Source organism: Bos javanicus, chromosome 11 (assembly GCF_032452875.1).
Source record: "Bos javanicus breed banteng chromosome 11, ARS-OSU_banteng_1.0, whole genome shotgun sequence".
NCBI lineage: Eukaryota > Metazoa > Chordata > Mammalia > Artiodactyla > Bovidae > Bos > Bos javanicus.
In genome coordinates, this window is record NC_083878.1 from 72,481,025 (window position 1) to 72,767,752 (window position 286,728).

Here is a 286,728-nt window from a genome sequence, read left to right on the forward strand (position 1 = left end):
GGTCAGACATCCCCTATCTCTGGAGGTCCCTTGGGCCATGCTTGTTGTATCATGTGAGACCTCAAAACTGGAAGCATGCTGGCAGGGGAGTATGAGTGAAGGTGAACTAGAAGTGATTTATCATGATTAAGGAAATGTGCTATTTCATATGCCCTGCCATGCCAAGTTTTTTTCAGTCCTATCTGACTTCATGCGACCCTATGGACTGTAACCTGCCAGGCTCCTCTGTCCATGGGATTTTCCAGGCAAGAATACTGGAGTGAATTGCCCTCCTCCAGGGGATCTTCCCAACCTAGGGATCAAACCTGCATCTTTTAGGTCTCCAGCATTGACATGATGGTTCTTTTTACCACTAGTGCCACATGGGAAGCTTACTATTTAATGCACACTCCCTCATTTGACTATGAGATTCATACCTGCCATACTGAGGAACAGGCCAGGCAAGCGTTTATAGTAAGAACTAGAGTCCAACTGAAATGGACTGGAATGGGTGAATTTAACTCAGATGACCATTATATCTACTACTGAGGGCAGGAATCCCTCAGAAGAAATGGAGTGGCCATCATGGTCAACAAAAGAGTCCTAAATGCAGTACTTGGATGCAATCTCAAAAACGACAGAATGATCTCTGTTCGTTTCCAAGGCAAACCATTCAATATCACAGTAATCCAAGTCTATGCCCCAACCAGTAACGCTGAAGAAGCTGAAGTTGAACGGTTCTATGAAGACCTACAAGACCTTTTGGAACTAACACCCCAAAAAGATGTCCTTTTCATTATAGGGGACTGGAATGCAAAAGTAGGAAGTCAAGAAACACCTGGAGTAACAGGCAAATTTGGCCTGGGAATACGGAATGAAGCAGGGCGAAGACTAATAGAGTTTTGCCAAGAAAATGCAGTGGTCATAACAAACACCCTCTTCAAACAACACAAGAGAAGACTCTATACATGGACATTATCAGATGGTCAACACCGAAATCAGATTGATTATATTCTTTGTAGCCAAAGATGGAGAAGCTCTATACGGTCAGCAAAAACAAGACCAGGAGCTGACTGGGGCTCAGACCATGAACTTATTGCCAAATTCAGACTTAAATTGAAGAAAATAGGGAAAACCACTAGACCATTCAGGTATGACCTAAATGAAATCCCTTATGATTATACAGTGGAAGTGAGAAATAGATTTAAGGGCCTAGATCTGATAGATAGAGTGCCTGATGAACTATGGAATGAGGTTTGTGACATTGTACAAGAGACAGGGATCAAGACCATCCCCATGGAAAAGAAATGCAAAAAAGCAAAATGGCTGTTTGAGGAGGCCTTACAAATAGCTGTGAAAAGAAGAGAAGCGAAAAGCAAAGGAGAAAAGGAAAGATATAAACATCTGAATGCAGAGTTCCAAAGAATAGCAAGAAGAGATAAGAAAGCCTTCCTTAGCTATCAATGCAAAGAAATAGAGGAAAACAACAGAATGGGAAAGACTACAGATCTCTTCAAGAAAATCAGAGATACCAAAGGAACATTTCATACAAAGATGGGCTTGATAAAGGACAGAAATGGTATGGACCTAACAGAAGCAGAAGATATTAAGAAGAGGTGGCAAGAATACACAGAAGAACTGTACAAAAAAGATCTTCACGACCCAGATAATCACGATGGTGTGATCACTGACCTAGAGCCAGACATCCTGGAATGTGAAGTCAAGTGGGCCTTAGAAAGCATCACTATGAACAAAGCTAGTGGAGGTGATGGAATTCCAGTTGAGCTATTCCAAATCCTGAAAGATGATGCTGTGAAAGTGCTGCACTTAATATGCCAGCAAATTTGGAAAACTCAGCAGTGGCCACAGGACTGGAAAAGGTCAGTTTTCATTCCAATCCCAAAGAAAGGCAATGCCAAAGAATGTTCAAACTACCGCACAAGTGCACTCATCTCACATGCTAGTAAAGTAATGCTCAAAATTCTCCAAGCCAGGCTTCAGCAATATGTGAACTGTGAACTTCCAGATGTTCAAGCTGGTTTTAGAAAAGGCAGAGGAACCAGAGATCAAATTGCCAACATCCGCTGGATCATTGAAAAAGCTAGAGAGTTCCAGAAAAGCATCTATTTCTGCTCTATTGACTATGCCAAAGCCTTTGACTGTGTGCATCACAATAAACTGTGGAAAATTCTGAAAGAGGTGGGAATACCAGACCACCTGTTCTGCCTCTTGAGAAATTTGTATGCAGGTCAGGAAGCAACAGTTAGAACTGGACATGGAACAACAGACTGGTTCCAAATAGGAATAGGAGTTCGTCAAGGCTGTATATTGTCACCCTGTTTATTTAACTTATATGCAGAGTACATCATGAGAAACGCTGGACTGGAAGAAATACAAGCTGGAATCAAGATTTCTGGGAGAAATCTCAATCACCTCAGATATGCAGATGACACCACCCTTATGGCAGAAAGTGAAAAGGAACTAAAAAGCCTCTTGATGAAGGTGAAAGTGGAGAGTGAAAAAGTTGGCTTAAAGCTTAACATTCAGAAAACAAAGATCATGGCATCCGGTCCCATCACTTCATGGGAAATAGATGGGGAAACAGTGGAAACAGTGTCAGACTTTATTTTTCTGGGCTCCAAAATCACTACAGATGGTGACTGCAGCCATGAAATTGAAAGACACTTACTCCTTGGAAGGAAAGTTATGACCAACCTAGATAGCATATTCAAAAGCAGAGACATTACTTTGCCAACAAAGGTTCATCTAGTCAAGGCTATGGTTTTTCCTGTGGTCATGTATGGATGTGAGAGTTGGACTGTGAAGAAGGCTGAGTGCCAAAGAATTGATGCTTTTGAACTGTGGTGTTGGAGAAGACTCTTGAGGGTCCCTTGGACTGCAAGGAGATCCAACCAGTCCGTTCTGAAGGAGATCAGCCCTGGGATTTCTTTGGAAGGAATGATGGTAAAGCTGAAACTCCAGTACTTTGGCCACCTCATGCGAAGAGTTGACTCATTGGAAAAGACTCTGCTGCTGGGAGGGATTAGGGGCAAGAGGAGAAGGGGACGACAGAGGATGAAATGGCTGATGGCATCACTGGCTCGATGGACGTGAGTCTGAGTGAAGTCTGGGAGTTGGTGATGGACAGGGAGGCCTGGCGTGCTGCAATTCATGGGATTGCAAAGAGTCGGACACGACTGAGTGACTGATCTGATCTAAGAGTCCAACTTCCCACAGGATGAATAGTTTAGGGAGTGATGAATTCCTTTAGGAAGGAGATTAGAGAAGGCTTCCTAAAGGCGATGACACTGGAAGTGTGTCCTGAGGAATGGGCAAATAGTCGATGGTTGGGGATTAGGGCAAGTGGGGAGAACAGGCCAGGTGTGTGGACTTGATGTAAGCAAAGGCCTACAAAGGTGGGACACAGCGGGGCAAGTCTGGGAGACTGGAAGTAGTTCAATGTGACAGTGCTTCATGGATATTGGAGGTTATGTGGTTGGAAAGGGACCTCAGCCCATATGCCAAGGTCCTTGCCTGTCAAATTTTTACTTCGTCCTGCAGATTGTGGGAAGCCAGTAGGAAAATGGCATACCTACTTTGGAAAGGTAAGTGGGGACAGGTAAAGGATGGGGTGGGCTGGAGGCAGAAAGTAGGAGATAACCAACCTCTTGCTGCTTCCTTCTGCCTGCCCTCCAGCCCCTGCAGACCTGACCATCGCTGACTTTGCCTCAGGTCAAAGGGTCTGAAATGAAGTGCTTTTGCCCAGGACCATATTTGAGATAATCATTAATCAATTCATTTTTTTCACATAGTTGGTTTAGCTCTCTTCAGACACTGTCTTCTCTTTGTTCTACCTTTTCTGTGTTACATGTATGGTCACAAAAGCGATACTGATTTTGGAAGAGAAACAGAAAGGCTTTCCATAGAAGCAAACAAGGGGGTGTTCCATGGTGGAAATATAGAGAAGGGTGGGGAGGGGCTTTATTTCCTGTCTTAGAATAGTCCAGCAGGTCATCAGTTGTACCTTGGCACCTACGGGACAGAAGTCATTCACTTACTTATCCAGTAGCATTTCCTAAGCCCTTTCTGTACCTAATAAGCACTTAGCACAGTGGTAGGTGGGAGCTAGAGGACACATGTCACTTGATTGAGAGGAACTTGAGAAACCTGTATGGGAGACAGACGAAGCAGAAAAATTGTAATTCACCGTCTTAAATGTTCCAGAGTTTGGGGAGGAGGCAGTGGCTTTACATCGTGGAGCTCTAGGTCTTCAAAGAGCAACCTTAGACACTAGCCATGAAGGGTGGGCTTGGGCAGGTACCCATGGGGTAAGAGGGAAGAATCAAAAGACTGGGTCAAGTTTGGGATGGACATGTACTGCTATATTTAAAATGGATAACCAACAAGAACCTACTGTATAGCACATGGAACTCTGCTCAATGTTATGTGGCAGGCTGAATGGGAGGAAGTTTGGGGGAGAATGGATACATGTATATGTATGGCTGAGTTTCTTCGCTGTTCACCTGAAACTATCACAACATTGTTAATTGGCTATACCCCAATACAACATTTTTAAAAGTTAAAAAAAAAAGACTGGGTCAAAGAGGATGGGTGGCTATCTGGTGTGGGGACAAGAACAGTGAGCTCATTGAAGCAGGCTGACCTACTATATTGGTTTCCTATTGCTTCTATAAGAAATTGCCACAAACTTACTGGCTTAATACAACACAAACTTCTTGTCTTATAGCTCTGGAAGGCAAAAGTCTGTCAGGGTCTCACTGGGGTAAAATATGGTATCCATAGGGCAGTGGTCCCTTGTGGAGACTCTAGGAGAGAACCTGTTTCCTTACCTCTCCCAGCCTCTGGAGGCTGACCAAATTTCTTTGCTCATATCCCCCATCTTTAAAGCCAGCAGCAATGGGTCAAGTCCTCCTCATATTGCATCACTCTGACCTCCTGCCCCGCCCATCCCAATTTTATGGACTCTTGGCAATTACACTGGGCCCTTCTGGATAATCCAGGATACCCTCATTTTAGTCAGCAGATTAGCAATTTAATTCCATCTGCACCTTAATTCCCCTTTGTCATGTATTAATAACCTAACATATCCACAGGTTCTGAGGATTATAATGTGGACATCTTTGGAGGGAGGCGTTATTCTGCCCACCACACCCACTTAACCATCAGGGTGAGGTTCCAGCCTGAAGATGAATGCTGGGCATCACAGAGAAACTACCTTCTCCTTTTACTGTATCTACCTGGAATAGCCTTTAAAATTAGGCAGAAGAATTAAAAATGGTAAGATTTAAAAATCACTAAGATAAAATCATAATTTTAATCATAAAAATAAAAGCAGGCTAGGAACTTGGAGGAGAAAATCAGGAGAATGAGAATAAATTCAAAAGTCTGTATGTGGGAGTATGAGTCAAATGGAGAAGGTGAAGTGAATGAAGGATGAACAGACACGGTTTGCTTATTTCAGGTTTCTAACGAGTCAACTGGAGAAATGCTGGTGGTCTGGAAGGAGGGTCTTGGAGCAGGGCCGCGGAAGAAACAACATCCCAGCAGTGTCTTGGGCACACTCAGGACGGTGAGGAAACATCTACCACGGCTGGTCAGAAGCTAGAGGAAAAGTTCTGGAGGTCACACCTGTGTGGTCTTTGGGGATGAGCACAGAACAATGACTCAGGAGGTCTCAATTCTAGTCCAGGTTTTAACCACCTTGAGCAAATCATGTCACATGTAGGTCTCAGTCCTTTCCCCAGTAAATAAGCGGCTGTTCTAAAGGGCAACTAAGGCTCTGTTTAAATGGGCCTGGTGCCCACATTCAGCTAAGTGCCCTTGGTCCCTGTGGGACCTTCAGGACACTGGTTATCATGGCCCTTGGCCTGCACGCACCAGGAATGCAGGGCTGTGCAAATATGATGGGACCGAGTTTCCAGCTCCCGGCTCCCATGAGAGCCTGTTCTGTGGGAGGAACCCCTTGGACATTGCTTTCCTCCTGGGCTTCAGTGCTTAGAGCCCTTGCTCTTTGTCACCCACTCAGCTCTGTCACGTGAGCCCTTGTCCCCATATGGATTACTGACATTGGGTGTGTGGACTTTGACAAGGATGGCGGACAGTATGCGGTCATACTGGCCCAAAGGGGACAGAAACGAGGCACCTCTCAGCCAGGCCCCCCCGCCACCCGACAGCTGCTTGGCTGGGTTGCCCATTATCACAGCCGTAGTCCTGAATTCTGTTCCTCTTCAGGGAATGGGAGTTCAGGCCTCCGTGCCTCCCCTTAAAGCCCTGGTACCAGCGTTGGGAGATGGGGGCTGGGTCAAGCCAGTGAAGCTTTCTGGGCCTGGGGGAGGATGGCAGTGGTGTTGTACCCCATGGCTATCACCTCCAGGGAGGGGGTCACTCAGAGAAAAGCACTGAGACCCAGGCTGTGGCTCAGCTGAGGGAGACATAGTATGGACTTTTACCACACAAGTTTATTTAAATAAAAGTGAACACATATGCAGGCTGGGTGGCCCGAAGGGCTGGGGTTGGGGAGGCGGGCAGAGAAAAGGCAGACGTACAAGAGGTCCGGGCAGAGTCTGTGTGGTATGAACCAAGCTGCAGGGGAGTGGCTGGGAGCCGCAGCGCAGTGCCGGGCTGTGGTGCTGGGCGCAGGGGGCCAAGGGTGGGCGAGCCTGGTGCCAGGAGGTCGTTTTCATCCCTCACATGCTCCCCTCCCTCTCCCTGACCACCAGGGCCTTAGGTAACCCCCCTCCTCAGTCCCCTATCCCTCTCCTGACATCAGCCTTTCCCTCAACTACTGGGAAGTCAAAAGACAAAATAAATAAGAATCGGTGAGTCCAGTCACGGCCCTGGCAACGGGGGAAGGGAAGCCAAGCCAGGCACGCTGCCCCGGAGCCCGTGCTGCCAGCCCTGGGAAAAGAACAGGTAAAGTGCAAGGAAAATCCAGTAAGTAAAAATATACCAATGACTTTGTCAAATATACAGCTGCTGGCTGTCAGGGGAGCGGGTGGCTGGCTGGGGCGGGTGGCCACAGCACCCTGGGGGAGTGTTGGCCGACACAGCATAGAGACAACGGAAATAAATAGGGGTGGGGTGGGCAGGGGTCCCGCACACTGGGCCTGTGCCACAGGAAGAGGGGCCTCCGCCTGCTCACCTGCCCCGTCCCCCCAAGCCCTGCTCGCCAGGCTCCCCAATGCCGCGGCACTGACACAAAGCACCGGCCGACTGGCTGTCAGGAAAGGATTATAATGTGGGGGTGGGAGCGGGGTGGGGAGGCACGGAAGCCGTGCAGTCATCCAGGGCTGGGGCTGCCCTCAGTACTCGTCCTGGTCTTCCTGTTGGTGTTCCTCAATCTCATCGTCCTCAGGGGGTGCAAATCCTTCCTGGAGGGTGGAAGGGAGAGAGATGCTGAGCCAGCCAGGCAGGCCGAAGCTGCAGACTCCTGCAGGTGGCTTGGAGCCGGCCTGGGTTCCGGCCCCCTGCCCACTGCACATGCTCTGTGGGACCTTGGGCTGGTGCCTTCAGCCGGCTGCCCTCACTGGCCCATGCTCCCCAAGGCTCCTTCTGGTCTCAGGGTCTGATAGGAATGGGGGAGGCCCATCAGGTGCCCGGCAGGACTCACCTCGGTGGCATAGAGGATGCCAATGATGCCCGAGATGACAGGGCTGTTCTCACTTTCGTGTTCCTGGCAGATGAGCTCAATGTCTCGAAGTTTGCTGAAATAGAAGTCGCGCTCCTTCTCCAGCCCATCCACCGTTAGCTTCAAATCCAGTAGCTGCTCGAGTGGGGGAGAAAGTGGTGTTCAAGCAGAGACCCTGGCGCCAGCCTCCCTTCCCGGCCTGATGCCCCAGGGGCCTGGCTTTCTCAGCTGCCCGTGCGCACGCCACTCACCTGCTGGTTGAGCTCAAGAATCTGGGCATCGGTCTCGTGGCCACCATTTCGGGCTGACGGAGGATTCTTCCGGAGGATACAGGGAGGAGCCACGTTGCTCAGCCGGCCGGAGGTCTGCATATTTTTGGGGCCTGTGGGTGACGTCCTCTGTGGAACTGTCCAGAGGAGGAAAGTCAGATGGGGCTGCATGAACCCACAGCCCACAGATGTGGCACGAGACAGCCTGGTGTGATGGCGGGGCAGGCCCATGCGAAAGGCAGGCACTCTCGCCCTCCCCTCCTCTCCCACTCTACATCTAGACCTCAAGCCACGGCCATACGACACCACAGCAGCTGGGCAGCCCTCTGGCAAGCCTGGGACAGCAGGGATGACAAGGAGCTGAAGAAAGTGTAAGGTGTGGGGAGGGAGGGGAACTGGGACAGCGAATTTGGGGAGTGGGGCTGGAGGGGTGAGGGCCCTCCTGTACTGACAGCTGGGGCCTGAGGAAAAGCAGCGGGCACAGGGCCTCAAGTCTGGCTCTTGCTGGGTCTTTCCTAACAGAAGCCCCAGCCCATAGCCACCCTCCCTGGGGGTGACTTCAGAGTCTCAAGACTGCAGGAGACCACAGAAACCTTCCCTTGGCCCTTTGGGTTGCCCGGGCCTCAGGATGGGCTTGGTGCCCTCTGCTGGGCCTGACTCGGGCACCCCAGCTCCTCCCCCGCACACCGTCATGCTTTGGCCACTTATTTTCCAGCTAAAGGCAGCTCCCAGGACAGAGCCTCTAATGCAAAGCAAGCAGGAGAGTGGGGGCAGGCCCAGGGGGCAGCAGCGCACACAGAGGAGCCGCTCTGCTATGACGGGTTCAGATGCGGGTGGCCAATCCTCCTGGCCAATCCTCCTGTCTCCCTGAGGCCCTGTTGCTTTTCCCCCTTCTCTTCTAGAACCCAGACAAAGCCTCGTTTCCAGAGATTGTCTCTTGAGGACTTGGGGCTGTGAGATTCTGGAAACGCAGGAAGATTTGGTCCATCTGGACAAACTCCCATCCCCAGGGAATCAGGTGGGCAGAGGGCAGAAGGAGTCCTTTGTGCCAGTCCCAGGCCCTTGGCTGGGATGACCTGGACACAGGAACCGTGCCAAGGGCTGCCCCGTCACCTCAAGGTCAGCAAGTTAGCTTGGGCGGCAGGAAGAAGTGGCTTGGGCCTCCCACCACCAGCGGCCACCTGAGCTGGCACCGGGGGCTCTCCTCCCACTGCGACTCCCCCTGGTCTAAGTGGGCAGCAGGCGGCATCATCTGAACTCCGTGATAACAGTCTCCTTTAGGCTGGCCGGGGGCCGGGCGGGCCAGTGGCCCAGGGGGCGCTGCTGGCTGCAGAGCCCCGCCGGCCTGGCCCCCCACACCCTTTCCCCAGCTCGGGCACGTTACCTGCTGTGCCAACGAGTTTCTTGGATTTGTTGAAGATCTGATCACCTGGGTTAGGAGGTGGTGCTACGTCCTGGCCCTGCCGCGCCAGCAGAGGGTTGTAATCCTTTCCATCATAGTTTGCGTCAAAGAATTTCTTAAACCACTGAATAAACTCAAAATTATCTTGGAATTTTCCTTTCACTAATTTCTCTACAGGAATGATCTGAAATAGACCACAGAAGCAGAGAACTTTAACCTCCGGCTGCTGCACAGCTGCCGTCCTTTGAGGGAGGGCTGCTGCTGTCAGGAAGCCCTGGGGCTGCAGTGGCCCCACCTTCCAGAGTCCCCCGCCCGGGGTCCAGAGACAGCCCTTTCCTCCAGGCACAGGAGGAAGTGCGTGGGGAGACGTCCCTTGGTGCTGCTCCCTGCACGTGGGGTGGGGGTTGCTGGAACCCGGGTCCTGGGCCATCGAGGCAGCAGTGAGCCAAGAGACTTCATGGGCCCTACAGAGGAGGAACTTAACAGGAGCAGTACACCGAGAGTCTCAAGTGTAGGGTCCAGAGAGGAGGAAGGAATGGGAATGCGGTCAGGATGGGGTGTCAAATGTTGTGGGGTTTTCCACTGAGCCTTGGGCCGGGGGAGCACTCCCCCTGGAGAGGCAGTGGGTGGAGAGTGGCATCAGAGCTGGAAGGACCCCAGCAGCCCCTGCTGCGGGCCATCTTCCCTGGGGTCACAGAGCTCCTCGGGGGCCCCTCAGAGCTCAGGCACCTACTTTGTCAACACCCATCTTCTTGAAAGCTGCTTGCAGCACCTTGAAGTTGTGGATGTATTCGTGCTCTAGCTTGGCCTGGAACTTCACCTTCCTCAAGTGCACACAGCCAGGGAAGAGCATATCCATGAACTGGCAGTAGGCTGCCCCTGCGGAGCAACATGGGCAGCTTGCTTTCACCTTCCTGGGCCCCCTGGGGCTACTCCCCTGAACGTCCCCATCTCCTCTCCTCTTTCTTTGGGGCCAGGGCCAGTCATACTTGTGGAATAGTGAAGTGAAAGTCACTGAACTCTCTGTGACCCCATGGACTGAAGCCCACCAGGCTCCTCTGTTCATGGAATTCTCCAGGCAAGAAGACTGGAGTGGGTTGCCATTTCCTTCTCCAATACTTGAAGGATAGGCACAACCAGAATTCCCAAGAATAGGAGCAATTACTATATAATGATACAATGAGGTACCAGCACCATATCAAACACCGGCTTCCCCTGGTGGTTCAGGGGTTAAAGGAATACGCCTGCAGTGCAGGAGCCGCAGGAGATGTAGGTTTGATCCCTGGGTTGGAAAGATCCTCTGGAAGAGGGCATGGCAACCCACTCCAGTATTCTTGCCTGGAAAACCCCATGGACAGAGGAGCCTGGTGGGCTACAGTCCACAGCGTTGCAAAGAGTAGTACACGACTGAATCGACTTAGCATGCACACACCATATCAAACACTGCATGTATGGCATTCGGTCCTAACAGCAACCCTACTTATACAGCTGCTGTCATCTCCATTTATGGACCGGAAAACTGAGACCTAGAAAGAGGGGTGCTGACTTGCCCAGGGTTGCACTACAGGAAGAGCTGAGACTGGGACCTCCTGAGTGGCTGGGCTGGACCTGGTGCCGGTGATCTCTGGTTCACTGTTTGCCTCTCCTGCAGCCCTGCACTGTACTTCTGCGCTTTGGACTTTTTCCACCCCACTGAGACCCCCATTTCCTTCCTTCAACTCCAGAACTGTGGCTGGTTGAGGGCTCTGCAGGTCTCCTTAATCTCCTTAATCCTCAATGTCCGCTGAGGCTGTTCTGCCTCCTGCCTTCGCTGCCCTCCCCTCCGCACTCCCCCTTCCCCATTCCCAGCCTCCAACCTGAGCAGAGCTGTTCTATCTTGGTATAGTTGAGGTGCAGGGAGTCGTTGACCCATGCAAGCATATCATGGCGACTCAGATTCTCACTGGTCACAGATGTGGAGTACACATTGACGGCCATGCCCCAGCTGCAAAGAAAGGAAAGACAAGGTCAGCTCCTGGGGGCCTTGTGCTGTTCTTGGGCCCAAAGGAGAGAAGGGGCTGGGGGTCCCTGGAAAAACGAGAAGCATCTTCCTCCAGACTAGCAGCTTATCTCCTGTGGAAGGGGTACTTACTCACCCTTGAACATCTGGTGATTACCTACTATAAGATCTCCTGGAGAAGGGAATGGCAACCCATTCTAGTATTCTTGTGTGGAGAATCCTACAAACAGAGGAGCCTGGCAGGCTATAGTCCATGGGGCCACAGAGTCAGACACGACGGAGCACACACACATACTATACAGGGTGCGTGTGTGTGCTCCGCTGTGTCTGACTGTCCATGGAATTTTCCAGGCAAGAATACTGGAGTGGGGTGCCACTCCCTACTCTACGAGATCTTTCGGACCCAGGAATTGAACTTGCGTCTCTCGTGTCTCCTGCATTGGCAGGCAGATTCTTTACCACTTTGCTGTTACTCAGTTGCTCAGCTGTGTCCAACTCTTTGCAACCCCGTAAGTTCCAATATTTTGGGCACCTGATGCAAAGAGCCAACTCACCAGGAAAGCCCCTGATGCTGGGAAAGATTGAGGGCAACAGGAGAAGGGGGTGGCAGAGGATGAGATGGTTAGATAGCATCACTGACTCAATGGACATGAGTTTGAGCAAACTCTGGGAGATACTGAAGGACAGGGAAGCCTGGTGTGCTGCAGTCCATGGAGTTGCAAAGAGTTGGACATGACTGAGCGCACGCATGCACGCACGCACGCACACGCACGCACGCACACGCACGCACGCACACACACACACACACACACACACACTATACGATGGACCCGTGCTAAGAAGTGGTGAAGTCAGAAGTGGTCTCTGCCTCCAAAGAATTTACAGACAGGCAGATGTCCAGAGCAGGGAGTGATGGGGCAGGAAGAGCAGGACAAGCAGAGTTCAGGGGTGGCACAAGGAAAGGAGTGACCTTTTCTGCTTGACAGGGTCAGCGAAGACTTCAGAGCAGTCTGAAAGGGGTAGGAATTTTCTGAATGTATGGGGGGACAGGGTGGAAGAGCTGTGCAGGCCCCAGGACTAGCAAGAACAAAGTTATGGCTTATTGCTGGGACTCTGAGTTGTTCAGCAGGCAGGGGAAACCGTGTTCATGTTGGGGTGTGGTACAAAGAGGCTGGAAGGGGCTGGTTGTGCAGGGCTTTGTTTACCATGAGGAAGAGTCTGTTTAAACAAGAGAAGCCATTAGAGGATTTTAAGCAGATAGTACTTGACCACATTTGGGTTCTAGAAAGCTGACTCATCTTCACATCTGCTCTGACTTCAAACTCTATATCCCTGTGGCTTGCTGATGGATCCACTGACACCTGAATTTCGCTTATACAGAAACTTCCCTTAGTACATGCTCTGCTTCTGCATTTGTTATCCCAGTGAATGCACCACCCATCACCCCATCACCCATGCTTGAAACCTGTGGGGTCAGTCCAGATAGCTCCTCCCCCTCATCCTCAAAGTCCATCATTCAGCAAGGCAGCACTGCCCTCCAATGTGCCTGCTCTTCTCGGCCTCCTGCTGCCCTGGGGTTTCTGCATATCCATTCTCTCTGGCCAAGACGAGCAAGAGCCTCCTGGGGGCCCATCAGCCTCCAGGCTCTCCCTTGCTCTACTCCACCACTGACACTGCTGCACTCAGACTCTTCGAAAGCAGCCCTGGTCTCTCCAACCCCTAGCTCACAAATGAGCTAGAGACACAAATGAGCGGTCACAAACGAGACACCCAGTGGCCGGACTTGCCCTGCAGACTTGAATGGTTTAGCACTCACAGTGTTGGAAACATTTTGAGTTAGTACTCAAGATTTTTCTGGAACAGAACTGAACTCAAGATTTTAAAGTTGGGATGTTCCCACGCAGCAACCTACAGCTGGAGCTGAGCAGAGGCGGCCCTCTTGGGCCAGTGGGTGTGAGCGTGTTCTTACTCTCCCCTCATCCCCCCCGCAGAGGTCAAGTGTCGGTTGCTATTTATTACTGACTTGCACTGTTACAAGGGAAAACTTTCTTGTAACTAGATCTTTTATCAGAAATGGAGAAACAGGACTGCATATTCCCAGAATTGGGAGAGTACATATTTCTGGAGTGAAGAGTATTTTTTAGGTTTAATATGCAAAGTGTCTCCCTGAAGGAAGAATACACCCACCCCACTTCCCCATCCAGAGGGCATCTGTTCTTGTAACGTGACCTGCTTCCCACCACTTGTCAAGCTCATCAATGGGCCCTCCCTCTCTAGCCCTGTGGTCTTCTTTGATCCCCTGGTGGGAGTCATGGGCAGCTCTCTACTCACCTTCTGCCTGGAATGCAGTCCCACCCCCACAGTTCATTCATTCTCTGCTCTGCTGCTGCTGCTAAGTCGCTTCAGTCGTGTCTGACTCTGTGCGACGACACAGATGGCAGCCCACGAGGGTCCCCCGTCCGTGGGGTTCTCCAAGCAAGAACACTGGAGTGTGTTGCCACTTCTTTCTCCAGTGCATGAAAGTGAAAGGCTCTCAAACTGTGGTCCCTGGTGCACCATTGGTGCTCTGTGGGCATCAGCTTGTTAGAGATTTCAAGTTAGAAATTCCTATTTTTGAGCTTTGCCCCCGACCTACTGAGTCAGAATCTGCACTTGACCAAGAGGGTCTACAGGCACAGTCAAATTAGAGAAGCTGTTTTAGAGAGGAGGCTCAGCTGGCGTCTGCTAGGCTCTGCTCCCCCACAGCCCCACCCAAGTACAGACAATGGAACCTCACTAGATGCACATTTAATTTCAATACATTTTTTGAAAAAAAAAATCAGGACACCCTCCTGTATACTCCTAGTCTTTCCTCCTTTTAAAAATAGACTTTGTCCTTCATTGCCTAAAGGAAGGAAGGCCAAGATAGGGCTGGAAAGCCAAGGGAAACAAAAATTATTGTCTTGGGAGCTTCCAAGGACTCAGGAGCTAACAATTGCGGGGATTTCCAAGGGTAATTTTGACTGCACTTGAGTATCCTCTTACACAGTGGTTCTGAACCACTACCCTGTAATCTGACCATTGCACTAACCACTGGACTTGTTGAAATGCCTGCCTCTCGCATCAGGAAGCACCTCAAAGCCAGGAGTGGTGTTTCTAGGCCTGTCACAGGGAAGGTATTGAGCAAATTTGTTGAATGATTGAGTGACACCTTCTCTCTTCTTTCTGAATCCTCTTATATCAGCTTCTGGCCTGGACCCTCCCTCCCCAACTCAACCTTCAGGACTTAGCTGGGGCTCTAGCTCCTCTAGAAAATGTTCTCTGAGCTGCTGCGCAGGGAGGCATGGCCCTGCTCTGTGTCTGTCACCCTGAGCATACTCAATCATGGCATTGATTCCACTCTCTTGAAACCACTTGTGTGTCTGTCCCTTCCACCTGACTGTAAACTCCTCAGTGACCAGGCTGTTTCATTCACTTTGGGGTTCTAGATCAATTCTCAATGAACAATAATCACAGAGATTGGAGTTGGGAGAGTGCCTCTTGGTTTCCAGGGAGCTCACCTAAAGTGCAGAGAAGGAAATGGCAACACACTCCACTGTTCTTGCGTGGAGAATCCCAGGGATGGGGGAGCCTGGTGGCCTGCCATCTATGGGGTCACACAGAGTCAGACACGACTGAAGCAACTTAACAGCAGCAGCAGCAGCACCTAAAGTAACCTCAGCAGGCAAGGCAGGAGTGTGTGGACACCAGACTTGATTAGGGAGGCATGTGGGGAGGGTCCCAGACTTGACTGGGGAGGCAGGTGGGGAGTGTCAAGGCAAGTGTATTGTATTTTGATGAGTATTTAATTAGGAACTCTGAGAAATTGACAGATTTGCCCCATCCTCAAAGAGTTTACAGTCTTACTGGGAGACCAACATACACCAGAACAATACAACCAAATGCCCCAAAGTGTGGTGGAAACAGTAGGTGCTCCAGGAAGACAGGAAGGAGAGAGTATGCAGAGCTGGAGAGTGGATTTGAATGACCCTAATATGAAAGGTCAGGCCCTACCAGGCCTTCGGGGGGAGGAGGTGTGCAGAGGCCTGCGGGACCTGAATGCAGAGGGGACAAGGCTTCTCACAGGCTTGGGGACTCATTTCTCCATGAGGCCCTGGGGGCTCTTTTGGACCTGGGCTCCTGAGGCAAGAGTCTGAACTGGTCAGGGGTGGTTCCGGGAGGCATAGGGTGGTCTTAGGTTGGTCCTGGGAGCTCCTGAGCCACTTTAAGAATTTTTTTTCCTGTTTACTGTGTATGGTTTTCAAGTGCTGATTATTGAAAGAAAGCACAGGCACTGGTCCCCCTCTAAACTGGTCCTCCAGTTTCTGACTGAAATCATTTGAGCTTCGAAGATCTTCCAACCCGCGGGCAGCCTTCCTGTGGTTTCTCAACATCTCTATATTATATATAGCCATGTCATGTGTATTATTATATAATATATATAGTACACTATATAAATATACATTAATTATATTTATACATAGGTGCCTAAAATGGTAAAGAATCTCCCTGCAATGCAGGAGACCCAGGTTCTATCCTTGGGTTGGGAAGATCCCCTGGAGAAAGGAATGGTTACCTACTCCAGTTAATATATAAGTTAAATAAATCACCCTGCTTGTTTAACTTACATGCAGAGTACATCATGCGAAATGCCAGGCTGGATGAAGCACAAGCTGGAATCAAGATTGCTGGGAGAAATATCAATAACCTCAGATATGCAGATGATACCACCCTTATGGCAGAAAGCGAAGAAGAACTAAAGAGCCTCCTGATGAAAGTGAAAGAGAAGAGAGAAAAGGCTGGCTTAAAACTCAACATTCAAAAAACAAAGATCACGGTATCTGGTCCCATCACTTCATGGCAAATAGACGGGGAAACAATGGAAACAGTGACAAACTTTATTTTCTTGGGCTCCAAAATCACTGCAGATGGTGACTGCAGCCATGAAATTAAAAGACGCTTGCTCCTTGGAAGAAAAGCTATGACCAACCTAGATAGCATATAAAAGGCAGAGACATTACTTTGCTGACAAAGGTCCATCTACTCAAAGCTATGGTTTTTCCAGTGGTCATGTATGGATGTGAGAGTTGGACTATAAAGAAAGCTGAGTGCCAAAGAATTGATGCTTTTCAGTGGTGGTGTTGGAGAAGACTCTTGAGAGTCCCTTCGACTGCAAGATCAAACCAGTCAATCCTGAAGGAACTCAGTCCTGAATATTCACTGGAAGGACTGATGCTGAAGGTGAGACTCCAATACTTTGGCCACCTGACGTGAAGAACTGACTCACTGGGAAATACCCTGATGCTGAGAAAGATTAAAGGCAGGAGGAGAAGGGGATGACAGAGGATAAGATGGTTGGATGGCATTACCAACTCAATAGACATGAGTTTGAGCAAGTTCCGGGAGTTGGTGATGGACAGGAAAGCCTGGTGTGCTACAGTCCATGGGGCTGCAGAGTCAGACATGGCTGATTGAACTGAACTGAACTGACCTACTCCAGTTTTCTTGCCTGGAGAATCTTATGGACAGAGGAGTCTGGCAGGCTACAGTCCATGGGGTCTCAAAGAGTCAGACATGACTCAGCGACTGAACAACAACAATACATAATGTAGTACATATTCATATATAGTATGTATATATGGTATATATGAATATATTTATATATGATATAGTTGGCTCTCAGTATCCATGGGAGATCTGCTCCAGGACCACTGTGGATACCAAAATCTATGGGTGCTCAAGTCCCTTATGCAAAATGACATGGTATTTGCAAATAACCTCTGTACATCCTACTGTATACTTTAAATCATCTCTAGATTACATATAATACCTCATGCAAGTAGTATGAGGTAAGTAGTCACTGTTTCATGGCAAATTCAAGTTTTACTTTTTGGAACTTCCTGAAATTTTTTTCAAATTGTGGTTGTTGAATCCGTGGGTATGGAACCAACAAATATGGAGAATTGACTGTGCAATATATTTGATGATACACACACACACACACACAGCTTTTATGTCTATATAATTTAAAACATACTCCTGATACACAACCCGGTATTAGAACCACAGTCCTCATCTGATGCATGGTGTGGCCCGCACTGCAATAGCACGGGCTATATACTGGGGGGTAGGTCACATGAAGCAGGGTGGCAGGGTGGGGTCGGTATGGGTGGGCAGCTGATACGTGGAACAGAGCCTTGTCTCCACTCAGGACTGCCTCTGGTTCTTTCAGGTGATGCTACCCTCTGGCCCAGCTGGGCTTCATTTTGGCTCAGGACAACTCATCCAAGGCACTCAGGGCTCTTTGCAAGGATCTCCAGTCACACTTGCTGGGGGTCATGAAGAAACCCATCTCCTAGTTCTCTTATTCCTTGTCAGGATGGGGTGGAGGGGCAGGATGCCCTTCTTTTAATGCTCCTCTCCTAGATTTGGCCCTATAAATACAGCTAAATTGTGACCAGCAGGTGGCACCAGGTCCTGGGCAAAGACTCCTTTAGAAGTTTCTCCCATCCCTAAATTCCCCTCTCCCTAGCTCAATTCAGACAAGAAGAGCTCCTGACTTTGACCCTATCCCTCAAAGAGGAAGCCTGGTTGGGTCAAACCTGGTGGTATCAGGGCAGCGGCTTGAGTGGAATCCTTGTTCTTGATCCAAGTGCCCTCTAAGAACTGAACGAACTGTAATTGGCTAGGGCATTGGGTCAACTCTAAGATTCTGGACTCAACTAAACCAACCCCCCAATTCCCCAGAATCATAAGTTAAATGCATCAGTGGATCCAACTTCCAATGACTTTTTGTACTGGGGGTTGACTCAGGCCTAGACTCAAGCCAGACCAGCTTCTTGGGGTGAAGGTATATAAAGCATCCGCCCAGGTATCTTGCCCTAAGTGAACCAGTTACCCACCACTGCAGCCGAGACAAAATCTGAGACAACTCTTAAAGTGAATGCACCTGTAACCAAGGGCTGGGTCACCTCCCCTGAGAGAACAGTAGGCAACACCTAGAGGAGGCAGGCTGTGTTCCAAGGGCTACAGTAGCCAGGTCTTGCTCCACCCCCATCCCTGTGTTTCCACCCTGGCCTCTGCCACATGGTGACTGTCAGGAGAAACAGCTGCCCGGGTTGTAGCATGTCACCGTCCAGCCTGAAACCCCATCCAAGAATCAGACTGAGGACACGGCCTTGGGAACAATCTGCTCTGCAGGGTCTTGACTCCTGCTACCAGGACGGGGGTCAAGGGAAAGAAAAGTTGAGGAGGTTTAGTCTGGTGATATGCAAAATCATTTCCTATGCGAGGACCTTCAGGTTCACGATGCAGTCACTGGTAATGGGAAAGACAGTTATCACTCATCAGGGGAGGCGGAGCTGTCAGCCATTCTGCAGCCGGAGGCTTCCAACATGGTCATCAAGACCAAATCTGAACATCCCGTGGCTGGAAAGAGTTTCCAGAGACCATCTAGTTCCTTCCCAGATCTCTAGGGCTGTACTGAGAGCTAGGCATTTATATTCCTAAATCATAAATAAGACTGAATAACTCTGAAAGCTCACATTCTAATGTTTAATAACCTTATCACTGGCCTACCTCTAACTTTTTAAGTCTTCAGTGGAGCTCTACCTTGCACAAATATGTCTTGAAGATAACCCAGGGGTTATCTACTCAGTCTTCTCTAATTCTTTGGTCCCTAGAACTCCTTGCAGTTCCCAGTTCCCTTGCAGTTCCTTCTGCTCCCCACAGCTGTGAGGGACACACTGGGTCTTTCAGCCCTGTAGTGGGTGTTGGACCTGCCTCCAGAAGGCTCCAAAATGGTTAAGAATACCAGATCTCCAGTCACACAACTTGAGCTTAAATCCTGGCTCTAACATTTCCTAGCTGCTTGACTTTGGGCCTCAGTTTCCTCATCAATAAAATGGGGACAATCAGAGTCCCCACTTCACAGAGCTGTTTCAAGAACTAATTGAGTCATGTGTATAAAGTGCTGGACACAGCCTGGCACCTGGTAAGCACTTGGTCAGTATTATCGGCATTATTAGGGCAGACACTGAGATCCAAGGTCACATTCCTGAGAAGCAGGCGCCCAGCACACATCCAGGTTCAGGCCTCCAAGATCCTGGAATGCCAGTCTAGGAGGGAGACAGACCACAGAATTGTGCCTTTCTCTGCCCTTTCTGCCTGGGAATAACCGTCTGGGCTACCTGAAGCTGGGGCTTCTAACCACGATCCCTCCCCAACTCCAGATTTCCCATACATTCTGCTTTGTAGATGCCATCCTACCGGTCAGGAAAACTGGAACAGATGCTGTGGGATCAGAGGAGAGAGAACTCTGAGGAGCTTGCCAAAATGTTTCCCACTCCTGACATGGGGCAATGCCCATTGTCATTGGCCCCCTTCCTGCCTGGGCCCAGGGGGCTGAAGTCACCTGTTTGGAAAGTCTGCAAAATTGTTACCCCGTGCCCCCTGGGTTACACACCCAAGTTATCCTGGGATTGCATGGAGGCAATAAGTGCAGGCAGGGAGGCAGGGTTCTGAGGGACTGGAGGAGCCCTGCCAGCGGGTCACAAAGCCCTGGCAGACCCAGCCAATCACCTTCTTCTCATGGTTGACCCAGGACCTGACTCATGGGGAGGCTCAGCCTCCTGAAGCTGAATTTAAAAAGAAGAGATGGGCAGGAGTAGTAGTTCCAGGGCTGCTGGGGAACACGCCCACTCCAGCAGATCCAGGACAGGGATCTGGACCATGCAGGCTCAGGTAGGAACTGGAGCTTCTCCAGGATTCTGTTCTCATTGCACTTTTAGGTCATGTAGCTCTTCCCCAAGATCCTGAACCCTGCTGAGGTCCCAGCCACTGGAGTTCTGAACACGCCCTGCTGACTGTGATCTGAATTCTAAACAGGCAGGTCCACATAATGGGGCTCTGCCCTTGCAGCTGCTGTCCCAGGGAAGGTGTCCTTTGGGGAGTCCTAGCCAGATTGCTCTATCTGGTCATTACTTAAAGGGTTAATGGGAATCCAGGAGGGGAGTACACAGAACTCCTCACTTGCTAAAATTAATCATTATTAGTAGGGCCCGTGTCGGTGGGCAGGTAGAAAGGCAAACCTTTCTTTCCAGTGGCTCTCTACTGAAGATCTTTAAGTTTCACAAACACTTAACTTTTTAAGCCAACAAACTTTCATGATAGGATCCACCATCAGAGCAAGATTACCAGCAGCAGACTCCTGGAGCTGTGGGGTGTGGGGAAGCCAGGTTGAATGGGAGATGTGGCTCGGCTCTGGGCTCTGCCACTCACTGCCCGTGAGACTTTGAGCAAGTATCGAGTTGGCCAAAAAAGTTCATACTGGTTTTCTGTAACATGTTGCGGAAAACCCAAATGAATTCTTTGGCCAACACGATAGTTTGAGGTATCCAAGCCTCAGTTTTCAGGTCTGAAGGGTCAGGATGATTCTCTTGAGTATGGCGTTGCTGTGGGCTTAATGAGATACCCTGTCTTTGGGAACCAGAGGTTCATCATCTCCCCACTTTGGGGGTTGAGCAACCTTAATGACAGGCAGAGGATGATCAATGTGTCTGACTTATGGTCTTCTTCCCAGGACCCTGGCAAACTCCCCACAGAGCTCCGATCAGGTGCCTGAGCAGGGGCAGGTGTGGCTTCAGGTTGTGGTTCTTCAGCAGCTATGCTGGCGCTCTGGTGCCCATTTCTTTCCTTCACTAGTACTAGCCTGGGGCCCTGGGCACAACAGCTGCTCAATAAACACTGCTGGATGAATGAATGAATGGGAGCGGCTGAACTGCAGTGTGGGGTTTCCGGTGGCAGGTGGGTTCAGAAAGGGTGGTTTTCTGGCCATATTTCCTTTCTGTTGACCACAAGGAGCAGGATAGGAGAAAACAGGCTGTACCTGCTGGCCACATACAACCAAATGCAGCCTGAAGCCCCTGTATGCTCAGCAAGAGATTGAAAAAGACCTCTTCCTCTGATACAAGGAAAAGAGAAATGAGGTGAAGTGAGAGTCCCTCAGTCGTGTCCAACTCTTTGTGACCCCATGGACTATGGCCCGCCAGGCTCCTCTGTCCATGGAATTCTCCAGGCAAGAATACTGGAGTGGGTTGCCATTCCCTTCTCCAGGGGATCTTCCCGACCCAGGGATCAAACCTGGGTCTCTCGCATTGCAGGCAGATTCTTTACCATCTGAGCCACAGGGGAAGAAGCCCATATAGCTGCCAGACTCCCCAGAGCAGGGCTACCCCTCACGTAGCACACCACCTATACTTGTGAGTTCATTAGCCAGCAGCCTCAGCTCCAACAGAACTTGGTACCTGTTGGGAGGACGCCCCAGTTGGGACTGGCTCTCAGTCCAGCTCTGTGCACACCTCAGGGGAGGCATATGCTAGCCCACCTGTGGCCTGAACATCGAGAGGGAGGGGGCTGCAGCAGCAGCTGGGATGCGTAGGGTAGAGAACATTTGCGTCTGCAGCCCTAGTAGGCTTGCTATCTCCTTCCTGATCTTTCATGCTTCTTTGGGGGCACATTCAAATCATGTCACTTAATCTTTTCACAGGCTGTTTCCTCAGTCAGCCCGTATGGCTGACAGTTGTCATCTGGCCAAGCGGCATGTTCTCCCTTCCTCTGAAACTGGACTCTATGAATCATTCAGTCTACTCTCCCTCCAGCCTGGGCCCGGGCCTTTCTCTGCTCTCAGAGCCCTGCTCCTCTTCCCCCACCACAGCCAAACCACCAGTTTTATTTCCTGGCCTTTTATTTAAAAAAAATACTTTTGTAGCAAGTATTATTATCAAACTCCACTCATTGGGCCAGCCACCCTTGTGGTGGTAGAGAAAAACTTGCCCCTCATGTAGCACACCACCTATACTTGTGAGTTCATTAGCCAGCAGCCTCAGCTCCAAGCTCTAACAATGTGCATCTCCTCGCCTTTTGGCTTTTTGCTTATTTCACTGACCTGCTTATTACACTCTGACCTTTCCACCAGCAGGTCTACCTGACGATGTCCAGAACAAACCTGGCAACGTTCAACATCTGAGTCTCTTCCTCTCGTGGAGACTGTCATTCATCCCCAAGACTTTACCTGCCCCACTGCAGGCAACAGCCATTCCCCCTCAGCAAGGATGTGCAGTGAGGGGCACATTCAGGCCTGTCTGCCTTTAAATAGCTTCTCTCCTGAGCTACCATGGTGCTTGATGTTCCCACCACGAATGCCACTCTTGTGAATTATATAGCATTTGTCTCCAAAAAACCTTAGTTATTATCTCAATTTTAAATAGGAGGAGATGAAGACTCTGGGTTCAAGCGACATACTAAGAATTAAGATCAACCACTGGCGAGGCCAGACCATGGACCCAGGCCATCTGCACCCAAATCCTGTGCTCCTCCCACACCATGGCCCTGAGGCGGGAAGACTGACTTGGTTTTGCACAGTGCTAGTGCGGGATGGGGCTGCTCTGGTCGGTAAAGAATCCGCCTAAAATGTGGGAGACCTGGGTTCGATCCCTGGGTTGGGAAGATCCCCTGGAGGAGGGCATGGCAACCCATTCCAGTATTCTTGCCTGGAGAATCCTATGGACAAAGGAGCCTGGAGGGCTACAGTCCACGGGGTCGCAAAGAGTCGGACACGACTGAGTGACTAAGCACAGCACAGCACAGTGCAGGATGACTTGCCCCGATTTCGGCTCCTGAGCATTAGGAGAAAGGAAAGGAAATGTCAACGGTTTTCTACTTTATATTTCTCTTTCCAAGCTACTGCAGCATTGCTCACTCAGCAAGGGTTTATTGACCATTTCTGTAATGTGCTAATCCCTCCACGAGGCACCATGAGGACATAGGATGATTTTAAATCTTGGGTCTTCTCTTCAAGGAGCCTTTGTTTGGTTGAAGAAACAAGAGTAACTCATAAAACAGCACAAGATTCCACAAACCAGAATATATGAAGCACTAACTTGTGTGAGTGCACTTGGCTTTTAAGTGCTCCAGGAGAGTGTGGAGGCTGAGAGGGGCCTTAGTAGTTAAACGGCTTCTGGGGGAAAGTGGCACCAAATTTAAGACTTTAAAGATGGTAGGATGTTAGAGAGAAGTGAAGAGAAAATGGAAAATTTGGGACACGGGAAACATGTTTGTGATTACTTTCCTTTGAAAAATGAGCATGAGACCAATGATCAAATCTTAGAGGAATGTTACAGGATGCGATCAAGAGAGGAAATGGGAGAGGCAGGCAGTGTCCCTGGTGCCAAGGGAGTGACAGTTTTGATGAGGAGGTTACCTGCCCTGTTTAATGAAGTTACCAGACCTTGGATGGAGAAGTGCTCATTAGATTGTGCAAGGAGAAATGATGAAACTGAGTCGTCGTGCTGGAGTGTGAGGACTGAATCTCAACCTGAAGACAATTATGGAGCCCCAGATTATTTGCCTGAGAGGATGCGGAGGAGAGAAATCAGGGGTTTGTCACCAAGGCCAGTGGGTCTTCTGTGGCACGGCAGGTGGACTTGATAGAGAGTGACAGCTTGCGAGGTGAATACCTTGCTTCTTTCAGTAAAATCTGGAAAAATCATATCCTATCCTTAAATTCTAGGTCGTATCTAAGGGGGATCATGAGTGCAATCTCATGGTCTTTCTAAAGTTTTACAACATGGTATCATGAAAGAATGGAGAAGGCAATGGCACCCCACTCCAGTACTCTTGCCTGAAAAACCCCATGGACGGAGGAGCCTGGTGGGCTGCAGTCCATGGGGTTATAAAGAGTCGGACACAATTGAGCGACTTCACTTTCACTTTTCACTTTCATGCCTTGGAGAAGGAAATGGCAACCCACTTCAGTGTTCTTGCCTGGAGAATCCCAGGGATGGGGGAGCTTGGTGGGCTGCTGTTTATGGAGTCGCACAGAGTTGGATACGACTGAAGTGACTTAGCAGCAGCAGCAGCAGCATGAAAGAAATGAAGGAATGAACAAGAAATTCAACATAATAATGTCTTAACTAAGTTGAATGTTTGGAGAATGTTTTAAATATGAATATACTGTTCTGTTTAAGTGTGGTTAACCAAACCCCCTTTTGGGCTTTAGTTTTGAAAATTATTAAAGTAAATTATTTCAGAGCCTCCAATTCACTTACTCACTGATCACTGTTTGTGGAGTGTGTGTTCCAGGCACTGAGCCTGGCATGAGGCCTATAGGAAGGAAGGGGACCTACTCTGTGTCCTTGAGGATTTCATAGACTAGTCTGGGAGCTAGACAAGTGGACGAAATAAGCAAAGGGTGACACATTACACTACAACCCCAGATGCAGGAAAGGCATGCTGCTGGAGTAACTCTGCTGTCTGGGTCAGGGCTTCTAGAAAAAGAATAGTTTGAATGGGGTCTTGAAGAAGCTTATCAAGCAAACAAGAGTCAAGACAATAGAGGAATAGACTGGGAGGAGGGAGGAGATTTTGAATAGTTTACCCCAAAATGCATGCTGGAGGCAGAAGAGGATGTGGTTAGTGGTAGAAGCTACAAGCAAGAGCTCCATAAGAGAACTGGGAGTTATTCCATCCTGGGAGAAGCTCATCAAGGGATTTTTTCCCCCCCACAAATACAAGATATTTGCAACAATGCAAAAATATCCCTAACACTACTATAGTTAAAATAGTTGAGCATCATTTCCAAATCAAAAATACAGCAAATGAAATTATAGTGCTTAGAAACTGCATTAAATGTATAATTCTTGGGGCGTTAGCTTATATTATCTTTTCTGGCAAAAACTGAAGAGATTTCCAAGTGCTCCTTGTAGAAATCAAGTGTCCCTCCAAATTTTTGTCAACTCATTATTTTGAAATGATTTTAGACTCACAGCTGCAAAATAGGACAAATAATTCCCACGTATCCTCGTCCAGCTTCCCCAATAACATCTTACATAACAATTGTTAAGGCCAGGAAATTGACGTTGGTACATTATTTGCTGAGTTACAGACCTTATTTGGATTTCATAAGTTTTTACACACCCTCTTATTTTGCTGCTGCTGTGGTACAGTCTAAGATATGTTATCACATGTATAGATTCATGTCCCGAGGACACAGACTGTTCTATAACCTCAAAGAAACTCCCTCATGCTACCCCCTCATAGCCATGCCCTCCTCCTACTCTGATCCCTGGCAACCAGAGATGTGTTTTCTATCACTATAATTCTGTAATTTTAAGAATGTTATAGAAATGGGGGCTCCCCTGGTATCTCAACTGGTAAAGAATCCACCTGCAATGCAAGAGACCTTGGTTCGATTCCTGGGTCGGGAAGATCCACTGGAGAAGCAACGAGCTACCCACTCCAGTATTCTTGGGCTTCCCTGGTGGCTCAGCTGGTAAAGAATCTGTCTGTAATGTGGGAGACCTAGGTTTGATCCCTGGGTTGGGAAGAACTCCCAGAGAAGGGAGTGCTTCTGGAGTACTTCTGGTAGCACCAGTGTTCTGGCCTGGAGAATTCCATGGACTGTATAGTCCATGGGATCACAAAGTATGGTCCAAGTACATTGATCCCTGGGTTGGGAAGAACCCCCAGAGAAGGGAGTGCTTCTGGAGTGCTTCTGGTAGCACTGGAGTGGCTACCCACTCCAGTACTCCAGTGTTCCGGCCTGGAGAATTCCATGGGCTGTATAGTCCATGGGATCGCAAAGTATGGTCCAAGTACATTACACAATAATGGTGCAAGTGTGGACATACCACGGTTTATCCATTCACCCACTGAAGGACATCTGGGTTGTTCCCAGTTTTGGATGATTATAAAAAACCCTATGAGAACCTTCCTCAGCCTTCTCTTGCTTTGTTCATGACAGTCTAGCTTTGGCAGTTCAGTTCAGTTCAGTCGCTCAGTAGTGTCTGACTCTTTGCGACTCCATGAACCACAGCACGCCAGGCCTCCCTATCCATTACCAACTGCCGGAGTCTATACCCAAACCCATGTCTATTGAGTTGGTGATGCCATCCAACCATCTCGTCCTCTGTCATCCCCTTCTCCTCCTGCCCTCAATCTTTCCCAGCATCAGGGTCTTTTCAGATGAGTCAACTCTTTGCATCAGGTGGCCAAAGCACTGGAGTTTCAGCTTCAACATCAGTCCTTCCAATGAACACCCAGGACGGATCTCCTTTAGGATGGACTGGTTGGATCTCCTTGTAGTCCAAGGGACTCTCAAGAGCCTTCTCCAGCACCACAGTTCAAAAGCATCCATTCTTCAGCACTCAGCTTTCTTTATAGTCCAACTTTCACATCCATACATGACCACTGGAAAAACCATAGCCTTGACTAGACAGACCTTTGTTGGCAAAGTAATGTCTCTGCTTTTTAATATGCTGTCTAGGTTAGTCATAACTTTCCTTCCAAGGAGTAAGTGTCTTTTAATTTCATGGCTGCAATCACCATCTGCAGTGATTTTGAAGCCGAGAAAAATGAAGTCAGCCACAGTTTCTACTGTTTCACCATCTATTTGCCATGAAGTGATGGGACTGGATGCCACGATCTTAGTTTTCTGAATGTTGAGCTTTAAGCCAATTTTTTCACTCTTCTCTTTCATTTTCATCAAGAGGCTCTTTAGTTCTTCTTCACTTTCTGCCATAAGGGTGGTGTCATCTGCATATCTTGCTTTGTTCATGATATTTGAACTTGCTTTTGTTATTGATATTTCTTCCAGCAATCTTGATTCCAGCTTGTGCTTCTTCCAGCCCAGCGTTTCTCATGAAGTACTCTGCGTATAAGTTAAATAAGCAGGATGACAATATACAGCCTTGACATACTCCTTTTCCTATTTGGAACCAGTCTGTTGTTCCATGTCTAGTTCTAACAGTTGCTTTCTGACCTGCAAACAGGTTTCTGCTTTGGCAGAGATTGTTCCAAACTTTTCTGTCCTCTGGAACAATAAATCTGACTAGGTTTTGTAGGTGGGAGACCTAGGCAATAGGTTGGGGAGGAGCTGAGAAGACACAAGTATACAAGCAACTCTTTGGACCATTCCAAAAATTATGGGTTTGTCTCAGTTTAAACCTAAGTTTGTGTCCCTCAAGGCCAGGCTCCTACTTCTTACATGCATTTATACCATAACCCAAGCCTGTGAACTCATCTTTCTAGATGTATGATTTCAGCAAGGATACTTGGGGATCATAGTGGCAGTTCAGGCAGCCTTTGAGCAAAATTGAGAGGAGCTTTAAAACAACAGGGGACAAAGCTTCAAACATCCAACTGATTGCAGGATCATTGGAGCTGAATCCATTAAGGTTCAGAAAGACCTGTCTAAATTTCTACCCAACTTGCACAAAATCTTCTTAAATCAGAAGCCAAGGAAAGACTAAAATAGTCAAAAGCATAACAGAGAAAGGACTCATCGTATCTTGAACAAGAAAGTCTTCATAATACCCAGTGTGTGGGGATACAGATTTACTCACGACCTTGGGGTCATAAATAGGATAGTAATTTCCTGACCAGAACCAAATACTCTTTCTTTTATCTCCACTGCCTCCTGAGGTTGCATATTTTACAGTCACAGATTCATGTTCTGCTTTCTTTAGTGTTCCTTTAGGTCAAAACAGTCAATATTTGTTTGCCTCTTTGGGGGAAAATCAACAATGTACCTGGACTGTTATACCTAAAAGATTTACTGAGGCGATTCCTACTTTTCACAAGTCCCCAAACATAACCTCAAGGATCTTAAATTTCCCTGTGATTCTTTATGTGGTTGACCTTTTATTGTATCCTAATGATGAGAAAAGCTCTAAGACTGATTTTAGCTAGCTACTGTTTTCTTTCAGAAAGGGCGAAACGTGTTTTGTGTGTCTGTGTGTGGCCCCATGCGACATGCGGGATCTTAGTTCTCTGACCAGGGATTGAACCCATGCCCCCTGCAGTGGAAGCACAGAGTCTTAACCTGCCAGGGAAGTCTCAAAGTGCATTAGGTTTTTTAAGAGAAGTTACAATTTTGTCAAAGTAAAGTTCATTATGCAGGCATGATTTATCCCAGGAAGGTAAATTCTTTACTTCTGATTATAGGCCATTTAGAATGTTCCAACTTTTCTGAAATTATGACACTTACAATTTAACCACGTCCTTGGTATGCAAGTCCCTCCCTTGGGAATCTCAATATGAAGAGGCCTTTTGTGAGTTAAATTAGCCCTTCAGCAGCCTCCCACTCTGGGCTCACCTAATTATCATAAACATTTCTGTCTGTGTTTGTGAGATCTGGACAAACTGTTGGTGTTATGAGTCACTTTCATGGGACTCATCAGACATCAAGTCTACCACAGACTCTCTTGACTGTGGCAAGGCCTGCCTGCCTACTCAGCTCTCTTAAGGGAATTAGCCCTAGTGGCTAAGCTAGTGGGGGCTTCTGTCCACTTGGTTTCAGGGTGTCCTTTAAATCTGACGGTCCTTCATGCTGTACAGTGTTTGTAGCTCACTGAAAACACACGTGTCTCAGTAGGCAGGCTTATCCCCAGTGAAATCCTATTATGTTCTCTGCCACACACTTCAGTTCACTGTAGTGTTTCTTCGAATTTTGCTGCTCTACTTTTACATGTCTTATTCTCAACGAGGTCATTTTGGTCTACTGGTTTCTGCTCTAGGAAAAAGAGACTGCTGGATAATTCGAGAAGGAGAAAAACTGGATCTTGATTTAAGAACCAAAACTTTGGCCACTCAAGGGGAGGCAGGGTTGCTTTCTATTCTTGTAACACCAAAGGTCTTTTTTAGACCTCACATGTACATAAACATACTCTTCCTTTCTTTTTCCTCATGGTGGTAATAACTGAAGGTAGCTTGCCCTCAGAGGGACTCAGAGAACTCAGTGTCCTTAGAACAGTGCTTCTCACACTCTGCGTGCCACCTCTCTGGAGGTCAAGGTAAGGTTGTGATGGGACCATCTAAATAGAATCCTTAGCATTTCCTTCCTGGAATCACGATTCTGGAGTTTTCTTTCTCTTAGTCTAGATGGTGGTAGTGTGGTGGTGGGGCCTGGTCCCACTGAGCACAGACTCACTTGGGTTCATCAGTCATTTATTTGTTCACACATGAATCTCTGCTTCCATGTATGAGTACTGAAGCACCTACTGTCTGCACAGACATGACCTGGCCAGAGGAATCCTTCTTTCAGCCCTAGATGACTTCTCATTTGAGGAGGAGGGCTGTACGCAGTGGTTAACTGCTGACTAGTTAATAACTATCTCGAAGGGATGTGCAGGGATAAGTCACTTTTCTGGCTGCCTCCCCAGGAAACTGCAGCATGTCCTGAAAGCAACTTCATATGATTAAAATCCCCCCTCCACCACCAACAGGCAGAATCTACCAATTCTGTCTTCTCAGCCTTCTCTCTGTTACAGATGATGAAATAGGTCTGGAAGGCCACCTCACCTGAGGTACCTCACGATGTGGGGGTGTGGGGAGGGCTGTTTCAAAAAAGGCCAGACCCCAGAAGCACCTCAGTCCCATGCAAGCCAGGATGGCCTTGACTTAGAACTAAGATGGGACAAATGACGACTCTGCAGTGGCAGAAAGGACTTTCAAAATAAAGGTAGATGAATGAGGCATGTGCCGAACATCACAAGTCCTCTGCAGGATTCGTCAGGACACGGGCCTGCATCCACCTGGAAGCACAGGAAGCCCTGCAGACCCGCACGTCCGGGCAGGGGCTGGCTGAGGTTCTCAGCGTCCCTGCTCTGGGCTCCCAGAGGCTGTGGGCGCTTCAGTCTGGTCAGGGCTAGTGCAAAGTTAAATCCACGTGATGGTCCTAGGATAACAGCTCAGTGACAAACAAAAACCTGCTGTTGTGAGTGCAGGGGACTGTACTCCATTAAACATGGTTGGTGAGAGTAGAATTCAGTACAATCTCTTTGAAGGGCAATTTGGCCAAAAAATGGTATTAAAAGCCTTCACATTTTTTTGTATACTTTTCCACCTTAATTCTACTTACAGAATTAAGGAATTTTACACTAAAGCAGTAATTATGGGTATACATAAAGCTTTTATGGTCTTCTCTGGTGGCTTAGTCAGTAAAGAATCTGCCTGCAATGCAGGAGACCTGGATTCAATCCCTGGGTTGGGAAGATCCCCTGGAGGAGGGCATGGCAACCCACTCCAGTATTCTTGCCTAGAGAATCCCCATGGACAGAGGAGCCTGGTGGGGCATGGTCCACCGGGTTGCAAAAAGAGTCGGACATGACAGAGTGATTAAGCACAGTACATAAAACTTTTATAATAGAGAAAAACTGGAAACAAGTGAAATGATCAATAACAATGAATTGTTAAACAAATCATGGTACATCTACACTATGCAGCTGCTTAGGACAATGATGCTGTAAAAGAATATGTAGTGACTCTTTGGCATTGCTCGCTGGCTGGCTGACTTAGCACCCACTTCCAACACCCTTTCCCCTCGCCTTTCTCCACTAGAGAGGCCAGAAAAATGAAACACTTGTTTTCCAGCCTCTCCTACAACTAAGAGCCACCTTGAGACATGAGGTTAACAGCCAACAGGCTGCTGAGCTGGGCTGTCCTTGATGACATCCTTGAATTGTTCTCCCAGCCTGGATCTCCTACTTTCAGACTCTTGTCATATGAGGAACATATTCCTATTATTTGTTTAAGCCACTGTTGGTTTATTTTAGGGTTTGCCATTACCTGTACCCAAACATAATCCCAACTGAAAGACATGGAGAGATGTTTACAATATATTAAATCAGGGGAAAGTGTTACAGAGCAGAAGTATACCCACAGGCATAGAAGAATAACGAGGGGGTGTATTCTAAAATAATAATTGTGATTTTGTCTGATTGTGGGGTTAGAGGGGATTTTGAGTTCCTTCTTTGGGTTTATCTGGATTTTCTAAATTTTTTACAACAAACATGGATAATTCCTGTGGCAAGGAAAAAGCTTGATAAATATATATATATATTTAAAAAAAAAAAAAAAGGGTAGAGAAGTAATGGAAGAAACCTGTGGTCAGGCAGCAAGAAGTTTTTGACAATAGCTGCCAAAATAACCATTTTACAGCTTCCATTACTGTCTGGGTGGTTCAGGCTCCCTGGAGTGGTGTTTCTTACCCTTTCTTGCTGGTTTCTCCGGTTTTGAAAGGTCCCCATTGGGTTCTAATGAGGCTTGCTGAGGCCCACCTCCACCAGCAGAGCACCATCCTCAGGGACACCCCATGAGGCCACATGGGCTCTGAGCACTTTCAACGCATCTTTCTCTCCTCTTCACTGAGGGGCTTGCTTCCCATCCCCTAACTCCATCTCATTTCTTGCTCTCCCCTAAGCTTCTTGGCAGAATCAAATGAGACAACTTATCTAAAAGTACTTTGTACACTATAAAGTATAACAAAGTGTAAGTTGTTTTTATCTCTGTCCTTTCTGCCTCTTCTCCCTGCCTGCTTTCACTCTTTCCTTTCTCTTCTTCCCTTGTTCCTTTTCCCATCCCTCCCCCTGCCATGGTATAACAAGGACACGAGGAGCCTGCATGGCCTTGAACCTGGACTTCTGTCATATTTCACATGACCCTGTCCTGTACTTATTTGCTTACAGGCTTCTTGCCCTTGCTCAGCAGTGAGCTCCTTGAGCAGGAACCATGTATTTCGACCCCCAGAACCTTCTAACACCTGACTCACAGTACACTCCTGGAAAATGTTTGCCTGATATCACTGAAGTACATTTTTAAGATTGTTTTGTTATCTGGATAAAGCACAAACACTCACTCAGTAATGTCAGTGTAAAATCAGTCTTCCATCTAAGTAAGTAGAAATGTGTTACCTGCATCTAAAAAATTAAAGTCTCACAGAGTATTTTTAAGAACTGAGAATTGACAAGATTAGCAGGTTGGAAAAACTAATTTTTTTCTTCCAAACTGCAATATTGATAAATGTATTTAAAACTGAAATGGGAACATAATGATAAAGTGGAAACAAACATTTCATGGTAAAATATAATTTATAGTTTATATCTGTTATATACTAAAATGACAAAAAAAAAAAAAATTTGCAAGGATCCATGAAATGCCACATTAAAAAAACATGTATTTGAATCCAGTCCAACGTCTCCCATTCTGGCCAAATTGTCAAACCACTTATTTTTTTCTCATCCATCTCATCCTTTCCAATCCCTCTGACATCATCGTTGTCCAAACTGGGACTTTGTGACTTGATGGTATTCCTGCCTTTAGTCTCCTTTAAACTTTTTCACCCCTCATTGCAGGACAAACTTTCTAAAAACATCGCTTTAATCACCCCCTGAGCCATGTGTGCTGTCTTTTCAGTCATGTCCGACTCTTTCTGACCCTACGGACTGTAGGCCAGCAGGCTCCTCTGTCTATGGGAGTCTCCGGGTAAGAATCCTGGAGTGGGTTGCCATGCCCTCCTCCAGGGGACCTTGCCCACCCAGAGATTGAACCCACATCTCTTATGTATCCTGCACTAGCAGGCAGGTTCTTGACCACTAGCGCCACCTGGGAAGCCCTTTAATCCTCCCACCCCCTGCTAAACCTCCAGGGGCCCTTCACACCTATGCGTATTCTATAGCATAAAAATCAGACTTCTTGGGCTGGTGCTCACAATTCCACTTCACTCCTTCCCTCCCATTCTTTCCTTTGGATTCTCCATCCCTTAGACTCTCAGCCTCAGACTGGTGCTCTCTTCCCACCAATCTCCCTCATACTGAAGCCCTGCTAGCCCTGATTGTACCCAGATGCCTTCTTCCTTTTAAGGTGAGGCTCATTCACGTTCTGCCACTTCCTTGACCACGGGTGACAGAGTCAGGATCCCAGATTGCTGTGATGGGATAATGGCCAAGAGGCTAAACCATTCAAAATACACGTGAGGTTCTGCATTTGGATCTTAAAAAACCAAATGGAAAGAAATGTTGTGGCAGGGGACATAAGGATCTGCAAGCAGAGTGTGCACACATGTAAGGGGTTTGAACTGATGGCAGCTCCGTGTGAGGTGCCACCGTGCTGGGACTGACAAAAGGCAATGGTGGCAGAGGCTGGGAAGAGGACCCCACTGACTGAGTCCATCATGGCCCTGACCCTACTGTGTATATTATTCACCTCACTTACTCCTCACAACATGGAGAGTACCCTGGGCTGAGGGTACCATCAGCTCCATTTTCTGGGCTTCATATCCACTACTTTGCAGACTACTATTGAAGTAACCCCTGATTCGATGTCTTCCATTGCCCTCTAGAACATTCCCCATGATGGACACCCGTCTGTCTCTCCAGCCTCCCACCACCACACCCCCTTCCCACACCAAGTTCCAGCTCTAAGGCACTGTACCAGGCCGAGTCAGACTTCAGTGCTATTCGTTCACACTTCTGTTGGAAATGCCTTCCCTTCCTTGCCACTGATCTTCACTTGGAAAGTGTCAGCCTAACCTCCAGATTCACTCAAGTGTCAGTTCCCTGATTCTCACCCTCTTCTGCTGGGCTGAGTTAGGTTGGCCTTCTAGGAGTTTCTCTAATACATGTTGGTGCACTTCTAACACAGACAGTATTTATCTTTTCCTTTCACTTCACCATGACCTTTTTGAGGGCTGGGATTAAGTCTCCATATCCCTATTGTCTCGTGTGGCACCCACCACACGGTATGTTCTTAGATGTTAGCAGAACTACACCGAGGCTCAGAGAGCTTAAGTAACTTGCCCAAGGTAACAGAGCTGGTAAGAACAGAACTGGTTTGAAGCCAGATACCTGATTATAAAGTCCTTCTTCTAGGATGAAAAAAGTGATAATATTTTTCCCCTTTGGGCTTATCAGACCACATCTGGAATACCGAATTCAGTTTCAGGAAGCAAACTTTTAGAATAACATTCACGAGCAGGGGTAGGTTTGAAGGAGAGTGACCATCATAGTGGAGGCAGTGAATATACTCAAATCCAGGTCACGTGAAGATCTGATGGAGAAACTAGGGGTTTGGTTTAGATGGAAGTAAAACTCAGACTGACCCGAGAACCTTCTGTAATGACCTGAAGAGCTACCAGGGGAAGATTAAGAATTAGACTTCTCTGTGGGCACAAGGGATGTAATTCTGACCAAAGTGTTGGAGGTACAAAAAGATAGATTTTGACCAACTGAAAAAAAAAAAAAATTCCAGCAGAGCTAAAGGCAGCATAGCTTTTCCAGGAAGGGGTAAAGTCCCATCATGGCAAGTTCTGAAGCTGGATAATACCCTCTGGGGATGTCCTAGTGGGGCCAAGAACCAGACTGAAGGGTGGACTTGGTGAGTTTTACTTTCAGGTGACCTCTTAAGATCCTTTCCAATAGATGCTGACTGTATTACTCTGCCTTCTCTGACCTCTGCAGCCTTTGGCAAGCCCTTTATCCCTCTATATTGAAGGAATTTTATGGGTTTACGTAGTTCACTTGGTGATTAAGTATATATGTGGCCTGCCCCACAGCATCTAAGGTATCAATCTATCCTTTATATTGTCATTTAGCTTATCCACAATATCTTTCCCAATAGATATGTGCCTTGAAGTCAGGGATCACATATCATGTAATATACAGCTTGGGCCCCATATATCTATACTTGTTCAAAAAAGAATAAAAATGTTTTAAATGCTCACTTTACAACTTTATCTGCCAAAGGGTTTGAACTTTTTTCCTGAAAATTCACTGGAAAGTAAGAACTAATTCTTCACTACTTTTTTTCCAGGTATTTACAAAAAAATAATTATTCATTTTGGCCATGCTGGGTCTTTGTTGCTGCATGGGCTTTTCTCCAGCTGTGGGGAGCAGGGGCTGCTCTCTACTTGCAGTGCCGGGGCTTCTCATTGCCATGGCTTCTCCTGTTGAGGAGCAGGGACTCTAGGGGGTCAGGCTTCAGCAGTTGTGGCTGCTGGGCTCCATAGTGCAGGCTCAATAGCTGTGCTACAGGGGTTCACTGCCGTGCAGCATGTGCTGTTTTCCCAGACCAGGGATTGAACCTGAGTCTCCTGCATTGACAGGTGGATTCTTTCCCACTGAACCACCAGGGAAGCCCCTCTTCCAGGTATTAATATTTTCTGTTCCTCAGGTGAAGAGCTTAAAATGGAAACATTATAGGAAGTGGTCTCTGCTAGTTAGGGAAACTTCAGTCTCTATTTCTTATGGTTGCCCAAGGACCCCAGAGGCAAGAGCTCCACTTTTGAACCCACCAGTTGCCAAGAAGACCAAACACTCTGATAAGGATAACTGAAGGACTAGACATGATGGGCAGGCATGAGTGAGCCAAGCACACTGAAGACACAACCCTTCCATCTGCTGTCTTTCCATTGTCCTATACAGCCCACACATCAGTGGTCTCCAAACAGGGAAGGCTCAGCAGTGTCTCACAGAAAGAACTTTTCCAACACACACACAGTCCTCTCTAGAAAGAGGTTTGTATGTGGAAAAGCTCCCCAAGTGATTCTTATTTGCCCCTCAACCTGCGTGAGAACCACGTTTTCCTCCTAACACCATCATTAACCCCATCATTCCTCCTCCATTTATTTTTCATTTATCTCTTTAGATCAGTACAAACTCATAGATTGTTTTATTCAGTGGGCTATGATACATTACTATCATTTATTCTGATGCTCAAACTGTGCCAGTATTAGCCACTGGGAGCCCCAGAGTATTGGCCACTGGGAGCGCCCTTCAGCTGGCTTCTCTGTCTTCTATGACACACCCCCATCATTCCTGGAGAAGCCCCTTAGTTCCTGGTGGTAAAAAATGCTCAAGGCTCAACTTGCACTTCTCATGCCTCCATCTGGGAAGAAGTCATTTTTCTAAGGATTTCTGGTCCTATAAGGGGAGAGTAAAAATCTCTTTTGAAGACTTAAGCATCATATTAATACTTATGATAAAAGAGGACTGAAGTAAAGTCAAGAAAGGACAAGAAAGAGCCCCCTCTGTGATTATGACTAATAAACAGGGGTCAGCACTTAAGAGCTAGAGCTCCTTTTTTTTTTTTTTTCAAACAAAGCTTTATTGGAAGACAACCACGCTCACTCAACTGTACACCCTACAAAGTGTAAAATATGTACTCTCTGGCCCTTACAGAAACTATCTATTGATCCCTGGTAACACGTATCTGCATGTTACAGATAGGATTACCTAGCATGAGGAACAGTGTGGTTTGGAAATATGTAAATAAGACATTTCCTTAGAGGTCACAAGGCAGCACTTTTAACAATGCAAAAGAAGTTACAAACTTAGAAAAACTGCCACATGTCATCATGTAGAATCTGGTTGAAAAGGTAATTATAAACTGAGGGCTGGTTATTGCGGAATCTGAAAAAAAGATGACTGGAAAATAAAACTGCTGCTGCTGCTGCTAAGTTGCTTCAGTCGTGTCCAACTCTGTGCGACCCCACAGACGGCAGCCCACCAGGCTCCCCGTCCCTGGGATTCTCCAGGCTGTTACTGCAATTTCAACATTATCCAAGGAGTAGAACTCTGTTTAGTTGGCATTGGCATTCTGGTCACTAGGACAGTGTCTCTTCTGGCAGAGAGGGGAGAGTTAATCAAGCTTGACCACAGTGTGGATGATACATCTTTTCTTAACATTGTGCAACTGTACTTGCTCTGATTTCACATTCACAAAGCAAGCTCTGATTATTTTTCTGATTTTCAAGGTATCATGATATAGGGAAGAAGTGTATCCCTTGCTATATTAAATTTACTTTCTGGTACAAATGTGTCTGAGCAAGTAAATATAAATCACTTTTCTTGGGACTCAGTGACCTTAAGGAGAGCTGATCTTTATTTGTTTTAATAATCGGAGGACAATTGCTTTACAATGTTGTGTTGGGTTTCTCCCATACAACAATGCAAATCAGCCATATCTTCCCTCTTGAGCCTTCCTCCCACCCTTCCCCCCATCCCATCTCTCTAGGTCATCACAGAGCACTGGGCTGGGCTGCCTTTGTCATATAGCAAGGGAGAGCTGATCTTTAAAGTATCAGATATAAGGACCTGAGAAGCTAGATCCCAAACTGTGTCAGTTCCCTTAGAACAGGGCATAAAACAAAACAGTCAAAACAGATTGTCACTACATTTCTTTCAAAGTGGGCAGATGCAGGGAATTTCCTGGTGGTCCAGTGGTTAGGATGCTGAGCTTTCACTGCTGAGGGCCTGGGTTCAATCCCTAGCCAGGGAACTATGATCCCACAAGTTGTGTGGCACAGCAAAAACAAAAAACAAAAAATGAAGTGAGCAGATGCAAAAGTCTGCTGAAATGTTGGACAGCTCCTACCTGTAAAGACTGGGGCTCAAGCCAAATTCTGGGTTATCTTGGAAGTCAGTTAAAGTCAGCATTCTCAATAAGTCTCTGTCTTGTGGGAGAAGCTCACCCTCTACTTGGGAGAACATGGTTCTTAAGGTGTCCATTATAGTTCTGGCTTTCCTGCTAAGTATGAACTTTCAGACCCAACCTGTGGCCAAGACCAAGTTGGGCCTACACTAGTAGGATAGAAGACTGGAACTGCCTCATTTCCTAAACCTAGCAAGCATCAGTGTTGGTAAGGCTGAGAAGGGAGCAGAGGGCTCAGCAGCTGATACTCAACCTGCCATGTCCCTGGGCAGGGAATCATACCCATATGCACCAAGTGATTATAGCAGAGTGTGTTAAAACTACAACATGAATTTGGGGGCAAGGGCAGTGGCTCACATTTGTATTTTTAATTCTAAAGCCTGGCTCAAAATAAGTGCCACTGTCTTTTGAGTGACTTGTTTTCTCTTCCCCTCAAACAATCCATCCATAACTTCTAGAATAGGTTAGTATTTTAAAAAAATCTGAGAACATTACTCAGTGAGAATGAGTGTCCTGCTTTCCATAAAACAGGACTTTATTTTTTTTTTAAGGTAGTAATTAAAACTGCCCAAGCAGGCAAAATTTATTGATATTGCACTACAAAGGCTCTAAATTTAACATAATGTTTTTACAGAAAGTCAATATTTGAACAATCAACTGTAAAAATGTTTTAAAATACAAAGGAAACCTTCCATCATTCAAACTGCATTTTTTAAGATAAAAGGTTTCTCACTTCTCAACTGGTGTTATTTACATCAAAAGCTTTCAAAAGAGCACAAGTGTAAAGACAGAGGACTTAGTTCATTTTCTCAGTGGAGAGTACTGCTGGCATTTTTAGTCGATTATTAAAGTGCAGTAATCCTGCAAACATTTAAACTTCTGATTCATAAACATGAGTCATTGAAAATCCTTTACTTATGATAGATATACTCAAGGTAAATGAAAATCAGTCCTTATCCTTTCACTGAAACTGAGGGGAAAAGAGGAAAACTACTATTCAGTCAGAAAGTAAGACTACATGGTGTACAACAGTGTTTTGGGGTTCCTTTTCTGCTTTTCCTAAATGTTTGACAATTAATCAAACCAAGCACCAAGAACTTCTTTACTATTAATAGAATTACTCCAATGGTTTACCTACATAGCCTGTCTAAACAGTAAAATGCTCTAGAAGCTAAAGTAATAAAAACAGTTTTAAGGTAAAAACTAAGTGTTGCATCAATTTTTTCTACCAAATTTTGTAGCTTCCAATTTGATTAACATAACTTAGTCTGCTAAAACCGACTCCCAAGGGAACTATTTGAAGACTCCAAATCTTCCATGAACATTACCTAGTCTCCACAGCACCAAAGACACTTCAAATCTTGTTTTGGAACTAGATGGGGAACATGAAGAAATCAATTCTTATTCCCTTTCCCATCCAAACTAATTTTGATGGTCACTTAGTTAGTTAATACATGAACCATAATTTCATTTGATTCATCATTTTATTCTGAAAGAAGACTCTTAAATTTTCAATGACATCAACAGGTAAAATTAAAAAAAAACGAGTTGTGCGAAAAAACAGGACTTTAAAATCACTTTCTGGACAAAATGTATTGCTGTAGCTTTTAGATATAAATATGGACATGTCTCATTTATTCTTCTCCCTTAATTATAAAACTAATAACAGCTTCTGATTTCCACAAATCATGAGATTAAACAACTACACACATCCAATTTCTTATAGGAAGCTGGCACAAAAGAAGGATGTGTGGGGTGGTGGTGGTGGTGAAAGACAGGACATCAAGTCTCACTTGTGTGGTCCTGGGGCTGATCAACTAAGCTTTCCCAGACTCTGTTTTTGATCTTTTAAATTCAGTAAGTACAACCTGTGCACCCACCATGTGTCAGGGCCAGTGCGGGGCACTGCCGACAGGCAGATGAATAGGATGAGGCCCCTGCACCAAGGAGCTCACATCTGAGCTGTGGAGAGAGACCCCGCAGAATGATGACATGCACAAGGGTTATAACATCAACCCATTCTTCCCTGCTGATCCTTTGAGCAATTACTCTCTTGGCAATCACTTTAATCATTAATGAATTTGAAAAAGTAAAAAAAGTGCTATTGAAATTAAAATAATATACATGGGTGTAAAATAAAAAGGTAAAGTTGCTGGTATCAGGTATGTGTATTCTTCAGATCTTTTAATATAGATACTGAAGTTAGGTATACACATATTTGTTCCATTGTTTAAAGAAAATATAAATATCCTGGAACTCCTTTTCCCTTGAAACATATCATGGTTACTTTTCTATGCTCTCATGGTTACACAGTCTTTTGTACCTAAGAATCATTCATTTCTCTCAAAAGGTTAGGAAAAGTTTTGGGCAAATAGTGATCTGGCCTTGAAAGGTGAGCTGGAGTTCATTTCATGGTAAGAAAAGCCAAGAGACGACTCTTGTGATGCAGGAAGTGGGTGGGGACAGCCTGAGCGTGCCTGAGAGGTGTGGGATATGCAGCATCTTTGAGAACCCTCAGCAGTCTGGTGCGGAGAAGGCAATGGCACCTACTCCAGTACTCTTGCCTGGAAAATCCCAGGGACCGAGGAGCCTGCTAGGCTGCAGGCCATGGGGTCGCTAAGAGTTGGGCACGACTTCACTTTCATGCACTGGAGAAGGAAATGGCAACCCACTCCAGTGTTCTTGCCTGGAGAATCCCAGGGACAGAGGAGCCTGGTGGGCTGCCATCTATGGGGTCGCACAGAGTCTGACACAACTGAAGCGACTTAGCAGCAGCAGCAGCAGCAGCCTGGTGAGGACATGGTATTCTCTGAACTTTGGTTGGCATCATAATCATCTTGAGAATTTCTTAAAATTGAAGCTATGTTGTCTCCTACATTGAGACTCAATAGGTTCATGACCCCTTAGTCTTTGCTCTTGCCAGGATGCTAGTCTGCCTTCCCTTCTACAACAGTGTGTATTCACACCATCCTTCATAAGATAAGTGAGGCAGATAATGGCCCAGAAAGGCTCCATGGTTGCCTAGTGGGAAAATCCTGGCATCCTTACACTTTGCTCTCACTTGGCCATTTCAATCTCAGTCTTCTCACATCTTCTACTTCACCAACTTTTCGCTTTGTACTTTTATATCATCTTTCATCTGAGACGTTCAAAGTATTCCCAGTGTTGACCTCATGGTTGGGCAATGGGAACAGGTAATAACCTAATTTTATAGAAGGATAAACAGAGGCACTAGGAACCTCACTTTTCTACCACGGTGAGTCAACACTGAAGCTGAGAACAGAATTCAAACCTGCCTTTCATTCTGCTCACGATATTATTGTCCTTTCCCCTGAATTATGGATTTTGGATCACTTTTTTCATTAATCGAGGCAGGGAGGTGGAAAGCATCCTGCATAGCACCCAGCTCACGGCAGAGACAAGCCATTTCTCTCCTCACAGCAACCAAGTGGAGGCTGCCCAGAGCCTCCAGAGCTTAGTGGGCAGTGTTTCTTTATGTGCTGCTCAGTCCAATAGACCAAGAGACATACCAGGAACAACGGCACTGGCGGTCACAGCCTGGCCCCCAGCAGGTCTGCCTGCTTCGGAGGTGAGAGTAGAGTGGTCTACAGAGAGGTGGCCCTAAGTGATGGATTCCTTTTTGTCCCTTATCTTGAGCTTCACGTGCTAAACTACAGCATGGATCCAACAAGCTGCTTCTTTTTAAAGTGAAATTTTCATTAACTGGAGTCTCAGACCTTTGTGTTGTGAAGAGAGAAGCTGAAGCAGAATTAAGCCCGTTTAATTATTTGGTGAGGTTCCGAGGCACTCACCATAACTTCTCATCGAGTTTCACCAGCATGTAGGGCACCTCTGTTTAATGCTTTGTCCTAGAAATGAGTGGTTAGGAACACAAACATTGCTGTCCTAACAGACTCTTCTCTGATCTCTTTACTGGTTGTCAAATCTCCTTTTAAGATTCTCCAACTTTATATTCAACCCTGAAAACCTTTTTCAAAATGGGCCTTGAGTGTTTTTTTAGTAGACAATATTAACGTTGAGAATTAATTATCTTCCCTCACCCTAAGTGTACTTCTTTGAAGTCAGCCTTTCATTTATAGATATGAAAGTAAACATTAATAATTAATGATTTGTCATCCTCTCCAAGTAGGAAGTTTTATTTACTTCTGAGGAAGAAGTAAGTATTTCTCAGAGTCAGAGAGACAGGTAGGAGCAGAATGGGAACTCGGCTTTCGATGGTCTTGATGTGGATTCAAGCTGACTCAATTAATTCCATCTGCCTTCAGGAGCAACTGGGTCACTCTGGAGTTCCGACACGTCTAGATGGAAATATGCTTCAAATGGTAGATCTGCAGCTTCTCACTCTCCCTTCTGACCAACACCCCTCAGACCACTTCCTTCTTTTCTGGGAGCATCTCCCACACGCCCTGTACGCTGAACTCCCCAAGCCGGCACAATGCACTTGCCCCATTACCTCTAGACCCAGTACCATGTATACTTCTGGTGACTCATCCTTTGGCTCATCTCCAAGAGGCTGTCTCCATAGCAACAGTTCTATGACTGATGGCTGCATGAAATGCCCTTACAGACCCATTCAGCTAGCTGGCTGGATAAGCATCAAAGGCAAATGTTGTAGGAGACCCTCCTCCCCACGACACATACATTATCATCACCTCAAAAGCTTAAAGGGAGAACTTCACCTTGCCTACGGAGAAGGAAATGGCAAACCACTCCAGTATCCTTGCCTGGAGAATCCCAGGGACAGAGGAGCCTGGTGGGCTGCCGTCTATGGGGTCGCACAGTCGGATACGACTGAAGTGACTTAGCAGCACCTTGTCTAGCTCACCTTCATACTCCAGCTTAAAAAAAACTATTTATTTATCTATTTATTACCATCATATGCCTGGAAGAATCACTTCTGTAAATGTGAGGGTAACACATTCCATGTTTACCTCTGCAAAAGAAGTGTTTCCTTTGACACTGCATTTCTCACTTCAGGGAATAGCATCTAAATTGAACACTCAGGGATGTGGTAAACAGTTCCACCATTCCTATCCACACCCCTTAGGATTTGCAGATGCCCCACCCCCCCCCCCCCCCCCCCCGCACCCCGGCCAAACGTCCCTGTCCTAATCCCTGGAATTTGTGAATATGTTATCTTAAATGGCAAAAGGGGCTTTGCAGGTATCATTAAGTTAAGCATTCTGTGATGGAAAGATCAGCCTGCATTATCCAGGTGGCCCTAACATTATCACAAGGGTCTTTATAAGGGGGAAGGGAGGGGTCAGAAAGAAGATGTGATGCTGGCAGTCAAGGTCAGAGTGATGCAGGGCTACAAGCCATGGAATGCAGGCAGCCCCAAGAAGCCGGAAAGGCAAAGACAGGATCTTTCTCCTGGAGCCTCCAAGAAGGAACAGAGCCTTGCCAACACCTCGATTTTAACCCATGACTTTAGCTTCCTGTGGCTGCTGTCACAACTGTCACACACGGGAGAGCTTAAAAGAACAGAAATTTATTTTCTTACTGTTCTAGAGGCCAGCAGTCCAAAATCAAGATGTCAGCAGGGCTGCACTCCCTCTGAAGGCCCTAGGGGGAACCTGTCTTTGCTTGTTCTAGTTTCTGGTGGCTCCAGGCATTCCTTGGCTTGTGACCACATCACTCCACCAGGGCCCACGCAGATAATCAAGGGTAAGCACCCCTTCCCAAGATTCTTCTTTAAAAAATTAATTTTTGGCTGTGCTATATCTTTGCTGCTGCACGTGGGCTCTTCTCTAGTTGCACGAGTTGGGGCTGCTCTCTAGTTGCAGTACTTGGGCTTCTCATTGTGGTGGCTTCTCTTGTTGCAGAGCATGAGGTCTGGGGCGGGGGGGCTTCAGTAGTTGTAGCTCCCGGCTTCAGAGCACAGGCTCGTTAGTTGTGGTGCATGGGCTCAGCTGCCCTGCAGCATATGGGACATTCTCAGACCAGGGATCTAACCGGCGTCCCTGACATTGCAAGGTGGATTCTTAACCACTGGACCACCAGGCAAGTGCCCCAAGATTCTTAATCACACCTTTGGTCATATAAGGTAATATTCATAAGTTCTGAGGATTAGGACTTTTGGGGAGTCAGCATTCTGCCCACTATATCTACTTCAGATCCCTAGAACTGTAAGATAACAGATTTACATTGTTCTAAGTAACTACCTTTATGGTAATTGTTACAGCAGTGATAGAAAATAAATATGCAGACCGACTGTATTTCCTCCCACTTGGACTCTCTAAGCTGAAGAGTCCCTCTGGTTCTCCCACTCTGTGGAGATTGCTCTGGCCTATGGTGGTGGACTGGGCCTCTTTAGAGCCTTCTTCTGGCACCTTACTTCTATAAGGCAGGCCTCACCCGCTCAGATCCACACCGTCAGAACATGGAGAAACGAGATGTACAGAAGAGAACTCAGAACTAGAATACTGTGAAACATCGCAGCTGGAGGAGGGTCCACGTGGAATTCCGACTGACTGAGGAAGAGCCATCATCCTTTCCCACAGGAAAGAAAAGAGTTCCAACAGCACATATCTTAACCCCTCTTGGGGCGGAAGCACATCTATCTAAACGGTACTAAGCAGCTGACAAGCAGGCTGGGGAAGGAAGAATGCAGAATCTGGGAATGTCCCTTCTACTCCTTTCCAAGTGTTTCAAGTGCATTTAGGCAATTGAACCAGTAACCCTGACACATTTAGACATCTGTAGGTCCAGCTCAGGCAGAGTTTTATTCTGATCTTAAACAAGTCATTGGCCCTGTGTTTCATCTCCTCCACTAGCACAGTGAAAGCATCTTCCAGAGATGGATTCAAAACAAAGTTCCCTGACATGTTATTTCAGTGTCTTGGAAACAGCGCTACTGGGGACAAAACTAAATACAACGTTAGCTGGGACAATGGAAAGTGCTTCCCACGCATGTCTTGCACTGGTTCTTGAACATGACTACCGGAAACCTTGTAAGTGGACACGATTTTAATGTAGCTGAAAACTGGAAGAAAGGTGGCAATACATTAACCATAGTAAACAGCCATAGTGGCAACAGGTTTTGTGAGTGGAATGGCTTAAGGGCTGGTAATCTGGTGGGAAGAGGGAGACAGAAGAGGGTCTTGAAACTGTCTTTGCGGAACCAGCATATGGTTGTATTTGGATGACAGGTCCACCTGGGGCAGCTCTGCAAGGGGGCAGTACTTAAAGCCCACCTTAGCCACTCCTTGATGCCACTACTGTTTGAGTGGTAGAATTACAGCACTTTTAATGACCACATTTAATTTTTTCAATATTTTTCCATTTTTAAAAATAAATTAAAAATAGTAGAATCCCAAGTTTTTAGAAAGATGTAATACATTAGTATGTGCGTAGGAAAAAAAAAAGTTGGAATATTCAACTAAATTGTGCCACCAGTTTCTTCTCTGGGGACAAGGTTATGGAAGACTTCCACTTTCTACTTATGCATTTCGTAATGTTTTAATTTTAAAATATTTTAAAGGCTATTTTGATTTACATTTATTATACAAGAAAGGATTTTTTTGATGACTACTATACACTAAAGGTATTAAATGTACATTATTCTTAGAAATTTTGCTGAAAATATGGGCTAGAGTTTTTAGAATTTTTTTTTTTAAATTCATGGAAAAGCTAATGCATGGATAAAAATTAGGATATACAGATCATTAGGGTGAGAGTGAGATAAGTGATATAAAAAGTCTCAAGAGTGTTTTTCAGAGAAATGCCAGGATTTGGTAGCTGTTTGAAGAATACTTTTCCAAGCCCTAAATCCCCAATAGGGGGAAAGGACCAGAGGTGAGAGGTGGCTGCTGCCCAGGGACAACCTGCAGTCAAAGGCTTCTTGATGATTTCTCTTAACTCACCACCTGCCCTCAACTACCAAGTGCTGTTCAAGTACCTGAGAAATCTTCCTGAAGAAGCCAATAGGCAGTCTCTTTGGAGAGGCTGTTAGAAGGGGCTGACAATTCCAGAAAACCAAGCTGAAGGCAGTGTATACATGAAGATGCTTTGGGACTTCCCTGGCTGTCCAGTGGTTAAGATTCCATGCTTCCCACTGCAGGAGGCATGGGTTTAAACCCTGGTTGGGGAACTAAGATCCCACATGCTGTACGGTGTGGTCAAAACAAAATTAAGATGCTTTAGCTAAGAGTTCTGAGAACTCTAAAATAACTAGTTATTATTCCCTCATCCCTCCCAAAGAGGTCATCTGCTCCAGGCAGGAAGTAACATAATTTCCTCACAGCTAGATGCTGCCAGAACCATCTGAGTTCAGATGATGAACTCTGAAGATAAAGCAGCAAATCGGACTTTCTTAAACACTCCAGACAGGGCCTGTGTTATCACTGGGTTTCCAACGCCCTCAAGCGGGCCTCAGAAGCAAAGTCCTCTTGAGTTATGACCTTTGGCACATCCTGGAACAGCTCTGGGCCGAAGCAGTGCCTGGCTAGGTCTTGCTAACGGAGGCTTCCAAGCCATGGGAAGTCCTCTGGGCTACAACCAGAGGCTTGTCACATCTGGGAAGGTGCAGGGTACTCATTCTACCTGTTGTGAGAATGGCCAGGTGCAAAAAAATGCCTCAAGAAGATCAGTTCTCCGAAGTGCCCGTGGGTGGGGTGGGGGTGCTGCAGGGAGAAAAGGAGTTCTGGAGTCTACCCTGAGGGCACTAGGCACTCCCAGGTCGGGGCTTGTCTCCTGTACCCAGGAGAGTGGGAAATGGGCCCCCGGGAGAGTTTATTATACTAGGCAAGTGGCCATTGTCTTTATGTGAGCACAGATTATGCAGTTGTTTCAGTCTCTGAAGATCCTCTCTGTGTCACTGGAAGGAGATCTCTGCCTGAGTGAGGCTTTGCTGCCGAAGGAGCTGGTATCTGTTCTCCTCTTCCCTTTTCTCTCTCAGGGGAGCTAGCTTGGCCTTCCTGGTTTCCGGTGTCCCTCCTTCTCAACATGGAGACTGAGAGACCCAAGAACCACTCTTTCTGTCATTCTTGTCCAGCAGTGATGAAGGTAATTGGTTTATTACTGCAGTCACGATCCTCCACTTCTAAGAAATGCCTCATAGAACTGAGGACTGACAGCAACAAAGTACTCCTCAGAAATCCACTCACTCAGCAACTATTTGTTGGGTCTCAACAATTTCCAGTTCTTACAAGGATGAATCAGTCAGTCTTGATCCTGGACTCATGGAGCTTGTTATCTAGTGAAATAGCCCAGCAGTAATGAAATCACACAAATAACTATGTAATTATGATCACAATAAGTGCTGCAGAAAAAAACATACATGATTAGGGTGTTTTCAAAGCAAAGAGTTTCCACCTCTTATAAAAAATACATTTTACATTCAATCTAATATATTGATATATACAAACACACACACAGACACAGATAATAAAATATAAGTTCCATCCAACAATTCTTACTACGAGTGATACCCTCTGATATTTTCTGGTCTTTTCATTTGGAAAATGCTGGTTACAACCCAATAAATTGATTTCACAACCAGTCAGTGGTTGAAATCCACCACTTGAAAAACCCTGTCATGGGGCTCCCAAACTGGAGTGGAGATGGGCTGGAGATCACAGAACATTTCCTTGAGGGATTGCCATTTAGGCCAAGGCATGGTGAGGTTACGGAGACTCAGCCTAAAAAGGCCAGGAAAGAATGTTCTGGACAGAGGGAACAGCATATGCAAAGACTCCTCACTTAACAGAAAAGGAAAGTGGGGGTCAAGGAAGAGATGTGCCTTGTTCAAGGTCACATAACTCTAAGTCCTGGTCTCCTGATTCCAAGCTCAGGGTTCTCAAGAGTACAGCCACCTCTCAGTCATAACAAGTCTTCCTTTTCATTTTACTAATGACGAGCCAAGAACGAATTACTCAGACCCAGGCTGGCTAGGAGGAAAGAGAGAAGACCAACAGCGGGGGGTCAGGTTTACAAAAAGCCTGTTTAATTCTCCACACAAAACCATGCGCCTCGGTGCCTGCCCCACCTGGCTTGGGGCCTGCACTGTGTGTTCCTTCCTGGAAGGGACGGGCTGGGAACCATACTCTTGCTTAGTCCTGGCTTTAAGGAAACATCACTTATTGATATTTCAGAATGTTCAGGCAAGGTTTAGACTCAGCTGAAGGCCCTGGAAAGGATACAAGGTCCTGGCCTGGGCTTTTTGCATCCCTGTGCTGATGCTGGCACTCACTTTCCATGTGTTTCCACCTTGCTCAGGCCCCTGCTTGGCCCTTGTGATCGCTGTGCATGATTAGCTGTGTAAGGGGCTTCTGGTGAAGCATGAAGGTAATGTGTGTCTGGGAAGTGACAGACAGGCCACAACCAACGGTGTCAGTCAGAGTCAGGGTCAAAGTGGATGGCTGAGGAGGACATGAGAAGGAAGAGGGGTCAGATGAGGCAAGGGCCTTAGGCCAGGTTTCAAAACAGGCAAGAGAGAAACAGGGCCGCGTTACACAGGTGTACAGTTTGCACACTGCACAAAGCACCCTGGGAGGGGATGAGTGAGGCTGAGGTGGAACCCACAGCCTGCTCACAAAACTGCGTTCTTGGCACGCTGCCTTCTGCCTGGAGGAAGCGTCTTCATGGACAGAGGTCAGAGAGGAATGGCAGAGTAGGACACTTGGGCAGAGTGGGAAAACAGCCAGGCCCACGCAACAGGACATCAAGAATATGGCTGCCAAACCTAGGGAAGGTTGGCCTGCTCAGGTTTTAAATGCTAAAACTGTGTGGGTGGGTACGGACTGGTGGTTGGGTGCCGCTCCACTCCGTAGTGACAAGCTGTGACCATGAGAGCAACAGCTGACAAGCAGAGACACCTCATGGTGCTAGCACCTTATCTAGTCAAACTCTGTGATGCTCTTCCATCTTCACTTCTCCTTCATCAACCTCAGCATAATCCTGCCACACCTTGGAGGCACAGCTCCACTCCAGAGATTTCAATTAGTTAAAAAAATGTTGTTGGTAATACATGCCCATGTTAAGGAAAAAAAAACAAAAACATTCTACAAAAAAAAGAGAGAGAGAAACCAAACATTCTACAAAGGTGAATAAGTAAAAGTAAAAACAGGGACTTCCCCAGCAGTCCAGTGGTTAAGACTCTGCCTTTCAATGCAGGGGGCATGGGTTTGATCCCTAGCTGGAGAACTAGGATCCCATATGGGATGGTGAGGAACTACAAATGGTGCTGGAAAACTTGAATCAGTTCAGTTCAGTTGCTCAGTCGTGTCCGACTCTTTGCGACCCCATGAATCACAGCACGCCAGGCCTCCCTGTCCATCACTAACTCCCGGAGTTCACTCAAACTCATGTCCAGAAACTTGAATACTTTTATGCAAAACACAGCAACAGCAACTGATCATACATTGCATCGTATACAAAGATTAACTCAAAATTGATCATAGATCTAAATGTAAAACCTAAAAGACTAAAACTTAAAACTTACATAAAAGTAAAAACAGCCTTTGCCAAAGTTTAAAATTAAAATCTCCTTCTGTCAGTAACCTCCTTCCTGCTCATCCTTCACTTTCCACACCCCCTTTCTGTTCTCACTGGAGCCTGTAATGACTCTCCCCCTCATTCCTTTGACAACCAGCGCCTGTCTTCGATTTGCAGTGCTTCCCTCCACCTCTGACCTCAGGGCCAGCTCCTCCACTGCCATCTCAAACTCTGCCTCCCCAGAAACCTTGCCCTGAGAATGCCAAGTCGCCCCCTTCCTGGTGCCCCCCTAGTTACTGTTGCTTCTCTAGAGTACAAGACTTCAGAGACTTAGCCCATTAGGAATTCATGGGTCCAACTCAGCCCCCGCCCTTGCACAACAAGACTTTCATTCATCTCTCAAACGCCCAGGCTCATTTCTCACAGTGGTTAATTCAGACCTCCAGGACCTCACCCCACCTCAGCAACTGGCCTTGGCTCTATCTCACTAAGGAAAAGGTCTTTTATTAGCGGGAACTCCAGCCATTTCCCCTGGACTTCACTCTGCAAGTCAGGGATAGAAAGAGCCCCACTCTCTCCTCCTACCAGTCTCAGAGGAAGGCAGCCCTTCCCTCTCCTACAAAGTTACCCCTACCCTGGTGTCCTCAAGATTACTCCTGTTTCCTCCCTTCTCTCTTGGGTTTTGTTTTTTTACGTTAAAATGTTTTTATTGCATCTGAAGCCATTTTCAATAAATATCTTGAGTTTGGGGCCTTGGCTAGGTAATCATTTTGCAGTAGAAATCAGACTTTTTCCCTCAGATAACCCCTTTTCCTTCCCACTATCAAACACGCTGAGGTCTTCTTATTATCAGAAATCATCTAAGTTGATACCAAATTCTTACTCGGATTGTAAGTTAGTGGGATCACCATGGAGAACAATGTATAATAAGCCTACTGAAACAACAACACGGAAGCAACCTAAGTACCCATCAGTAGATGAATGGGCAATGAAAATGTATATGTACACAATGGGGATATTATTCACCCATAAAAAGGAAAAGGAATCTTGTCATTTACAACACGGATCGACCTTGAGGGCTTAACACTAGGAGAAATAAGCTGCACACAGAAAGACATACTGTGCTATCTCGCTTACATGTGAGATCGAAAAGCACTGAACTCATAGATACAGAGAACAGATTGGTGGTTGCCAGATTGGGAGTGGGGGTGGGGGAACTGGGTGAAGGTGGTCAAAGGGTACAAACTTCCAGTTATAAAATAAGTAAGTGCTGGGGAAGATAATGGACAGCATGGTGACTATAGTTAATCATACTGTACTGTATATTTGAAAGTTGCCAAGAGAGCACATCTTAAAAGAGCACAAGAAAAAGTCTGTAACTATGTGTGGTGATGGATGCTAACTAGATTTATTGTGATCATTTTGAGGTATATACAAATATTGAGTCATCAATATTAAGTCATCAAAGCCAATATAACGTTGCTATGTCAACTATATCTGTTAAAAAAACAACAACATTGTTTGTGCATTTTGCCTCAGTAATTCTACTTTATAGGATATACCCCTGAAGAAATAGCCCACAAAAGAAAAAGAGTAAATCTGTAAAGTGATGGTCAGAGCAGAGATATTTACATTTGCAAAATGATGGAAACACCCCAACTGCTCAGTAATAGATTGATGGTTAAGCACATTTTGGTATCAGTGTAATGGAATACCACAGAAGGAATGGCATATTTGAAGTGATAAATATATGGCTTATGTTGATACAGAGAAATCTATATATGAAGCATACTTTAATACAGAAAAATTATATAAACAAAAAATACCTGCTAACTAAAATTTTATATCTGTTTGCTGATCAAGAATACAGTTACAACAAAACAAAGTTTGATCCTGCTGCTTCTGGTCACTGCTTTCCTCCCCTTCTCTGCTGCTCTATGGTGACCACCCATCGCCTCTACTTTCTCTACACCCAGGTCCCACTTCACCCTACCCAACTTGGCTTCCAACTCCAGGGTTTTACTGGAACAACACTCTTGCCATGATCTTCATCTGGATAAAACCTTGAGTCTAGTTGAAGCAGCAGCCGTGCAGTGCTCTGCTCTTGCTGCTGAAGCCTCCTACTTCCCACAGTGCTTCACTTTTTCCCTCATTATGGGCAATTCTCAAAGCTTACTACCAGGAGCTCTGGTCTTTGTGCTCTGTACCCAAGACCCCTGGAGAGACCCCCCAACTCTTTCAGGGAAGCCAGTGTTTCTGTGTTGTTGACTCTCACACCCACGGCTCCATCCAACCTCACCCTCAGCTTCTGGGCCTTTGGGATCACTCCACTTGGATGTCACCAATTGTCACCTTTAGCTCTCTGTGCCTAAGCCAAAACTTATCTTCAAACCGTCTCTCCAACTTCCTAATTTCTGACTGTTACCAATGTTGTCCAAATTCTCAGACTCAATCTGATAAGGGTGACCTGTTTTAGAAAAGGCAGAGGAACCAGAGATCAAATTGCCAACATCTGCTGGATCATCGAAAAAACAAGAGAGTTCCAGAAAAACATCTATTTCTGCTTTATCGACTATGCCAAAGCCTTTGAGTGTGTGGATCACAATGAACTGTGGAAAATTCTGAAAGAGATGGGAATACCAGACCACCTGATCTGCCTCTTGAGAAACCTATATGCAGGTCAGGAAGCACCAGTTAGAACTGGACATGGAACAACAGACTGGTTCCAAATAGGAAAAGGAGTATGTCGAGGCTGCATATTGTCACCCTGCTTATTTAACTTATATGCAGAGTACATCCTGAGAAATGTTGGGCTGGAAGAAGCACAAGCTGGAATCAAGATTGCCGGGAGAAATATCAATAACCTCAGATATGCAGATGATACCACCCTTATAGCAGAAAGTGAAGAGGAACTAAAAAGCCTCTTGATGAAAGTGAAAGAGGAGAGTGAAAAAGTTGGCCTAAAGCTCAACATTCAGAAAACGAAGATCATGGCATCTGGTCCCATCACTTCATGGGGAATAGATGGGCAAATAGTGGAAACAGTGTCAGACTTTATTTTCTTGGGCTCCAAAATCACTGCAGATGGTGATTGCAGCCATGAAATTAAAAGATGGTTTACTCCTTGGAAGGAAAGTTACAACCAATCTAGATAGCATACTGAAAAGCATTACTTTGCCAACAAAGGTCCGTCTAGTCAAGGCTATGGTTTTTCCATTGGTCATGTATGGATGCGAGAGTTGGACTGTGAAGAAAGCTTAGCACCAAAGAATTGATGTTCTTGAACTGTGGTGCTGGAGAAGACTCTTGAGAGTCCCTTGGACTGCAAGGAGATCCAACCAGTCCATTCTGAAGGAGATCAGCCCTGGGTGTTCTTTGGAAGGAATGATGCTAAAGCTGAAACTCCAGTACTTTGGCCACCTCATGCGAAGAGTTGACTCATTGGAAAAGACTCTGATGCTGGGAGGCATTGGGGGCAGGAGGAAAAGGGGACGACAGAGGATGAGATGGCTGGATAGCATCACTGACTCGATGGACGTGAGTTTTAGTGAACTCTGGGAGTTGGTGATGGACAGGGAGACCTGGCGTGCTTCGATTCATGGGGTTGCTAAGAATTGGACACGACTGAGCGACTAAACTGAACTGAACTGAACTTATGCTCCTCAGCCAGCCAGTCCTTCCAGGACATGGCCCCTTACCTCGTGGAAGGCCCTCTCTGGTGTCCTGCTCCTCTTAAACATGAGCTCAGGTTCTGCTTCCTCTGTGAAGTCTTTTCTGATTTCTCTGGTTCACAATGATTGTTTTCCTCTCGGAGTCCTTTTTGAGTTTAGACTCTACAGCGCTAGTGACATAACACAATACTCTCTTTTTTTCATTTCTTTTGCCTGAACTGTCTTACTCATCTGTCCTCTGGTGGGTGGGACCCTCTGTCAACCCCGCCCAGCAGCAGTGATGCGCCTCCCTCTCTGAAGCCTTCCAGGGGTCTTACAGGTTCAGAGTCACTCTTGCACCCGGGGTTCCCAAAGCACCCCTTCCCATCACTGCTAGAGTTTCCATCCCCTGGTGTTACGGTGATCTATATAAATTTGTGTCCAATTCTCTCGCCAGAATGTTAGCTGAGTTCCTTAAGGGCAAAGACCGTGTCTTACACAACGAAGCAGCACAGATGTATTACCGACGTCCAGCGTTGTCATGCACACTGGTCATTCCACACATCCACCTTATCTTCCAAACCAGACTGCAGTCTCTCATGGATAGGGGCTGAATCTCATTTCTTTTACACCCCACAATGACTCAGAATGCAAAACAGAAAGTATACTTGTTGAGAGGACACTTCGAATAAGCCCTTGAGATGACAACATGCAAATTTATATGAATAACCTATAAACCTGGAAACTATACCTCCCGGGGAATACAAGTCTTATCAAGTCTCAAAACACTGCACCTTGCTATTTTAAGGCCAGCACAACACGTCTCTTCACTTAGCAGTGGTCCTGTCACTTAAAGGTGTTAATAGGATGCCCAAACTGGGAGCTTTCAGCTGTGAACTCTACCATCTAAAATCAGAACAGATCAGAGACTAAACCTGAGTCCCTGATAAGTGGCAATAATCTGCAGGGACGGGAGAGGGGCCTGATGGCCATCTGCCAAGAGTGTGGTGCTACAGAAAGGTCTAGCTACACAGTACGTATTACCCTAACTGGAGATACTCCTCATACAGGAAGGAATATTTAATTTTATCCAGTGGTTCAAAGCCTGCCCCTTTCACATGGCACAACACACATTAGTTCAGCTAGGATCCTGCTGACTCAAAGGAGCTAAGATTTTATTTCTTACCAGTTAGGAAACAACATTGAAATTAGAAGGTGACCAGGACAATAACACCCTCAAGAGAAGATGAATGCTTCTTCCTCAATCACTCTTTCCAGGTGGTGGAGCGTCTCCAGCGAGCCATACCCAAAGACTTGCTCATTAACAATTCCTGAGGGCAGGAGAGGCCTCCACCCCGTCTGGGGCGGTGTTTTGGGAGTCAGAACCACTTGGAAGAAGCAGCAGATCCTGCTTAAGAAAACATTTTATATCACAGCACAGGCTGGGCTGTGTGACAGGCCACACAGTTCCTCAAGTCTACATCCGGGCTCCCCAGTGCTCAGAGGTGGGCAGACACCACCTCGGGTGGAGGACAGCGATCGGCCCATTGGACGGGCCATCAAGATGATGCACAGCGTGTTCGGGGATGGGAAAATGAGCGAGAGGACAGCTGCCAGGCCAGCCTGTCCCTTCACAGCCACCAGCTCCAGGGACTTGCCCAGCTCATTCCCTTGAGGGCTTCTGTCATCAGGTGGCCACTGGCGGGCACCCAAAATTTCCACGCCTGGAAGAAAAAGGGCCATGGCAGAACAGAATATGGCCAAGGGCAAAGGGAGAGAGGAGGCTGCCAGAGGCCTGGGCACAGTCTTTCAAAACAGGTAGTTCAGATAGGTAGACAACCACCAAAACAAGAGTGGTGGTGGTGGTGTAATCGCTGTCATGTCCAACTCTTGCAAGAGAGAAAGCCTCAAATCAGGCGCCTGAGCCATGTGGGAACCGCAACACCAGAGAATCTGCAAAGACTGGGGGAGAAAAAGCCCCCCTAAAATGGAGCCCTGTGCCATACAGGGTTTTACTGAAACCTGATAAGCTTAAAAAGGAAAAGTTAAGAGGTAAAGAAGACTATTTTGTAAGACATTCTCTTAAAAAAAATTTTTTTTTTTTACATCTCATTTGAGTCAAGAGGAACTATTTCATTTGGGTGGTTGGACTTGGGAGTTTCTAGGCTGTGTTTTTAGTCACACACCCACACTGTCATACTCACTGGCATGCTCTCTCTCAAAGAAGAAATGAAGCAGCATCCAAAGGAACACCTTTGAGAAGTGTTTATCTTTAATCAAAACCACAGTGAAACAAAATTATAAAAAATTAAATACCTTGGGGTTTTCTTAAGAGATTGCTCTACTACATGGAATCTATACATCATTGGTTTAAAAATTTTGTAATAAAAGTTATAGTTGCTTAATGCAGAAAAGTTTGGAAAACACTGAAAAGCACTCAGCAAACAAAGTATTCCTGTTACTTAAAGATAATCACTGATGGTTCTGGCATACCCCCTTCTAGTATCTTTTCATATCGTTTAAAGTAAAATTGGTATCATTCTGGACACACAATTTTGCATCCTTTTTTAATTGATTATATCAAAAGTTTCTGATATCAATAAATATTCCAGGAGATTTTTAATGCCTGTGCAGTATTCTATCTGGGTGAACTAACCAAATGCCTAATTGTGGATCTTTTTGGTTGTTTTAACTATTTGATTATGTTAATAATGATTATAATAAATAATGTTGCATTAATAAAAATCATTGTATAGGTACTTTTATATACAACTCTGATTTTCTCGATATTCCTAGAACAGCAATTTCTGATCTAAATGTATGTTCCTTTTAAGGCTTTTGATACATACTGTCAAAATGACAGGGCAGATTTGAAGACATGCTCTTGCTCAGTTATTTTAAACATATCCCACAACTGGTATGTATCTCCTATACACAGGAAATAGTTTCAGGAAAAAAATCATTTTACATTGAGTCAAAACATTTAGATAGACCAAATCTTTATTTACTTCAGGCAAATGACATGTCCAAAGCTCAAGACACCAGTGTTATGTTACTCCCATTTAACAAAGTTGGCAGGGCATGATGCTAGTAAGAACAAGATATTAGACTGAAGCCGGTATTGGCCAGTCAGCTCTACACAGAGGAAAAACCATCCTTGGCCAACTGTCACACGAATTTGTACTCTTGGCCAAAGGGAAGGTTGGGTGATGGAATGTGGATTACTCAGCACAACCCATGCTAGCTCTGGGTTAAGTAAGTCAAAGCACGTGTCCAGTGATAGGTGTGTCATCTTCCTATAATAAACAGGACATCTGGCTAGAAAACAGGACTGAAACTTATGAGAAAATTAAAGCTCAACAATATTTAACAATTCTGTCAGTTATCAGTGATTCCTAGGGGAAGTGGTTAAAAAATTGCTCTGGAAAGTTGTACTCTATTGGCCAGATCTGATCTGAAATGCAGCTACCGTAATAGAGGGTGTCAGCATTTCAGCTGCACACCTTTATACTTCAAGCCCTCTTGATGCTAAGTAAGGGGCATGGATCTTTCTTTTTAAAAATTTAAAAAAAAAAAACACCTTTATTTTGTATTGAAGTATAGCCAATTAACGAGGTTGTGATAGCTTCAGGTGAACAGCAAGGGGACTCAGCCGTATATATACATGTATCCATCCTCCTCCAAATTCCCCTCCCATCCAGGCTGCCAGATAACATTGGGCAGAATTCCATGTGTCATGCAGTAGGTCCTTGTTGGTTGTCCATCTTAAATATAGCAGTGTGTACAGGCAACCATAAGTTAAAGATATTAAGTCTGTGAGTCTCTTTCTGTTTTGTAAGTTAAGTTCATTTGTATCATTTTTTAGATTCTGCATATAAAAGATGTCATAGAATATTTCTCCTTCTCTATCTGATTTACTTCATTCAGTATGACAGTCTCTAGGTCTATCCATGTTGTGGCAAGTGGTATTATTTCATTCTTTTTAACAGCTGAGTAATACTCTATTGCAGAAATGTACCACATCTTTATCCATTCCTCTGTCGATGGACATTTAGGTTGCTTCCATGTCTTGGCTATTGTAAACAGTGCTGCAGTGAACATTGGGGTACATGTATCCTTTCAGATCTGGAGAAGGCAATGGCACCCTACTCCAGTACTCTTGCCTGGAAAATCTCATGGACGGAGGAGCCTGGTGGGCTGCAGTCCATGGGGTCACTGGGAGTCGGACACAACTGAGCGACTTCACTTTCCCTTTTCACTTTCATGCATTGGAGAAGGAAATGGCAATCCACTCCAGTGTTCTTGCCTGGAGAATCCCAGGGACGGGGGAGCCTAGTGGGCTGCCGTCTATGGGGTCGCAGAGTCGGACACGACTGAAGTGACTTAGCAGCAGTAGCAGCAGAAGCATCCTTTCAGATCATGTTTTTCTCCGGATATAAGGGGCCTGGATTTATCATAAAGGTCATCTAGTTAGATGCCATTTTCATCAATAGTTGAAAGTTAAATTAGCATATTAGAATAGCAATGATTATGTCAACCATTCAAGAGAAGGAAGGGATCATTCTCAAGAAGGGAATGAAAAGACTAGGAAAAGGCAGTGAGGTAGGAGGTTAGTGATGAACACTGGGCTGCCAGGAAGCAGCCACTTTGGAAGGTCCTGAGTTCTCTTACAAGCCTGAAAGTGAAAGTCACTCAGTCATGCCTGACTTTATTCGACCCCATGGCCTATACAGTCCATGGAATTCCCCAGGCCCTAAAACTGGAGTGGGTAGCCTTTCCCTTCTCCAGGGGATCTTCCCAACTCAAGGATCGAACCCAGGTTTCCTGCATTGCAGGCAGATTTTTTAGCAGCTGAGCCTCCAGGTAAGCCCAAGAACACTGGTGTGGGTAGCCTATCCTTTCTCCAGTGGATCTTCCTGACCCTGGTTTGGTACAAACAGCTCAGCCTGTTGGAAGGAAGTAGTCTAACCCTATCTGCCCCAAGCAGTGCTGGCTCCAAGTAAAGGCATCTGGTTCTTGCGCACCAAAATGTGATTACTGGAAAACAACCACTACCAACCCTATTGGTCTTCATTAAATCACAAAAGCATTTTGTTGTTCCTTGTTCAATCACTAAGTCTCGTCCGACTCTTTGCAACCCCATGGACTGCAGTATGCCAGGCTTCCTTCCCTGTCCTTCACTATCTCCCAGTTTGCTCAAACTCATGTCCATTGAGTCGGTGATGCCACCCAACCATCTCATCCTCTGTCACCCCCTTCTCCTCCCAACCTCAATACAAAAGCGTACCTGCTTCTTGTAACAATTCACATGTAGAACTATACATGAAAAAAGGAGAAATCACATATACATAGAATTCACATATAGAATTCTATATGAAAAAAGGAGAAGTTCTCCCTTGAGTCTCCTTTTCACTCCTCCACTCTCAAATTCCACTTTCTGGAGGTAAAAACTATTGTGTTTTAATTTTCAGTCTTTACATGCCTATTTAGGAGTATTTTCTTTCCAAATGAGATTTTTTAGGAATTTAAGTTCATTTGTGCTCCACTTGAATGGCTTGTCCTGGCTCCCTAATTATGTGGTTGACTCTACCTGGAACTGGTGCCACCCCAAATGATCTCTCTTTACTCTCCTCACTAGCAAGGAGGTCTCCCTCTGAAGATGGATTGTTCCTCTCCCTGGCTCTCCATGTCTCCCAGATGCAGAGCTGATCAGAGCACAGTCACTGATGAAAGCAACGCCTCTAAGAGCAGAGGAACTGAATGAAGGCCACTGCGAGCTTTACTCACGAGGGACAGCTCAGCAGCTTTTCCATTTCAAATTAAGATCCCTCCCCAGACTGGCCTCCCCAAGGGAGGACTAACCGCCCCCACAACACAGACAAACACACCAAGTCTGTGCTCTCCTCCTCAACTGCTCCCACCCTGCCAGCCTTTCAGATAACCAGGTCAGCTGGATACATGGAGACAAAGGGGCAGTTCATATACTCCTATTTTGGCAGTTGAAATAACACTGCAAGTGCCAGGTCTTCACAGGATAAAGCCCTCTGTGCACGTCAAACAAACCGAAAGGGCTGCTGGGAGATGGGGGGTTGCTCAATTGAGGGTCCAAGATGGATTTGGGTCCTGATAAAATTTTGAAACCATTATTTTTTATTTTATACTTTAGTAATATAAACAGATGGTTGCTATCCTTTACTAAGCAGGTACTCTACATACTTCCTTTCATTTAATCCTCACAACCACCCTGTAAAACAGATGGTTATCATTTCAGGCTTGCAGATGAGAACACTGGCACTCAGATTCCGTAAGTCACCCAAGGCCACACGGCCAGGAAGTGGTGGGACTGGGACTTGAACTCAGGTTTGTCTGCTTCCAGAGGCCAGACCATCTCCCTTTCTCAAGAATGGTGTTGTTTAATCACTAAGTCATGTCTAACTCTTTCTGACCTCATGGACTGTAGCCTGCCAGGCTCCTCTGTCCATGGGATTTTCCAGGCAAGAATACTGGAGTGGGTTGCCATTTCCTTCTCTGGAGGATATTCCAGACCCAGGGATTGAACCAGAATCTCCTGTATTGGGAGGTGGGTTTTTTACCACTGAGCCACTAGGGAAGCCAGGGACTAGAAATTTCTATGGCTTCCGGGAACCGCAGAAGGTTACATTCTGGGAGCTAGAAGATAATCCAGTTTGTGCCTCCTCTCTGCCCCCTTTCAGCCCTCTCCACCTTGTTTCCTGGAAGACAGCAGTAGCCTCATGGATAAGAAGCTGAGATGACTTCAGATACCCACCTTTGCATTTGCTTTATGTTAAATGATTCAAATTTAAGGAAGGAAAAACTTTCTTGAAGTGGAAATGCGTGAGGGAAAATGATTATTTTCAAGGTGGCAAGAATAAATATTTAATTAAACAGTGTGACACTCAATTTCACCTGGCTCTGTGACGTCTCAGACAATAAAACAAGCCCTTGTCAACAGGGCTAATTACAGACTACTAAATTACTTTTATTAAAACCCTCTGGAAAATTAAAAATGAGGGATGAGGTAACACGGCATTGAAGAATAGCCCTAGACTGGCAATCTGGGTGTTAATCCTGACTCAGCCACTAATAATACTAATGTTAATTTGCACGCTGTATACAGTTGACAAAGTGTTTTCACATACTTTCTACATTAGTTGGGTGACCTCAGGCAAGTCACTAACTCTTGGTGTCCCATGTCAAAATCTGGAAATGAGAATACTGAATCATCTCAAGTCCTCTCTACTTCTAATGTCCTATGGGAGAAGGACATGTTTCTTAGGATCTTTACAAATGTGTCGGTAAACAAATCAGATGATTCTGGCTCAGAAAAATTATGCTTTCTGTTCAGCTCCTGAGAGATGTTACTTGGCTATTTCAGGTATAGCTCATAAGATGTTTGCTGCCAGCTAGTTGGCTCAGCTTCTGGAGGGTACTATATGAAGGCCTTGCATTAGATTCCTACACAGTAACTTTCTTCTGTTCAACAGCTAACTGTCATGCCTAACTCCAGTCAATCATCTTAACACACATAACTCCAAAAAGTAGGTGGGCTTACAGAAAGGACTTAAGGAAATCCTTCCTCACAATGCATGTGTTCTCAGGATGATCACGTACCCAGGAATATTATAAATACCATTCTCAGTTCTAAGACGTGCAAATCCCTCCTTCAAGTCTTGCCACTTCCCAGATATTTTAATGTTCCTGAAATTAGGATGTGCCTTAAATTCAACATATATATTTTGATCTGGTAGTGTTAAATGAATTTACCTAAAAGCTGCTGGTAAACTGCTGGTGTGTCTTAGCATCAAGGAAATGTAGTGCTGTAAAACTACAACATGGATCACATAGACGTAGGTCTAATTTGGTTCAAATCATGTCCCTCTCCTTGATCCTAACAATTACACTCAGTGACAACTGAATAGGCAACGTATAAGACACAGGTATTAGTTTCCCAACAGCAGCAGTTTAAAAGGCATTCCATCATTATCTCATAAAATGCTGGTATGGATTTCAAAGGCAAATTAACCCATATAAAAACCACTGGGATGCTCTGAAAATGTCCTATCCCATGGCAAACTGCAAAGGGAACATTTTACTCACACCCTCCTGATCTATCTAGCCTTGACACATTTTCTTGCTTCTTAGTTCACCACCCTCCACCCCAGTAAATATCACTGATTCCCAAAATACACTCAACCCAGGAGGAGCAGCTCTCCAGCACAGCTGTCTGCTCCGGCCCTGCCTGGGTATTTCGGTGAGCTATGCGACAGAGAGAGGACCACACAGAAGGAATGTAACGCTCAGGCCCCATGGTTCCCATCAGCCCACAGGCAGGTGCATCCCGCCAAACCCCAGACTGGCATTTGAAACAGAAGAAACTGCACTGCTACATGGGGGCAGTAGTCTTCCTGAACTTCATCTCTATGTTTAAAACTAGGGCGACAGCCGTCCTTGCTACTGTAAACTAATCTGATGGGCATGGGGGTGGGGAGTGGCTCTGAGGAGGCTGCCAATAGGCCATGATTGAGCAAAGTCAAGGAGCTAAATTGTTATTCCTCACTGTTTGCAAGCCAGAAACTCCAAATCTGTGTGTCCTTCGGCATGATTTTTTAAAACCGAACCATCTACTATTTTTGAGCCTGAAGTCAATAAAACCTGAGCTGCTTCTACAATTTAACTGGCTGATATTTACACATAGTTTCTGACAGTACACTAAAATCTAAAGCCAAAAAAAAAAAAAAAAAGAATCAAAGGAAGTTGGCAATGAGGTACACACAGTAAGTAGTTAGGAGCCTTCGAGTTGAGGCACGTTGATTAAGAGCTTTTGGCTATGGGCACCAACTCTGACTTCAGCCTTATTTCTCCGGGAAAAAGAAAACAATTTGGGCTCCTCCTCTGTTCCAAGATCAGTGAATGCACGATGGGCAGGTGGATGGGCAGCAAACATAACCCTGGGGAATTGTTCACATATGCTAGAACCCCTATCAGGTGACAGCTCCCAGAGAGACTCACAGCTGCAGCAAGCAGCGGGTGCAAGCCTCAGACCTATACCAGCGAGAAACCTCAGTTCTGTTCCTCCTTGTCGACTCTGCATGTTACCTGAAAACTCACGCTCACCCAGTTGGTTACCCCTTGGAAGTTATAGGTATCAAAGATCAAGTCCTGCCACAACCCTTCAACATACAAACAGTTAAGCACTTGCTATGGATATCAGGCCTGTTTCCAAACCTCCCATTATTACACCAGGTTGTACTGCGGGGGCGTGGGGGCCGGTGAAGTGGGGGAACGCATTTTAAAGAGTACTGCAAGATGCTTATTCACAACGCCACACTGGAAGCGCAGGAACTTCAGCTCCCAAACGCAACCTTTCTCCCCCCTCCCTCCAGTCCCTCTCCACCGCGCCCGCCAAAGCCAGAGCTCAGCCCACTAGAAAGCCACCGCGCACCGGCGGGTGTTCACTGAACAGTAGCTGATCACGGTGATGGGGCCGTAAAGCCCCACACGCTCTCAGCAGCCAGTGAGAACTGTCCAGACCTGCCTCCCCACGCCAGCCGGGGCAGGAGCGTGTGGGTAGGAAGCCTGAGGCCCCAAGGTTTGGGCAGGCACAACGTCCCCCCCTCCCCCAAGTCTGCCCTCGCTCTCTCCCTTGTCACTCTTTTTCTGGCATATCACTGGGGAAAACCGGGGAGGCCGGAGATGTCAGGCCCAAGAAGAGTAAGGAGAAGGGACAAGGGCGAACGGGAGGCAGTTTTTTTTGGTGGGGGGGAAATCTGTCCAGAGCGGAGGTGCGGTAGCGCCGCATGTCGCGGGGAAGAACCCCCCAGGTGGATCTGGAGGGAGAAAAGGCAGGCCTGACCGCCGAGGCCGCGGGGAGCCCGGGAGAGGGGGATGGAGGAAGGGAGGCGCGGGCGTGGGGGAGATGCGGTTGGGGGACGCGGGGGCGCGGTTGGGGAGGCCAAGGGGGCAGCTCGGTTCCCCTCCCCCAGCCCGGGCCCGGGCCTCCCGCTGACTCAGCCCCACGGCGTCGGTCGCCTCGGCCCGGACTCACAGTGCGCGAGGTGGCTCCGGCAGAGGCGGCGGGGGAGGGGGGCAGGCGGTGGGGGGGGGAGCGCTGCGGCTGAGGCTGCGGCTCCGGCCGGCGGCTCCGGGGCGGAGGGTCCTAGTAGAGGCCGCCGCGGTCTCCGGCTTCAACGCACAGAGACTGCGGGGGAAGAGAGCACTGCGCAGGCGCGATGCGGCCGCCGCTGTCAGTCCGAGCGGGGCGGGGCCAGGGCACCCGCCGTCTCCAAGGTAACTGGTTGGCGAGGGAAGGAGCGCCCGTACCTTCACCTTGTCTTAGCAACGGCGACGGGAGATGGGGTGGGGGGTGGGGGGCGACGAGAACAGTCCTTCTAAGTTGCCACAGTAACAAGGAGAGGCCACCGTCTCATAAATTTACGGCGGTATCGAGGGAACGCGCTCACCTTGTCACCATGGCAACTGGGAACAGCCCCTTCCTTTTCCCTTAGCAACAGGGTAACAATTCCTCCGCCTTAACTGAGGACAGAAGGAACAAGCACTTAAACCTGATTCCATAGTAGCCCGATGACGGATCTGTCTCACGGCTACTGCAAAGGAGAAAGAGAATATTTATTTTTCAGCGACACGAGAGTGCTAAGGCTGGGTTTTCTTTCCTCTCTTGGTTTATGCTTTTCAATAGCAGTGTGTTACTCTAATATTAAAATTCAATTTTCCTTTACTTGTGTTAAACATTCCTTTCCGTCTCTTACCAGAAGAAAATCAACACTTTTACCCCCAAATGGAGCTAACAAAATCGTCTATACACACACTTTTTTTTTTTTTAAACCAAGCTTATTGTCTCTCTACCAATGCATTTGTAAAAACAACTCCTGCTTGCCTACTAGCTGGCTTAGATTCTACCCCCTCATAACTAGCTCCCTCTTTGATATATTCATTGGTGTTCCTGAATTCCCTGTTCTAGGTCAGTTTTTGTGGATCTCTCCAGTTCTTCTAGATCCTTCTTCCTGTCCACACCTACTATCCTTGTCCTCCAGTGCTGTGCCCCAGGCTCCCTATGCTCACCAGTTTGTGATTTCCTAAGCTTGGTTCTCTTTGTGCAGATTATTTCTGGGTCTCCCTCCCTCAGCCCTGACTCCCATGGATATCTTAAGGTCACCTCTGTGCCTATTTTGTACATGCCTCCTTTTATGACACACATCTTATAGTGTTGACCTTCATTTGCGTGTGTCTCTTCAATCAGACTATGTGCCCCTTGTGGGCAGGAGTTCTGTCTTATTCACCTGCTCCCTCAGCATCTAGCGCTGAATGTGAAACAAACAGTAAGTGTTTATGGAATTGGATCAAGTGAAGACAAAGGTTTTCTTCAAAGTTTCTTCAAAGATTTTCTTTGACCCCAAATAAATGGGTGAAAGGAATCAAAAGATTATAAAACTTAAAAAAAATATATTTTCTTACTTTCTCTGACCTAACTGCCTCAGAGTCTCCATCAACATTTTCCTTATCTTTACACATATTTAGTCTTTTTTTTTGGCCACACCGTGTGGCATGCAGAACTTACCTAACTAGGACTCAAACCCATGCCCCCTCCAGTGAAAGGGTGGAATCTTAACCACTGGACCACCAGGGAAGTCCTACACATATTTAATCTTCAAGTTCTACTGCTACTGTTACACTGCTATCTCACTCCCTTCGCTCTCCATCTTTGCACCAAAACTCTAGTCATCTATTAATTGAAACTCTGGCATTCTCTATTTCCTGCCTTCTCACCTGTAGGTAGTCTCCCTTCTACACTCTCCCTAATGTTTCCACTAAATAACTTTTCTCACATGGTACTGACCTTCTCAATGTACTCTCATTACCCTCTATAATCAGTGCAAGCTCTTCATGCCTTACTATTCTGCCATTCCTAACCCTGCTGAAATTGAGCACTCTTGGTGAACATCACTGGATTCTGCTGGGCTTGTTGACATGCTGCATTCTCTTCGAATGACTCAGAAGTAAGAATTCATAGGCAAGCATTCTTTTCTGAGTCTTCCTGTATAATTCCCAGAGATTCTACCCCAGGACTATGGGTGTCAAAGCACTCTGACTAAGTCCATTTTCTCAGGGGAGAAGGAGAAGGCAGCTGACTACAAACAAAGTGAGTAGTAAAAGAGAGAGACACAACCTATGGTGAGTCAAGACTGTCTCCGCCCATCCAAGGCAATTCTCAGAAAGGAGAGGGTTTCTTGTAGAGGGTAATTCCCAGGACAAATCAGGGCATTAGGACAGGAAAATGTTCTAGAAAGAGAAAACTTTTTCCTAGCCACAGAATTGCAGACTTGAAGCCATTCCTAGCTGTATCTATGGGGTGTCTGGGTACCACAAAGACAAAGTGGAAATTTTCAGACTCAGTTTGTTTCTCCATTCTGAAGTTCCAGCTCATCTCTATGGTTATAGGTGTGGACTTGGGTGGTACAGATGGTCCTGAGTAATCCTGAGAAGAGACTGTGATTCTAGTAACCCCACCCATTCATCACACATGGGATAAAGGACCATTCTACAATTTCTGCATACCCTTCACCCAGATTCTCCACATTTTTACCATGTGCCAGTTATCCATTGCTGAAAAACAGATCACTTTAATTTAGCAGTTTAAAACAACAACCATTTCGTTATCTCTGTGTGGGGTGGGAATTCAGGAAGGGCTCAGTTGGGTGGTTCTGGCTCAGGGTTTCTCATGTGGTTACAGTCCAGATGGCGGCTGGAACTTGGGGGACTGGCTAGACAACCCTCCCCATACTGTCTCAGAGCTAGCTTTCTCATTACATATTTGGTAGCTGTAGGTTTCGTGGGTGAATATTATAGTGAGAGAAAAGCTGCATCCCTTTTTATAACCTAGCCTCAGACATCACTTCTACCATATCTATCTAATAATAAAGAAAGGGAACATAAACCCTGCCTCTCAATGGAAGCCATGTTCAAGTCACATGATAAGAGCATGTGGATGAGAGATATTGTTGAATCATCTTTGGAAAATGCAATCTGCCACACCCTACCATCTGATGACAAGAATTAACACCCCGCTCAATGCAAAATACACTCATCGCTTGCCTCGTCTCATTCCATGACAGCACCAACTTGAAGTCTAGGATCTCATCATCTAACTCAGGGTTCAGTGTGGGTATGGCTCTTCAGGTCCAGTTCTTGGTACCACTCCTTGATTTGAAAACCTGTGAAGTAAAGAGAAACATCATTTGCCTTAATGTCCCCAGCATACACTAGTGGCACAGACATAGGATAATTGCTATGGACATTATCATTTCAAAAAGCAGAAAAACAGACTGCACACACAGCGTTACTCGTCCCTAGCTATCCTGAAATCCAGTGGACACAGGTTGCCAGTTTCTGGTTTAGGGCTCAGATCCACTCCCATTTATTTATTTATATCAGCGTTGACAGGGACTTGTTTCCCCCTGTGGATTACAATCCTTCCTTCTTATGTGTTTTGATGTTGAATTTATCACAGATTTGTCTAATGGAAGAAACTGCAAGTTGGCTCCTGTATGCTTTGGATTTGTCCCCAGCATTCTTTGAACATTCCCTTGCTTTCGGGCACAAGATGTTCCAGGCTCATCTTGTACTCTCCCTCCCTCAGCCCTGGAATTGGCCATTCACCAGGGCGTCATGAGTCCTCTTGACTTTTTGACATTTCTTTTCTTTTTCCATTCTTCCTTGCTCCCTAAATCTGCCCTTAACCATCCTTGTAATTCCCATCTCATTTCCTTTTCTCCTTCCTCTATACATACTTCCTGAGTGGCTTCAGCTATTCCCGTGACTTCTGAATTTGTATCTCCATCCCCATCAGCCCTTCCAGCTGTGAGAACTGTATATGTAATTGCCTTCTGCTGCTGCTGCTGCTGCTAAGTCATTTCAGTCGTGTCCGACTCTGTGTGACCCCATAGACAGCAGCCCTAGACACCTCCAACCCTGTGTCCCACAGGCATCTCAAACTCAGTGGGCTTAAGTTACTCTTATTTACCCTCCCTCCCTCAAAAACCCAACTTTCATATATTCCCTATTATTGTTAATGACATCACTATCCAAGAAAAACCTGAGGGTGGTCTTAACCCACATCTTCTCCCTGACTCCCTACACCAGGACCATTTTCCAATACTATTAATTCTATTATATATATGTATATATCAGTTCAGTTCAGTTCAGTTCAGTCACTCAGTCGTGTCCGACTCTTGCAACCCCATGAATCACAGCACGCCAGGCCTCCCTGTCCATCACCAACTCCCGGAGTTTACCCAAACTCATGTCCATTGAGTTGGTGATACCATCCAACCATCTCATCCTCTGTCATCCCCTTCTCCTCCTGCCCTCAATCTATCCCAGCATCAGGGTCTGTTCAAATGAGTCAGCTCTTCCCATCAGGTGGCCAAAGGATTTGAGTTTCAGCTTCAACATCAGTCCTTCCAATGAATAACAAGGACTGATCTCCTTTAGGATGGACTGGTTGGATCTCCTTGCAGTCCAAGGGACCCTCAAGAGTCTTCTCTAACACCACGGTTCAAAAGCATCCATTCTTCTGCGCTCAGCTTTCTTTAGAGTCCAACTCTCACATCCATACATGATTACTGGAAAAACCATAGCCTTGACTAGACGGACCTTTGTTGGCAAAGTAATGTCTCTGCTTTTTAATATGCTGTCTAGGTTAGTCATAACTTTTCTTTCAAGGAGTAAGTGTCTTTTAATTTCATGGCTGCAATCACCATCTGCAGTGATTTTGGAGCCCAGAAAAGTAAAGTCAGCCACTGTTTCCACTGTTTGCCCATCTATTTGCCATGAAATGATGCGACTGGATGCCATGATCTTAGTTTTCTGAATGTTGAGCTTTAAGCCAACTTTTTCACTCTCCTCTTTCACTTTCATCAAGAGGCTCTTTAGTTCTTCCTCACTTTCTGCCATAAGGGTGGTGTCATCTGCATATCTGAAGTTATTGATATTTCTCCCAGCAATCTTGATTCCAGCATGTGCTTCATCCAGCCCAACATTTCTCATGATGTACTATGCATATAAGGTAAATAAGCAGGGTGACAATATACAGCCTTGACGTACTCCTTTTCCTATTTGGAACCAGTCTGTTGTTCCATGTCCAGTTCTAACTGTTGCTTCCTGACCTGCATATAGGTTTCTCAAGAGGCAGGTCAGGTGGTCTGGTATTCCCATCTCTTGCAGAATTTTCCACAGTTTATTGTGATCCACACCGTCAAAGACTTTGGCATAGTCGATAAAGCAGAAATAGAGGTTTTTCTGGAACTCTCTTGCTTTTTTGATGATCCAGCCGATGTTGGCAATTTGATCTCTGGTTCCTCTGCCTTTTCTAAAACCAGCTTGAACATCTGAAGTTCATGGTTCATGTACTGTTGAAGCCTGGCTTGGAGAATTTTGAGCATTACTTTACTAGTGTGTAAGATGAGTGCAATTGTGTGGTACTTTGAACATTTTTTGGCATTGCCTTTCTTTGGAATCGGAATGAAAACTGACCTTTTCTAGTCCTGTGGCCACTGCTGAGTTTTCCAAGTTTGCTGACATATTGAGTGCAGCACTTTCACAGGTACATATATGTGTATATATATACACTGCACTGCATGTGGGATCTTAGTTTCTGACCAGGTATCGAACCTGTGCCCCTACAATGGAAGTATGAAGTCTTAACTTCTGAACCACAAGGGCAGCCCTGATTTCATTTAAAAATGACTCATTTCTGTTCCCCTTATTAATCTCCATCACCTTTACCATCTCTTGCTTGGGTTACTGCAGAGCCTCCACCTGGTCTTTATGCCTCTAGTGTCTCCCACTTCGATCCATCCTCAACACCACTGCTGGAAGTCTCTTTCTAGAAGAGAAATCTTATCAGTATAACTCCTCTGCTTAAATCCCTAAGGCTGCCCTTCTCAAACTGGCTGAACAACTCCTGGGCATGGGGAAGTCTTGTAAAGAAACAGAATGAGGAGCTGTAGAATAGTTATGTCTTCCTCAAGCTTAAATTTTATTTACAGATTTGGGACAACATTTTAAAATATTTTAAAACAGACATACAATGAAGTAGAATGCAAGAATCACATACTTTTATTTATTTATTTTTTGAATTTGATAGTATATTTATTAGAGTAAGAGATTAGGCTTGTTAAACATCTGGATTAAAATGGTAAAAGGATTTTCACACAGTTGTTAGGCACTATACACACTGTTGTTTACAATAACATCAGTACTTGGGTTTGGTGAAAGGTAGATCTCATTTATTTTAATGCCTTGATCCATTTGTAACATTCAGAGTAACTCCACCATTTTAGAAACACTAATCCAAACTTAAAGAGACATAGCACTAAATATCCGCACGGTAGATTTAAAAATAAATACAGAAATACAACCAGAAGTCTACAAATCATCACAGTAGACAGACTGGTGAAGCCCCAGCTATCATGGCAGTGAAGGGCTCTGGCTAGATTTTGATGAAAATTTGCTGAATTCTACACCAAAAGCAAGAACATAATAAAATAACATGATACACACTTTCTGATGCTCATTTTTATAGCAGCAAAGCATGCTTCACATGCACTGCCTGTGAAGGATCTTACAAGGCTCCTTCCTACTCAGTTAGAAGGTATGCCTGGCAAGAATGAAGTACCACCAAGTGTCAAAGAATCCCGAAAATAGAGGCGACCAGCCAGTTCATGGTGTGGGAAAGCAGTGCAGTTTTCAGTAAGAATGACTACCCACAGTCACCAGAGTTTCACTGTAATTCTACATTGCACATGTTTTCATCATCAATATACACAAAAATAGCCCTAAGCACAAAGCCAATCCACTTAGGGGAATAACATACTTTTAAAGATAAGATGTTTAAAGAGAGTTTGAACTCAAGACACCTCTAAGCCTGAACTCTCCAATCTGCCTTATGGGGTGGTATGGTAGTGGAAAGTTTGAGAAACACTGGCTTGAAGGATAAAAGTTCAGACTTTTTCACATGGTAGAGAAGCTCTATTATAATCTGGCCCCTACTAACCATTTCCACTTCATTGTCCACGCCTCTGGTGCCCTCAACCTCATTACTTCCCACCATACATGTCAGCCCCAAAGATCAAGGACTTGTAGTTGTTCAAGAAAGCAGTTCGGTTTCACAGCCAAGCCAGTGTTGTGGGGGCCATCCTACTTGGAATCTCCCTTGCCCTTCATTCTGTGAAGTCCCACTCATTCTCCAAGACCAGCTGTAGTGTCATCTCCTCTGTGACACTGTCAGGGACCTCGTCCAGACAACTGATACGTTCTTTTTGCTGCTAGGTACTTTCTTTGTCATGGCCCCTCATCACCTTATGTTATCAGGCTCGTTCACAAATCTCCTTGCTGGAGGTCCTCACTCTCAGAGACCGTATCTTATTTACTTTCGTATTCTCAACACTTCACATGGGACTGAAAACAGCCAAGCAAGTGAAAAACATCTTGACCTTTTGTGCTTTGACCAGGGTGACTGGGGAAGCCAGGTGGTAGAGGGAGTCTGAGAGAGTGGGTCGACTCTGGCTGGTGGGGGAGCTAGATTTTAGATTGGCACTTGCAGGCCTGCCCTGGTTGTGAAGTAGGGGCAGAGAGGAGTGGTGATGCTGGTCATGGTTTCCAACAGTGCTCATTATTCTTCTGATACTTCCCAGGTATACTATGCAGTCCATGGGGGTCACAAAGAGTATGACACGACTAAGCCACTTTCACTTTCACTCCCCAGGCTGCTCTAGTGGTAAAGAACCCACCTGCCAATGCAGGAGATGTTAAGAGATGCAGTTCTGATCTCTGGGTCAGGAAGACCCCCTGAAGAAGGAAATGGCAACCCACTCCAGCGTTCTTGCCTGGAGAATCCCAGGGACAGAGGAGTCTGGTGGGCTACAGTCCATGGGGTCGCAGAGTCAGACATGACTGAAGTGACTTAGCACACAAAAGAGGAATAGGGCATTCAAATAGGACTGATGGCCAGATATAGGAAACCCTTGATATGGCTTTAAAATGTACAAGGTGCTCATGGGAGCAATGTGTAATTTTGTTAAGGAATGCATTTTAATCTCGAGACTTGAAGCAGGTGGTCTTGTGACCTTATCTAGAGAGCAAATCTAACCCTTCTCCTTACTGGAGCTGCACAAACCTTGGGTCCAATAATTCCTTTTTGATATGACCTTGGGCCATGGTTTTTCTCATTTGTAGTTACGATGGTTAAATGAGATAACATATGAAAAATGCCCAGCAGTACTCAAAACACAGTAAATACCCAATAAATGGTAACTATCAATAGTAACCAAACTCTTATTCTGTTCAAGAGGTCATTTGATTCTCCCCCTCAATTATATCCTGTTACATTAAGGTCAAATATACAAATTTAGAATTTGCAAAGGTCTTAAGACAAACCTCTTGTGAACATTAATAACCCACCGTATCCAGAATAAACACCACCTTTAGAGCAGTGGCTTAGATTGCAAGATGTCACCCTGCTTTTGTGCCACCATGATGATCAGGTGGGTGATAAAGGCTTGGATTAACTTGGATGAGTTTGAGGTGGCCTCCAGGCCCCAACAGTTTTTTTTTCTTAATTTTTTTTATTGGAGTGTAGTTGATTCACGACATTGTGTTACTTTCAAGTGTACAGCAAAGTGAATCAGTTATACATATACATATATCCACTCTTTTCCCATATAGACCATTCTTTCCCCATATAGACCATTACAGAATAGTGAGTAGAGGACCCTATGCTGTACAGTAGATCCTTACTAGTTATCCGTTTTGTATGTAGTAGTGTGTATATGTCAATCCCAACCTCCCAATTTATCCCTCCCTCACTTCCCCCCTGGTTACAATAAGTTCTTTGTCTATGTCTGTAACTCTATTTCTGTGTTGTAGATAAGCTCATTTGTGTCATATTTTAGACTCCACGTATAACCAATATCATATGATATTTCTCTTTCTCCGTCCGACTTACTTCACTCAGTACGACAATCTCTAGGTCCATCCATGTTGCTGCAAATGGCATTACTTCATTCTTTTCTGTGGCTGAGTGATATATTGTGTGTGTGTGTGTGTGTGTGCACTCAGTTGTGTCTGACTCTTTGCAATCCCTTGGACTATAACCCGCCAGTGTTCTCTGTCCGTGGAATTGTCCAGGCAAGAATAGTGGGGTGGGTTGCCATTTCCTATTCAATATGTGTGTGTATATATATATATATATATATAGCAACAGAGGAATGGATAAAGAAGATGTAACACATATGTGTGTGTATATTGTAACACATATGTGTGTATATACATATGTACATATGTATATATATGTATACATACATATGTATATATACACACACATATGTGTTACATCTTCTTTATCCATTCCTCTGTTGATGGACATTTATTAGTAGGTTGCTTCCATGTCCTGGCTATTATAAACAGTGCTGCAATGAACATAGAACTGCATGTGTCTCCCAGGACTCACTCTTTTGTCTGCCCCAGCATTTGTATCTGCATCCCCTGTTTCTGCAGCTCGATGGACACAAATCGGGCTTCTCCTTGTAGAGATCCCCTCCTCAAATGTCAAAGGCCCAGTTGTGGAAAGGGAGCATTAGACAGAGATTAGGGCATGCTTTGGAAGCTACAAGAACTTGAGTTGATGAAATACTAAATCTAACACTCACTAACTCTATGGCAAGCTATTTAACTCAGTTTTTTCATCTGTAGAGATAATAATAGTAAAAACCTCTGAGACTTAACATAAGGATTAGATGGGATCTTGTTTATCAGGTGCTTGGTACAGTGCTTGCCATGTTGTGGGCATTCAATAAACATATCTGTTATTATTTTTATATACAAAGTGAAGTGTGGACTTCCCTGGTAGTCCAGTGGTTGAAAATCTGCCTGCCAATACAGGGGACACCAGTTTGATCCCTGGTCTGGCAGGATTCCACATGCCTCTGAGCAGCTAAGCCTGTGTGCCACATCTACTGAAGCCCGCACACCCTAGAGACCTTGCTCTGCAACAAAAGAAGCCACCGCAATAAGAAGTTCATACACCGTAACTAGAGAGTAGCCCCTGTTCACCGCAGCTAGAGAAAGCCTGCACGCAGCAACGAAGACTCAGCGCAGCCAAAAAAAAAAAACAAAAGAAGTGTTATATTCTTTGTAAGTTCAGTTCAGTTCAGTTCAGTCGCTCAGTCGTGTCTGACTCTTTGCAACCCCATGAATTGCAGCACGCCAGGCCTCCCTGTCCATCACCAACTCCTGGAGTTTACCCAAACTCATGTCCATTGAGTTGGTGATGCCATCCAACCATCTCATCCTCTGTCATCCCCTTCTCCTCCTGCCCTCAATCTTTCCCAGCATCAAGGTCTTTTCAAATGAGTCAGCTCTTCCCATCAGGTGGCCAAATGATTTGAGTTTCAGCTTCAACATCAGTCCTTCCAATGAATAACCAGGACTGATCTCCTTTAGGATGGACTAGTTGGATCTCCTTGCAGTCCAAGGGACCCTCAAGAGTCTTCTCCAACACCACAGTTCAAAAGCATCCATTCTTCTGCTCTCAGATTTCTTTATAGTCCAACTCTCACATCCACATATGACTACTGGAAAAACCATAGCCTTGACTAGATGGACCTTTGTTGGAAAAGTAATGTCTTTGTAAAGACCTTCCCAAAACAAGTAAAGCTCTTTGCTGGTACTTTTATTTGTCTCTCTCTCACACACAGCATTTCTTTTTTAAAAAGGGGAAATTAACATTTATTTAGCTGCTACTATAGCCTGGCATGAGATGTGTACCATTTCCTATAACTGCCCTGGTCATCCCCTGAGGTTGGTATCATTTCCATTTTTACAATAAACAATAGAGACCCAGAGAAGTTAACTAACTTGCCTAAGATCACACAGCTAGTGAACATCAGAAGCAGAGCTTGAACTAAAGCCAGCACTAAAACCCAAATGTCTATTATCCCATGGTTCCTAAGCCTACTGTACTATAATTATTTATCAATATATATTTTCCTCAAATTAATCTCTAAATGCAGAAGCTGCACTTGATTCATTTTTGTATCTAACACATGCCTGGCAGATACCCCATAAGCCTGCATTACATAAAAAATCTAAAACTCATGAAAGTAAACCTAGACTGGCCAGATGAATATAAGATGCCTAGTTAAACTGGAATTTCAGACAAACAACAAATAATTTTTCAGTATAAGTATGCCACAGACACTATATGAGACATATCTATATGCAAAATTTCTAAAAATGATTCGCTATCTTAAATTCAGATTTAACTGAGCATCCTGTATTTTTGTTTGTTAAAACTTGCAACTTTAACCTAAACCTTGAGATTGGTTTTGAAAAGGACAACTTCCCCAGGGATTCTCATGATAGCAGAAGGGCTGCTGTGGCCCCTCACTCACACTCAAGGTTGACCTAGTCCTGGGCTGCTCTGGGGGCTGGGGTTGAGGCCACAGTGATGTGGACATATTGGCCTTTCTTAGGTCTCTCGTTGTTCAATTGCTAAGTCTTGTTCGACCCTTTGAGACCCCATAGACTGCAGCAATCCAGGTTCCCCTGCCTTTCATAATCTCCCAGAGCTCAAATTCATGTCCATTGAATTGGTAATGCTATCTAACCATCTCATCCTCTTCTGCCCCTTTCTCCTTTCTCCTTCTGTCTTTCCCAGCATCAGGGTCTTTTCCAATAAGTTGGTTCTTTGCATTAGGTGGCTTAAGTATTGGAGCTTCAGCTTCAGCATCAGTCCTTTCAATGAATATTCAGGGTTCATTTCCTTTAGGAATGACTGTTTTTTTTTCTCCCTGCGGTCCAAGGGACTCTCAAGAGTCTTCTCCAGCACCACAATTCAAAAGTATCAATTCTTCGGTGCTCAGCCTTCTTTATAATCCAACTCTTACACCCATACTTGACTACTGGAAAAACCACAGCTTTGACTACACAGACCTTTGTCAGCAAAGTGATATCTCTACTTTTTAATACGCTGTCTAGTTTTGTCATAGCTTTCCTTCCAAGGAGCAAACATCTTTTAATTTCATAGCTGTCACCATCTGCAGATTTTGGAGCCCAAGAAAATAAAATCTGTCACTGCTTGTACTTTCCCCCCTTCTATTTGCCGTGAAGTGATGGGACGAAATGCCATGATCTTAGCTTTTTGAATGTTGAGTTTTAAGCCAGCTTTTTCACTCTCCTCTTTCCCCCTCATCAAGAGTCTCTTTAGCTCCTCTTCACTTTCTGCCATTAGAGTGGTATCATCTGCATATCTGAGGTTGTTGATATTTTTCCTGGCAATCTTGATTCCAGTTTGTTATTCATTTAGCCCAGCATTTTGCATGATGTACAGAGTCTCTGCATATTAGGGGTCAACCTTGGCACCGTAAACCAAAGAAGCAGGCACTGATAAGCTTAGAGCGCCACCTGGAGGCCTTTATGGGTAGTACTGTGGCCAGGGGCCATCTCTTGGATCCAGAACCTTGGGAAGCAGAGAAAGGCCAAACAAGGCAGAGACAGCGCAGAAGAGGAGGCTAGTACAGCAGGAAGGGCCAGGGTAAGGGGCAGGGTAAGAAATACCTTCCTGGCATTTTCAGTGGATGGCTGCTGCTCTGGCCCCCCAGGAACTGAAGGCACTCATTCTCCAAAGGAGATCACTTCTTAGGGCTGTACTTCTCCAGGGCCCTCTGCCTCCCAAGTTGTTCCTTGCAGTCTCAAGGGAGTCTTTGTCTTATAAGACAAATTCTTTGTCCCCACAGCAGACCTACTGAGTCAGAAGCTGTGGGGGTGGGGTCCAGTGGCCTGCATTTAAAGAAGTCCTCCAGGTGATTCTTTCTTTTTTAAAAATTTTATTAGTTTTAAAAAAGTATTTATCTGTCTGTGGTGGGTCTTAATTGTGGCACATGGGATCTTAGACCTTTGTTTCAGCATGCAAACTCTTAGGTGCAGCATGAGGGATCTAATTTCCGCACCAAGAATCAAACCTGGGCCTCCTGCTTTGGAAACATGGAGTCTTAGCCTCTGAACCTCCAGAAGTCCCCATTTAGGTGACTTTGATGCAAAGCTGAAGTTGGAGAACTATCGGCTTAGAGGAAACATGAGTGGGTGAGCAGGGTGGAGCCCATGTTGAAGTGCACACAGAGAAAGAGCTGGTACATGAATGAGGCGGCTATTCATTCTTTGTGCCTCCAGAGGCAAGAGCTGGGGTAAAAGGCGTGAGTTGCCAAGAGACAGAATTCAGTTTCGATTAAGGAAGTCATACTGAACAAACAGAGCTCTGGGGGACTAGGAGAGGATGCCTGGGGAAGGTAGGTCTCTGTCCCTGGACTAAATGTCCTGGTTTCTGGGCTAGACGATCTGTCATGGATGTGGTAGAAATCTCTGCAGAGGTTAAATTAGATGTGTGTAAAGAATCCCTAAACTCAGAGAATCCATAATTCATTCATTTTTGCAAATCATCTTTCCTTCTTCAGTTCTCTTTTATCAAGAGTAAGGCAATATTTCTGGTTGTTTTAAGAACCTCTTTCAGCTAAGTATTTATAGCATATTATTACAAAAGAGCAAATAAAGGACTAACTGGCTTTTCTTTTTAAAAAAATGTTTATTTTGTTGGGCTGCACTGGATCTTGGTTGTGGCATGTGAGATATAGTTCCCTGGCCAGTCATAAAACCCTGGGCTTCCTGCCCTAGGAGCATGTAGCCTGAGCCACTGGACCACCAGGGAAGTCTCCCCAATGGCTTTTCTAGCTTCCTGGTCAGGATTTCTTCAGGACTGCGTCCTCAGGTCCAACTGTCCTCCAGGCTGCTGCCCAGCTGTCTCCCAGAGGTTTCCCTCTACACCATTCCTGATCCTCTTACTTATGCTGAATCTCCTACTCCCTTTATCCCATGTCTTTCTGTTTTGTTTTTTTTTTTTAACTGCAGTTTAGTATGTTGGGACGCACCCTCAAATAGATTCCCGAAAAAGGGGTACAAAGAAAGTCAAATTTTTCAATCTTGCATGTCTGAAAATGCCTAAGAAAGGCAATGCCAAAGAATGCTCAAACTACTGCACAATTGCACTCATCTCACACGCTAGCAAAGTAATGCTCAAAATTCTCCAAGCCAGACTTCAGTAATACGTGAACCGTGAACTTCCAGATGTTCAAGCTGGTTTTAGAAAAGGCAGAGGAACCAGAGATCAAATTGCCAACATCCGCTGGATCATCGAAAAAGCAAGAGAGTTCCAGAAAAACATCTATTTCTGCTTTATCGACTATGCCAAAGCCTTTGACTGTGTGGATCACAATAAACTGTGGAAAATTCTGCAAGAGATGGGAATACCAGACCACCTGACCTGCCTCTTGAGAAATTTGTATGCAGGTCAGGAAGCAACAGTTAGAACTGGAACAACAGACTGGTTCCAAATAGGAAAAGGAGTACGTCAAGGCTGTATATCGTCACCGTCCTTATTTAACTTACATGCAGAGTACATCATGAGAAATGCTGGGCTGGATGAAGCACAATTTGGAATCAAGATTGCTGGGAGAAATATCAATAATTTCAGATATGCAGATGACACCATCCTTATGGCAGAAGCTGAAGAACTAAAGAGCCTCTTGATGAAAGTGAAAGAGGAGAGTGAAAAAGTTGGCCTAAAGCTCAACATTCAGAAAACTAAGATCACGGCATCTGGTCCCATCACTTCATGACAAATAGATGGAGAAACAGTGGAAACAGTGGCAGACTTTATTTTTTGGGGCTCCAAAATCACTGCAGATGGTGACTGCAGCCATGAAATAAAAAGACGCTTACTCCTTGGAAGGAAGGTTATGACCAACCTAGACAGCATATTAAAAAGCAGAGACATTACTTTGCCAACAAAGGTCTGTCTAGTCAAGGCTATGGTTTTTCCAGTAATCATGTATGGATGTGAGGGTTGGACTATAAAGAAAGCTGAGCACCAAAGAATTGATGCTTTTGAACTGTGGTGTTGAAGATTCCTGAGAGTCCCTTGGACTGCAAGGAGATTCAACCAGCCCATCCTAAAGGAGATCAGTCCTGGTTATTCATTGGAAGGACTGATGTTGAAGCTGAAACTCCAATATTTTGGCCACCTGATATGAAGAGCTGACTCATTTGAACAGACCCTGATGCTGGGAAAGATTGAAGGCAGGAGGAGAAAGGGATGACAGAGGATGAGATGGTTGGATGGTATCACCAACTCAATGGACATGAGTTTGAGTAAACTCTGGGAGTTGGTGATGGGCAGGGAGGCCTGGCGTGCTACAGTCCATGGGGTTGCAAAGAGTCAGACATGACTGAGCAACTGAACTGAAAATGACTTTTCACAGATACTTGGTTGACAGATTGACTGTGTGCAGAATTCTAGGTTGGAAATTATTTTCCCTCAAAAGTTAGAAAACATACTCCATGATCGTCCATCTTCTAGCATTTTGTTGACAAACCAGGTGACGGACATTTGATGTCCAATTCTTTGTGTGCAGCTAGTGTCTTTCTCCTGCTAGCTCCTGAAGCATTCGTTCCATTCATTAGAAATGTCTTGATGAGATCTGGACGCTCACACATCACTGTGCTGTGCACCTGAAACTTAAACAGCATTGTAAATCAACTGTACTTCAATTAAAATAAAAGAGCGGATCTGCACATATTTGGTAGTTTATGTACTTATAAGAGAAATTTTGGCTTATTAGAGTGAGTGCCCCAGAACTAACTTGAAATGTGTAACTTAAGACTTAGGAGTTATGTTGAAATCTTACTATGTTTATGCTTGGCAGAGAAATATCTAATAAACCTCTAAGCTCACTATATTTATCAGTATATTAAGTTGGTAATAATCATTTAATACTTGGGAAAGGTACTTAGAAAGGAAGTAGAATTTTAAATGTAGTTTGAAATATTGTAAAGTATTTAAGTTTATGAATTGAATCAAAGCCCCCTTAAAAGTAAATGATAAAATTTGGTAGGCTTACAGCCTTTAATAGAATAATAAAGTCTATAAGCTAAACTGAAAAGCTTAGGAAGGTGCTCCCAAGGCTTCACCCTCTGCTATAGCCACAGCCACTGAGGTCTCATGAGGTCTCCAAGGCTGTGTGGAGCCTCAGGGCTTGTCATAGGAAACCCTGGTCCTCACTCATGAAAAAGGACCCATTTTCCTTGCCCTATCCCCCATCTTTCGGTGATGGAAAAACATTTGACTCATGACAAGCATTTTAATAGCCTAATGTATAGGTATATGTAAGGTGACCATACAATTTATTGTCCAAACCAAGACATATTTGAAAGTGAAAGAGGGCGCTGTTAAGAATTATTCTGGGGGCAACAGACTTAAAACAGAATTGTTTGGGCAAACCCTGGACAAGATCCCTCTAGGTATAAATGTGTGGTTTGTAAATATATGAAGGCAAGCAAGTGAATAACTCAGCTTCCATCTTTGTAAGATGTATCAAGTATCAACACATGTTAGATCCTTTAATGTTTTACTGGAAAAACACTAAGAACCCTTTCAAACGTGTTATTAGCAGCTATCAAATAACCTTTTATTAACTTAGGACAATGAGGTTACACTTCTGGTGTATTGTGAGGTTTCTTCTTTGCCTCGGGTGTCATGAGACTTCCTCCTTCACTAACTGCAAGGCAGTTCTTAGTGTTAGGTGTACCTGTATCTAAAAGTCAATCTGTACTTGGAGTTAAGAATTTGAGGGTGACTGTTGCTTGACTGCTGGCTGGTTCAGGTTTCAAGTGCAGATTCTTATAAAGGATCAAGCCTTATTTTAAAGTCTGAATCTGTGGTCTTTTGTTTTTCCACAACTGCATACAAAGGAGACCAGTGTCTTCCTGGTGTCTTGTTTTATTTTTTTCCTCTATGAACTACCTGATACCATGCACATGGTCTGCCAAATGAGCGGCCATGCCATTTTTCATTCACTTACACAAGGGATTTTTGGCATTTAATCACGTTCTGGTGTGCTCCCATGGTATGAGGAAACAGATGTTTTGGCTTAGAACCATCCCAGCAACTCAGCTTCCTTCACAAATCAGACAATGGTGTTTCCATCTTGCTTAGAAGCCCCAGTAGAACTTTTACGCACAGATCACTTCATTATTAACTATAGTGCTCTGGGTGTTTCTTTAGGTCATGGGCTACCTTATTTGCAGGAAAGCTGTGAAAGTTCCCCTGCAGACAACTGTTTCCCCATTCTACCTAAAATTCCCTCATTAAGGCTTTATTTTGGAGGCTAAGAAATAAGTACAAGCAACCCCATAGTGGGCTTCCCAGGTGGCGCTAGTGGTAAAGAACCCACCTGCCAATGCAGGAGATTTGAGACATGGGTTTGATCCCTGGGTTGGGAAGGTCCCCTGGAGGAGGGCATGGCAACCCACTCCAGTATTCTTGCCTGGAGACTCCCATGGTCAGAGGAGCCTGGTGGGCTACAGCCCATAGGGTCGAAATGAGTCAGGCATGACTGAAGAAGTGACTTAGCACGCACCCATGACCCCATGGTATTGGTAGCAATAATTTCACTCACTCTTTAGTGTGAAAGTGTTTGATCAGTAACCCCCCAATCTCTGCCCGAGTTAGCCTTGATGCAGATGGAAGGGTTTGAAGGCACAGTGGGCTCTCAGTGGAGCCAGAGAGCAGCCTGAGAACTCCTCAAAGATACATTGGCCTTGAATAGTCCTTTGAAATGTGATTTTGTGAGTCCATGGTTCCAACAGCCAAGGGTTCCAACGTGGAGAGTAGGCTATGGTGTTCCAAAATGTAGCCAAGAAAATAAGCGACCAATGGTGGGTGGGAAAAGCCTAGTCCAACCCCATCTCCCGCCCTCCTTTTGTATCTAATGTCTTCCTCTAACTATTCCTGTTTCAGATAACTCACCCCAACCTTGTCTTAGAAATTTGGCACCAAAAAACTTGGTTTTGTTCCCACCAGGAGAAAGGACTGACTATTAGCTGTTGGGTCACTGAGGCTCCTGTCTCTCAACACTTTTTTTTTTTGACCAGACCGCAAGGCATGTGGAACTTCCCTGACCAGGGATCAAACCTGTGACTCTTGCAGCGGACATGCACAGTCTTAACCACTGGACCACCAGGGAAGCATTCAGCATTTTTTTAATCTTCAAACTCTGTTCAGGCCTCCCAGTGAACTGCCACCTTCCACACAACACAAGTGAAGAACCAAAGCTGAGTTTTTTGGCCGTTTTTTAGTGGCTAAAGCCTCACCCCAGCCACTATGGAAGAAAAGGTCCCCCCACCAAACTCCCTCTTCTTTGAAGAAACACAACTGAGACCAAGCGAGAAGTAGCTATAGTTTAATACAAACCTGCACCAGAACACAATGAGTCGGGCTGTTTTGTGTTTGCCTCAATCGGGTGGCCAAAGCACAAGACCATGTGCCGTCCTGGGGTTGACACAATCTTAGCACCATGACGTTTACAGAGGAGTGAGGAAGTCACTTGGGTGCTGGGGTGTTCGAGGCTCCATCCCGACCCCAGGCTGTGCTCGCCGCCTGGGTAGCTGGAAGGGGTTTGGGTTTCCGAGTGGTTTCTGTGGTTTCTGGGTCAGTATTGGAAAAGCCCTCATCTCGGCATTGGCTTGACCGAGACCTACTGTGGACTCCTAGCACTACACACACGCACACATACACACGCACACACGGTAGCACAATTTTCTGGTAACTTAACCCCACAAACCTAGAGAGCAGCTAAGGCAAGAACAACAGTATTTATTCAGCAAGTACAAGACCAAGTTTGAGAGCTGCATTCAGTGCAACCAGAGACCCTTTTCATTCCAACCAGGAGCCGGTGGGGCTGGTGATGGGGCTGGCTGGAGCTCAGCACAGGGGCAGGGAATGGGTGACAGGGCTGACCTTTCATTCGGTTCCTTGAACCTCCTTCTGATTCTCATCTAGATGCTCCTGGGCAAGGGTGGGTCTATGTAAGGGTCGGGGGTGAATGAAGTGGAAGGCCTTCGACGGACCACACCAACAGGTGGTCTCCCAGAGCCACGGACCACGCATCTCTCGGGCGGAGGCACTCAGAGAAGGTAAAGCTTTCCTGGCCCAAGCAGGGATGCTCTGCCCGCTGGCTACCACCACTGCTTGGCTCTTTGGCATCTGCCCAAGGCCCATGACCCAGCAAGGGCTGAAAGGGATAAAGATGATGTGCATTGTACCAAGGGATCAGTGTCACGGTTTCCCAGGCTTAGATCCCTACTGACTGTCCCCATAGCTACCACTCTCCATGAGTGCCTTTGCTGCCTCTGCTTCCTGGGTTACCGTCTGGGTCCTCTCAGCCCCTAAGTGAGGAAGGGGAGCGTGAAGGGAGGGGTGAGGATGAGGAGGCAGCTCAAACCACATGGCAAGCCTCCAGCATGTAACTAGTTCTGGCTCAAATAGTGAATATGCATTAGTTTGTTTACAAGAAAAATCTATCTACCTGTGCAAAACAAAGCAGAATGCCTACTGGGGAGTAAGTCATCTAGCTAGTTAAACTCTCAGCGGGGGATCTGCAAGAGATGTCACTCCACTCCTTCCGTCCACAGCTGGGGTAGACAACCAAGTTCTAAAAAGGGCAGTCTGGACCTTTCTGGAGTCAGAGGGCCTGAGCTTTCTGGGCCACATCTGAGAAATGGGGAGAATAATTCACGCTTTGTGGTTGTGAGGAGCAATTGAGAGCTCATATGTGAAAGGGCTTTGAAAACATGAAAAGCACTGCAGAAATGTGCAGGGTATGACCACTGGCCCAAGAATCCAGGAGCCGCGTGTCAGCCCAGGTGTGATGTGACGTCATTCCCCAAGGGGGAACAAGGCTTAGCAAGGGCAGCCTCTAGTGTTTCCATGGAAACCTCCTAGAGTTTTGGAGGCAGGGGAGGCCCAGCTGAGAGGAGATGGAGACCACAAGCAGGTGAGGGCGAGGTGCTGACCACAGGAGACCGCAGACCCTGTGTAGCACTGTTGGCTATAGCCAGGTCCTACTGGCCTGGCCTCCTACCTGGCATACAGCCAGCCTGCTCCCCCTATCATGCCCCTCCCACCTCTTCCCCAGCAGGCATGAGGCCTCTTGCCAATCACACGGGAGGAGCAACTGGGCCTCTGTCCAGCAGGGGGATACCTACAGGCAATTGGGTGTGTGTGTGTTGGGGGGGGTGGCTAGTGCTGGGAGTGACCAGGACCACACATGGGAAAGGCCACCTTGCTTCCTGAAGGTCTCTAGGGCCAGCATTCCGGGCACCCTCTCAGGATGCAGGAAACCAGGAGGGGAGGGGGCACCGGAAGACTCCAGATAGGGAGAGGAAGGGCCCCGAGAGTCCAGTATGCCCCTCTGGCCCCTGTTCTCAGTGCCCTAGGCTGTCTGGTTGGTGTCGATGCAGCATCTCTTAAGGTCCACATCTATTCCTGTTTCTATGCTATGCTAGTGACACAAAGCACCGTCAGTTTTCACAGGATGCACAAACAAGTCAAACCAAACCACTGCGCAAACCAAACGTGCAAAACGAAATCATATACACGCGCCTGGCACCAGCCTCACGCCCACCCGGCCAGCCCTTCTGGGCCTGGGACTGCCGGGATTCGGGGATGAGGCAGCCAGCAAAGGGCGCAGCGTGTCCCAGCCACTCCCAAACAGGGGCAGGAGTTGAATCGGGAGAAACAGGAGGTCCTGGGGCACGGCTGGGATACGGACACCTGTCTGACTTGGGGAAAAAGACTGAGGGGCCGAAGGGGATCGGGGAGGGGGTCCTTTTCTTTTAAAACACATCTGCTAAAGTGCTCTGGACAACTGGCGGGTTAGCCAGGGGCAGGGCACTAAGGGCGGGGGTTGCCCAAGGCCAGCAGGGGGCGGGTGCGAGGGAGGGGCAGGGCCAGGCTCTATGCAAGTGGGCTCTGTGCATAGTATGGGCTTCCTGGGCCCCAGGGAAGCCCGCTGGGGCCGAGGCAGGAAAGGACTGCAGCAGGAGGAACACATCTCAAAGTGCCTGTTAGGGTTGGCTCGAAGCACAGTGAATCACGTGTCAGACATGGGGAGGGCCCCTGGGTCCCGGGGCCCCTCAGGTGGTGAGCTGCCCAGCGCGGCCTCTCCCGCCCCACCCCTGCAACTGCGGCCGGAGGGCGTGGGGCTGGTGGCGTCGGAGCATCTTCACTTGGGGGGCTGGGCAGTGTCTTTACCAAATGCCGCTTGACCTGCCTCCGGGGGGAGCGAGGATCCGAGCCGAGGCTCGCTTTGGAACATGGTCATCGATCTGAGAACCTGGAAGGAAGGAAGCAGAGGGTGAGTTCCCCTAGGTAATAAAACCAGGTCCTCCCGTGCTTAGATGTAATTTAATCCTCAACACAACACCATCCCATTTTACAGGTGGGAAGACTGAGGCTCAGGGAAGTTAACTTGCCCACTGTCCCATAGTCTATGAGTATGTAAAGCCTGGACTTGAACCTCGGTCTTCCTGATTCAGAGCCTCCACGGTTAATTAACTGCCTTGCTACACCTGCCTTCACCACTCCCAGCCCTGGAGGGTAAGTACCCTCTCTCGTCAAGCACACAGACCATGGAGCCGCCTGTTAGCAAGTGTGCCTTTGTACATATGACTCAGTGAGCAAGAGAGGGAGGAGGGGGCGCCATTGTCTTGGAAAAACAGAACAGCACCTTCAAAGGCCCCCACGTCTTGAAATCTCGAGGCTTTGAAAAGAAGTCCTGGTGCCCCAGGGAGTGCCATGGAGCATTGTTCCGCCTGTCTCACAGCAGACAGGGTTTGAGGCGAGGGAAGGTGAGAGGCTGCCTGGTGTCTGCTGCACCTGAGAGCGGTTCTGTCCAGTCTTGGCTCTACCCAGACTTGGGTGGGAGCAGAAGCCAGGGGCCCGAGGAGACTGGCACCTCTCAGGCCTGGACGCTTCTCCTGGGGCTGACCCCGGCGGGAGGGGCCAGGCCCAGGCAGCCTGTGGGGAGCGACACCTCCTGGATCGGCCAGGCGGGGGCGCCCACGGACACTCCACACGGCGGACCTCTTTCTGACTGCACTCGGTCCCCTCACTGGTGGGAGTTTTAACAGTGGCCCTCAGGGCGGGGGAGAAGTTATCTCTGTAGTGAGATTGGCTCTGAGATGATGGGGGAGGGGTGTGGAGAGGACCTCTCCCCACAAAGGCCAGTCAGCAACTCAGACAGGAGCCACTTGAGCTGCTCTCAGCGCACGGTTGGGCACAAAGGAAGCCCAGCGGCCAGCCGTGCCCCTTGGCAGCCCTGGGTATAGCTCTTTGCCTCTCAGATTAGGCTGGTTTGCGGCGGTGTCTCCCTGTCCCCAGGAGAATCCATGCTCTGTGTGGAGACATGTGGATCTAGGTCCTCTCACCCTCTGGCCCCAGCACAGAGCCTGCAGAGCAGAGGCTCAGTCTGCACCCGGGCTAGTCCTGGAGGCAGTTCAGCAAGACCCAGCCCTGACCCCTTTCACGCGGGGCTCACACTTTCCAGCAAAGCTGCTTGCAGGTCCAGGGCACCTTATGGGCCTCTGCCTGTTCTCCAGGGAAACTTGCGGTTTATGCCCGCAATGATCCCCACCTTTAACTACCACTGAGCACCTGGCAGGCATGCAGCTATCAACAGTAAAGTCTCTAAGCATAGACACACCCATATATTTCTGTTTTGTATATTCTATACAGTACAACTCCTGGCAAGAAAAGAAGGTGGCAGAGGAGCAAACAGGCTAAAGATGAGGGAGGAAAGGGAAACACCATGTCTTTCAGAGAGGCTGGTGAGGACGGGGTGGGAAATGCGGGTGCAGACCCATGTGGCACAGAGTTAACCCTTCTGAGGTCTGATCATCTCTAGGGGCACCCTACGTGCCAGGCCCTCAAGATGTTTCAAGGGATGAAAACATTTGAACTTAGTAACCGTGGGGCAAGCCCCAGAAGAGCCGTGGCCGGGTGGAGTGGCAGGGCCTGTAGACTGGGAGAGCCCTCCTTTCCCATCCCCAGTATTTGTGTGTCTCTAACAGGGGACCCCGGAAAAGGCAATGGCACCCCACTCCAGTGCTCTTGCCTGGAAAATCCCATGGACAGCGGAGCCTGGTGGGCTGCAGTCCATGGGGTCGCTAAAAGGCGGACACGACTGAGCGACTTCCCTTTCACTTTTCACTTTCATGCATTGGAGAAGGAAATGGCAACCCACTCCAGTATCTTGCCTGGAGAATCCCAGGGACGGGGGAGCCTGGTGGGCTTCCGTCTATGGGGTCGCACAGAGTTGGACAGGACTGAAGCGACTTAGCAGCAGCAGCAGCAGCAACAGGGGACCCAGGACTCATCACTGGGCAGAGGATGGGAGATGGAGGGAGGAGGTGGAGTAAGCCCCACTGCCTGGGTGGGACTCCTGACCCCTCCTCCCGTCTCCCTACACCCCACTGAGGTGGAGACACAAGTGCCAGGCCAAGTGGCCCTTGCTCTTACCAGAAAGGCTGAAACTGGATTCATGAAGGTCCCTCATGCCCCCATGTCGGGTGACAGGCCGGGTTGGAGTGTCTGCCAGTGGCGTTCCCATCTCTTTTTTCCCAGGATGCACAATGACAGCTACATCCCCCAGGTAGGGCGTGCGGTCCACTCCCCTCACCTTTAAGGTCTAGTGATGGCAGAGAAGGAGAAAAAGGGAAAAGATGATACCATCAGAGCACGAACACCCTCAACCATCAGGGCCAAGACACCACCACCACCACCAGAGCTTCCCTGATGGCTGATGAAGGGTCTAAACACTGCCACTCTGTTCAGAACCCAAATTATTGCACGTGACAAAGCCTTCCTACATCTTGAGCCCAAGGGTAAAGAATCCTCTTGTACTTCCTAAACAGGGCATATGTGTGAGCATGTGCAGGTATGTGCATAAAGGAGATATCCACTGGCTCCCCCTTGACACTGGTAGAATGCTTTCCAAGGCAGCAGGTAGGCTTCGGAAATATTCCGCTTTAGAGAGCATCCCTCACGTGGAGCAGTGATCCCTTCACTGGCCAGGCTCTCAAGCTGTTGTTGTTCAATCACTAAGTCATGTCTGACTCTTTGCGACTCCATAGACTGCAGCACACCAGGCTTTCCTGTCCCCTGCTGTCTCCTGGAGTTTGCTCACATTCATTTCCATTGAGTTGGTGGTGCTGTCTAACCATCTCATCCTCTGTCTCCCTCTTCTCCTTTTGCCTTCAGTCTTTCCCAGCATCAGGGTCTTTTCCAATGAGTCGGCTCTTCGCATCAGGTGGACAAAATACTGGAGCTTTTACTGGGATCGATCTGACAACTTTGTGGGAATAGAGGCTAAATACAGCTGATTTGAAGATTAGAATCCCTCATTAGCAATAGTAGTTAATTTTTTACTCACAAAGGCAGTGGAATTAAGAACCTATATTCTGCAACCAGACTGCCTATGTTTCACTCCCAGTTCTGTTACTTGGAAGCTGTGTGACCTTATGCAAGTTACATAAACTCTCTGTGCCTGTTTTCTCACTTGTAAGACTACAGAGTTGTTATGAGATCAAATGAAATAGAACACGTAAAGCTCTGGCACATGGTGAGTGACACAAAAGTACCAGCAGTTGTTATTATTGCAGAGGTCATTTATGGGGCTTTATCATTTTAAAGGGTGGTATTGTGAGAGGAAGTGTGTTGGGGTGTGTGCATAAGGTCTGAAGGAGCAGCATATATAATCTACACCCCAGGCACTCATCAGAGACAGAACCTCAATCTCCTTGCTGCTCAATGCTTATTGAAAACCTTGAGAGAAACAATAGATATGGGTGATTTCTGGAATGCTCCTCAGCTTACATATTCCTTTGTATTCTCCAACAGATGTGTAGTTGAGCTCAGCCCTCAGAATGTCAAAGCTGGTCTAGAGTGTTTTAGCCTTTACCAGGCTGCACTTTGGGGTCCGGGTGGTGTAGGTGGGAGTATGGACCTGGTAAGCCCTGGGTGAGTGACTTTGGCAGGTCTGGGAAGCCCCTGGCTTCCTGGCTTTAGATACTAGTCCCAACCCCAGGGCTGGTTTCTCCCCGAGGACCCTGCTCTGTATGGACTGCTTATTTATAATTTGGGGGAAATTAGGTTTTCTGCATACCTATATTCTATTGTGTGCTCAGTCACTCACTTGTGTCCGACTCTTTGCGACCCCATAGACTGTAGCCTGCCAGCCTCCTCTGTCCATGAGGTTTCCCAGGCAAGAATACCGAAGTGGGTTGTCATTTCCTCCTCCAGGGGATCTTCTCCACCCAGAGATCGAACTCGTGTCTCTTGCATCTCTTGCATTTTGGTGGATTCTTTACTGCTGAGCCATTGGGGAAGCCCTTCGTTCTGTATGTAAGGGCTATACTGGAGAATAGGAAATAGAGATGGCTTTTTCTTGAGGACCTTACTTTGTCATTACAATAAGTGCTTTGGATAAAGGGATTCTGAGTTAAATTTATGTCAGCCCTAGAAGCTGGGCTTTTTCACTGTGGCTGGCCCTCAGAGCAGCACAAACTGGTATCTGTCTGACATTTTTGTGAGGTTGGCTTTTAGAAGGGCTTCAAACACTTTCTTTACCCTCTTTTGACCCTATTTCCTGACTAAAATGTTCTTTTTTGGGAAAGTCACAGAACTATTGACAGATATTTTTTTTTGAATTGAGATATAATTCACATACCATAAAACTCACCATTTAAAAGTATACAGTATAGTTGTGTTTAGTGTAATTCACAAGGTTGTGCCACCATCACCACTGTGTAAATTCAAAATATCTTCATCACCCCTCAAAAATCCCCATACTCATGAGCAATCACTCCCATTCTCTCTGACCAACCCTAAGCAACCACTAGTCTATTTTCTGTCTGCGGATTGGCTTCTTTTGGACATTTCCAGCAAATGGAATCATATAATATGTGGTCTTTTGTGACTGGATTCTTTCACTTAGCATAATGTTTTTAAGGTTCGTGCATGTTGTATATAGCATATATTAACACTCCATTCCATTTCATGGCCGAATAACATTCCATTGTATGGCTATATTAACACCACATTTTGTTTATTCAATAGTTGATAGGCATTTGAGTTGTTCTCACTTTTTGGCTATAAGGAAAAAATCCTGCTATCAACATTCATGGATAAGATTTTTTGCAGACATGTGTTTTCATTTCTCTTGAGTATGTCCATACCAAGAAAGGAATTGCTGAGTCATTTTGGCAACTCTATAACTTTTTGGGAATTGCCAAACTGTTTTCCAAAGTGGCTGCACCATTTTACATTGATTTTACAGTGAATGAGCGTCCCGATTTCTCTACATCATCACTGATATTTTTTTCCATTTTCTTATTTTAAATCATTGCCACCCTCTGTCAGATAATCTTGTGTGTGAATGGATCGCTTTTCCATCTCTTTCTGGCATGTCTTCCAGAGGTGGGGCTGAGGCCTCCTGCCATTGTCCCCATCTGGGAAGCATAGTGGAGATGGGACCCTTCACCTACCTGAGAGATCCTGAGTCTGCTTTCAGACTGAATACTGGGATAACTACAGTCATGCTTTGTTTGCGTAGTCCAAGTCTGCTCCCCAACAGAAGACCTGGATTGGGGCTAGGGCTCCTAGGCCATTGGTCATGGTGTTTCTAAGAACACCCACCATTTCTGGACAGAATCTGGAAATAGCTAGGCAGCAGCATTTTGAATCATGATGATAGTACTTTCTGCCAGAGGGGAAACCGCATGATGCTTCCACCTGTCAGTTTGTCAGACTTGTTATTTTCTGGTGATTTGGGTCCTCCACCACGAGGCCGGGGCTGCTACTGGTTCCCAGCACCTGGAGTTGTCAGGAAGGTCAGTCAGTCAGTCAGTCAGTTCAGTCTCAGTCATGTCTGACTCTTTGTGAGCCCATGAACTGCAGCACGCCAGGCCTCCCTGTCCATCACCAACTCCTGGAGTCCACCCAAACCCATGTCCATCCAGTCGGTGATGCCATCCAACCATCTCATCCTCTGTCGTCCCCTTCTCCTCCTGCCTTCAATCTTTCCCAGCATCAGGGTCTTTCCCAGTTGAGTCAGCTCTTTGCATCAGGTGGCCAAAGGATTGGAGTTTCAGCTTCAACATCAGTCCTTCCAATGAACACCCAGGACTGATCTCCTTTAGGATGGACTGGTTGGATCTCCTTGCAGTTCAAGGGACTCTCAAGAGTCTTCTCCAACACCACAGTTCAAAAGCATCCATTCTTCTGTGCTCAGCTTTCTTTATAGTCCAACTCTCACATCCATACATGACCACTGGAAAAACCATAGCCTTGAGTAGATGGACCTTTGTTGACAAAGTATTGTCTCTGCTTTTTAATATGCTGTCTAGGTTGGTCATAACTTTCCTTCCAAGGAGTAAGCATCTTTTAATTTTATGGCTGCAATCACCATCTGCAGTGATTTTGAAGCCCAGAAAAATAAAGTCAGCCACTGTTTCCCCATCTATTTGCCATGAAGTGATGGGACCAGATGCCATAATCTTAGTTTTCTGAATGTTGAGCTTTAAGCCAACTTTTTAACTCTCCTCTTCCACTTTCATCAAGAGGCTCTTTAGTTCTTCACTTTCTGCCACGCCGCATGAGCGCAGCAGCTGAGATGGCACACAGGAAGGCCAGGGCAGTCCTCAAAGATAAGTCTGGACAGTCAATCCCAGAGCAGTGAGGGAAGAGCCAGTTCTTTTGGGTGAAACTCTCCCAAGCGTTCGGTATCCCTGGAGATGAGGAAGGAGCCTCAAGCTTCACTGAACACCTAGAGTGCTAATGGAATCCAAGGACTGGGTGAAATTCTCAAAAGAAGACCTCAGGCTACCCCCACATGGCAGTGAGCTATTTCAGACCTGCCCTGATCCCTTCAGTGTTGGAGACTCAGCAAAGCCCACCCACTCCACAGCAGACACAGGGCAACTGTGGGGAGTTTTGGGAAAGAGGATCTCCAGTGCAAATATGATAACCCTGACTAAGCCAGAAGCCCCCTGCCCTGAGGGACCACAAGAAACCTGGGTGTCAGGATAGCTGTGAGCACCTCATAGTGTCCCTGGTTCCAAGGGACTTGGGGACCCCTCCCAGTAAATTTTACTCTGTTACAGGTGCTCCTTTTCTGCTATTTTGATTGTTCCCAAAGTGACTATTCAGGCAATAGGATTCTGGTGGAAAAAACAGTGAGAACATCTTTGAGATTTACAATAGTCATATAAGAAGTCCCCAGCAGGGGTCTTCAACCCCTTGCCACATGTATTCTCCCCTCTCCCTCACCATACCTTTTCTCTCTGGACCAGTTTCTTGTAGACAGTGTCTGGGAAGGATCGCAGGGGACAGAACTTGCCGGTGCCTTCAGCACACATGAAGACGCCGTTCTCGTACACGACCCGGCCTCGGCTGATGGTGACCAGCGGGACGCCATGGCAACGCATGTTCTCGTACAGGTTGAAGTCTCCTCCCTGCACCTGGGTGCTGGCGGAGATGGTCCTGGTGGGAACGCAGTGGCAGGAGAGAATGCTATGAGAGGAGGTAAAGCTGTCACAGCTCAAGGGAAGGGAAGGTGCTCAGGGGAAGAGGCGATGACGCTCAGTGGAAAGGAAGGACTCCCAAAGGCTAGAGTGAATTATGTCACCACAAAGTTATCTGTTGAAGTCCCAGTCCCCAGTACCTCAGAACGTGACTATATTCGGAGATAAGGCCTTTAAAGAACTAATTAAAGTAAAATGAGGTCATACAGGTGGGCCCTAATCCAATCAAATGGGTGTCTTTATAAGAGGAAATCGAGATGCCAGAAGTGCACACACAGAGGCAGTGCCATGTAGAGACACAGGGAAGAGATGACCTCTATAAACCAAGGGTCTCAGAATGAAATCAGCCCTGCTGACACCTTGATCTTGGACTTCTAGCCTCCAGGACTGTGAGAAAATGAATTTCTATTGTTCAAGCCTCCTCCTATTTTGTTATGGGAGCACCCTAGCTGACTAACATACTGGCCTACACTCTAAGGGTCTTTCTGCCAATAGCAATCACTAACAGCCACACCCACAAGAGCAACAGGGACCAGCCCCAGGCTGGATGCAGATTCTGACTTCTCAAGTGCCCTAATGGAGAAGCAGGACAGGGATCTGGGCAAGGGGCTGGGCGGTGGTGCACAGGGAGAACTTTTTCTGCAGTTCAACTTTTTACCTTCAAAATCCCAGCACATTTTTGTCTTGTTCACTGTTAGCTTGTGTGTCTAGAAAAGTGCTTGGCAAATGGTAGCACTTAACAGATATTTGTTGAGTGACTGAATAAAGTTTAGTATTAGAAAACAATTCCCATCTCCCCTGGTCAAACCTCTGAGTAAACATGATGCCCTGTATCCTGCAGCTTGATAATTCCTGATGCATTTCATTTATTCACTCAAGTTGTATTCATAAATACTGTGGGTGTCAAGTGCTGTGCTCGAGAGAATGCACGCTCTCAACGAGGGAAGCAGAGGCTTGGTGGAAGAGCCTGGAACTGAGTGTCAGGACATCTGTCTGGTTCAGCCTCTTATTAGCTATGTGATTGGGGAGTCCCTCTACTCTCTGCTCTTAGTTTCTTCAGTGAGTGATACTCAATTGTGTCTGACTCTTTGTGATCCCATGGACTGTCGCCCACCAGGCTCCTCTGTTCATGGAATTCTCCAGGCGAGAATACTAGAGTGGGTTGCCATTTCCTTTTCCAAGTTTTTTCAATAGTAAAATGGAAGTAAGAACTCCAGCCTTGAGTGCTTCTCAGGGCTGAGATAAGCACATGAGATCATTGATGTGATGCAGCTGTGAAAAACTGTAAAGCTGTGCACATGGAGCTTGCCCTGCGGCAAGTCTTCAGACCTTCTTGTTCACTGTTGCATCCCTAGTGCTTGGACCATGGCAAACCCTCAAGTATTTGTTGAACTGAACACATCTCAGGGACATCCTGCTCTATGCTAGAAGTAGGGCAAGGCAAAGATGATGCTTTGGAGTTCTGTAACACAAGGTCCTTAAAAACCCCATCCCCCAGCCCTGGAGACAAGTAGCAGGCTTTACTTGGTGGCTTCGGGGTCCCACACCACCACATCGGCATCAGCTCCAGGGATGATGCGGCCCTTTCGGGGATACAGGTTGAGAATCTTGGCTGCGTTGGAACTGGTAACGGCCACAAAACGGTTCTCATCCATCTTTCCTCCAACCTGAAACATGGCCAAAGGCTCAGGTCAACCAAGGTCCTGTGTGTGCCTCACACCCCGTCACTGTTGTGAGCTTTTAGTTGGTCTGAATACTGGTGCTGGACAATGCCATGGGCATCATCTCGGATGAGACAATCTGCATGGCTCGGTTCCCATGTGCTCATTTCCTCCTCTCTCCTTTTTGTAACAGTGGTGGGTGGGCCCTTCTTCCAAATGGTGGCTTTCTTGGGGCAAATCTACCTCCTGTTTGTAAAACCAGGTCTACTCATGTGCTCACTATGGATAAATTGGGAGCTTTCCTAAATCCATGAAAGGACATATATTCTGTGCTGGAAAGGCATCTTATAGCCCCACCCATGAGTGCATCATGGACATTCTTCAAAAGGGATTCCTAGAACTTGTAGGTGGTCTAGGTGTTAAGAATCGCCTTCCAATGCACGGGACATGAGTTTAATCCTTGGTTGGAGAACTAAGATCCCACATGCTGCTGAGCAAATGAGACTGTCCACCCCAACTAAAGAGAAACCTGTGAGCCACAATGAAAGATCCCATGTGCTGCAACTAAGACTCAGCAAAGCCAAATAAATAAATTTAAAAAGGGATTCCTGAGCTGCCTCAGGGTCTTCCCTGAGCTGGTGGCTTAGCCTTGTGTATTTCAAATTTCTTCAGGCTCATCCCCTAAAACTGCATCTAATCTGTGATAGGTCAAGACCAAATTACTTATTTTTCAGGGGCAGAACAGGTGGTATTCAAATGAATTCCTAGTCTCTGTCTTTACTATTGGACGAAAGATACCAAGATCCTTAAAGAAAGTTCACATCCCCTGGCCCAGAAATCCATTTCTAGGAATCTGTCCTCAGGAAACAATTAGAAATGCTGACATACACTCATGAACAAAGAAATTCTGTGCAGTGTTATTGCTAAATGCAAAAATTTGAAGCAGTTGAAAGTTCCAAACACCAGGGAAGCCGTAACTGAATATGGTGCTTCCATGGGAGGAAATCTTGTTTAGTTATTAACAAAGATGTTTTTAAAGAACTTTTACTGATATAGGAAGGCACTCAAAATACACTGTTATATGAAAAAAAAAGATAAACCCAGTAATTAAAATAATGTATGCTGCATGCATAGAGCTTAGGAAGAAATATACCAAAATATTAATAATTTCTCAGTATGGAATTATGTTTTTTTCTAGTACTTTTCTGTATTTTCCAAATTGTCATGCTAGGACTTCTTACTTTTCTGATCAGGAAAATAAAAAAGACCTTTTCTGTTTTGTTTTTGAGTGAAACAAGAGCAGTAGTTGACCCAGCCCTCCTAAAGTGTGAAAATTCTTCTGCGGCCCAGCGCCGGGTGGGGTCCTGGGAACGTACCACGCCTCTCTCCCAGATGACGCTCATGCGGTCCTGAACCCCGGTCACACCGTGGGGGATCTTAGTGAAGTCCTCCTTGCCCATAGCTTTCTGCTTCGTGGTGAAAGGCCGGTGATCTGACGCCACAATGTTCAAAGTATCACTGGGTAAAGAGAAGGACATGACTAGTAAGGGGAGGGGAGGCCAGGGTCCCAGAGGGTGAGGACAGGGAAAAAGCCTTTGCTTGGGAACCTGGCAAAGCTGGTTTCAGTCTCCACTCTGATACTTCAGAGCTGTATGACCTCTAATGAGTTAATCTGTGAGAACCTCAGTTTACACATCTGCAGAATGGGGATATGTGCTAACCATGGCACAGAATGCCAGGGTCATAGAAGACATCGAGAGTAGTCTTTGGGATGTTGACTTTAAGAGTTAAGAGAACAAACAGAGAAAAGTTGAACTTAAAAGAGTTTAAAGTGAGAGGGTGGAGGTAGTTTTACTTCCCCAAAACATATACAAACTCCCTCTCATGTCCCTGCTCAACCCCCACCTGGCCCTGCTGGCAACAAGCACGTGCTTGGTAAAATACTCAAGTTCTATGTTAAGCTTTGTGGGAAGAGGATGGACAAGATAGAAGAGAAGCCTGGCTTGATGAGCCAGCAATGACATGGCAGTGGGTCATCGCCACTGCCATCCGTGACCATGGTCCTCAGATGGTTGCTGAGGCTGTGGTGGGTGAGGCATGCCGGGCTCTTGAGGGGCTCCTGGGCCAGCTCAGAACTTGGGGTGGAGACTTATGTCGGTGAGAGTTCACATGGTGGCAGACCCTCTGCCTGAGGAGACAGGCAGATGGCTGGCCCACGTTCAGAGATCTCTGTAGGCCTCAGAGGTGCGGGGAGGGATGCCTCCATTGCCCAGGCCAGGACAGCCTGAGGAGGAAACACCCTAAGAGGGCAGGGAGGGGCCTGGTGGGAGAGGGGACAGCACAGCAGGGGCCCTGGAGTCTAGTTTAACTTGGAGGAGTTACCAAGCCTTGTGTGTGCATGTGGGCCAACCGAGATGCGATCCTCAGAGGGGAATCTTTGCGCAGAAGGCATTATTTGGCTTGGTGAGGAGGCATATTCTTAAGGCTCTCAGACGTTCAGGGTCAGGCTGCACATGGGGCTGCCTCCACTAGGGGCCTGGCAGGGCTTTCCCCAAATGACTACTATCCTTGGCAAAATCCACAGGGACATGACTTAGCTCCTCCGTGGCAGGGCTGGCAGCTTCTGGTGCCAAAGATGCTGCTGTGGCCCCCCGAGAGACTGCAGGAGGGGGTCCTCCACTGAGCAGAGGGTTGTGTTCCCAGAGACCCCCCACCTCCCCCAGACCCAGAGAACCTGCCAGCGATGAACAGAATCTTCAGTTTTCACTCTTTCTCAGGCGTTCTCCAGACCCCTGGGTGGGGTTCAGATCAGAAAATGCTCATTAGAGTCAGGGGCTGAGGATCCATGGACCCCATGCTTTAACTGACAAGTCTAACTGAGCCCTCGCCTTTCTTAAAAGGCCCACACACGAGTAAGTGTTCGCTAGGCAGGAGTGAATGAGGAGGGCACATTCCAGAAGGGCTTTTGGGGACCCCCAGTGCTGCCAGGAATCTGGGAGATATGACACACCCATCCCTACTCTTTAAAACATCACTAACTTTTGTTAAGTACTTTAAAAATGTGCTGTCCTGTGCTTAGTTGCTCTGACTCTTTGAGTTGTATCCGACTCTTTGTGACCAGATGGACTGAAGCCCGCCAGGCTCCTCTGCCCATGGGGATTCTCCAGGCAAGAATACTGGAGTGGGTTGCCATGCCCTCCTCCAGGGGATCTTCCAAACCAGGGATCGAACCCAGGTCTCCCACATTGCAGGTAGATTCTTTACCATCTGAGCCACCAGGGAAACCCGCTTTAAAAATATATAAGTTCAAATGAAAGAGTTTCTGGTCTCTTTAAGAAGTCAGATTTTAAATAAAGGACAAATCCTGACATCTACAGATTGTACTTTTTACCCTGATATACCCAAAGAGATCATATCCTAAAATAGATCATTATAAAGCAGCTCATATTTTCTTATAGAAATACGTTAATTAGTGCGTGGGTTTTCTATCAAGTACTTTGCATAACACCAATTATCACTAAAATGTCATAAAAGCAAAATTACAGTAATCATGAATTCCTAAAAATGTTAAAAATATGCTCCAAATTCTATAAAATTATACAAGTTTACAATATGCACTGATTAAAAAAGAGATTCAAACTATTCTCATAATTATTCACATGAAATTATAATTCTGTTTAAATGAATAGAATTTAGTTGAATAATTTAAATAAATTTGAAAAAATAAGCTAGAAATAAAAACTTGAAATTATTCAATTAATAATACTTTTCTTCTTCTGCTTGTTTAAAGTCGTGTGGGTTTGGGCACTGTAATTTGGGTGGGCTGGGGAATTCATTACCTTTTTGTTCTTTCCGTAAATTTGCTTGTGAGGTATTTCGAAAGAGTTCTTTGACCTTGGAAAGGAGCCAAAACTATTATCATGGGTTCTTGATACTGGTTTGTTTTTGTTGTGTTGATAATAGTGAAAAGGAAGCTGGTTTTTCCCCCAAACAAGCATTTTTAAAAGTAAGAGCTGATCTACCATTTCTCCCTTTACTCTCTCAAATTGGTTAAAACTCTCAGAGCTGCCACTGCTCAGAATCTTAGCAATTTATGGGACAGATTATAATTACTGCCACTGTGCCACAACATATCCTACCCCTCCAGGGGCCACCGTGGCCCCAGGACTCTACCACCTGCACTCCAGTCACATTTGGAAAACCCCATAGTGCTCTTTCAGAGAAGGCAATGGCACCCCACTCCAGTACTGTTGCCTGGAAAATCACATGGACAGAGGAGCCTGGTGGGCTGCAGCCCATGGGGTTTCGAAGAGTCAGACATGACTGAGCAACTTCACTTTCCCTTTTCATTTTCATGCATTGGAGAAGGAAATGGCAACCCACTCCAGTGTTCTTGCCTGGAGAATCCCAGAGACCGTGGAGCCTGGTGGGCTGCCATCTATGGGGTCGCACAGAGTCGGACACGACTGAAGTGACTTAGCAGCAGCACAGTGCTCTTTAGGTTGTTAAGAGAGCAAGATGTTGAGTGGAAATTTTCCAGATGTTAGTCAACCAACCAAGACTGAAAACTAAGGACATGGATGAGATAAATGCCCCATTATCTAATGACAGCCACCTCCAACTGGGGCTGGTCACTTCCCTCAACACTCCCCACCATCATCCTAGCAGAAGTGTATCACCATCCCCACGTCTATAAAAGCAGAAAACAGGGAGGGCGACTGAGGTGTTTGGTAAAATGGAGGGTCCTGTGGTCTTGCCCTTCTTCCTGTTTTCATGAGTTGAACGGTGCTTTCCCTCTCCCCCAACTAGTCTACCTCAGAGTCAAGAGGAGACATTTGAAGAAGTTCACCTATGGAGATCAGAGGTGACAGGAGCAGGCACCTGCTTGGAAGATGGGTGGGTGGGCCCGCCTGAGCCTCTGAATGAGGAGAGTCAGGTCATGGGGGTGGGGCAGCCTGTAATCCCATCAGAAGGAGCGGCAAAGCTGCATGAGCTTCCTCTGGGCCCAGACTCTGCAAAAGGTGATGGGGCTTAAGCTGCAGGCCCAGGTTCTTGTTCACAGGGAAGCTGGGAAGGGGCAGGTTAGAGGAGGTAAAGATGGGGACTCCCCTGATGGTCCAGTGACTAAAACGTTGCATTTCCACAGCAGGGGGCCTGGGTTCGATCCCTGGTCAGGATCCCAGGTCCCAGTAAAGATACCACATGCTGCAAGGAAGATCAAAGATCCCGAGTGCTGCAACTAAGACCCAGCAGAGCCAAAGAAATAATTTTTGTTTTAAAAGGAGAAGTCAAGCTGGGCTCCATCTCCTGTGTCAGAGGATGGCATGAGAGTGGCTCAAGAGAGCCCTTATCTGGGCACATACCCTGCACAAGGAGGGCCCCAGAAGCCAGTCAACTTTCTTCCAGAGAAGAAGCAGCATCAGTTAGTACAGGGGTACAGGCCGTGCTTGGGTGTGGACCAGTGTCCCCACCCCTTTAATCCTAATGCCCACCAAATTCCCCAAGCTGAGAGTTGGGAGGAGAGGAGACTGACTTTTAAACTGAACTGGACTTTAATAACCAAAAGGGAAGAAAAAGCAATGGGTTTTACCATTACCTAAACCCTGATGCTGGGAGGGATTGGGGGCAGGAGGAGAAGGGGACGACAGAGGATAAGATGGCTGGATGGCATCACTGACTCGATGGACTTGAGTTTGAGTGAACTCCGGGAGTTGGTGATGGACAGGGAAGCCTGGCGTGCTGCAGTTCATGGGGTCGAAAAGAGCCGGACACGACTGAGCAACTGAACTGAACTGAACTGAAGGGTTACTAGAGGCAAGAATTTGCAAGCCAGTACTGGAGAAGGAAATGGCAACCCACTCCAGTATTCTTGCCTGGAAAATTCCATGGACTGAGAGGCTCCTCAGAGCCTGACAGGCCACAGTCCATGGGATCGCAAAGAGTCGGACACGACGGAGCAACTTTACTTCACTCACTGGAACCAAACAAAATCTTTCCATGTTTGTGTCCCACCAAAATCAGACTATCCATTGAAGCATATTATCTAGATTCAGATTGAATGGGAAAAGCAGTTTTGGAAAAACAGGAACTGGAGAAAAGAAGGTCTGGAGGAAGAGGTTAAGAAGAAAGAGGGAGAAGGTGTGGAAGAAAAAGGAAAAGAGGAAAGAAAGGAGGGAGCAACACAGAGGGAGGGACACACAATGAGAGTAAATCACGTGGGAAACAATGAGAGGGGGAGGTGAAGGAAAAAAAGAAAAAGATCCACAAATATTCTCAGATAAGTCAGAGTCTACATCCTACAGCTCCCCAGTGGTCTTCAGTGTATGAGAGCAAGGTCCTTTGAAATTCTGAATAGCTACTGTTCACAGTTTTATATCGGAGAAGGCAATGGCACCCCACTCCAGTACTCTTGCCTGGAAAATCCCATGGATGGAGGAGCCTGATAGGCTGCAGTCCATGGGGTCGCTGGGAGTCGGACACGACTGAGCGACTTCCCTTTCACTTTTCACTTTCATGCATTGGAGAAGGAAATGGCAACCCACTCCAGTGTTCTTGCCTGGAGAATCCCAGGGATGGGGGAGCCTGGTGGGCTGCTGTCCATGGGGTCGCACAGAGTCGGACACGACTAAAGCAACTTAGCAGCACAGTTTTATATACGCTCTTTACTTGTCTCCTCAGAAGCTCTCACTCCCAATCAAGTGGTCATAGGAGCACCATGGCACAGCAGGAGCTTTGGAGAAGGCAACACAAGCAAAACTCTTCCTTTGGACACAAGGAAACCGAACTTAGGTCAGACTGGGGGCCTCTACGATATCACCTTAAAGGTCTACAAATGCCCAGCATGGCCCGAATTGTGACACAAGGCTGCATCGTGGTCCAGCTGAGGTGCCTTACTTGGCCAGCAGGCTCATGAGGTAGGTTGATGTGTTGGTGTCCAGTCTCAGGGGAGGCACCGTGACGTAGGCGGCTGCATGGGACCAGTCCTGGTGGTAGTAGTGTAAGCCCGTGAGCGTGGCGTGTGCAGTGGTGGTCTCAGCCAGCACGACCTTCCCTGCAAGAAGAGGGGAGTCCGACCATCACCAGGAGGCCAGTGAACCTGGGGGAGCATTGGTCGGAGCCTCTCACTGGGCAGGGGAAGGAGCTGAAGTCAGAAAGGAAGGGACTAGCCTGAGCTTGGCTGGGCATTGGAGACCCCAGCTGCGGTCAAGGCCAGAGTGCTCCCGCGTCCCAGGAGACAGAGGCGGAAGGCTGGGTCCACAGCACAGGTGAGACCCTGGAGGAGGTCTAGCTAGAGGAGAGGTAGGAGACGGGATGCGGAAGGCAGTGTGGCGGGAGGGCTGGAAGGCCCTAATTTATATCCCCAGGTTCGTGACTGTGATCTTTTATGCTTGTTATCAGGCCCCCACTGGCACCCCAAGCCAGGCTGGGAGTACAAGCATGGACAAAGCCTTCAGGCGTGGCCAGGTGCTCAGACACACAAGTGTCCTAGGGCTGGTACACTGGGTTCCTGAAGGGGATGTCCAGCTCCGACACTGTCATTTCTCCAAGGACTTCATAGGCATTTCCCCCTGACATGTCCGCTGTAACTCATCCAGGATTTTATGTTGGTTACCAAGGCAACCACTAGCAAAACCCAAGAGACCAAAAAAACAAAACAAAACAAAACAAAACCAATTCATGAGTTGATTAAAAAACTTGGAAAATTTTTATCAATCTGAGGAGAGGTGACAGACACTTCTATAAAGCTGTTATGCATACAAATGTGCAGAGGAAAACCCTTATTCTAAGGGGCCAACCCCAGGCCTGGGCAGGAAGACAGCAGGAAAGAGAAGGGCAGGGCAGTCTCAGGGCCTGGCCTCAGGAGCCGGAAGGGGAAGTGCATGAAGCTGCTGGGCACCCCTCGCACAAGGGCTAACTGCCCAGCCCACCCTACTAACTCACCTTGCATCTTAGCAGCTGCAATAACATCACCGGCTGAGATGCTGGACACGTTGACCAGATAGATGGGACAGTGAGTCTAAACACAGGAAACATGGTGGGAAGGAGAGAGCATCAACCCCATAACAAGCATCAAGATGACCAGACAGGATTAGTCCTGGCGCCAGCACTTCCCCCTGCATCGCTCTGCACCCTCCTTAGGCTGACGGACTTCTGCACAGAATGCAGGCCTGGCAGCTGCAGGCTAGGGGAACCCCACAAAATAAGGAGGGGACAAGTGGTGCCCGGCACCAGAGCCCACAGGGGGAATATCTGGGTAAGATGCCAAGTGCTGAACCTCACATTTTCTACCAGCCAACACCAAGACTATTTACAACTTAAAATGAGGGATTTTTCCTGTTCATGAATGTGAAGACCTAGATACAGTTGTGTATTATGTCCCATATCTAAAATTATGATGCCTGCCATATGAAGGCTGCTCTATCAGCAGATAGAATGTACCCTACCCCAGAGAAGAAATGCTACACAAAAAGTTCAGGGTTCAGTCTACATCAGACAGGACCAGTCTTGCAAATGGACACCTGGATTATAACGCTGATTAACTTTTCCTCTACTGAACTGTGCAACCATGGTCCACGGTTTCACTTCTCTGGGAATATGTTTGAGCTAAAAAAAGGAGGACTTGCCCTTTTGTTGTTCAGATCTTTCCTTACTCTGGGGTAAGTTTCCATCAGGAAGTAATTGCTAGCATAATTATTGTTATAACAATAAAATGATGTCCTTGTCCAGCTTCTAGACTTATAAAGGGCTAATGGAAAACCTTTCCCAAATGTTATTCTAGTGCCTTCTTTTCTTATCAAATTAGGAGGATAGAGAATTTAGGAACTGGCCTGACATTTGATGTGCTTGGTACAAGTTTCCTGACTAGTTCTGAGACCAACTGGACCTCTGACCTCTGTGTTCCCCTGGTGTCCCTAACACCACACCCTTCATCCTCTGCTCATAGCCTTCAAGGTAGCCCAGGTCTTTCCAGAGGAGAAGTTCTCAAGTGTTAGTGCCTATTAAAATCATTAGTGGGCTTGTTAAAACACAGATTGCTGGGCGTCACCCCCAGTTTCTGATTCAGTGGGTCTGGACAAGCCTGAGCATTTGTGTTTCTGAGTTCCTATTTCTAACAAACAATGTGGAAGCAGCTAGTCCAGAGACTGCACTTAGAAAACTAGTGTTTTAGAGAAGGTAGTTTGGATTATCTGAGCAAAGGGAACCCTCTAGTGACAGTTCAGGAGGGGAAATGACCTTGATACAGTGTTCTATTGTGTATAAAGTGCTTTTCCTTCCATGATTTGTTTGATGCTCACAACCATCCTGTAAGGAGTGGGTGATACCCTCACTCCAATTTTAGATAATGAAACAGTCTCTTGGAATGGTTGATTGACTGGCATGTGACCAGAAGCTTGTCTTTGATCAAGCTTGTCACGTCTCTTGCTTGCTCTCACCATGACACTGCATCAGTGCCCCCTTACCCTGAACTGTACCAAGAAAAAAATCACGAATGGCCCAGAGCTAGAGGTCTGAATTGTGATTCTCTAAGTAAAAATTTTTGTTCCTCTAGAAGAAACAGATTCCAGTTGCCGTGAGGCTCTGTGGTCCCCACCTTGCCTCGCCTTCCTTGGGAGTTGTTTCCACTTGAGCAATGAACCAGATGTCAGTAAGCTCAGTGGGGTGGAACAGACAGCCAGTGGCAAGGAGCACTCCTATCATGGCTGTGGGAATAACAATGTTCATTTAGCAAACGATGTTCATTTGGGGTCCTGTGAGCCAGACCTGGTGCTAGCACCCAGAGCAGATTGGGACTCCACCATCCAGGCTGGTTTCTGACCCCAGAGTTGAAAATGGGCTGAGAGTGATCTGGGGTCTACTTACTCTGTTTGCAATGGTGATAACTCGGTGAGTGGCTTCTGCTTCCAGCTGTTAGGAACAGAGGACAGGAAGAAAACAAACTTCATCATCTCCCCAAGCAAGCTTACCTCTGCCTGATACCCCACCCTGTAGAAAGTGCTGGAATGTCTGACTCAGAGCCGGAGGGGCCAAGTGCACCCACAGACACTGGCCTGGGAGGAAACCCTGAGCAGGGGCACCAAGTTCCAGACACCTCTGTTCACCTCAAGAGCATCCCAGGACTTAGTGTTCCAGGTGTGTCTTCCCTGGATGCTACTCAGGGCTTAATTCAAAGGCAATAAAACAAGAGCAAACAAAAACACCTCCCCTGGTTTCTGGTGCCTTCTCTCCACAGCCATCTCAGAACTGTAGCAAAGGAGCAACACTGATTTCAAGCTGGAAATTAGCCTAGATCAGGATTTCTGAACCTTGACACTATTGACATTTTGTGTGAGGTAATTCTTTGTGGTGGAGGCTGAATGGACATTGTGGGCTCTTCAGCAGCAGCCGCCACCTCTACCTACTAGATGCCATTAACATCCTCCCCCTGAGTTGGGACAACCCAAAATATCTGAAGCTCCAGTACTTTGGCCATCTGATGCAAAGAGCCGACTCACTGGAAGAGACCATGATACTGGGAAAGAGTGAAGGCAGGAGGAGAAGGGAACAACAGAGGTTGAGATGGTTGGATGGCATCACCAACTCGATGGACAGGAGTTTGAACAAGCTCTGGGAGATGGTGTAGGACAGGGAAGCATGGCGTGCTGCAGTCCATGGGGTCGCAAAGAGTCGGACATGACTGAGTGACTGAACAACAAAATAACTCTGGACATCACCAAATGTCCCTGGGGAGCAAAATCTCCCCAGATGTTCCCCTTTAATCAATAGATGATGGTGGTGGTAATTCTTGCTTTTACTACCACTACAGTCAGTGCCTTGCTCCTCTCCTGGTAGAACTCCACAAAGTGCAGTCCTGTGCCCATCACCCACCCACCCCTGTTCTCACGGGCACTCTCAGTGCATTGTCTTTATTGAAGTTGGTGTGTCTTTCTCTACCAGCTCTGAGGTGCCCAGACTGGAGCTACATTCAAGGGCTCTGACAGACAGGGACAGACCCAGGGCAGGAGTAAGGCTTATACAGGGCTGACCCAGTATAAGCTGACTTAGTTTCTGTCAGATGGTAGAACCATCACATCCTGTCTCCAGCTCTTCATCCCTCAAGGCTTCCGCATCAATTCTTCATGGGCATCCAAGCACCACTCTGCATTTAAGGCTTTGAAGAAACAGAAAATAGCTTTCTCCTCACCAGTGGTGGGGGATATCTGAACAGGGCCATAGGGCAAGAATGCATTATTTATCTAATGTGATCCTCCAGAGTCAAATTCTTCAGAAAATGGGTACTGGAGGGCATTTGTGTCAATGTCCTGCAAAACCACGCGAGGGTAAAATCAGAGGGCAGAGGAGGGGCAGGCGTTAGTTACCATTCTTTGCGATGAACAGGAAAAGAGGGAGAGAGCACACACATGTGCCTCTTGTTTCTAGTGGGAACAGTCCAGAGTTTTCCTCAGACACTCAAAGGGATCTCAGCCCCCAAATGTGGATTCACTGGCTTACAGCCTGGAGTTTCTTCTAGCATCTGAAGGCTCTTTCAGTCTGTCTTTTCTCTCCCAATTTAATTTTGGCCACTGCAACCCCTCACATGCTCACATGGCCTCCCTCAGATCCTTGAAATCAGAACCCAGCCCAGGTGGGTCTGTTTCTCCAAAGTGGTCTTCCCCACAGAAGTTCAAGGCCTGGTCAGCTGAAGCATAGTAGCAGTGTAGTAGGGTAGTAGTATTAGCTGCACACTCCTGTCCGACTCTTGGCGACCCCATGGACTGTAGCCTGGTAGGCTCCTCTGTCCATGGAATTCTCCAGGCAAGAATATTGGACTGAGTTGCCATTCCCTTCTCCAGGGGATCTTCCCGACCCAGGGATGGAACCCAGGTCTCCCACATTGCAGGCAGATTATTTACCATCTGAGCCATCAGTGAAGTCCCAGCTGTAGTATGGAGGAGGCTGCTCCTTGGGAAGCTTCCAGATGGGAATTTCACCCATGGAAAAAGCAATACCAGACAACCTGTATTCACAGATGTCTCATGCATCCTAAAGATTCTGTGAATCTATAGGAAGGACGTTGACAAAGAATGCAGACGTCTTTCTCACCTCCTCTGGACGGCTGATCTCAATGCCTTCTGGGCCTGTGATACCCAAGTCTAGTGCTTCCTTTGCTCCCTGAATAATAGCAAAAGAAAGAAAATCGAGAGAATGAGAGAGATACAAAAAACATAACCCAAGGGACTATAAAGTATGCTCAGCCCAGCCCATGCCAATAGGCTTGCTGCTTTTCTCACTTCTGTAATCCTCATCTTCTAAAAAGGGCAGGATTAATACAGGGCTCCCCTGAGACTCACTTCATAATGGTTGAAAATATTTTTTTCCTCTTAGAAATACAGTTCAGTCACCAGCCAACAGGCCTGGGACACTAAAGACATGCACTCTTTATTGATCTGAAAAATCAGAATTTCCTCACTGGAAATCTAGTTAAATCTCCAGCTTCTAGAAATGCCTAGATTAGCCTTTACCCCAAGTGTCTTTCTTAAGATCCAGGAGTAAAAAGGGGCTTGTCTGTCTTGGTCCCAGTGAGAAGATCTCTCTAATACCTCTGCTCCTCTGAGGAGGTCCAGGAAAGTGGAAGGCTGACTCTTATTTATTCTTATTTTAATGTCACATCTCATTTCTTAGAGATGCTCTGCATTCCTTGTGGTAATAGAATTTAAATATCATATTAGAATGAAGATATCATCATTCAAGACTTAGAAACCCTTTTGAACTACAAAGGAAGATTTGTTTTTTTACAGACACTAGAAAAGTTTGGATTTAGGGGCAAAGATCCATCATCTGGGGTGTTAACATCTCACACTTTCTTTTAGAATTTCTTTTAGAATTTGTCTTATCTGAACCCTGTAGGATGGGTCACAGGTGGTCAAGAATCCCTCTGAGAATTGGTGCCCACCCCCTCTTGCCCAATATTCTCTACTGCCTTGCCTCAGCCACGAGCTCCCCATTTTCAGCATGGACTCGGGCGATAGCTCCAATATCCTTGCAAGCGTGAAACACTTGGTACAGCTCGCTGTCCCGAAGCATATACAAGTCCTTGTAGGTCATGAACATCTGAAACGAGTTGACTCCCTTCTCCCTCACCAGGGTCTCCATTTCCACTTTCACCTGCGGGGCAAAACGTAAAGGCAGTGTCACCTGGTACAGACCTGGTACAGATTATCCAGAGGCTGGCCGGCCGAGGCTGGCCCAGCGTGGAGGAGAGAGGTAGCTCAGTGGATGGAGTTGCCGCGTGACCACCCGTAACCTCATAGTATGTCACTCTCCTCCCACTCCCCAGGCTGCTGTGAGGTCAGATGAGCAAATGGACACGGAAGTGCTTTGAAAATGGTCCAGCATGCTACAAATATAGAAACACTATCTGGGCATGTTTCTCGAATCACATAAGCCTGTCTATATTTCTGTCTCCAAATCAGCCTTGTTGGTAAATGCACTAATGACTTTCATAGCTTGGTCAGTCCCCTCCATCCCCATAATGGAAGGGGTGTTACAGAGAAGGCGTACTAATACTAAAAATCCAGAGACCTAGGGAAAAATCTAATTTAGGGACAAAACCAAACATGAAATAAAGCTATGTGAATACGGAGATTGATCCCAATACTATTTATACTAGGGAAAAAATGGAAGAAACACTGGTCTGACAGTAGGTAAATAAATTGTGATTCATCTACTTGACAGAACACTGAGTGGCCATGGCATTGACGGTCATGAAGACCATGCGGCCAAATGGAAAATGCTCATCCTTAAAGCAAAAGAGTTACTATGTAAAAAGCAGGTATGAAAAAGACCAGAAAGAAATGAGCTAGAATAGCAATGGTCATTGTATTGGGGGTGACTGGATTATGGGCTTCCTTTCTTTTCTATTTTTAAAATCTATAATTAGAAAAAAATTTTGATTACCATAGAAAAGAATTTAAAATTCTAGATACATGAAAGTCGCCACAATCTCTGGGGAGTTAGAGATGACTGGCTTGGCCTCAATGTTGAGGATCTGAGTGGATCCTCGATTCCAGTCCCTTGATGGGGGAGGGAAGGGAGAGAGGCTCAGGGTAGGAGGGGGTTACCCACCCAGGAGGGTGTCTGAATTGGACAAAACCTCCATCTAAAATAAGGGATGGCTGGCATTAGGAATAGATGGCATCTTCTGCCCGGTACCAGGAGGGGAGTCTTCATGTGGGAGCTGGGTGGCTCTGCGGCCTTTCATGAGCACCCTTTTGGAAGTAATGAGTGAGACTGGGTGAATCTCACAATCAAGGCTTGTACTCGAGGGCAGAAGTGCAGTCAGGCTTTTAGTTACCAGCTCAGAAGGGAGTCAGGCTCTTTAGGTCAGGGTCCCCAGCTGGAGAACTTTGTAAAATCTCTCAATGCTTGTTTATTTTTAAGATCCTAGGGCACCCACTCAAGTACTGGCACATGGTGATTAATGAACACTTGATGAAAGAATGAATATTCGGGCTGCTTCCCGGGGGCAATAAGCAGTAAAAACTCCAGAAGTGAAGCAAAGTCTAAATGCCTGTGAATCTGTTTTCAGGAAGAACAAGGAAGTGGGAAGCCAGGGAGCAGGGCTTAGAGTCTGGCCCTGGAGCCTGGGCAATGGGAGGCCAGGATAGCCAGGGGCACAGAGGCTGAACTGAGACAGGGCCCAGTGGGAGATGGCCTCAGGGCGTTTAGAGCAGGAGCTGGAGCCCAGCAGGAAAGAAGCACCCATTCTTTCTGGGGAAGATGGTAAGATCCATTCTTACCAGGCGGCACTGAGCCAGGACAGGACCCTCTGTTCTGAGACCTCAGTGCTGTTACTTCCAGCACAAAATGATTTGACCCTGGGGGCTGACCCCACTACTCAGCAGCGACCCCTTCTGTGCCAGTGGTACCTAATATAAAGCGTCAGGACACGCTGATAGCCTGGTGGTCAGAGCAAGGAGCTGGTGCTCCCTGTGTATGTGCTGGAAAACTGGCTCTTTAAATTAAGCAAGACAGCCCCTGCCACATAGAATCTTAAGTGTTTTTTGTTTTAGCATTTGGGGGAGTTAGGATGCTGGTGGGAGGGACATTCCTCACTGTAGGAGAGCGTCACCCACAGCTGGCCACAGTGTCAGCTGGTCACCCACAGCGTCACCCACTAAATGGCCCCTCCGCCAACAAGAGCACTGGTTCTCCTTTCAGGGTTCCACCCAGCACTGTTACCTTGGGAGCCCACCAGGTGATCCCCACGTGGAGGGCATAGTCACAGCAAACCTTGGGGTCGGCCAGACCCCGGCACTTCTCGTAGGCTTCCACAAGGGAGGTCTCCTTGTCAGGCAGGACATGGCCGATGATCATGGTGGTGCCTCCAACGAGTGCTGCCTGAGGGAGACGGGAAAAGCCATCCGGTTACATTTCTACCCACATGTGGGTCGCTGCATGGGGAGACACTGGGTCCTCAGGTGGATATTCAGGACAACCACTGACTCTCCCACATAGGAGGCAGGGGGTCCAAGTGCAGCAGTGTTCGGGAAACTGCGAGGGGCTGGAGTTCCTAGGTCACACACAGGAGCCAGTGTATAACCTTCGTCATTACTGTGGATCCAACACACAAAGCTGCTTCTTCCTCATTTTGGGTTGTGGCTCGGTGCTTTGGAAAAACCACTTAGTGTGTTTCCTCAGCCTCTATTTCCCAATGAGACAATTTCCCCCAAATGATTTCCGACCAACTTGAATATATGAGTGAAGTGAAGTGAAAGTTGCTCATTCGCCTCCGACTCTTTGCGACCCCATGGACTATACTGTCCATGGAATTCTCCAGGGCAGAATACTGGAGTGGGTAGCCTTTCCCTTCTCCAGGGGATCTTCCCAACCCAGGGATTGAACCCAGGTCTCCGGCATTGTGGGTGGATTCTTTACCAGGTGAGCCACAAACGAAGCCCTGAATATATAGATGAGGTAATTTTAAAATATTATTTGTAATATTTTATATATATAAAATATTACATGTATATCTGTATATAGTTACAGATATATATGTAAACCATAATGAAGTTATAATATTATTTTAGTTACAGATATATATGTAAACCATAATGAATAAAATATTAATTTGAATATATTGTTTTGTTTTATTCTCTCACATTTCATTAAGCAATTCTGGTCAAAGTTTTTATAGACATTTTCAAATTGTTATCTTTGTTTTTAGTTTTTCCAAGAACATTATTTCCATTTGACTTGTTTGCGATAGCATTTTAGGTCCCTGTCTGATTTATCAGTGAAAAATTACTCAGGGTTTGATCCCTGGGTCGGGAAGATCCCCTGGAGAAGGGAATGTAATCCACTCCAGTATTCTTGCCTTGAGAATCCCACGGACAGAGGAGCCTGGCGGGCTACAGTCCATGGGGCTGCAAAGAGTTGGACACGACTGAGCGACTAACATTATCCCTATCATTTAAAAAATATTTTGATGCAGCGTCTTTACCTCGTTGGATGGCTGTGAAAGTCAAGAGAAGTATCACTTTGTAAAGTTTTGTCCTAATATGTGTGAGTAATTATTCAGAATTTAGTTGTTTATCTCTGTTTTCTGTATGGGAGGAAATCAGCACAATGAAACTGTCTTGATGATTTCACGCTTCTCTATTCAGTTAAATCCTTCATCACAAATCAGAAATATTGCTGGGTAATAAGGAACTGAAAAAAATTAGTTCAGTGGCCAACAAACAATTAAAATGAAAACTCTTGCAACACTGATTTTCCATGCAGACCCTGGCTGGGTGGGTGAGACTTGTCGCCCTGTTGTCCTGGCCTGACTTCTTTCATAACTTGAAGTAACCAACAGAGGGTGCTAGTTCTTCGGTTCACACGTAGGACCCGTGATGTGGGAGGCAGAGAGACGTAGGAAGGGGAAGAGCACCAGATTGTAGCTTTGCTAGCTGGCTTCTATTTCGGATTTGGCTGGATGGTGCCAGGCTGATTCACCCTTGTAGCAGGTGGCTGTAGTCTATTTTGTCCTGAAATGCATTTCTTGCTTTTATGTGTGGACATGGGGGTGTCTGGTATATTGGGATTTTACACACTAAATTGTTTTACTTCTTCTGGGGTTCTAGATTGTTTTCCTTTGCACTCCCTCGTCCATCTGTGGCCTTGCGTCAAGAAGAAGGGAACCTGGAAACAACACAGTGGAATAAGAGAGCCAAGACAGTTCTTAATATCTGTGGGTTTCTGAGAGTGGAAAAGATCTACCTGTTGAATCTCCAGGTTGGCTCAGATCAAGCTAACAAACTGTTATATAGAATATATTCTAGGCACCTACTGTAACAGATACAACTTCATAATGACTGAGAAGGCTAGGCCTGAGTTCGCAATTCTCAGAGTCCTTGCAGTTCTGAGATACACTGCAGGAGATGTTGGCCACCAGCCTCTGCGTCTGCCTCCAGCCCACACCCCCCAACCCTAGATCCGTCCTGCAGCTGCAGATCTAAGCTCTGCTCACCCCTGCAAGATGCTGCCCTGGGGCTTGGTGTGCACACAGTGGGGGTCTGGCCTCCAAGCAGACAGATACAGGCTAATATAGGCCCTGGCAGTGCTAAGACCCTTTGTTAGTGGATTCCAGGGCCCCAGAGTATAGTCCAGGATTTTGGTACAGTGGGCTCTGGGCCTGGAGGTCACCTGGAGTCCAGAACTCATGGCAGAGACTCCTCTTGCCTGGGTCCAAGGATAGTAACTGAAAAGTGTTCTGGAAGGAGTCAGAAGCATCCAACAGTGGTCCTGACTATCACATTTACTGGTTGTAATCCTGTGTGTCTACTCTGCTCTGTGCCTTACCTCTGGGGGTTCAGAGAAGGTCAGGTGGCAATGGATGTGAGAGCAACTATCAGCTGCAAAGGACACATAAATAACTGGAATAGTCATTACTGCTGTTACCCCAGGCCTCAAAGCGAGCTTAACAGGAGTAAACATTCCTCCAGCTGCAGGTTTGGAGCCCAGAGCAGATGCTGGATGCAAAAGCGCTGGTTTCCTCCCAGGCAAGATACACACAGAGCTGGCTTCTAAAATATGCACAGCTCCCACCCACGGAATGAATGCCGACAAGCTCAGTCTTCACGGGAATGTGGTATCACAGATGTGACAGACCTTTCTACTGTCATCCCACACAAAACAGCCTTATAGAAATCAACAGCAGAGCGTGACCCAATCCTGTTCCGGAGGCTTTCAGAAGGATGATGTTTACCATCATCAAAAGGCAATGTGACTGTGTGACTGCTGAATGTTCAGAACTGTGTTTATGCAAGAAAAGGAAGCTGTGAAAGATCTTTAGAAATCGGTAGAAATGATGTTCATGGAGGCTAAGTCTCAACAGGGAACAGGGGTGATGCTATAACGAGTGAAAAGGCAGCATTCAATGTGTGTACCCAAGAGGCTTTAGAAGTGTGTTTGAATACACACACCCACACAAAGAGACAAAACGGAAGGAAATATACCAACACATTAACAATGACTGTTTTTGGATGATGAGATTCTGAGTAATTTATTTTTTTTCTAATTTTCTGAAATTTCTCTCTTAGACTATATTACTTTCATAATATACATAAAAATAAATCTGAGGGAAACTAAAGCCATTTGAAATTTAGTCAGCCATGTTTATGTGCTTAAAATACTTTCTTTTAAAGGTATGAAACATTTCAACCATACAGTAAAAGTACAGAACATAATACAACACATACCCATGAACCCATTACTCAGATTTAACAGACGTTAACTTTTTACCGTATTTACCTTACATATTTTTTAATTAAAAAATGAAGGAAAATATTTTCAATATAATAAGAGCTCTTCATCTTAAAATTTCCATCCCTCAACCCTGAGGTTGATATAAACTTCTCCCATCCGTTTTGCACTTTCACTGTATTTGCTTTGCAAATTAAAAAAAGGTACACAAATGGTTTTATAACTTCCATGTTCTTTTGCAACTTGCTTTTTAAATTTGACATCTTTAAGATTGATTTAAGTACAGATATTTCATTTACTTTAATTAATTCACTGTATGAACACTCCTCCGGGCATGTATTCATTTCTGAGTTCAGGGACATTGCTATGCATAGTCCTGGCGCATCCTCACCCACACCAGGGCAGTCCCTGCATTCAGGGTATATGCTGCCAGGAAGTAGAACTGCTCCTTCCCAACACATGAGCATCTCCAATCATGCCAGACTCGACCATGGAACAGCTAACTCAGCAGGGCCTCCTGGAACCTGGTGGCTGACCAGAATGGCCCACTTATCAATCCAAGCCCTTGGTTTTTTTTTTTTTTTTTGACATAAACTACTTTCCAGCCAAGCATTCCCCACTGTGCATGTGGCATTTCTTTCTATTGTGAATGTAGACCTGACATCTCTCACTACTGAGTTAATACGGACTTTAGGACCATTTGTTTAACCAGCAGACACAGCATCATTACATCCATTTGGCAGGACATGAAACAGAATTTTACTTCAAAGGGTTGCCATTATTTTATTTTTGATATTGATGACATACTGCTGGGTAAATCTGGATTGATTTGATGCCCAGTCATGTCACTTCCACTTGCCCCCTAAGGAAAACCAGTCTACGTAATAGTGATCCATTTTATGATACAGTTCCCAGGCATACACTTGGCAGGAACTCATACTGAACTCAACCTAAACCTGTTGTTATAAATGTCATTTTTACACTTCAGAAGTTACAGACCACTGTGGGCAGACCACTGTGGGCACTCGGGGGTCTTTGTACTGACTGTGGACCTGCTCAGCAAGTTGAAAAGAAATTTCATATGTAATTTATTTGCTGATATCACAGAGTTGGAAAGAATAGTGCCTTGGCCTTTCCTGATTTTGTCAGGACAAACCTGGAGGGTCACTCTGTAGCATTTCCTATGTTGCTGCAGGTGTAGTCACATATTGCTGAGTTCCCAGTAACAATGTTTTTCTTTTTTTTCTCTACCCCTCCACTCTGCACCTCAAAGGAAAAAGTTTGATTCTCTAACTCCCAGGCCAAGAACCAATAGGTCAAGACACAAACTTGGTACCATGATGTTGAGAAGGCACTTGGGCCTGAGCTTATCTGTGGGGTTTTTCATTAGGAATGAGGGAAGGACTTCCTGGGTCATTTTTTCACACTGATGCTCAAGAAAGGGGGGGTGTTTGGGGGAGGTTATTGGAATCAGAAGAGCTAGATCTGCTACTACCTAGATGTACAGATTAAGGGCAACTCAAATTTCACAGAGGGAACAATCCTGCACTGAGAATCAAATAACAATTTTTTTTTGGGTGCATGGTCTTACTTGCCCTAAGACGTGTGGGATCTTAGCTTCCTGACCAGGGATCAAACCTGTATCCCCTGCATTGCTAGGCGGATTCTCAACCACTGGACCACCGGGGAAGTCTCCCAAATAACAAGTGTTTGTATATGCTTTGTAAACTAAGTCCAATGCAAACATTTTAACATTTCTTAACATGACTGAGAAAGTCATCACTTGTTCAAATGGATCTGCTTCTCTTGGAATTGCTGAACTGTTTCCTTTTCTTTTCACATTGAAATTATCTTCCATCTTTTACTCATATTTGCTTCAAGTACAGAGAAAAGAAATAACCAGCTCAGTGGTTTCTCCCTTGTGCTGAATAACTTCCTTCATCTTCAGATATCTGTTGACTGCTTACAGGCCCTCTGGAAAGCCAGCTCTTAAGCAGCAGCGCTCCTTGGGATTTGAGAGACGCTCAAAAGAAGGACCTGAGCGTTTTGTCAAATGAGATGATGTATGATGGTGCTTAGAACCATGCCTGGCACTCAGTAAACACCTTTCTCATCCTGAAACATATACCCACCAGCCAAAGCCAGCTCCATGGGTATATGGCTTGTGCAGCCCCACAGTGCCCTGCATTTAGAAGGGCTCTGTCCTGGTTTAATCCCTGCTGTCGTCTTGAAATTCTTAATTTTTGAATGAGGAGTCCCACATTTTTATCAGTTACACTGACGTGATCTAGGGAGATCATGCTTTTAACAAGTTTATGTTGGCTTTACTGTCAATTCATCCAGCTCACGTTGAGGGCTCAGGACCATGACTCTTTCTGCCATAACTCCCTGCCAGGCCACTGGAATGCTGACCACTGCCTCCACCCTCTTATTTTTTTTTAAATTTATTTTTATCTTTTTTGGTTGCACCCTATTCCCCAACCAGAGATCAAACCCGCGTGCTTTACAGTGGAAGTGCAGAGTCTTAACCACTGGACCACTAGGGAAGCCCCCTTCTGTCTTAGAGTCTCCCCAACACTTTTTATCAAATGCTCCTTTTCTCTGAAAAACAAACAAGACAACATAAACCCTCCCCAGAAACACCTTTTCTCCCAGATACCAAGGAACGCATGATTGTTCCTCCGGCTGCACACAGCTCCCAGGCCTTTTATTGACCTGTTGAGTTCATTCTGCAGCTGACTGGTTTTCTCTAAATTGCACATTTATAATGAATTGCACTTCTAAGCTTCCTTTTACTGTTACTCCTACCTTCCGGGTCCCAGCCTCTATTGTCTCATTCAGGGCACGGTCCCACCTCCTGACCTTGCTGTGCTCTCACAGCATTACCATATCTAAAACTCACCCTTCATTCTTTGAATTTTCAGCAGAGGAGACAGGCAACATTCAACCTGCAATATACTTTGGGAAAAGAACATTTTCCCACACTTAATCTGCCTGCCATTTAAAAGCACATTATTGCTATATTAAGAGGCAAAATGGTAGAGTGACAAGAACCAGACAGATCTAGGTTTATATCTTAGCTCCATCACTTATAGTTATAAAATCTTGGGCAAGTTATTTAATCTCTTTGAGCTTCATTTTCCTCATTGGTAAAATGGAGTAATAATATACCGCTTGTGGGGTTACTATGAGAATTAAATGAGATAATGTGTGTAAAGCACCAAGGACGGTACCCACACATAGTAGGAGCCCAGTAAATATGAGTAAATATGAGTGAACACTAAGCATAATTTCTGGGTAACACAAATGTGCACACCATGTTAAGTGTATCAGATGCTCCAGAAGAAGTGAGAAATATACCTTAAGATGTTTATGTGAGAAATACAAGTACAGTTAGCAAACCGGACAAAAAGGTTCATTTCTAATAGAAATGACTTCAAAATAACGAGAGTACAAAGCAGCACAAGATAACTTTCCTCAATGGTGACAGCATCATCAAGTTCAACAAAAGACAATGGGAGGGGAAGGACACAGCAGGATGGGAAGGCTTAAGGCAGGAAGCGGGCAGGACGTGACCCTCTGGGGCAGGAAATGATGTGGACAGAGCCGGGGACACCGCTGGAGGACAGAGAAAAGACCTGGCTGGTTTGGTTGAGGCAGCACTGATTATGACCAAAGTGGGTGGGCCTTGGTGACCTTGGATTCCATAGGTCAGCAAAGTGTGTTGTGGAGGTGGTGGTGATGAGGGGCTTCGGGAGTGTGGGGGTTGAGGAGCACATTTACAGAGAGGACTCTGGTCACCCCCATCCTTGGACATGTCTGTCGGCACGACAGGCTTCTAGGCAGAGAGAGAACGTGAAAAAGACTCCATAACGTGACTCTGACTATACAGTGCAAACTCAACTGCAGTGCTTTGATGATGAATTTCAACTTGGGGATTGGGATGAAGGTCATATGTGAAACCCATTTCTAGGAAGAAGCAGCAACTAGGTTTAATGACAGAAGAGGATGTGATGTAAATAACAGGGGAGGTTTAATGACTGTATGCTGAAAAAACAGTATCAGGAGAGGAGCCACCAAATTTAGGACAGAGGAGAGTTTTTAGACATCTTAAGGTAGAGCTGACTGAGACACTGGAGCAGAGGTGAAAATCGCTAATAATAACCAATATCCACTGAGCACACGCTCTGTGCTTGTTTTTCACAACAGTCCTGTGAAATACATGTATTATCCCCATTGTTCAAGTGAAGAAACTGAGGGTTGCACTTCTATTAGACTGGGAAGCATGTCTCTCCCCATCCGTTCTAGAGGGAGGTAGATAGAGGAGGAGGTGACCCGAGGTGACATGGAGGGGAGCTGAGGGTGCCCAGGCCCGGTCCCAGACTTAGCAAAACAGAGGGAAAGTTCTGGGAAAATGAGAAGTGTTGGTCTGAGCCAAGATGGAGGTAAAGAAAGCATATGGAAGATGCACTACAGAATCAACAAGAGAGGGCTGAACTGAACATGCCATGTTCAGGGGCCAGTTCTTTGAAGTCAGGAGCAGGGACAGAGAAATCAGGCTGGGACTGCCAAGGGAGTGGGCACCCAGGGGCCAGGGACGGCCGACAAAGGGGTCCAGGTGAGGTCTAGCACAGCCAAAACCAGGGAGGGGTCCCAGAGCAGAGTCAGGTTGGAGCCGAGAGTGACATTTGAATTTTTGCATTTGTTCAAGATATGTTTCTATTCGCTGATAGTGTGTGGAGGTGGGAGGTTCTGGTGGGAGAGGCCTGAACTCTGGAGCCTGGCAGACCTGGGTCTGAGAAGTCCTGTGGTCTTGAGCAAGTGCTCTCTGGCTTGGGACGATGGGGGTGCCATTCCCGGAAGGAGGGCTCCCAGTAGAGAAGTGGGGTTGTGGTGGATGTGCTGAGTTTCAGGCAGGTGCGCAGAGGTGCCTAAGATGTAGCTGCAGACATGGGAGTCATCAGTAACAGATCACCTGGGGAGAGAAGGTGGGGAAGAGGAGAAGGCAATCTAGGATAGGATCCTGAGAGGCGACCACAGAGGAGAGGAGTTAGACAAAGACAAGACGATGGGGAGGAGAGCCAAGAGGGAGGAGGAAGGGCAGGCTGGCATGGGGTTATGGAAGCCAAGAAAACCCTGTCACCAAAGCAAGCATCTTCCTGGTTCACTGGCTTCAAGCGGAGGTGAGCTGCCCTAGAAGTTAAGACACCCTCGCAGGAAACTCAGGCCCCCCTCCCAGGGCGAGCAGAGCAGGGTAATTTGCAGGTCTCAAGGACAGTGGGCATACCCGATTTAAGCCGGCCTGGCTCCTGCTGCACAGATAGGCCCTGGGCGCACAAAACACAACAAGCTGCAAGCAAGAACAGGCCTGCTGAGAGAAAGTTCCAAGATTCAGTGTGAAATCCCACATCCCCTCCTCCCTTCAGCCCCATCAATAAAGAACAGACCTGATCGCTGCGCTGCGGGGAGCAGCTGGGTCAGGCACCGGTCAGGAGGCTGTGCATTGCTCCCCTTTCCCTTCTGTTGCAAATTCCTTTCGTAAGACAAAGAGGTGCTGGCCCTCTCCAGGGCTGGCGGCAGAAGCTCCGGCTGAGTCTGGAAAGGCTAATTTCAGAGGACCCGGTAGAGAAAGATGCTTCCTCGGCTCTGGGATTCTCATCCCTGGAGGGACCCCAGGCAGCAAGAGAGTAATCCCCACCATGGAAACTTTTGGAAGAAACTAGACCCAGAGAAACTCTCATGGAGGGATGCAGACCAAGATTGCAATGTCGCCCCCAAGAGGTGCATGAGGAGAGTCACTTGCACAGCAAAGGCTGCCCTCACCTAATCTTCACAAACACTGGGTTGGACAGATGTTTCCACCATCTCAGTTTTTGAGAGATGAAACAAGACTGGGATCTAGGTATTTTTACTCCAAATCTCATACTCTTGGGTAACATGGAGAATAGATCTGGTACCAACCAATAGCAACTAAGGGCAGAGCCTCATAGCCTGGAGCAATCCCACCGCAGATTCAGGGTCTCCCAGAGGCTATACTTAAAATAGACCAGGAATAGGGAATTATATACATCAGCCATAACATTTTCTCACTTTGTAATCGGAAATAATACCAAATGGTGGGAGAAATGTAAAAATATGCATGGTTTTCATCATGAAACGACACACATTTCCATAGGTAAGACAGGCCCTTTAAACCCTGAAATGAATTGTGTTAATTCCCCAGGCTCAACAGATTCACATGTCCCAGGCACACAGAAGCAGCCCAGTAGCACAAGGTGACCCCCCTCCCACAGAAGCCATTGGACCCTTGTGGCAGGTAGCACCTGGGCTGAACTCACTTTCAGGAGTGAAATGAACATTTACTGACAGCCTGCTCTGTGCAATGTTCTTAATATTTATTCTCTTATTTGGTCCTCAAAATGACTCTATAATTGAAAGCAAGGACTCAGATATCTGTATACCCATGTTCATAGCAGTATTTTTCATAATAGCCAAAATGCGGAAGCGACCACGTGTCGATCGACAGATGAATGGATAAACAAAATGTGGTATGTACATAAAGTGGAAGTGAATGTTATCCAGCCTCAAAAAAGGAAATCATGACACATGCTACAACACGGTTCAATCTTGAGGACATTATGCTCTCTGAAATAAGCCATTCACAAATGGACAAAAACTGTATGATCTCACTTTTATAAAGTTGGAGTAATCAACTTCATAGAGATAGAAAGTAAAATGGTGTTTATAGAGATAGAAAGTAAAATGGTGTTTTCCAGGGGCTGGGAGGAGTGGGGAGAATGGAAATTAGTATTTACTTAGGACAGAGTTTCAGTTGGGAACAATGGAAAAGTTCTAGAGATGGATTATTGTGGTGACAACATTGTGAATGTACTTAATGTCACTGAAATGTACACTTAAAATGGTTAAAATGAGAAATCTCATGTTATATGTATCTTGTGTGTGCGTTTAGCCGAGACCGACTCTTTGTGGCCTCATGAACTGTGACCTGCCAGGCTCCTCTGTCCATGGAATTCTCCAGGCAGGAATATTCTGACCCAGGGATCCAACAAAGTCTTCTGCATCTCCTGCACTGCAAGCAGATTCTTCATCACTAGTGCCACCAGGGAAGCCCCATATATACATATATATATATATATATATCTTATCACAATAAAAATTTAAAAAAATATATGATTCTGTAGGGTAGAGCTTACTCTTCTCATTTTATAGATAAGAAAAATGGGGCTCAGAGGAAATCACGCAGCCAGACGGAATGAGTGTCCATCTGTCTCTGGAGTCCCATGTCTCTTTCACACGATACCGCCCCTTCCAGGGCTCAGGATAGCCCTGGCATAACTGCGGGGCTCCCGGGCTCCAAAATTCCTCTGTCAAAGGATGGAGGAAAGCCCAAGTGAAATTGGATCTAACTGCAGTTTAGAAACAGAGGGGTAGGTGGGGCTTGGGCTTGAATTACAAGGACGAAAGCTGAGAATTGTGCCAACATCTAAAATTATGAAACGAGGAGCTCCAGGCGTCCCTCTAATCCAGAATGATTATCTTCACTGCCGAGCACCCGATTTAAATTCATTGTGTTTAATACAAAGCCACAGAACACAGCAGGCTGTCTCCCGACATGCAGTTACCATGGAGACGGGAGAGGATTCTCAGAGGGAGTTATGTGGCAGAGAGAAAGTGGCTGCCAGCTTCTGAGAAGGCAAGGGGCCTCAGAAAACAGTTCTAAAATAGAGCCCAGAGACGCCTTTTGTCATCCTCCTCCTTAGCAAAGCCCCTTCCAAACTCAAAGGTGGAAAGTTTACAGGCAAGCAGAGCATGACCATCTTTATTAAAAGCCCAGGTTGCCCACAGATGCCAGAGAGGAGGGGTTTATCATCAGTACAGAAATAAACCACATGTAACCCCACTTGCTCTTCTTCCCTCATCTACTCCAATGTTGGCGAGTCTTCATTTTGGTCCCAAATTTCAGTGATAACAGTGTCAAACTGCTGAGGGAGGCTGCCCAGTGGCCACCCTGGTCACTGATGTTGGGGAATGTGGGCCGGAGTCAAGGCTGGGGAGGTACCAAGGCCCATGCCTGTTAAAAACTTGGCATGGTATTTCACTCCCTGAGACTCAGCTTCCCTACCTGGAAAGGAAGGAAAAGAAGGCCTGCCTGTGGGAGACTTTAAAAGATGATGAAAAGGGTGTAAGGAATACAGAAGTGCTGAACTGACAGCTCAGACCAGCCCTACTGGAGGGGCCAGGGCTGGAAGCTAGCTGCAGGTCCCACAGACAGCCAGGCACTGCCAGGTGCCAGCTGGGGGTCTGGGAGCCCCGAACCCACCAGAGGCTCCACAGGCTCCATTCTGAACATTGTATTTTCCACACAGCAGGAAAAATAGACTCTTTGACAGGCCTCTAAGTCTGGGACTTAGAGATTCAGAGCTTGACTGCTTGCCCCAATATGTGCTCTAGTTAAGCCTGGCAGGAGACTTCCCTGGTGGTCCAGTGGTTAAGACTCCATGCTTCCCATGCAGGGGGTGTGGGTTCTAACCTTGATTGGGAAACAAAGAGCCCACGGGCTGCACAGTGCAGCCAAAAAATAATAAAAAATAAAATAAAATGCAGCTTCTTAAGACTGGCAAAGTGAGAGTCAGGGCAGCACACCAGGAAAGAGTACAGCCTAGGCCTGGTGATAATAAGGGTACCAAACAGAACGGAAACCTGACAGACGGAAAGCTTGAGAGTGGCAACAGCTAAAGGGATGGAATTTCAGCTCATGGAAGTTTTCCCCTAATCCAGTCTGTGTCTCTTCTCTGCTGACTCTAAATGCACAAAGAGGGAGCAAGAAGGAGCAGAGCAAACTCTTCCCTATGACATCATCACAATTTATTGTACAAAAAAATCTGGATCTTGTGAAGATAATATATCAAGATCAATATGTAGCCAAGTACCACAGAAGACAAAATCCTTATGAACCTCATCTGAACCCCCAGCACCCAATTAAGTTTCTTTCAGCACACACACACACACACACACATCACAGATTTTTTTCTCTCCAAATAACTAGAAAAATTTAGAGAAAATTCTTTACTTTTAGCTAACAGAAAGGGACCATGCTAAGGGCTGAAAATGTTTATCAAGTGCTTGGTTAATGCACTCAGTTTACAGTTCTCTTAAATTTTTAGTTTACAGCCAGCACTAAAAAAGTTTGCTTCCAAGGAGATAGAATAGCCAAAACAACTTTGAAAAAGAAGGACAGGGATTTCCCTGGTGGTCCAATGGCTAAGACTCTGCATTCTCGATGCAGAAGACCTGAGGGTTTGGTTGCTGGTTGGGGAAATAGATCCTACAGGCCCCAACTAACAGTTCAACTGCTGCAACTAAAAAGATTCCACATGCCACAGGAAGTTTGAGGAACCTGTGTGCTATAATGAAGACCGGACACAGCCAAATAAATAAATATATAAATAAAATTGTTCAGTTCAGTTCAGTCGCTCAGTCATGTCCGACTTTAAATATTAGTAATAATAATAATTATAAAGGGCAATAAAGTAATGAAGCAATAATAATAATAAATGGCAAGTTGGAAAACGTACTACTGGCTTTCAAGACTTATAAAACTATAATATGTCATATTGGTATAAAGCTAGATTAATAGATCGGAAGAATAGAAAAAAGAGTGCTAAAATAGACCCACACATATATGGTCAACTGATTTTTGACATGCGATGATCTTTTCAACAAATGATGCTGGAAAAATGGGATAGCCATATGTGACGAACTGAATATCATATTTAAAAACTAACTTAAAATGAATCACAGACCTAAATGTAAAAGCTAGTGTTATATAACTTCCAAAAGAAAACATAGAAGAAAATCTTAATGACCTTGGATTTTGCAAAAAATTTCTCAATTACAACACAAAAATCAAACTATGAAAGAAAGAATCTATAAACTGACTTCAAAATGAAAAACTTTTGCTCTTCCAATGGCAGTGTTAAGAAAATCAAGAGGAGCACCTGAGAGAAGATATTTGCAAAAAATATACCCAACAAACGACTTGTAGCTAGAATGTTTAAACAACTCTGACAAACCAATAAAAAGAAGACAAATATGAGGTGGGAGGTGGGGTGGTGGTGGTTCAAGAGGGAGGGGTCATATGTATACCTATGGCTGATTCATGTTAATGTATGGCAGAAACGATCTGTAAAACAACTATCCTCTAATTAAAGACAAACAAAAAAAGAAGACACATAGTGCTCACTGTGGTCCCCACACAAGGACGACACACAGACTTGTGAAGCATTCCATATTTTTTAGGTATAAGGTAATAAGTACTAAGGTTGTAATGTTGTGCAAATATTTGTGCTCAGTCGCTCAGTGGTGTCTGACTCTTTGCAACCCCATGAACTGTAGTCCTCCGTGCTTCTCTGTCCATGAGATTTCCCAGGCAAGAATACTGGAGTGGGTTGCCATTTCCTCCTCCAGGGGATCTTCCTGACCCAGGGATCCAACTCACATCTCTTGCGTCTCCTGCATTGGCAGGTGGATTTTTTACCACTGCATCACCTGGGGAGCCCATCGATGTAATATACAACATGATAAATATAATTAACACTGCTGAATATTATAAGTGAAAGCTGTTAAGAGAGTAAATCCTGAGAATTCTCATCACAAGGAAAAAAACTTCTTCTTTTTCTTTTATTTTGTATTTATTAACATATGGGATGATGGACATTTACTAAACTTATTGGGGGTAATCATTTAATGCCATATATAAATAAAATCATTATTCTATACATCTTAAACTCATACAGTGCTTATATAAACCAAGTATATTTCAATAAAACTAGAAAGAAAAAAATATTTGGGCTTCCCTGGTAGCTTAGACAGTAAAGAATCCACCTGCAATGTGGGAGACCTGGGTTCAGCCCCTGAATTGGGAAGATCTCCTGGAGGAGGAAATGGCAACTCAAGTATTCTTCCCTGGAGAATCCCTCATGGACAGAAGAGCCTGGTGGGCTAGTGTCCATGGGGTCACAAAGAGTAGGACATGACTGAGCAACTAAGCTCAGAAAGAAAAAAAATATTTACCTATTCTTTACATTTCATTAAAAAAAGACCCAATGACTCAAAACATAGGGAAAAGATGCAAATGCTTCACCAAAGACAGACAGAGGGTAAACAAGCACGTGTAGAGACATCCAACAGTAGGGAAATGCAGTTTAAAACTACAGTGAACTATGACTGATACATCTGTTAGAATGGCTAAAACGAGAAAGACTGATCATAACTAAGCGATGACAAAATGTGGAAGGAGCAGAAAATGTCACAAGCCCTTGGGAAACCAGTTTGGCAATTCTTAAAAAGCTAAATGTATACTGACCATATATTCTAGGCATCCCACTTCAAGGTAATTACACAAGGAATAGTAAGCACATGTAGACACAAACATATGGATACAGATATTCACAGTAGCTTTACCTGTAATAGCCAAAAACTTAATAATGCTGAGTCAAAGAAGTCAGAGCAAAAAAGAAATACATACTGTAGTATTCCATTTATATATAAATATTAAAAACGCAAATTAATCTATAGTGACAAAAAACAGATCAATAGTTACTTGGAGCAGGAAAGGATTATGAGACACAAAGAAACTTTTGGGGGGTGATGGATATGTTTATTATATTAATAGTGATGGCTTTCAGAGAAGGCAATGGCACCCCACTCCAGTACTCTTGCCTGGAAAATCCCATGGACGGAAGAGCCTAATAGGCTGCAGTCCATGGGGTCACTAAGAGTCGGACATGACTGAGCGACTTCACTTTCACTTTTCTCTTTCCTGCACTGGAGAAAGAAATGGCAACCCACTCCAGTGTTCTTGCCTGGAGAATCCCAGGGACAGGGGAGCCTGGTGGGCTTCCGTCTATGGGGTCGCACAGAGTCGGACACGACTGTAGTGACTTAGCAGCAGTGATGGCTTTACAGTATATACATATGTCAAAACATATCAAAGTATACATTTAAAAAATGTGTGGGGACTTCCCTGGTGGTCCAGTGGTTAAGACTTTGAGCTTCCAATACAGGGGGAATGGGTTCTGTCCCTGGTTGGGGAAATAAGATCCCACATGCCTCAAAGCATGGCCAAAAACACAAATGAGACTTACCATATGTCAGCTATACCTTAATCAAGTTGTTGGAGAAAAAAGTGTTAAACACTTAAAAAAAATTTTTTTTTTAATTTTTAAAAAGAATTTGTCTATCTGATATTTTTTAAGTGGGAAAGGAATCAAGGTATATTCTCCATTAGTTCTCTTTTTAAAATTTTTATTTATTTATTTATGGCTGTGCTGGGTATTCGTTGCTGGGTGGGCTTTTCTCTAGTTGCAGTGAGCAGGGACTTTGTATAGTTGCGGTGCGAGGGCTTCTCATTGTGGTGGCTTCTCTTGTTGCGGAGCACGGGCTCTAGGGCACACGGGTTTCAGTAGTTGCAGCACGTGGGCTTGGCAGTTATGGCTTCCAGGCCCTAGAGCACAGGCTCAATAGTTGTGGCCAGTACACTTAGTTGCCCTGCGGCACATGGGATCTTCTTGGCCAGGGAATCGAATCTGTGTCTCCTTTTTTTTTTCTTTAAAGTGGCTTCCTGGGTTACCCAAACATGATCTTCCTCATTCTATACGTACTCTTCCCAAGAACAAAGTTCACCAATGTATATCAAGTTTAATTTTATTTTTAAATATTGAGACCACTGTAGAGAGTTTAAATCTAAAGCAGAAAGTTATTTATAGATTAGAGGATGAATTCACTAATCTGCAATGGCACTTCCAACTCTAAAAGTGTGTACGAGTGAGTTCATATGTGTGTATATGAGAGTGAGTGTTTGAGTGTGATACCGTGTGAGAGTATGTGAGAGTGTCTAAATGTGTGAATGTGTGTATAGTGTAAGAGATAAACATTGGTAAGTGAGAAAGTTCTTAACTATAGTTGGCCTACAGCTTTATCCTCATATAGTCACTAATTAGGGATCTTATAGCTCCTAATTTTTAATTAATAAGAAATAAAAAAAGGATCTGAAGGAGAGAAAAATGTATTGGTGGCAGGGATAGGCCTAGGGGAAAATGAGGCAGAAACAACCAGGGGGAAAAATGTGGTGTCTACACACATTTCTACCTGCCAATGGACTTTTCTAAGACATGCACCTGACCTTCAACATAGACATATGGCAACTTCAGATTGGAGGCAACCTCAGTGAGGGTTGGGAGAAGAGGTATTTCCCACTGAGATTTTTGAACCATTCTATAAGACCATATTCAAATATTTCTTAAAATATTAAAAAATATGCAAGCTTTAAGAAAAAAGGAAGAAGAAAAAGACAGCATTCATGTACTATAGCATCACCAAAATATACATACAATACACGATGTATTTTTCTTGATCTTTTTTTAAACCCCAGAGGATGAGAGTATAAAAGCAGAACCTGTATGAGGTATGAAAGGTTTCCAAGATGCGTGGGTTTAATTACAAAGGATACATTTATCTCTTCTTGAACCAAAAGTTTTAAAAAGCAACAATCTCTCTGTATAGATCAATTCTTTGCAAACACTCTTATTCTAGGAATTGAGGAGCTGCTTGGTCACCATAGGAGATTTCTTCCCCAACTAGATGTAAAAATGTGTAAGAAACGATAGATCTCCTCTCCCACATTTGTTCTAAGAAGGGTCACCTGGCCTACGTGTTGGCCTGCCGGTTAATGTAGATGTTAGAATGAACGTTGTCAGCTAATTTTCCTAACAGGAGATACCTGATTGGAAGCAGGACATCTTTAAATAGCGTCTGCTGCCTGCTGAGTTTATGACTAGCTGTCTCTGTTTCTAAGAGAAAGAAAGGAGAGAGAAAATGATCTGAAAGTCATCACCAGTACTATGTAGGCTGCATTTGAAATGTGCAACAGAGTCAACCCTGACTATAGAGATAGAAACCAGTTTTTCTTAGGTTCCTAGTTGATGTCTAACAGCTCCTGAGGAGACTGTACAAATGGATTTTCCAGGGGTTGGTCCTCAATCGGCAGAATCTATTTAACAAACAGTCATATGCCCCACTCCAGTACTCTTGCCTGGAAAATCCCATGGACGGAGGAGCCTGGTGGGCTGCAGTCCATGGGGTTGCTGAGGGTTGGACATGACTGAGCAACTTCACTTTCACTTTTCACTTTCATGCACTGGAGAAGGAAATGGCAACCCACTCCAGTGTTCTTGCTTGGAGAACCCCAGGGACGGGGAGCCTGGTGGGCTGCTGTCTATGAGGTCGCACAGAGTCGGACATGACTGAAGTGACTTAGCAGCAGCATACAGTGCTTAGTAAGCACCAAGTACTATCTTTTAAATATATTTTTTATTCTGTTCATTTTTTATTTTTGGCCAGGCAGCTTGTGGGATCTCAGTTCCCCGACCATGGACTGAATACAGGCCATTGCAGTGAAAGCGCTGAGTCCTAAACACTGGACCACCAGGGAACTATGAAGTACTATTTTAAATTTTTTACCAGTAGTAACACCCATAAAGTATTATCATAATCTCCACTTTCCAGGAAACAGAGACACAGAGAGATTAACTTGTCCAAATCACACAGCCAGTAAATATGGAGCTGAAATTCAAACTCAGACTCCGGTGTGTCTATCTGAGTCTGTGCTCACGACTGCCACTCACCTATTTCTTGAGCATCTACTCTATGTTTAAAGCTAAATGGGTCTGTGTTGAGTCACAAGTTAGATATAAATTGTGGTCTTTGCCCCTCAAAGTTTTCAAATCAGTTAAGAGACAAACATTACACGGGAAGCAATTAGAAAGCCCCAGAATAACCCAATATTTCAGCTGGGAAGAAAAAAGTGGATTCCTGGAGCTGAATTAGCTGGAGGAAAGACGTGACATGAGCTTGGTAGGCGGTGAAGGTCTTCTGTGGATGGGCGAGAAGGGGTGGCAGCAGGGAGCACGGGATGTCCATACGGGAGGGGGCTGAGAAAACCCCTTTCCTGGTGAATAGGCACATGTTGGGAGTGAGGACTGAATGGAGAGGAAGGTCAGATGGGGAAGCCACCCAGGGTGAAGATCCAGGATTTCAGACTAGATAGCAGGGAGCCACTGCAAGCTCTTGAGTAGGACATGACACTGTTGGTTAAAGCGGGGACACAGGCAGCATGGACACTACACGGACAGTAGAACAGTCTCACTGCAAAGCCCAAGTGGCTGGATCAACTAACCCAAGAGACCAGAGAGAGCCAAGGCCAGGCCTAGGGCAGAAGCAGGTAGTCACAGCTTGGGGACTGACATTGATCGTGCATGTCCTCTGTGCCAGAGACTGGGTGAGGTGTTTTTCACGCATCATCTTGTTTAATCCTCACAACGACTGTTTGCAGATGGTAAAAACAGTCAGCTCTAAGGCATTGGCATCAATGTTACTCCTCTAGGGACAGTGGCGTGTTAATAAAGCCATCTCAGAGAGGCAGAAATCTCACTCCACCGTCTGCCTGATGCATCAGTTCTGTGATGCATTTATCTGGTCCAGGCAAGTTTGGAGCCATACACTGTCGAGTTAACTATTTGCATGCAGCCCACAGAGAGGTCCTAGGCTGTCTGAAAGGGGTGACTGACTAGATCTGGGGTTTGGGGAGCCCCTGATTGATAGGGTAAAAGGGCCTCAGACTAAGAAACTTACATTCTGGTCCAACTACATCTGGGACTTGGGGCAACTCCTTCACTCTCTCTCCCTACAATAGCAGGGTGGGAGACTTCTAAGATTTCTAAGATAGATTTCTAAGGTCTCTCCAGCTTTTTAGAGGAATGAAGTGAACTTGGGAACATCAATTAATAAGCAAGACCGTATGAGTCTGGATCTCAATAAGCAGGAAGTATTACTGCAAAGCTAAAAGACTGGAAAGACATTTTAGCTAGAATTAAACAGAAATGGACAGAATACTAGAGTCAAGAAGAAAGGAAGTGAGCAGCATTTAAAGGTTTAATTCCAAAGGAGCAAGCTTCAGTGGCATAATAGTAAAAACAATCTGCCCAATGGATAAATGGGCTGCTTGGTAAGAATGTTGGCAGCCTGGACGCCAAAGGGAATTTATTTATGTCCTAGTGTGTCGTATCTCATGACTCTGACAGGTTTAGTCCTCTGCAGTGGGAGAAGGGGAGATGGTCAGGACCCTCCACTGGGGGCGGGACGAGAGAGGCCATTCTAGCCTGTGCCACTGAGCATCCGCTAGGCTGAGTCCATGCTGGCCAAGCACTCATCCAGTTAGGACTTGGCTCCCCTTGTGGTTTGACTACAAGAATAGATATCCTGCTGCTGCAGATTTTGAGTTCGTGGGAGGCAGTCTCTGTGACCAGATGGCTCTGGCACAGACAAGAGGGAGATTCTGGGTCCTCAAAGAAAAGGGACAGGCCCAGCTGGACTTACAGTGACAATACTTGACCACGGCCAGCTCCCAGCTCACCGGTGCTGCCTCCTGGGGTACAGACAGGAGGGCAGAACACAGCACAAGCAACACTTAGCAAGTACAGGGGTTCTAGGCCCCAGGCTAGGGTTTGGGAGCCTAATCATGGGACCTATAATGTAACTAGAAGGAGAGAAACAAATAAATAATACTGGAAAGGGTGAGGCGAGGCAGGCCCAAGCTTTCCATGGTGATTCAGATATCAGCCTGACACATAAGATGAGGGTTAGATGGGCAACAGGGTTAATAGCCAGGACAACATGCCATTCAAAACAGCTGAGAAAGTTCCTTAATAATCCACACGCTAGTGTTAGAATCATCAAGAATGCTTCAAAAAACATACTGATGGAGGAGAGGCAGACCCAAAGACATTGATTTCATTAGTCTGGGGTGGAGGGTGGGGGGCAGCAGAGGGGAGGGGCCTGGACATATATTTTTAAAAAATTCCCTGAGTAGTTTTACTGTAATTTGCTTCCAAAGGTTGAAAACCATTGGCCTGGACAGTGGTTCTTAATATATCTTTGGAGGAGTGGGAGGCAGAAAAGGCATCCAGGAAGCTTTTTCCCATTGTCCATGGCTGCCCCCTTTATCACCGTCTCAGTGAAGGGGCTGGGCCTGTTCTGATACTCCCACTGGACCATGGAGAGCCATTGGTGGGGTGGAGCCCAACGGCCTGCATTAACACTCTTCTTATGTAATATTAGATTCACACAAAAGAGTAAATATAATGTATAAGTAGGCTAAGCAGAATAATAATAAAAGACCCCCATGACCCAAGTGAAATCCTACACCTTTGTTAACACAATTGGTGTCACTGGCTCTCCTCCCTCCCCTCCTGTCCCGGGTTCCCCAAGGAGATAACCTCCTTCTTCAACGGGGACATTTTTAACAAGCAGGGGGTCCTGGGCCTCTGAGAGGGCAGGGCCTGCAGGTTGGGAGGGTGTGGAGGAGGCAGACAGGAGGATCAAGAGGATCAAGTGACCGGCTGTGAGCAAGGGAGGGCAGAGGCCAGGGAGCCAGGCAGAGCCTGCCACAGCCTCTAACAGAAGCAGAGGCGGGCAAAGCATTTGTTAAAGAAGTGCTAGAGAAATCCCTTTAGACCTAGTACAATGGAGTCCCAGATGCTCGCAGAAAAGCCAGCCTTTCAACTGTTTTGTTTTCCCAGCCCTGGCTGCTGCCACCAAATTGACAAGCATGCAATAGCTCAGGGGGTGCAGAGTTCAAGGCCCTGCAGATCTGTCGGACAAGAACAAAAAGGTGCAACTTGATCTCTCTTTCTCCATAGGCTAATCACACAAGAGAGCTTTTCCTTGGGGTTATTATTCTATTATAAACCCAGCTGCTTACAGCGAATCAACTGCTACCTGTCTTAGAAGGTACGAAGTAGGTCAGCGATGATCTACCTGGGTGCACAGGCTTGGCTTGAGTGCCACAGGCTGTATGAATAATTAAACCCACACATCCCGGAGATCAGCACTGCCTCTGAGAGCATTTCTTGCCCTAGGAGACTGTCAGGAATTAGAGGTAAGAGGAAGCCAAAAAATCCAGCTGCAGGTGTACCAAAAGGAAAGAGCAATCCAAGAGTGGAGTGAGGACCAGGGCAGGAAGCCAGTCTTAGGAGGCTGGGATGTCTAAGGAAGGACTCTGGGCAGGGTCTCCTGGAGGGGTTTGGGGAGGATTGGGTCAGGGGCTGTGTTTATGGAACAGACACTTAATACGAGCTGGGGCACAAGGAGAAACATGCAAAAATTCCGACCTTGCTTAGGGGGTGGTTATAACAAAGGCCCAGTTTAGGTGACACAAGCAGTCAGACTGGCTGGGGGTCTACGGGCCTTACATTTCCTATATCTAGCACCTGGCATGCATTGGGGGTGCCTGAACCTGCAGGAACTGGGAGAAGCAGGACCTTAAATCACACAGGGGCTTTTATATGTTTTTCCAGAGGCAGCTGCTTCCATGGATGAGAAGCTTGGAAAAGATCAAAAGTTACCCACTGCCTTGTGCAAAGATGCACGTGCAAAGGTCTTCACCGGCCATAAAGAGCTGCAGGCTTTCAGAGGAAAACTCGTCACTCCTGGCTAATGAGGCCCTGGCAGATGACAATGAGGAAAAGAAGACAAAGAAGGCCAGCCTCCCCTCCCAGAGGCTGGTAGGCAGCACAGTGACAGCATGGCATCTGACTCTGGAATAAAGATTTCTCAAGGAGGGGGAGGGGGCACAGTAACCAGCAAGCTGCAGTTTTGGAGCAAGGCGGCACCCTGCACACAATTTTTGGTACACACTGCAATATAGACCATAGCATGGATTGGTGTGGTAATCAGTTGTACTGATGATAAGTACTGGGGCCTCTCTTAGAATCCTGCTGGGAGTATCAGTTGTTACAACCAGATTGGAAAGTGATTTGGCAGCACGTTCTAAAGCTAAACATGTGTGTCTTCTATGACCGGGCACTCTCAACCCCCAGGAACATGCCCAGCAGAAATGTACACACGTTTGCTAAATGATATGTACACAACATTCACAGCTGCAGCATTTGCAATAGCCCCAAACTAATGACCTTGTTGATGGTGGAATGGCTGGGTACTACATGGGCTTTTGTACAGTGGAACACTAGTAAGCAACGAAAGTGGAGTAAGTATGATGCGCAACAACATGGGTGAATTTCACAAAAATAATACTGAGCAAAGGAAGCCAACACGAGGGGACAGACGGCCTGAGTTCATTTACATAAAGCACAGTCAAAAGCAACCTATGGTGAATATACAGAAAACCACTGACATCTGCACTTTAAATAGGTGAATTGTACGGCTTGTGTATCTCAATTAAGCCGTTATTTACAAGACAAAAAGACTATGGTATTAGAAGTCAGGATAGTGGTTCTCCTTGGTGAGGAGTAGTGACTGGGGAGGGGACACAAGGGGGATTCTGGGTGCTGGCAATGTTTGGTTTCTTGATTTGGGTGCTGGTCACAAGGGTGTGTTCAGTTGTGACAATTTTCTGTACTTAGAATCTGTGCACTTCTCTATATGTCTGCTATACTTCAATAAAAATAACCAGAGGGCTTTCTGGTGGTCCAGTGGTTAAGAACCTACCTGCCAATGCAGGGGATATGAGTTCGATCCCTGGTCCGGGAGGATTCCACACGCTGCAGGGCAGCTAAGCCCATGCACCACAACTACTGAGCCCACGCGCCGTAACTGCTGAAGGCTGTGCACCTGGAGCCCATGCTCCACAGCGAGAGAAGCCACCGCAGTAGAAGCCTGGGCACCCCACTAGAGAGTAGCCCCCACTCGCTGAAACAGAGAGAGCCTGCACACAGCAACAAAGACTCAGTGCAGGAAAAAAACTTAAAAACCATTTAAAAATTAACCACAAACAAAGCAGGCCTGGCCTGGCAGGGCTCAGGTGCATCGACATGATGAGCTGAAAGTGCTCACTCACTTCAGAAAGGCCCTGTCTGCCACCTGGGTCCCCTTGCGAGGACCCTGCTAGTTTGTATGAGGATGGGGCTCCCCATTTCATGACTGAGGCATCACCTGCATGGCCCCAGAGTTATTCTCAGAGGAGAAACTAGGGAGGGTTCACAAAACACTTCTTTTCCCTGGGCTTGGCTCCAGTGGGCAGCTGTGGCCTGGGATATCATCCTCGCCTCAGCACAGGCTGGGCTATGGCCACTGTGACTCCTCACAGCTCAGCCTTCAGGGGTCTGATCTGCTGCTCCCGGACTGGGAATGAGGCATATCCTCAGGGAGATCTTCAGGGCCACTTGCTTGAGGTGGGCTAGCCTGTAATGTTGCAACTCCAAGGCCACTCCAAGGCCTGCCCCAACCCGGCTCTTCAGGGTGGGTTTGGGGAGCACCAGCAGGAGAGCACTGAAGCCCCCAGGAATATGGATCCCAGAGAGAGCACCGAGCATGGGAGAGGGGCTCCCTGAGGACACCAGAGAGAACAGAGGCGAGATTTTAGGGTACAGGGCCACTGGGGATTTGCAGCAGTGGGCCAAAGTAGGACATAAGACTGTAGCCACTGAGCCAGTGGCCAGTGGACTCCTTTTATCCAGGGAACATTAGAGGCTAAGTCCTTTATAGATCAGATTGTACAAAGGGCTGCTGCTGAGGCGAGGGACTTCTGGCCCTTGAGATTCTGATTCAATTCTGCATTTGAAAAAAATCTTCATAGATGAATCTGATGCATAGTTGGATATAGAGACCCACATGGATAAATATCAATCACTTATTCATTCAACAAACATTTACTGGTCAGCTACTCTAATTCTAGGTCAGGGTCAGGCTCTAGAAACACAGAAGAATACGGTCAGGCCTTGCCCTTAAGGAGCCCATAGTCTGAGCTTCAGAAAGAAGCCTGCATGTGACAGATAATTACAATGCAGAGATGACAGCAATGACAGGATTTTGGAGCACAGACAAATGGTGAAAAAAACCTATTTGTGATGCTTTTGAGAAAATGTAATTTCGTCCTGATTCGTTTGTTTCACAGGTCTGAATTTTTGTATTTTGCATGGAAGCAGCTCAAGCGCAGCTCAGTAATTCTTAAATATTGTCCATGATAATTCACTCTGGAAAGAGGGCCCACCACCAGTGGTTTTCAAGCTGTTTTTAAAAAATAACAAGCTAGGAAAGATAATCGAAGATAGCTAACTATGTCTGTTTCATAATTTCTACCATTAAAATCATCTAGAAGAAGCATATCTATTTTTCACAACTTGGGGGAAATTAACTTAGCTTATCATACATAAAGGAGTCCATTAGACCAACCCCCTCCACCTCCCTCACCATACATGCATAATAACAAACACCAGCTAATCCTCCTCTTCCTCTAGATCGGCACTACATGACATAAGAACATAAAAATAAAATCAGTTCCTGGCCTCGGTACCTCACTTAAGTGATGTGATTGGCAAAATGGGCCTAAATGCCTCCTTTTCCCATAATCATGGAAATCTATGACATTTAGCCCAAAATTTCCTGTTTTAGTTGCACAGTGGCCCTTTTCAAGGCCAAATTTCTTCTTTGAGCAATACAGTGGGAGCACCCTGTTCGTCAGGGTCCAGCCTGGAGCAGGCCCAGAAACAGAGGAAGCCACTGAGGAAGCACCTTCAGCACCCAGAAGCATTATTACCTTGGTCCCATGGTAGAAGTCGTCCACGCACGTGGCATTCATGAAGGTCTGGTGGAAGTGGGTGCTGGTGTCGATGCCTCCAGGGATCACCAGCTTCCCCGTGGCATCAATCACTTTGGCCCCTCCAGGGATCATGAGTTCACGGCCCACTTGCTGGATGATGCCATTCTCGATGTAGACATCAGCCTCGTGGGTGCAGTCATCGTTCACAACCTTGCCTCCCTTGATGAGAATCCGCACGCTGGCTGAATTGGCAAGCATGTTCCTGTGAAAGGTGAGAGGGGGGCATTGGTCAAAGTCAAAGTCCCTTTTCACGGTCACCAAGGTTCCACCCCTTCCTGTGAGAGCCCAAAATAAATGGGCAGAGTTGAGGGAGCAGGGATGGGGAAGCAGTTTCTCCATAGCCTGAGAACACTGGTCCTACAGCCAGCTGGGGTCACAGGCCTCCCGCTAACCTCACAGCAGGACTACTTGGGAATCATGACACTGCAGCAATTAAGGTGAAGCTAGAACCCAGAGAAACATCGGTTTTCAGCTTCTTAAGATGTTGTGGGGATTGTAAAGAATTTTCATATCTCTTGTCTCATTTTGGGCTTCCCTGGAGGCTCAGACTGTAAAGAATCCACCTGCAATGTGGGAGACCTGGGTTCTCATTTTATTACTACAACAGTCCAAGAAGTGGCATTTCACAGATGAGAAAACTGAAATTGCTATTAAGGAATTTATGGCTACTAACTAGCCAAGTCAAACCCAGAGGTCTTACATGAGGAATGTCCCCACTAAACCATATATGGTCCTGGAGATATTGGAGGCTCCCGGGGCATGTCTCAGAGGGCCAAATTCTCCAAGTCTCACAGCTGTTTGATTCATGCCATTCTTCAGATGGATTCTGCTGCAGTTCACCCTCCTGTGTTTGCGTTAAGAAGTCCACTACCACACTGAAGCTCCCTAGCTGACTGCATATTGATACTCATCCAAGGAGCTTTTGAAAGCATCCATGCTCAAGCTCCACCACTGAAGACTCAGCTTTATTTGGTTCAGGCTGTGCCCCCAGAATCCGTTTTTCAAAAGCCACAAACCTCTACCATACACTTAAAGAATTAACACCAATCCCTTCCAGAAAATAGAGAAGGAAACCTTCCCAAGTCATTTTATGAAGTCAGTATTACCCTGATACCAAAGATAGACAAAGACAGTACCAAAAAAAAAAAAAAAAAAAAACCTCTAAAGTGATACTCCTCATGAATGTAGATACAAAATTTTCTAACAAACCTCAGCAAACAGAATTTAGCAATATGTAAAAGAATTCAAAAATCCCACCCATGTAAATGCGATTACCTCCAGGGATACAAATCTTGCTCAATTTTTGAAAATCAATCAGTGTAATCCACCATATTAACAGGCTAAAGAAGAAAAATCACACAATCATATCAGTTGATACAGAAAAAGCATTTGACAAAATACAACACCCATTTATGATGAAGACTCTCAGGAAAGTAGGAATAGACATTAACTTCCTCAAGTTGATAAAGAGCATCAACAAAAACCTGTAGCTGAAATCAGAATTAATGACGAAAGACTGAACATTTTCCCTGCTAAACTGGGAATAAGCCAAGGATGTCTACTCTTACCACTATTATTCAATAGAGAAAGTCCTAGCTAGCAATATGACAAAAGAAAATGAGATGAAAGACACAGCAATTGAAAAATTAAAAAGTTGTTCTTATTTGCAGGTGACGTGATAGGGGCTATGCAGAAAATCCCAAAAGAATCTACAAAAAAATCTACTAGAACAAATAAGTGAATTCAGCAAGGTCACAAGGTATAAGATCAACATAGAAAAAGCTATTGTTTTTCTATATACTAGCAATGAACACATAGATGCTCAAGAAAATTGAAATACTTAGGCACAAATCTAAGAATGCATATAGGATTTGTATGCTGAAAAGTACAAAATGCTGGTGAAAGAAATCAAAGATCTAAATAAGTGGAGAGACATTCTATGTTCATGGATTGGAAGACTTAACATAGAAAAGATGTCGATTCTCCCCTAATTGATACACATGTTTAATGCAGGTTGATTTCGGCAACTCTCTTGACTATTCGGTATCTGAATAGAAACTATTTTCATTTAGATTTAGAAAATATAAATCTGACCAAGCAGAGGGAGATATACCTCCCTCCCACAGTGACACTGCAACGTCATTGTGGGCTCAAAGAAAGCCGACATTTTTACTCAGTAAACTTATTCTTAAGGATCCAATCAATTGTCCCCTCTTCTAAGAAGCTGTCCCTGACTCCCTCAGTACCTTCACTGACTTCATGGCACTGGAATCTGTCTCCACCTCTGCACTAAGTCCTCAAAGTCAAAGGCATAGCAGTGAGCACTGTATCTGCCCAATCCTCACCCCCAGCATCCAGTACAGGAAATTCAAACTGCGGAAAAAAAAAAGAAAAGAATGAATGGCCGCCTCTATTGATACTTGTGCACCCAACAATCAAATGGTTTAAAGCAGTAGGCCAATTCCACGTTTGTTGTCTGGGACATTTGGCAACTCTGTATATAGGATAATGCTCAACTTTGATCCCTCTTCCAATGCAGCACATCACTGTGAACAGAGCAAAGAAAGCGACACACTATCTCTCATCCTCATCATTTTATTTTGCCTGCCAGCAGCCAAGGTACAGGAAGCCTGTGTCCCAGGATGAAAAGGTCTTACAATCTGCTGAAGGAATAACTCTTGCAAGGGAATAAGTCAGCTAGTTGGAGAGTTTAGCCTGCTCTCCTGAACTCACTTGGCTAGGCAGTTGTTTTTTGTTTGTTTTGTTTTTTTTGTCAAATTGACCAGGCTGGAGTGCATGGAATCTCCACACCAAGAAAGTTTACAGTCTGAATTCAGCTTAGACTGTCAGGTCCTTCTGCTGTTAGGAGAGGCTGGTCCACTGGGGTCTGCTGCTGGGAGATGCTGGGAAATAAGACAGGTGGCTGGGAGTAAGCCTCCTTTCCTTACATTGTCTCCCATGAACATCTGGCCCCTGCCAGGCATCCTTCTGACCTTTGGGGAGAAGGGATCCCTCCCCTAGTGTGGAAGGAACTGGGTAGAGAGAGTGGGGAGGAATCGGGGAGGCCAGAGGGGCCAGAGGGGAGACTGGGACTGTCACAACAAGCCTGTTGTCTGAAGCTGGAATAAAGCTGACATACGTCAGGAGAACTTTTGTCCTAAAATCTAAAAACTGGAATTTTAATTTAATACACAATAATCAGGAAATGAATTTGGTTCTTAGGTGATGGACAAAACCTTTCTGGCTGAAGGAAGCCCAGAAAGCCTTCAGAGATGCAATCTCTTTCTTCCAAGGCCAGAAGTGACCACAAAAGGAGAGATGCAAGTTCTCAGCGAGAAATAATGGTGATAAGACACATACAATCCTCTGTGCAAATATATAATCCTCACCTTTAAAAAGAACTTTAAGTAAGTTATGAAATTTAAGAAATTTATGCTGGGAAATTGCTGCCCAGTCATTATGTCAGCATGGTAAATGAGAATATTGATTTGCTTATTAATCCACAGCACATACTCATGGCACACACCTGGAGGGTGGAGACCCTGGAAGAGTGATGTGATAATGATTTACCGGGGTTTCTTGTCTGAGCTGTGATGCTGGAATCATCATAAGCCAAGGGCGTCTTCTTCAATAGTAACAGTAGTAACAAGGCTCTTAGTAAGCTAACACCCTGTGCCTGGAATTTAATTCACACAGCAGCCCCAAGAAGTAAGAACAAGGCGGGAGGTATTAGCCCTATTTTAAGAGAAGGAAACAGACGTTTTGAAATAACAGGTAACCCATCAGAGCTCATACAACTCCAGGGTCTGGGACTTACAGGGAAGGTTATCAGAGTTACTCTGGGTAGAAGAGTTTCAGATGATTTTTATGTTCTTGACAGTTTTTTATATTTTTCAAATTTTATACATTAAACTTGTATTACCTTTTAAAATCTAAAAAGTTGTGTTAAGAAGGTTTTTTAAGCTACAAAGAAGCCTGAAAGAATCCAACTTGATGCTTCACTAATGTCCAGTGGGCTCAGTCCCTCCCTCTGCCATCCTCTATGTGAGGAGATGAAAAAAAGACCTGCTCCTAACAGCTGTACCTGAATCCTTCTCTAGAACACTTGGGCTGCCACCATGACTCACCTTATCATTTTCCACTTCTTTGTTGGAAATCCCTGAAGGCTAACCAGGCTCTGAAGAGGCTGGGTACCTGCAAATCTGGGGAGTCCTGCAGCCTCTCTGGTTGGGGGATCCCATTCACAGAAGCCTGCTTTAGTCCTGGAACTCCGGACTGGACTGGACTCCTAGGACTACCTTAGAGGAAACTCATTCTCAGAATTTAGAGGATTCTAATAATGATCTTAACAATTAGCAAACATCTATATACTGGACCCTTCCCAATGCCCACCACATACATTATCTTATTTGATTCTTACAATGCCCTGAGATAGATACTCTTATTGCCCCCAGTTTTACCATAAAGAAACTGATGCTTAGAAAAGTTAAAGGAACTTCGTCAAAGTCACACAGCTAGTTTATAACAGAGTAGGGTTTGAAAGCCAGTCAATCATTTTTAGAGCAGTTATGAACTGAATGCTTATGTCCTCCCAAAATTCATGTGCTGAAGTTCTAACTTCCAGAGTGGCTATATTAGAAGATGAGGCCTTTAAGGAAGTTTTTAAGGATAAATGAAGCCATAAGGGTGGAGCCCTGATCAAATAGGATTAGTGTCCTCGTAAGATGAAACATCAGAGAGCTCCCCCTCTCTCCCCTACCCACTTTCACCCCCATAAACTGTGCTTATGCCCAGAAGAAAGGTCATGTGAGGACACAGCTAGAAGGCAGCCAGAAAGAGTCCTCACCAGAAACCAAGCCTGTAAATAATGGCTTCAGTGTAAATAGTGGCCCGACTGATGGGTCTGATTGGCACAGAACTGTCAGCTCCCTCCAACCCTCTGGCAGACTTACAGCTTCAGATTGGGGGGTGTAGTCATCACAGCTACCTGAAAATCTTCAGTGTTTTGGGGGTTACCAAGCCTTGGAACACTCCAGTCCTAGACTGGTGTGTTTGGATAATAATATAGCACAGTTGCTTAAAGTTCCCTGCCCAAGGTGTTTGGGGAGAATATCTTTTTAAAATGAATATTTGTGTGCATGAAAATATTCTATAACTTCATTCCTCCCCAGTGTCAAGCACTGGAGACAACTCTGAAAGGACACAGGCCTTGCTCTCAAGAAACCCAGTCTTGGGACCTCCCTGGTGGTCCGGTGGCAAACACTTCATGCTCTTGAGTTCTGTCCCTGGTCAGGGAACTAGATCCCACATGCTACAACTAAAACCCAGCATAGCCAAATAAGTAAATAGTATTAAAAAAAAAAAAAAGAAAGAAACTCAGTCTAGTGAGTGAGAGAGACACAAATAATTGCATTACCAAGTGCTAAAGTGTCAAGGGGACATTTTTTGCCTAAAGACCTTAAATCTAACTTGATTTAGACTAGGTGTCTCTCACCAGGTACCAGATGCCAGAGCTGTGACTGGGTGAGACAAGCAGGTTGGTGATGGGAGGAGTGTCTTTTGTTACACCAGTGTCCTCCCACACATTTCCACATTTCCAAATGGTCTGCATCACCAAGATGTCTCATTCCTCCTGATCCCCCCTTGTTGTTGACTTGTGTGATGGTTGACATTCATTATGCTTCTCACCTCCTCCAGTAACCTCATTAGCACCTCATTCCTAGAGTTTTCCCTGCTAGTCTTTGCTAAAAGAAAGACATACTGGCATCTTTTCCCACAGTGTTCCTGCTGTTTGTGCGTGTACCACGTGTGTATGTACATAACAAAGTGAGGGTGTGTGTGAATGGGGAGATACCTCGGACCTCCTAGGAGAGTCCCCCTAAAGAGAAAGGATTTGAACACAGTTGTTGAAACTCATGCTTTTAAACAGTGCAAATACTACAGGCCATGATGGTCTTTCCCTCTTCTCTAGTGGGGCAGCATATTCAGAGAACATCCTTATCAATGGTCATGGTCAAAAAGGTCAGGATTGGTTTTACTCATTTATGATGCTTTGAGTCACTGATTTGATTCTAAAACCTGACTCTTTGTGACCCTATGGACTGTAGCCTGCCAGGCTCCTCTATCCATGGGATTCTCCAGGTAAGAACACTGGAGTGAGTTGCCATACCCTCCTCCAGGGGATCTTCCTGACCCAGGGATTGAACCCTCTTATGTCTTGTGCATTGGCAGGTGGGTTCTTTACCACTAGCACCAACCTGGGAAGCCCCATAACTGCATATATAGAACCAGTCTGGCCCACTGGCTTATTACACGCTGTGGACTGAATGTTTAGGCTCACCTCTCCCACATTCATATGTTGAAGCCTTAATCCCAACGTAATGGTATTTGGAGCTGGGGTCTTTGGGAGCTACTTAGGTCATGACGATCTTGTAGTTTCCTAATAAGAAGACACACAAGAGATCTCTCTTTCTGCCATATGAAGACACAGAGAGAAGACTGTCCACAAGCAAGAAACTCTCTCACCAGGAACTGAACTGGCTGGCACATTGATCTATCTTGGACTCCTTGGCCTTCAGAGCTATGAGGAAGGAGTTTCCGTTGCTCAAGGCACCCAGTCTCTGGTATTCTTATTATAGCAGCTCAAGCTGACTAAGATACCACATTAGATAGCAATAAACATTATAGTCAAATCATCATTAAGTAACAACTGGGCCTTAAAATACACCTCCTTTAAAGATTTCTGGTTATATCCTACACTCCCATGGGTTTAACCAAAAACTGATCATCCAGCTCTTCTGTCTATTCAAACAAAAACATTCAAATCACATCTCTGTCCTCCCAGGAAGAAATGGGGGAAAACACCAGATAGTTAAATACTATTAGAAAAAATAATTCAGGGGTATGAAATTCTAGAGCTGCACAGATTCATCAAGTGGACCCTGACTTTCTCTCCAGTGCTGGACTTTACCAACAGGGACCTTGAATCGCAGGGAACCAGTCCAGGACTAAAGGGGTGGTGTTTTGCTACAAATATCAGAGATCTTAAGAATCTTACAGTATATTCAGGGAAGCAATGATGCCTTCCTCAGAAAGACAGTGGATATATCCAATATGCAAAGATTTATCCAAGTGTACACAGCTCATATCTCCCCAGTTTCCTGGCCCTTATGTTCTTGAACCAGTAGTGGGTCAGAGTTAAGGTGATGTGCTGGCTGGAGAAAGAGGGACTTCCGTGTGGGGAGGGAAAACGCTATGAGCTGGGAGCCGAGTCTTAAGAAAGCTTCTTCGTGTTTAAAATAGTAACAATTATTGCTATCTGCTCTCCCACAACCGTCTTGTGGGATGACAGTAAATTTCCTGCACTGCCCACCTTCCTGCCATTTTTACTGTCATTGAGCAGCTCCAGCAAAGAAATGCATGGTTGGGTGAGGGGTGCGGGGGCACTTTGCCAAGTGGACAGTCAAGGTTACAGCAGCTCTGCTTCTCATTCATGAAATGCACACACCCTACACTCCTAGAAGGTGCACAGTGTAAGTCCTGCCAAGGAAATGCCAACCCCAACGCTTCGTTTGGAATTGCCTGCTTCTGTCAACACCTTCCACAGTTCCCCGAGCCTGCAGGGAGGTGTGAGACGAGGAGAGCAGCAGTCTGTCCAGCACAGCTGCCTCCTGCCAGCCGCTCAGCCGGCGGAAGCTGAGCGGCTCCAGCTCTCAGCACAAACATCCGAGCCAAAAGACACCGCAAAGGGACACTTCTTACAGGAAGACCTTGAAACTAACCCAACAGGTATTGGTTTAAGATGTATATTCCCTCTTAACAGGCATTGGTTGAAGACTCACATTTCCCCTTTGGGTAGAATCCACAGGAAACCATGTGATCTTTAGAGACAATTGGTCACTGTGATAGCCAGTAATATACAAGAGCTACACAACTGCCCTGTGACATGAAGGTCCTGTGCATTTAAGCTGACCCTAAGAACAACCTGGGGTGGAAGCTGGAAGGGCGGTGAAGCCACTCAGGTCACGGGGGACGTGCTGAACAGCAATGGTTGGTCCCTTGCTCCAAGCTGATAACATTTGTTATAGGATCAAAAGGTAATATAAGTTAGGGGTTTGGGAAAGAAAAGAAAACCATGCAGCTATTTTTCTTCTTCTGATCAGCACATGGGGAAGAGAAACAGAGTAATGAGAGAGCCATCCCTGGAGGGGTGTTTGTGCTCAGTGCATCCTGGGATGATTCCAAAAGAGGATTCTCTTGGCGTTGAAAAATGAGAACAAATTAATGGTTCAACACAGCATAAAAACCAAAAAGGGAAGTTTGAGGTGAGTGGGAAACAGCTAAGTGTTTACATTAATAAATTTGATTTTTAAAAAAAGTAAATTGCTTTCTACATAGTAAAGCACCAAACAATTCTTGACTAATATTAAAGTGCAGTGTAATTTTATAACTAATTCTTAACTGGCTTTATAAATTCTTGAGTAGATCTTAAACAATTTTATAACCTACGTGTAAGGTATTAATATAAATAATAATGACACAAACACCAGTGAACTCAGCATCGTCATTACCATTCATCCTGGTACCTCCTTCATCCCAGCTCACATCCCCCTCCTCAGAGGTAACTACTCTAGTGGATTTGTATGAACTAATGACTAATAACAATTAAGTGACAAGTAACAAAAAAAGGACAAGATCACAGATGTTCCCACCCCATGACTACCTCTCCCCATATCCCACAGTCATGCTTCACCTACTTCTGACTGCTTACTTTACCACCTAGTTCTCTGCTTGAAGCAGAAATCAGAGAACCTCCACTATGCTAATAACAAAGGAGTGAGGCATTTCAGGGCTTCCCAGGTGGCTCAGTGGGTAAAGAATCTGCCTGTAATGCAGGAGATTCAGGAGAAGTGGGTCCGATTCCTGGGTCAGGAAGATTCCCGGAGGGTATGGCAACCCACTTGAGTATTCCTGCCTAGAAAATTTCACGGACAGAGGAGCCTGGCAGGCTCCAGCCCATGGGGTCACAAAGAGTTGGACATGACTGAAGCGACTGAGCATGCACACATGGGGCATTTTAACATCATCCAAAGGCCCACTGGACCATTCCGCTGAGTTGTCCCAAGGCAGCATCAATCAGTTCAAAACCAACTGCACTGTCCCCATCACCCATCCAGAAATATGGGACTTCTCCTGGATTCCTCTCCAACCTAGGCCGGTATCAGAAGGGCTGGTGTGCACCTCGGAGCTTTGTGAGAAATATTTTGCGGGATTCTGGAAGTAGAAGCCAACCATGGGGAGAAGAACTGGGAAAGGTAAAAGGGCAGGTCCTCCATCTCTCATCTGGGGCTCATCAAAGACTAGTGGGGACCTGGAGGCTGGGTCCTCCAGGCCTGGACAGGAAGAAGAGCTAGTGAGGCTGAGGGGTAGCCAGGGAGGGCAGAGGCTAGAGTGGTTATGGCCGATGTTACCCCCCTCCCTTCAGCCGAGACACAGTGGATCCTGCATCCAATAGCAACACACTCTTTCTGCATCTAACTGGCCAGGCAGGAAGTTGCTAACACCCCAGGGGCTCTATAACCCAAGGGCTGAGCAGGATCTAGGTTCTGGGTGGCAGGTGCCAGCTGGCCCAGGATGTTTGTAACTGGGGACCATGAAACATCTGCATCTGGAATACTGCCACCACCTTGGTCACCATGTTGTAGAGAAGGTAGTGTGGGACAGGTAGGACAGGACAGGGCAAGACTACAGGTGAGAGCCCAGCACCAGGGCAGCCTCTTCAGTAAGCAGTCTGTCAAGTGATGGATGTGAATGTGGTGATCGAGGAAGGGCTTGCTCCTGAGAAAGTGTGAATTACCAGCTTAGACCAGGAAGGTGCCATGAGTGGAGCCCAAGGGCGAGCCTGGCTTCTGGGAAGGCATATATGAATCCAACGGGGGTGAGTCCTTAACAAGCTAAGATCAAGTAAGTGCTTTTAATCCCATAGGTTCATCAGCCCAGCCTGGCCCTGCGGGGTGGGCTTACTGATCAAGCACCATGAGGGCAAAAGTGAAATTCCAAAGGATTAGCCATGAGAGGGTGGTAAGAAATGGAGCTGCAGGCCACTTGTTCAACGAGATTAGCTAGGAGAATTGAGCAGTTGTTAGAAGGCAAAGCCGAGTGCGCATGTGAGTGTGTGTATTGCTGATCCAGGATGGGCTTCTCCGTGTGCCTGCTGTGAGCATCCTGGCCTGGCATGACCAGTCTTTGCATTTGGGCAACAACCCAGCTCCTTTTAGGCACCCACTGACTCACTGAGGTCAGGCAGCTCATGTGAGATCCTGGGAGGATGAACACCAGCAAACACCAGTAAGTATATGTAAAATCTCCCTTCCATGAGCCCAGCTGCTCCAGGGCCCTGGAAGAAGGGCAGAGGAAGGGGCGCACACACTGGAGACATGACTTCCTGCCTCCTGATTGAGGCTTTAGCCAGAGAACACCTGGTTCTTCACGACCAGTAGAGTCACCACTGCCACTGCCACCCTCCGGCTCTGGTCGCCCCTCTCCAGCAGATTCCTCAGCCCTGCTGTGCTGTCCATGCTCTCTCCAGCTGTCTCCAGTCCCCAGAAATAATTCCATCAGCTCCCGTGGAAGGACAGCAGCTGCAGCTTAAGGGTGTCCAGTGGCCCACAGAGTGGCTGCTGCCTAGAACGCCAGCCAAATGGCAGAGAGGGCCAGGTCCATGGCCAGAAGAAGGGGGCAGTGCGTTTCTCACTGAGACCAAGATTCTCAGATGGTGGATGGGAAAGACAAACAGAGCAAAGGAATGAGTTTTCCCAACTGTAACAGCATCACAGACCTGGGCTACCCGATAAAGTCTGGATTTTGCAAACAAATAGAGCAGGAAAATAAAAATGCTTTTTTCTCTTTTAAATTGAAAATGAGTATGAACTAACCACAGCCACATACAATGTCTTGAAAATAATATAATTGAAGAAAAGAAGGAAAGAAGCAAGACACATAGAGTAAGGTCACTTAATATCCAAAAACAGGCAAAAATGATTTATAGGCATATAGTAGTAGAATCCTTCCCAAGTGGCGCTAGCGATGAAGAATCCACCTGCCAATGCAGTACATGCAGGAGATGCTGGTTCTATCCCTGGGTGGGGAAGAACTCCTGGAGAAGGGGCTGTATGTGGAGACAACCACAAGCTTTCTTGAGAGCTATAAATACTCTAGTCTTTTACTAGGGTGGGAACTAAGACGATTTAAATTATTCTTTAAACTGTCCATGTATTTTCTGTGCTCTTCTGGATGTATCTCACAAAATATTTAAAAATTAAAAAAAAAAACTGAACTGCATGCTAGTACACAAAAATGATATATCAAGCATTATTACAACTGGGTGAAAATATACATACAAAAAATAGACCAGATGAAAATAAACAACAAGGTTTGTTATGGGATTACCCGTGATTTTCCCCTTCTAATTTTTCAAATTTTCTATATAATATCATATTAATTTTATAATGAAAAATAAATGATAATTTAAAACAACATCCTTCTATATTGTTTGAAAAAAAATTGACATAAGGTGAAAAAGTTCCTCTTTTTAGGAAGTCTTGCCATCAACCTGCCACCTTCTGCCACCTAAAGCCTAAAATGACCAGGCTTTAGGACAAACCAGTCTCCTCCTTTATTTTGACTCTTAAGTAGATTCAGAAGGACATATACTTCTTTTCTCTGACTCCTTTAAAGAGGAGTCAGATATTCCACCTTGAGCTGAAAATGTGCTTCCAGCCCTCTCTCCCAAATGTGATGCTTTTACCAGCCACTGAATTACACCATTAGTGCTTCCGCTCAATCAATGAGCTCGCCTCTCCCATGCCTGCTTCTGCCAGCTGCCTTCTCATGGACCCAACTCATCAGCATCATGAGGCAAATGGATATTTCTACCCGATCCAGAATTCCTGGAGCCTGAGAAGAAAATCTCATCAGTGTTTGTGAACATGAGTGACTAATGGAATCCAACTTTGCAGAGATGGGCACAGTAGGGTGGGTGAGCCCCCGCAAGCTTACCAACTGCCGGAGACTAGCTCACATGGGTGAAACAGCTGGGCACTTGCGGGAAGCACCTTGCACTAGGAGTGTTGGGCCAAGTGGGCATACTTAGGGGGCTAAAAGAAAGGACTAGGGCTGAACATGACCAACTTCCCCTTGACGGGGGCAGCGATCCCCTTGATTGTGTCCTCATTTCAGAGACCTGTTTAAGGGACCAGCAACTGAGACTGAGTGCGACACAAACGAGGCTGGGAGGGTATGAAGAAGAGATGGAGTCGGGAATGGATAGAGCAGTGCCACAAGTACCAAACTTGGGTTTGTCCCTCTGGCTGTGTGACTGTGGGCACATCCTTCACTGCTCCAAGCCCCTCTTCCCAGCTGTAAAGTGGCCATCAGCACCACCCACACGCCAGCGCTATGAAGCTGTTTTTGTGTCAGGCTCACACACAATTTCATATAAATCTTACAACAACCCTATGAGGTCATTAAACATTATCATCCCCATTTTATGGCGCAGGAAATTGGGTTGGAATTCAAATGGACTAGACTGGAGTGCCTTGAAAGCAAAGCCTATACCTTATTTTATCCTTCCCAGGGCTTGGGACACAGAGTGGGCTCATTAAAAGTCAGTTGAAGGAAAGCAGGAGGACTGGTCATACGAGATAGTGGTGGGAAAGCATTTTACAAGTACGAAGTGTTAGCCACAGGAACCAGCTGCTAGTGATGGTAAGGAAGGGTCTCAAAAGAGAGTTCTGTGATGGTTGTGAGGGTGTTTGGTGCAAGCCTAGGGGCAGAAGAACAAAGCAGGCATTCTTTGGGATGAAAAAAATGACAAGAGGCAGAAGCAAGCAAGGATGGGCTGGGAATGGCACTTGGGGCCTTGGGGCCAAGAGGTTAGGTGGGGATGAGGAAGCGGCTTGGAGAGCCAGGGTGTGAAGTCACAGAGTGTAGAGCAAGAGGCTCTGGCTTCTGAACGAGATCTGGGGGGTCTGGGGGGCCCTGAAGCCTTCAGAGAAGGATGCCAAATACAGTTGGGGGATAGAACCATGATGTGGGGGCTGGTCTTCCTGCTTCTTACCTGTCACAGCCTAAATGGAGGCTAGGAGAACAGCGACAGTGGTGGTGACTTTGGCATGAGGATGCAGTAGGTTAATTACAAGATGCTCACAGAATAGAAAAGGAAGGAGCAGAGCTCGGAAAGGACCAAATGCTGGGTCTCTGGAGGAAAAGGCAAACAGAGTGGGGACGACAGTAAGAATGGCAGCCTGGGCAGACAGAGCGAGCAGAGAGCTGTGGACAGATGGAGCCCAGCTGTCAGGGCACGCCCGTGCTTTGTGGAAACACACTAATAAACAGTGATTTACGCCGCTCTCTCCAGGAATCTCTTAGATCAGTCAGAAGATGGCCGCTGACCCAACCACCCAAGGTAAGGAGGTGGAGGAGCCCAGAGTGTGAGTTTATATTTACTGAGTGCTGATGCTGGCAAAGACTGAAGGCAGAAGGAGAAGAGGGTGACAGAGGATGAGATGGTTGGATGGAATCACCGATTCAGTGGACATGAACTTGGGCAAATTCTGGGAGATGGCGAAGGACAGGGAAGCCTGGCATGCAGCAGTCCATGGGGTTGCAAAGGGTCGGACATGACTTGGTGACTGAACAGCAACAATAGTACTATGTGTCAGGGGCCGTGAAGGCTCTTAACACGGGGCATTTAATTAAAACAATGTCACACTTGTCCTTGGAGGTGATAGGCTACCTCCCTAGACAGACTGGAGGGGATGATTAGCCTAGGTGACACAGCTTCATGGAAAGGAATTGGAGTAGGGGTAAATCTACACCGAAAAATACTAGAATCAAAAGGTGTGGGCCATGCTAATGGGCTAACAGTTTTATTCACTTGTGTGTTGAACTTTTAGGAGACACGGCAAACAAAACACTCTACTCAAACAGTGTCCATTCTACCCATTAAGTCTGTTTTTTATCCTCTTTTCTCCAAACCCACCCCCTGAGTCCAGGCCCTTGTCAGCTACCTGGATAGGACATCATTGTTACCAGGATACTTCTAATTGGTCCCCCAGCCTTCACACTGTTGGTGCACTGAGCTTGCTAAGATGCCAATCACGTCACAGGGGCAGGCTTAGCACCTGCTAAATAATACTGTATTAAAGTGCCAGATGCTGAACCCCACCCCCCAATCCTAGAGCTCACAAGTCTGTAGTGAAAAGAAATTCATAAATGGATAATTTCAATATGAGTTAAGAGGATAGCTGTGTCAGTGCCGGGAGGGGCAGGAAGCACTTAACACTGACTGGGATAAAGGACTGCTTCTCAGAGGACGTGCCCTTGAGGGGAGTCTTGATAGTTAATTAGGAGTTCACTAGCAAGGTGGGGGAGAAGACAAGCATGCGTATTCCAAACAGCAGCAGAGAGGTGCATTTGGGATGATTTATGTATGTGATGTATGAGGATGAAGAAGAGGCAAAGCCCAGATCATCCACCGTCTGGTGGGCTATGCCAAGACGGTGGACTAGATGCTGAGGGCAGCAGGAAGGCTTGCTGATATGGCAAGCAAGGAAGTGACATCATTATATTTGCATTTTATATAAAAAATAAAAGTATAAAATAGAAATATAGAAAGATACTTTTATAAATTTTTTGATAGGTTAAGCTTTTCTTAGCATAATTCAAAGCCAGAGACTATAAAACATAAGATTGATATGGATATGACTAAAATAATAAAAAAAACTGTGTTGCAGCAAAAGATATCATGATAAAGACAAATAAAAGCTGGTTATGCCATGTTTGCCACATATAACCAAGGATACCTATAATACATAAGAGCACTTATAAATCTTAAGAGAAAGATAAGTATTCCAGTATAAAAACATAGGCAAAGGATATGAATAGGTAACCCACAGGAGTGGGGGGAATCCAGACAGCTAAAAAGCAGATGATGCTCATTTTTATTAATAATCACAGAAATGTGAATTAAAACAATGAAATCACATTTTCACTTACTATAATGGCACAAATAAGAGAGAACAATGCCCAGAACAAATGAGAAAAGCATGCATTCAGACAGCAGTTCAAACTGGTACAATTTTACCAGAAGGAAATCTGAACATATATATGAAAACTTGAAATGTGCATTCCACATCCAAAAACTTCTTCTATGAAAATAATTGGACCATCACACAAAAATGTATTATGTGGGTATTTCATTGCATTGTTTTTACAATAGCAAATATTTTAAGAACAAGCTGAAGGTCTGTCAATATGAGGACTGTTTAAATAAATAATGGCATATTCACACAACAGAAGGCTATGCAGCTATTGTAAAGGATTGTGTAGCTCTCTAAACACTGACAGGGGAGGTTGTCTATGATCCAGCATTAAGTGAAGAAAAGTAGGTTATAGAACAGGACCATGGTTACTTGTGTATTTACATATAAATGAAATTTCATATATATATATATATGAAATCTCATGTATAAATATTCATATATATGTACATAAACTCACACATAATAAGTTTTTTGCATAAAACACTATTAACTGCTGGAGTCTTGGAGAAAGAGAATTGTATCAGGACTCAATCTCTCTGTACTATTTGATTATAAATTTTTTAAAATAAAAAATTAGCTGTGGAATCGATGAAAGCCCTGGTCAAGGGGGCAGTGGCACCGGAGGAAGTCTGTGCCAGGGCAGGCAATCTGTGAGCAAGTCAACATCTCTTGTACATTTATTCAACTACCATTCATCAGTACAGTATCTCGTGGCTTATGGGTTTGCTCTGCTCAGATGTCTCAATGGCCCTTCAAATTCATCGCATCTAAAACTCATCACACTCGTGTTGGCACCTGGCTCCTCTCCCAGTGTCCCCCATCTCAGTGAAAGACACCCCATCTGGGACCAAGCCAGCATTCGGGGCAGCATCTTCAGGGAGGTGAGCAGATGGGGGCCACCTCCACAGGCAATAGTGGATGGCCCCCTTCTTTCACTCTTTTCACCTGGGCCCCAGACAAGACAGCATCTTTTCAAATGGCTGCAAAATAGGAGCTGAACACCCTCTCTAACCCAGCCCATCTGGCTGCTGCCTTTCTTGAATGAACAGTTGGAGAGAGAGAGTGATGGATTGTTTGGGGTTCAAAAGCTTTTCCTGGTGGCTGAGTCTGAAAAAGTAGAGATACCTTCATTCACTTAAACAAAAAAAGGTAATGAGCTTTTCCTTCAGTCCTTGCTGGGCTGCAGAGCACCTGCTGAGTAACTGCCAACATAAGGAATGAATAAGTCTATATCTCTGAAAGCAAATAAATGGGAGTAATGGAAGTCTGGTTGTCTGCCCATCTAATTCACCCTGAATGCCAGCATTTCCTCTTTTTCTTGTTCACCTGCTCCTACTAGAAAAGAGGAGGGATTGGAACAGATGATTCCCCCGTCTCCTTCCCAGAAGGCTTGGCCAGATTCCCTAGGTTCCCGGTCCCTGGCTACCTCTGGGGACTAAAGACTGGAACTGAACATACTAAGGCACCCAGTTAGGATACCTGGCTCGGGACAAGCCCTGACTGTGTGCTTCACCTCTTTTGCTGCTGGAGGTCAGAACCCCAGATTCCACATTAGGTACTCAATGCCCTGTGCCCAAGTCTGGCTTGGTCAAGGGCCCACTATCTCATTCCCAGTAGGTTGGCACATTCATCCTTCTTGTTGCCTATCACCTTGTCTGGGAGTTGGAGCCTGCTCATCTGCATCTGAGGCCCCTCCACCTGTTGGTACTCCTGCCACCAACTGCCTCCTCTCACCACCTATGCCTACACTCTGGTCACTGTGCTCTACCTGCTGTTTTCTGCCATGTGCCTGGGTTTCCTGCCAGAGGTGGCAACTAAGCCGGAGGTAACTACTGTTCTTGTGCTCCAGAGTGCACGTGCCCCAACTAGAGTCTGTGTCCCACCACAAAGATCCCATGCGCTGCAACTAAGACCCGATGTGGCCAAATAAATAAATAATTTTTTTTAATGAGCAAAAGATTTGAAAAGACACATCACAAAGAAGGTACAGATGGCAAATAAACACATGAAAAGATGTCAACATCATTGATTATCAGGGAAATGCAAATTAAAACCACAATGAAATAACATTGCCCATTAAAAAGGCCAATAATATTAAGGTTTTTATATTATTTGCAACTCTTTGCGACCCCATGGACTATACAATTCATGAAATTCTCCAGGTCAGAATACTGGAGTGGGTAGCCTTTCCCTTCTCCAGGGGATCTTTCCAACCCAGGGATTGAACCCAGGTCTCCCACGTTGCAGGCATATTCTTTGCCAGCTGAGCCACCAAGGAAGCCCAAGAATACTGGAGTGGGTAGCCTATCCCTTTTCCAGTGGATCTTTCTGACCCAGGAATTGAACCGGGGTCTCCTGCATTGCAGGAGGATTCTTTACCAGCTGAGCTATCAGGGAAGCCCATGATGAAATATCATTGCCCACTATAAAGACCAATAAGTATGAAGGCTAGAATGGATATGGAACAACTGGAACTCTTGTACATTGCTGGTGGAAATTTAAAATGGTGCAGCTCTTTTGGAAAATATTTTGGCAATTTCTTATAAAGTAAACATAGTACTCAGCAAGCCCACTTTGTAGGTAATTGCCCAAGAGATAAAAAGATATGTGCACACAAAGACTTATCCTTGTAGTAACTTTTTTCATTGTAGCCTCAAACTGGAAACAACCGTAGTGTCTACTAGGAGGTGAGTGGACAAACAAATTGTGAATACACTACTAGTTCCAAATAAAACTAACAATAATAAAGAAACTAACTCCCAGAGAATGGAAGAAAATTCTGAATATAAAGAATTGCTACAACTCTGTAATAAAAAGACATAACCCAGTTTAAAAATAGGGAAAGGATGTGAATCAATATCTCTCCAAAGAAGATACATGAGTGGCTAATAAACGCATGAACAGATGTTCATTTAGCCATCAGGCTATGCAAACCAAAATAACAGTACAATACCACTTCACACCCACTAGAATGATTATAATAAAAAAGACAGATAATCAGAAGTGTTGGCAAGGATGTGGAGAGCAATTGGAACCCTCATACACAGCAGTAGAAATGTAAAGTGATGCACTGCTTTAGAAAACAATCTGGCGATTCTTCAAAAAGTTAAAGAATCACCCTACAACCCAGAAGCTCCACTCTAAGTTTATACCCAAGAGAAACGAAAAGATATGTCCACACAAAAAATTACACACAAGAATGCATATAGCAGCATTATGTTTACAAATCCGTGCATTGGGACATTATTTAGCAATAAAAAGAGAAGAAATATTGATTCATGACACAACAAGGGTGAACCCTGAAAACACCATGCTTAGTGAAAGCAGTACTCATACTGGAGTACATACAGAAACCACTTGTAACTTATGGGCTGTATGAACACCGCCCATGAGACTGGATTTGAGCCGTGGGCTATCATTTGTGTGCCCAATCCATAGATTTAGTAGGGTTTCTCAGTCTTGGCATAACTGAAATTTGGGGCTGGTTAATTGTTTGTTGTAGGGACTACCATATGCACTATAGGATATTTAGCAGTACTCTTGGCCTCTACCCACTAATGCCAGTGGTACCTGCACAGTTGTGACAACTAAAAATGTCTCCAGACATTGCCATATGGCCCCTAAAGGGGCAAACTCTCGCATGGTAATGAGTGAGTATGTGAGTGAGTCACTCAGTCATGTCCGACTCTTTGTGACCCCATGGACTGCCCCCTGCTTGGCTCCTCTGTCCATGGAATTCTCCAGGCTAGAATACTGGAGTGGGTTGCCATTTTCTTCTCCACTCCCATGGTAGAGAAACACAGATCTGCAATGATAGCACATCACTGGTTGGGGAGGAGAGGAGAAGGGGATTCAATAGAAAGAGGCACAAGGGGGGACTTGCCTGGTGGACCAGTGATTAGACTCCTTGCTTCCAATGCAGAGGGCATGGGTTTAATCCCTGGCGCGGAACTACATGAGCCCACATGCCAGGCAGTGTGGCTAAAAAAGTATATATATATATATATATATATATATATATATATATATGGCATAAGGAAACTTTGGGTGGTAATAGAAATATTCTATATTTCAATTTAGTAGTAATTATTCAGGTACATAAATATGTCTTAAACGAACGTTAAAAATGGTTGTGTCCATTGCATATAAATTACACCTCAGCAAAGTTAACCTAAAAGCAACAAAACACATTAAAAAAGAGGACTGCTAAAGGGAACTCAGAAAAAGAAGAGATGTAATTTAGTAGGAATTATATTTAATGCCAAGCTTCCTGGCAGTTCAAGTAACTGGGGAAATGGTTTGGGAGGGAAGGTGAAAACTCTTCTTATTGAATAAAAGGGCAGCTCTGATTCACCCACCAGGAAAGGCACTTTGAATCCCCAATAATTTCTTGCTCCCCTCTATCTAATGGAACAGTCAAAAGAAGGCTTCAGTCAGAATGTTTTAGAGAAAGCAGTTCTGTTCTCTATGTAGATAATTCTAGAAGGAATTTATTGGATTACTCTGAGGAAAATAAGCATAGATGTATTTGACTGCAGTTTTGCAGAAGGTGCAGAAATATTTTCCCAGTGGCCATTTTTAATATAGAGCAAACATCAATAAAAGGCTGGGGAAATACTATTAAATTTTAACTTAGCAATGACATTTCTTTGGAGGTTAAAGTGATATAGTCCAATTATAAATTTACATCTGGTGCTCTAACCTACACTAAAAAGAGAATACAAATATATATTGGACATCCTCCAACTGGTAATGGTAAGGAAGATGTCTAAATATTGCTCCTCTAGTTAGGTCATTCCATCCCCAGCCATCCCTAAGCCAAGGTCATGCTCCTCACCTCCCTCCCCTCAGCTTATTGTTGCAAAATTAAAGAACACTACCCTCGTGGCTTAAATGGTAAAGAATCTGCCTGCAATGTGGGAAACCTGGGTTCAATCCCTGGGTTGGGAAGATCCCCTGGAGGAGGGGATGGAAACCCACTTCATTATTCCTGCCTGAAGAATCCCATGGATGGAGGAGCCTGGTGGTCTATAACCCATAGAGTTGAAAAGAGTCGGGGATTACTGAGTGACTAACACACACATATACTGCTGCTGCTGCTAAGTCGCTTCAGTTGTGTCTGACTCTGTGCGACCCCATAGACGGCAGCCCACCAGGCTCCCCTGTCCCTGGGATTCTCCAGGCAAGAACACTGGAGTGGGTTGCCATTTCCTTCTCCAATGCGTGAAAGTGAAAAGTGAAAGTGAAGTCGCTCAGTCGTATCTGACCCTCAGCGACCCCATGGACTGCAGCCTTCCAGGCTCCTCCGTCCATGGGATTTTCCAGGCAAGAGTACTGGAGTGAGGTGCCATTGCCTTCTCCGACACATAGACTACAATCAGGAAAAAAGCAGGCATGTCTTCTCTGACCACAATTATTGAATGATGTTTGCAATTTCCTAAAAAATGCAAATAAGATAATTAAATCCTCAAGATAAACATGGGAAAAGAGGTAAGCTGTGCTATGATTACATAACTAGAATCATACAATCTATGTGGTACCCAGGTGGCGCTAGTGGTAAAGAATCTGCCTGCCAATGCACAGGATTTAAGAGATGCAGGTTCAGCCCCTGGGTTGGGAAGATCCCCTGGAGAAGGAAATGGCAACCCACTCCAGTATTCTTGCCTGGAGAATCTCATGGACAGAGGAGCTTGGAGAGTTATAGTCCATGGGGTCACAGAGAGTCAGACACGACTGATGTGACTTCACACACATACTATGATTGTATACCTAGAATGTCTAAGAAAATTGGTAAGATAACCAATTATAAGGCAAATATAATAAAAGTAAAATATTATTTCCTGTGCTAGTAGCCAGCCAGCTAGAAATAGAAATAAGAAAAAATGTTGTGTTCACAGTAGTGAAAAACACTGGAAAACGCTTAAACATAAAAAAAAGACTAAGAATAGTTGAGAAAAGGCAAATCTAAATATAAAGTATTTTACTTGTTTGTATCTATTTGTTTAGAGGCTGCCCAGTGTTGAGGGTGGGAATGAGAGTAAATACAGATGGGCATGAATTTTTTGGGGGTGATAGAAATTTTCTAAAATTAAACTGTCTGATGGTGGTGTAACTCTTTAAATACACTAATAACCAGTGAATTGTACACTTAAAATGTGTGAATTTTATTACATGCAAGTTATATCTCAATATAAATTCACACAAAAAGAGACCAAGAATAAAAAAACTAAGGCACAGATTCCTATAGAACTTCTCAAAGTACATAAAATAGGATCTAAACAAAATGAAACAAATACATTCTCAGACAGGAAAAGCTAATATTATAAAATGTCAATTCTCCACAAAGTGATAGATAAATGTAACAACATCCCTATTAGAATTCCCAAAGGGTTTATTTTGAAATGGATAATGGAACTGAGAAGAGTCAAAAAATTGTGAAAAGAAATACTAAGGGGTAGATAAAGGACTTCACTGGAATAATAAAAGATACTATATGAAATTACTGTAATTAAAGCTGTATGGTATCAGCATATGATGAGACAGATAAGTGGAACAGAGTAAGGTGCTTGGTAGCAGATTTCAATTAAATCCAACAAAAGAGATATTTCACTTCAGCAGGGGGAAAATGATTTACTTGATAATAGATGGGGCTGGCATCATTGGCTATTTGTCTGGAAGAAAATTAAGCAGGCTCCCTACCTTACAGCATATATCCAAATCTGTAATCCATCTGGTTTTAATTTAAATGTAAAATATTAAGCAATTAAAAATATTAAAAGAAAGGCCAGGAAAATACATGTACAACCTAGCGGCAGGGGAGGCCTTTTACATCAATCTAGAAACCAAGAAGCCATGAAAATCGCTTTTCTGATTTTATAAAAATTTTTAAACATGATATTATAGAAAATGATATAATTTGATATAGAAATGATACAGAAATAAAGTCAATAAGCAGTAAATAGCCTGAGAAAACATGTGGAATGCATATGACAGCTATAACTCTTACAAATTGATAAGCAAAATACAACCAAGAGAAACATAGCCACAGGACATGGATAAGTGATATAGAAGAGCAAATCTAAATGACCAACAACATAAAATAAGATGTTCAACCTCACCAGTAATCAAGGAGATGTAAATAAAAGCCACAATAAGGCATCATTTCACATTCATTAGAACTGGCAAAAAATCCAGGGTGATACCTGATGTTGGCAGGACTTGGGGGCAGAGGGTGCAGGCTAGGAGAGCTCGGACAGACATTGTTGATAGAAATGTAAATTATTACATGCTTTTGGGAAACAGTCTGAAAGCCTCTATTAAAATTTTAAAAAGATCTCTGACTTAGCAACTTCACTCATAGGGTTCCATCCATAGAAATAAAAGCTCAAGAACGCAAGGAGACATGTACAGAAAGTCTACTGCAGCGTGGCTGGTAGGGTGAAACTAGAAAACTGGAAACAAATTGAATACCCACCAGTGCGGAATGGAGGAAAAACCTGCGGTACGCTCCCAAGGAAAACTGTGTCTCTACTTACAACACGTCTGACACTAACCACCGGAAGTTAGTGCAGGCTCCCCAGGCTAAGGGTTCAGTCCCATCAGATTGTCCCCAACTGCAGACGCCAGTCCCCTGTCCTGGGTTGTCACCTGTACTTCCAACCATCCAAATATAAATCTGGGGTTCCCACAATGCCCTCCTCAAGCTTGTTAATTCACTAGAACAGCTCACAAACCTCAGAGAAACACTTAACTTACAACTAAGTATTCTTGCCTGGAGAATCCCCATGGACAAAGGAGCCTTTAGGGCTGCAAGCTCATGAGGTCACAAAGAATCGGACATGACTGAGGGACTAACCACAGCACAGCAGAGCACTGAATATAACTTCAGTTCCGTCCGTTCCGTTCAGTCGCTCAGTCGTGTCCGACTCTTTGCGACCCCATGAATCGCAGCACGCCAGGGCTCCCTGTCCATCACCATCTCCCGGAGTTCACTCAAACTCACGTCCATCGAGTAGGTGATGCCATCCAGCCATCTCATCCTCTGTCACCCCCTTCTCCTGCTGCCCCCAATCCCTCCCAGCATCAGAGTCTTTTCCAATGAGTCGACTCTTCGCATGAGGTGGCCAAAGTACTGGAGTTTCAGCTTTACCATCATTCCTTCCAAAGAACACCCAGGGCTGATCTCCTTTAGAATGGACTGGTTGGATATAACTTAGGAACAGCCAAATGGAAGACACGCACGGGGCCAGGTCTGGGGAAGGGATTTGGAGCTTGCATACCCTCTCTGGTGTACCACCCTCCCAGCACCTCAATGCATTCAGCGATATGGAAGTTCTCTAAACTCCTCTGGGTTTTTATGGAGGTTCCATTACAAAGGCATGAGTGAATAAATCACTGGGCATTGGTGATTAACTCAGTCTCCAGCTCCTTTTCCTCTCTCTTGAAGTGGGGTGAGGGCTGAGGGGTGGGACTGAAAGTTCCAGCTATCAATCACCTAGTTGGTTCCCTTGACAACCAGCTCCCAGCCTCAGAGATACCTTATTAGCATAAACTCAGGTAAGGCTGAAAGGGGCTTATTACGAATAACAAGACACTCCTCTCACCCCAATCACTCAGAAAATTAAGAGTTTTATGAACTCTGTGCCAACTAAGAATGACAACCAAATATTCTTATTATATCACAATATCATATTATCCATGCCATAGAATATCACGCAGTTTTTAAAGTTAGATCTATACCAATTGGCTTAAAGGGTCTTCCAAGATGTAATAAGACAAGCTGTATAGATGATATATTTTACCAATAAAAATTATGTATCCATGATATCTACACATATACATAAACATAAAAGGATCCTCTTATAAAATGAACAAGGTGAAAAATACCTAGGTATATATATTAATATGGACTTCCCAGGTGGCACTAGTGGTAAAGAGCTTGCCTGCCAATGCAGAAGACCTAAGTCAGGGTTTGATCCCTGGGTTGGGAAGATCCCCTGGAGAAGGAAATGGCAACCTGCTCCAGTATTCTTTCCCGGAGAATCCCACGGACAGAGGACCCTGGTGGGCTACAGTCCATAGGGTCACAAAGATTGGACATGACTGAAATGACTTAGCATACAGGCACATATATGTTTATACACAGTAATGTATAAGGAATGAAATATGAGTGAAAACATGAGGGTGAGGAGGTGGTATTTAGTTGGAGAAGAGGAAGAGAGAGGAAATGGGGGAGGGGAGAGTCTAATTTTTAATTAAGAAAGGAAAAAATGTCAACAATGAAAACTGAAAAGGGACTTCCCTGGTGGCCCAGTGGTTAAGAACCCGCCTTCCAATGCAGGGGACGTGGGTTCAATCCTTGGTCTAGGAACTAAGATTCCACATGTGGTGGGGGAGGGAGGCGTGGGGCAGTGGGGCAGTGGGGAGCAAAGACTCAGAAAGATAATGATAAAAGAGCAGTGGGTTCATGGCAGGTAAAATGGATGAAGAAAACATGGACTAGAAACAGGGATACAGGAAAGCTGTGAATTACTTTTCCATGCTGTTTAAAAATTACCATTAACGTAGTGGCTTAAAACAATGCCTATTTATTACCTCACTTTCTGTGGGTCAGGAGTCCTAAGTTCTTGGCTTAGAGCCTCACAGGCTACAGTCAAGGTGTTGGACAGGCTGGGCTCTCATCTGGAGGCCTGCTGGGGAAGAACGCAATTGCAAGCTCACTCAGGTTGACACAATTCATTTCCTTATGGTCACAGGCTTCTAGCTAGAGGCCACTCAGCTCCCAGAGGCTACATAATTTTTTGCCAAGTGGGCCTTCCTGGCACAGCCACTTACTCATCAAGTCATGTCTCTAGAGCAAGTCTGCTTGCAAGATGGGGTCTTAAATCATGTAACAGTCGTGGAATGATATCCCCATCATGTTGACTGTGTTCTTTTGGTTAAAAGCAAGTCACAGGAAGAGAACACACCAAGGTGTGAACTCAGGAGTTTGCCTTTATGGTCCTTACAGAGAAAACATGCCCACAGGTAACCAGAATGCAAAGCAGAATGGAATGAACCGTCTACACAAGGGAACTAATTCTGTAGGCGGATGCAGTGGTCTCTTAGCCTGTCACTAGAGGCCAAAGAGTATCAGAAACTGCACTGACACAGCTCACTGGACTTAAATTGCCCTGGAGGTTTTCCTCTGTGAAATGATTAAGTGTTGTCTATGGTTCTTTTTAGCCCTAATATCCTATGCTGACACCTGGCCCACTGCAGTGGTGGTGTTTTTTAGTCACTAAGTTGTGCCCGACTTTTTCACAACCCCAAGGACTGTAGCCCACCAGGTTCTTTCTGTTCCATGGGATTTTCCAGGCAAGAATACTAAAGTGGGTTGCCACACCTTTCTCCAGGGAATCTTCCCCACCCGGGGATCGAACCTATGACTCCTGCATTGGCAGGCACGTTCTTTACCGCTGAGCCACCAGGGAAGCCCATATGTATATATCTGACATGTGTGTTAGTTGCTCAGTTCTGTCTGACTCTTTGCAACCCCATGGACTGTAGCCCACCAGGCTTCTCTGTCTATGGAATTGTCCAGGCAAGAATACTGGAATGGATTGCCATTCCCTTCTCTAGAGGAACTTCCCAGCCCAGGGATTGAACCCTGGTCTCCTGCATTGTAGGCAGGTTCTTTACCGTTTGACCTACAGGGAAGTCCACATATTTGTATACACATACATTTTACATAGATGGCAACATGCATTTAATATTGGTCTGCCTGCTTTCTTCCTATTCAGTGATATATACTAGAGGTTGTTCTTTATCAGATCAGAAATTATCTGCCTTGGGACTTTCCTGGTAGTTCAGTGGTTCAGACTCTGCCTTTCCGATACAGGGGACATGGATCTGATCCTTGGTCAGGGAACAAAGATCCCACATATGGAGGGACAAAAAATATCTTTGTAAGGATGGATCATGATGTATTTAATTAGCTCTCCAATTTTGAGAATTTAGGTTGGGTCTAAGTTTTATTTTTTGTTAGTACTAATAATGCTGCAACAATATCCTTTCCTATATTTCATTGTGCACATACACTTGCACATCTTTAGGATAAATTCCCAGAAACGGTATTGCTGGATTAAAGGGTGTAAGCCATTCTCATTTTGATAGATGGTGCTGCAAGTCTGCTAGTTTGAGTTGGGAAGGAATCACGATGATCTCGGCAGCAGCACAGTATGGCTGGCACAGACCATCTGAGCTGCCAGATAGAATCTAGTCTCCACTCCTCACTGAACAGAGGAGGGAACTGAGCCTTTGTGGCTGAACTTCTCGGGTGCTCTCTACTCCCTCTGCACCAGCCATCATGTTGTCCAGCCTATTCACTTGACAAGCATGTACTTTGACAAGATTGTTATATATCTTTATGTATCTAAAAGCACCTAACTTGAGCATCCAGAGAATACATTAGCTCCACTTACTGAGTACTTACAATGTGACTCCCAGGCTCCCTGTATATTTTCCCCTGAGTCCTCCTCATAAACCTATGATCTTTAAATCACAAGGTAACTGAGGCTTGGGAAGATCAAGTGACTTTGTCTAAGGTCTCTCGTGTCTAGAAAGTAGAGTCGGGATTCAAACTCCATCTCTCTCCCATGTGCAAGCTCCTTCCTGGAAATTGCACTGTTCCTTGCAGGCACTCAGAAAATACGTGAGAGGAAGTTTGAGCCCACCTCCAATAACAGCTCAGTGCAATTTAAGTCCAGTTATTGGGTTTTGAGTAAACCTCTCACTTGCCAGGCTATTCCAACAGTCATTTCTGGGTCCTGGCTATTTGCACTCTACTGGCAGATATTTAGAATTTAACAAAGTATTGGATGCCTATAACAACTGTTTCATCTCTTCTCAACTTGGTGACCATTTGATTTCTTCCACAATGGCCAATTTTTGGTGCTATCTGCTATTTAAAAGATAATACAATTTCATAAAATTTATTAGTAAAATTGGCTTTACTTGGAGTCCTTTGTCTTCCAAATTATTATACAGGTATTGTTTGTAAAATGATTGATTACCTCTACATTGACACAAATTCTTAGATTATTCCTACCTTTACACAAATTCTTTGATAAACAACTTGCCAGCTAAGACTAATTAGAAGGTATTCTCTGATCAGGGAATTCTGTGACATGTATTATCCATTTCAAGGAATTAAATGCATTTATGCATTTCTCCCAGAGAAGGCAATGGCACCCCACTCCAGTACTCTTGCCTGGAAAATCCCATGGATGGAGGAGCCTGGTGGGCTGCAGTCCATGGGGTCGCTAAGAGTCGGACACGACTGAGCGACTTCACTTTCACTTTTCACTTTCATGCACTGGAGAAGGAAATGGCAACCCACTCCAGTGTTCTTGCCTGGAGAATCCCAGGGACAGGGGAGCCTGGTGGGCTGCCGTCTCTGGGGTCGCACAGAGTCGGACACGACTGAAGCGACTTAGCAGCAGCAGCAGCAGCATGCATTTCTCCCCACGTGAAAACTATCCGGTATTATGACTAAAATTGCATCTCCCACACCACTCCCTTTTTTTTTTTTTAAGGGAATCTTGATTCTCAAAAACATATTATCAGTTGGGTAATAAAAAATCATGTATGTGATGTTCACAATGATGTAAACCCTACCTAAAAATTTAAAAATCGACCATAATCTAAATATTCATAAGTAAACACTCAAATATAGCACATTTCAATGAAACAGCAGGCAGTCATTAAAAGTTTACATTTCTAAATTAGGCAGAGACAGAAAAGTTTTTTTCTCATGTCAAATGAAAGAACAAAATACAGTATCCACAATAGTGGATCCATGTTGTGGTTATAACTCTGTAAAAATTATGTTGAGTATATGGATGAGAGTTGGATGAAACAAGCAAACGTTTCACTAGCTGTACCAGCAAAATGATCTATAAGTGGTTTTATAACTGATTAAATGTTGGAGGAGTATACATTTTAAAGTGTGAAACTAAGTCCTATATTAAAAGAGATGTGAAAATATCCAAGTGCTTAAGGGACTCAGAGATTAAGCAGTAAATTTATATTTTAAAGCAGTGGATAAATCTGATCTCACTTGCTTGTATGAGGACCAATCAAACATGGCAGGCTACATGGCAAGAGAAAATTCTTTTTTAGGAACAACTTGGGCTGTGAATGAGTGTCATAAGAAAAAAGCGGGCAAGCTAGCAGTTCATGACCACCTTGTCACACTCCTTTGGCGGCCAAGGTTTCTTACCACCATCCTCTAATTGTACCTAAACTGCTGCCCTTGATCTGCATTGGCCACATTTATCATTGCCATCTCTCCTGGGCCAACAGTGAAGACTGGCTATGGAGAAGAGATATACCCACAATCTGGAGCCTACTGTTCATGTCTTTGTGCCTCATCTGTATTGTTTTTCAGTAGTTGCAGAGGTTTTTTTCCATTATAATCCTATTGTAAAAATAATGCGCATTGGGAACTATATTCAATATTTTGTAATAACCCTTAAAGGAAAAGAATCTAAAAAAGAATATATATGTATATAATATATATATATATTTTTTTTTCAGATAGAGATCTATCTGAATCACTTTACTGTATACCTGAACTAAGACAGCATTGTAAATGAACTATACTTGAATTAAAAAGAGAGAAAAAGTAAATAAATAAGATTAGTGAAAAGTGAAAGTGTTAGTTGCTTAGCTGTATCCGACTCTATGCAACCCCATGGACTATAGCCTGCCAGGCTCCTCTGTCCATGAAATTCTCTAGGCAGGAACACTGGAATGGATAGCCATTCCCTTGTCTAGAGGATCTTCCCAACCCAGGAATCGAATTCAGGTCTCCTGCACTGCAGAAAGATTCTTTACCACCTGAGTCACCTGAGAAACCTATTAAATAAGATTAACATCCCCCCCAAATTGTGCAGCTTAAGTCTTTTTTAAAAATCCACAAAAACAGGATATATGCTATAATTCTTATTCCCAAATAAGAAATCTGAACTTTCTCCCTGCATACCTAGAGCCTGTGCTCTGCAACGAGAAGCCACCACAATGAGAAGCCTGAGCACAGCAAACAGAGAGTAGCCCCCTCTAGCTTGCCACAACTAGAGAAATGAAGACTCAGCACAGCCAAATAAATAAGATAAATAAGTAAATAAAATTAAAAGAAAAACAGAAAAATACAAAAAAATAGTTATAGTTAAAAAAAAAAAAACATCTGAACGTTCTGATTCCAAGTTGGTACTTTTTGAAGAATTTTTTTAAGTCACCAAAATCACACAATTCAAAATTGCAATTTGACCCAATATAAGAATAGTTAACAGAATAAAAATTGCTTGTTAATCTTATTCAAATCTGACTGGTCATCTCCCAAATGATCTTTGGACCCACAGTGCAACTATAACCTGATTCTCAGCTTTTCCTTAAGAAACAGAAGGAAGTAGCTGTAGCAAGCCCAAGCACAGCCATTAGTTTTAAAATGTTCATTTCAGCTACCTTGGAGTCAGACACAGCCAGAGGTCTATTTTTTACTGAAGAGTAAGAGTTTAAAACCAATCTCTGATCAAGCCACAAGATTATGCCAAGGGCTTCTAAAAATAGTTTAATCACAGCATTGCATGCCTTGGGATTGACTTTTTTAAAAAATTTCACCATTAGTCTTACTATTTGGCATGGTCTACTAAAACATAACATATGCATATCCTTGACCCGAATTCTACTCCTAAATATATAACCAAGAGAAACACGTTTGTTCACCAAAAGATGTGTGCTAGAATAGTCACAATAAAACTATTCACAGTAGCATCAAACAAAAACTAGCTGAATACCCACTAACAACATAATGGATAGTAAATTGTGGTACATTTACACAATGGAATGCTATATGGCAATGAAAATGAGCATATGAAATGCAGCAAATGTAACACTGAGCAAAAGAAGCCACTTTTTGAAAGAGTACCCAGTATATGATTCCATCTGTAAAAAGTTCAAAAATAGGCAAAGCTGATCTATGCTGATAGTGGTTAGAGACCCCGGAGGAAGAGTAGTGACTAGGAGGCGACTGAAGGGGGGCTTTGGGGTATGTGCTAGTAGCCTGTTTCTTGATCAGGTGCGGTTTCATGGCTGTGTTCAGTTTGTGAAAATTCAGTAAGCTATACACTTATGACTTGTATATTTTTGTCTATATCTGTTCGGTTCAGTCCAGTTGCTCAGTTGTGTCCGACTCTTTGTGACCCCATGGACTGCAGCACTCCAAGTACATATATCTGTTACACTTTACTAAAAAGTTAAAAAAAATACTTTAAAAATACACGCTCAGCCCCTCAAACTACTATTTTATGTATGTGTGTGGCCCATATATTCGGCAACATGCCAAACTTAAAACATTCTGAGTAACTTCCTTAAAGTTAAGTTTCACATCTGTTGAAAAAGAGCGGTAAAGGAACAAAAAAGCAGTAAAGGAAAAAATCGGAGACTACATGTGAATTTCATAACAGAATGAATGTATTGATCCACAAAGACATAAATCTGGTTAAAGTGCTAAAAATGAGAAAGGAGGCGACTTCTCCATCAATAGTGGGTCACGCTCTGGGGGATGACAAAGGGAAGGAGAGGACCAGACAAAGGCAGGGAGAATAAAGCCCAAAGGCCTGAGAAACTGGAGGGAGCCCCTGGTGAATCTGAAATCAACAAAGGGAATGCCTGTCAGGGGACACCGAACGGACACAGAGGTAGTGTGACTGGGTCCTGGCACTGCTACTGTGTACAAGACACTTTCACGAGGAGTGGAGACAGTGACAGACCCCAAAATCTTTGCTGAGCCAATGACAATGGACAGCTGTTGGGAGGTAAAGAGTGACACAATACCTAATTCAGAATGCAGATCTTCTCCTGTTGTTTGGTTCTGTTTTTTGGCCGGTCCTGAATGCAGGATCTTAGTTCCCCAACTGAGGATTGAACCTGTGCCTGCTGCTGGTGCCTTCTGCTGGGGAAGTGAGTCTTATCCCCTGGACTGCCAGGGAAGTACCACTCTTGCCTTGATTCAAGAGAATCTAGAATCTAGTCCTTTGTAAAATCTCAAACTCACGAGTCAAATGAAATATTATCTATTAAATGCTTGCTGTGAGCAACAATTTGTGCTAGAAGCTACATGGATGAAAAAGAGAAATCCAAATTGCATTTTCAACATGGTAAGGAGCAGCATTTTGTAGTGGGATACATAGGCCATTGCTAATTCTTTAGTTTATTGCAAATAAGGCTCTTAGCTTGGGGTAGTGTTTAAAAAAGCATGGACCCTGTGATAGTTTTTTTTATGTGTGTGTCACCTTGGCTAGGCTACAGTAGTCATTCAGTCAAACATACATCTATATGTGTTGCTGGGAAGGTATTTTATAGGTATGGTTATGCCAGTTGACTTTAAGATTTTCCCCAATAATGTAGGTGAGCCTCATACAATGTAGTCGAATGTAGCTGAAGGACCTTAAGAGAAAAATCAAGGTTGCCCAAGAAGAGGAAGCAATTTTGCTTTAAGACTAGCCAGTATGGGGTCCTTGCAACATCAGCTCCCACCTGAAAGCTTCCAGCCCACTGGCCTGCCCTACATACATCAGACTTGCCAGCCCCCACAGTCTCATAAGCCAATCCTTATTGGTTCTGTTTCTCTAGAGAACCCTGACTCACATAGACTCTGAGCAGAGTCCTTGGGTGCAAAGCTTTTCTCTGTCTCTTCTCATTTGCTTCATCTGTAAAATGGGGATAGCAACAGTACTGTACTCAACTCACAGGAACTAGAACAACCCCTAGCACAGAGCAAGTACTTTGAAAGTTTTTGTTAAACAGGTAATTCTGTGCTGCTAAGTTTATTTCTTAGTCAGAAAACTTGAGATATTTTTATTCCCAACAATTTGCCATCAACCAAACATGATCACTCTTTCCCACACCAACAACAGAACAGTCTCAGAACAGCCGTCTCAACCAGTTATGGATGCCTGATGTTCTTTAGATGATGTAGGAGCAGGAGCAGTTGCCAAGCCAACTCTATACACAGGGAAGTTTTGGCAAAGCTGGGTCAGAGCAGTTCTGGAACATTCTTAACTCTGCAAGTCCTCAGCTGCTCAAAACAGCTGTGTTTAAGGAGGCTGACAGTCAACACAGAGCTATTCCTACTATTTACAGAGTGGGACCTTCAGAACAGAGTCCTAATCTTTCTTTCTATTCCCACTCTTGATAACCCTATAGCAGCTTACCCTGACCTCTGGGGATGAAAGAGTAAACAGGGAATCAAAGTGTTTTTAGGGGCACACATTCTGGGGTGAGAGTATGATGATGGTGCTGATGGTGATAACTGACATTTATTGAGCACTTACTAGGGGCCAGACTCTGTTCTCAGGCTATACATATGTTAACTCATATAAACCTCACTGAACAAATGAAGAAACTGAGTCCTTAAGAGAAAAATTAGTCGTTGAAGGATGGACAGACAGCAAGTGTCGGTCGGGGCTGGGACTCAACTTCCAGCTTTCTGGCTCAGAGCCAGGCTCTCCTTCCTGTGTACATTGCTTCTGAGTCTGGATTGTAAGGAGGGAGTCCATGTGGAGGAGGCAAAGGAACAGCATAGATATGGGCTGTGATTGATGGGAGGGTGTGAGAGGGTCAGGGGATGCTATGGTTAACTCCATTTATTTTAGATGGAAGAAATTTCTAAGACTGAAATAGAACAAACCATATACAATATTGTTTCATGCAACTCTTTTAAGTATATAATGTGTCTGCTTTAAAGAGTCATACCATAGTATTTGCACCTTTCATTTTCATATAAAAACTTAAGACAAAGTGATCTTGAAATTATTTATTTGTTCACTAGCAGTACAAGAAAATCAATTACCTTCTTACTTGTTTACTCTCATTTGATTTCATTTTATACCAACTTCTCCTTACAGGTTTTCACATTGACAAAGGTTTCCTGTATTATTGTTCTTCTCTAGGTGACTGTCAACTAAGTCTTTAGAAAACTTTTCTGAAATATTTTCTTATAGCTCAGAAATCAAAAATGTGTGAACAGGATTATATTCTATCAGAATTTGGTTAGTTTTGACACCAGAAAGATAGACTGGATCTTACATGCTCTTTTCTAATAGTACCAACTTCCCTGGCTCTCAGTATTAAACTAAATTCTGATTTACTCCAGAAATTTATCCACAGTTGTGATGGCCTTTGGCTTACAGTTCCATTCCCTGAAGCTGAATTTTTGTCAAAGGAGCTATTATCAAAGAGGAGAATTCTCAGCTATCCATGGCAGAAAGACAGTTAGGCAGATGAAGCCTAACCAAGTCCTCAAACCTGATTTTGGCCCATTGTACACACTTGCCTTGCTGGGTAACTGCTTCCCGTGGTGGAAACATGCAATGTATTTCAAATACTATTACCCTGACTTAAATCTGAAGAGGCTATGTTGAAAAAGGCCAAGTGTTCATGTCCCACAAACATCTTTTGTATACCTAGCTGAGGTTTCCAAAGTCAGGGAGATGGGAGTTAAGAATGGCACTCTGTGGACTTCTCTGGTGGTCCAGTGGTTAAGACTCCATGCTTCCGCTGCAGGAGGTGCTGGTTCGGCCCCTGGTCAGGATACTAAGATCTCACATGCTGCCCATGTGGGCACTCTAGAATTCTAGGGACATAAAGTCCTTTTCTACGGCCACCTGCCTCTCCTGTCTGTCTCCCAGGCATTTTCACAGGGCAGGTAGGAGGATACTGCTTTCTATCTTCCCTGCAGAAATGGGCTGGTCATACTAATATTCCTTATCTATGAACTGACTCCCCATGAGGAAAAAATTGGATTGGATGTTCACACAGTGCTCTAAAATAATAGGATTACACCCTTAAGTCCATAAAGTTCTTTCAAGAAGAATAAACCAACAAAATATGTCTCATTGGGAGTTTTTTTCATAAGAAAAAAACCTTTAGTACCAGATTCTGGGTGTTCTAATATAGAGATTCTTGGTTTTCACCTACTCTGGGCCCCTCTGTCCATGGAATTCTCTTGGCAAGAATACTGGAGTGAGTAGCCATTCTCTTCTCCAGGGGATGTTCCCGACCCAGGAATTGAACCCCGGTCTCCCACATTGCAGACAGATTCTTTACTGTTTGAGACACCAGGGATCCAATATAGAGATTCCTGGTTTTCACTTACTCTGGAGATAGATAGGTCTATTATTTTAGTTAAACACATCCAATGAACAACATTCCAGCTAGTCCTTTGTAAATACCGAGAGGCACCTCTGCAAAGCATCGTCATTTAATAAAAGTATCAGGACATAGCCTACTGTTGCTACTGCTGGGTATAGCCCAGGTAGGAAGAATTCACATTGGCAGCTACCATATGTGCTGGGCAATAGGTGACAGTCACATCACAGTCCCTCACCTTATACATCAATCCGAGTAAAATCTTGAGGTTTCAAAGCCAGGTTATGAGAGCCCAAAGGCTCATCAGTCAACTCCAGGCCAAATATGTCACAGCGATTTTTCTTATGATGGTCTGCTTGTCATTGAGCCAAGCTTCTTCCTTCACTTTTGGAATAAAAATGCTTCTGTCTTGTTTTTTGTTTGTTTTGTCTTTTTAAAATGAATGACCATTTAAAAGTATAAGTCTGTGCTAAAGAGTCAGCTTTAATATCAACTAAACAATCATCAAAGAAAATCTGTAAAACTGAATGTTGGTTTCTGGCTGTCATCTCACATGTTAAGACGCTGCTAGCCTGGTGTGAAAGATGCTTAGACAGCAAGCAAGACTGAATGCAAGGAAAGCTCTGTTGAGCTCCTTTTTGTGTTTCCATTTCTGTCCATCTGCTTTCCCATGGGCAAGGAGACGCCTCCTATCACAGAGTCGTCCCTCTCTTAGGTCAGCAGACACTACAAGTGAAATCTGCAAAGGATGGATACACTGGCTTGGGTGTGGTCACCGGCAAAGGGGAAGCACTGGTCCCCTAGCTGCCGGCTTTAAGGCCAGGAGCTGCACCCGTAGCGGGTAATCTCCACGACTGCTTCTCTTCCATTTTATCACAAACCGCACCAGCCCTGATTGCTCCCTCTAAGAACGCACAGCACACGCGTCCGCCTCGTCAGACAAAGCCGGCTGCTCAGGGAGCCCGCTCAGCACCGAGGCGACCTCCACAGGTCTTCCCCCACCCCGACCGTCTCGGTGGTTGGTCAGCAGCAAGGGGCAGGGGGCGGCGCCGCAGCCAGAAGGTACCAAAGCCAGGGGCGGCGTCTGTCTGCGGGTCCCACAGTCTGGGGGGCGGAGATGCGCGACTCACATCAGAGAATTACCAGTGGGGTTTGTTGCCTTAACACAAACCCCAAGAGAAGAGCACGTGCCCTTTGATTTCTCCGGGAGTGTTTTCTGCACTAGAAAACTGCACACTCGAATTCTAGGGGTGCCCTAGCTCCTGGTGCGGAGGACACCAGTGCCGGCTATTGTTCTCCGGGTCTCCCGGGCGGGAGGCGGCCCCCATTTCGCCTCCCTGGCATCACCTGCCGCTGGACCAAGCCTTTCAGCTCTGCGAAGAAAAGGGTGTGCCTGTGGCGCTGCGGATTATCACAAAACCCTAAACGAGTCCCTAAGAGCTGGTGTCAAGCCGGGAGACAAAGCTCCTCGCAGGGACATCCGGCTCGGTCCCCGATCCGCCATCCCGAGTCCGTCGCCGGGTCCAAGAGCCACGCCCAGCCAGCCACAGGACCGCCGGGTCCCTGGCCGGGGCTGAGGGTCTTCTGGCCCGAGACCCGCCTCCCCCCCACCCCCCAGCTGCCTGCCCCTCCCTTCCCCGGAGACCTGCCTCCCCAGGGAGAGCCCTCCCTCTCTTCGCGTGGGTCTCCTCCTCCCCAGCGTCTACTCTTCTCTAACCCAGGCAGTCTCCACCCTCCCACATCCCTCCTCCCCTCCACATTCTTCATCAGCCCCAGCCTCGCCTCGCGCCACCTGCTCCGAGCTCCGACCCTCCCGGCTCAGACCCTTCTCTCTCCTCAAACCTGTCTCCAGTTCCCCCTCCTCCCACCCATCCCTATGTTCCATCCTTTCGCATCTTTGCTCAAACGGAGGCCTTGCCTCCGCCTCTCTCCGTCTCAGCTCCTCTCCAACTCTGACTCCTGCCTCCTCCCCCGGCCTGGGGCGTCGCCCGCCAAGATCGATGCCCCCGGGAGGGCTCCCGCGCTGGGCTCGGGCGAAGGGATCAGCTTGGCGCCCGCTCTGGGCTGGGCAGCGAAAAGCGGCCTTTGTGGTTCAGACAGGTGCCTCCAGAGGCGGCCGGCGAATAGTCCACCCGTTAGCCGGACGTGGACGGGCCGCTGGGTCCGGTCCAGGCTGGGCAAACTCCAACCCGGAGGCGAGAGGGACAGAGGGTGTGTGTGTATGCTGGGGGCGTAGCGGGGAGTGGGGGCGGGCGGTGATCCGTGCGGGTAGAGGACGGCGCCGATTTAAGGTACCGGGCAGGACGGGCCCACGGCCAGAGAAGCCCCCGCCCAGCCCTCCAGCCATTCACTGCACTTCGACGAGGCTGGCTGTCTACTATGTCCTAGGAGCGAACCCCTTCCACCAAGCCAGCCTCCTCACCCCAGTTCTTTGCAATCCCACGAGCATCTATTAAACGCCTACTATGAATAAGGTACCGCTCGGCGCTCCTGGAGCTCTGTGGGCTTACAAAGAGGAACCGATTCGGGTCCCAGTTTAGCCCGAAAAGGCTGCCCCGAATTCCAAACCACACCTCCCGCCGCGTTCCCACCAGCCGGTTCCCTAGGCGCACTCCGACCCCGGCCCTATTGTGCTCCTCCCAGAGAAACAGACTGTGTGAGACGGACGTCTCAGGCCGGGGAGAATAAGCCCACCGCCCGCCCTGCCATCACCCACTCCTCCGGGATGCCGCGGCTGCGGGGTTCTGTCGGTGGGTGGGTTCTCCTCCTGTCTCGCCGCGGCGCCGGCGCTGCGGGTGCTCAGGGCGGCGCGGCTGCACGCGCGCTCGCTCGATCGCCGCCTTGGCGCGCGGGGGCTCCGAAGTCCGAAGCCGCGAGCGGGGGAGGGGACTTGGGTGGGGGCTGGAGGAGGCCTCCGCCAATCACTGGAGCGACAGCTCCTCCCCAGCGCTCCCCACCTCGCGCTAGCAGGTTAGGGGGAGGCGGGGACCGGCGGCGCCTTGCATCCTCGGCGGCGCGCGCGGCCACCGCCTGGGGACTACAACTCCCGACAGGCCCTGCCGAGGGGCCAGGGTCCGAGAGGGGACGAAGGGCGCGGCTCGAGAACCAGCCGACCCCCGGGTGCCCTTGTCCGCGTTCCTTCGGATTTCCATGGTGACTCAATACACTTCACAAAGCCCGCGCTCTTGGACGCGCTGATGCACAGGTCCCCTGGGACGGCTACTGCGTCCCCTCCCCCCGCAGGACCCCACCCGAGAGGCTGGAACAATGTCCTCGTCGCCTCTCCCCGGCTGCTGGCTGCTGCCGGGCCTGCCCTTCTCTGCAGGCCGGGCTAAGGCCGCCTGATTACCGCCAAGATCCAATCCTACCCTGGGCGCCCGGCGGAATTGTAGGATAGAGAGGGCGGGATGTAGTTATAGGAAGATGTTCCCATGTACAACGTGATCTGCCACGCGGGGCCACCTCAGTTCTCATCTGTCCCTTCTGGGGCCTCGAACCTGGAGTTCATGCTATCGGCTACCGCTTCTCCATTCAGGGCTCTCAGGTCCAAGCTGCCCGTCGAGTTTCTGAAACCTCCTATCAGGGCATGGTGAAGCCTTTGGAAATGTTTTGTAACTCAATTTACCTTCGCTTCACCCTTTTTCTTCAACTTTTGCATACACACATAATCTAACAAAATCACAAGTCTAAAAAGGGGAGGATCACCAGGCCTTTACCTCCTTCCAAATAGCCTCTCAACTCTTTACCAGTTATCTATTGTTTCCTGTAGTTGTAATAATAGCTTAGATACAGTTCAGTAATTTGCCTGTTTTCACTTAATGCGTTACTATTGATAAGTGTTAAAATGCAGCATTGAGTCCTCATTCCAACCCCGGGGAACCCCAAGGGGCTGCTGCAGAAGCACCTCCCCAGCAGGGCCCCTGGGAAGTGGTGAAGATGAGGGAGTTCCCTGACTGTAGCTGCACAACCATGGCCCCAAGAGAGGTTTCTCCCGGCAGGATATTTTCAAACAAAACTGTACTTCATTACACCAGAAGGCCTTCCCACCGACCACCACACCCCAACCCCCTCTCAGCAAAATCTGAGGGTGCCTGGCCTCCAGAGAGCCCATTGAAGTGAGGTCTCCTTGGGTCACTTGCTCTGTACTCCTTTGCTGTAGGCTCAGAGCTTGCAGCCCACCAGGCTGGCAGTTGGACCTCACTTCTGGATTACCACCACAGAGCCTCCACTTCTCCTGGGACGAAAGTTTTCTTTTCCACTCCCTCTCACATCCTGAGCTTATTTATGCAGGGAGACCAACTTCCATCCCCCACCCCCGGCCCCCACTAAGCATTGTTAGTTGCTCAGTCTCCAAGTCATGTCCAACCATTTGCGACTCCATGGACTGCAGCACATCAGGCTTCCTGGACTATCACTATCTCCTGGGGTTTCCAAAATCTCACGTTCATTGTGTAGGTGATACCATCCAACCATCTTATCCTCTGTCACCCCCCTTCTCCTCTTGCCCTTAATCTTTCCCAGCATCAGGGTATTTTCCAATGAGTCGGCTCTTCATATCAGGTGGCCAAAGTATTGGAACTTCAGCTGACGACCTCAAAGCATTTCTAACCCAGACGAGGAGGATGGAATGTGCTTGTGAAAACATGGAGCAAATGGCTCCTCCTTCCGCCACTGCTCCAGCTTGTGGAAGTACCAAGGGATTCCTCTAGGCTGGCCAACTTCTGCTGCTGTCCCAGGGATTTGGGTAAAATGGGTTGAACTTGAGGGAGGTGGAGTGGAGCCGGCTCAGGGCAGCGGGGTCCACTTGGACGGTCCACTTGCACAGTCCAGGCTGCACTTTTTGCCTAAGGAGGAGGGAGCCCTCTAGTGGCAGTAAACTTTCTCTGCAGCATTTAATAGACTTCACGTTTGGACTTCAGCTTCTTTGCTGTCTTGGGTGGGCCTGCCTCCCCAGGTCAGAAAAGAGCTGCCTAGAAGTTATTTGTTGGCCTGGGGCATTGCTGAAAGTCACATCCAAACATGAGGTTGTAAATGGTCCCAGTAGTTGATTTTAGTTTTATGTATTTTTAACTTAGGCTCTATCTCTTGGAAAGTAGAAGGAAAACAGGACTTGGGGTTCACAGATTTCTAGGTTGGAATCTTTGCTCTACTTTCTGGATACTTGACTTTGAGAGGGTTACTTGGTCCATCTGAACCTTAGCTCCCCAGAGTGTGGGGACCATGTGTGTGTGCTAAATCGCTTCAGTCGTGTCTGACTCTGTGCGACCCTATAGACTGCACCCCGCCAGGTTCCTCTGTCCATGGGATTCTCCAGGCAAGAAAACTGGAGTGGGTTGCCATGTCTTTTCCAGAGCATCTTCCCGACGCAGGGGTAGAACGTGCATCTTTTAATGTCTCTGCTTTGTCAGGGGGGTTCTTGACTGATCAGCCACCTGGGAAGCCGAGTGTGGGGACCATAATACATTTTTTTAACCTTGCTGTAATAATTACATGAGGAAATGCATATAAAAGGCATAGTACACTACCTAATATATAGCATACACTCAACAAATGTAGCTATTATTGTTCATTTATTTAACAATAAGTGGTTATTGAACAATGCGCTACCGTTATAACAGCCATGAAAGGAAGTATGTTGTGACTTTTATTGTAAAGCTCCCATGACCAGCTTAGGTGAAGTGGAATGGCAATTCAGGCAAGAGAAAAATCAGTTCTGAACAGATCATCAGCTGGATTTGGATGTCACCTGGATATTGACTTGCTGAATTCTTCTAAGCAGAGGTCTGAGATTCCAGGATGAAGGAGTAAAAGTCTGTGGGTAGTGAAGCTGAGGGGAAGACAGCTGAGGATTCCATCATGGCTTAAAAGTCAAGTTCGTGGATGGAGGTAGGAAGAGAGGGGAATGGTAAGGTAGGCTGGAGTCAGGGCCTTCACAAAACTCAGGACCACTGGCTTTTATGAGAAAATGTGTTAGGGGTTCCAAATTGCCTTAACAGCAAGTTTTTTCTTTTTCCAAGAGTTTTTTGTTTATTTTTCTAAGTTTTTTTTTTTTTTTAATGTCAACCTTTTCTAAAGTCTTTATTGAATTTGTTGCAATGTTGTTTCTGTTTTATGTCCTGGTTTTTTGGCCTTGAGGCATGTGGGATCTTAGCTTCCCAACCAGGGATCGAACCAACACACCACCCCCACCCCTCCCCCACCACGTGGCACCAGAAGGCAAAGTCTTAACCACTCAACCACCAGGGAAGTCTCCTATAGCAATATTCTGAATAATTGGCATGGAAAAGACTAAAAAGGGAGGGAGGAAAGACTAGTAGGTGTTATTTGTTTGGTTTTTAAATGTTTATTTGTTTGGCTGCACTGGGTCTTAGTTGCCACATTTGGGATCTTTAGTTGCAGCAAGTGAATGCTCAGTTGCTGTATATGAGGTCTATTTCCCTGACCAGGGATTAAACCCGGGCCCCCTGCATTGGGAGCTCAGAGTCTTAGCCACTGGATCACCAGGGAAGTCTCTAGGTAGGTGTTTTTAGAACACATGTGAGCCTTTCCACCACCCCACATATGGCAGTAGCACTGCTCATTTCTTGCAGACGAGGAGATCTGCATCCCGAGACTCAGAGCAGCAGAACCATGTTATTCCGGGCCACATCTGCCTGATGCAAAGCTGAGCTCTTCCTGCTCCAGCCTGCCCTCCTCTACAGAAGGTGACAGACTGTAGTGACTATGAATGAGTGACTCTCAAGGGAAGCCGAGACAAGTCACTGGCGCCCAGAGATTCCTCCTACAGTTTCACCTGTTCCTCCTCAAGGTACCCTCTGAGAAGGGTGTTCTCCAGCATCCCTGAGGACCTTCGTGCTAAATTTCTTCCTCTGCTTTCTCTTTCCACCTCTTCCCTCGGCTCATATTCCACGATAACCTACTCTGGAGAACTCATTAGCTGTTAAAAAAAAGAATTGTGAGCCAGCAGTCAAAGTTCTATATTCAGGTCAGCACCACTGGGCAGGGGCCAAAAAGGCATCAGAAAGATGGACAAATGGACATTGTGAGAAAACAAAGGAAGCATGAAGAAGATCAGATAAACAAACAGGAACAGAGGAGAGTGAGACTGGAAGTTTCAGGCCCCAGAGCTGTGGCCACCCAGCCTGACACAGAGTCAGGGGAGAGGAGACCTGGGGAGGCTGGGGGTGGCGGTGCTTGAGCTGAAAACAGCAAAGTAAATTCCTGTGGCTTATCACTACCCTTGAAATGCTGATGAGCTCTTCAAAAATTTAAATCTTTCCTTCTGACCTTGGAAACCTTTTATTTTATTTTATTTTTTAATAATTAATTAATTTTTAATTGGAGGATGATTGCTTTACAATATCGTGTTGATTTCTGCCATATATCAATATGAATCGCCATGGGTATATGTATGTCCCTTCCCTCTTGAACCTCCTTCCCACCTCCCACCCCCTCCCACTCCTCTCCCTTTATTTTTAAATTTCAAAGTTTAGTTTTGAAATGAAAGCTTGTCTTCTCTTGGAAACTGAATGATCGTAAACCACCCTAAAGAAGGGATCATTGGATGCTTCCAAATGCCCTGACCCCATTGTGGAAATCTACAGTTTTAAATTTGTATTTGTTTCACACTCATATGAAGATTCTTCAAGCCAGAAGGAACCTAGAAATTTCATAGTCTCACAATACCAACATTATACCGATAAGGATAAAGGGGCTTTGTTTTAAGCCATTTTCTCCCTTAAAATTCAATCTAACTATTAGCAAGATTAATAGGACAAGAAACACAACTTAAATATATACAAACACCTTCAGAGAACAAAAGCGTTACTCTGAGAGTCAGATCTTTAATCATCTTTTTGTTCCCCACCTGTCACCCTCCACAACGCAATACATTATTAACCCTTGACCAGAGCTGAGGAGCTGAGAATATTGGAAAGAATCCCCTCACTCTAGCCACCAAGATGGAGTTGGATTTTCATTTGTCAAATGAGTCCAAAGAAATATCAATACAACAGTTAAAACAAACCAACCACCCATTACTGCCTTCATCTGATTTTTTTCTGGTACTCCTTTATGAAACCAGCCCTTCTGTTGGGCTATTTTCCCCTCTATAGTTGCATTAATCAAAACCTTTCTCAATAGGAATTAAAGCAAATATTTATCTAGCCTTTCCTGCATATTTTATGTAAATATTTTAATCCCTTTAAGAGAAAGATATTGATACCCACTTTATGGAGGAGGGAAGAAAGTGAAAGTCACTCAGTCAACTCTTTGGGACCCCATGGACTATACAGTTCATGGAATTTTCCAGGCCAGAGTACTGGAGTGGGTAGCCTTTCCCTTCTCCAGGGTATCTTCCCAACCCAGGGATCAAACCAGGTCTCCTGCATTGCGGGCGAATTCTTTGCCCACTTGTGGAAGTGGGAAGGGAAGTGGAAGTGGGAAGCCCATTTGTGGAAGGAAAGAGGGAAACAGGATCTCAAAGGCGAGGAACTCACCCAGAGTCCAACAGCTCAAAGGGGTGGAGTTGAGATCAAGATCCAGGTCTGACTACAGGATCCCACACTGCTTTGTTATTGAACATTATTCTGTTCACACTTGCCCTTTTCTCAAACCTACAATGGTAATTTAGGTTCACATTGTAATATTCAGGGTGGCAGTCATCCCACCCAGCTTGGAGACTTTGTTGAATTTGATTAGTTTGCCTCTCCACTTTCAGAAGAGCCCCGATGGAGGCTCTGTAAGGTACTAGGGAGCCAGGTGTCCCGCTTTTCAATCTTACAGTGTCCTGGAGCATGTAGAAGGACTTGGTTTGTGTGGCCAGTAGGTCAAATGCCTGGGTGACCCAGAATGAGCCTCTTCCCTCAGCTGAAACTCTGCTTTCCAACTGTTCAATTCAGTTCAGTCGCTCAGTCGTGTCCAACTCTTTGCGACCCCATGGACTACAGCATGCCAGGCCTCCCTGTCCATCACCAACTCCCGGATTTTACTCAAACTCATGTCCGTTGAGTTGGTGATGCCATTCAACCATCTCATCCTCTGTTGTCCCCTTCTCCTCCCGCCTTCAATTTCATTAACTGTAGGGCAGTGATTATCCACTCTGTTATTGTGAGGGTCAAAAGAGGCAGAATGAAGGCCCAGACTTTGGAAGGGAGGGGCACTTTTTGGACACCTGCCTGAATCATTCACTTAGCCGTGAGATCAAGTGATGCTGCATCTCCAAGTCTCAGTATCCTTCGCTGCACAAGGAGGACAGTTCAGGGCCTAGCCATAGGGTGCTTGTGGGGAGCAAGTGCAATAATGTACAAGGTGTCATGGATTATGCATTGTGTTTGGTGTTCATTCGATGGCTTATAATTAACAGGTGAAAAATTAACTGTGTAATCAGATCAGATCAGATCAGTTGCTCAGTCATGTCCGACTCTTTGAGACCCCATGAATCGCAGCATGCCAGGCCTCCCTGTCCATTACCAACTCCCGGAGTTCACTGAGACTCACGTCCATCGAGTCAGCGATGCCATCCAGCCATCTCATCCTCTGTCATCCCCTTCTACTCCTGCCCCCAATCCCTCCCAGCATCAGAGTCTTTTCCAATGAGTCAACTCTTCACATCAGGTGGCCAAAGTACCGGAGTTTCAGCTTTAGCATCATTCCTTCCAAAGAAATCCCAGAGCTGATCTCCTTCAGAATGGACTGGTTGGATCTCCTTGCAGTCCAAGGGACTCTCAAGAGTCTTCTCCAATACCACATTTCAAAAGCATCAATTCTTTGGTGCTCAGCCTTCTTCACAGTCCAACTCTCACATCCATACATGACCATAGGAAAAATCATAGCCTTGACTAGACGAACCTTTGTTGGCAAAGTAATGTCTCTGCTTTTGAATATGCTATCTAGGTTGGTCATAACTTTCCTTCCAAGGAGTAAGTGTCTTTTAATTTCATGGCTGCAGTCACCATCTGTAGTGATTTTGGAGCCCAGAAAAATAAAGTCTGACACTGTTTCCACTGTTTGCCCATCTATTTCCCATGAAGTGGTGGGACCGGATGCCATGATCTTCGTTTTCTGAATGTTGAGCTTTAAGCCAAGTTTTTCACTCTCCACTTTCACTTTCATCAAGAGGCTTTTGAGTTCCTTTTCACTTTCTGCCATAAGGGTGGTGTCATCTGCATATCTGAGGTTATTGATATTTCTCCCGGCAATTTTGATTCCAGCTTGTGTTTCTTTTAGTCCAGCGTTTCTCATGATGTACTCTGCATATAAGTTAAATAAACAGGGTGACAATATACAGCCTTGATGTACTCCTTTTCCTATTTGGAACCAGTCTGTTGTTCCATGTCTAGTTCTAACTGTTGCTTCCTGACCTGCATACAAATTTCTCAAGAGGCAGATCAGGTGGTCTGGTATTCCCATCTCTTTCAGAATTTTCCACAGTTTATTGTGATCCACACAGTCAAATGCTTTGGCATAGTCAATAAAGCAGAAATAGATGTTTTTCTAGAAGTCTCTTGCTTTTTCTATGATCCAGCGGATGTTGGCAATTTGATCTCTGGTTCCTCTGCCTTTTCTAAAACCAGCTTGAACATCAGGAAGTTCACGGTTCACATATTGCTGAAGCCTGGCTTGGAGAATTTTGAGCATTACTTTACTAGCGTGTGAGATGAGTGCAATTGTGCGGTAGTTTGAGCATTCTTTGGCATTGCCTTTCTTTGGGATTGGAATGAAAACTGACCTTTTCCAGTCCTGTGGCCACTGCTGAGTTTTCCAAATTTGCTGGCATATTGAGTGCAGCACTTTCACAGCATCATCTTTCAGGATTTGAAATAGCTCCACTGGAATTCCATCACCTCCACTAGCTTTGTTCGTAGTGATGCTTTCTAAGGCCCACTTGACTTCACATTCCAGGATGTCTGGCTCTAGGTCAGTGATCACACCATTGTGATTAAGCACCATACAATTGAAATGTACTGTTATAGCAGATTACCTACTTTTGTAGGGGTTATGAGGAGTTAATAAATCAGATCTGCTCTATTAACTGCTCACAAATTATTAGTAATTATTCTCATTATTATCCAAGCACAGACCACCACCTGCCTCCCTCTCCTGTCCTTTTCTGGCAAGGACACAGTGTACCAAGACTTCTGGGCTTAACATTCAGTGCCCTCCTCCCTTCAGAGAGCCAGGGGACCACAGCCAGGGACTCCCCAAAGAGGAGGATTAGAACAGTGGCCATCAGCCCACCAGTGGGTGCTTTACATCTTGGGTACCAGAACCAGAAGGTGGACAAACACACGATTTTCCCTTTGACTCACTCCAGCTTTTTTCTCTTAGGGAGGAGCCTGTGCTCAGGCTGGCTACAATTTAAGAATTCTTTGAGACATGTCAGCAGAGCTTTGTTCTGGGAATGGGGCCCATTTGAATCCAGGCAAGGCGCCCAGGGACCAGACAATACCTTAGGGCACTAATCAAGTGAGAACATTTATGAAATTACTGAACTTTTTGTTGAATATAAAGCACTATATCAACACTAGTTATTATTATCATTATGATTTGACCTGAGGTCCAAAGAATCCTCTGGTTTTGCTCTCTTTTTGGCGTGTGTTTGGGGGAGTTGGTCAGCAGCCCTTACATATCACTTGAATTGATAGAAATTATGACAGGTATAATTTGTAAAATCTGTCATTCCACTAGACTCCATGTACAGATGAATTAAAGAATTAAGTTTATCAAAGAAAATTCTTCCAGACAAATGCACCACTTTTTCTGAAAATGGAAATTTAAATTTCAAACTGACTTAAGATGGAGAAGGAGGTTTGTTTACTTGTTTGAGGATCCTTCATATTGAGTATGTAAGGGAGAAAATCAAATCAGAATTTGCCATGCTATGAAAAGGAAAAAACCCTAAGGACTAGGCCTAATCTTGTATGTGGAATGCTTTATCCACCCATCAAGTTTCGTGTGCTTATTCAAATCTAGGTAGGTCCCTGAAGAGGAGTAGGGTCCCTGCCCAGCAGCCAGCACGGACAGGTGGTATTAACAACATAAGTGCCTTCAGGTGCTTGATCTCATGAGGAAATACATTCACAATAGGCTCTGCAGATGCAACCTGGAAGAGCCACATGCTCTGTACAAGTCTCCCAGCCTGGTTCCTGGACCAGCATGGTCAGAGGTTTACCCTCTGAGCAATGTGAGCACCAAAGGGTACCTTCAAAGGTCTTCAAGGTAAATTGTGTACTTCTTTTTCCTTGGTTCTGTTGTGTTAAGGTCTCCAGCCCATCTCTATCTATCTCAATGTGTCTAAAATAAGAGTTTCTCATTATATATACATATATATTTTTTTTCCCTTAATCATTCTGTAAATTTTTTCCCCAGAAAGTATAGATTTGATGTGGAGAAGATTCTTTTCTATTACATTGTGGATCACAATAAACTGTGGAAAATTTTGAAAGAGATGGAAATACAAGACCACCTCACCTGCCTCTTGAGAAACCTGTATGCAGGTCAGGAAGCAACAGTTAGAACTGGACATGGAACAACAGACTGGTTCCAAATAGGAAAAGGAGTATGTCAGGGCTGTATATTGTCACCCTGCTTATTTAACTTATATGCAGACTACATCATGAGAAATGCTGGGCTGGAGGAAGCACAAGCTGGAATCAAGATCGCTGGGAGAAATATCAATAACCTCAGATATACAGATGACACCACCCTTATGGCAGAAAGTGAGGAAGAACTAAAGAGCCTCTTGATGAAAGTGAAAGAAGAGAGTGAAAAAGTTGGCTTAAAGCTCAACATTCAGAAAACTAAGATCATGGCATCCAGTCCCAACACTTCATGGCAAACAGATGGGAAAACAGCGGACACAGTGGCTGACTTTATTTTTCTGGGCTCCAAAATCACTGCAGATGGTGATTGCAGCCATGAAATTAAAAGACGCTTACTCCTTAGAAGGAAAGTCATGACCAACCTAGACAGCATATTAAAAAGCAGAGACATTACTTTGCCAACAAAGGTCCATATAGTCAAGGCTATGGTTTTTCCAATGGTCATGTATGGATGTGAAAGTTGGACTATAAAGAAGGCTGAGCGCCGAAGAATTGATGCTTTTGAACTGTGGTGTTGGAGAAGACTCTTGAGAGTCCCTTGGACTGCAAGGAGATCCAACCAGTCCATCCTAAAGGAGATCAGTCCTGGGTGTTCATTGTAAGGACTGATGTTGAAGCTGAAACTCCAGTACTTTGGCCACCTGATGTGAAGAGCTGACTCATTTGAAAAGACCCTGCTGCTGGGAAAGATTGAGGGCAGGAGGAGAAGGGGACGACAGAGGATGAGATGGTTGGATGGCATCACCAACTCAATGGACATGGGTTTGGGTGGACTCCGGGAGTTGGTGATGGACCGGGAGGCCTGGCATGCTGCAGTTCATGGGGTTGCAAAGAGTCGGACATGACTGAGCAACTGAACTGAACTGAACTGAATAAAAATTTGTTGAAGTCCTACTATGTTCCAGATTTTATGGCAAGAACCATGTGAAATATGAAAATTAAGTTGTGGTTCTTACCCTTGGAGAACTTAAGACCTTGTGGAAGAGACAGACAGCTATAATAGAAGACAGACGAAGGTACAGGGTATAATATAGATATAAAGAAATTTCTATTAGTAAAAGATTACACAAAGAAGTATGGTAGCACTTTATCAAATGGTCAATATCAGTTGTCTTTGGATGATAAAGTTTTCAGAATTTTAGTTTTCTATTTTTCCAATTCTTCCAAGTTAAAAAAAATCAACATGTATTACCTTTTAAAAATTAGTAAACTTTGCTTTTTACAGCAGTTTTAGAGGTACAGAAAAATTAAGCAGATAAAACAGTTTCCATATATCTTCCAAGACATGTAACATAAACACACACCACAGAATTTTCCTTATTATTAACATTTTACATCAGTGTAGTGTATTTGTTACAATTATTTGTCATATCTTGTTACATTAAAAAAAAAATTGACCCCTTTATCAGTATGTAATGAATCTCTTTATCTCTGATAATTTTCCTGTTCAGAAGTCTCTTTGTCTAAGATTAACATGGTCACTTCAATTTTACTTTGATTAGTGTTACCATGGTGTATCTTTTTCTATCTTTTTACCTTTAATCTGTCTATGTCTTTATACTTAAAGTGAGTTTCTTGTAGACAGCATGTGGTCAGGTCTTTTTTTTTTTGACTCACTTTGACAATTTTTGTCTTTTAATTGGTATCCTTAGAACATTCACACTTAAAGTGACTCTTGATATATTTGGATTAATATCTACCATATTTGTTGAAAGCCAGACATGATGCATTGGCAGGAGAAACTGAGGTAGGGCTTCCCTGGTGGCTCAGTGGTAAAGAAACTGTCTGCCAATGCAGGAGATACGGGTTCAACCCCTGGCTCAGGAAGATCCCATATGTCATGGGACAACTAAACCCATACACCATGACTACCGAGCCAGTGCTCTAGAGCCTGTGATCCACAACTACTGAGCCCATGCACCAAAAATACTGAAGTCCACATGCCTAGAACCCGTGTTCCACAAGAGAAACCACTGCAATGAGAAGCCTGTGCGCTGCTATGAGTAGCCCCCACTTACCACAACTGGAGAAAGCCCACATGCAGCAATGAAGACCCTGCACGGTCATAAATAAATAAATCTTTTAAAAAAGAGAAAGAGAGAAACTGAGGTAGTTAAGCTTTCAGTAGAAGGCTTTGTGTTCATCTGTGTAGAAGCTGGGCTGTGTTGAATAATCATTACAGGCGCCAAAGATTGTTTCCTCTAATTTCTTTGTTTATTGTCTTCCCCTGTTATCTTTGGATTTCCCTAGGAACACTTTCTTAAATAGATTCTGTGACTTGCAGCTTTTTCAGTTGTGATCTGCTATTATTGTCCTGGGGCCTGTTGATGTGGTGGAAATGTGTTGGTAAGTGTTCTGTCATCCTATGATTAAATCTCATTCCCTTTTTTTTTTTAGCAGGACTGAGTTCCTGCGTTATGACTTGCAGAAACAATTCTAAAGCTTTTTTTCTCTCTTTCCTTACATGAGACAGGAAGTCTACAGGGGACCAGAGCTAGATATTTGCCCTTTTCTCAAGTAAGATAAGGCTCTGGTGGAGTTTCCCCTGGAAGGCCCTTATTATGAATAACCCTCTAGGCTTATTTCAACGTAGTTACTTTTCCCATCCCCTGCCGGAAACACAAGGGGAATTTTCTCCGGTTTTCACCATGAGAACTTTAGTGGGGTTCCTGAAAGTAAAACCTATAGAAGTATGGGGGCTGCTCTGAATGTCTACTCTGCTATAGGCTGAATGTTTGCATTACCAAGTCAGTAGCCTGGGCTAACATTATCCATCTCTCAAGGTCATTTAAGGATGGATGACACAGCGCCTGCAGCAGTAGGCCCCTCAGTGTTTGGTGGCTATGACTCAGGAGACCGAGAATGGTGCCTGTGAGCAGCTGCAATGCAAAGAGTGAAGTGAAAGTTTGCCTGTGGGCTCAAGAGTATGGGGTGAAAAGACAGAAGCAACCACTGTCCACAGTCCAGGGGAAACTTATCAGGGAGAGGAAGGGCCAGCAGGGCTAAGAGGAGCGGCAGCAGGGTTTGGGGAAAGGTTTTTTCAGCTTCAAAGACACGGCCATGTGAAGAGCAAGAAGCTGAATGCAAAAGCGAGGCAGAGGTGCAGAGGATCGAAGAAGGTGAGTCCTGGGACAAAGAGAGAGGAGAAGGCTTTGAGAATACAGGAAGAATTTAGGGGAGTCCCTGGAAGGAGAAACTGGCAAACATGACGGTGTGTGGAGGTTCCAGTGTACAGCACTGCACAATGGGAAAGTCCTCACTTAGGAAAGGCAGTTTAGGCTCCCTGGGCCCCCACTTACCCATCTGTAAAATGGGGTCAGCCTCGCCTGTTTACTGCTCAGAATGCCACTGAGGAGGTGAGCAGAAGTCTCTTGTTAGAACATATAGAATTATGAAGTCTCAGAGATTGATGTCAAATAGAACTCATAGGTGAAATGTTTTTTCCCACCACTGGCTTCTTTCTCTGAAAAGTTTAGAGGAAATTATTTTCAAGTGCTTTGATCTTCTTGGCAGAAAGACACCAAATAAATTCGAGATGTTATGGTACGTCAGTGTCTCTGCTTGGGAACTGAGGGTGACCGATTTTATTCAATAGCTAGTGACAACCTTTCAGAGTTGCTTAAACCACTTAAGCCCCACCCAAGTCCTAGCCCCCAAGGCCACTACCCTCTGAGCCTTTCTCATGTAACCATCCTGAAATAGGGCTGTGAAGGTGATTTTTAAGGCCGACACCTTGTTTATGTGGCCAAGACTCCTTGGTGGGTACCATGGTGTCCAAGTCTGTGACTTGGGTATAAGACGCCACACGGCCACTCAGCCTCCCTGAACGCATTGCTATGGAACTGTGATGACACTAGCCACTGCTGCCATTCATGGGGTGGTGGGCGCTGCCAGAGCCTGCAGTGGGGCTAACAGGGGATGAGTAGCTTGCCTGGGTCACAGAGCCACAGTCAGAGTCGGGCTTCAGACTGTCTGTGCCAGGCCTGCGTTCCTTCCTACTCTGGTGATCTCATTATCTCATGTGCAACAACCCCCCTCCGAGTTGTCAGGAAGAACATGTGTGTCTCAGCCATGTGAAAGGATAGGAAGGTTCTTTACCAATGTGTTTGGCCTCTCTTTTTACAGTCATTTTCTAATTTAAATGCCTGCACACTTGTCATGATCTAATTGGGTTGCTTTCCCTTTAGGTTTCTCCCTGGGCTGGAGGCCTGCTGTTCTTGCCTGCCAGGAGGTCAGAGGTGAGCCTGGGACTTGCAGAGCTCTCTTCCAGCTGTGAGTTCTACAGTTTTCCTTCTGAATCAACATCCTCTGCCCCAGAGGTGCCAGTGGAAAAGTCCAAGGGTTTCTGGGACTCTCTCCCAAGTGCATCAGGGACTCCCAGATGACTCAGTGGTAAAGAACCCACCTGCCAGTGCAGGAGACACGAGAGATGTGGGTTCGATCCCTGGGTTGGGAAGATCCCCTGGTGTAGGAAATGGCAACCTGCTCCAGTATTCTTGCCTGGAATATTCCATGGACGGAGGAGCCTGGTGCACATGGGGTCACAGAGTCAGACATGACTGAGTGACTGAGCATGCACACACGCACCCAAGTGCACAGGATCCCATTCCTTCTACTGCCCATTCACTTGCATGGACCCCAGCCTTGCTGCCTTGAACAGCCCACGCCCTGGGTCTGCTGTGATGTTTCACCTCCTCTCCCCGCCACCCTCCCCAACACATCCACTGTCTGTGATGGACCCAGTGCCCACTTCCACTGTTGAACCAGCCTGTCATGCTGTGGGTGCCAGTGTAACAGTGAGACCCAGATGGTAGGTGAGGGCTGTATTCGTTTGCTGACACACAGGTACCACAGGCAGCGGCAGAGGGGTGGAGGAGGGTGATTAAACAACAACATACACTTATTTCTTCACATTTCTAGAGGCTGAAGGTCCAAGTTCAAGGTGTCAGTGGGGTTGTTTCTTCTGAGGTCTCTCTCCAGGTCTTGCGGATGGCCATCTTCTCCCTGTTTCTCCACATGGTCTTCCTTCTATATACATCTGGGTCCAAACTTCCTCTTCTTATAAGAAGTCCAGCCACACTGGATTCAGGCCCACCCCGCTGACCCTGTTCTACCTTAATTACCTCCCCAAAGAACAGGCACACTACATTTGAGGTTAGAAGTTCAGCAAAGGAATTTGGGGGAATACAATTCAGCCCATAGAGGGCCAAGGGGATATTTTAGAGGGGTCTCCAAAGTCAGAATCCTGTACCAGTGAGGGCGGGGGTAGCAGGGAGGAAGGGGGACAGAAAGGGTCCCTGACATCCTGCCACGTCTGTCGTGCCTCACTCTGGTGGTCACTGGTGCTCAGCTCTTTCTCTCCTCATAGAAAGGTGGGCCTTGAACACTCCCAAGGGCCCCAGAAGAGCTGGACTCTGCTTTTGGTTGTTTGGGGAGAGCAAAGATCCTGGGAGTGACTCAGCTGCCTGCTGTCACAATCTAATGCTGTGTCTCTCTTCTGTGTCCCTTCTGTCCCCACCGTGGCCTCCCTAGCTGGTCATTTGTCCCCATCTCTGTGGCAGGATTAAGAACCATCCCCCGCTTCATGCCTGCAAAGTCCCCTCAACTTGAGTCAGGGGAGTTTCTCCGCTTACCATCTCTGGGCTTCTGTTTCCTTGGCTGTGGAAGGGGAGGCTGGGAGGGACTCCAGGGAGAGAGCCCTGTGGGGCCCCAGGCCCATACGAGTCCTCAAAACAGGACTGTCCATCCTGTCCTGATCTGTCAGACTCCAAGAGGGAAAGAGAGGTGCTTCGTCATCAGTCCCTGTAGCTGCTCCACTTTCCTCCAACATTGGATTTTGGTGTGCCATGATCTTGGTTCCAGGGACCATCAGTTAGCATGTATGGCTTGCTGATCACCACATCTGTTTACCAGACCATCTCCTCACTGTCATTCATATATTAATGTGCCTGGTAAGTTTTAGTTGAATTGTGTTTTTCTATACTCAGTCTACCAGGTTTGTAGTTTACAGAGTATCTTTATCTATTCAACTTTTAAAATTTTGTAAAAAATTACTGGTTCAGTTGCAGCGCAGAAAGGAGCCAGGGGTAGACTGATGGTGGGCGGAGCCTGGTGGTGCTCACATGGGAGGGCAAGCAAGGGGTGAAGGCGTCACCCCTCAGCTAGGCCATGCCTCTTCCTTCAGATTGTAAGCAGCCTGGCTTTAGATGTAGATTGTGAACAGATGGGTGCATGTAAAGCTCCTTAGAGAATTGGAAAGTCCAGGTGGTCCTGGGAAGCCAGCCCCCTCTCCCCCACGATACCTCCATCCCACCTTCTCCCCCAGGAGCCCTAAGAGTGACTGACAATGGCCTGGGGTCAACAGGCTCCCCTGGGAGAGGAAGAGGTGCTCTGAGAGGGGCTTTGTCTGGAAATTCTCTTTCCTCCATGATTTACTAGCAAGACCAAATTTAAATAGCCTCCAAGCCAAGGAGCTGGAGTCTGATCTAATTGTCACGACGGTCAGTCCAGTGGTGACTTTGAACTGTCACAGGACTGCCCTCTTGCAGGAAAGCCTGTCACACTACGGAGGAGTGAGGTACGACCTATATGGGCCCCAGGAGGGGGATTGGGAAATAGTAGGAGGAAATTACTGACTTTTCTGGAGTCAGAGGTATCAAGGTGTGGAATAAGCTGCCTAGGGAATTGATGAGCTCCTCATCAGTAGAGGAGTCCAAAGAGACAACAGGGAGGTGAGGGGAGGTGGCTGTTGGAGGGAGATTCAGGCATGGGTATGTGTGTGTAAGTTCAGTTCAGTCACTCAGTCGTGTCCGACTCTGAGACCCCATGGACTACAGCATACCAGGCCTCCCTGTCCATCACCAACTCCCGGAGTCCACCCAAACTCATGTCCATCCAGTCGGTGATGCCATCCAACCATCTCACCCTCTGTTGTCCCCTTCTCCTGCCTTCAATCTTTCCCAGCGTCAGGGCTTTTCCAGTGAGTCAGTTCTTTGCATCAGGTGGCCAAAGTATTGGAGTTTCAGCTTCAGCATCAGTCCTTCCAATGAATATGCAGGTCTGATTTCCTTTAGAATGGACTGGTTGGATCTCCTTGCAGTCCAAGGGACTCTCAAGAGTCTTCTCCAACACCACAGTTCAAAAGCATCAATTCTTCTGTGCTCAGCTTTCTTTATAGTCCAACTCTCACATCCATACATGACTACTGGAAAAACCATAGCTTTGACTAGATGGACCTTTGTTGGCAAAGTAATGTCTCTGCTTTTTAATATGCTGTCTAGGTTGGTCATAACTTTTCTTCCAAGGAGCAAATGTCTTTTAATTTCATGGCTGCAGTCACTTTTGATTTTGGAGCCCCCCAAAAATAAAGTCTGTGATTTTGGAGCCCCCAAAAACAAAGACTGCCACTGTTTCCACTGTTTGCCCATCTATTTGCCATGAAGTGATGGGACCACATGCCATGAACTTAGTTTTCTGAATGTTGAGTTTTAAGGCAACTTTTTCACTCTCCTCTTTCACTTTCAAAACTGGCTGGTTATTGCCATTACTCCCAAACCTGTAAGTCTTGATTCCATGAAAGGGCTTGAAAAAAACTCATTTTATCTCAAGTGTGCTAACTAACTGCTGTCTCTTAAGCCTTGGGGTGGCATCTGGGTCCAATCTGATGGCTGTCTCCTGTTCTTTGCTGCTGTTTCTATCGAAAAGTTGCAGGTAAGTCATGCTATTATTAACAGCAGAGTTGGGGTTTCAATTCTCTAGGTGTATGAGTGAGATCTGATGAAAGGGAGGAGAGTGAGTTCTGACTCTGTGTGCGAACTGTAAACTGGGCAAACGTCAAAGTAACAAGGCTTGGAGAGACATGTGTTAGGCAAAGGGGTTTAGTATTATTTGGACTGAATGTCAATCCTTTCTCTCTACAGTCTTCATTGGCATCTGGTATCTGACCCTCTGCCTTCTACCCTGAGGACCCTGCTTCCGTTGAAGTTGATAGACCAGAGAGGGTGTCCAGAATGACTCACATGGCTAGGGTGGAGTGGGGACCGATCAGAACTTAGCAAATGCCCAGGGACAGGCACTCTGCCAATTCTCTACAGGTCACTCAGAGACTCTGAAATTCACATCTGTTTCTGTCCTGGATCAAGCTACATTTAATTTTCTCTGGGAGCCATTTCTTGGAATCTTCTACAGGTTGGGGATTTGGAACTGACTCTATATTCTCATCAAACAGTTTAGCCAATAATGAAAAGAGCTATTATCAGCTGGGATATAAACATTGAGGATGAAGTCCAATTTTTTTCCCCCATTGGGAAAACATATTACAAAATTTGAGAAAATATTTTATTGAGTATTTAGAATTACAAAACTAACATTCTTGTTGGAACATATTCCTCTACTCAAGTCCTTTTCTCATTTGTGAATCAAGATTTTGTTGTTTAGTTTTCTATATATTCTGGTATTGATCTCTTCATCAGATATGATCTGCAAATATTTTTCTCAATCTGTGTTGTCTCATTATCTCATTATATATATATATATATATATATATATATATATATATATATCCAGCCCAGTATTCTTTCCTGGAGAATCTCATGGACAGGAGCCTGGTGAGCTATAGTCCATAGAGTCAAGGAGAGTCAGACACAACTGAAGAGACTTAGCATATATGTAACAAATACTTGCTCATTCTGCCTTTTCACTATTGATTGCACACAAATCCTTAATTTTCATAGTCAAATATGTTCATTTTTTTCTTTTGCCTGTACCTTTGGTGTCATATCCAAGAAATTATTGCCAAATCCAATGTTGTGAAGTATTTGCCCTATTTTTTTTTCTTTCTTAATGTTTTTTGTCTTTAAAAAAACCCTTTTTTCCCCTGTTTTCTTCTGAGAGTTTTGTAATTGACATTCTTATATTTAAGCTTTTGGTCCATTTTGAGTCAACTTTTCTATATGGTGGTGGGTAAGGTTTCAACTTCATTCTTTGCATGGGGATATCCAGTTTTTCCAGAAACATTTGTTGGAAAACCTCTTTTCCCCATTTAATGGCCTTGGCACCCTTGTCAAAAATCATTTGACCACATATTCAAGGGTTTACTTATAGGCCCCCCATCCTATTCCATTGGTCTATCTGGTCTTTATGCCAGTAGTCATTTGGACCACTCTCCTACTGAAGACAAAGAAAAAGTTGGACAAATATATTTTTGCTCTTAAAAGCATTAAACTGCTAACAAGGTAGATTATTAGAAACTATTGATCCAAGATCAAAGAGAGGATGGAAATCTAGAGATGCGTTTAATAGCAGATTAGGCCTAACATTTTCCCGTGGGATGTAGCTGAGGAATGAGCTATGCTTTTGGTAACCTTGTGGAGTTAGGGAGACAAGGCTGAAGTACAGGCCTGCTAAGGTAAGAGTGATAAATTGACTTTGGAGGGCTGCCTGTACCTTGGGAATAAAGTGAATGAGAAGCAATTTAAAAAAAAATTAATTTCACTTGGCAGATAAATACTTTATAGAGTATTGTGATGTTTTTTCATACATCAACATGAATCAGTCACAGGTATACATGTGTCCCCCCATCCTGAATCCCACCTGCCACCACCCGAGAAGCGATTTCTACACAGCTCCTTGGCTTTGAATCTGGGTGGTTCAGAAAATCTTGGGCTGAAGGTGGTTCTGAATGTTTACTGCCTCTAGGCACCTGTAGAAAAAAAAATACCCAATCCTCTCTAGAGGAAGATACCATTCTAGGCCTCAAATTATTTCCCCATATAGATGTGTCAGGCATACAATCATGTGTAATCAACACCAAAGAGAAAAAAAAAATGAGCAAGAATCAATAGAAGCCATAAATAGAAACAGATTCATAGGGAGTCTATGAGAGTTACAGACATAGTCTGCAAAGCAACTTACTTTCTATGTTAAAGGATATAAATGTCGACATTTTCGACAAGGAGCTAGAAATTATAAAAAGGGACATGACAATTTTGAGAAGAATCAAAAAATTCTAGAACTAGGATTTCCCTGGTGGTACAGTGGATAAGAATTCGCCTGCCAATGCAGGCGACATGGGTTCAGCCTCTGCTCTGGGGAGAGCCCATCCCACATGCCACAGAGCAACTAAGCCTGTGCGTCACAACTACTGAAGCCCGTGGGCCTAAAGCCTGTGCTCTGCAACAAGAGAAGCCACCGAAATGAGAAGCCTGAGCACTGCAATGAAGAGAGTTCTTGGATATTAAAAAATGTGAAAGCATAAATAAAAACCTCACTGGAAAGGTTAGAAAATGATGTTGGTGAAATCACCCAGAAAGTAGGGAAAACAAAAAACGAAACTCCAACAACATCAGCTATGTAAGAGCTCAAAGTTGATAGTAAATTGTAACATCAGATTCTCAGGTTATTGTATGATTACTATACATGTTACTCTGTGGTGCTGAGCACACATCCTGCCTGGCATTTGAATGTGACATGTGACCATGTGTTGCAGTGGGGTCCTGGTTAGTACAATTTTAGGAGAGCAGAGAAGTGTCAATTTTAAGAAAATTAGAGGAAGAGTATAATCCTGATGGAGAAGGAAATGGCAACCCACTCCAGTATTCTTGCCTAGAGAATCCTGTGGACAGCAGAGCCTGGTGGGCTGCTGTCTATGGGGTCGCACAGAGTTGGACATGACTGAAGCGACTTTGCATGCATGCATGTATAATCTTCTGATTAATAACACCCTGACAAGAACTTTAAATGTATTCATAGATAAGCTTTATTTCAATGTTTACATAAAAATGAGTTGATGTCGAACAGGAAAAGGTTTTTACAAAGGGTTAAAATTTATCAAACAACAGAACTTGGTCCTTCCCTTTAGTTTGAATTCAGTTGGCTGATGCATCGTTATTAGTATCCACCCTCACTAATCATTTTCATCACACACAGTATCTAAACGTCTTCAGGTGGCACTTCCTATTTCCCTGGAAGTCTCTTAAACTGCTTTCAGTTACAAGAGAAGGGCAAGGATTTTATTGGCTCATACTCTACTCCACTGGAGGCAAAGATACATCCCTCAATTCTCTTGTTTAAATTGTGGTTGTTGGCAAAGGGTCCAAATGAAGAATTTAATGCTAACACACAAAGAACATAGTATAATCTATGTATAACAGTAACTTTGCTTCAAATTTTTTTCATTAAGAATAATTTTTATTCTCTTTCCACAAGGAAGTTATAAAAATACCTGTAAAAACATTGAAAAGGCTCTTTAAAATCCTGGAATGAAAAATTCTGAAGTATAAATTATGATACATTGTCTATGATTTGCAAATAAAGAATAAAATAAATTCTACAAGTTGGAATTTCTGAATGATTTTGGCAGGAATTTACCAGAAGGAGCCAGAACATCAAACCTTAACAATTTTCTATTTTCATCCCAATTGAGTTTTTGAAAAGCTGTATAATCTGTTGACAGGTACAGTCCACATACAAACTTGCTTCTGCCGTTAATGATGAAGTCAATCTGAAGACAGAGATTTGTACGCTGGATGCACCAGGCTCTTCCATGCAACTGACTGGTTTTCTCTTATTTTCCATCATGTTTTAAATAAAAGTAAATATATATATATGGTAAAAAAATTTAAATGGTACAAGAAGATTTAAAATAATCAGTAAATATCCTTTTTGCCTATAACCTAGAAAGTCTGATGTCTTCCAAATCATCAGTCACATGAATAATTTGCAAAGTGAAGTCAACCTTAGAGTCTCTTCATCTGAAAATTATTCTCGGGATTTCTGAAATGTGTTGATTCTCTCATATATTGCCTCTGTTACAGAGGAAAGCCATGCAGTCTTCTTCTAAAAAACAACTAACTACAAAAACAACTCGCACGCTCTGCTTTGAGAGAGCAAGTCCAGGCAACACCTTGTACTCCATGGATCTGGTCCTGGCTACAGGCAGAAGCTCTGGTATCAACCCTGAAATTCAGGAATCATATTAACTAACAAGGCATTTTCAAAAATAAGAACTTTCTTTCAATCAAAACAAGGTCATCATATATACACTATCATGTGTGAATGATAACTAGCTAGGGAGAAGCTGCTATATAACATTCGGAGTCCAGCCTGGCGCTCTGTGATGACCTAGAGGAGAGGGAGGCTCAAGAGGGAGGGGATACTATATAATTATGGCTGATTCGTGTTGTTATACCAGAGAAACCAACACAACATTGTAAAGCCATTACTTTCCAATTAAAAAATCAAACCCAAAAGAATCCCACAAGGTCATCTAGTCCTTGAAAAACAGAGAGGATGAACTCTGTCAGATTCAGTTTATCTGGTCATTATTTAATTGAAAAATAAGCGTGTGTTAGTTGCTCAGTCGTGTCTGACTCTTTGTGACTCCATGAACTGTAGACCTCCAGGCTTCTCTGTCTATGGAGTTCTCCAAGCAAGAATACTGGAGTGGATTGCCATTCCTTTCTCCAGAGGATCTTCCTGACCCAGGGATTGAACCCAGAACTCCTATATGGCTGGCAGAGTCTTTGCCATTTGAGCTACAGGGAAGTCAAAATTAAAACTGAAAAATAAATTTGTACAAAAGGACACGAGCCGCAGAATCCCAAACATTCAAGTTAAAACTAGGTCAAAGCTTTCCTAGAGAACAAAGGGGAGGCAAGGCAGCAAAGGAGTCAGGATGGAGAAAGAAGCTTCTTTCAGAGAAATTCCCGCCCTGGCGGTGGGCAGTTGAGTGCTCTCCCCGCAAGGTCTGCTCACTCTCTGGTGAGCAGGAAATGCTTACAGAGACTTGGGCGGGTGGCCAGAGCTCAGCCAAGCCCTTCCTGAATGCCTCGGATCCTCCGGGCCAGCTGCACATCCTTCGGGAAGAGCGTGACGCGGCCGGCGTGTAAGGAGAGGAGATAGGCATCCTCAAAGAGATGAACTAGAAATGCTTCTGCCGCCTGTGGACACAAAGAGAATCAGAAAGACTGACAATGACCAGGGGATGTGGGCTGCTTTTTGCTGAGGGACCTGCTAAAAACTCAGCCTCTAAGGGCTCAAAAGACTACAGGAAAGATTGTTTACAGCACGAGACTGAACTTTGCCACGGAATTCCACTACTACCAGACCAGAATCCAGCCTCCAGACTTGGGGTGTTCCGTTGCTCTTTTCAAGGAGCTGATATTCAGCCTCATCCTTCTCCCATTCTCACCCCTCACCCAACTGGCCCCTGGCCCCTTTCTTACCTCTTGTAGGGCCAACAGGGCCTGGGCTTGCCAATTGAAGTCCACACCACGAGTGAATTGAACACATATTTCTCTTGCCTGTGAAAGAGCGGGGATGGGGAGCAAAGGGAAGAGTAGAGAGGAAAAGGAGACTCAAAGAAGACAGACTCTCTCCATGAGCCTCCATGAATCTTCACTTCTGTTCTTCCTTCCTGGTGCTTAACCTTGGGACCTAACTAGTAGCTAACACCTAACTAGGTGTCAACTCCAGGGAGGTTAGAGATGGGCACATCTATCCTGGTCATGGTGTGGGGGGAGGAGGAGACAATCTGTTAGGGCAGGAGAAGGGATGAGAGGGTGGTTGGATGACAGAGTTCCTTTTACAAAATCAAAGAGCAGTTTCAAAGGTGGTGGGGGTTAGAAACGAACTCTATAAAGAATGAGAAGTTGCCCTCGGCAGGATCCAGTTTTCAGGAGATGAAGTGTCCCTGATCAGATTATAGAAGAGGTCCCTTGCCGTTTGGGCAAGAGATGACAGGGCCCCAACACCCGGGAAATTTAAACAAAGGAGGCTGCACAGGGGTTGGCGGGAGGCTCCCTGGAGCTCACCAGGCGGCAGAAGGGGCTCTTTCTTAACAGCAGGTGTGTGGTCTTCTGAAGAGTTCGGATCTCCTTCAGGACTGTATGTCTCCGGCGAGCAAGTGGACGGGAGGACGTGCCTGAGAAAAAGAGTAGAGTCATAGAGTAAAAGGCAGTGGAAAATAGGTGGTGTGCTGCAACCTGGCCATCAAACTGCCAAATGTGCATGCTCGGTCGTGTCCGACAGTGCAACCCCCTGGACTGTAGCCCATCAGGCTCCTCTGTCCATGGGATTCTCCAGGCAAGAATACAGCAGTGGGTTGCCACGCCCTCCTCCAGGGGGATCTTCCCAACTCAGGGATCGAACCCCTGTCTCTTGCGTCTCCTGCATTAGCAGGCAGATTCTTTACCACTAGCGCTACCCAGGAAGCCAAATAGTAGACTGTAGATAACAGGCTCTCCAAAGCAGGGATTTTTGTCTGTTGTAGTCACTGTGGTAATCTTCAGCAACTGGAGAACAGTGGATCAGTGCTACATAAATATTTGTTAAATGAATGAATAAATGATCCTTTCAGGGTCCTACTGACCCTCAGTGATGATCCTTTGAGGGTCTTAATTTAAATGCTAACTCTTTCACGCATTACCTTAATCCTAATGTAATGGGAAGCCATGGAAGAGCTTTAAGCAGGACGGAGAGACGATACACTTTTATTTAAAGATCACTCCTGCTCCTTTGTAAGGAAAGTACTGAAAAGGGACAAGAGTGGAAGTCATGTCATAGCCAGCTTAGGGTGGGGGCTTCGATGAGGCTTGTGGGAGTAGAAAAGCAAACAAGTGGCATGATTAGGACGTGATGTGGCGGTAGAAGTACCTGAACTTACATTTGGATTGGATGGACATGGGGCACAGGATGAAAAATCTCTTCCAGGTTTTTGGCTGTGGGAGGTTGTGCCATTTACTGAAATGGGGGAAACTGAGGATGAAGAGGCAGGAGGAGAGTAACCAAAAGTCTGCTTTAAGATATGTTTGGTGAAGAACTGACTGGTTGGAAAAAACCCTGATGCTGGGAAAGATTGAAGGCCAGAGGAGAAGGGGATGACAGAGGATGAGATGGTTGGATGGCATCACCAACTCTATAGACATGAGTTTAAGCAAGCTCCAGGAGTTGGTGATGGACAGGGAAGCCTGGTGTGCTGCAGTCCATGGGGTTGCAAAGCGTCGGACACAACTGAGCTACTGAACTGAACTAGTGTGACATACCCCAAAGTCACACTAATTGGACATAGGTATGTGGAGTCAGAGGTGAGACCCAGGCTGGAGATAAACATGTGAGAGCTGTCAGAGTGGAGTCCTACTGGAGTCAAAAGGAGGGATGAACCCCCTGGGGAAGGGAAAGAAAGAAAAAGGAGACCACGGAAGTCCAACATCAACTTGCTCAAGAGATGGCATAGGCACTAACCACTGAGCAGAAATTACAGAGTGTATGTACCACGGAGTCAGGGGGATGGAGGGTTTGAGGAAGAAATGGCCCACTGTGTCGAATGCTTCTGAAAGACAGGGTAAGAGAAGGACACAGGCATGTCTAATAAAGTTGGCAACACAAAAGTAGTTGGTGACCTTGACAGGAGTAGTTCAAAGGCACTAGACACAGGGGTAATGGTTTTGAGGAGTCAGATTGGAATGAGTTGAAGGGTCACTGGGAAGAGGGGAAAACAGACCCATGGCGACACTAGTCTCAGGGCCTGCGTAACAATAAAATAAGAAAGAAAATGTATAAAAATGAAAAAACAATTCAAAAGTCATTATTTGTACATAATATAATAGCTCACTTGAAAATTTCAATTAAAGCAACTGAAAGACTATTAGGATTCACAAGAGAATTCAGCAAGTTCACTAGCTGCAAAGGTTATTTATGTTTGCTGCTGCTAAGTCGCTTCAGTCGTGTCCAACTCTGTGCGACCCCATAGACGGCAGCCCACCAGGCTCCCCCATCCCTGGGATTCTCCAGGCAAGAATACTAGAGTGGGATGCCATTTCCTTCTCCAATGCATGATAGTGAAAAGTGAAAGAGAAGTCGCTCAGTCGTGTCCGACTCTTAGTGACCCCAAGGACTGCAGCCCACCAGGCTCCTCCATCCATGGGATTTTCCAGGCAAGAGTACTGGAGTGGGGTGCCATTGCCTTCTTAGGAAAGAAAAAAATTCTATGCACTATAGCAACATCTACAAAAAACCGATAATACTTTCTTCTCCCTGCTCTTAGCTATGGAGCAGGAGACAAGTAAAGAGGTTGCTGATGGTTAGGTCTCCCATCCACCAGACCACAGCCCAGAAACTGAGGACCACAGACCAGTCTTCTTTCCAGGCACATACCTCTGGAAGAGGACAAGGTGAGAGAACAGGTTGAGTTACGGCACTCTGGTTAAGGCCCAACACAGCTACTCACTGAAGGAAAAAAAAAATCAAATCACCCCCCCCCCTCCCCGGAATACCTAAACAGGCACCTTCTAAAAGTAAAACTGTTGTTGTCACAAAACTTTTGTGAAGTTGTCACCAAAAGTAGCCAATAATTTTTGCGACTGAAAAAAGCACAAACACTGATTTAAAAAAATCCCTGTGGGATTTTTCACCCAGTCTGTCCCGCAGACTGGATGACCTTGCTCAAGTTAGCAGGTCTGTCTGAGCCTGTTGTTCCATTTGTAAAATGGGCACAATATAAAGTTGAGTAACTTCGTATAAAGAGTTTAACATAATGCCTAGTGGTAAGCAGTCAATCCACGCTGTTAGAATCATCAAGAATGTCTAAGCCAGTCCTTTCTCTTCCTCGAAACTGCTTTCCTCAGTCCCGGAGCCCTCCGGGTTTTGGACCTTGCTTCCGTACCGATGCTGGACAGAAGTGCTTTGCCTCCTGTAGAAGAAGGCCAATGGACCGGGATTGGGAGAATGGGCTCGATCCCAGATCAGCAAGAAGCCTCAGCTTTTCGTCTGTGAAATGAGCACGCGGACTGGGTCCGTACCCACCTCACAGACAGGCTGCAGGCAGACCGGCTCGGAGGAAAAGGGATCGTGGCGGGTTACCTAAGGACGGGGCCGGCCGGGGGGCGGCGGGAGCCGGGCTCGCGGGGCGCCTCCTTGGTGTTTCGGGCTTGCGTTTCTGGCGGCGGGGGCCCATGGCGGGCGCGCAGGGCTGGAGCCCTGCGGCTCCTTCTAGATCTTCTGGGTCCGGGGGCAGAGGCTGGGAGGGCCGGGCGCCTGGGTGCTATTGGAATTGCCCACACCGCCGCCAGTTCAGTGGCGGCGTTTTTTAAAAACCGAATCCAGCGACTCCCAGTGGCTGTCTCGGAAAGCTCCTAGCAAAGAGCGACTGCGGGGAGGACCAATGAGAGCACAGGCCCGAGGGGCCAACGGCGGTGGTGATAGGAGGAGACTGCAGGGACGAGGCGGATTGACGGTAGGAACCAGCCAATAGAGACTTGAAGAAGAGAAAGGAGGCGGGAACTACTCCGGCCCTCCGCTCGCTTGGAGAGGCCCGCATGCTTGATGGATTAGACCCAAGTAGTCCTGTGGCTTTTGGTCGGAAAAAGAAAGCTCCATTCTAACCATGTAGACGGTACGTGTGTGGAACGCATTTCTCTAGACGAATCACTTTGCACAAATATTTTACGTTTTGCTGTATTAATCCTAAATTTGCTTTTAAAGATTCGGAGACAGGCCCAAGGAGAATGTGACTATTCTGTGCCTCGCCTGAGACTAGGGTCACCCCGAACACCCCACGAATGCGACTCAGAAATGAGCGTTAAGAAAAAAAAGAAAAAAGAAAGAAATGAGCGTTAACTCAGTTCGGTTGCTCCGTCATGTCCGACTCTCTGCGACCCCATGGACTGCAGCACGCCAGTCTTCCCTGTCCATCACCAACTCCCGAACCTTGCTCAAACTCATGTCCATTAAGTCGGTGATGCCATCCAACTATCTCATCCTGAACGCTATTAATGATTAGGGTCGTGGGATAGCCAGGATGGGGACTCTGACGATGAGATCAAGCAGGGCAGGCCTCAGCTCTTTTCTTGGATCACATGCTCCAGCTTTTCAATAGAATCATCCCAAGGGAAACGATCCTTCCCTTTCTGTTGGGAGATAATATGCTTGAGGGCAAATGTAGAAGTAGATAGTTAGAATAAAGGGGGTTTTATGCTTTTTTTGTTTATTTTACATTTTCTAGATGTTCTATAGTAACCTGTAATCAGGAAGAATGTTACAAAATCAGTGATTTTAGAGAACCCTTATTCACTGCTGGTTGGTGGGGATGCACATTGGTGCAGTCACAGTTGAAAACAGTATGGCGGTGGATCAAAAAATTAAACATAGAATGACCATATGACCTGGCAATTCCACTTCTGCATATATATTCCAAAAAAGAGCAGAGGCTTGAACAGGTATCTGTACAATAAGGCTCATAGCAGTGTTATTCACAATAGCCAAAAATGTCTAAGTGAATGAATAAATAAAATGTGGTATACACATACAATGGAATATTATTCAGCCTTACCAAAGCAAGGAAATTTGTATACATATTACAACATGGATGAATCTTGAAGGCATTATGTTAAACGAAATAAACCAGACACAAAAGGACCAATATTGTATGATGCCACATATATGAGAAGCCTAGAACAGTCAAATTCATAGAGACAGAAAGGTAGGTTGGTGGTTGCTAGGGGCTGGGAGAAGGGAGGAAAGGAGAATTATTGTTTAATGGGCACAGAGTTGTCGTTTGGTAAAATGAAAAAGTTCTGCAGATGAATGATGGGTGAGGGCTGCACAGCAAATGTAAGTGTACTTAATGCCACTGAACTCCACTCTTAACTAATGGTCAATGTGGTAAGTTTTATGTTGTGTATATTTTACCACAATAAGAAAGAAAGGAAGGAGAAAAAGAAAGGAAGGATATGGGAGGAGGGGAAGGAAAGGGTAGGGGAGGCGGGGAAGGAAAGGAATGTTTGGTTGAACCCACTGAGATATAGTCGAATGACAGAAGGCTGGTTGTTATTCAGTGACACAGAGGCACAAAGTCCTACTATACTAGTCCTCAAGACCTGTTAGTCAGACAAAGCAAATCTTCACTCATTTTGCTTTAGACCTCGAGTGCCTTCTTTGCCTTATTAGAAGTAAGTAGAAAATAAGGTGGGTTTCCAGGTGGCTCAGTGGTAAAGAAACTGCCTGCCAGTGCAGAAGATGCAGGAGACACAGATTTGATCTCTGGGTCTAGATGATCTCCTGGAGTAGGAAATGGCAACCCCCTCCAGTATTCTTACCTGGAAAATACCATGGACTGAGGAGCTGAGCGGGCTGCTGTCCGTAGGGTTGCAAAGAGTTGAATACACTTGAGCGACTGAGCACAAATGTTAGCACAACATTGCATCCCTAGTAGTTACTGAGCGACTGAGTAACAACAGAAATAAGGTAGAAAATAGGTAAGTAAGTAGTTAATCACACTAGGGGATTTTAAGTAGAACATGGGAGACCCCTGTAAGTTAATGATTACTCAAAAGAGCAGGTTTACTTAACCACAAGACCAAGCAGTGCTTTCTTAGCAAAACTGCCAAACAATTAAGCACTGGTGGCAGGAGACCCACATACTGCTCAGTGAGCTCAGCAAGTTAATGATCCCTAGGATATGCTCTCTGCACACATGAAAAACAATAATTTGTAAACTGCACTTGACCATGGAGAGACATGAAAAGTATGAAAGACAAACAAGTTACCTAATTGTGAAGGGACCCATCTAGCATCAAAGTCAGGATCAGAATGGACACCAGGACCATCATCTTCAGAGGATTTGGCACTTCTGGGAGAATGGGAGGCTGGCCCAAGGACAAGAATTCTGATTTCTGGAGAGGTCAGGGCCAGTCCTTGTATATATGTGGGTCTGGGGCTGGCATCTGGCCAGGCATCACCCTTTTTGAATGGCAGTGGGTGACTGAATTATGAGTGAACTCCGTGCCCAAATGGGCTCCTTTTCTTTGGGTATTAAGATAGACCATGAGCCCCAGGTAGTGGGTAAAGCCCCAAGTGGGTAAAGAACCCACCTGCCACTGTGGGTTAGACTCAAGAGACATGGGTTTGATCCCAGGGTCAGCAAGATCCTCTGAAGGAGAGCATGGCAATCTACTATAGTATTCTTGCCTGGCAAAACCCATGGACAGAGGAGCTTGGTGGGCTACAGTCCATGGGGTCACACAGAGTCAGACATGACTGAAGCAACTTAGCATGTATGCATGAGCCCCAACCAGAGTCCCTGGTGCCCCTTGCTGGTCAGCACGGAAGAATCTCTGGATCATCAGTAGGAACAAAGACCATAGATTCCTGGAGATGCCTGTGAATATATCTGGTTCACTTCCTTTATCTGTGGGACAAGGAGACTGATGCCTGGAGAGGAAGGGGCTTCTCAGGCCACTAATTAGAGCCAGATCTGCAACTCTGGATTCACAGTCAAGAACTCTACTCACTGCATCAAGAGGCAATGGAACCCAAGTCTTTACCTTAGAATGAGGAACAGAACCTGAGAATAATATTCTGCATCGAATTTTGGTGGCCCTTTCCTCCTCTGACATTTATTTTGTAAATAAAAGCAAACAAAACACTATTTTGTACTGATGACTTCTGATTTTGTGATGCCCATGGTGATTTCCCCCTTGGCTGTTTCAGAATTTGGGTGAGAGTTCCTGCCTACCTTGAAATGGTAACAACTAACTCTCAACAACAGGCAGACTAGGTTGATGTGGGTCTATGGACTTTAAGGCAGTATCTCCTTGAGTTGGCTGGCTGGAGCTGTGCTTGGGGATGCTCAGTGGGTCCACTGGTGATGGGGGGTGGGCTGAAGCCTGGTCCAGGAGACATAGTCTTTGGTGACAGCTTACACAATAGACCATCCAACAGCCAAGGGCTCAAAAATATAAGTCTACTCTTTGAATGTCTCCGATCTTCATCCTCTCCACCATTTCTCTAGTTTGAAAGTGTTGCCACTCGTGTCCTACTCTTTGAGGTCCCATGGACTGTAGCCCGCCAGGCTCCTCTGTCCGTGGGATTCTCCAGGCAAGAATGCTGGAGTGGGTCACCATGCCCTCCTCCAGAGGATCTTCCTGATCCAGGTATCAAACTCAGGTCTCCTGCATTGCAGGTCGATTTTTCACCATCTGAGTTACCAGGTAAGCCCTTCTATAGTTTAGACCCTAATTAACCAGTGGTTTTTTTGTTGTTTCATTTTTTGGCTGCACCACATGGCATGTGGGACACTTGTTCCCTGGTTAGGGATTGGATTCGATATCCCCTGCATTGGAAGCATGGCGTCTGGACCACCAGGGAAGTCCCCAATGGGCGTTTTACCAGTCTTTGCCTTTAGTACCTCCTGACGCTAGTCAAACCTGTCTCCATATAACAACCAGGTGATCTTTCCAAACAATTTGGGTTTCATCACTCCTTTGGCACCCTGCTATCCTAGGATGGAGTTCTAGTGGCTCAGCAAAGCCTAAAGGTACAGCACTACCCAGGGGCCTGTGCCACTCTCTGGCCTTGTCTCTTGCCACTCTCTGTGTTGTACTCATGGCCAGCAAACCAAGCTACTCACCTGCAGCTCTTGAATTCATCATCTGGTTACACACTTAACACACTTCTGTGCTTTCACCAGCTGTTCCTTGCTCCTAGAATGACTTTCCTCTTCCTCTCCTCCCAGCCTGGAAGACACCTGCTCATTCTGCGACACAGGTTCCAAAGGAGCTGACAGCTCTGAGCGCTGAGCCGCTCTCCCTGGCCCCACCGCCCCCGCCCTCAAAGGCTTTTCACTAGGAAACATTGTGCTGGGCTCCAGCTCCTTCCTTACACATCTGACTCTCTGGTTTTCTCTGACGGATCCAGTTCTTAGAGCACATCAGTTCTCAATCAAAGTTTGAATTACGGGATAGAAATCCTATATGTGTGTGTGTGTATATATATATATATATATAGAGAGAGAGAGAGAGAGACAAGACAGATGTAGAAAACAAACTTATGGTTACTAGGGGGGATAGGGAAGGGAGAGATAAATTGGGAGGTTGGGATTGACATATACACACTACCATATATAAAACAGATAACTAATAAGGACCTACTGTACGGCACAGTGAACTCTACTCAATACTCTGTAGTGACCTATAAGAAAAGGCCATTACAGAGGCCTTTTACCTGTCTATCTAAACAGGAGTGGATATATGTATAACTGATTCACTTTGCTATACAGCAAAAACAAAACACTTTTTTATTTTTTGTTGCACCATGTGCCATGCAGGATCTTAGTGTCCTGACCAGGGATTGAACCCATGCCTCCTGCAGTGCTGCAGTGGAAACATGGAGTCTTAACCATGGGACCACCAGAGAAGTCCCTAATACAACACTTTACATCAACTATACTCCAATAAAAATTCTTTAAAACATGAAAAAAAAAATTTTTTTTTTTTGAGAGTTCTTACTGAAGAAGGGCGATCTATAAACTTTTATGGCTATAGAAGAAACCCCCTGATGACCTCAGATTTTCAAAGGATGTAGTCAACATAAGGCCGGGTGGGCTCTTAACCAAGGGAAACATGAAAGAACAAAATCAATCTGCAAGCACATCAGGGAGGTGAACACACTTAGGAAGCAAAGAACCTCCCTCTTGTAGGCAGCCAAAGTCTGGAGAGGTAACATCACTTGTCTAAAGCCACAGTCAAGGAGGGGCGGGCTGAGGACACAGGTCTCTGACTCCCTTTCTGCTTCTTCCCCCCAACACCACGTGCCCATCTGGTCCAATCCTCCTACCATCCTCATCAGGGGACTCTGACCATCTTGAGTGCGGTTCAATTGTTAAGAGACCTCTGGACGAGTGAAGGCAAATGCAACCGCCTGGCACAGTCCTAAGTCTCTCTTGTGGGCAGTGAGCCCAAGGGCTCCTCCAGGGCCTGGATGGCAGCCCTGGAGGATGCTCCAGCCCCAGGGTTTTCCAGGACCACTATGAATCAGGCAGGGACTGGTAAGTTCACAATGCAGATGGCCTGAATAACACTGTATCTGAACTGATAAGTCTGTTATCAGTCAATTCTAATTTTGGGGTCCAGGGCCCCCTTACCTTGCTCAGAGCAGTAGGCCACAGCTGCAGACGTCCCCCACAACCCTCGAGGCTCAGTGGGAGAGTAGGGATCCTATCCTCTCCACCCCCATGACCAGAACAACACAGCACAGCCTCCCACACTCATCCTTTGAAGCCCCCCAGACACCAGGACAGAGAGGATACACCTCCACGGTCCGGAGGGGTACTTAGGTTCAACATAAAAATTTCACAAGGCATCCTGTTTTATCTTATAATCGACATGAGGTTTACACTCTACTCCACAATACTGTAACAGAAGATCCCCCCAACCCCAAGCAAAACTGATGCTCTGCATCAGGGCTCTCTGGGACCTAAGCACCTGACAGCCACCCTGGTGGGCAGAGCAGCCTAACAGGACACTGCATTGCAAGCATTTACAGGTACCTTCCATTTATTACCTTAGGTTAATGCCCACAGCCATCCTGTGAGGCCTGGCCTCCCCATTTTAGAGATGTGAAGACCTAAAGCCAGGTGCCTGCGTGGGTGGCAGGCCTGACTATGATTCCCCCTCCCCATGCTCTGCTGCCCCTCACTCCACAACCCTTCGATGCTAAAATCCACATGGTCCATGATTTGTTTACTTTAGCCAGTCCTGGACTCCCAGCCCTGCTCCGATGGGAGAACGGGATGGGAAAGGACTGAGAACCAGCAAATCTGGCTTTGCCAGTCCCTGGCTCTGTGCATTCCTGAGAAGTGTCTTCCTCTCTGGGCTTCAACTTCTTCACATGAACAATGGGGGTTGGGACTGGATGATTTCTCTGGTGCATTAGAGTTTTTCCACTCTGACATTCTAGACATCACCTCCAGGAATGTCCTAACCCTTGTGTTTCTTCCTTCTCACTGAAGAGAAAAGTCCGTATTGCCAATTTCCCTTTGTTTTTAAAAATAAAACCCCTGAAACAACACTGTAAACCCCCCAAGCAGCTGTAGTCCCCACCTCCTCACTCTCCGTCTCCTTCCTCCTGTGATACACACCATGGCCCAGAGAAGCTCACGGCCCCCTGAAACTCAGAGCTGGGGGTACAGGATGGTAAGAACCTGCTGGATCCCCACAGCCTGAGGGCTTTGCTAGTAAGAGATTCCTTCCCCATGATCTATTTTAAGGAAGGCATTTGGTGTTTTGTTTTCATGATAGAGCTGCCCAGGGAGTGAAGTGAGGCTCCAGAAACTACCACAGAGTGAGGACCACTGGAAAGAAGGGTTGCTCAGCTCCCTGGGGTCCCTGCTACCAGCACCCTCTCTTCAGGGGTGGGTTACCTGGAGGACAAGAGCACAGGACGTACTTCCGCCCAAAGATCCCAGAGACACTCGTATCGTAGGTGGGGCCACAGGTTTGGAATCAGGCAATCCGCACTTGGAATGCTGCCTCCATGAGGACATCACCTGACCTTCTCTGGGCCATAGTTTTCTCATCCACATCTGCCTGTGCAGGCTGTTATGCACTAACATGTTAGTTATCTAACTAACTAGAGAGCAGTGATAGCAGCATCACTCTGAATGGTAGACTCCTGGGAGACCCATCACCCTGGAGGGCTCTCCATGCAGTGGGGGTGCTGGGGGTGGAGCTGAGGCCCAAATGCCCTCGACACCCCAGCCTGCCACCCGATCACGTAGCTGCATGGCCAGAGCCCTGGGCAGGAGAGCCCTTTCGGCCAAACAGCTTAAAACTCTGGTACTCAGCTTCCTCAGCTTTAAAATGGAAGCTGAATCAGACTTCATAAAAACTGTTATCAAGGGCTGCCTGGAAACCCCCTGTAATCTCTCCCAGGTGGGCAGGCCCGGGGGTGTGAGCGAGGAGGAGCACCGTGGGCAGGAGGCATTTCCAATAAACGGCTGTTCCTCCTTCCCCAGGCTGGTCCTACACCATGGACACCTTGTACAGAGCAGGAGCCAAGGCCCAGAAGAACCTGGCACAGGGCTGGGGAGCACACAGCGTTTGCAGCAAGACCCCAGCTGAAACTTCAGTCTCCAGTTAGGGAATATCTTACAAGTCGTAGAAAACGGGGTACTTAGTTCTGTTAGAATTTGCTCACTGACCTCTCTTCCTGGGAGAACCACATTTAGCTTATGACTTAAGAGGAAGCCCTAGGGCTGCTTCAATTCTACCCCATGATTTAGCTCTAGTATTCCAGGGGGTCTGGGGGGCTGGGGAAGCCTGGCAGGGGTTGGGCACGGAACTCAGGCCTCAGACGGGGCTGGGTAACACCTCTCTGCATGGGATGGTGACAAAGGAAGACCTGGATGTTGTGGCAGTGGCTGCCCTGGGTGGGGGTCAGTGGGGAGGGGGCGGGGTGAGGCCTGGGGGACAGAGCACTTGAGGTTCACCAGCCCACGTGGCCTCAGCCTCAGGGTGAACAAGGAGAGTCCAGGTGGTGGCAGAGGCCCCGCAGGAGGCTCAGCTGGCACTGTTGATGGCAGTCCGAGAGCCCCCTAGCAGCCTCTCGTGCTCGCCTTCCTCTGCTGGCGGCCGGCCCCTGGACAGGCGGGCCAGCAGTGGGCGGTGCAGCCCGTTGTAGAGGGCGGTGCCCGCCAGGAGGATGAGGAAGCCGAGGATCTGCAGCGGGTGGAAGGCCTCCCAGCCCAGCGCCAGGCTCAGTGCCCAGATAACAACGGTGCGCAGGCTGTCCAGCACCATGCGGGTGGTGGCACTCAGCTCCTTGGTGACGCTGATGCCCGCGAAGTTGAAGAAGGCGATGCTGCTGATATTGCCCAGCAGCGCCAGTGCAATGAGTGGCTGTCGGCCCACCTGGCAGAAGGCGTCCAGCGCGTCCTCCAGGGTGCCGCGAGGGTTTCCGCTAAAGGAGCCGGCGGGGATGTAGTACATGGGTACCAGCAGCAAGGAGAGGATCACGAAGCCAAAGAGGCCTGCGGGAGTGGAGGGACACGTCAGGTTCTCTGCTGGAGCCCTGGTCCCACCGTGCCAGGGCTCCGCTGACCTCTGGCCACCCCTGCCAAGCCGCCCTCAAACCAGCTCCTTCCTTTCAGGTCCTGGAGGTGTCCTGCTCGTTAGAAACTCAAAACTGCCTACTGAATGGGCTCTGGCTGCCCCTTCTCCACTTTTAACCTGTGTTTTCTGACTGGACCAAGAACAGGAAATACATTTTATACTGTGACCAGTGCACAGTCATGTACGCACTGCCACAAAACAGCTATCCTTACAACATACAATGCTGTCTGATGTTTCTTAAAATTCGGTTCTATTCACTGACAGAAGGATTGGCTGGCTGCAAGCACTACATTGCTCTCCCAAGTGTGGAGAAACACAGCTCTCTAATTCAGTGCCGTTGGTCTGTGACAAGGAGCTGGACTGGAATGTAAATCAAGGCACTGCTTCACTCAGAAGTAGCTTCCCTGGTGGCTCAGATGGTAAAAAATCCACTTGCAATGCCAGAGACCTGGGTTCAACACCTGGGTGGGGAAGATCCCCTGGAGGAGGAAATGGTTACCCACTCCAGTATTCTTGCCTGGAGAATCCTCATGGACAGAGGAGCCTGGCAGGCTACAGCCTGTGGGGTCACAAAGAGTCTGACACGACTGAGTGACTGATGCTTTCAATTTCACTCTGAAAGTCATGCTAGAAAAAAAATAAGTGGAAGCGATCAGTGTGCTTGATGACATAGTCGATGTAGGTGGTTCACGTTTTGTCGTAGGCCCTCGGCTCACAGTGCGCCAGGCACAACCAGCTCCCCGTAGAGACTAAGGGTCACACCTTGATTGCATTGCTCTAATCCACCCTGTTAGTATTACATTTTTAAAGCACTGATTTTGATTTACTTTCCTGCTCAAAAACCTTTGGTAGTTTTTCCCTGCCTGTCATTTAAGATCTAAATCCGCTTGCCTGATGTACAAGGTTCTCTACAATGTGGCCCTGACATATTCAATTCCTGGTTATTTCCCCAACATCAAATGTGTACCCCTGCCCAAACTATTCCTCACTGGTTTCCAAACTCATGTCCAGCTCCCCACATCTCCTCTGCATCTGCAGTTCCCTCCTTCCCACTCTTGCCTGCTGAAACCTGCAGCTCAAATGCCACCTTCCCTGGGCCATGACACTAGATATGCTTGGCAAGTAAACTATCACTTGAGTAAGGGTGGACTGCCTGCTCCTTTCTTTGAGCAGCCCCACTGCTCTAGGAAGTGGTCGGCTTCCCTAAAGTGCGGCTTGCATCTTATTCATCTTCGCCTCTGTCCTCCTTTAGCTCCTGGCTGAGTGCATGGCACGTGTCAGAGTATTTGTCAACATGTACGTGGTGAAGGGAAGGATGGGAGGCGGCAGGCTCAGCCCTCCCAGAGGTCCCCAGCACCCACCGGGCCCTCACCACCTTTTCTCCACGTGCCACCCTGCAGGGCTCACTGCACCCAGCGCCCCCCTGCCAGCCAGTGTTCATACACACCCTCTGTGCCGACCGCCCGCAGTGGGTGCACGTTGTGCTTGTACACAAACTTCTCCTCCAGCACCATCTGGATGGAGACGATGATCTGGGCCATGATGATCAACAGGTCCCCTGTGGCAAAAAGGAGGGGCCCAGTGTGAGGCCAGGGCTCGGGGAGACAGCTCCCTCAGGGACGGAACAGCCCCCCACAGCCCCTGACTCTGCAGGGCATCCCTGAGCCTGATCTCCTGGCCCCCGAGGGGTGGGGCAGGCCAACAGGGCAGGCACTGTTACCCCTCCCCTCTCGGGTGAGGCTCCAGAAGGCCCGCGGGTCTGAGGGCTGCACAACTGGGGTAAGTGGGTCTTTTGAGAAGCAATGGGGTTTGAGATGGATATTTCTGGCTTAATTCTGCCTCTGAGGGACCAGGGTGGCACTTCACAGTAAAACTGCTGCAGGCCTTCCTTTCCGGGGCCGTAAGACTGACGGTGATGATGAGCACAGTGCAGAGTGCCGGCTGATCACTGGGTAAGTGCTCAGTAAACGTTCACGCGTTTCCTCTCCTAGATCCCGTAGGTTGTGTGGCTGTAAGTAAACGTAGCCTGAGCCCTCTCCCTCTCCGACCTTCCCACTTCTTACCCACCCCTCTCTCATGCTGCTTGGCCCTGCTTGCTCCCATCACCTCGAGAGCAGGTGCAGGCCAACAGCTGGTACCCCACACACCCTCCCCCGAGGCTTGGCAGGCAGCAGAGCCTATCAGATGCTTTCTCCCCTGACTCTGTGCGGGGCAACCCCTGGACGCCTGTCCCCGGCCACACCTGTGATCACTTCGCTGAGCTTGTGCTGGCTGTCGTGCTTGCTCAGGAGGTCGGCCAGGCCCACCACCACCAGCCCGGCAATGGTCGCAAGGATGCCCAGCCACTGGCTCAGTGCCAGCCTCCGTCCCAGGAAGGCCACTGAAAACAGGCCTGTGAAGATGATCACGGCTCCCCGCAGCATCTGGAAGCTGGAGGCACTGGTCATGTTCAGCGCTGGAAGAGGACAGATGTGTGATGTGAGCTCCTGAGGGCCAGGCTGCTCTGTTCACTGAGGTGTCTTCAAAGCTGAAGGCAGCTGACACGTGCTAAGTACTCAGTGAATGCTGGTGGTATGTGTGTGTGTAAAGGATTGTGTGTGTGTGTGTGTAAAGGGGGAACTGAAGATGAGCTCTGTGTGTGTGTGTAAAGGGGTGTGTGTGTGTGTAAAGGGGGTGCTGAAGATGAGTTGATGAGGATGAGACAGAGGATGAGATGGTTGGATGGCATCACTGACTCAATGGACATGATTTTGAGAAAACTCCAGGAGTTGTTGATGGACAGGGAGGTCTGACATGCTGCAGTCCATGCAAAGAGTCAGACACGACTGAGCTACTGAACTGAACTGAAGATGAGCTGGGGGTGGGGGAAGCTCTTTCACCAGCATCCCCCTGGGGCCACAGTTTGAGCCCTTGGCAGCCTGGCCTGGCGACTCACCCACATACATGATGCTGGTCCCTGTCATGTCACAGAGGGCTGGGGGCAGGAAAAGGAGAGGGTTGAAGGGCTGCTGGGGATCTGCGCTGGTGTCTGGGTGCCGCGCAGCTCTGCACCGGAGTAGGTAGAAGGCAGCCAGGCAGGAGAACTCTCCCAGGAACATGCCCACTGCCTGCAGGGATGGAACCAGGCCAGTTCAGAGCTGGAAGGAGGTTCACCAGCAACTAATTTTTTTTTTTCTTTTGTCCATGCCACACGGTTTTGGGTTTCCCTGGTGGCTCAGATGGTAAAGAATCTGCCTGCAATGCAGGAGACCCAGGTTTGATCCCTGGGTTGGGAAGATCCCTTGGAGAATGGAATGGCTACCCACTCCAGGATTCTTGCCTAGAGAATCCCATGGACAGAGGAGCCTGGCAGGCTACAGTCCATGGGGTGGCAAAAAGTCAGACATGACTAAGCAACTAACAGTTTACATGGTTTTGGGATCTTAGTTCCCTGACCAGAGATCAAACCCAAGCCTTTGGCAGTGAAAACACAGAGTCCTAACAACTGGACCACCAGGGAAGTCCCATAACAAAAATGAAAAAAAAAATCATCTTTCTTCAAGTAAGAGATAACCTATAAACCCAACATGTAAAACAGATAAACGCAGAGCTCCTGTGTGGGAGCTGCCTACATCTACTCCTTAGCGCCTCAGACACCTCGATGGAAACCCTAAGGCTATAGAGCCTGGCCGGAAAACCCACCAGTCTAGGCCACTTCCTGGTCAAGTTCCAGATGGAGAAACTGAGACCCTGAGAGGCTCAAGAACTTATTTAAGGTCACAGAGCAAGTTGCTGGCAGAACTGAGGCTGAAATTTGTCTCATCCACTTCCCAGTCCAGCAATAAGGCACCTTCCATTGATGGTGCCTGCCCCGTCCTAGTGGGTCTGGGCTCCCCATGGTTGGAGAGCAGGTTTCACTAGGGGTTGATTTTTCCAAACGGGTCCTGACTTTGTCATGGTGAGGGCTGGCCTCAAGGTGTCCAGGACAGGACCACGCACCAGGACTTGTGCAGGCCTCCTACAGGGAACAGGGCCTTTGGCCCCTTCCAGGGGCACCCCACACCCTGGCCTGTGTTCTGGGGAGGGAGGCAGAGAAGTAGGGAGCAAGGGGGGACTCCACCCCTAGGACAGGAAACAGCAAGGCCTCACGGGGGGACCTGCCCTGAGCCCTGGGAGACAGAGCTGGGAGAGAAGAGGCACAGATACCTGGAGGAAGGGATGCTGAAAGCTGTGTTCCTGGCTCCCTCCACAGCCCGGGGCCACGAAGTTGTCCGCCCACCTGCAGCAGACAGAGAGAAAGTCAAACCCTGCAGTGCACGGGTTCTCCCACTTGGTCCCAGGCCTGCAGAGAGCTCACGCCTCCTGATGCCAAGAGGCCAGACTTAGGGGATTCGGCCCAGAGTGGGGTTCCCCCTTGAAGGGGCTAGTCTTCACAGTAAGCGGTCTTCACCTGGGAGTTGGGACAGAAAGTGGGGGCCTGGGCACCTTTAGCTGAAATCTCATGAACCGCTAGCAGAAATTTAGCATTTCTTCAAATTATAAATACACTATTGCAGGACCTACAACTCTGTCACACATGGAAATCACAGCTATTCTCATTTTCACATTCAAGTCACTGTAGATACTGTGAAGTATCACTTACACTCTTCACTAGTCAAAAATTACAGTAATCAGACCCACTGCTTATAATTTCATGTGTTAAGAAGTGCATGCACATACCTGTTACTATATTACAAACTGGCTTTTTTAATGTCTGGATAATCTTATTTCAATGCAATTAGGTTTTTCTGTAATCCTTGGTGTTTTATTTGCACACTTCAAAACACTACTCTAGGCTTCACCAGACTATCAAAGGACCCATGCTCAAAAAATATCGAGTCCCTGGTCTGCGGGTCACATGGGCCCTGGGAAACGCCCACCTGACACGGACCGCCTGGTCACCTTCACATAACCTGAAGGGTCTGGCAGGGTTTTCTAGCAGTGGCTTAGAAGCAGGTGGCAAGGACATGGCGCTGTGGAGTGGCCCGCCAGCCAGCGCCCAGCAGATGGGCTGACTCTGGCATGTGGCCCCACTGAGTCCAGAACCTGTCACGGCACAGTGCTCTGGGCAGCTGCTACCAACCATTCTGCACTGACCAACGTCTGTCACTAAAGCTCTTGCCCCTGAATTTCATTGTCACTGGGCTGTGTTATGTCCCTGGGATTGAATCTCTCCTTCATCTGAAAGCCCTTCATATATTTGGAGATGTTTCCACCTTCTGAATCTTCTGGTTAAGCAGCCCCTGCCCTTGCTAACCTTTCCTTCCCTGGCTGCTGACTTCTGGAAGTGCTCCGGTGGGGCCAAGCCCAGACCCAAGGCATGTGATCTGGCCTGGATGGAGTTGGGCAACAGGGAGGCCCCTCTCACGTGTTGGACATCCTGGTTAGTTGACCTGGCTTGGACTGTATCTGCCATATCACACTGCTGACTCAGGTCAACACAGGCCTAGGGCTACTTTCTATGGGTCATTGACCTACCTATGCTTCCCCCACTCTGGACCATAGCACCCCACGCATAGGCAGTGGCTATCTTTAAAGTATAAGGCTTAGGTGTGTGTGTGTGTTAAGTCACTTCCATCGTGTCCGACTCTGCAACTCTATCAGCCATAGGGTCACCAGGCTCCTCTGTCCACAGGATTCTCCAGGCAAGAATACTGGAGTGGATTGCCATTTCCTACATGAGGGGATCTTCCTGACCTAGGGATCGAACCCACGTCTCTTCCATCTCCTGTGCTGGCAGGTAGGTTCTTTACCACTAGCGCCACCTGGGACTTCTGAAATGTCTTTCCTAACAATATCTGTCAAGAGCAGCTACACTGTGATCCCCACCTATCTTCCAGCTCCTCTCTGTACAAGCCTCAGCTCCCAGAGGGCAGGGAAGCCTTCTGCCTCCTGTGCCCTGAGCAGGGGCCACTCCGCTTGCAGATCTGAGTTTGACAAAGATCCTGAACCAGGGAGACCTGGGTTTGGTCCCTGGGTTGTGAAGATGCCCTAGAGAAGGAAATGGCAACCCACTCCAGTATTCTTGCCTGGAGAATCTCCATGGACAGAGGAGCCTGGCGGGCTATAGTCCATGGGGTTGTAAAGAGTCAGACACGGCTCAGCGAGGAACACACACAAGGCAGGGCTTCTCTGGGAGCTCTTTCCCACAGCTTGGGGCAAGGGCATGATGCCCAGATGCAGGCAGCAGGCAGGGCGGGCTGAGCGGTGATGGTAGCACGAAGCGGGAGGCAGAGACCACATCTACAAAGAAACCTGAACACATCCTAGGGCGAGTGAACAAAACAGGGCTATGGCAGACTTATCTCAAGGTGAGAGACCCCATCCACTCCCAAAGATGTGAGGAGGGATGTTAGGAACAGTGCTTGCTTGGGAACAGTGGAGGTCAAAGGGGAGCTGATGGGCCCTTAAAGAGAAGTGCTAATGTGCCTGGTTGGGAACGTAGAGGAAATCTGGGTCGGGGGATCAGGATGTAACCAGACCCAGTACCAAAGGGGCAAAGAAAGCCCCCACTAAGGACAGAAACTGCCTGTTCTCCAACGGGTCTCATTTCTGCCTAATCTGCAGTAGATTCTGGCTTGGGGATCCTTCCCCGTGCAGGACAGGACCCGGAACGTGGGCCAGCCGCCACGTGTATGGCCTACCCAGGTAGCCCACTCTCCAGCCAGACTCACTGTCACAGACAGAGCCCTGGCGGAGGGCCTGGATGAGGCAGCTGAGTGAAACAGAGAGAAGCAGGGCAAATGAAGAGGTCAAGCTTTACCAAGGGCACAGAGACAATGGCCCTGGAGCGAGTGAGCAGGTCAGAGAGAGAATTCCCAGGGCTCCTCCAGGAGGAACAGGGGAGGTCTTGCCAAGTTCATGGTCAACCAGAAGCCTAGGACAAGGGCTGGTATGAAAGCCCCTTCTCCTGGGGCCGCACCCAGAACACAGACGGGTAGGCTCAAGAAGACTCCGATCTGGCGGTGGGGCCACCTCCTGGAACTCCCGCTGGGCTACTGCCTGTGCACTTGACAGTCACAACTCACATCTGTGTGACTCTCTGGTCCCACACTCACTGTCACTAGAGAGGATATGAACTCAGCATCCAGTAACTTCCACAGCTTTCTTTGCTCCTAGAACCTAATTATACACAAATTTAAACTGTTTGGGTTTCATGAATGGACTTCTAGACCCCACTAGACAAATGGGTAGGTGGTGACTACAGTCCAAATGCACAGTGCTAATTTGCCACCTGGTTTGAGTTGCCCCCTGCTGGTGGGACCAGCCAGGCCTGCCCTTCCCTAGGGATGGGCACCTCAAGGAGCGCTGGAGGGCTGGTGCAAAGCCTCCTCCCCTCCCCTGGTGCTGTCTCCTTTCTCCAAGGGTTGGGTCTGCCTGAACAGACTGGATTGGGCAGGTTCCCAGCAGGGGAAATGGAATCTTTTTGTATCTGAGGGACTGGGGCAGGCTTACAGCCCCAGGGATTAGGTGTCAGGACAGGCTGCCCCACCCAGCCTCTTGGGGCCAGGGAGGAGTTTAGGCCTGCAGTCACTTTGGGAAGGAGTCAGGCTTCCCAACTTGGCCCTGGGAAAGGTTTGGCTCACTGTGCAGTTACAGAAGCCCTCAGGTAGCACAGAACAACGGCCAAAAGCCAGCCCTGGCTCATCTGGGGGTGACATCAGTGACTCCCCAATGGGATAGCACTTGTCTCCTTGAAAAACGCTTCCCTAACGTGTATTTATAAATGCACAGTTCATTGTGTACTAACTTTGTACCAGATCTGTATTTCTCCTTGAACTGGCTGACCACTTCACGTGGGCTTTGTGGTTTAAGTCTCATAACAAGGACCCTTGTTTTGGAGACGGGGACTTGGGCGAGAGAGAGCTGTTTCAGCCTCATACAGTTAACGGGTGGATCTAGGCCCAAACCCACCTGCTTGAACTTATTTTCAGAAAAGGTAGCAGGATATATGGAAAGGTCAGACTTCAGACTTTTGAATGTCACAGGTTGGATGAGTTATAGATTTCTCACCTATAAAAGGGGGATAATGATGCCAACACTGATAAACTCGCAAAAGTAATAAATAAGACATAAAAGACCTGGCAGATGGCAGGGAGTCAATGAAAGTTCTTTTCTGTCTCTTCTCCCTTTCTCCTCTGCTGTTGTAATGCCAAAGAAGATGAAGCTTAACAGTTCTATGAAGACCTACAAGACCTTTTAGAACTAACACCAAAAAAAAAAAAAAAAGATGTCTTTTTCAGCACAGGGGACTGGAATACAAAAGGAGGAAGTCAGGAGATATCTGGAGTAACAGGCAAGTTTGGCCTTGGAATACAAAACGAAGCAGGACAAAAGGCTAAGAGTTTTGCCAAGAAAATGCACTGGTCATAGCAAACACCCTCTTCCAACAACACAAGAGACAACTCTACACGTAGATATCACTATATGATTAATACTGAAATCAGATTGATTATATTCGTTGTAGCCAAAGATGGAGAAGCTCTATACCGTCAGCAAAAACAAGACAGGGAGCTGACGGTGGCTCAGATCATGAACTCCTTATTGCAAAATTTTCCTCTGGGCTGGGTGGGTGTGGCCCCAGCTCAGCTCCACCTGAAGGCTTCCAGGGAGTGTCCCTCCTCTGCGACCCATCCTGCAGAACAGATGGAGGGCCAGAGTGCCGAAAAGAGGAGGACAAACTCGGCCATCATCTCGGGAAGCTCCTAGTTTCACAGACAAGAAACCCAGGGGCCAGAGAGGGCTTGGGCACACAGGGAAGTTCTAGTGCCTGTGAGCCTTCACCCCCTGCTCTGTGCTCCTTCCTCAACACTGAGCACCTTCTTCTTCCTGATCCTTCCCACTTTCCTGGCTGAGGTGGGCCCTCCACTCTCTGGACACTCTTTTCTGGGGATAGCCATGGTCCCTAGGGCAGGAGGCCTATGGGGACCCAGGAGGCTTAGGCTGAGGCCACATGAGGAAGTGCCTCCCACTGGCAGAAGCGGGTTTCCTTGAGTTCCCTGGGCCTCAGAGGGCTGCGGGGTGGGCTCGCCTTCCTGGGGGATGAGTCATGCTGGCGTGGCCTGGCCCAGTCAAAACTCCAAGCTCAGCATTCCCAGAGGGGTGTGTGTGTGTGTCTGCATGGGGCTGGGGGTTGCAGTCAGAGGCTGAGGAAGTGGCTGGTGTGGCTGTCTCGGATCCGTCAGTTGTGTGTCACCTTCCCGAAGAATCTGGGCCATTTCTGCTCACATCCTGGTGAGTCAGCCTCTTTCTCCTGTTCTGGACCTTAAGAAGGGCCCCAGGGCTTCTCCACCCTCTGGGGTGTCACAGCAGGTGGCTCACGTGGTAAGAAATGATGACAGCCCTTCCGTCTCTTAAGGATAAGAAGACTCTCCTCAGGAGCTCTTACAGCATGTTTAAGAGGTGGGGCAGGGATTTTGTACCCATTTTATAGATGAAACTGAAGCTTGGAGAGGCCCAGTGACTCATCTAATCCCACAGCTGCCAAACCACATGCTCTCTCCTCTCCTACACTGCCCTCCCCATTGCAGGCTTTCTCCAGATTTCAGGCTTTCTCCAGCCAGCATTAACCCCTTGGAAGCAATTATCCTGTGCTGCTCACAGGGTTCGGGGGAGGGGCAGTTGCCAAGGTGAGAAAGTCAGAGCAGGAACAGAAAGGAGATTGACAGCCCTTTCCCAATCGAGGCCCATGATCGCAGGCCCCTTGCCCCCTTCCTGCAGGGTACCAGGACCCAGCGGGTCTGGTGGCTGGAGAACATGGCCCCGTGGCCCTTCATGGGGGGGTGGGCTTCACAGCCTGCAGAAGTTTAGGAGGGGAGCTGAGCCTTCCTGAGTGAGCATCTACTTGACCCTGGCTCTTTACGTACAGAACCCCAGCTGGATTCAGGAGGATGCGGTTCCAAAAGGCACACTGGTTCAGGCAGACAGCCCCACGCAGTGCCAGGGGAGGCCGAAATGTCTGTTCTCTAGGAGGCGCACCAGCAGAAGGCCTGGTAGTGGGGGAGAAGCAGCCACAGAAAGGAGAAGGGAGGGGACCTCTGCCCACACCCAGGGGTCTGCCTGATCCATGACTTTCCCTTCTGCACTCAGGTGACCCCCAGCCCAGCCCAGTCCAGCCCAGCCCAGGCAGGCTGGCTCCTTGCAGGGCACCCAATCCTCCTGAGTGGGCAGTGACCTCCTCCAGCAGACAGCTGACCTATGGTCGCAGCACAGCAGCAGCACGTGCTCACGCCCACTTCCTCATCCGCTGTCTTCAGTTCCCAAGAAGCCGGGGAGGGAAACATGCTCACTCGACAGCCCAGACACTGCAAAAGGCTACTAGAGACTCTAAACCTGAACCCTGAGTAAGCGTTGGGACAGAGGCTTCAGTTGCTTGCCACCCGGGCCCAGAGCAAAGGCACTCTGATGGCAGGGAGGGGAGATGCCACTGATAGGGTTACAGCGTCCATAGGCACATGCTTGTCTGTTTTTGTCCAGGGAGGTGTAAGAGGAAGCCCCAAGGAAGAGGAAGTTTGAGGGACTGGACCAAAATGCTGAGACCTAGGTTCTAGACACCAACCAGCTGAATCATATACACACATAAACTTTCCTTGGGACCTTGACTGTAAATTGTGGGGATTAGAATGGATAATTTCTATGTTTCTAACAACTCTAAATGCCCCTGAGAATGATTAGAGAAGTCCCCAGCTTCATTCATACTGGAGGTTAAGAGCATGGATTCTAGAACCAGACTACTTAGGCTCAAATACAAACTCTGCCACTTCATAGCTCAGTTGAACTTGGGCAAGCAAGTTACTCTTTCCAGATTCTCACTTTCCTTATCCAGGGACAAGAAATGTATCTACCTCATAGGGTGATTATGAGAATTCATTAACTCACGAAAGGCAGCTGGGGCAGGACCTGGTACATGCTATTCTCTCTCTGGGTATTAGCTGGTTAGCACTTACTTGCTGTGGTCACATTCCCGTCTGTCTGTCCCTGCTGGAAACTGGAGATCAGAGTGTGATTTCAAATCGATAATCCCCATCAGGATGTACACCGATGCTTTCCCATGTTCTTTCTCTGAGAGCATTCTTCTCACAGTCTGGCCTCAGAACACTGCTGAGGGTCCAATACTAGGGCCTGTCACAGGTAGGGAGGCTCCTGAAAAGCCCATCAGGTCACAGGCAAAGGCTGGGTCCCCACCTGAAAGCCTCTTTCTGGCCTCTCAGGTAGCCTCCAGGGGCAAACCCTCCTGGGGCTGAGGATCCTCTGGTTTCTCACCAGACTGGTTTTGACCTCTTTAAGGAAGGAGCTGAGTCAACACAGGTAACCTCAGTAGTAACTCAGCTCTCCTTTGGGACAGTGGCCATGGCACATCACAGCCACCCTGTAAGCACCAGACTGAGGCCTGGACTTGTGGGACTGATGGACAGTGACTTGTTCTGTGGCCTGCAGATCCTAACAGAGATGGAAGACCTCCGGTGGAGTTTCCTTTACAGCTAAGCGCTCAGCAAGAGGAGCACCCTTCAGGAGGCCTCAGGGCCCAGGAGCCCAGCACAAGACACAGACATGGCTGGCCAGAGCCCAATGGGAGAGACAGGTGGGCCCCACCCAGAGGTCCACTTTCCTGTGGAGAAGGGAGGACACTGTGCTTGTCAAGCATGTACACATCTGTCTCATCCACTGCAGATTCTAAGCATCTCAAAGGCCAGGACCTTCTCTTGGTCACTTCTGTCTTCTTCCCTGCGTCTAGGCAGTGGCTTCCATACTGTAAGTACCTTATACGTGTCTGAAGAATTGAACAGAAGACCTCTCTCCCAGACCTCTCTTCTGGGGCATTTCTCACATCACTGATGGGGTGCGCTGGGGAAATACACTCTAGAAAATAAATAAGATACAACCATCCCCACCAACCCCACGGGCCTGGGGCACAGCCCTCAGGTGACTGGGGTGACTCCCCTTTGCTTCGAGCCTGGCAAGACCCAGGTGGAAGTGAGGTCTGACTGGGAGAGGGTCACTGTCTACTGTCCTCCACATGCACCTTGGAACTGGCTCAGAGAAAGGCTGGGCTCTGGGTATTGGGGTTCTTGGTGGGCAGGGGGCAGGAAGGCCCGGTGCCGAGCTAGGGACAGAGAAAGAGCCAAAGGGCCATCAAGAGAAGGGGCTGTCTCTCGGGGCCTCCTGCTTGTTACAAAAAGGAGACTGTGCTCGGTCCCTCAGTCTCATGACAGCCCCAGGTCATCAACCCCCAACCTTCTGAGAACTGTCCTTACGGGCCCATGAGCACCACGCCCTCTGACATCAGAGCAGAACCCCCTCTGCCTGCCCTGTCTGGGTTAACAACACTCCTGTTCTCCCAGGCAGAAGCCCAGGAGTGACTATTTGACCCTGTGGGTCAGGCCTTGTGGTTTCACTGTGCGCCTGGTCTCTCCCACCTGGCCCTTCCCTTTCCACCTCACCTCTATCTCCAAGGTCCCCTCATCTGCTCTGCAGCAGCCCTGGAGTGGTTTTCCCTCCTGCAAATTACTTTTCACCCTGACCACCAGGTTCACTGAATCACTTTCTCAAAAGCCCCTCTTTGATTGTGGGATAAAATCTAGCCTGGCCACTTGAAGCGAGTTACAATCCCCTTAGATCTTGCTGTTCCTGCTTCGAGGTTCCCACCACAGCAGAAATTCCACCCAAGCTTCAAGGCCCAGCTGAAACCAGTTCTCCAGGAGGGGCCTATGGAGCACCCCCTACTCTGTCATCGCAGCCCTCCATGCTCACGGGTCACTCGGCTAACGTGGCATCTATCGTAGCCCTCCCCGGCCCACAGCTCCTGGAGGGCCGCGCCCCTGATGCCACCTTGGAATGGGCAGCAGAGAGGAACGCCCTCCCATTAAAGATGTTGAATTGGAAAGTGACTGGCTGGGATTAAAGCAGGGGCTCGGATCTCCACCCAGGACACTGCTTGCTCCTCCTCGCATTCCCCGGTGCCTTGCACCTCTTGGGTGGTCTATGAACCGCGTGAACCGATCAGAGAAACTGAGCTGGCTGGTGAGGCCAGGAAATGACAGCCGCGAAGGGGGAGGGCGCAGGAGGAGGGCGGGGGTCGTCAGCGCCCCTGCGGGCGGCTGCAGACCCTACCGAGCCCCAACCCCTCCCGGTCAGGCCCGGACTCACTTTGCCGAGAGCGTGTTGATGGAGCCGGTGACGAGCATGAGCCCGGCCAGGAACAGCTGGTACTTGGTCCAGGCCATGGCGGCGGATGCGGGGAGCGCGATACTAGAGGGTCCCCCCCGCAATCTCCGCGCTCGCTCGAGATGGTAGCTCGCTACCCGGTCACCCGGGGGTCTCGGGCGCGAGCGCTTCCGGGCCGGGAGTCACGTGATCCGAAAAGGCCCCGCCCCGCGCCGGCTCGCTCCGCCCCAGGGAGGGCTCCGGGCCTGGGCGTCTACGCCCGCGGTCTCGGTGTGGGTGCTCTGCCAGACGGGATTTGCGAGCGCTGGTCCCCACAGAGTGACTGGCAAGTCATGGCCCCAGGTGCAAAAGAGGCCCTTCTGCAAAAGAGGCTGATGGGACGATGCAATGACATTGCATCCGTGGATGTTAGAGCACTTGGTAAACCCTTTAGAGAAATTGAGCTGAACAATGTCAGAGGCAAACCACAAAGTAGAAACGCCCCGCGTGGGAATCTCGTCTCTGCAGGGTACCCAGAGAACTCCCAGGTGGCCTGAGACTAGTGCCTAGAGATCCCAACTCGTGGTGTGGCTCACATCTTCCAGAAAAGTGGTGTAAGAGTAGTTCCTGCTCCCTGGGAGACCATTTTATAGCAAAGGAAGCTAAATTGAGAGAAGCCAAGTGGTTTGCTTTTGATCACACTACTGAGTGATGGAGGGGGGTTTGCACGCAGATTGTTCAGTGTCCCCCAAATCTGTGCCTTCTAAGCTCCTCCACCAGTCTCAATCCACTGCTCCTCCCTGGATTCCTGGGATCCTGCTCAGGGGTTTATGTGCAAAGGCGTCTCAGCTTTTGAAGTCCTACTCCTGGTTCTCAGCTCCCAGCCACCCTCTGTCCTCACCTCTGGGCCTCTGTCTGCAGCCCATGCTCATGTCATACCACAGGCTGGAGCTCAAGGCCTGGAAAGACCTGCTTCAGACCCAGTGAGCACATTGCTTCATCACTGCAGATCTTGTTGCTAGAGCTGCGGAGATGGGGCCTGCCTGCCCACTCCTCCTGCCTGCCCTAGGACTGCCTTGACCTTGTGAAGATGACCAGTGTTGAATCAGGAAAAACTCTCAAGGGGCTGGACCAGGAAGACCTGATAGAGAAGGTGTATAAGTGGGATTTGGGACAATAGTAGGAGGTCACAGGATAGAGGGGAAGGGCTGTCCCACAGGGGTGAATGGCAGTGCTTTGCCCAGAGGTATATGTGGGCATGGAGTATGTCTGGGACCCACAGATGATCCGGGAACTTTCCTACAATGTGGCCTGTTCTTTTCAGTCAGTGGGGAAGTCGAGAGATGCAGAAAGAGGTTTCTTCTGCGCTTATCTTCAACACCACCACCAGTTTCCGGTAAAGGGATTACTTCAGTTTTCCAGATATACTGAGTGAGATGCTGAGGTGTGTAGAGATGAATGAATTTCTGTCCCAAGGAGTAGACCAGCTCGGTCCACACCAGCTGCATAGCCCATCCCTGTGAGCTATGACACACTACAGAGCTGTGACACACTTGGGGGCTCTGGACTGTTCTCCTCATGTATATCAAGCCAAGGACACTGTCTTGAAACAAAAATTATTAATGATTAGTGGTGTCATCAGCCCGACATGATGTCACTAGTAGCACAGTCTTTGTCTCCACAGTCACATCATAAAATGAATTTTAATTTATCACGATGTTCTGATCATTCATCAAATTACTGTTTCTCGAGTCAGGAGACAAAAGGATTTATGGGCAAATACACTTGGAATCCTCTAAGTGCCAGGCCCAAAGCTAGGGAAGGGACCCCAAAGACAAGCAGGAGACCTCAAGGAGTTGGGATTTCATTGAGGAGAGCAGTGAGTTTACCACTCACCATGCAGCAACGTGAGGATGTGTAAGAGGCAGTGTCAGTCACTCAGTCCGGTCCAGCTCTTTGCAACCCTGTGGACTGTGGCCCCCCAGGTTCCTCTGTCCATGGAATTCTCCAGGCAAGAATACTGGAGTGGGTAGCCATTTTCTTCTCCACAGGATCTTCCCGACCTAGGGATCGAATCGGGTCTTCCACATTGCAGGCAGATTCTTTACCATCTGAGCTATCAGGGAAGCCTGTAAAAGGCAGACAGGATTGTGGAAGGGAGGGATCCCCCCGAGAGGGGTGGGAGTAAGGGCATGACAGTGACAATCAGAGCTGTCCTGGAACAGCCACCCAGTCTGTGCCAAGAGTTTGACCTCTGTGACCTCAGTTTTCACAGTAACCCCGTGTGCTAGAATTCAGGGGAGCTTTGAGCAGGGGCTTGAAGAATGAGCAGAATTGCTCCAGGTGCAGAAAAGGGTCGTTCCAGACAGAGGCAACCACGTGGACACCCGAGGGGTTGGCAGCCAGTGACCTACAATGAGGTTCTGAGTGTCTGCAGGTCTGGCTAGACTACACTTTCCACAGTAGAAAGTAAGGTTGACATTAGTGGTCCCAGGTAGCAGCAAGGCTTGGGGCCTCAGAAGATTGGAATTCTGAGAAAAGTAGAGAGGAATCAGGGTGGATACTGTGGACAAAGGATATAACCTGCCATTTCAGGAAATGGTGGCCATAAAGGCACCCCCCCCCACCCCGCACCTGCACCCTGAGGGGATTCAGTTTGGAGAAAAACAGGATGCTGGCCCTCCGTGGTTAAGGTGCATATCAAAGGAATAATTTCAATAAGCCCACACGCCTGCATTGTCCCGTACAAAGTAAAGCACTAAAATCATTAACTTGAGGTGTCTGTTTTTTTTTGTGTATGTGTGATTAGGAGGATTAATGTTAACATTAGGATTAATGTTCAACCACAGGTTTTTTGTTTTCCCCAGCAAAAACTATATATTCTGGCTCCTCCCTTACCTTTAAGGAACAGTTCCTCAGAGCTATCCAAGAATCTGATTCCCAGGCTACAGTCATCAGTAAGTTCATCAAATAAAAGTTCTCCGTTTTTAGGTTTTGTGTGTGTGTGTGCGCGCACGTGTTCTTTTTTCAATTGACAATATGTTCATACACTGGCTTTGCAAAATCCTTCAGATTGTTATTTGATGAAATTCAGGGGTAGAGCTTCAGGTGTATTTTTGTTGCAGTGAAAAGGTAAAAGAGGTAAAATGGTAAAATGAATTTTTCTTTCTTTCCCTTTCCTGAGAGCAAAGAAGATAAAGAGAATAGTGAGCGGGCCTGATCATTCCTAGATTTTACTCTAATAACTGTTCCTAATCTGTAGTCTAGAACTAAGCTTGCTTTTCTCAAAACGAACTTGACACTATGAAACTTACATCCCGCACCTAACTCCCCCAGACTGCGGGAGCTGCATTCTGCACCTGTTATCTTTTAACTCCATGCTAATTACATCCTGTACCTGGTGCTTACCTTTACCCCAGACCACCCTTTGCGGTCAGAAAGAAGGCTGAAGTACAATAAACCAGAGACAAAGGGAACCAGTTACCGGGGTTACCTGACTCCAGCTCTGACTGTTTTGAGACAAAGCTAGAAGAAGAATGCAAGACCTTCACAACTTCAAGCCTCATCATTTACCCTAAAACCACAAGACCCAGGCTGTACAAAGTCTCTCCATTCCCCTAGGAGGTGGGACACAGTTCCTGAGGTACTGGTCTGCTGTGTTCCCCCTCGGCTGGCTGAGGACTAAAGCCATCTTTCTGTTTCCTCCAAACTCTGCCTCCGTACTTTTTGTTCGACTTCAGTGGGCAGAGAAAGCCAAGATTATGGCAGTAACCTTTTGGATGCAAATTTGCCTCATGATTTTGTAAGTCCTGGTTTCCTGGGTTTAGTAACATGTTCTCAAACGAGCCACAGATGTTATTAATACTGGGTACTTGGCCTGGATCTCTGCCCTCCTAAATTTCTGGGGAGATCTGGTGTCCTTGAGGATGCTGCTTAGGGAAGCCAGTGAGGACTATGGTGGCTGGGGACAGTGGCGATGGATGGGTAAGGTGAGGTGGGCCAGGGAGATTAGGTGCCCTCCAGGGCCTCCTCTCTTCCATTCTGAACCTTTACAAAGTCAAAGGTGGGTCAACCTTCTTTGGGTGGTGATCTTGCCCATCAGAGGAGCAGTTGTCTTCTACTTGTTCAGTTTTTATTGTCTTGATTAAATTTAGTTTGCCTTTAGGTGATCTTTAGGTTGCCCAAAGATCACCTAGAGTTACCTGCAAGGGGGCAAATGTAGCAAATTTCAGCAAAGGGAGGAAATTTACTGAGCATTAGGGCTTCCAAGGTGGTGCTAGTGGTAAAGAACCCTTCTGTCAATGCAGGAGACCTAAAAGACTTGGGTTCAGTCCCTGGGTTGGGAAAATCCCCTGGAGGAGGACATGGCAACCCACTCCAGTATTCTTCCCTGGATAATCCTATGGACAGAAGAGCCTGGTGGGCTGCAGTCCATGGGGTTGCAAAGAGTCAGACATGACTGAAGTGACTTAGCATGCATAGCATTCACGCATAGGGGTGCCAGAGCCCCAGAATTCTCCTGTATAGATGCGGTGGTGGGTGGAGATAGGAATTTTTTCATGTATGCCTAAGAATGTAGAATCTTCAGGAGTGCAATGACATCTGTGCAAGTTGTCTTAGGTTGGGGAAGAGAGAGAGGCTAGGTCAGCCACTTAGAGCAAAGTGACTGGGTTCAGTCACTTAATCATACAGAGCCCTTCTTTGCTATCTGTAAAATGGGAACACCGTCCTCAGCTTGTTGTACCGAGAGAGAGAGAGAGAGAGAGAGAGAGAGAGAGAGAGAGAGAGAGAGAAAGAGAAGGCAGGCAGATGCAGAAGTGCAGGGGGAGGTGTGGGGAGAGTTACTGTACCTCCTGTGAGGTCAGGGCTGGTCTAGCCCAGTGGTGCCAAGGCAGATCTCAGGCTGCACATTAGGAAGCACTTCTCCTGATTTGCATAAGTGTGATCCAGGCTTTGGGCCTTTTCTCTCAAAGTCTAGGACATTTTGAACAAATTTGCATGCTACCTTCAAAGAGCCTCTAATTTCCAGAGTAAAGTGAAACACATCACTGCAAACTCCTGCATTTGTATTCAAAGCTTGTGAACGCCTGCCTGTGGCTTGTCTGAAAGATTGACCATTTCCCCAATCAATTTAATCACATTTTGGATTAAGGAAGTATAGCAACACGTGGGCAGACAGGCCAGGTCAGACCTGTTTTGACTTGAACAAGTTTTTGCTGTACGTCCTTGGAGCATTTTCCTCCTGTGCAGACTGTTCCCCGGCTAGAAGGTGCCCTCCTGATGGGCAGGCGACCAGACCTGAGTCAGGCTCCTTAACCTTCTTCTAGGACCATCTGTGCACTTTCTTATAAAATCCAGTTTTATCTAGAGCCCTGCTAAGTCAGTTTAATTGGCACCTCCCCCACCCTCCGTATCCAAGGGGACCATCTTTGTTATCTGATCAACCTACCCCCCAGGGGATGTCTGATTACCCTGGCCTGTCTTCAGCAAGAATCCGGTTAAGTTGGTTCAGCCAAAATTCCCCTCACTCCTGATATTTCCTCTTGGCAATTTTCCATCCATTGACCCCTTCCCCAGCCCCGACCCTATAGATCCTGACTAAGCTATAAATTTCCCATGTTGTGTTTGGAATTGAGCCTTGTTCTATACTGAGGTCTCCTTCCCTCTATGGGAATCATCCTGAATAAAATTCTGTTTCTGTTTAACTAGTGTCCAGCTCTGTTTTGTCTTAGATGCTGGACTGTGTATCCAGTTGCCCATCTCTTCCAACAAGGTGGGCGTTGCAGGGCAGCCATCTGAGACTGTGGCTGGAAGGAGGAGAGAGAGGTCTGGGAAGAGTGGAGCCAGGATCAAGTCTTAGCTCTCTCCTAGGGGAGAGCCAGGAGACAATGGAACCAGGCCTGCCAGGACCTCAAACGAAGGGAATGTAGATGCTGTGAACTGGTGCAGATGGGGTAGCTGTTGTTCACAAGCTCTTCCGGACTGACTTTGGTTTCTATGGTGACCAGAGATGATTAGATTAGGTGGCACCTGCTGCCTCCAGTTTCAGGATCTCATAAGGTCATTTTCAAATCTTTCCTTTTTGCCTTTCTTCTGTAACATCTTCTTTGGCCTTAAGTATTTAAGCTCTCATTATATTGAGTTTGCTGGTATATGAGACCAAAATGAATCACAACTGATAATTCCAGCAATTCCACTTCCAGGGATTTATTCTAAAGGGTTTTCCATATGTGTTTGTTAAAGCAGCAGAGGATTGGAAACCACGTAAATGTCCATCAACAGTAAAGTAGTTAAGTGGCACCTCCATGTACCCCCGACAGGCTACATGGATCCTGTATCCATGTATGGCTTTACAAAGGGTGATTTTACAAAGTAGGGCTTTACAAAGGGACAAGCAGTGTGACTTTATAAATGGACAAAAAGACTCTTTATTTGCTGATGTTCAGTGACTTCAAAGATACCTTACTAAGTGCCCTGTGTAGGAAATGCTACCATTTGTTTAAGAAAAAAATTGTAAATTACGAAGTTTGCTCTGGACAGACATGTAGAAATTGATAACCCAGGACTTGGATGGTGGAGGGCTAAAAGACTCACTTTTCACCACATACCCTATTGCTACCTTTTGGATTTTACATCATATGTATCTTTATCTATTCAAATATAGGTAATAAACAGAATAAAGGATTCAGTACCAGGACAATGGTGCACTGTGAACAGGACGGTTTGGTTTTACAGCTACTAGAATTGAGATCTGCTTCCAGACACATAGCTTCCCTGAAACTGTGTGTGAAGTCCACAGTCTTGCTACCATGAACTGGGTTATGATCCTGGAGACTGAATACTAACTTGCTGTGTGCCTGTAGGCTGGTCACTTCACCTCTCTGAACTTCAGCTGGATCACCTGACAACCTAAGGGCCTCCCAGATCCTGCCGGTTGCCCAATACGAGGTTCACCACACAGCCACTAGATGGCGTGCTGCACCTGCAGCTAAAGGAGAGACGCTATGGCTGGGGCCCACCCAGCTTTGAAAAAGGTCTGTGAGTCACCTGAGAAAGCTTAACATCAAAAAGCAGCCCCCAGGAGTATCTTGGGCATCGTAAGGTGAGTGATTCAGAGAGACGTGGAATAACAAAAAGAAGCTGAGGGCTCAGCTTCTCTTGGTGCCAAGGGTAGAGGATGCAGTTAAGTGGGGGTGGCAGGGTGACCTACTTTAGAGGTTGCCAGGACCCCAGGTTTGGCACTCAAGGTTTCTGACTCCCTGTCAGTTTAGCGATTCATTGGCCTGGGCACAGAGCCTTGAAGGATATGACCTATGGAATCAATGATGGGCATGTCTGTTGACTTCTCTGAGCCTCTGTTTCCCATTTGCAAAAAAGACATAATAGTCATATTATACCCTATAGGCTTGATCTGGCAAATAAACTTAAAAAAAATTTTTTTTTTGGAGTACAGTCGATTTACAATGTTGTGATAGTTTCAGGTGTTCAGAAAAAGTAAATCAGTTATACATATGTGCTCGTGTGTGCTCAATCACTTCAGTCGTGTCTGACTCTTTGTGACCCCCATGGACTGTAGCCCGCAGGCTCCTCCATCCATGGGAGTTTCCAGGCAAGAGTACTGGAGTGGGGTGCCATTGCCTTCTCCGGTCTAACTCTTCGTGACCCCCATAGACTGTAGCCCACCAGGTCCCTCTGTCCATGAGATTCTCCAGGCAGGAATACTGGAGTGGGTTGCCATGCCCTCCTCCAGGGGATCTTCCTGACTCAGGGATCGAACCCATGTCTCCTGTGTCTGCTGCATCTCCTGCATTGCAGGCGGATTCTTTACTGCTGAGCTACCGGGGAGGCTCCACATATACATATACTCACTCTTTTTTAGATTATTTTCCCATGTAAGCCCTTCCAGAGCACTGATGACAAATAAACTATTATATGTAGTTCCCTTAGTAGTGTCTACCCCTGACAGAGAAGAGCTCAGTAAATGTAGCTGGTATGCATGTAAAGAGTGGAGACTCAGCTGCCTCCACAGAGAACTCCTTTTCCTGGGAACTGATATCCAGGACTGAGCCCAGATGGGAGGCAGAAGGTCTTCTCCAAGAAGGAAATTCCCCAATTGAGACAGCAGTTTTCTGAACTATTGTGCAGATGGAGCTAATCATCGCAGGGCTCACAAGGCATTCCCTAACCACTAGTGTAGACGTTTCTCAGATTTTACTTTTTATGGGGACATTCAAGGAAAGTACTGCCTATCTTTGCTTGAAAGCGGTTCTGTTTAAATGTTATAAAATGTAAACGCTATGGAATCAGAAGGGAGCCTGGCCTTTTAAAGAAGTTTTTGGCCAAAGCTAGCATTTAAAACTGCTGGAAATCAGTAGGGCTGTTAACATGTAATTTTTAGCGACTCCAGGCAAATGGCCTTTTCTCCACAGTGGAGATGGGTTTTAGCCAGGAGGGTGCAGGCAGGGCAAGCTTGTCAGGGGAGGACGTCTGTCTCCTCCTGAGTGAGACGTGACCATGTGGGCAGGGCATCGGCACCTTGGAGCTCTCTTTGCCGCTGAGTGGCTCCCTCAGCTGTGGAGGTGCCTGGAGGAAGGGGCGTCCTTCCCGACCACCCCCTTCAGCCCAGGCACAATGTGGACGTTTTTCACCACAGGAGGTTGTGCCTTCTGGGAAGGGGCTCCTTTTCCATTCCAAGGGGAATCAAAACCACCTTGCTTCAGGCCTGAGAGTCAAGTGGAAATGAGTTTTCCTTTCTCTAGCATAGACAGACCTGTGGGAGACCTTTACTGAAAGCATAGATCCCATTCTTCTTCACTTTCTTTCTCCAAAGCAGTGGTTCCAGCAGGTTCCTGTAAAAGGGAAAAAATGCAGATTTCCAAGTCAATTACCTGGAGATTACCCAAGGTCTGGTGAGCTGGTCTTGGCTGGCAGGGCTGACTCTGTACTATCTGATGGAAGGACTCCTGCGTAAGGGGTCTTGGGTTAGCACTGAATGATCCCAGAAGCAGGGGCTGCAGAAGGGCAGCAGAAGGACCACAGAGACCCCATCTCAGGGCTGTTGGCTGAGCTGATAAGCTGGGGCAATTCCCCCCGTGGGGGAAAGAGCAGTAGCGGGGCCCAGACTGAGGGCAGTGAGCTGCTGGTGGGAAGGACATTGCATTTTCAGGCCTGGCTCTGCTCCTTCCCGCTCGTGTGACCTGGGCAGGTCGTTCAACCTCCCTGAGTCTTGGCTCATCAGTAAAAAGGGGAGAGTAATTCCTGGCTCATGTGGCTCCGGCATCTGGTAGGTGTTCAGCATTGGTGGCTGTTATGTTCCCTGTGGTGGAGAAATTTAACTTGGCCCCGGGGCCCTGGGGGACAGGCTTCAGGGTGTCTGCCTGTGCTGTGGGAACAGGGGAGAGGGTGAGCCTGTGCCCCACATAACTCTGCCCATACATACCCTCCCCCCTGCCAGGGACCCCGCGGCCAGCCTATCCAGGCATCTCCCTGATTCTTACTCTCCCAGTTCAGAGCGTGACTTCCTCCTCGGTCCTTCTCAGGTTTCAGGTTTTTGTTGGGTGATATGAGGCAGATTGAGATGCCTTTGGGGGGTTCCTTCTAACTCTTTAAATCCTGCGCAACGATGAGTTCTGTCCTGTGCAGACTGAGGCAGGGAAAGGCGAGCCCCACTTGAGGCTTCACGGCCCTGCTGAAGACGGGATCTGGGCTCACACTGACTCCCTGGCAGCTCCCGGTGCGTCGTTGGTGACATGGGACATTGTCCACATATCAGGGTCAGATTTTTCCCTGTGAATCAACAGGAAGGAAGAGAGACGTGCTCTCCACAAGTGTTAAATCCAGAGAGGCCTTTCAGTCCAATCCTGGCTCTGCCACTTTCCTTGTATGACTATGGACGCATTATTTTAGCACTGAGTCTCATTTACAAAAGAGGGACAGGATAAAGTGGTCCCTTTGGGGCCTTTCAGTAACGGCAGAGACAGCTTGGTCCTACCCTGAGCTATCTCTAAATTTCCTTGTGAAGATCCATCCTGTCCTCATGTTTTCTGGGCCTTTCTTGAGGTTGGCTTGGAAGCTAAAGCTCCCTCCTCTTAAGCGTTTTAGCTGTGGGACTTTAGATGAGTCCACAGGCTGAGCTGAAGCATGCAACCCTTATTTGTAGGGTTTGACTGCTTCACGGGTTCAGAGAGGAGACAAAGGGATCAACTGTAAAGTGCTGCTCTGGGTATGGTAGATTACAAGGTTCATCTTAACACCCCAGGCAGCTGCTGTTCAGTTTTGATGCCTGAATTGAAAACAGGATGACAGCAGTCTGGTCTCAGGCAGACAGCTGGCTCAACATCCTGGGAGCCCATTCAATTTGCACAGAGCTGGTCCTGGGGGAGGTGGTGTCCTGGGGGACCCACTTGGGTCTTCTGAGTTTCCTTAGCTGTTGGCTGGTAGAGGAGCTTAGTGGACATGTGGTACCTGCCCCTCCTGGCCTCAGCACACCCCTGCAGACCTGTGTTCCTCCTTCCTGCCCTGGAGGCTGGGCTTCTGGGGCTGCTGCCGCTGCTAGAAGAGCTGAGCTGTGGGTTAGCAGCACATGTGACAAGGAGATCCAGGGAGATCCCAGCACAGGGTTTTGAAAATCTTTTCCCTTTCTGACTATGCCACAGGCCCTCCTTGGCCTCCCTGGCAGGCAAGGGGTGGAGCTTGTTCTCAGGTCTGGAAGAGCAGCTGGGGATTTGGGGCCCTTCCAGCTCTTGGAGAAGGGCCTGCTGTGTGCCCCAACCACCCCCATCAGGCTGGTACAGAGATGGAGCAGTCCTTCTGAGAGCAGGCGTATCCATTAGGGTGGAGTGGGGGAAGGTCCCTGCACTTTGCTTCCAGGTATATTCTTGGAAACTCTAAATTATGTGCATTGTTCCTTTGCTTTGAAACTCTCCCTGGCTCCCTGCTGCCTGTGGGATAATACAGCCACACACTGCAGCTTGGTGGACTTGTCCAGGGTCTCTCTTTCACTCCCCTCCTCTTTTTTCTCTTTTCTCCTCCCGGTCACAAGTCCACAACTGTCTTTTGATCTGCTAAACTGCCTGCTAACTGTAGGTACTTGTGAGGCTCCAGAGATCTAACCATGAAGGAGACAGACCCAGAGTTCCCTTCCTCAACCCCATACCCTCCCCTTCCTAAGGCAGCTCTGAGCTCTTTCCAGTGTTCTGGAATTTTCTGAGAGCGTTGCCTTGTCTGAGCCTTCATTCAAGCTCCCGCCCCTGCAGTGCTTTTGGCATTGGCTACATTCCAGCCTTCCTTCCAGGCTCATTCAGGGCCAGCTCTGCTCTGTGTCCATCCCCTCTCTGGCCAGCTCTCCCCGCGTCTGCCCTTTCCTCCCCCTGGAAGGTGCATGTACCTGGAAAACCATCGGCACAAAACAATCAAGACAGTGAATATCCATCACCCCGGATCTTTCCTGGGCTCCCTTTTAGTGCCCCTCCTGGCACTGTAAACCGTCAATCTGCTGACCGTCGATCAGCTTACACTTGCCAGAGCTTTATATGGATGGAATTCTACAGTATGTCCTTTCTACCTGACTTTTGTCACTCAGCATGATTGTGATGCATCCATGTTGCAGGTAACATGGGCTCATCCCTTCATGTTGCTGAGTGGTCACTAGTTCTCGGCAGGGAAATACCCGGTTGGTTTATCCATTCACCTGCTGATGAACCTTTGGCTTGTTCCCGTGTTTTGCTATAAGAAATAAAGCTCAGCAGCTTGTGTTGATATGGAGGCAGCACTACTCAGGGAGCTGGCAGCCCCCTGGCTCTGTCACCCACTCCCTGCATGCAGGTTCCCCCTCCCGGCTGAGCCTCAGTGTTCCCTTCTGGAACATAATGAGGACTCGTGGATCTTAGGGTGCCTCTGGCTCCCACAGCTGCTGTGTTTCTGTGTATGTACTGTCCTGGTCCCCCAGGGCCTGTCCCACTCTGTTGTGCTCACGGAGATGGAAACTCTGGGCACCTCGCAGCCCTCGCCTTGTTCTAGAGCTCTGAAGAGGAAACTCCCATTCCTCATCAGTTCCTGTGGTCTCAGGCTAAGGAGCTTGCAAAGGCCCGCCTGACTTGTGCACACATTCCCTGCAGTGCTCATCCCTGTTCTCCAACTGGGACTGGAGTCTATGCCTCATGTGGAGCATCCTCCACCACTGGCAGCAGAGAGCTGGCCCTCAGAGAGCTGGGTTTTCCTGCCTTGGAAGGTGGGGGGCTCGGGCAGAGGAGGTGCAGCTGGGTCTGCCCCTGCTCTCTCTCCCGGCCTCCCAGCAGCCTCTGCAGTGCCCTACTTAGACCCAGGGAGGGGTCTGTCCATCTGTTCACCGCAGTGGGCTGGAGGGGGTGGGGCAGCCACAGACTCAGGACGCATCTGCGGCGCCAGATCTGGAGGATTAATCCCCAATCATTTGGGTTTTGGGAACACTGAGCTCGCTCACGTCCCTGCAGCCTGATGTCACCCCTCCCCCAGCCCTCAACCTGCTGCTCCCTCCTGGGGGCTCTGGAAGGGCGGTGCTCAGGCCCTGTCTTCCAGAGATTTCTGGAGCAGCCACGGGTGCCTAACTGCCTGGGAGGGGAGCTGGGAAGGTGAGAAAACAGAGTAGGCACAGCTACCCAGAGGGTGTGATAGCTGGTGTGGAAGGTGGGAGCCCTAACACAGGGTCAGAACCCAGTTCTGCCACTTGCTGGTTGGCTAGGTGACTTTAGGCAAATGATGTGACCTCCCTCACCTCCTCTCCTCACCTAGGAGATGGAGACAATTGATGTGATGAGGGATGTGATAAGGATCCGGTAACACATTTAGGCCAGCTCCTGGCATTTGCTTAATAAATATTCTGTGTTCCACCTGCCCCAGCCCCAGCTGACCTAAGGGACCTGGATATCAGTGGCTTCCTGTAGCAGATTCCAGCTCCTAGGTCATCTAAGTACTCCAGTGATTGCCCCCTGCCTCTCCCCTCAAGGGTAGACCAGTTGCCTGAGAGAGGAGCTGATTTGAGCCAAGAAGTGAGAAGTGGATGAGATGAGTGGTGCTCAGGCCCGGAGCTGGGGCTGAGATGTGGCTGGGCAGAGCTGAGCTAAATGAACATGCCCAGATGAAGTACTGGGGGAAGGGGGTGAAGGCTGAGCTAGCAAAGAGGCACCTGCTATTTTCAGCAAGTCCAAATCCTCAGCTCAGGTCACTGACATCCCAGGAGACTAGAGAGCTATGGACTAGAGAGCCCAATCACTTGTGAGCAATGATCAAACAGACAATTTTAGGGCACAGATAAAAGGAAGTGGTAAGTAGCCGGAGTCAGTAACAGTTCATGAAGAACATGCTGGAATAAATGTCACCCCCAATGAAGGGTCATCGATTTGGTTTTGTTCTCTTCTGATATTTTCATCAAAGTCTTGAATAATAGCACAGGAAGCTGGATTATTGAATCTGGGCGATATGGAGCTGGGAGAGAGCGGGAGTAGATTTAATAGTGGAACCAGGCTTCAACATCCAGAACATCATCAAAAGCCTGACACCAACCAGATGAGATTCTAGTAGTGCTAAGTCAGCGAGATCTTACACCAACATTAAGCAAAGCAACTGCTTTGCTACAGTGCAGGAGAGACCTGGCTTGAAAGGGACATAGCAGGCATTAACTGTTTCTCTTACCCTGGCATTTGCTATCTGGAATATGCACGATCAAGGACAAAGAGATGTTCTCAGTCCTCCCCAGCCTGGATAAGTTAGCAGGAGATCAGAGTCAGGAGGGAGGTTCACTTTAGTTATGAGTTGTCAGCCTGGGGGAGAATGCTGTGGTTCCATCTTCCCCAGCCTGGCCAGGTTGGAGCCGAAGAAAATACCAGAAGGAGAGATGGCATCTTCTTCCCAGGTTAAATGTCTACTTAGCCAGGAACTTGCTCTTTCATCTTCCGCTTATTTGAACAAGTCTGATAAACACTGGGGACGGGTGGCAGGAGTTCCTGGGGGCCATTCGCACTCCCTCTGTCTGGCATGGTGGGTGTTCAGTGAGCCAAGGGGACACTGGAAGATGGTTGGGCCACCTTTGGATTTTTACAGATCCCCCCAAGAAGGCAGGCTGCAGGGCCAGAGGAGGCTGGCCTTTCTGTGCAGGGGGACCCCCGCAGGCTGGAGCCTGAGGACACACTGGGTTGGCCTTCTGTGGGAGGGGGCACTGAAGAGGTTCCTGTGTGGGTTCTGGAAGCCCCCAAAGGGTCCCTCAAGAGCCAGCACTGGGAGCCAGGCTACACGCTGGGCTTCCCTTGTCTTTCTAAGTCTTCACTCCAGCCAGAGGCTGTGGAAGGGCCAGAAATAGAAGGAGGGGGTGGGGAAAAGGAGCATGCCTCCATCCCTTTCTAAGTCCTTTCAATTGAAGGATGGTCTATTCTGGGAACAGGGAGAAATACAAGCATTAGAATGGATTTGAGATTAAAGTTTTAAACTAGACTAGACTGGGACTTCCTTAAACCCAAGAGTGACCACAAAGCTCTGCGATTGGCCCCAGCTGTTATTTAAGAGGCAGGAGTGGGAGAAGCAGGCTACTGTTGCTAAAGGCTATGAAGGCAGGAAAAACAAGTCCACCAGGTTCAGACAGTGAAATAACCCTGCAGGCTGTGGGGCTTTCAGCTGCCAGGAATGGAAATCCATCTGGGACTTACACTTTCTGTCTCCTGTGACAAGATGGCCTGAGGTCAGGGGTTCCAGGGGCTGCTCACTGTCACAGTGACGGATGAGTTCTGTGTCTGCTCCTTCTGCCAGCCTCTCTGTGCCCACAAGGTCTTCTCTCACGGCTGCCAGGACTCCAGGCGTCACACGCAGACCTGGCAGGATCCGGTCAAAGTAGAGCAGCAGTTCCTCTTCTGGGATTTCTTTTAGGAAAGCCTCTCCCAGTAGCCCCCAGCAGACTCCTCTGAAGAACCCATTAATCAGAATGGAACACACACATACTAACCCAATCTTTGGAAAGATGCTTGAGGTCACTGAGACTGGCTTGTTTCCTGGAACTGGGGTTGGGGAAGGGTGAGCACCCGAAGAATGTCTCCCTCTGCCTTAGAGGCAGAAGGGCGCAGGGATGGCTCGATTAGGTAATAAGTGCTGTCTGCCACTGGGCTTCCCCAGTGGCTCAGCGGTAAAGAATCCGCCAGCAATGCAGGAAAAGTGGATTTGATCCCTGGGTCAGGAAGATTCCCCTGGAGAAAGAAATGGTAACCCACTCCAGTATTCTTGCCTGGAGAATCTCATGGACAGAGGAGCCTGGCAGGGGCTTAAACCCCATGGACAGAGGAGCCTGGCGGGGCTTACAGTCCATGGGGTTTCAAAAGAGTTGGACATGACTAGGGGATTAAACAGCGACAATAGTGTCTGCCACAGTGGTTCACACGACAAGCTCCAGGAGAGTTTTGGTGGGCTGCAAGCTCAGCGTGAGGTGGCGCCCATGTGTTAGATGTGCTGTTAAGTTGCATTAATAGGAGCATCCAGAGCAAGGGAGGGGAGGGTCATCACCTCTGTGCGGCTGGACCACCCAAGGCAGATCAAGCTCCTGGGGAAGAAGTAAACCAAAGCTCTTCCAGAGAAGGGCTGATGAGAGGTCTAGATGCACTGTTTATGGAGGTGTGGATGAAAGAATAGGATGTTTAGCCTGGAGAAGATTGGGAGGTACCTGTCCATGTGGGGAGCTGTTCTTGAATAGGAAGAATTCAATAGAAAGAATATGGCCGATGTCTCCATATGGTCATTAGAGATGCTTTTCAGTGAATCAAGGGGCTGCCTCAGAGGGCAAGGGTCCTGTAAATGAGGCTGGATGGCCTGGTAGGTAAGATGCTGAGGGGATTTTTGTTTTGTGGGGGAGGCTGGACTAGAGGCTTTCCAGGCAGGGATGTGCACTGAGTATTTGTCAGAGATTCCTGGGTGGGGCTTTGCCACTTACTAGCCGTGTGACCTTAGGCAAGTCACTTAACATCTCTGAGTCTTACCTTTCCTATCTACCAGAAAGAGGGTAACAGCATTTGCCTGCCAGAGTGGTTGTGAGATCTGTCAATTCGGGGGTACACAGTAGACATTCAATAATGAATAAACCCTTGATTCTTGAGCATGGCCTTTGCCTTTGGAGAAGAGTTGGCACAGTACCTTCTGGAAGCCAAAATTCTCCTTGGAACTTCTTGTGGCCTGGAATGAGGGAAGAATGAGAGTTTTTACGACAAGGGTGAGGACAGAGCACAGCACAGCCCAGGCCAGGCTCCCTGCCCCAGCAGCAGCCTCGGTCTCTCTCCCTAGTTAAACCTGTGCAGTTGGAAGGACAGGACCACTCAGACCCCGACACTGGGTCCGGAACAAGTCCAGGGACCTAGGCCTTCTTCCTACCACTCCAATCTGGTAGTCAGATCAGAATATTCTGTGGTCAGGGATGACCTGTTCACATGCTCCCTCCTCAGTAAATGAGAACTGTGGAAGTGTGTTGACTTGGGGACATGGCTTGGGTCAAAGGCATGACCATTTCCCAGGGAACCCCTGGCCCTTCCAGGTGAAGGGCAGGGGCTGTTTTTAAGGGTGTTCTTCTGCCCTTAATCCAAAGTCCAGGGCTCTGGGTAGAGTTTGCTCAAGTGAGGTGGGTAAAATGTTTAGGACTCCTTGGGGCTCTCCAGCTCAGGGGAACCAGCCTGGCATGCTGTGGGGGACAACTGGGGCCCAGAAGTACTGGGGCTGAGCAGGAGCCCTCATCCAGCACATCCATCATCAATATGGAAGTGAATATGGAACGGTCTGGGCTCTCAGGACCTTGTATCTTTCTTTAGTTTTATCATCTGTAAAATGGAAGTCTTAATCCTTGCCGAAATCATAGAGTTGGCCAATGAACCAATAAGACAAGGAAGTGAGAGGGCTTTGTAAATGGAAAATGCCCCTTGTGTGGACTTTGGGGAGTTCATGGCCAGAGGAAATTATGGAGAAGATCAGGTCAATTCCATCATAGCCCCCATCCTTGTGTCGGGGGGCACCACCTACAAGGCCCTCCCCTGCAGCTGGGCAACGAGGGGCAGGAGTGTGAGTCTCCTGGTGTTTGTCCAGATGTAGATGTGGGAAACTGCCAGCATTGGAGTGACTCAATCTCGGAGATTAGCAGCTTTCATCTGAAATCAGAGTCAGGGAAGGCTGGGTGCTTACTCTGTATGGGTGTGTGGGAGGGGGCGTGGAAAATGAGACTGTATCTGGATACCAGTCCTGGCTATCTTGCCTCATGACCTTGAGTGTCTCACTTCCTCTCTCTGAACCAAAATCACTTCCTCCCTTCCTCTGAAAAAGAGGAGCTGGACCAAAAATCTAGAGGGAGTGTGCATGTGTGTATGTGATTCTTCGCAATCTTTAATCAAGGTGATGGCAGTGCCTGAGGCTGTTGTTCTAGTATCACTGGGCGAGAGCCGGGGACCGTGTCCGCTATGGACTGGGCAGTTCAAGGGCCCCTCAGGAAACAGAGTCTCAGTCTTCTAGCCTGAACTCAACTTCGGGACTGAGAGGGGGCTTCAGCTTCCTGCTACTCAGTGCAGATGGCGAGGTTTGCCCTGGGGTGGGGCTGTTGCCTTTTGCTCTGACAATGTATCTGTTCTGAAGTCCTTCCTTGGCCCTAGACACCCCTTCCCTGCCTCTGGCTTCCTGAGATAAGTTGTGGTAAAGCTGTTGGCCTTGAGGGGGCAGTGCTGAGCCTGAAAAAAGAGCTAAATGGTTCTGCCCACCTGAGGTGGAACAGAACTTCTTGGCTCCATCAGGATCCGTCATCTTTGAAGGGAGACATTTTTAAGTTATGGCCTCCCCTCACCAAGGTTCCAAATAAGAAACCACATGTCCTAAACAGCTCAATGGGCTTCTCAGGTGGCACTAGTGGTAAAGAACATGCCTGCCAATGCAGGCGACGAAAGAGATGCGGATTCGATCCCTGGATGGGGAAGATGCCCTGAAGGAGGGCATGGCAACCCACTCCAGTATTCTCGCCTGGAAAATTCCACGGACAGAGCAGCCTGGAGAGCTACAGTCTATGAGGTCGCAAAGAGTCCGACATGACTGAAGCGCTTTGGACACATGCAAACAGCTCTACAACTTCTGCCAAACCTTTGCTGAAGACGTGGCCCACCCTGGGGACAGGATGCAATGAGCTGGCTGAGACCGTGCCCTTCCTAGCCAAGAGGCCAGGGCTCAAATCCCGACTCTGCCACCAACCCACTGCCTGATCTTGGCAAATAAATTGCTCCAAGCCTTGGTTCGAGCTGATGCATAATCGGGAATAAAATATGTATTTCATAATGCCATGGCCTTCAGTTAGAGAAGGAGTTATAAGCTAAGCTCCTTTTAGAATTTATTGAGGGGGAGAGGTCAACCTTCTCCCTTCATCAGACAGAGATTTCAGTAGGTCAGCTTTCCCAAAGTGCGCTCTGTGGGACTCAGGGTATGAGGAGATGCCGTGCAAACAGAAGAGCTGGTGCTGGGAGTACATTTGGGCAGCACTGGATGGAGCCCAGGTGAACAGCTGTGTCTGGGGCCAGGCTTCTCAGAACCTTCACTGAGCTAAGATGTCTTGGGATGCTTCACGCGTGAGCAATGTTTTTCCCCGCCCCACCCCTAGGGTTCACCTGACCAAGAAACTCTTTCCACAAGGCACACCACGGGACACATTTTGGGAAGTTTCCGTTGCAGGCCCTTTTCTCTCTTAGCTCCCAGGAAGCTTCAGTCTCCATCTGAGGCCAATGCTGAGGCACCATATCAGGCGGAATCATGGAATTTTTATACCCCTCCCTGTGCTATGGTGCTGGTTTGCTATTTTTGTTTTGCTGTACATATACTTTTTAGTGCAGGATGCCTCAGAGGCTGGGTGGAAGTGAGGAGGGTGAGGGAGGCATCATCTGGAGATAAAAGAGCCCGCGCAAGGACCACAGGCTGTTCCAAGCCCCTAGGAGCTATGGGCAGGGGCTGGGATGCTGTTTCAGCACTGCCACCTTTCAGATCACCCCTCGGAAGACTAGGATGAATGCAGCCCCTGGGGCATTGCTTCCAACTCTGATGATTTTGCTCTAGGCAATGAAGAAAGGAAGGCAAGGGTCAGCAAGTTTATGTTCTGTAGGAACTGCTTAGGAAAGTCAAAGCAATCTTGGACCGTCACTGCTGACCTCAAGAATGACACTCTTTCTTAACTTAGCTGTTCTAAGAAAGATCGAGGCAGACAGGCTGTGGGCAGGAAGCCCTGGCTTTTGATGAGGTGTCTTATGTACAGATGAGCCAACAGGAGCTCGAGTTCTGCAGTGGCCAACCCAAGGGCTGAGGCCAAGCAGTGTGGTCCAGGGGCCTTCCCTCAGCTACAGGGAGCAGCCAGGAGTGCCTCAAAGGCTGGCTGTATCCTGCTTCCTGTAGGTGCCACCACTTCTTTCTCCGATTCCTGAATCCCCAGTAAATAGGTCTTTCTCTGTATCTTTCAAGTGACCTATGTGGGTAGGTGGGAGGACTGGGATAAGGTGCCCCTGCCCCCACCCCTTTTGTTTCTCTAGTGTTTTGATCTGCAGGGAGCAAACCATTAGTAGGGAGAGATATCAATTTAGTGGGCTGTGACCAGCATTTTATAACATGAACTAGAACAGAAAGCATTAGAGTGCACTGGCTGTAGTACAGGTTTCATGAAAGACAGACAGACAGGTACATAGATAGGCATGGGTTGTGGTGTCAAAAGCCACTGTGGCTCGCACTCAGTGACATCTGGAAGCCAGTGGCTAGCTGATTCCAGGCACTGGCACCAGCTGGGCAGGGCCCATCTGCTCCTGGGTCTGTCCTGGGCTCTGGGGCCCACTTCCAGGCTGAGCTGTCCCTCCACACCCAGAGAAAAATGAACCCTGAAGAGAACCTCTATGTATCTCCCCCTGAGCTGCGTTTGCTGTGTGTGTCCGCAAACCCCAGCGGGGGAGTGGCTGCTCCCCAGTAGCGACAAGGGTACATGATAACAGAGGCAGCTGAGCCTGAGCCTGGTCTCCATGGACAGTATTTATTAGGCGCCATTCTCGGTGTGAAGACAGATACACAGGAGGGGCTGAGGGCAGGCCGTGGCAGCTGCGGCCTTTGGGGTCCAGGGGCTGCCCGGGGTGAGGGTGTGGGCGCAGGGGCGTGTCACCCACATGTATTGCATATTCTGTGGCAGTGTGCCCAGGCATAAGGCATTGGGGAAGCAGAGAGGCTGCCTGCAGTGGGAGGGGTGAGGGAAGCAATGCTGGCCTTCCAGTTTGCTAGGAAAGACCTGGCTGGAGATGGAGCAGCCCACTCTGTGAGCGCCATTCGGCCTCCTTCCCCACCATCTCCCTGCAACTTTGGTTGTGGCTCCCTCGGGACTGACGGGACGGGACCCCTCGAGGGCAGGGTCACACACAGGACAGAAGCAGCCGGCACCGCCCTGCCCCCCAACGAAGACATAGAGGGCACCCCCAGGTCCTGGGCCCTGCTCTCTATGGCACCTGGGCAGCCAGGTCCTCCCCACTGAGACAGGGCTCACACACAGACTTGCTCCCTCCCAGAGGAGCCCAGAGGCTGAGCATATGGTAGGGGTGGGGCTGGGGCTGATCACCCCGGGGGCCCCCGCTCTAGCTTCCCTGAATGCCAGGGCCGGCCCTGCTCAGCAGTGTTAAGGAGCTGACACGGGAGCAGCGAGCGGGGGTAGTCTGGAGGGGGAGAGGCCCCTCACCCACCCCTCGATGCTGTCCTGAGTCGCAGTGCCAGTTCCCGTTCTGGGTGCCAACGGTGAGGAGCCTAGGGTCTCACCTCCATCTGCTGCACTCCACCTGGGCTTCCGGATCGCAGGTGGGACAGGCAGTGGGTACGACAGGGAGGGCCGTTCCTTGCTGCAGCTGTAGTTTCTCTCTAGCTCCTTGGGACACAGGTACCTTCGCTGTCTGTGGGGCCAGAGATCATGTCCCAGGAGGACACGCCTGTGGCTCTCTAGGCCACTCTGCTGGATTGCCAGACTCCTAGAGCCCAGCTCCTGGCCTTTCTTTTGTGAGTCTCAGCTTTGCTTACCTGGCCCTAAGGATTCCCCTCTTTATGAGGAAGAAGTTCAGAGACTGCGTGGGGGGTGGGGGTGGGGGTGAGCATCCTGGCCTGTGTCAGCAGCCCACTAAGAGCCCTGCCTCATGGTCAAGTGGAGGATCAGCTGAGCCCATCACAGGCTCAGTCCTGAGCTCTGGTCCTGGTCTAAGGCCCAGCTGCCCACCCAACGCCGGAGTGTGCAGGCCAGGAACTTTGCTTGCAAAGAGCAGGCAGAGGAGTCAAAAGGCAAGAGCACTGGGGACAAACAGCCTGTGTTCTTGCTCCCCTTTGCCTTTTCTTACCCGTGTCACCTTGGGCAAGTCACGTCACACGTCTGGGTTTCAGTGCCATCTGTAAAATCGGGGTGAGAACTCCTGCCCTGGTGACTGGGGGGGGGAGGGCAGGGGGGAGGTTGAGAATCGAAGGAATCGGTAGAGAGGACAGGGTTTTCCAACTCACTCAACAGATCTAAGAGTCAGTGATTAGTAGCAGCAGCCAGGGACCACAAGGAGGAAGTTTTCTGTCTGATTCCAAGGGTGGTGTCTGATCTGGAAGGCTGGGTCTGCCTGCAAGGATGTACCTGCAGGCCAGTTAGCTCTCATCTACCAGGGGGACCATCCAGCAGACTGTGGGCCCCCTACCTGCCCCTTCCCTTCTCCACCCCTCCTGCAGCCTGCCTGCCCCTGCTTCCATCTGCCTGCCCTCTGGGGACTAGCTTTAGGGACTGCTGGGTTTCCATTTCCTCCAAAACTGCAAAGCCATGCAAAACAACACCAAAGGGAGTGGGAGACTGGGAGACACAGCTGGGGATGAGTAAGGGGAGTGGGACTGAGTGGGGGTGACCTCGACAAAGACACCCTGACTTCTGGAGCCAAGGGAAGGTAGGAGACCTGGAAGGACAGAGGTATAAATAGAGATGCACACTTACACGGAACACTAATTTCCCTCCGGAAGGAGGAGGGGGAGGGGTTGGGGGGCTCTGGATACCAGCAGGGGCCTCTGCGAACTGGCGAGCTCCTTATTTTTCCAAAGGGATGGGAGGCTCCCAGCTTCTGCCTTCCCTCCTCCACTCCCCTCCCCCCAAGTTTCACATTTCTCGGAATTTGCAGGGCGCAGATGGGGACTCCGGGGTTCCTCAGAGCCCCAGCTCCTGCCGGCTGGTGCAAGCAGGCACAGTCGGAGATGGGGGGCAGGGGGAGGGTGGTGAGGGGTGTAGGGGCGCCCCCACGAGGCCGAAGGCGGCTGGGGCGGTCCCTTCGCAGACCCCTGCTGCTCCTGGGGCAGAAGCCCCCTTCCCCCGCACCCTGCCCCACCCCGCCCGTGCTCCTAGGTGCTCCAGGCCCCGGAGGGGGGCGTTCACACGGAGCTCCTGCGCTTCATGAGGCTGCGGAAAGTGGACAGGCTGTGTAGGCCCGTAGACACGGAGCTGATGGCGGAGCGCTGCGCCCCGCTGCAGAGACAGCGGTGCGAGGGCGTGTCGCTGTAGCGGCCGCCCCCTCCCGGCGATGAGTGGCTCTGCTCGACGCACGTGTCGGACGTGGAGAGGTCCCGCGGGATGATCATGGGGATGGAGTACTGCAGCTTCTCGCGGCTCTTGTACCAGAGGCACGAGCACATGGACTGGAAGTGCAGCACTTCGGCGTAGACATTCCGGAAGCCGCCGCCGCCGCCGCCCGCTGCGGTGGACGAGGCGGTGTCGGTGGTGTGAGCGCTGCCGCCCCCGCCGCCCGCGCCGCCCGCGCCGCCCCCGCCGCCCGCCTGCCCGTTGCGCGTGAGCAGCGCGCGGTGCTCGGCGTCGCGCTTCTCGTCCTCCGCGTTCATGGTCATGAAGCGCAGCACCACGAGGTTGAGGAAGGCGCCGATGACCGTGAGGCCCGTGAGGATGTAGACGAAGCTGAAGGCCACGTACTGAGGCTGCGTCTGCAGCGCCTGGTCCTTCTGCAATGCCACGTAGTCGCCGAAGCCAATGGTGGTGAGCGTGATGAAGCAGTAGTAGTAGGCCTGGAAGAAGGTCCAGTGCTCGTAGTAGGAGAAGGCAGCGGCGCCGATGCACAGCGTGCTGATGCACGAGAAGAAGCCGATGAGCACCATGTTGGCCATGGACACGTCTGCGCGCCGCATGCCCAGCCCCCGCTTGGCTCGGTGCAGCAGGTACTTCACGAAGGTGTTGATGCGCTCGCCCAGGCTCTGGAACATGACCAGCGTGAGCGGGATGCCCAGCAGCGCGTAGAACATGCAGAACACCTTGCCGCCATCGGTGCTGGGTGCCGCGTGGCCGTAGCCTAGGGGAAAACGGGGCAAGAGGAGAGAAAGCACATGCTGATGGGGCTGCCCTTCCAGAAACCTGCCTCCCTTCCCCCTGCTCTCTCCTCATCTTCTGCCACGGTGGTGTGGAGTCTGGCCTCTTTTTCCCGACAGGGAAGCCTGGCCTACTGCAGCCCATGAGGTCGCAAAGAGTCGGACACGACTGAGCGACTGAACTGAAGAAAAGACAACACACAGTTATGGGCGCATCCTTGTTCCCAGGCACGGTGCTAGTTCCTCACTGATGAATTTTCGTTTATTCTTCTGATCACTCCCTGGGGGTCGGTAGAGAGGAAGAGGAAGCAGGGAGGGTTAAGTGCCTTTCCAAGGTCACGCTGTTTGGAAGCAGAGCAACCTGCCTTCAAATTAGAGTCTGTTTGATCAAAGACCCGACCTTTTTCTATACCCAGAAGAGGAGCTGACTGATGCTGCTGTTGGGAACTTAGTCATGGATAGCATGAAGAGCACTGGCGAATCAGTTGGGAAACCTGGCTTCTAGTTCACTGCCTGTGGGCATTGGACCTGTTCCTAGTCCTCTCCAGGCCTCAGTTTCCTTGACTATAAGGGAGGAGGTTGGACTTACTGAGTTCTGACATTCTGGGATTCGATGTGAAGGGAGGGAAACTGGGTTCCTTGATGAGTTCCTTGCTGCCAGCTAAAGCTTGGGGGGTGGTTCCCCACTGGGGCTCCCAGAGGCAGCCGGCCCACTCGTGTCACAGAAGGGGAAAGGAGACAGTCCCCTCCCCCCATGAATTAGTGCTCCACAGTCCTCATCAGACTCTGTCTGGGGCCCTGTGGTCATCCTCTGTGCCTGCCCCCGAAGTACCATCTGTCCTTATGGGGAGGTGGTGTTGCCTTTGTCAAAGCAAGAGCCTTCCAGGTGTTACTATCACCAGGCAGGCAATCTCAACCCATACCATGCCCACCCTGCCCTTCAGTCCTTACCCAGCCAGGAGCCAGGCAGAGGCAAAGCCTCCCTGTGAGCCAGTTATCACATGGCCTCAGTTGAGAGTTCTGCCTGGAGGACTTCCCTGATGGTCCAGTGGACAAAAATCTGCCTGTCAATGCAGGGGGCACAGTTTCGATCCTTGGTTCGGGAGGATTCTACATGTGTTGGAGCAACTAAGCCTGTGTGCCACAACTACCGAGCTGGTGTTCTAGAGCCTGCAGGCTGCAACTCCTGAGCCTATGTGTTGCAACTACTGAAGCCCGTGCGCCTAGAGCCTGTGCTCTGCAACAAGAAGAAGCCCCTGCAGTGAGAAACTCGATCAACATAGCAAAGTGTAGCCCCTGCTCACCACGACTAGAGAAGTCCTGTGCACAGCAGCAAAGAACCAGTGCAGCCAAAAAAAAAAAAAAAAGTTCTGCCTGGAGACACAGAGGTGAAAGGACCCTGGATGGAAACTCTGAAGCCCTTGGCACAAGTTCTGGCCCTGTCATTAGTGGCTGTGTGACCTTGGGCAAATTACTCCCCCTCTCTGAGCTGGTTTCCTCATTTGTAAAATGATGCCTACTGGTCCTGGCCCTGCTTCCTTCACTGGGTTATTAAGATACTTATTACTTTTATCAGTAGATTATTATAATAAAGTAATGCTTTCTATTTCCCCCTCCCTTCTCAGCCTTACCAAACTTAACCAAATGCCTCTTCTTCCCTGCAGCCATCCTGGATTGCTCACAGCTGGAAGTGATCCCTGCCTTGAGTGGCACTGAGAATGTTCAGCTTTGAAGTCCAGGCCCTGCTCTGTCACTCAGGTCCCCCAACTACATATGAACAGCTAATATTGGCTTGGGGTCTGTGGGAGTGGACATTGCTGGACCTTGTCATATTCCTCCCTACCTGCCCCCCCTCCCACACACATTGCCAGCCAGGCCTGTGGGGTATGCCCCAAATTCATTTGGTGAGTTGATGGCAAAGCGGGATGCCATCTTCCCTGGTGTCTGATCTGCATTCAAATCCCTACTCTGCTATGGACTGTGTGTGTGTTTCGTTTGTTTGTTTGTTTGTTTTAAAACTGTCTGAGGAGGACCTCCCTGGTGGTCCATTGGTTAGGACTCCTTCCACTGCAAGTGGCATGGGTTCGATCCCTGATTGGGGAACTAGGATCCTGCATGCCACTCGAGGTGGCCCAAAAATAAAAATAAAAAAACCTCCCTAGCCTTAGTTTCCAACATCTGTTAAATGGGGCTAATAACTAGCACCTGCATCACAGGGCTTTAGGGGCAAAATAAGTGAGAGAATGTGTAAAAGGCACTTAACATAGAGTCTGGTACATATCAAGTGCTCGATAAGAGCTCACTGTGACTAATAATGAATGAAGCGCCAGGTTTCCTCCACATTTCCAAGAGATCACCTGGGCTGGTGGACAGCTCAGTTCCAGTAAAGTCAGCATCGCTGTGAATCTTAAAGCTTAGGGAGGTCTGGGGTGCGTGAAGTTGTGGGCTGCTCTTAGATTGGGTTCCCCTGCTCCCCAACTATGGTAGCTGGTGACAGTGTCATCCCTTGCCAGGAGCCTAGATAGCTGAGCTCTGGAGTCGCTGGGCCTGGCCTGTCTGGGCCCCAGCAGGGTGAGAACAGATTGTGCCCGCCAGCTTGGCCACGGCAGCCAGACCACAACTCACCTAGACAGCTGGGCGGGCCCCGAGCCAGAGCAGCTCCTCATCCTGTCCTTCCCTGTCCCCCAGCAGAGGGTGTTGGGGAGAGCCTGGCACTGTGGCTGGGGCAGAACACAGATTGGGAGGCATGGACCAGCCTTGGCTTGACCACATGCTGGCTGTGTAACCCTGGGCAAATCCATTCCCCTCTCCGGACCCCTCTGGCCTGCTCTGCACTGTGGGGGTTTGAGCTTCAGCTGTTAATTCCTACCCTGGCCATCACCACTACAGCTGCCGTCAGGAGTAAAAGAGAGAGAATTCCCTACTGCTCCAGGGATTAAGACTCCATGTTTCTGTGGCCAGGGGCCCGGGTTTGATCCCTGGCCAAGGAACTAAGACCCCAAAAGCTGTGTGGAGCTGCCAAAAAAAAAAAGTATGGCAGAGACTGGACATGAAAGTACTTTGGAATTTGTGGAGTTCTCGAAGGAAGGAGCAGTGAGTGGATCTCACAGGGGAAAGCCGGCCTGAGAGTGTAGTCCTGAGGATCAGGAAGTTCCCGTGGGGTCAGGCAACTGTATCCCACCGTTTGAAACATATGCCACTGTCACCACCACTGCCACATCGTCTTGTGTTTGTTCATAAGCTGGGACTGTTCCTGATCCTCCATCCTTTAGGAAAACCCAGTGCCTGCCTGCCTGGCAGCCTCAACGCCCACTGTGGCTGCCCACAGAGCCCCCCACCCCCACCACAGAGCCTCTTGCTCCTGCTACAGCCACTGTCCTGTCCAGGGTGGCCCCTGCCTAGACATGCCTCACACTCTCAGTCAGATGCCCTCCAGGGCCCACTCTCCCTTCCTACCACACGCTGAGGCTTCAGATCTTATCCTTCAGATACATTTTAAACTTTAATGCTCAAAAACTTCCTACAAGGTCGTTATTATGACTATCTCCATTTTTTATGGTTGGAATAATGAAGGCTGGAGAAGCCTCGTGAGTTGGCCAAGGCCTCTAGACACTCTGACTCATCGCTCATTCCAATGCCTCAGAGCCAATTTATCACCCAGAAAGGCAACCAGGATGGGAAACTGAGGCCGCAGAGAAGAGCATCCCACTAGGAGCCCTGTCCCTGGACACTGCCCTGAGCTGGACGTGGGAGAAATGGCAACAGGGGTGCGATGCCAAGGCATTCGGACGCTTCTCCAAGCATCGGGCCTAGGCTCAGTGTGCCCCCGCCCCTTCACCCGTTCTATTGTCACTGGGGGAAAGAGCGAGGGAGCTGGGAGGACCTGCTGACGTGGGCACCCAGCTTGTAGGGGTGCCAGCTGGGGTGGAGCCTCTCCCTGGGGGCCCTGGAACTTCTGGGAAGTAACTGGGCGTTTGGCAAGGCCTGTCTGCCTGCCAGAAGGCCAGCCGCCTGCTGCAGTGCTCGCCCCCATCAGGCTTGGGTTTATGAGGGAGAGAGGGACTAAGGGAGTCCCCATTTTCTCCTTCCTGTCCAGCCCCGCACATCTCAGGGTGAGGGGCTCCCTCTGTCCTTGTGTGACCCTGACACACACAGAGGCTGTGCTCTGGGGCTGATTCTCTGAGGGTCCTCCCTCACAGTACCTGATGACCTGCCAGCCAAAACTCTCATCCTGACCAGGAAGCTCAAGCCCCTGCCTCTCAGAGTGCTGACTGGGGCTGCGCCAGTCCCCTCTTCTCCCAGCCACCTTTTCTGAATCCACCATAGACTTAACGATCCTCAGAGCCAGAAAAGTCCTTACTGACTATATGGCCTAGTCTTTATGTTGTACAGATGAGGTAATGGAGGCCCAGAGAGGGAGAGTGACCTGCTCAAGGTCACACAGCTAGCGAATGGCAGAGCCAGGACTATAACCTGGGATATTCCATCCCAAACTCAATGCTCTGGCCTCTGGCCTCTGTCTCAGTATAACCAACGTTGACCTGTTCATTCAACCAGAACCCAGCAGCCCCTGCTTGGGGGCAACCCAGCTAAGAGATGCCTAGAAACCTGGCTGGAGCATAGAATTTACCTGAGGAAGCCAGGTGGCTGGGTGTAAATAGTCATTATGAATATTTTGAGACAACAGGAAAAATTAGGTGGGATGGGAACCTTGGGGCCTCAGTTCTTCTCTTTTCTTCCCAACATCACCAAGGGGCTCAGAAATTTGCTGAAGCTCTGTCTTCCAGGGAGACGCAGAGGGTTGGGGTCCAGCCCTCCCTCTTACTGAACTTTTTCTCCCTGTGGCCTGTTTCCTTCTAATCAAAACACAAATAACCAGCCTGAGCCCTTGGTAATGGCCTTGGCTGGGTTGGACTCAGCGGTGTGGTCCCATTGACCTCACATGCCCGCAAGCTTGAGTGCCTGACCTCTCACTCTTGGCCTAGCTGGCAACATGGTTAGAACGCCGGCCACAGCCTTGGGTGGAAGTACAGTATGGGACTCGGAGACTGGAGATCAGGGACTCTGACCCGGCTCTGACCATAACCAGCTTGTGCCTTGGGCAAGTCCTTTTTCTTCTCAGGGGTTCAGTTTTCCTCATTTGTGACATGGAAAAATAGGATAAGATAAAAGGTCCTCACCTTTCCACCCTGGCTATGGATGCCTTTCTTTTTCGGTTTACCCACTCATTCATATAGTCTAAATTTTGAAGGATTTTACATACAAAATATAATATGTTGATCAGTACAGTGTAGCTACTTCCTAGAATAGGCACTGAATAGATAATTGTGAAAAAATGAATTATTTTCCCATCAAAATTAATTAGAAACACATTTGCCAATCAGAATTTCTGATTAACATGGGATAACTGATTTTAAGAGACTGAATTAAGTTATTGTTATGCTTTTTAAATAATGAAAATGGATATTTCTGTTTTCTACAGGAATCTCTGCAGTTTCGTGGGACTCCAGCCTCTGGAGTCAACGAGATTTCAACTGTGACCAGGTTATTTAATCTTCTAGGTGCCTCAGTTTCCTCATCTGTAAAATGGGAATAATGATGCACTGAATTCATGGAGTGGCTATGGGGATAAGTTAGTTGACTTAAAATGCTCAGGATGTTGTGTGTTTAGTCACTCAGTCATGTCCAACTCTTTGCGACCCCATGGACTACAGCCTGCCAGGCTTCTCTGTTCATGGGAATTCTCCAGGTAAGAGTATTGGAGTGAGTTGCCATGCTCTCCTACAGGGGATCTTCCCAACCCAGGGATCAAATCCAGGTCTTCTGCATTGCAGGCCAATTCTTTATTGTCGGAGCCATCAAAGAAGCCCAGGGATGTTGGAATCAATAAATATTAATCATTATTATGAATATGTGGGGAAACATCAAGATTAGATGGTTGTTAAAGTTCCTTTCAGCATCCACATTCTGAGATCAGTGTTGCCCAAAGGTAGATTTCCTAGAATACTAATTTCATGGACTGTTAATAACTGTTGGGTGAGAAAAGGGTTGCTTAGTTAAATTAAATTGCAGGGAATGCTGAATTCAACTGGATTCATTGTCATTTAAGTGGAGGCTATATCAGAGCCCTACACGTGTTTGTGAGCAAGGTCAGACAAAGTTGGGAGAATGTGCTTACGTTTTCCTGCTTATGTAACCTTGGAATGCTTCTCTTACAGTGCTTATTGCTGGACAAATGTTCCTTGGAGCAACAGTTTGGGAAACATTCTTCTGTAGCATCAAGAACTCTATAGTTCCTTATTCCAGGTCCCTGACTTTGAGATTCTCTGGTGTCCCGCCTCTGGTTGGCCCAGCCCCTCTGTAGATTAGAAACACACAGCCCTTGGCAATGCCTAGCTGCAACCTGTTTCTGGGTTCCCCGCAGACTTAGTTATCTAATGTAAATACGGCCCTGGCCAGGCTGATGTTTGCCCTAAGAGAAGGTGGATGAGGTGACCTGTGGCCAGAGATGCCCACAGGCTGTGCGCTCTGGGCCAAGCTGGGCTGATGCAAAGCTGCACGTGGGGAGGAGGTGTGACCTCAGGGTGGTATCTGGGCCTGGTAGGACAGCCAGAGAGGACTGGGGGCTCGAGAGAGACAGGGCAGTTCCTGGGGACTGGCTGTGAGATCCTAGGTGCCCCCCGAGGGGGTGGGGCTCTCCTGCTGGGCCTGCTGAGGGCCCCTCAGAAAGGCCCGCGGAGGACTCGCAGGCACAGACAGGGAGCTGCCCCCTCGGTACAGAGGTGGCAGCGGTGTGAAGCCAGGAAGTAGGAATGGAGGTGCTGCTGGTGCCTTTGGTGTGTTAAAGGAGATGTGGCGGGAGGAAGCTGCCAAGATTGCCCAGGCCTTCGGGAGGGAGGCAGGAGAGAGGCTGCCCAGCCTGGTGGAGGTGGGGCAAGGAGGCAGGCCTCCTCCTTCCATCCTCCAGAATCCGGCTCAGACCTCGCCTTTTGCAAGAACCTTCATAGCACCTTCCCAGGGCTGGAGGCGCCTCTCCCTCTGCCTGGCTCCCAGGCCTAGATTTGTGCAGAGGAGCTCTGCAGGACTCTGAGCTTCCGGAGGGCCTGCAAGTCCCCTCGGTGTCTGGCACAAGGCCTGGTGGGTGCAGCTGCTCAGATAACGCTGTTCAGCCCAGACAGCTGAGAAGTATGAGATGTGGATGAGAGAAACCTCCTTTAGACACCCAGGGTTGGGGGAGGGCAGGGAGGAGAGGCCATTGTGACTCACAGCTCCTGCTCTCCCGGTGGCCCTCAGGACCCTGCGAAGTGAAATCAGCTTCAGGGCCCAGAAGGAATCCCCTCTGTCCCAGGCCTGGCTAAGGCCTGAGGTAGGCCTGGGAAACCACTCACGCTTCAAGGATCTGGCCTGGGAGGAGGGACCAGTGCGCAGAACCGGGTCTGGAGTTTGTCCCCCTCCAGGCCAGAGCGCCAGGGAAGGACAGTTCTCAGGCACAGCCCCCGTCCCTCGGCCCTGCCCCTCTCGAGGGCCTCTCTTCCCATCTTCCTGGCTCCTCTTCCAGCTTTTGTCTCTACTGCCCACCATGGTCCTCCCCCTTCTCCACCTTCCTCCCCAACTTTCCCCTGTGGGGGCCTTCTGCCGTCTCCTCTTTCTCTCTTTAAGCTCGCTCCCATCCACAGGTGCCCCATGACTCTGGCTCAGGGTCTTCTGATGTAGGACAGTCCCCCTCTTCCCCCCTCCCCAGGCCCACATGGGATTAGGGGGAGTTGAGGAGGAGGGGCGGTGCTGGTGTCATGGAAAATCGCCGCGGCAGCCAAGGTCAGTGTTTGCAGACACAGCCTGGCCTGAAGCCAGGCCTGCCTCCCTGGCCAACTCCCTCTGGCCTATCCCAGAGGCCAGCTTTGCACAGGGGCCCTCAGAGGCACCCCAGGGCTGTTCTGGGTCCCAGGGGCCAGGGAGCCATCCGTCCTGGAGTATGGGAGACTATGTATTTCAACTTGTTCTTTTTACAGATGGGTAAACTGAGGCCCAGAGAGGGGCAAGGACAGAGCCAGGACTGAAATCCAGGGCACTCTGATCTTGCTCAGTCCTCATTGCAGAGGGGAGCCCTCAAAAATCTGTTCTGGTAGGACAACGAAGAGTGAAGTTTGTTGTAAGTGTCCATTAAGTCAAAGGCTAGCTTGAGGTGGGTGATGGGGCCGAGAGAAGCAGACCCAGATGATGAAACCACGGTCTTTGACCTCAAAACACCTTCTGTTTGAAAGCAAATCAGATGCAACATCTCAGGAGAAGCACTTTGAAACCTTCAATGCCCCATCCAAAGAAAAGGTTGTTTTTACACAAATTATTAAGATGCAAGGCAAAAGTGGGAAATGGTTCAGGAAGAGTTTAAGATGGAACCTCAGGGAGAGCTAATGGTGAAGAACTCCAGTTCAGGTATCAGGAAGGGCTTCACGGAGGAGATAGTATTTGCCCTGATCACTGAAGGATGGGTGGGAAATACAGGGCTCTGATGGAAGGGAGCTGCTAAAACAGACACAATGCTGGGAAGACACGTGGCATGTTAGGGGCAGAGAAAATTAACCCAAGGCTGAGTGGCATTCTCACTAATGGAGGGTGAGGGGGACATGACCAGACTCTCTCAAGAAGGCAGCTACATTATACATCTCAAGAACCTTGGAAATGTATCTGCCTGTGACCCTGCAATGCCACTTCTAGGATTCTCTCCTGGCAAAAGAACCAGAGATCGGAACTAAGATTTATGAACAAGGATGTTTATAGCAGCATTTTCATTGTGAAAAATTGCAAACAGTCTGAATGTTCATCAATAGGATCTGGCTAGACATATTAAGGTATATCTATGTGGTGGAACATTGTGCTGCCATTAAAGTGCTGTTCTTAGGAGTCTCTTAATTACATAGAAAGACTACTATTGAATATGACATACAGATGGTAGGATACAACTCTTTATGTAATGGGTTCCCACAGTAAACATACAAATATGAAAAAAGTAACTACACACACACACACATACACACACATAGAAATAGAAGCTAAAAAGCTCCTGAGAGTTTATCTTTGTATCATGAAGTGAAGTGACAATCCCTCAGTCGTGTCTGACTCTGCAATCCCATGGACTGTAACCCTCCAGGCTCCTCTGTTCATGGAATTCTCCAGGCAAGAATACTGGAGTGGGTTGCCAGTCCCTTCTCCAGGGGATCTTCCTGACCCAGGGATTGAACCTGGGTCTCCCTCACTATAGGCAGATTCTTTATATCTGAGCCACAGGGGAAGAAGCCCCTTTGTATCATAGGCTCATGATTAATTTTAATTTTCTTTTATATATATTTTCTACAGAAATCTATTACTAAGTAGAAAGCAATGAATATTATAACAACAGCAAAAACTGGGGGTTATTTGGAGCAGAAAGTTCACTTGAATAGAGAAAGTTGGTATGGGAGCAAAGCTAAAATGTGAAGAGCTTTGAAGGGGAGGGGCAGGAATTTAATCTTAACTTGAAGGCATTGAGGAGCAATTGACAGCTCCTGAGTGTGGGAGGCCCGTGCCAAGGAGGTACGGAGATGGATTTTCCTGGCACCCCTGTGCATATTGGTGGGGATGGCAGTGAGAAATGGCAGGAAGGATGCAACAGGAGACTTCTGCATGGTTCCATTGTCAAGGGCTCAGGCTTAAACTAGGCTCAGGAGGGGAGAGGGGAGGGGAGGAAGGGAGGAGAGAGGAAGAAAGGAAAGGAGAGGGGAGAAGGGAAAAAAGTAGATACACCATGTGTGAGATGCTCTCATATTTACTTGTGGATTTAAACTATAAGGCCCATGTGTTAGTCGCTCAGTCATGTCCGAGTCTTTGTGACCCCATGGACTATAGCCTACCAGGCTCCTCTGTCCATGGGATTCTTCAGGCAAGAGTACCAGAATAGGTTGCCATTCTTTTCTCTGGGGATCTTCCCTACCCAGAGATCGAACCTGGGCCTCCTGAATTGCAGGCAGTTTCTTTACCATCTGAACCACCAGGGAAGCCATTTAAGGCCCATGAGGGCAGAGATTTTTGTCTCTTTTGTTAGTAGCAGTTTCCCCATACTTAGAAGAGTGCTCAGCACATAACTGGCACTTAATAAATCTCTGTAGAATGAGTGAATCAAGGAAAGGAGACCTCAAAGATGAGCCTGAAGGTTGAATGTTGTGGAACCAGGGAGGATGGACAGAGCATGAGGCCCAGAGTGGGCCGTGTTTCGAGCAGCAACCTTGGGTGTCCCAGGAATGGTATCGACCTGGGGACTGTCAGGGCTGTTCTATGCCAGCCACTGCATCAGGCAGCCATGGCCCAGGCCTGTGGCCTCTCTGTATCCTGTGACCAGCTGGACAGAACATGTGTGAACTTATAACTTCTAACAGATTGGATCTGGTGGAGTTTTAATTAAATGAATCCACCAGGGACAGTCTGGCATTGAGAAAGGAATTCTACAGCACAATTTAAAGTGGACTTGGCCACCTCAGCAGATGGCTGGAGATGCCAGTCCCCCCGCACCCCCCGCCCTTGTGCTTCTTGAAAGGCTGTGTCTGTAAGTCTGGCATCTGGCTGGCCTGAGTCCTACACTTACACACTCTCTGTCTCTTCCTGCTTTGCCCATGGAAGAGAAGCAGGCTCGTGCTGGCATCTCTTTGTCAGACTCCCCCAAAAGGGACTGAACTTCTCCCAACAGGAAGTCTTGCTGGGTCATGGGGGCAACAGTGGCCAGCCTGGGTGTTCCCAGTTGACTGCACCACATGTTCTGGAGCTGAACCTGCTGGGAGCCTGGCCACCTGAAATTGCATCCTGCAGGCAGTGTTGTGTGGGGTGCAGCAGGGCCCAGAGGGTACGGTAAGCAGGCATGGAGTTAAAGAACACCCAACCAGGAGTCAGAAGTCTGGCTCTCATCCTAGTTCTGTCACTACCTTGCTGTAGGAGAGAAGATGGTGAACTTTTTCCTATAAATGGCCAGATAGTAATATCTTAGGCTTCACAGGCCTTTTGATCTCTTGCAACCACTCACCTCTGCCATCATATCAAGAAAGCAGCCATAGACAATATCTAAATGAATTGGCATGGCTGTGTTCCAATAAAACTTTATTTACAGAAACTGGAAGTGGACCATATTCAGTCCATAGGCCCTAGATGGCTGAGCCTGCTATAGGGTCTTTGTTAAGGCATGTCAGCTCCCAAGCCTCAGTTTTCTTACCTATTATATGGGATGTTCAATTAGAAGATTATTTCTTCTCTGACAAGCTATATTTTAGGATTTAATAAATTTCTAGCTCCCTCTGTTCCACATACCACACATAGGCCCTGAAGAGAGCAATGGGTTTTGAGCAGGGTCTGGAGCCCAAGCCTGCATGTGAAACTGGTATTCACAGCTCTTTGGAGGCAATGGCTGCTTTTCCCGATTTCTGAACACTGTTCATGCTCTTTTTCCCTCCCTAATAGGCTTCTACTCCTCCATCAAAGCCCATCCCACAAGTCACTCCCTTTGTGAAGCCTTCCTTGATCCCACCCACCTAAACAAATCCGGGCTCCTGGAGCCTTTTGTTCATCATTCTCCATTCCACAAACATTCATCCATTCAGCCAGCAGACACGTTTTGAGCCCTTAATATAGGCAGTGCTCTAAGTTCTAGAATAATAGCTATGTCTGTGTTGTACTTAAGCAGCACTCTGTCATTTACAAAGTAATTTCTCTACATTCTATTGTTTAAGCTGGCACAGCAATCCTATAGAGGAGGTGTTTACATTATTACTATTATTTTCTATTTTACAGATGTGGAAATTGAGGCTCAGAGAGGTAAAATGTTGTATCTTAGGCCATATATGCCAGAATCAAGCTTGAAATTCAAAGGCCGTTCTCTCACCATTGTACTTGGCCACCTGGGGACCCTCCAGGGTGGGATGAAGTCAGAAGACCTGGGTCTGCTTCCAGCTGTACCACTGTGATCACAGGATCACAGGCAAGACCCCGCCCTTCTCTGGGCATGGGGTTCCTCCTCTGGGAAATCAAGAGCTGGAGGAGATGCTCTTGAGACCTGTGACATTCTAGGATCCTGGGCTTACAGAGGGGCCACGTTCCCTCCCCTATGAACAGTGGAGAAAGTGGTGTTCTCAGGGGGACTATTGAGTCTTCAAAGCCATAGCCCTGAGCCTCCATGTTATGCGTGTTAGACCCATAGTTGCTGGGACACTTTGCAGAGCTGTCCCCACCAGCACTGAGCAGAGGCTGGGCACAGGGTGAGAACCCTTGGACTGTCTTGGGGAATGGAAGGCTGGAGCCAGGCTGGCCCCGCTGAAGCAGAGGGGCAGCCAGAACTGACTCCAGAGACAAAATTGAGTCCTCACACAGCCTCCCAGCGCAGGACGCTGCAGAGAATCAGGGAGGAGACTGAAGCACGTCCCTGCCTGTCTCCCTCGGGAAGTCCTGCTGGTCCCCAGATTCTCCCTTCTAAATGCTGAGCCCTGAGGGGCTCCTAGCCCCACCCACAACTAGCTGGAGGGACCAGTCTAGGGCCTAGAGCGTCTCATTTTCGCTTCTTTTTAAAAAATATTTATTTGTTCCCTGGTGGTTCAGACTGTAAAGAATCTGCAGTGCAAAGGACCCAGGTTTGATCTCTGGGTCAGAGAGATCCCTTGGAGAAGGGAATGACTGACTCCAGTATTCTTGCCTGAAGAATTCCATGGACAGAAGAGCCTAATGGGGTTGAAAAGAGTTGGAAATGACTGAGCCCCTAGCACTTTCACTTCCATTTATTTATTTGGTTGCGCTAGGTCGTAGTTGCGGCATGCAAGCTTAGTTGCCCCGTGGCATATGGGACCTTAGTTCTCTGACCAGGGATTGAAACCACGTCCCCTGCATTGGAAGGCAGATTCTTAACTATGGGACCACCAGGGAAGTCCTCTTTTTACTCTTTAGTTGCTTTCTTCTTCCTTCTTCTTCTTTCCCTCTTCTTTCCTCCTCTTCCTGTTCCTTTTCCTCCTCCTCCTTTTTGTCTCATTTTCTCCTCTCAGTCTCTTGCTGGATGTGGAGGATGGGGATGGGGTCTTGAACTTCTAAGGAACTCTGTGCCTGGCGCCCAGTAGAGCTAATGGTAAAGCTTATGGTAGCAGTGATGTAGAAGCAGCCATAGTAATGGTAGTAATAATAGTAGCAGCAATAGTAATAGTAGTAAGTCATAAAGCTTACATTTATGGAGCATCTGTGTGCCCAGCACCATACTAGGTGCTTTACATACATTATTTCATTTAATCTTCACACAAACTTTATGGGATAGATATTATCTCCACTTTCCCTATAAGAAAACAGAGGCACCTAAAGTTTCTGCAACTCATTCAAGACCACACAGCCCATGAGTGACTGAGTCAGGGTTTACAAATTCAGGCCTATTGCCTCATGCAGCCTAACCAGTGTTAGTTCATTAAATGCTCCATCTGGAAAGCAGGTTCCCTGGTTTTGAGCTGAGGAGACTAAGCTGAGCGGCTGGGTGACCAGGTGTGTGGTGTGTGGCAGAGCCAGGCTGAATCCTGTTGTCTTTCTCACACATCCCAGTGGCCTCTGTGGTCTCTGGACTGGGTTCAGGGATCTGGGTCCATGGCCCATCTGAATTCTGAGATAGTCATGGCAGCTTGTTCCCTGTCTGTCAAAGCAGGTGCCTTCCCCGGTTCTTTCCAGGCCCTTCTCCCAAGAAGCCAGGTCCAAGCGTTTGCTGGGTCTCCACAGAAGACACTCTCCACTGGCCCAGGCCAGGCCAGTGGTGGAGGAGCTCAGAGCCAGCCCTGGAAACTGGACTGACTGGGCATCAATGGGGGCCACAGGGAGGCCACAGCACTTTGCTGGTCTCAAAAAATCAGCTGGAAAATCAACAAGGCAAAAGGGCTTTATTCCCTCTTTGCTGGTCTTAATTAATTGAACAAATATTTTTTAAGCACCTACTACTTCGTGCCAGTACCAGGCTGAGGGTGGGGAAGGGTCACGGGGCCAAGGATGGCTCGGTCTCGCCCTCCAGGAACACAGACAAGTCAGTGGGCAGGTGGGAGAAGACTGTCCTTTAAGTGAAGAGTTACGCTGGATATGGTGAGTCTATGCAGAGGGGCCCTTCTGTGGCGGTGGAACTGCAGACACCCAGGAACTAGAAGGGAGTCAGAAGGCATGCAATGTTGCCAGTGATCCTGTGGCTGGGAACATGGTCTCTGAAGATGTCCCTGGACACCTGGAAGCATTGTTCAGGGTGGATGTGAACACCTGGCTGGTGCACCAAGCTGCTTGGTCCTGCTTGTCACTAGAGATTAGATCAAGGTTCGTCTGAGGCCGTACTCTCTCTCTCTCTCTCCTTCTCCTCTTTCATCTTCTCCTTCTTCTTCCTCCTCCTCCTTCTTCATCCTCTACCATTTACTCTTTTTTAAAGTACACTTTTAATTTCAGACCAATGTTAGGTTTGCAGCATTATTATTAAGAACTGCCTTCCTTTTTTAAACACTCAGAGCCTCCGGTGAGGCGTTGCTGGCTGTTATGTTTCCATCCCATCCCCATTGCCTTCTCCCAAAAAGGCTTCCTCCTGTTCTGGGCTGCAAGTGTCCCCTTCTCTCAGCTCTGCACACAGCATCCATCTCTACCACTCCTTGGCCTCTTGGCAGACGCTGCCTAGCGTATTTAGCCATCTCCTTAATGCACAGCAATGCCTCTGGGAGCAAAGCTCCTTTCAGACAAGTCTGCCTGTGCAGAGTGGAAGTTTGGCGGGGCAGCTGGCCTGGGGTGGTACTGGACACTGGACAAGGCTTTTGAGAGGCAGTCAGGGCCTAGGTCTGGTCCCCCAGGTGGGGACTTGTCTCCTGACCTCCCCACCCTTGTGGCTGGGTCTGGAGTGGCAGGAGGGAACCAGGAGTGGGTGGAGTGTAAGAAGGAAGGGGAGAGAGTGGGGGACAGCCATAGGCCAGAACAGAGCCTGTGCTGTCTCTGCTCTTAGTGCCTCTACTAACAATGGCAACAGTATCAGGAACCCAGACACCCTTGCAGCAACCTTCCCTAATTTTCACCAGGACCTTCAAGGTGGGCATTATTAACTCCATTTTGGTGAGGAAACCAAGGCTCAAGTTAAATACTAATATTCCCAAGGCCATGCAGGTAAAAGTTGGAAAAGCTAGGATTCAACCAATATCTTTGGCTTTCAAAGTCCAGGCGCTTTCAGATGTCCCTGGGACCATACACTTTGTGAATAGAGCATGCAAAATATGTCCCACAGGTCATCATTCTAAGACCATCGGAAGCCCCTCAGGGTAGGATCTGGGTCTTAGTCTTAGCTCTCTGCATTGATCCTGGTGGCATCCTGCCAAAGACCATCTGTTCTCCCCTTGCCTGCCTTCTGCCAGTCTGATGAATCCAGAAGTTGAATGGCCAGTCCTTTCTGTCCCAGGGAACAGCCCCCTAGAGGTTCTCTTTGGAGAGTCCTGGGATGCTCCAGTAAAGGTCTGGGGTCAGACACAGCAGGAGGTGAGGAGAGGGGAGCTGGAGGGCAGGGGGCTGGGGCCTCCAGGGAAGCTCTGGGGAAGAAATGTCTGGGATGGCCGCCCTCTTCCCACGTCTTTGGAGTTGTCCTTCCTGCCACACCCTAGTTAAGGATGGACCCAGGTAGCACCTTTGCACCAAGTGGCCCGGGCCCAGGCCACAGCAGATTGGGCCAGGGCTGCACACCTGGTCTAAGAGGACCCACATTATTGGCTGGATAGACCAATCAGGTTGTCTCTCCCAGGGACTGGGCTGAGGGTTGAAAGCTTGCACAGCTTTGGGGAGCTAAGCTGCCAGGCTACCAACAGCTGGGTCCTAACTGAGACCAGAGGGAGCCAAAGCCACATGTAAGTCAGGGTTATAGGGGAAGAGAAGCCAGAGTGAGCAGAAACAGCAGAGACAGGGATGATGTGGCCTGATAGAGATGGAGAGAGAGGCCTGGGCTTCTGACTGGTGACCTTTGACACTGGCTAGGTGGTGCTGTTTCCTTTCAGAAGTCCCCTTTAACTCATCCTGGTCCAAGGAGACACTGTGCCCTGGCTAAGCTCCATTCACTACAGATGGAGAAGCCATGCTCCCGAGCACCGGGTCCCAGGTGTGTCTGGCAAAACGAGCAGCACAGCAGAAGGGCCCTGGCTGGGTTCAGGGAGATCCACATGGGCACAGTGCTCTATAGTGTTTAGTAAAGTGAAAAGTGAAGTGAAAGTTTTCGTTACTCAGTAGTGTCTGACTCTGCGACCCCATGAACTGTCCATGGAATTCTCCAGGCAAGAATACTGGAGTGGGTTGCCATTCCCTTCTCCAGGGGATCTTTCCAAGCCAGGATCGCTTCCAGGTGTCCTGCATTACACACAGAACACACAGATTCTTTACCATCTGAGTCACCTGGGAAGCCCATAGTGTTTAGTAACATTCCTGTGAAATTCTACAGCAGCCCCGTGTCATCCAACGGGCAGGAGTGGTCTCCATCAGATGTCTGGGGACATGGGAACCTGATAAGATTGGCGTCTCACCTAGAGCTGAACCTGGGACCCAGGTCTTCTGATTCAGGCCTGCTGTTCTTCCGTAACCCACAATGCCTTTCTGATCCCTTCTTATTAGGTAGCTGGGTCACTTTGGGGTTAATGTGTGTGCGTGTGCTAAGTCACTTCGGTCGTGTCCAATTCTTTGTGACCCCATGGACTGTAACCCTCCAGGCTCCTCTGTCCATGGGATTCTCCAGCCAAGAATGCTGGAGTGGGTTGCCATGCCCTCCTCCAGGGGATCTTTCCAACCCAGGGATTGAACCCGTGTCTCCTACATCTCCTGCATTGGCAGGCGGGTTCTTTACCTCTAGTGCCACCTGTAGTACAAGGCCAGGCATGTGGAGGGTCTCAGAAAGTAGAAACTGTTGTCAGTATTATTTTTTAAAGTCGGAAGCTTTCCTTAGTTCCCCAGATGCACACAGCACAGTCTAGGGATTTCTGGGCCCAGCATGTAGGCTGTGCACAACCTGATGCATTCCCTACTTGGTCTACTCAGTCCCGAGTTCCCCAACACTTCCGGTCCCCTCTGCACTTCCTCATGTTGTCAGCCTGCCCTGAGTTGCCTCCCTCATCTCTTCTGCCCTCCAAGGAAGGACAGCTCCAAGGCTGCCCCCTCTGGCACACCTTCCAAAACCCCCTGTTGGAAGAACGGCCCCTTTTTCTGCCCCTGCCACTCTCTACCAGGTGTTGGGTTTTGCCTGGAGGTGGGTGCTTCTCCCACCTTTTTCAGTGTCCATGGTGGATCCCCAGCAGATGCATGGAGTCAACCTGGATGGATGGGTTGGGTTCGGCAGGGAGGCCTTGGAGCGAGCGTGGCCCCCGTGGTCTCTGTCTCTGCCACCTGCTTCCCACTCTCCTTTCTGGTCATGGCTAGTGGCCCAGACAGCTCTGGGCTAGCAGGGAATTGGGGAGCAGATGCCAGGAGATGTGAAGGAGGTTTTTCTTAGGCTCAGCATCCTCCCCAGGGCTCCGGAGCTCAGATGGTATAGGTTGGCACAGGGCCTGGAGGAGAGGGACTCCAGGTAACAGGGACTTCAGTCTGGAGGCAGCTGCCAGGACCTTTTCTCCCTCTGAGCCAGCCTGCAGACGTGGTGTCCCTACCTCCACCACTTACACACGCATGTGTGTGCACATACACGCTCACTCACTCAAACACTCCACACGTCCCCCAACGTGGCATCTTGGCTCGACCTTGTCCACCATCCAGGGCAGAGAGCACAAGAACCAGGGGGACAATGGAGACAGACAGGCCCGGCAGCAGGTACATCTGCACTTCAATAAACGGAGAGGTGCCCCCACAGGGATCTGGCCTCTGAACTCCTGCTGTCCCTTCACATCCTCAGGGATCTAAAGAAGCCGCCAATCACAGCTCCTCCCCCACACAGGCTCAGACCTTACCCCGAGTCTAAGATTCCACAACTCTCCATGGAAACACAGCTCACTCCACTCTGGTCCTATCGGAAATGTTCCTGAGGTGGAATGAAGTGAGACTCAGGCCATGGCTTCTCAGCCATCTTCAGGGGCGACAGCAAACAGCTGTCCCCATCCTTGGGGACACTGCCATTTACACAGAAACAAGGAAGCAGACACTCAGCCCCAGCCTGCCTCCTGCCGCCTGACTCACCGGGCTTGTCACCTCTTCTCTGACCTCTGAGTTACCAGCCTTTTCGATCATCTCCGCCATTCCACCTGCCTTGAAATCTTTCCATCTACACGGCTGCCCAGAAGCAGATGAGAGCCCCGCCCAGCCAGGGTATAATTGGAGAATGACTTCCTGGCTCCTATGGCCTATAGACGATGCCTGTTTACGCAGGGAGGTCCTGAGCTTGCTTTCTGCGGTGCCTAGTGCTGCAGGTGGGCAGACCAGGCATTCTCCCCAGTGCCCAGCTCTCCCCAGCTACTGCTCACAGTGCTGCAGTGCCTTCTCCTCCATCCCCCCACCACCCCCACATGGAATCTGGGCGAGCTGGCTTTCTCTGCCCTTGACTTTATTTAAATGATTAAACGCCTCTGTCACTGCTCCCTCCTTCCCAATTCAAAATAGTCTTAGCTGAGCTTTATATAGTGCTTACTATGTGCTGCTGCTCTAATGAGCTAATATACGTTACCTCTTTTAATCCTCTAACATCCCTATTCTGTAGGTACTCTTATTATTCCTATTTAAAGATGCAGGAACTGAGCCACAGAGAAAGAAGTTAAGGGACTTGCTCAAGGTCACACAGCAAGTTCTTGGCAGAGCAAGGCTCTCCCCATACTGCTTTTCCTTTTGCTTGGCTCTTTTCTTCCAATTCCCATTCCAGAAGTGGTGAGGCCTCCCCTCTCAAGGTGGAAGCGCTAATAGCACGCTGCCTCTGGCCTTGGACTTTTCTTACTGACTCTGACTTACCGTCCATTTGAGGGTATTTTTAAACTGTCTCTGCTATCTTCTCACTATTAGCCTTGGGTCTTCAAGAAAGGGAAGGGACAGAAATAGGGAGGGAAGAAGGGAGGCCTACCATGCCCCTCTTGCTTTCTCCTCTCACCCATCAGGATGCCCCTGTTTCACCCACTAAGACTACTATCCCCAAGAACATCAGGAATTTTCTGAGTACCAGACCTAGTACTCTGTGGGCCGGGCTGTCCTAACTACATGGCACTTTGGGACCAATTAGAAAAGAAATGGGCCCCTCGGGGTGGATGCAGTCCCTGGGAGAGTGCATGGTAAGCGGGCTAGACTTCAGCAACCCACACCCTTCAACTGGATTTTTTTTTTTTTTTTGCACAGTGCACAACCTGGACAATCATACATGGCAATCTTTACTGTTGGCCTCCTCATTTTCCTTCATATTCTGGCCATGCTTAACCCTGATGGCCAGTCCTCTTCCTCTCTAGAAACCCAACTCTCCTGCTCCCCACTGGTGCTTTGCAGTCTTCCCTGCTGCAAAGGGAAGTCTTTGCAAAGACTTTGAAGTCTTCCTCTGCTTCCTTCTCATGCACCCTGATTTTAAGAGGGGACCAAGATTCTGCCTGGGCTGTTCTGACTCTGGTTCCAGAGAGGCCACCAAGCTCTGCTCTATGCTGTGTCTCCACTGGCCACCTGTCTGAAGTACAAGCACCCAAGCCTGGCTTGGCCACTGGCACCCATCGTTCCCCCCATGTTGGCCTCCCTGTACTGTCTACATTCCTCAGTCAACCAGGCTGAACATCTTGCCTTCCCCTCCTATTCTCCCCCCCGCCCCGACCTAGTCCTGGTCGTTCTTCTTTTCCTAGTTCCACCCTTTCTTTCTGTTCCAACAGCCACCCCAAGGGCCCTCACCCCTTCCAGTCTGGACCTGGGCAGCCGTTCCTCGCTGTCATCCCCCGGCAGCTTTCTAATCTTCCTCACACCTCCTTCCAGATTACACTCCACTCTGCACTTGTCACTCCTCTGCTCAGAACCTTCCACGACTCCCCGTTGCCTACAGGGAAAGAAGCCCACACTTTCAACCTGCCTTCAGCGTCCTCCACCATATGTCCCTGACATTCTTCTCCAGCCTCGCTGCTGCACCAAACCCAAGGAGAGGGTTTCGGAGCTAACTTTTGGCAGTGCTTTTCTGTAGCTGAGCTCTTGGGAAGGCTTCTAGGGAGGAGGTGCAGGGGGTGGGTGCTGGGGTGGTGGGAGTTCTGTGCTTGTCACAGTCCCCGCTGCCAATGCCCTGGCCCAAGCCTTTTAATGGCCACCAGCAGTCTGACAGGTGCCTTTCACGCTGGGCAGCCTAGATTAGAGTTCAGCCAGACTGAAATGTGGACAGCAGGTCTTGGGTGGTGGTGGTGGTTGAAGGATGAAGAGAACAGAGGAGACTTTCACAGCCTGGGAGTCACTCAGGTGAGGAGGCAGGCTTGGCTTTTAGGGAATTTAGCAGGACTGTGGGGGGCAGCCTGTTTGCAGGCAGACTTAATTGCAGTACTCCCTTAGGTCTGTGCAACATTTTAGTGGATCACTCACCTTCTGAGGGAGATGCAAGACTCACTGTCATTCACCCCACTGAGAAAGTAGGAAGCTGAGGCTTGTGCAGGTGAGACGACTTGGTCAAGGTCATGAATACAAAATGTGTACATCAAAGGCAGGATGGGAGTTTTGGGTGTCAGGCGGCGGGCCTTCCACGCCAACCCACCTGCTGGCCGCAAGTTGGACCCAGGCTTTCTGCACAGCAGAAATCTCCCTTGGCATCCAGTGAGGGGTTGGTTAACCAGGGCCTTCAGCAGGGAGCCCTGGGGCAGGGGTGCAACTTGCTCTGCTTCACTCCTGGCCCAAACTGGCACCACCACCTGGGAAGGGCAGCCAGCCAGCCACGTGCCAGCATTACTTTAAAAATAAACCAGGGAAGAACGTGACTTAAAAATAACCTGGGGGACATGTGAGGAGCTAATTACTATTGCAGCCCCCTGGCAGAGCTTTGGGGAGCACGCTTGAGCCCCATGGTTCCATGTGTTGGGTCCCCTCTGCTCATCTCTTCCAGGTGGGGCCCGGGTACCAGGACCTCCCAGAGCAGCTGGGGGGCAGACAGGGCCTCAGAATCCCGAGAGTAGGAGCTGGAGGTGGCTCTGGGCTTCCTGGGAAGCCTCCCTCATCTTGACCTGGATGGGGACGCAATAGAGGGAGGGGAGCACCTAGGCTGGGCAGAGAGCTCCAACAAGAGTCCTGGGCCCCACCCGTGTCTTCCCACTGGAACCAGACTGGCTCCAAAAGGGACTCTGAGGTTCCTGATGGCCCTGCTTCATCTCTGCTGTTTTTGCCAATTACATCTCCCAATTGAGGACTCCTGAACCCCACTAACCACTGAACCAGTCCCCAGAGAAGAATTTAGAGACTCATCTCTGTGCACTGGGGTAAGACTGCATGGCCCTCCTGGCTGGCCCCTCCTGGCTACTCCCATAGGCATTCTGGCCTGTGAACTCACATCTCTGGATCTTCAGTGCCAAGAGGGCTTGGTCTGCAGCCCAGTCAGGCCCAAAGAACCCCCCAGGCTCTTTCCCCAATGGCGGTCAGAAAAGCAGGAGCCACGCTCCCATCCCGAAGGTCCCATTCCTGCAAGGCTACTGGTAACTCTTGCAGATCCCCCCTACTGTCGGCACATCCTGAAGCAACAGGGAGGATGGGACACCGGGCCCAGCAGAGACTGAAGCCGAGGACAGTCGTGTGGGATCAAAGAGAAAAAGCAGAGCTTTCCTGGCGGAGGGAGGCAGAAGCCAAGATTGCTGGAAGCTGACAGAAATGATCAAAGGACAAGGATGGATGGGAGGGGAGGAGGGAAGGAGCAACAGGGGAGAGGCAGGCAGAGAGGCAGTTGGGGGAGGGGGCTACTACACGATGGGCTGGGGCTTTGAGATCAGACAGGCCTGGACTCAGGTCCCTGGCCAGGTGCCCTGAGCCAATAATCTGGCTGGACCTTGGGCCTCATTTGCATAATGGACATAATGATGACTACCTCATGGGCCTCTGCAGGAGCTTTGTAAAGCATTTATGAAAAGGTCTAAAAATGGGGAGCTGGGATATTGTTTGTTCTCTCCCTGCTTCTCCTGGAATCAGGCCCCTCTGTTCCAATTCAGGCTGGTCAGATACAATGGATGCCCCTACTGCTCTTTCCTTCCCACGTTCCAGGAACAAGCTGTTGAATGTTACACCATGTTTTCATGGTCAGTGTCCCTAGTGGTCACCACATGGTCAAACACACTGGTTGTCTCTGTGGTCTTTTGACTTGATCACCCAGTAGCTGTGGGCTCAGCCGACAATTCTCTCTCTTCTGAAACAAGGCCTCCTGGCCCTGGGAACCTACACTCCCCAGGATCCCTCCAGTGTCCTGGCAGGTCCCTTTTCTTGCTTTACCCCCACTGCTGGAGGAAGGGTCTGTGCTGGGCTCTTCTCTCTCATTCTTCCTTCTCCTCAGTTGATTTCATCAAGCTGCCTGACTCTAAATATTATTTCCATCTGATAAGACCTAAATTTATATCTCAGCTTTGACCTCTCCCTTGAGCTGGTAGACTTGTCTGTCTAACTGCTGTCATGGATTTGTAATAAGCATCTCAAAATTAACCTCTGTGTCTAAAACAAGAAGTCTGGAATTTCATCTCATTAACAAACATTTGCTCTCTGGATTTTATTTCCTATCTCAGTAAATGCTCAGTAAAAGGTAACTTCACTCAGTTGCTCAGGTCAAAGACTACCATTGATTATTCCCTTCCCCCCACTCCCATAGCCCTCTGGCTCCCTCCTTCCCTGCAGTGCGTACATCCTATCCATCAACAGGTCAGGCCAACTCTGTCTTGAAAACACATCCTCCATCCACCTCTCTCTGCAGTCTTCTCAATCTCCACCTGAGTCCTACCCACCACTATTCTCTCTTTTTTAAGTTACTCAGCTGCAGCCTGGCTGGTCTCCCAGCTTCCCTCTTATACTACAGCCAGCTGACCTCCAGCAGCCAGAGGGAACTGGTGAAAATTTTAAGTCATATCCCACCACAACCCCGCTTACAACTTTCCAGTGACACTTAAAAGTAAAATCCAATTCTTGACCATGGCTTCCAGGGCCCTGTGGGATCCAGCCCTTCCCATGCCTCCATCTCTTTGTTCAGTGTGCTGCAGCCACACGGCTGTTAATGCTCCTGTTCCTCAAACATATGGAACTCTGGAAGGCTTCCCCAGATGGTCCATCCCTCCTTTCCATCGCTCTCTACCCCATTCTCCTGTTTTACTGATTCCTGGCACTTGTCACCATTGAGATGACGTTTTTTGTAATCACATAATTTATTTTATCGACTATCTGCTTCCTCTGAAATGTAGGCACCATGAGGACCAGGGCTGAGTCCCTGGGGCCTGGAGTGGTGCCCAACACATGGAGGATGCTCAGAAAAAGAAAGAGAATGGAGGAATGACTGTGAGGGTGCCAAGGGAGTGGAAAGAGTCAAGAGGGCTGGGTTTGAGGACTGTCTCTGATATTGAACTGCTGGTGGCTGGGGCAGGACTCTCCCCCTGCACCCTGCTCTGGTCTCAGTATTCTCGTCTGGAGGAGAGAAGGGCTGTGCCGAATTGATGATTTTCAAAGAACTCAAAGGACCCCAGGAATTGTGGTAATGCCATCCATTGCCAAGCTGAGCCCTTTATGGGGCATGAGCTTGCTGGCATCAGCACCCAGACCTGATGCCATTCCAGTCAAAGGCTGGGGAAGGTGCTTGTTGGCTTGTGTATGCTCTATAACAGGTCATCGTGTAATGTTCCGTGGATATTTTGAGATAGCAAACCATTGTGAGGACCCATGGGGCTCACCCCAGCCGCTCAGAGGTCTAACAGGTCTAGGTGGGGTGTGGAAGGTTGGTCTGTGAGCAGGACCTTAGCTCCTAAGGCCCTGGAAGCCTCTGAGCTAGCTGAGGGTCTGGACTGTAGGACCAGCTCAGGTCCAGAGGCAACCTGACAGGAAAGACTGTCTCAGCCTCTCTCCTGGCCACCCTCCTGCCCGAGAGCTCTGGCTGAGGTCAGCCTGCTCTCAGCATCATTGCTCCCTCCTGAATCCCATCCTCGACTACTGTAGGAGCTGCCAGCTGTTAGCAGGCCCCCCCCTTTCTGGATGGGAGGCTCCCGCATTCCAGCTGTCCCAGGGGCTGGGGCAGTGGACTTGCTCTGCTGATAAGCAAGGCTGCAGCCACAGTCAGAAATGCTCTTTCCAGAAAGGGGTGACTTGGAGGTCCTGTACAAGGCTCTATTCTTGGGAATGGACCCAGAGGAAGTCCCTCCAGGGCTCAGCCATCACGGGGTGAAGTGGGGACAAGAGCATAATCCTGGGTAGTGAGCATCTCAGGAAGGGTTGGAAGCGCAGGGGTTGGAGTAGGTCCTAGCTGAGCTGGAGCAGAGACAGTCCAAGCATAAGGGCTCAGACACCACCAGCCCAGTCCCTTGCAAACAAGGCCAGGGTGGGATGTGACTTGCTGTGTTTCTCATAGCCAGGTAGGAACAGAGCAACAGTGGAGGGGTCTGTGTCCCCTACTTTCCTTAGCTCAGCTCTGCAATGTCATAAGTCATGGCTCCAAGAAACGACATGTAGCCCACCTCCATGAATTCGGTGGATGATCCTAAGGGGCAGAGAGGGGGCATCAAGTCCTCTTTGGTGCCTGGGGAAGATGAGTGCTTAGGACTTTGGGGCACAGAGCTGGGCACAGCACCCAAGGGAAGGGGGCTGCCACTAAGTTTGGGTCCAGGTTTCTCTTTCTCTGGCCCCGCCAGGAGGTGGACCCCGGAGGGGTCTTTCTCTGTCTGACCCTCCTGGTAGAAAATCGATGATGTAGGGTTATGCTGAAGATGGGCTCACTCTGGCTCAGCTGGGCCAGATGGTATCTGTTCTTGGGTGAAAGATGCTCACAGAGCTGAGGGGGCTCTTCTGGGCTGATCCTCTTCCCTAGGGTCATTCGAGAGCTAAGCCACGGAGGAGCCACCTCCTGTCCCAGGACTCCCGCTGAGACCCTCTCAGTCCTCTTCTCTGGGGGGAGTGGGACACATCCTTCTCCTGGAGCCATCCACTGACGCATAGTGTCACTGCCACCTGGCTCACCCCAGGAACTCCAAAGATTCTTCCTCAGCTGCCCCTTGACTGTTTCTCAAGTACCAAGGAAATCCAGAAAGAGAATGCTAGCTGTGGCTGGCAAGTGGCCCAGTCTTCCGAGTACAGAATGCTGATTCAAATAAGCTCTCTTCTCTCCCGTGCTTCCCAAACCTGGCTTCAGATTCTCCTCACCAGGGGAGTTTTTAAAACTACCAGCCTCCTGGGCTTAGCTTAGGCCTAATGATTTCTCTCCTGGGGGCAGGGCCTGGACGCCCATTGCTCTGACTCTAAACGACTACTTTTCCGGGGACAGGCTTTCTACTCAGCTCACAGGGTCCATCTTCCCTGTCCTCCCTCTGCAAACGGGGGGCGGGGGAGTAGGTGGATTGCCCGAGCTACCCCCAACCAGGCGTCTGGCTCACTCACTGGCTATTTTTAAGAACCACCACTCTATGTTCATCTAATCTCAGGTTTCCATCCTGTTCAGTGCACGGAACTAAGAGCACTCCGTGAGGCCTGGGGTCGCTCTCTCCGGGCTTTTTCACCAAGGCCTGACAGTTTGGGTCTCCGAAGAGAGCCCCTAGACAGTCCTGTGGCCAGCGGGCTGGAATGCGCTTCTCCGGATGTTTCTCGGGTGGTTATTTCTGCACTGGAGCTGTGGTCAGGAGAGGCCCTGCACATTCCTGAAGAGGGACACTGAGTCCATGCCAAGCCATGGAGCCTCGAGCAGAGATGAAGGGGTCTGGGAACAGGGCCCCGGGGTGGTCTCTGCAGAAAATGTCCACATAGCAGTGGGTGACAATATTATCTCCTTCAGCTCAGTGCTGTCCCCTGAACACCATCCATAAGCCTGGGTTTGTCCTAGGCTTCAGAGCGGACTTTTGCCCCAGAAAAGGAAGCGTGGAGAGGGGAGGAAGTAAAAGCACTTCATGGGGGCTGGCTGAGGTCTGCTGGGTGACCAGGGTGGGGCTGAAGTCAGACAATCAGGATTCAGGTAATGAATCCCAGGATTCATTACCCTCTGGTTCAGCTCGTTCAATTGAGGTGACCCACTGGTTCAACTGGCATGATGGAGGTACCTGGTGGTTCAATTAGGATCAAAGGGGCATCCCATCCTGATCCCTGGTCAGGATCCAGTGGGAGAACACAGGTTGGGTCTGTCACTTCTTTCCTGCAGTGCCCGTCAAATCAAGTCCGCCTGCAAGAGTCCAGAACTCGGCCCCCTCTAAGACTGCTTCCCTACACCTTCCCCAGGGCACACTTATGATCCCAGCCTGTTGCATGCTTCTTCCTTACCCTGGAACTCTCTCACTGACAGTCTTCACCTGCTAGAGTTCTCATTCTTCATTCAAGCCTTCTTCAAGTACTACGTGCTCCAGGAAGCCTTCTGAGGTTCTTGTTCTGAGTCTCTCCACTAGCATTTGAGCTTCTATGGTGGCTCAGTGATTAAAAAAAAAAAAAAGTCTGCCTGCCAGTGCGGGAGATATGAGTTTGATCCCTGGACCAAGAGGATCCCCATATATAACCATTCATCTTGTGGTTTCAGAATTCCACTGGACCAGGGGCTCCTTGGGGAAGGACCTGGATCTAGTTTTCTATTCTCTTGTGCTGTGTACTTAGTAGCTCAGTCATGTCTGACTCTTTGTGATCCCATGGACTGTAGCCTGCCAGAATTCCTGCTGGAATTCAGTCCATGGAATTCTCCAGACAAGAATATTGAAGTGAGTAGCTATTCCCTTCTCCAGGGGATCTTTCCTGATCCAGGGATCAAACCCAGGTCTCCTGCATTGCAGGTGGATTATTTACTGTCTGAACCACCAGGGAAGCCCTTCTGTTCTCTTAGAGCCTGGTATAGTGTCTGATAGAAGATCTCAGGAGATCTCAACAATTTTTAGTAAACTAAAAATGAAGTTTGGTAAACCTAAAATGAAGGCTAAAGTCAGTGTCGTTTGGAAGGTGATCCAGAGGGTCTGGGAGTCCCTAGGACATGATGAGTCCCATTTTGGGTTCTCTAAGTCTCCAGGCTGCCCCTTTGAAGATCAAGAATCAAAGCATCTCAGAGTTGGCAAGAACCTTAAAAGTCACTAATTGCAGCTCCCAGAGTGATAAATGGGAGGTATATGATGATCTTTCTGATGAGTCAACTTGGCTAAGATTCTGAGCTTTTCAATCAAGTACTGATCCAGAGGTTGCTCTGAAGGTGTTTTGTAGATGTGATTAAAGTCCATAATCAGTTGACTTAAGGGAGATTATCCTAGATTACTGGGTGGACCTGAATCAATCAGTTGAAATTCCATAAAAGGTGACGAAGACTCTCCTGAAGAAGAAACTCTGCCTGTGAATGGTAGCTTCAGCCCAAGCTGGATGGAGTTCCAGCCTGTCCTTCCAATGTCCTGCTCTATGGATTTCATTTGCCTAGCCCGCCACTACCACTGTGCAATCCAGTTCCTTGCAATCCTTCTCTTAATATATAACCCCTGTTGCTTGTGTTTCTCTTACTGATCCCTGACTGCTATAGGTGACCCTGAAGCTGCTTCTGGGGTGAATCATAGCCCTGCCCCAGCCTCAGAGGAGAGACTACCAGCTCTGAGACCATTGACTCTGACATTCCAGGATCAGATTCCTAAGGATTTTTCCAGTCCTACACAACCTTGTTCTTAAAACCACAGTCCCTAACTCATGCCTAACCTCAGAAGTCAGGTCTCCAGGTTATTTAGATCCTTGCTACTCAAAGCATAGACTGTGGGTCAAGAGCATCAGCAGTCCTTTGGGGGCCTTGTGAGAATTGTAGACTCAGCCCCACTCCAGACCTATTGGTTCAGAATCTGCATTTAAACAAGGTCAACCCAGTTATCAAAGAAGACCATTGGGGAAGTATTAACCTAGATAATTCTGAATTGCTGAGCAAGCCTTCTCCATTTTCCCCTGGGGAACAGTTGTTCTGTACAGATGGGGAGACCAAGGCCCACCAGGGTCATGCCTGTGTCTCCCATGAGTAGGAGGGTAGTGGGGAGAGAGAGAGAGGGAGAGAAGAATTTGTCTAAAGAGAGAGAAAGAACTTAGTTTCTACTCCCAGGCCAGGCTCCTGCCTTGTATTCCCTGCATCCACATGATTCCCTCATGAAGGCATCCTTGTGTGTCACTGGAGGACGTGGGAGTGGGAAGCAGGGGTGGTAAGGAGCCACTCTGGTGAAGGGGAAGCTTGGGATGTTGGCCCCGCTTGGTAGGAATCCCAGGGGCCACAGGCCAGCTCTGGAAATGGGACAGTGAAGGCATGCCTGCAGTAGCAGCAGTGTGGGGTGGCTCCAGATGAGGGGCAGGTCTCCTGAGCCACCTGGGAGCCGCCTGAGTATGGGCAGTTTCTGGACAATGGGGAAGTGTGGACAGACTGGGAGCCAGCCACATCAGTTGGGCCAGTGACTACTCTTTCGACAGCCACAAAAAGCCATTTGTCATGCACTCTCCAAGGACCAGAGGCTAACAGGGGAATCAGCAGGGGACTCCAGGCAAACAGGACAGATCGGTTGGCAGCCTGCTTTGTTCTCTGTGAGCCTGGGAAGTGAAGAGGGGGTGAACAACAGGGAAAGAGGTGTCAGGAAACAGGGCTCCCTTCTCCTCCAATCAGAAGTTTAGTTTCCACACTGTTAAATGAGAGACCTAACATTCTGATTTCTCTCTGGGCTAAATGCTCAGTCAGTCCTGAGGTCATGATATCCTGAAGCTGAGGTCACAGCTGAATGCCCTGTGTGACCCTGGTACCCACCCTCCACCATTTGTGAGATTCCTACAGAGAGGAGGGCAGAGGCTCCGTGGGGAGCAGGCAGCTGCACAATTCCATGAAAAGATAGAGCCCTGGGTGTGTAAGCCCTGTTACTGTCATTTTGTACTTGTATAATCCTGGGCCAATTTTTGAACCTCTCCAAGCTTTCCTTGATCATAATAGAAGGATAAGGCTTGCCCTAACAGGGTAGTTGTGGGGATATAGGTGGTAAGAAGCACCTTGGAGAGTGCCTGACATGTTACAGACACAGGTCAGTTCCTTGTATCCAGGTGGGGATGGAGTGGGAGGGACGGAGTGCCCATCCTGGGTCTCTGCTAAGGTTTGCCTAAACCCATCACCATCTCAATCAGAGCTGGGTCTCTTCCCTGGCTGCTGGCTGTCGGCAGGGAAATCGTTTTTACTTTTTTTTTTTTATTACAAAATCAACTCACAGATTTACCGTTTGTGCTGCCAGCTGAAAGCTGTTTATGGCAGTGATTTGCACTACATTCATCTGTGCTTGTTTATGTTTTCTTTGAAAATACTTATTGTGTGTGTCCTGTCCACACTATGTATGGCCAGGCCTGTGTCTTCTATTTCTGTCCCATTCTTGCCCACACGCCCTCCATGTCTCCAGCCTCCAACCACGATGTGTGGGAATTGGACTGCAGGAGGAGGCATGATGGCCAGAAGGACCTCTGATCAAATATACCCACTTGGTGAATGAAGAAACTGATGGCCAGAGGGGACCAGCAACTGAGCTTAGTGGAACTGGAACTTTTGTCTCCTTGTTCCAGTCTAGGATGGGGTCTCCTCATTCTCCCTGACTGGTTTGCTGCAGAGTCTGTCTGCTCATAGAAAGGAGCATGGCCCCTGAGCCTGGATATCAGGCAGACTCCAGGCATGAGCAAGGACATGGGAAGCTGGGATGGGGGAATGGAATTAGGAGGATGAAGGGAAGGATGTGGCAGGTTCTGGTTCCCAGTCCCACTGTCCCCACTTGTTAGGAAGGAGTAGGGGTAGCTGCAGTCATAGTAATCCTTGGGAAACAGAGCAGTTCCCTTCTGTAGGAAAAGGGATAATACACGAGCAATAATATTAATAACACTTACAACTGTAGATACTGTTTATTAAGTATATACTCGGTACCAGGCACTTCCTTTACATTAGCCCATTTAATCCTAGGAGGCTGATATTATTCTCCTGTTTTGTAAATGACAAAACAAGTTCAGAGAGACCAAGTAACTTGTCCAAAGTCACGTAGCTAGTAGCAGGGGGTGGAGGTGGTAAGTGGAGATGGGGGTTGACAGATGAACCCAGGCACCCATGTTCCTACACCACCCCCAGGAAAAGCTGTGCAGTCGAAGCAGTGGGGTGGTCCATGGGCAGGAAGGATGGAAGGACCGACTGAGAGCGGACAGCAGAACTGTTTCCGGCTGAACTAGCCCTCCATCCCCATGGTAAGTCAAGAGAGGTTGGGAATAACCAAGTGAGAGGCAGACAGAATGATGCAGGGGCTTATGAGGAAAACAGGCTGGGGTGATACAGAGATCTTTACTCTGGGCATCCAGAGGGTTGTATCTGCAACTTGCTATGTGAATTTGGGCAAGTCACTCACCTCTATGGGTGTTTGGATGACTTCTCATGTCTCCTTTCACACTTTTATTGAGGACTCTGGGATTTTGGAGGGTGGTAGGTCACTTCTGTATTTTCTTCCTTCTTGGAAAGGTGTAAGAAGTTCAGGTTCCCTCATGAGCCCCCTGCTTGAATTCACAATCTAAGGATTCCCAGGCCATGTGGTGAGCCTTAGGAGCCTGTGTCCTGCTGAGAACAGGCTGGAAGCTGGGGAGAAAGGAGAACAGGTTTTCCATCCTACCTTCACTAGCTAATCAATCACCTGGTCTCTTGTTGTCTTAGAGCCACAAGGATTCCAGGGACCTGCAGTGAGAGAACGGGCACCTGTGAGCCCATAACAGCCTCCAGGAGGGCCTGTGCACACAACTGTGACACGTGGTCTGGGTTGGTCAGGGATCCCAGCACCAGGGAGCAGAGGCTGGCAGTAGCATCCTGGAGCAAGAGGCCCTCTCCTTCTCGGGAGATTTTGCCAGGGGGAAGAGACAAATCTTGGCTCCTTAGCATCCCCAAGATACAAGGCCTGGGCTGGGTTCTTGAAACAGAGAAAAAACTGGCAAAAAATCCAAGGGCATGGGAATCAGAGAGGCTCCACTAAATTCATACATTCAAGTCACAAGACCACGGTGAGTCACTGACACCCCGAGCCTTAGGCTCCTCTGCTGAGAAATGGGGATAATAATGCTCATCCTGAAGGGCTGGTGAAAGAATTGAATGAGGGACTGCAAATGAAATATATGTGTGTTAGTCGCTCAGTCGTGTCTGACTCTTTGCGACCCCATGGACTGCAGCCCACCAGGCTCCTCTGTCCATGGGATTTTCCAGGCAAGAATACTGGAGTGGGGTGCCATTTCCTTCTCCAATGAAATGTATACAGCTTGCCAAAGAGGAGTTATTAAGAGATGGCTGCCATTGTTAATGTTGCTGTTGCTGCTGTTAATAATGATAAATAGATAAATAAATAAAGAGGCAGAGTGAGGCTTCCCAGATGGTGCTTGTGGTAAAAGAACTCATCTGCCAATCCAGGAGACACAAGGGACATGGGTTTGATACACGGGTGGGGAAGATCCCCTGGAGGAGGGCATGGCAACCCACTCTGGTATTCTTGTTTGGAGAATCCCATGGACAGGGGAGCCTGGTGGGCTACAGTCCATAGGGTCACAAAGAGTTGGACACGACTGAAGCTTGCCAAAGAGTAGTTAATAAGTGGTGGCTGGCATTATTATTGTTGCTGTTGGTGCTGTAAATAATAATAATATTAACAAAGAAGCAGTCTGCGCAAGTGGGAGGAGTAGGGGCCTTGGAGTCAGTTTTGGCTACCCCACTCGCATCACCTCTTTGGTTTCTTCTCACTAGAAAAAGGGGGTGGCACCAGCTGATCTCAAGGTCCCTTCCTGCTCTGACAGCCTCTGGGCTATGAATAGATGAGGCTGGGGCCCCGGAGGAGTCTAATGACTCAACAGCTAGAGAGGTTAAGCTTTCCCAGAAAAGTGTTTCCGTTTGCGTTTGATGAACTTAGGGCCCAACAAAGGAAGGGTTTCCTGTCTGGAAGACTAGGGATGAAGGAGCTGGAGGAATCCTTGCAGTTCCTGGAGGCTGTGACTAACCAGGTGAATGACTAACTCAGACCCTGCTGACCTTCAACCAATCAGGGCTGCTCATGACCACCCTACGAGCTGGCATCACTAAACATGTCTTGGCCATGCCAGTCCCAGCTGGCTCTGGGTTTCACGGCATATGGAGGCAGAGGAAGCAGCCAAGAAACTGGCAGGGGAAGGAACACTGGGCTTCGAATCAGAAGTCCCAGCTTCTTGCTCTAACTCCACTGCTCACCAGCTGCATGACTTTGGGGGAGTCCTTTCCCCTTCCTGAGCCTCTATGCCTTCATCTACACTAAGGGATCTAACTACCTGCCCTGGAAACTTCCCTGAGCTATGAAGGCTGAGACTTAAGAGATGAGATGAGAGCACATTGTGAACACTAACACAATGAATGAATGAATGAGAAATTTTGTCATCATTCTATTCCAGTAGGATTCCTGGTCCCCCAGGAGACCTATTTGGGTCCCCAATGTGGTCAAGTGGACACAGACTGCTGCCTTTGGGTTTTGAGTCAAGATCAGTCTGATGTAGGGCCCTTTCCAACCATCTGATCACAGCCTACAGAGAATTTTATTAGACCTGAGCCCATACGGATAGCTTCCAGCCAGGTGGCATAGCCAGAGTGAGAGGTGACAAAAAGCCAGGAATCATTGGGTGGGGCAGAGTGGGCAGTGCCAGTCTGGGGCCCCCACAGAATTAGGGTGGTGCTCTGATGCTCTCTCCTCTTGCCAAGAACCTTATAAATAAATAATCACCACAACCACACTGTCTGCCTCTGCCCCCAGCTTTTAGCATCTTTCTTGGTGAGGACTACAAGCACTTTGGAGAATGGCAGGAACGGGAGAGGAGGAAGGATGATGCCCTCTCATGTCTGCACACCTTAAACCCATCAAGAGCATTCTGTGAGTGTTCCTGTGTATTACTGGGTACTGTGCTGGCACTAAGAGCAAAAAGATGGGAACCACAGGGCCCTACCAACATGGAGGTTAATTACACCTCCTGTGGTTAAAGAGACGAAATACTCCTCCTGAAATGTAAATAGCCATGCAAAGCAGCCTACACTGTGTCACTCAGGTCTTCCTGACAGCAAGTCCTGCAGTCGTCCAGAGCAGTGGCCTGGGATCCTCTGGAAGACTTCAAAGAGGAGGTGGGGTTTGAACTGGACCTGGAAGGTTAGCTTAGACAAGATAAATAGAAGACAGAGGAAAAGGCAAACCATACAGGCACACTTCAGGTTTTCTCAGGGGACAGGTGGGCTGCAGTGAAGAGATCATGTCAGTAAGAAGTGAGAAATTAAGTTGGACATAGAAATTGGAGCCAAGCATGAGGTCCTTAAAATTTGGGATAAGGAGCATGGGATTATGGATTGCAGGGGAAGCAGGGGGCCATTGAGGGCTTCTGAGAAGGGAATCAGTATGGTCACAGCTGTGCTTTGGGGAAATTCTTTCTGGTAGCATTGTCTTTGTGAGCTTGTCCTGAGGGAGAATGAGGCTGGAGGTAAGGAGGTCAGTGGGAAGTTACTGTGGGGCTGGGGACCAGGGTACTGAGAAAGATGGAGGCATACACCAAGGGTGAGATATATGGAGAGAGAAGGGGGTGATTTAAGGATGTTCAACGCTCCTGAAACCCTGGCAGGTGACTGGGAGGTGGGAGAGGGGAAGAAACCCCAAACCAAACCCAGTCTGGTCCTTCCCAGGAAAGCAGGCTCCTCTTTGGGCAGACCAGAGTCTGACCAACCTGCCCCAAATTCCCAGCATCAGCAGGAAGCAGAAGTGCCCCCACTTGGGCCACATTCACTCCTGGGGTCCTTTCCTTCATCTTCCAGAAACCATGTAGCATAGATCCCTGTGGTCTCCAGACAGCAGCGGAATCTCAGGGCAATCCTGCAGTGGACAAACTGCAGGCACAGCGTCCAGTACTGCTTTTTACCCCTCTCCACTCCTGTTGACTCCCAGGAAAACACTGCCATCTTGTTATGGGCCATGCCAAATGGCAATGAGCCCCTGGGAGCTCAGCCAAGGTTAGGAGGGGGACCAGGGAGAGAAGCAGGAATGAGAAAGACAGAGGAAACAGCTCCTGGAAGCATCCCAATGAGCTCTGGGGGAAGGTGGACTGGGAGGAGCCCTTGAGATCATTTCAGCCAACCCCTTGTTGTCTGGAGGTGAACTTGAGACAGGCAGGGGAAGGGACCTGCCCAAGGTCATATAGTGGGAAAAGTGATAGAGCTGAGCTGGAATTGTAGTCTTGGGGGTAGACACGGTGTTCATTCCTGTTTGAACACTTGAACAGCACATCAAGGGCCTCACTGGAGATTCTTTCCTGGATATCCGCTTGTGTGTGTACCTGTGTGTGCACCTGTGTCTATATTGTGAGAGAGCCTGAGTGTGTGTGGCCTCTTACACCATGGTCCGCCCTGGCTGGAAGAAGGGAACTGGGGCCATTCCTATGAGGTGACTGTTTTCCTGGGACAGCAGTAAAGAAGGCAGACAGGGTTGGATCTGGCTTCCAGCACCAGTTCTGCTGCCCTAAGAAAATTAAAGGCACTGGCTGGCAAAGCCTAAACTCCTGGAGCTGGGCACACACCCGTGGACACACACACACACACACCCCAAGCAGTACTCATAGCCACAGTTATGGAGTATTTCAGACACCCGAGTGGCCCGCTGTGCCTCGGAGTGCCAAGTACCTGCACCCAAACGTCTCCCTAGAGCCCCAGCCGGTGTGGACACTCTGGGGTCCGAGATCCCATGTGCAGAAACACGGTGGAGCCCAGCGCTCCCCACCACTCACACTCGGCGCCCTGCTCCAGGGCCCGACCCGGCCACACCCCTCCTCCTCAGCCTCCGCCGGCCGTTCCTGCCCCTCTCACACACTTCAGAGTCCCCTGGGGCCCTCTCGCAGCCTGGCAGGGACAAGTTAGGGCTGGCCCTGCCGGAGAGTCAAGTCCGGAGCCAGGATTCGACGCCTCCCCCGAGCCTTGTCCCCGCGGAGCAGACACGCCAGGCTGAACTCGGGTTTCTGAGAGCGCGGGGTTCTGCGCCTAGACCCTCTCCGGGGGGAATTCCCCAGCCCCAGTCGGCTCCGGACTCGCCCAGAACCTGGCGCCCAGCCCCTTGGTCCCCGCCCCCCGCCCGGCGAGTAGTTACCGATGGTGGTGATGACGGTGATGGCGAAGTAGAAGGAGCCGGCGAAGCGCCACTGCACGCCGGCCTTGTGCGGCTTGAGGCGCAGCACGACGCGCTCGAGCTCCTCGTAGCCGCCCTGGCTGAGGTTGTAGCGCGCTCGCAGCTCCTGCTGCCGCAGCTCCAGCCGCTGCCGCTCGATCATCTCAGGCTCCGACTCGAGCGCGTCGAAGACCGCGGCGCCCACCAGCAGGTAGGTGAAGGTGCACACGATGAGCGCCAGCGTGCGCACGTTCTGCCGCTTCATCGTCCCGCCCGGGCCGCCGCCGGCCCCCCGGCGCCCCCGGCCCGCGCCCCGGCCCCGGCCGCCGCTGCTGCTGCCCCGGAGGCGGCCTGGGGCATGGCTGCGCTCGCCGCTCCGCGCGCCGGGCACCCACTCCGCGCGCCCCGGGGCGGCCGCCGCCAACGCCGCCGCTGCCGCCGCGGAGCTGTCCCTTCAGCACCACCCACCGCCCTCCTCCGCCCGGCCCCGCTCCCGCCCCCCGCCCCCCGCCCGCAGGCCGCCTCCTCCCGCCAGCCCTCCCGCCCAGCCAAATAAGGACTGGGGAGACGCGCCGAGGGAGGGAGGAGGGGGGCTGGCGGAGGGGGAGGGGAGGGGGAGCGAGCGGGAGAGCCACGGAGAGACAGGGCAGGACAGAGAGAGAGAGAGCGCGCGGGCGAGAGGGAAGAGACCCAGAGAAAGATAAGTAGACAGACAAACGCATATAACTACAGAGGAAGAGAGAGAGGAAAAAGAGGCAGAGGGGGGTGTGACGGACAAGGAGATGAAACCAGAGGGAGGCTCAGAGACACAGAAAAAGAGGAGGCAGGCAGAAAAATACAGAGTGAGAGAGGTACAGAGGGAGAGAAGAGAGGTACAGAGGGAAAGACGGAAACGGAAAGAGCGGCAAATGGGAGAGAGACCTGGATAGCTGGAGATGAACTGATGCCACAGAAAAGGAAAAGGAAGGGAAGGGGAAAGGAACCGGGTAGATCAAGCCCTTACCCCACCCCAGTCCCATCCCTCCACCAAAGTCACAACAGGGATTAGCTGGACTGGACCCCGGGCCTTGCGGTGCTGCCCTCCACTATGTGGATGAGGAAACGGAGACCAGAGAGGTCCGGTGACGTGTGAGGGCACACGGTGAGTTGGCGTCAGCACTTGGACTCAGCCAAGCTTTCCCGCCTCCCAGGCCAGAGGCCCTCCCCTGTGCCAAGCTGCTGGCTGTCTTAGAAACAGAAGGGCACAGCTGTAGACCAGGGCACGCATGGGCCAACACCCAAGGGAAAGCCCTGCTCTCGTGAAATGTGTCCCTTCCTGGGTTAGCACAGCGCCTGGAACTGGATGAGGAAGCACATGCTGGTAGCCTGGGATAGTGGCACCCAGTCCCAGGTGCCCTGTTCCGCTCCCCAGGGGCCTTCAGGGACAGGCTTGACATCTAAGGCCTCTGTCCTGCACCAGCTGACCAGGCTGGGCTCAGGCTGGGCTGCCAGGGATGGCACTGGACACCACCATGGGGCATCCCCACAGAACTGGGATCTAGCTGGAATAGGACAGGTAAGGGGCCCAGAGCAGAAGGTTCCCTGACCACCTGGAGGAGGAGCCAAGAGACCTCCTCCTATGCCTTAGATTTTTCATTTGTCAACATGGTGCAGTGGCGGTGAGGAGCGAAGGATCTGGGACCCAGGCGAGGCGTCACTGCCCCTCTCAGAGTCTCGCTTCCTTATCTCCTCGATGAGGTGTCACAGCAGATGATCCCAAGCCTGCTTAGCTCCAGACAACTCCAGACTTGGATGGGCTGAGTGAGCAGAATGATTGGAATGCAAATTCCACTGCCAAGGAGGGTCAAAAAGTCTTTCACAGGACCCTGGCATGGGCCACGAGGAGAGACATGGGAGAGGCCCCAGGGCCCTTGACTCAGGGTGGGTTCAGGAGGCAGCCAGCCAGAAGCGGGAGTACCATCAACCCACATCCTGGGCTGACTGTCACTGTGGGTCACTCACTACACTGCTTCTCCCAGGAAGGCCACACACCTATCCCTTCCTTCCTCCATTCATTCAACTAGTATGTATCAAGCATCTGCTGTGTATCAGATGAAGCTTGTTACATTCATTATCTCTAGTCTTTACCACAATCCTGAAAGGAAGAAATAGTTCTGTCCATTTTATAGATGAGGAAACTGAGGCCAAAGGCAGTGCAGAGAATCCCCCAAGGGCATGCAGCTGGGAAGAGCCTTCCTTCTGCCTCCCAAGCCCATGTTCTTCTCCATAACTCTTCAAGCCTCATTTTTTCCCCCACTATAAATGGGATAGCTACTTATACTACCTTTTGAACAGATTGTTGTAAGGGATCAAAGAGGCTGACATGCATGCAAATCAGACAGTATGAGGCTGTATAACTTCTCCCCTAAGACTCGGGTCTCTGACCAGAGCCTGGTAGGAGGGCCCTATTGACTGGACTTTGTCCCCTGCACCTCCCCTCAAAGTTCTTTGGGTTGTATCAGGTTCTTTGATCTGCCACAAACTTTCTGGTCCTGCCCCTTTGGCCCTGAACTCAGCCTATTGCAGAATTTCCCTCTTGGCATCTTCTGGCTCTTTGGAAGAAAAGTACTGCCTTTCCTGGCTTCCCAGGGGTGGAGGCACAAGTTAGGTTCTACCTAACTAACCACCCCAGAAGCCAGTTCCCCCTAAGCCAGTCTAGAGGAGCAAGTGGTTCACCAGGTCTGGTTTTCAGTGTGAAAGGCTAGGTGTCCACGGTCTGTTCACCTCTGGCTGCCAGGCCAGACTGCTGTGCAGAGGAAAGGTGATGTTATAGGGAAAGAGCTTTGGAAAAGGGGAAAAGCTCTCTTTAGGGGCAAGGCATTTATTATTAATTATGATGAAGCTTGTTCTCACAGTACTTCAGAACCGGAAAGACCTTTAGAGATCATCTAGCCCAACCTTCTCATGTTACAGATGAGGAAACTGAGGTCACGTAGTGAGTATGGGGTCCAGGATATCTGTGCCATGGCTGGGGTTTTTCCTGCTACCTCCCATTATGCTTGAGACAGGACTCCTGCCAACAGAGGAACCCAGTGCCCCTGGAGCCCAGGAGGGCAGCCTAGGTCTCCTCCTCCTGCCCTTCCTCCCTTCCCTCTTTTAAGGAGTGGGGACCAGCTAAAGTTTCTGAGTAACCCTCCAGGACCTACAGGCAGGAGTCCCTTGGGCCAGCCCTTGACCTGGGTGTGATTGGGCCTAAGGCCTCAATGCCTATCCCATTCCCTTCTGTCCAGGACTCCCAAGACTGATCTGTCTGTACCTCCAACCCCCTGACGAATTTGTGCCACCCTCTGCTGAAGGTCAAGTGTCAGAAAGCACCTCTGTCAATCCAGTCTGTTGTAAAGGATAAAAACCGCTCAGCTATGGCTTCTCTACTTTCTTGCATTTTTTTTTTTTTCAATCCGTTGGTGATTCTGGTGGAGGAATCTTTGGGCCAGCAAGAGAGATTTTTTAATATCCTTTAAATTTATACTGGTCAGTCTTCTGTACAAGGATTTTCTGAAATCCTGTCCAGTACAGAGAACACAGGGTGGAGAGCTGAGAGACCTGGGCTGGGGTCCTGGCTCTGCCACCTGCTTGCTTGTGGGCCCGTCACTCATCCCAGGGCGTCTGTTTGCACAGCCATAAATGGAGGGGTTTGGATCAGGGCATGTCTGTTCCCTTCATTTATAACGTCCCATGACCTTCCTGGCCTGCTTCTGCTTCCCTAGTTCTTCCCAGAATCAGATGAAAAGAGGGTATAGCCACTGCTTTTAAGACTTTACTTTGTGAGGAAAAGGACAGTCAAAGTTAGGATGAATGGCACAAAATTTAGTTATCATTAGTTGCTGCGTATTATTATATACTAAATATCACACACATACTATTTTCCTTTTTTTTTAAATTGGGGTATAGTTGATTTATAATGTGACAGTTTGCAGGTTTTCACAGCAAAGTGCATCAGTAATACATATACATATAACCACCTTTTTTAGATTCTTTTCTGTTATAGGCTCTTACAGAGTACTGAGTAGAGTTTCCTGTGCTTATTTTCCAGATTTATATTCTACCCCATTCCTAAGCTCTAGTCACATCCAAAGATGCTTTTCTTTTTTAAAAAGGGGGCGTCACCTTATTACTTTTTAAAGTGTAGCATTTATTTATATTTTGGCTGCGCTGTGTCTTAGCTGTGGCATGCGGGCTCTTCGTTGTGGTGTGCGGGTCTCTCTCTAGTGGAGGTATTCAAGCTCAATAGCTGCAGTGTGTGGGTTTAGTTGCCCCACGGCATGTGGAACTTTAGGTGCCTGACCAGGGATCAAACCTGCATCCCCTGCGTTGGAAGGCGGATTCTTAACCACTGGACCACCAGGGAGGTCCTCCATTTCCAAGTACCTATACGCTTCACTCTTGGTTCACGTGGCTCCGATCAGCTGGGATGCTGGTACCTCCTTGTCCCCTCTATTATCTATCTGTTGAACTCCTATTCAGGCTTCAAGACCCAACTCAAAGGCCATACTCTGAACGAACCGTTCCCCAGTTGCCTCCAGTCAGAACCACTGGCTCCTTTGTGCTTTCGCAGGATCCTATGTAAGCTTCAACTAAGTAGACATTGTCTTCATCTCTGTCTCATTATCTTCCTTGGGGCGGGGGGCGGGGAGTTGTACTCACACTACAACTCCCGGAATGGGAGCACTGTACTTTACACATCAGAGTCTCCCCACATGTGGACTCAGTACGAAGTGAAGGGCTTAAAGCATCCTTGCTTGCTGGGATAGAAACTGGCAGTGAGGCCAGGGACATAGACTGCAGAGTCTATGGGCAGAAAAGCCCGGGTAATCTGCTTCTGTGACTCTTTCCACACTGATATTTCAAAGACTGGAGCGAGCCCTGCCTGGCTGAGAGGAAGAGGATAAAGATAAATTTGAGAGTCTGGAAGCCCCAGGAAGCATGTAGGGAGGGGGCTGAACTGGGAACCCAGGTCCAGGAACTTAGTCCCAGTGATGCCCTCTACTACCAACTAGCTGGCAGACTCGAGAGAGTCACTTTGTCTTTCTGTGCCTCAGTTTCCTTTTCTATAGGATTAAAGTGTTGACTATCTTGAGAAGGCTCTTCCCACTCTGACCTTCTATGATGCTAATGACAGGTCTAGCCCTGTGATTAACAATGCTCATTCTAAAAGGTAGAGAAGGAAATGACAACCCCCTCTAGTATTCTTGCCTGGAGAGTTCCATGGACAGAGGAGCCTGGTAGGCTACAGTCCATGGGGTCGTAAAGATCTGGACATGACTTAGCGACTAACACTTTCACTTTCAAAGGGTTGGGAATGTGGTCTGAAGGATGAGGGGCCCAGAGCCCTCTCTTTCACTTTCTAGACCCCCTTCATTGACCAGTTTGGCTGGAGGACTGTGCAGTGGGTGCTGAGGAAGAGGGAGAAGGGGCAGACCCCTAGTCAGACAAACTGGGGTTCAAATCCTGGTGCTATCAATTACTACCTGGACCAGAGCCTGCCATGAAGTTCTGGCTGGACCAGGCCTAAGCTCGGCAGGGCAGGGATTGATTGGCCTTAGTCCTCTGCATGCTCCACAGTGCTTGGTACAGCCCCTGGCACAGACGGAGCTCTGGAGACACTCCTCCAGCCATCCAAGTGGCCCTGGTGGGGCTAGGTGGGTTGGCAGGGCCTGGAGTCCATGGTCCACTGTAGGAAGGGGTGTCCGGAGCCATCTCAACATCAAGCTGGGGCAGGAGGGTGGAGGAGTGGTGCTGAGAAGGGGGAGGAGGAACCTGGGGACCCAGGAGCAGCGGGAGGTGGCTGACACGGAGAGTTGCCCCAGGGATCCTGGCCCCTGAGGGCAGGTTGATGGGATTCAGGGCACCCAGGGTAGGACCGAGGTGTTTCTTGGTGTGCCTCTGTAGGGAGAGACATGAAGGATTAGTCTGGATTTACAGAGCATTACCAGTCCCAGTGCAGCCGGCTTGCGTTTGTCAAGAAACACTATTTGTTTAACATCTCAAGCCCAAACCAAACACAAAAGGCAGCTGCTCACAGAGGAGAGGCTCTGGGAGCTGTTAGGGGGAGAGTGCTACCCCTGGAGGTGGACACCTGGCTCTGTTCTCAGTCCTGTCCCAGTGGGCTTGGTGGCCAGCTCAGACATAGAGCCGGGTGTCCTGCTTATAGAGTGAGAACCAGCCAGTTTTCATGCAGATGCTGTGGGGACGGGCTTGCTCCCTCAGTTAGCAGAAAGTCTCAGTCCAAAGTCGACACCCACGCACTGGACAGATCCCAGTCTCTGGAGACAACCTTCTTGGTGGTCTCCCTCTTTCACTCAGAATATCACGCAGAGATGAATATCCTCCTGTGTGTCCTTAGGGAATTTCCACTGGGACGCATACTCAGAAGTGTCACGGTGCTTGTGCCCACTGCAGGCCCAAAACACCACCAAGCTGTCCTCTATGTGGCTGTCTTGGTTTTCACCCTCCCCGGCAGTGCATGAGTTGGCCTGCTTAGTACTCACCGATGCCAGTATGATTCACTTTTCTGTTTTTGCTGCTTGTATGTTTCACTGTTTTGATTTTTTTTTTAAACTAATTTCCCCCTTTCTCTCCCTTTCCCTTCTCCTTTTAACATCTCACCTCCCCTACATTACTAGGGTCTTAGGCAGGCCAGCAGGTGATGAGAGAGTGTGATCTGGGAGAAAACCAGCTTCTGTTCTCCAGCCTGGTGTGTGTGTGTGTGTCTAAAGGAGGCTGTGAGCCTGAGACTTTCAATTTCAGGCCTGGTCTCCTTTTCCCTCCTTCTTCTATTTGCCAGCCCTTGTCATTTTCCCCTCCACTCTCATTCTCCTCTCTGTTTGGCCAAGTCTTATAGAACAATTAAAACTAGAGGAAACCTTAGCCTGGACAGTGCTGATAAGGAAACTGAGGCCTGGCAAGGGGAGCTGTACCTCCAGACCTCACAGCTTGCCGGGCCAGGGCCGGGACTCGAGCCCAACTCTCCTGACCCGCAAGCCTTTAGCGGCAAGGCAAGTGCCCTAGACTCTCTCCCTTCCCATCGTTAGAATTAAGTCCCCTAAGCCTGTCCTCAGTAGAGATTCTGGAGTGGCCATGACCTGTATCTCTGACAAACCTGAATTCTCTGTTGCTGCTAAGGAAAAAAGTAAGCCTGGAGATCTAGTCAACAGCCTCACAAATCTTAAAATCCTCTTTTGCAGGTTTATGGCTTATGAGAAGCAAGCAGAGGCAGCCTGTTCTCAGCACCAAACACAATAATTATAACAGCACTTGCAATGATTAATCAGCCAGTGACTATTGAGTGGAGTCCGTGAGCATGCATGGCAATGTGTGTGTGTGTGTGTGTGTTCATCCAGGTGGGGGAGAGGGCAATGGAGGTGACTGTTTCCAGCGAGCAGGTTTTAGATGTCAGCCCCAGTGGAGGGGCTGGGTTGCCAACTTGACGCTCCTTGGGTAGAGAGTCATGATCTGCCTGGGGCTGCAGCTGTTTCTCCTGGGAGAGGAGTCCCATTTCCTGTGGTCCTGACTCAGCTGGGCTGAGCTGGGCTCCTCACCGTACTGGGAGAAAGGAACTGATGACCAGAAGCAGGTTCCAGGCTGGTCAGCCAGATTAACGAGAGGCTTTACCTGCATGATGTATACAGCAAAACCAAGGAACTTGGGATGTTCGTCCTGGAAAAAAGATGCAGAGGACATGTGAGCTGTCACATGGAGGAGGAATTAGCTTTGTTCTGGGTGGCCTAGGAGGGGCCAATGATCTGTGTGGAAATGCTCCAGTGAAAGAGCTTTCGGCTCAAAATAGATGGAACATTCTCTATATCTCTGCAGAAGCAATGGGCTGCCCAGATGTAATGAGCTCCTGGTCAATGAAGGTATGCAGGGATGGTCTGATTTATCCTTTGGGTTCAGAGTTGTTTTTTTTTAATCTTTTTCTCCTTCCAGTTTTTTGAGGTAAAATTGACATATACCACTACGTAAGTGTGAGTTGTACACTATAATGATTTGACTTACATATATCATGAAATGATTACCACATTAAGTGTAGTGAGCATGCATCATCTCATATAGATACAAAATAAAAGAAAAAAAATTTTTTTCCTTGTGATGAGAACTCTTAGGATTTACTCTCTTAACAACTTTTGTATATAACATATAGCAGTGTCCATCATTTATCATGTTGCATACTGTATCCTGGTACTTATTTATCTTGTAACTGAGAATTTGTACCATTTGACTGCCTTCATCTGATACCTCCTCCCTCCACCCCCTGCCTCTGGTAGCCACAAATCTGATCTCTTTTTCTATGATTTTGTTTGTAAAGTATAATTGACCGGTGACACTATGTTAGTTACTGGTGTACAATGGTGATTTTTCTATACATTACAAAATGATCACCACAATAAGTCTAGTTACCATCTGTCACCAAAGATATTACATTATTATGACTATGTTCCACACACTGTACATTTCATACCCATGACTCACTTATTTTGTAACTGGAAGGATGCACCTCTTAATCTTCCTCACCTATTTGGGTTTGAGGCTATTTCAGAAGACTCCAAGGAGCTAGTACAGTGCTGGCTCATGGTAGGCCTGCAAGAGATGCTTTGTCACCTGATTGCTGACAGTACTGAGTTTGGGGGCTGGACTAGATGCACTTCGTAGTTCATTCATGGAACATTTCCTCTGTGCCAGGCCCTTTGACACTGCTGGAAAGGCTACAATTCCCTGGCCCCAGGAAGGGTTGGACCTGGGGTTCTTGTTGAGTCTTCACAGCACTGCTTTCTCTCAGCTCCCCTGCCCATCCCC

General features: G+C 47.6%; 5 protein-coding genes, 1 long non-coding RNA gene and 1 other non-coding gene across 14 annotated transcripts; 1 reads left to right on the forward strand and 6 right to left on the reverse strand.

Annotated features, from left to right (window-relative positions):
* Nucleotides 1-6,438: 6,438 nt before the first annotated feature.
* Nucleotides 6,439-62,918, reverse strand: MAPRE3 (microtubule associated protein RP/EB family member 3). 3 transcript variants are annotated; one of them, XM_061433048.1, is made up of 7 exons: nt 62,751-62,918; nt 11,155-11,282; nt 10,032-10,177; nt 9,281-9,482; nt 7,879-8,033; nt 7,610-7,762; nt 6,439-7,370 (listed from the first exon to the last, which is right to left on the reverse strand). In XM_061433048.1, exons 2-7 carry the CDS (start codon nt 11,273-11,275, stop codon nt 7,302-7,304), a joined length of 846 nt encoding a protein of 281 aa, XP_061289032.1. In that variant the 5' UTR covers nt 11,276-11,282; nt 62,751-62,918; the 3' UTR covers nt 6,439-7,301. The 3 variants fall into 3 exon arrangements, with proteins under 3 accessions (XP_061289032.1, XP_061289031.1, XP_061289030.1); XM_061433047.1 differs by having other exon boundaries at nt 9,326-9,482; nt 62,751-62,911; XM_061433046.1 differs by lacking the exon at nt 62,751-62,918 and adding an exon at nt 19,584-19,803.
* On the forward strand, nt 8,033-9,449 carry LOC133257316 (uncharacterized). Its single transcript, XR_009739499.1, has 2 exons — nt 8,033-8,267; nt 8,799-9,449. It is a non-coding gene; the product is annotated as an uncharacterized LOC133257316 (long non-coding RNA).
* On the reverse strand, nt 22,076-22,225 carry LOC133257873 (small nucleolar RNA SNORA62/SNORA6 family). Its single transcript, XR_009739733.1, has one exon. It is a non-coding gene; the product is annotated as a small nucleolar RNA SNORA62/SNORA6 family (small nucleolar RNA).
* Nucleotides 62,919-81,053: 18,135 nt separating the features above from the next.
* DPYSL5 (dihydropyrimidinase like 5) lies at nt 81,054-170,733 on the reverse strand. 3 transcript variants are annotated; one of them, XM_061433051.1, is made up of 14 exons: nt 170,342-170,733; nt 135,577-135,703; nt 133,268-133,532; nt 108,130-108,288; nt 105,874-106,053; nt 104,992-105,060; nt 102,772-102,816; nt 100,852-100,927; nt 99,805-99,961; nt 94,287-94,428; nt 92,774-92,916; nt 91,001-91,208; nt 86,187-86,355; nt 81,054-84,003 (listed from the first exon to the last, which is right to left on the reverse strand). In XM_061433051.1, the coding sequence occupies exons 3-14, from the start codon at nt 133,526-133,528 to the stop codon at nt 83,918-83,920; spliced, it is 1,695 nt and encodes a 564-aa protein (XP_061289035.1). In that variant the 5' UTR covers nt 133,529-133,532; nt 135,577-135,703; nt 170,342-170,733; the 3' UTR covers nt 81,054-83,917. The 3 variants fall into 3 exon arrangements, with proteins under 3 accessions (XP_061289035.1, XP_061289034.1, XP_061289037.1); XM_061433050.1 differs by lacking the exon at nt 135,577-135,703 and having other exon boundaries at nt 170,342-170,732; XM_061433053.1 differs by lacking the exons at nt 135,577-135,703; nt 170,342-170,733 and adding an exon at nt 158,029-158,106.
* Nucleotides 170,734-189,714: 18,981 nt separating this feature from the next.
* CENPA (centromere protein A) lies at nt 189,715-202,170 on the reverse strand. Of its 4 annotated transcripts, none has more exons than XM_061433058.1 (5): nt 197,085-202,170; nt 194,039-194,148; nt 193,451-193,528; nt 193,006-193,165; nt 189,715-189,927 (listed from the first exon to the last, which is right to left on the reverse strand). In XM_061433058.1, the coding sequence occupies exons 1-4, from the start codon at nt 197,176-197,178 to the stop codon at nt 193,031-193,033; spliced, it is 417 nt and encodes a 138-aa protein (XP_061289042.1). In that variant the 5' UTR covers nt 197,179-202,170; the 3' UTR covers nt 189,715-189,927; nt 193,006-193,030. The 4 variants fall into 4 exon arrangements, with proteins under 4 accessions (XP_061289042.1, XP_061289040.1, XP_061289041.1 ...); XM_061433056.1 differs by lacking the exon at nt 189,715-189,927 and adding an exon at nt 190,960-192,182; XM_061433057.1 differs by lacking the exon at nt 189,715-189,927 and adding an exon at nt 190,960-192,760.
* A 103-nt stretch (nt 202,171-202,273) lies between these two features.
* SLC35F6 (solute carrier family 35 member F6) lies at nt 202,274-219,355 on the reverse strand. The gene is made up of 6 exons (XM_061433054.1): nt 219,275-219,355; nt 210,296-210,368; nt 209,046-209,217; nt 208,353-208,565; nt 207,558-207,668; nt 202,274-206,028 (listed from the first exon to the last, which is right to left on the reverse strand). The coding sequence occupies exons 1-6, from the start codon at nt 219,349-219,351 to the stop codon at nt 205,559-205,561; spliced, it is 1,116 nt and encodes a 371-aa protein (XP_061289038.1). The 5' UTR covers nt 219,352-219,355; the 3' UTR covers nt 202,274-205,558.
* Nucleotides 219,356-239,279: 19,924 nt separating this feature from the next.
* KCNK3 (potassium two pore domain channel subfamily K member 3) lies at nt 239,280-278,219 on the reverse strand. Its single transcript, XM_061433059.1, has 2 exons — nt 277,879-278,219; nt 239,280-242,613 (listed from the first exon to the last, which is right to left on the reverse strand). The coding sequence occupies exons 1-2, from the start codon at nt 278,159-278,161 to the stop codon at nt 241,688-241,690; spliced, it is 1,209 nt and encodes a 402-aa protein (XP_061289043.1). The 5' UTR covers nt 278,162-278,219; the 3' UTR covers nt 239,280-241,687.
* Nucleotides 278,220-286,728: the final 8,509 nt, after the last annotated feature.

Coding starts and splice junctions, on each gene's coding strand:
- MAPRE3 (XM_061433048.1), bottom strand. CDS start 11,275: ATGGCCGTCAATGTGTACTCCACATCTGTGACCAGTGAGAATCTGAGT. Junction 10,178..11,154: donor GATAGAACAGCTCTGCTCAG/GTTGGAGGCTGG, acceptor GTTGCTCCGCAG/GGGCAGCCTACTGCCAGTTC. Junction 7,371..7,609: donor GCATCCTCTATGCCACCGAG/GTGAGTCCTGCC, acceptor TCCACCCTCCAG/GAAGGATTTGCACCCCCTGA.
- DPYSL5 (XM_061433051.1), bottom strand. CDS start 133,528: ATGCTTGCCAATTCAGCCAGCGTGCGGATTCTCATCAAGGGAGGCAAG. Junction 105,061..105,873: donor ATGGGGAGCTCGTGGCTGAG/GCAAGGCAGTAG, acceptor GCTATTATTCAG/GGAGCAAAGGAAGCACTAGA. Junction 94,429..99,804: donor CTCATGAGCCTGCTGGCCAA/GTAAGGCACCTC, acceptor CTCTTTACCCAG/TGATACTTTGAACATTGTGG.
- CENPA (XM_061433058.1), bottom strand. CDS start 197,178: ATGGGCCCCCGCCGCCAGAAACGCAAGCCCGAAACACCAAGGAGGCGC. Junction 193,529..194,038: donor AGAGCCCCTTCTGCCGCCTG/GTGAGCTCCAGG, acceptor GCTCTTTCACAG/GCAAGAGAAATATGTGTTCA. Junction 193,166..193,450: donor CCCTGTTGGCCCTACAAGAG/GTAAGAAAGGGG, acceptor TTGTGTCCACAG/GCGGCAGAAGCATTTCTAGT.
- SLC35F6 (XM_061433054.1), bottom strand. CDS start 219,351: ATGGCCTGGACCAAGTACCAGCTGTTCCTGGCCGGGCTCATGCTCGTC. Junction 209,218..210,295: donor TTCAGCATCCCTTCCTCCAG/GTATCTGTGCCT, acceptor CCATCCCTGCAG/GCAGTGGGCATGTTCCTGGG. Junction 206,029..207,557: donor GCGGGCGGTCGGCACAGAGG/GTGTGTATGAAC, acceptor CCACTCCCGCAG/GCCTCTTTGGCTTCGTGATC.
- KCNK3 (XM_061433059.1), bottom strand. CDS start 278,161: ATGAAGCGGCAGAACGTGCGCACGCTGGCGCTCATCGTGTGCACCTTC. Junction 242,614..277,878: donor CACCGTCATCACCACCATCG/GTAACTACTCGC, acceptor GTTTTCCCCTAG/GCTACGGCCACGCGGCACCC.